General features: G+C 31.2%; 33 protein-coding genes, 2 long non-coding RNA genes and 4 other non-coding genes across 54 annotated transcripts; 18 read left to right on the forward strand and 21 right to left on the reverse strand.

Moving 5' to 3' along the window:
- Positions 1 to 892: 892 nt before the first annotated feature.
- Positions 893 to 2286, forward strand: LOC115721886 (probable glutathione S-transferase). The gene is made up of 2 exons (XM_030650987.2): positions 893 to 1551; positions 1795 to 2286. The coding sequence occupies exons 1-2, from the start codon at positions 1237 to 1239 to the stop codon at positions 2146 to 2148; spliced, it is 669 nt and encodes a 222-aa protein (XP_030506847.2). The 5' UTR covers positions 893 to 1236; the 3' UTR covers positions 2149 to 2286.
- Positions 2287 to 2313: 27 nt separating this feature from the next.
- LOC115721885 (probable glutathione S-transferase) lies at positions 2314 to 4852 on the forward strand. Its single transcript, XM_030650986.2, has 2 exons — positions 2314 to 3123; positions 3773 to 4852. The coding sequence occupies exons 1-2, from the start codon at positions 2800 to 2802 to the stop codon at positions 4133 to 4135; spliced, it is 687 nt and encodes a 228-aa protein (XP_030506846.2). The 5' UTR covers positions 2314 to 2799; the 3' UTR covers positions 4136 to 4852.
- Positions 4853 to 6670: 1818 nt separating this feature from the next.
- On the forward strand, positions 6671 to 13773 carry LOC115722241 (protein BLISTER). Its single transcript, XM_030651396.2, has 13 exons — positions 6671 to 7214; positions 8363 to 9065; positions 9198 to 9793; positions 9995 to 10114; positions 10424 to 10489; positions 11383 to 11493; positions 11795 to 11871; positions 12056 to 12123; positions 12370 to 12480; positions 12738 to 12901; positions 13045 to 13113; positions 13204 to 13359; positions 13455 to 13773. The coding sequence occupies exons 1-13, from the start codon at positions 7134 to 7136 to the stop codon at positions 13533 to 13535; spliced, it is 2403 nt and encodes an 800-aa protein (XP_030507256.2). The 5' UTR covers positions 6671 to 7133; the 3' UTR covers positions 13536 to 13773.
- A 723-nt stretch (positions 13774 to 14496) lies between these two features.
- On the forward strand, positions 14497 to 21154 carry LOC115723359 (7-hydroxymethyl chlorophyll a reductase, chloroplastic). The gene is made up of 20 exons (XM_061105115.1): positions 14497 to 14659; positions 14725 to 14821; positions 14927 to 15011; positions 15805 to 15916; positions 16050 to 16134; positions 16234 to 16275; positions 16383 to 16461; positions 16647 to 16698; positions 16793 to 16855; positions 17082 to 17179; positions 17262 to 17297; positions 17385 to 17446; positions 18428 to 18455; positions 18574 to 18653; positions 18764 to 18833; positions 18921 to 18978; positions 19367 to 19431; positions 19509 to 19603; positions 19768 to 19880; positions 20757 to 21154. Exons 1-19 carry the CDS (start codon positions 14578 to 14580, stop codon positions 19865 to 19867), a joined length of 1389 nt encoding a protein of 462 aa, XP_060961098.1. The 5' UTR covers positions 14497 to 14577; the 3' UTR covers positions 19868 to 19880; positions 20757 to 21154.
- A 7973-nt stretch (positions 21155 to 29127) lies between these two features.
- LOC115722661 (probable indole-3-pyruvate monooxygenase YUCCA3) lies at positions 29128 to 32033 on the reverse strand. The gene is made up of 3 exons (XM_030651924.2): positions 31197 to 32033; positions 30195 to 30566; positions 29128 to 29394 (listed from the first exon to the last, which is right to left on the reverse strand). Exons 1-3 carry the CDS (start codon positions 31920 to 31922, stop codon positions 29167 to 29169), a joined length of 1326 nt encoding a protein of 441 aa, XP_030507784.2. The 5' UTR covers positions 31923 to 32033; the 3' UTR covers positions 29128 to 29166.
- Positions 32034 to 54238: 22205 nt separating this feature from the next.
- LOC115722272 (3-oxo-Delta(4,5)-steroid 5-beta-reductase) lies at positions 54239 to 60595 on the reverse strand. 3 transcript variants are annotated; one of them, XM_061104103.1, is made up of 4 exons: positions 60426 to 60549; positions 57201 to 57410; positions 55703 to 55763; positions 54239 to 55606 (listed from the first exon to the last, which is right to left on the reverse strand). In XM_061104103.1, exons 3-4 carry the CDS (start codon positions 55739 to 55741, stop codon positions 54476 to 54478), a joined length of 1170 nt encoding a protein of 389 aa, XP_060960086.1. In that variant the 5' UTR covers positions 55742 to 55763; positions 57201 to 57410; positions 60426 to 60549; the 3' UTR covers positions 54239 to 54475. The 3 variants fall into 3 exon arrangements, with proteins under 3 accessions (XP_060960086.1, XP_060960087.1, XP_030507296.2); XM_061104104.1 differs by having other exon boundaries at positions 57201 to 57405; positions 60426 to 60540; XM_030651436.2 differs by lacking the exon at positions 57201 to 57410 and having other exon boundaries at positions 60426 to 60595.
- A 2529-nt stretch (positions 60596 to 63124) lies between these two features.
- Positions 63125 to 76345, reverse strand: LOC115722280 (myosin-6). Its single transcript, XM_030651446.2, has 39 exons — positions 75806 to 76345; positions 74888 to 75016; positions 74576 to 74719; positions 74273 to 74418; positions 74027 to 74183; positions 73788 to 73846; positions 73488 to 73647; positions 72900 to 73049; positions 72687 to 72823; positions 72446 to 72592; positions 72260 to 72361; positions 71837 to 71894; positions 71655 to 71756; positions 70650 to 70687; positions 70393 to 70519; positions 70109 to 70279; positions 69892 to 70023; positions 69678 to 69787; positions 69485 to 69545; positions 69095 to 69272; positions 68778 to 68983; positions 68482 to 68601; positions 68145 to 68243; positions 67112 to 67342; positions 66855 to 66994; positions 66554 to 66665; positions 66415 to 66435; positions 66237 to 66317; positions 65979 to 66149; positions 65604 to 65747; positions 65341 to 65523; positions 65043 to 65174; positions 64882 to 64952; positions 64683 to 64782; positions 64515 to 64571; positions 64325 to 64381; positions 64094 to 64174; positions 63910 to 63995; positions 63125 to 63822 (listed from the first exon to the last, which is right to left on the reverse strand). Exons 1-39 carry the CDS (start codon positions 75806 to 75808, stop codon positions 63708 to 63710), a joined length of 4518 nt encoding a protein of 1505 aa, XP_030507306.1. The 5' UTR covers positions 75809 to 76345; the 3' UTR covers positions 63125 to 63707.
- A 639-nt stretch (positions 76346 to 76984) lies between these two features.
- LOC115723305 (uncharacterized) lies at positions 76985 to 99333 on the forward strand. 3 transcript variants are annotated; one of them, XM_061104105.1, is made up of 3 exons: positions 76985 to 77036; positions 97067 to 97844; positions 98812 to 99333. In XM_061104105.1, exons 2-3 carry the CDS (start codon positions 97172 to 97174, stop codon positions 99066 to 99068), a joined length of 930 nt encoding a protein of 309 aa, XP_060960088.1. In that variant the 5' UTR covers positions 76985 to 77036; positions 97067 to 97171; the 3' UTR covers positions 99069 to 99333. The 3 variants fall into 3 exon arrangements, with proteins under 3 accessions (XP_060960088.1, XP_060960090.1, XP_030508605.2); XM_061104107.1 differs by having other exon boundaries at positions 76985 to 77034; positions 97090 to 97844; XM_030652745.2 differs by lacking the exon at positions 76985 to 77036 and having other exon boundaries at positions 96419 to 97844.
- On the forward strand, positions 84910 to 86190 carry LOC115723177 (small ribosomal subunit protein uS2m). The gene is made up of 2 exons (XM_030652609.2): positions 84910 to 85629; positions 85831 to 86190. The coding sequence occupies exons 1-2, from the start codon at positions 85031 to 85033 to the stop codon at positions 85868 to 85870; spliced, it is 639 nt and encodes a 212-aa protein (XP_030508469.2). The 5' UTR covers positions 84910 to 85030; the 3' UTR covers positions 85871 to 86190.
- Positions 99334 to 102864: 3531 nt separating the features above from the next.
- Positions 102865 to 103467, reverse strand: LOC115722077 (uncharacterized). Its single transcript, XM_030651196.2, has 2 exons — positions 103089 to 103467; positions 102865 to 103004 (listed from the first exon to the last, which is right to left on the reverse strand). The coding sequence occupies exons 1-2, from the start codon at positions 103311 to 103313 to the stop codon at positions 102879 to 102881; spliced, it is 351 nt and encodes a 116-aa protein (XP_030507056.2). The 5' UTR covers positions 103314 to 103467; the 3' UTR covers positions 102865 to 102878.
- Positions 103468 to 106728: 3261 nt separating this feature from the next.
- Positions 106729 to 110646, forward strand: LOC115722617 (aspartate--tRNA ligase 2, cytoplasmic). The gene is made up of 10 exons (XM_030651866.2): positions 106729 to 107396; positions 107480 to 107590; positions 107704 to 107817; positions 108610 to 108900; positions 108990 to 109100; positions 109206 to 109259; positions 109516 to 109595; positions 109701 to 109816; positions 109975 to 110089; positions 110279 to 110646. The coding sequence occupies exons 1-10, from the start codon at positions 106842 to 106844 to the stop codon at positions 110403 to 110405; spliced, it is 1674 nt and encodes a 557-aa protein (XP_030507726.2). The 5' UTR covers positions 106729 to 106841; the 3' UTR covers positions 110406 to 110646.
- Positions 110647 to 113255: 2609 nt separating this feature from the next.
- LOC115722934 (ribosomal RNA small subunit methyltransferase) lies at positions 113256 to 115604 on the forward strand. Its single transcript, XM_030652321.2, has 2 exons — positions 113256 to 113714; positions 114562 to 115604. The coding sequence occupies exons 1-2, from the start codon at positions 113400 to 113402 to the stop codon at positions 115333 to 115335; spliced, it is 1089 nt and encodes a 362-aa protein (XP_030508181.2). The 5' UTR covers positions 113256 to 113399; the 3' UTR covers positions 115336 to 115604.
- Positions 115605 to 117450: 1846 nt separating this feature from the next.
- On the reverse strand, positions 117451 to 131595 carry LOC115722997 (uncharacterized). Its single transcript, XM_030652394.2, has 18 exons — positions 131159 to 131595; positions 130893 to 130951; positions 130637 to 130718; positions 130482 to 130549; positions 129835 to 129904; positions 129391 to 129472; positions 129037 to 129101; positions 127579 to 128616; positions 127356 to 127418; positions 127229 to 127275; positions 126754 to 126799; positions 126585 to 126664; positions 125550 to 125660; positions 124708 to 124789; positions 118971 to 119096; positions 118308 to 118388; positions 118009 to 118134; positions 117451 to 117805 (listed from the first exon to the last, which is right to left on the reverse strand). The coding sequence occupies exons 1-18, from the start codon at positions 131504 to 131506 to the stop codon at positions 117737 to 117739; spliced, it is 2643 nt and encodes an 880-aa protein (XP_030508254.2). The 5' UTR covers positions 131507 to 131595; the 3' UTR covers positions 117451 to 117736.
- Positions 131596 to 134118: 2523 nt separating this feature from the next.
- Positions 134119 to 135182, reverse strand: LOC115723245 (late embryogenesis abundant protein 1-like). Its single transcript, XM_030652688.2, has 3 exons — positions 135042 to 135182; positions 134525 to 134725; positions 134119 to 134431 (listed from the first exon to the last, which is right to left on the reverse strand). Exons 1-3 carry the CDS (start codon positions 135075 to 135077, stop codon positions 134351 to 134353), a joined length of 318 nt encoding a protein of 105 aa, XP_030508548.2. The 5' UTR covers positions 135078 to 135182; the 3' UTR covers positions 134119 to 134350.
- A 7741-nt stretch (positions 135183 to 142923) lies between these two features.
- On the reverse strand, positions 142924 to 143753 carry LOC133031018 (uncharacterized). The gene is made up of 2 exons (XM_061104226.1): positions 143596 to 143753; positions 142924 to 143451 (listed from the first exon to the last, which is right to left on the reverse strand). Exons 1-2 carry the CDS (start codon positions 143611 to 143613, stop codon positions 142924 to 142926), a joined length of 546 nt encoding a protein of 181 aa, XP_060960209.1. The 5' UTR covers positions 143614 to 143753.
- Positions 143754 to 147862: 4109 nt separating this feature from the next.
- Positions 147863 to 150979, reverse strand: LOC115723010 (beta-amylase 1, chloroplastic). The gene is made up of 4 exons (XM_030652406.2): positions 150215 to 150979; positions 149327 to 149537; positions 149086 to 149196; positions 147863 to 148938 (listed from the first exon to the last, which is right to left on the reverse strand). Exons 1-4 carry the CDS (start codon positions 150868 to 150870, stop codon positions 148132 to 148134), a joined length of 1785 nt encoding a protein of 594 aa, XP_030508266.2. The 5' UTR covers positions 150871 to 150979; the 3' UTR covers positions 147863 to 148131.
- A 2525-nt stretch (positions 150980 to 153504) lies between these two features.
- LOC133030968 (uncharacterized) lies at positions 153505 to 156802 on the reverse strand. Its single transcript, XR_009684523.1, has 2 exons — positions 155547 to 156802; positions 153505 to 154650 (listed from the first exon to the last, which is right to left on the reverse strand). It is a non-coding gene; the product is annotated as an uncharacterized LOC133030968 (long non-coding RNA).
- On the forward strand, positions 153526 to 154246 carry LOC115723012 (uncharacterized). Its single transcript, XR_004012893.2, has 2 exons — positions 153526 to 153747; positions 153832 to 154246. It is a non-coding gene; the product is annotated as an uncharacterized LOC115723012 (long non-coding RNA).
- Positions 156803 to 163315: 6513 nt separating the features above from the next.
- Positions 163316 to 166371, reverse strand: LOC115723011 (beta-amylase 1, chloroplastic). Of its 2 annotated transcripts, none has more exons than XM_030652408.2 (5): positions 166196 to 166371; positions 165178 to 165847; positions 164858 to 165068; positions 164655 to 164765; positions 163316 to 164368 (listed from the first exon to the last, which is right to left on the reverse strand). In XM_030652408.2, exons 2-5 carry the CDS (start codon positions 165825 to 165827, stop codon positions 163562 to 163564), a joined length of 1779 nt encoding a protein of 592 aa, XP_030508268.1. In that variant the 5' UTR covers positions 165828 to 165847; positions 166196 to 166371; the 3' UTR covers positions 163316 to 163561. The 2 variants fall into 2 exon arrangements, with proteins under 2 accessions (XP_030508268.1, XP_030508267.1); XM_030652407.2 differs by having other exon boundaries at positions 165178 to 165900; positions 166196 to 166345.
- Positions 166372 to 169744: 3373 nt separating this feature from the next.
- Positions 169745 to 170568, reverse strand: LOC115723474 (late embryogenesis abundant protein 2-like). The gene is made up of 3 exons (XM_030652965.2): positions 170432 to 170568; positions 170142 to 170342; positions 169745 to 170008 (listed from the first exon to the last, which is right to left on the reverse strand). Exons 1-3 carry the CDS (start codon positions 170465 to 170467, stop codon positions 169928 to 169930), a joined length of 318 nt encoding a protein of 105 aa, XP_030508825.2. The 5' UTR covers positions 170468 to 170568; the 3' UTR covers positions 169745 to 169927.
- Positions 170569 to 172945: 2377 nt separating this feature from the next.
- LOC115723154 (AUGMIN subunit 7) lies at positions 172946 to 177222 on the reverse strand. Of its 2 annotated transcripts, none has more exons than XM_061104108.1 (10): positions 176969 to 177222; positions 176162 to 176875; positions 175995 to 176080; positions 175850 to 175911; positions 175644 to 175735; positions 175337 to 175462; positions 174859 to 174949; positions 173914 to 174021; positions 173650 to 173748; positions 172946 to 173544 (listed from the first exon to the last, which is right to left on the reverse strand). In XM_061104108.1, the coding sequence occupies exons 2-10, from the start codon at positions 176293 to 176295 to the stop codon at positions 173332 to 173334; spliced, it is 1011 nt and encodes a 336-aa protein (XP_060960091.1). In that variant the 5' UTR covers positions 176296 to 176875; positions 176969 to 177222; the 3' UTR covers positions 172946 to 173331. The 2 variants fall into 2 exon arrangements, with proteins under 2 accessions (XP_060960091.1, XP_030508447.2); XM_030652587.2 differs by having other exon boundaries at positions 176162 to 176301; positions 176969 to 177221.
- Positions 177223 to 179177: 1955 nt separating this feature from the next.
- On the forward strand, positions 179178 to 185406 carry LOC115722273 (uncharacterized). Of its 6 annotated transcripts, none has more exons than XR_004012804.2 (16): positions 179178 to 179654; positions 180130 to 180288; positions 180396 to 180512; positions 180638 to 180722; positions 181079 to 181187; positions 181351 to 181418; positions 181506 to 181631; positions 181734 to 182671; positions 183006 to 183209; positions 183298 to 183358; positions 183482 to 183595; positions 183925 to 184038; positions 184121 to 184207; positions 184301 to 184371; positions 184627 to 184738; positions 184941 to 185406. XR_004012804.2 is itself a non-coding variant. In XM_030651437.2 (15 exons), exons 1-14 carry the CDS (start codon positions 179566 to 179568, stop codon positions 184325 to 184327), a joined length of 2298 nt encoding a protein of 765 aa, XP_030507297.2. In that variant the 5' UTR covers positions 179214 to 179565; the 3' UTR covers positions 184328 to 184371; positions 184941 to 185406. The 6 variants fall into 6 exon arrangements, 1 of the variants encoding a protein (XP_030507297.2); XR_004012806.2 differs by having other exon boundaries at positions 179190 to 179654; positions 184301 to 184388; positions 184588 to 184738; XR_004012805.2 differs by having other exon boundaries at positions 179193 to 179654; positions 184301 to 184388.
- Positions 185407 to 186352: 946 nt separating this feature from the next.
- On the forward strand, positions 186353 to 186776 carry LOC115721791 (small acidic protein 1). The gene has a single exon (XM_030650868.2). It carries the CDS (start codon positions 186432 to 186434, stop codon positions 186615 to 186617), a length of 186 nt encoding a protein of 61 aa, XP_030506728.1. The 5' UTR covers positions 186353 to 186431; the 3' UTR covers positions 186618 to 186776.
- LOC115722663 (putative F-box protein At4g17565) lies at positions 186374 to 188283 on the reverse strand. Its single transcript, XM_030651926.2, has one exon. The coding sequence runs from the start codon at positions 188264 to 188266 to the stop codon at positions 186956 to 186958; it is 1311 nt and encodes a 436-aa protein (XP_030507786.2). The 5' UTR covers positions 188267 to 188283; the 3' UTR covers positions 186374 to 186955.
- A 4623-nt stretch (positions 188284 to 192906) lies between these two features.
- LOC115722291 (uncharacterized) lies at positions 192907 to 195275 on the forward strand. The gene is made up of 2 exons (XM_030651459.2): positions 192907 to 193356; positions 194506 to 195275. The coding sequence occupies exons 1-2, from the start codon at positions 192997 to 192999 to the stop codon at positions 195034 to 195036; spliced, it is 891 nt and encodes a 296-aa protein (XP_030507319.2). The 5' UTR covers positions 192907 to 192996; the 3' UTR covers positions 195037 to 195275.
- Positions 195276 to 195652: 377 nt separating this feature from the next.
- On the reverse strand, positions 195653 to 200001 carry LOC115722289 (carboxyl-terminal-processing peptidase 2, chloroplastic). Its single transcript, XM_030651458.2, has 13 exons — positions 199816 to 200001; positions 199151 to 199523; positions 198908 to 199066; positions 198660 to 198742; positions 198273 to 198481; positions 197997 to 198065; positions 197267 to 197385; positions 196919 to 196994; positions 196801 to 196842; positions 196505 to 196613; positions 196255 to 196352; positions 196062 to 196155; positions 195653 to 195956 (listed from the first exon to the last, which is right to left on the reverse strand). The coding sequence occupies exons 1-13, from the start codon at positions 199897 to 199899 to the stop codon at positions 195831 to 195833; spliced, it is 1641 nt and encodes a 546-aa protein (XP_030507318.2). The 5' UTR covers positions 199900 to 200001; the 3' UTR covers positions 195653 to 195830.
- A 7323-nt stretch (positions 200002 to 207324) lies between these two features.
- On the reverse strand, positions 207325 to 209208 carry LOC115722538 (ammonium transporter 1 member 1). Its single transcript, XM_030651773.2, has one exon. It carries the CDS (start codon positions 209000 to 209002, stop codon positions 207488 to 207490), a length of 1515 nt encoding a protein of 504 aa, XP_030507633.1. The 5' UTR covers positions 209003 to 209208; the 3' UTR covers positions 207325 to 207487.
- A 25558-nt stretch (positions 209209 to 234766) lies between these two features.
- Positions 234767 to 234873, forward strand: LOC133031641 (small nucleolar RNA R71). Its single transcript, XR_009684742.1, has one exon. It is a non-coding gene; the product is annotated as a small nucleolar RNA R71 (small nucleolar RNA).
- Positions 234874 to 242730: 7857 nt separating this feature from the next.
- On the forward strand, positions 242731 to 245797 carry LOC115721727 (deaminated glutathione amidase, chloroplastic/cytosolic). The gene is made up of 9 exons (XM_030650798.2): positions 242731 to 242965; positions 243068 to 243204; positions 243359 to 243487; positions 243850 to 243908; positions 244022 to 244134; positions 244227 to 244319; positions 244416 to 244518; positions 244789 to 244871; positions 245566 to 245797. Exons 1-9 carry the CDS (start codon positions 242738 to 242740, stop codon positions 245605 to 245607), a joined length of 987 nt encoding a protein of 328 aa, XP_030506658.2. The 5' UTR covers positions 242731 to 242737; the 3' UTR covers positions 245608 to 245797.
- A 7869-nt stretch (positions 245798 to 253666) lies between these two features.
- On the reverse strand, positions 253667 to 264390 carry LOC115722330 (DEAD-box ATP-dependent RNA helicase 13). Its single transcript, XM_030651521.2, is given in 16 exon segments — positions 253667 to 258314; positions 258430 to 258511; positions 258678 to 258839; positions 258938 to 259003; positions 259124 to 259264; positions 259484 to 259588; positions 259735 to 259851; positions 259973 to 260095; positions 260319 to 260499; positions 261085 to 261473; positions 261693 to 261715; positions 261718 to 261868; positions 262432 to 262626; positions 262705 to 262877; positions 263338 to 263784; positions 264006 to 264390. Coding segments are annotated over 16 exon segments (2574 nt in total). The 5' UTR covers positions 264175 to 264390; the 3' UTR covers positions 253667 to 258264.
- LOC115723293 (multiple C2 domain and transmembrane region protein 6) lies at positions 253839 to 257196 on the forward strand. Its single transcript, XM_030652733.2, has one exon. The coding sequence runs from the start codon at positions 253839 to 253841 to the stop codon at positions 256941 to 256943; it is 3105 nt and encodes a 1034-aa protein (XP_030508593.1). The 3' UTR covers positions 256944 to 257196.
- A 2837-nt stretch (positions 264391 to 267227) lies between the features above and the next one.
- LOC115721861 (probable folate-biopterin transporter 9, chloroplastic) lies at positions 267228 to 269864 on the reverse strand. Of its 5 annotated transcripts, none has more exons than XM_061104110.1 (3): positions 269548 to 269863; positions 268871 to 268982; positions 267228 to 268637 (listed from the first exon to the last, which is right to left on the reverse strand). In XM_061104110.1, the coding sequence occupies exons 2-3, from the start codon at positions 268934 to 268936 to the stop codon at positions 267495 to 267497; spliced, it is 1209 nt and encodes a 402-aa protein (XP_060960093.1). In that variant the 5' UTR covers positions 268937 to 268982; positions 269548 to 269863; the 3' UTR covers positions 267228 to 267494. The 5 variants fall into 5 exon arrangements, with proteins under 5 accessions (XP_060960093.1, XP_060960092.1, XP_030506809.2 ...); XM_061104109.1 differs by having other exon boundaries at positions 267228 to 268648; positions 269548 to 269862; XM_030650949.2 differs by having other exon boundaries at positions 267228 to 268648; positions 268871 to 269864.
- Positions 269865 to 270986: 1122 nt separating this feature from the next.
- Positions 270987 to 272304, reverse strand: LOC115721975 (transcription factor MYB120). The gene is made up of 2 exons (XM_030651095.2): positions 271531 to 272304; positions 270987 to 271439 (listed from the first exon to the last, which is right to left on the reverse strand). The coding sequence occupies exons 1-2, from the start codon at positions 272191 to 272193 to the stop codon at positions 271134 to 271136; spliced, it is 969 nt and encodes a 322-aa protein (XP_030506955.2). The 5' UTR covers positions 272194 to 272304; the 3' UTR covers positions 270987 to 271133.
- Positions 272305 to 273103: 799 nt separating this feature from the next.
- On the reverse strand, positions 273104 to 273954 carry LOC133030970 (NADH-ubiquinone oxidoreductase chain 1-like). Its single transcript, XM_061104111.1, has one exon. The coding sequence runs from the start codon at positions 273560 to 273562 to the stop codon at positions 273212 to 273214; it is 351 nt and encodes a 116-aa protein (XP_060960094.1). The 5' UTR covers positions 273563 to 273954; the 3' UTR covers positions 273104 to 273211.
- Positions 273955 to 273965: 11 nt separating this feature from the next.
- Positions 273966 to 274038, forward strand: TRNAK-CUU (transfer RNA lysine (anticodon CUU)). The gene has a single exon. It is a non-coding gene; the product is annotated as a tRNA-Lys (tRNA).
- Positions 274039 to 274078: 40 nt separating this feature from the next.
- LOC115724131 (haloacid dehalogenase-like hydrolase domain-containing protein At2g33255) lies at positions 274079 to 276566 on the reverse strand. The gene is made up of 5 exons (XM_030653599.2): positions 275957 to 276566; positions 275817 to 275859; positions 275546 to 275606; positions 275295 to 275429; positions 274079 to 274516 (listed from the first exon to the last, which is right to left on the reverse strand). The coding sequence occupies exons 1-5, from the start codon at positions 276324 to 276326 to the stop codon at positions 274352 to 274354; spliced, it is 774 nt and encodes a 257-aa protein (XP_030509459.2). The 5' UTR covers positions 276327 to 276566; the 3' UTR covers positions 274079 to 274351.
- TRNAK-CUU (transfer RNA lysine (anticodon CUU)) lies at positions 274603 to 274675 on the forward strand. Its single transcript has one exon. It is a non-coding gene; the product is annotated as a tRNA-Lys (tRNA).
- Positions 274838 to 274910, forward strand: TRNAK-CUU (transfer RNA lysine (anticodon CUU)). The gene has a single exon. It is a non-coding gene; the product is annotated as a tRNA-Lys (tRNA).
- A 3485-nt stretch (positions 276567 to 280051) lies between the features above and the next one.
- Positions 280052 to 281358, reverse strand: LOC115722018 (transcription factor MYB2). Its single transcript, XM_030651134.2, has 3 exons — positions 281083 to 281358; positions 280693 to 280822; positions 280052 to 280601 (listed from the first exon to the last, which is right to left on the reverse strand). The coding sequence occupies exons 1-3, from the start codon at positions 281237 to 281239 to the stop codon at positions 280052 to 280054; spliced, it is 837 nt and encodes a 278-aa protein (XP_030506994.2). The 5' UTR covers positions 281240 to 281358.
- Between the last annotated feature and the right edge of the window lie 5192 nt (positions 281359 to 286550).

Consider the following 286550-nt stretch of genomic DNA (forward strand, 5'->3'; position numbering starts at 1 on the left):
TAAAAGGTGTTGAGCACCACTAATATACAATAACAATGCTCAATTATACTAGTGAAACAAAGGATACATTTAGCAATGAAGTTACATTGATTATTGTAGTAGTTAAGTAGTAGTTGTATTTTAAACACTCGTATATTATAAATTATAATAGACACTCAAAATAAATAAATAATAGACAATTATTTTATGAGTAATTTAAAATAATGTAAGATAAGATCGAGATATTTATACGAAACTTTAACATATAAGTAACCAATAATAAATTACAAATAAATTTGACATTAAGGATAAATAATTACATAAGTATTTAAAGTTTTAAATTTATAAGCGACATAAATTTAATGTTTATTTTAGCAGCATAATGTTTATAAAACTATAATTCCTTTAATTTTGTTACCACATACTCTGTTTTGAATTTATTAAAAAAATATTTGGAAGTAGTTGATACTACATATTTCTATCTAGACCCAATGATCTAGAATTTGTATTGATGAAAATTATATTTTTACAAACATAAAATATTTATACCGCTAAAAATAAATATTGAGTATACTATTTACAAACTTAAATTTTAAGCACGTTAGAAAGTCCCACATTGCTAATGTGTGGAAAGATAATAGAATATATAAGAGGAATGAGTTACTCCTCTTATTGTCAATTAGTTTTGAGATGGAACTTCATTCATCTTATCCCCAAATTCTATGGTATTAGAGCAAAACAAAAAAAAATCTGAAAAACCGCCAAAAATAAAAAGAGCCACCAAAAATCCAAATACCGATCCAGCCGATCCAGAATATAATCCAAATACCGATCCAGCCGATCCAGAATGTGAACCTTATTCATCTTATCCCCAAATTCTAACACTTATACACATTGAGACTCACCTGAAACAAAAAAAAAAAACTTACCAAATAAATAATTGTCAAATTTATTTATAGTTTATATATACACCTATTATATTATGTTGTGTAAATGAGCATATCCAAAACAAAAACAAAGTCAACACTATATATGGGAAGTATTTTAAGAATCTGCCATCATCAAACCCAATAATAATAATTTAGTATATCATATATGGATTCGTTTCTCTTGCTATAGTATTTTTAAGCTTATAAAAATCTTAGATTCAAACTTTGAACTTGTTAACAAAACCCCAAAATCGATGCAAGGCTATCTGATTAAATTAATATTTATAATATACAATCACATTTCACAATATTGGAGTGTTTTTGAGATATGGATGAAAATGTGAAGCTACATGGCCATTGGGACAGCCCCTTTAGCTGCAGGGTGATATGGGCACTAAAACTAAAAGGCATACCTTACCAATACATAGAAGAAGACCTTCAAACTAAGAGTGAGTTGCTTTTGAAGTACAATCCAATTCACAAGAAGGTACCTGTGCTTGTTCATGGTGGAAAACCCATCTGTGAGTCCATGATCATCATCCAATACATCGATGACACATGGCCACATATTCGCCCTTTGCTTCCCAAGGACCCTTATCAAAGAGCCTTAGCTCGATTTTGGATCACTTTCTCTGATGACAAGGTAATATTTAGTTAGAGACATAAGTTTTAACTTAAAATGACCAAAAGATAATTTTTCGAGTTTCTCCTAATTAATAAGGGATTCAAAGTCCTCTTCGGGCAAGAGCCCTATAAGTTTGGGTCTAGCTTGTCTAAACTCAAGGAATTAGATCTTCGTCTTCCTAATAATTTTTTATGAGAATATCATTCATTCATATATATTTTCTCCTCTTGTGTTTAACCTATCCTTATTATTGTTACATAGGTTTCTTTGATTTGGAAAGTGTTCACAACTAGTGGTGAAGAACAAGAGAAATGGAAGAAGGAATGTTTAGAGATGTTGAGAACTATAGAAGATGAGGCTCTAATGATGAATAATGAGAAGTATTTCTTTGGAGAAGAGATTGGAATAGTAGATATTTGCTTTGGATGGTTAACTCATTGGTTTGAAGTGATTGAAGAAGTGTGTGGATTGAGGCTACTTGAGGCTCAAACATTCCCTAAGTTACACTCATGGATTCAAAATTTCAAACAACATCATTCCATCAATCAAACTCTTCCTCATTATGATCAAATGGTTATCTATTTTAAGGGTTTGAGGGAAAGGTTCCTAGCCTAGCTACTTAATTTAATATTCCTATAAAATGCTAAATGCATTGTACTGCATATTTTATTTTATGTACTTTGATTTGAGATGGCTTATAATAATTAACAATTGTTTAATCAATTTAACTGTTAAATATTCAATAATTATAGAGATGAATGAAATACATTTGACAGGCCAAAATTTGTTAATATATAAGACTTTATGTAACTAGTACTTGAATTATTTTTTTTTTTTTGAATCAGTAACTAGTACTTGAATTGAACTTAGGGATCATCTTTAATTTTTATGCTAAGGAAAAATTTTGGTACTTTGTTCACAAATAAGTTAAACATACATATACATAAGTGGGGGCAAAACCTTCATTAAATCCAATGCATATAACTTGGAATAATGAAATAATACAGATTTTGATGCAAATAATACTGCCAAATTTTTTAAAGGAATATTTGTAATATTCTAAGAAAGAGACTTTAAGATGAATGAAGTTAAAATAAAAAAGACAAAATTGTGCTCTATTGTTGGAATTAAATATTGATTAACATTAAAAAAAGACCATTGATTAACTAGCCCAAAAAAATCATTGAATAGAAAACTCAATAGTTATCATCTACACTAATTGATATTTATTTGTATTTGCAAGTAATTTTGGTGATTCAAAACTCAATGGAAAAAAATGAAGAAAAAGAAGTGAAGTTGCTTGGATTTTGGCCAAGCCCATATAGTGTAAGAGTGATTTGGGCACTAAAACTAAAGGGAGTCAAATATGAATACATAGAAGAAGATATTCCAAACAAGAGCCAATTGCTTCTTCAATACAACCCAATTCACAAGAAAGTTCCTGTGCTTGTTCATGGTGACAAACCCATTTCTGAGTCTCTTGTCATTCTTGAGTACATTGAAGAAACTTGGCCCCAAAAGCCTCTCTTGCCTAAAGACCCTTACGAAAGAGCTTTGGCTAGATTTTGGGTAAAATTTATAGATGATAAGGTTAGTTTTTTTCTTTGTTTATGCTTTAAATATATTTATGAAAATATTAATGTTCATATTAATCATTAAAAAAAATTAGTTACCATTGACAAAGAAAAGGGTAAGTTATAACAAAGCACTTCATAAAACTTATACCTTTATTATGTATCTTATATTTTCAACTAAACTCAAATCACTCTATCAAACTACACACTATTTTCTTTTTTAAAAACACACACAAACACTATTTCATTTTCACTCTGTTCATATAGAATTTCTCTTTTCTTCAGTCTTCAAAGTTCTAATTTAAATTGTTACTACTACCACTAAGATCTATATCGACGAAATGCCTTGTTGCCTAGGCTCATACCCTATAGATTTTGCAATGACCGTGACACCCTTCTGCTCATCGAGGCCTAGCTAGTACTTGCTCAGATGGCCGAATTTAGGTTATTCATTTGAAATTTCTTTTTAATAAAATAACAAAAATATTGACTCTTTAAACTTTCTAAGAAGATGAATCAAGCACAATTTTAACAAAAAGCAAGAGAAAAATTATTCTTTTGTTTTTGGAAGCTTGATTGCAATCCAAATTTCACCATCATCAAAAACAAAAATTATTCTTTTGTTATTATTTATTTTTCATTTGATACCATTAGTTCAATCGCAGCGCCTCGCTTTCGGTTCATTCTTCACAAGCACTCGCGGTGAAGAAAATGGAGAAAATGCAGCAAAAGAAGTAGTGGAAGTTCTTAAAACTTTGGAAGAGCAATTAAGCCTTGGAAATACTAAGTTCTTTGGGGGAGAGACTATAAACATGGTGGACATAGCAAATGGATGGTTGGCTCATTGGTTTGAATGTGTGGAGCAACTTGTGGGACTCAAATTGTTGGACCCCAAAAATCTGCCTAGGCTCCATACATGGGTTCAAAATTTCAAGCAACTTCCCATCATTAAGGACACCCTTCCTCATTGCAACAAGCTCCTAACCCATATGAAATCAAGGAGGGAAGAGTACTTAATCTCAAAATAAAAGGATTGATGGTGTTCTCAAAATTCCCAACTAGGGTATCTTTGGAAATATCCTTTGCATATTTTAGTTTTTGATCATTGTGTTTGTGTGTATGTTGTCTTATTTAGTTTCATCTTTTGGACCCCATGTAAGCGTTTGAGATTAAGAAGAAAAAATTACATAAATTATTGTTTTTGGTAAAATTTTTACATTTATGCTCTTCAAAGTGTATTTTTTTTTGGGTAAATACCATTTTGGACCCTATATTTTACAAAAGTTACAGATTAGACCATGTGTTTTGTTAAATGACAAAATGAAACCAGTATTTTCCAAAATGGTAAAAATAGGATCCTAAGCTTAATTTTTGACTTTTTTTTTTAATATAACCAACTTGAAGACAATTCTTAATACAAACAAATACAGAATATGTAAACAGTTTTGTCATACCGCTTTTAGATCGGATTATAATTAAATTTTATTTTGATAAAAAAATCAATTCAGGTCCTATTTATACCACTTTAGAAAATACAACGTTCATTTTGTCATTTAACAAAACAGAGAGAGTCCAATTAGTAACTTTTACAAAATATAAGGTCCAAAATGGTATTTACTTTTTTTTTTTATATATATTTTTACAGTATTCTATAAAAATACAAAAAAACCACATGAAAATAATAAGAAAATAACATAAAAAATAATATACAAGTAACAAAAAATCAACAGCAAAATAACAAGAGTACAACATAAAGTACAAAAAAAAAAAATCGTAAAAACGTTTAAAATTTCATACGACTATATTTTTGTAAAAAAAATTAAGTTGTTTTTTTTTTTTTTTTTTTTGTAATTTTTTGAAATTATCCTTATTCTTTTGGTTAATATTTAGATTCATAAAATGATTTTTTTTTTTTTTTTTTTTTTTTTTTTTTTAATTTGATGTTTAAATTATCCTTATTCTTTGTGAATTTGGAGTTTGGAAAAAAAGAGAGAAGAAGCCTGCCCTTTGGTGTCCTGTTTCTTAAGCAAGTACTGTATTCATGAAAGTTTTTGGTCTGTCACTATAAAGAATGGTGATTCTTTTTTGTGGAAAAGTATTATGGAATTTAAAAACATTCTCCTTTAAGGATATATCACTTAGTGGCGAGTCCATTGACTTCTGGCACCAACCTTAGATTCTTTGGCTTCATTTTGAGTACTTCAAGTTCAAGGAATTAATGGTTGGTTTAAGAGGTAAAAGTTTCACTTTGGCAGACATTTCTGAGGAGAGCTCTTGAAAATGAAATAGATAAGTTGTATATACTATATAGTGGATCAAGAAGTCTAATATTCATCAGAGGATTGCTAACTGGCTTTGGAGAATGCTTAATGTGGCCATTAATGGCGTTAGGGGTGAAAATCGGTCAGTTATCGTCGATTTTTACAATTTTATAACCGACCGGTCAGTTACGGTTTTTATTTTACGAAAACCGTAACCGACCGTTTAGAAATTATAACCGTATAAAATCGACCATACGATTTTCGGCGGTTTTTTAGTTTGACGGTTTTTGGTGATTTTGGATAGTTTAGGCGGTTTATTGCAGTTTTAGCAATTTTTTGGTTTAACTATTTTTTAATTTCAAAAACCGAAACCGACCGCTATGTCAAAAAAACCGAAATCGAAACTGACCGCCAAATTCGGTGATGACGTGAAACTGAAAATTCGGTTACGGTCTAGTCGGTTTTGGTTTAGAGAGCAACTTACATTTATTCAAAGATTGTGTTTTTGCCAAAACAATCGGGTTATTATTAAGTTTTATTTTGACAAAAAATTAGTTTAGAGTCTTATTTATACAATTTTAAAAAAATATAGGATCTATTTTGTTATTTAACAAAATAAAGGGTCCAATTAATAACTTTTATTGGTATAAAATAGTATTTACCCTTATCTTAATAATAACTATTTTTTTAAAGGGGAATAATTATTTAAAATAAAAAAATATCTCATTCATTTATTAGTTATCTTTTTATTTAAATTTGTTGTAATTCGAATTAGAATAGAAAAGTGTTAATTTATGACTTCAAAACTCTATAAATAGCAACCTCATCACCACTTCTATTTGATTAAGATTCATTTTTCATTGTTTTCGAAAAAATAAAAACAAAATTAGAATAATAATTTTTCTTAATTGCACATTTTTGTTTTTTAATACGTGGAGGTAGGCTACTACGTGGTTGATTATTTTCAACATCATTATATGTAAGTTATCTTTGTCCAATATTTAAGTTTAACTTAATTGTATTTTTGGTAATGATATTTAAATTCTATTTTTAATAAATTATTAAATATTATTAAATTTTTATTTTTTTATTTAAAAATTAATTTAAATATACTAATAAAAAAAATACTTAAATAATAACTTAATACTTATAAAATTTTTGTAAAAAAATTAAATTTATATTTTTATATAAAAAAAGTTATATTTTAGATTTTAAGATGACATGACATTTAAATTTGAATTTTTTTATCATATATATATATTTAAAATTATTATATATATATTTTATTATTATATATTAGGTGGAAAGAATATCCTAATTTAATTTTTTTCCAAATAAATTAAAATTGAAATTAAAAAGAAAATGCAAAGAACAGAAGGAGAGAGAGATCTGTAAGAACCAAAAATCAATCTCCACAAACACACTCCTCTCCTTCTCTCCGATCTGATCGGACCTTTGTCCCTAATCAATTTTTAGGGTTTTGTATTTTCATATTCAAATACATATATATATATATATTTCAATTTTCAATATATATTTGTTTTGTTTCAAATATACCGACCGTTTGATCATCGAATTCCGTCGCCATTCGCGGATTTTTTTTTTTGGATTTGAAGTGTTGCGCTAGGGTTTTTGGTGCTAATCACTGGGAGAAACATTGTGGATTCTGATTAGAGTTGTGAAGTTGAATGGAATTTTGTTTGTGCAGTGAATTTGGTTAAATTGTATTTGAGCTTTGGGATCTTCATCTTGTTTTGGGTTTTCGATGGCTTCGGCTCAGGTATTGACCAACTCGGTGAGTTCTTCATCGAAGAAGCAAGGCCATTTGGAAGCTGGAAAACGTCGGGTATGGATTTTGTTGGCCTCTTTTGTGTTCAAATTTTTTTAATGGGTTGCGTTTTTGAATTTGGTTTGATTCGAATTATTCACTTAATACTATATTGAAGCTTGATTGTTTATTGATTTGGTTTCCAAATTTTCTTATTTGGTTTCGTTTATCTAAATATATTTGTAATGACGATTTAGAATTTGATGTTTTACGCTACAATGTGGTAATCTCCTATTTGGTATCTAAAGAGTTGATTTGAGCTTAGATTTAGCTTGCATTATGCTTTAGTCAAATTATAACCACGCACTGGGTTTGTATGCCTTATTTCGAAAAAGGGACAGAGGAAACTTGTCTTAGACTGTGGTTACAAGCCAACTTTAACATCTAGACAATACACCTAAAGATAAGTAGTTAGCGAATATGGAATGAAATTACAGCTACCTAAGGTTAACTTAGTGTAGTATGAGGTGCTATTCCCTGGCCAGGTCTTGAAAGGACAATCCCTCAAACCCTCTCAACTTAAATAACCATGAAGCCACCCAGAATTTAATATTTTCCTATACTTCTTCAGCCCCATTATCGATTTTTTGAAGATCCTCCCATTTTTTTCCCAACAGGATAGACAGTAAGGCAATATATTTTCTTTGATGCACATTAAGGATAGACAGTACTTTGTTATTTGTTCTTCATTGAGTTCTTCGGGCTAATGTTGGTTCTAAGTGGGGTTAGTCTCATTTGTGGGGATTTTCTGTCTTTAACAAATTAAGTGGGAAATGCTTTTAGAGTTTTCCTTTATGTAGTTGTGAATGGATTTTTCTTAAGAATTTTCAACATGTGGATTAACAAGTTATTTGATTTCTATCATTTTAGTAATTTTTCTTATAGTGTTTCATCAAAATATTATTTTCTTATAGTTTTTCTAAGTGGGGTTAGTCTCATTTGTGGTGATTTTCAGTCTTTAACAAATGGATCGTGAAATGCTTTTAAAGTTTTCCTTTATGTAGTTGTGAATGGATTTTTCTTAAGAATTTTCAACACGTGGATTAACAAGTTATTTGATTTCTATTATTTTAGTAATTTTTCTTATAGTTTTTCATCAAAATATTATTTTCTAGAAGAAACCAATCGATTATGGTGTTCCTTTATTTATTATAAACTTGTTGTAGCTTGAAGAGTTCCGGAAGAAAAAAGCAGCTGAGCGTGCTAAGAAGACTTCATCAACCAGCCAGAACCAGAAGTCTGAACTCAATTTAAATGAAAAACAACCTTTAGAAACTGAACATGAACGAGCTACATATTCAAGTGGAGCTGGTACATCAGATGGACATGGCAACACTGTTACTGAAACTGCATCTGTAGTATTAAACCATAATGAAAATTTAATTGATTCTTTCCAGAAAAGTGAGCAAGTTTCTTTAAATGCCAGCCACAGTAATCAGTTTTTATCTAATGATTATAGTTCGCTGTCTTTAGATCAGACCCTAAAGCACACAAGTAATGAAGAATCTAAGAGATATGGTGATTTAGGTTTTGGTGGACCTCTAGATGTCGATCAAAGTCATGGTAAAAAGGGGAACAGTAATGACCTGGAGAATTATACTGGAGGCTTAGTTAGATTTCCATATGGGACACCTGGCCAGTCCATTCCTTTACACTCACAAGGCAGTCAAGGTTTTGAAAGCAGTATTAGTCAACTTGGTTTCCATCAGAGTGAGGAATCCCACTCGAAAGAAAAGTTGTCAGAGGATTATGCAATTTCAAATACTGGTTCTTCTCGTGTTTCTGTTTCAAGTCAAAATTCTATTGGCACGGTACAGCAAAGTGAACCTAGTAATGTTGTTGGCTCTAAATCTTCTTCCCTGTATGAAGGTACGTTTATACTTTGGAATTATAATTTCAAGTTTTTACAATAATTCAATAATATTTCACGGTCTTTAGTTTTCCTGATATCTATACTCTGAAGGAAGATACTGATCATTAGCCTTTTTGATTTCATGGTAGACCTGATTCGACCAACCACAAACAGAGCTGAATTTGGACACAACATGTTTGATAGTGGGACCTTCAGGGATACCCTATTTCCCAAATCAGGCAAAGAAAACATTAGTAGCTCTGTTATTGGTTTATCTGGTATGGACAATGGGGCTGGCCAGACATTTGGTGCGAGCTTTCAATCTGATTTTCGAAGTTCTCCCAATCATGTACCACTTTACCCGGTGACAAATGAAGCTAGTTCAAGACGATCTCGCCCTTCCTTTCTTGATAATCTTAACTTTCCTAGAGCATCTTCTGGAACTCATTTGGAACAAGATGAACATATTAAAGATTCATTTAATTCCAACAGTTTGAAATCGAAAAGCATGGATATCCTAGAATCTTCTCCTTTTGATAAGCCATCCATTTATTCTGAAAGTTTAGGTCAACTTTCAAAGCTTGACTCCCATAGCAATTCATATGCATTTGAATCTTCAATGAGTTCAGTTTCTGATAGTATTGTGAGTGACCTGCCAAAACCATCTGTATATGAAAATGGCATGGAGAGGAAACATGATTTTTACTTACCAAAGCAGAATGAAGACTTTACAGCTCTGGAACAGGTACCCCGCTTTGTTATTTCTATATAATTTAGTGTTCATTGGTTCCCCACCAAGGAGAACTAGTGACTAGGTGTTTGTTGGCATTGGAAAAAGTACTGTTTACAGTCACTTTTGTTTCCCATAAGAAGCTTTGGTTCAAGTTTTTAGAGATTTTATTTTTTTAGCCATCCTTTTACTCATGTCTTGTTTTGGTTTACATAGCATATTGAGGATTTGACGCAAGAAAAATTCTCCTTGCAACGTGCACTTGATTCCTCCCGCACTTTAGCAGAGTCATTGGCTTCTGAAAATTCATCTCTTACAGACACGTATAACCAACAGGTCAGCTTGCAAATCATGATTCGGTCGCATTGCACTTGTATAATTTTGTTGCATTAAATTGTTAAGGGTTGAAAAGATTTATGATGCTACATGTTTTTGTAAAATTCATATTTTTTATGACCTGTATAAGAACTCTAATTGTCTTACTTTTAATTTTCTAATAGTTGTAAAATCTGATTATTCAACTACCTTTATTTTAAAAACAAGTTTTCTGTGGCAGACCAGCTATGTTGTTTCACTCTTTCAAATAAAAAATAATAAAATTGCATTTTATCTAAATAGTTTCATTTTTTTTTTTGTATTTTCCAGAGAGGTGTTGTTGATCAACTAAAATCTGACATGGAAAAGTTACAGGCAGAAATCAAGGCCCAATTGGTTTGTACTAATTCTCTCCTTACTGCCTCTAAGGCTTACTAGTCAGTAATAGTTCCTTTACATTTTCATGTAGAATTTCTGATGACTATGGAAGGATGAAATCCTTATGGAATTTATCTGTAGTTGCAATATTTGGATTATTTCATTAGAGTGATAAGGAGATTTTTTAAAGAAAGTTGAAGGTTTTTTTTTTTAAATGTGATTGATCATTCATATGGATTTCTTCTATTAGGATTTACTTGTGAGTCCTTGTTATGCATTATCTTTTTTGCCAATGAAATATTTCTGCTATATGAGGACATCTTCTCATCTCATGTTACCTTGAACTCTTTTCATATATTATTTTTATTAACGTTTCTCGTGTCTTCTACTCAAACTATGTGAATAAGTAAACGACAAACTTAGGGAAGATTTAGGAATTCACATTTCAATGGGAATGCTGTAGAGGTAGTTTCAAAAGACTATTGTTGTTTTGTCGAAAACTTTGTGAATTTGAAAGTTTAAGAACAAATGAGTACCGTAGCTCATGGTACGTTGTAATTTGAACAAATGTTAAAAATATCCCGTAATTGTAAGGGAAGGAGTAACTGTGAAAGAAATTAAACAAATAAGTGACTTCAGACTTCTGTAGAGTGCATAACAATGGGGTTAGTAGATAAGGGTTGGTGGCTTAGACAAATTTTAGGTGTTTGTGATGATCATGATTCCCTAGATATGTTGAAGTCTGTTGTAAAAATAAGATTTTCGTATTCCACATGGGTTTCCCACCTTGTTTGAGTACTGCAAGTGTCATTTTATACTTTCAATCAATTAATCTCCTATTTTTACTATGTTGTATAACTTGTTCTCTCTGGGTCGTATGAATTTTGACTGTATTTTTTTTTATAATATAGATGGAACTTGAGGCTGTTAGAAATGAATATACAAATGCACAACTAGAATGTAATGCCGCTGATGAACGCTCTAAGTTACTGGCTTCAGAAGTAATCAGCTTAGAGGAGAAGGTATGGTGCTTTAGTTTTCTTCTGACTTCTTTAAGACAATGAATTTTATCGGCATGGATTGCTGTGAAGGAATTTGGTTTCTACCTGATAATATTGTGGTTGGAAATTATATTACTATTTAGAAACACATTTAATTTTGATTTCTATCTCACTGATTAGTTTATGTTCTGTAATCTTCGATTAGTTGCATTTTATACCTACAAGGCTATTACGTGCATGGTTGTGGAAGTACATATGTGACGCTGAAAGCTTTCATACTTAATTTTTTTTAACACGACTATGCTCTCAATTGTTTGTGTAGGCACTTAGATTGAGATCTAGTGAGCTAAAGCTTGAGAGGCAATTGGAGAACTCACAAGCTGAAATCTCTTCGTACAAGTATGATTTTTTTTCTCTTTTTTATTGCGGATGAGATTTTATGATTTGTGACTTGTTTATGTTTTTTATCTGGTCCGTTTGCTGGCAAGATACATCTTTGTACTGGATAAACCTTTCTACAGTCAATTATTTTTATTTAACACAATCTTTTCATGAAGTAACTGTTGAATTTGAAATGTTACAGGAAGAAATTGTCTACCATAGAGAGGGATCGTATGGACTTGCAGTCAACTATTGAGGCTCTTCAAGAAGGTTAGTGTTATAATATTATGAATTAAGGTGCCACTTTTGTCACTTTATATGCTAGGTTGTGCTACTAATTTATGCCAAATGAGAGTGGAAAAAGCAAGGGTTAATTGAAACTGCTATAACAGTTATGACAAGGTTTTAGAACTTTACAAATTTGCATTTGTATTAAGGGAATGCAATGTGTTCATTTAAATACTTGAAATTTAGTTTGATGATATTCTTATATGTCGCTTCTTGTTATTTGGGCAGAGAAAAAGCTGTTGCAGTCTAAGTTACGCAAAGCTTCCACTAGTGGAAAATCCGTTGATATTACCCAAAGTACTCATAAAAAAGATGAATCTACTTCTACCGAAGATTTAGGTAATAATTCTTACATTGAGAAGTCTCATTGGGATATTGCTGTTTACATACATTTCAGAATATTAATTGTGCTTAAAACTAATTTTATCATGAAAAAATCTTAGTTTGCTATTTCTTGTCTGTGATAACAGCAGCTTGTTGTCCATGTGATAAATATGCTGTTTTGTTATTAAGAATAACTGTAGATTACTAGTTCACATTGTCTTTTACTCTTTTCCCTTGTTTGGGTGTAAGCTTACTAGTTTGAATCCACACAGAAAATGAAAATACCAATACCAATACCTCGGGTCCGGTAGTGCAGGATACACCTTTTATTGGAATTGATGCCTCCAGTTCTTCGATGTTGCCTGACAATAATTATTCAAATATACCTTCTGATCAGATGAGAATGATTCAAAACATTAATGCATTAATTGCAGAGGTACCGTTTTTCTAGTATTTTCTAAAACGGTTAATTTCTTGCATGATATGTTTTTTTTCTGCTCAGATTTTATTAAGCTCAGAAATTCGATGGTGTTTGGTTCATAATTTTGCTAACTAAATAACTACATTTGTCTCTTGCAGTTAGCTATGGAGAAGGAAGAGTTGGTTCAAACTTTGTTGTCCGAGTCGTCTCAATGTTCGCAGTTGAAGGTAATGCAGATGTGATTTTTCTCTTTCTTTATTGGTTAAAGCTTTGTTGGATTAACATATTTGCTGCTTATGATTTTTCGATGAGTGAAGGAGTTGAACTATGAGTTGACCCGAAAACTTGAAGCACAGACTCAAAGATTAGAGTTTTTAACTGCTCGAAGTATGGCTAATGAGAATATACCTGCAAGACAACCTAATTCTCAGGATGTTCGCGAGAACATTCAATACGCCGATGAAGGTGACGAGGTAAGCAATCTGGTGAATCACTTGCATTAAAAAAAAAAGAAACATAAATTGGGCATTTTCGAAAAACTATTTTGAGTTTGTTCTTTTTGTACTAGGTGGTAGAGAGAGTGTTGGGATGGATTATGAAGCTGTTTCCGGGAGGACCGTCGAAACGAAGAACCAGCAAGCTCATTTGAGTGTCAAAGAGTCAAAGTACTACAGTTTTGGAGTTTCAACTACTCTGCAATTGAGAGATAGTAAAATGAAATATGTGTATATTGTGATCCCATTCTTTTTTCCAATAGAAAGAAAGAAAGAAAGAAAATGAGGTTGTTTTTTTTGAGAGAGAGACATATTATTATTCCCCTTTTGTTGGTTAATCTCACGTGTCATTTGTTTTTAACTATGAACAATAAAGAAATTGCTTTATTGACATCTACTACTACAACAACTACTATTAGTCTATTATATCTTTAGAAGTAATGGTATATTGGTATACACTATATTCAATATAATATAGATATATGGGATGAGAAGTTGTATTATTCAATTGTTATTAATTAGTATAACAATTAGTACTTATTTTGTTACTTATTGTACTTCTATATAAACTATTCTTCATTCAATCAATCAAATATAGATCTTTATTCCTATAATAGTTGATTTATCTCTCTTTCTCTATCTAAAAACAATTTCACAAAAGAGTAGTATTCTAGATTTGAGATAAATTTCATACTTATGCCAGCAACAAATTGTTATGAATTATTTTTAATTTTATTTACTTTAAATAATTTATGAATTTTATTGTTATATTGTTTGAAATATTTAAAAAAAAATTTATTGTTTATTAAGATTACTTAGATACATTTTCTTATACATAAATTTAAATCTAGATTAAATATATACTTAGTATATAGTGTAATTTTTAATTCTCATTCTATTAAAAATTACACTATCATAATAAGCTAGTCTCCCAAAAATAAAAACATAAATTTTCTACACTACCCAACACATAGTAAATAATTAGTGATTTTAATTTAGATTTTTAAACAAAAAGTAATTTTACAATAAATAAATAAATAAAAATTATTACTTTTAAGAGAGTAAAACTACTCAAACTGTCATAACTGTCATAAATAAAACAAATAAAATAATAATAATAATCCCCAAATAATATGTGGTGGTGGTGATTGGTGAAGTCCTTTTTGCTCTGCTTCTTCTTCTTCTTCTTCTTCGTCCATGGCTTCCTTCATCTCCAACCTCTCTTCTCCTTTCTCATTCTCCATTGTTTCTTCTTCTTCTTCCTCTTCTTCCCCTAAAGGTAGCACTTTTCACTCTTCTCTTCTCTCTTTTCTATGTACTGATTTTGTATGTGGAACTTTCCAGATGGGAAGCCAAACTCAGTGAAGCTTAGAGATGATTGGAGGCAACGCTCCAAACCCATTCCTTCTGGAGGGACTTACCCAGCTAAAGACCATTGCAGGTTCTGTTTCAAGATCACTTTTTTAGCCATACCCATTTCTGCATTTTTTGTTAATTTTTCTTCTGATTATGGCATTTTCTTTTCCTTTTTCCTTTTTTTGGGCAGTCGTTGTGGGTTGTGTGATACTTATTATATTGCCCATGTCAAGGATGCTTGTGCTTTCTTAGGTGATGGCATGTCTCGAATTGAAGTAAGTAGGAACTCAAATTTATACTACTTTTTTCTTCTTGTTAATCACACTTATTATACTCAAATTTAGGCATGTTTATGTAGAGTTCCATGTTAGAGAGTCTCATATCGATAAATAATGTGCCGGAGCTTAGGTTGAATTTGGTTGGAAGGAATGAAAAAAAATAAGAATAGGAATAGAATGAAATGAAATTTAAGAGGTATAAAAAAATTGATAAAAAAATAATTAAATTTTATTCATTTTATATTGGAATGATGTTTCTTCTATTTTAAAATGGAGTAGTCATTCTACGAGAATAAAAATTATTCTTAAAAATTATTCCATTGAAATGACATTTCGATTCTTAAAAATGTAACAAAACAAAGGAATTGAATAAAAATCGATTCATTTCCATTCCATTACCTTTTATAACCTCCAACCAACACAACCTTAATACCATATATAAGATACATTGGCTACTCTACTTTAGCTGATTGGTTTTGTGATAAAACTCCATACATTTTACCGTACACTAAACCTTATGATATTCAACTTTCTCAACCATACTCTGAAACCGTATATAAATAGCATATTATTAATATCTGAGACATGTTTATGTCGAGTACCCAATACTATGATTTTTGTTTTGTTTTCTGTTTTTGGTTTATGACTTAGAAAACTAAACTAGCATTGTTTGTTACATTGGTCTAAATCAGCTAAAAATGTTTTTGTTTGACTCCCAAGTTATACACTCTATTTCAAGTGTGGTTGTTAGAATAATACTAATTTCTTTTCATGCTTTCTTCTAACTTAGAGTTTGGAACCCATTGTACATGGGAGAGGAAGGAACATGGATTCCTTAGATGAGACTTACTTCGGTGTCTACCATGAGCTGCTATATGCTCGGAAAACTAAGCCTGTAGAAGGTAAGTTCTTCTATACATTTTACATAATGATCACAAGTTTTTTGTGTTTCTGATTTTGATTCTGTCAACTGCATTACTGTGTTCGAATCACAAAGTCAACTTATGTTGTTCAAGTTTAATCCCTTAATTGTAGGTGCTCAATGGACTGGTATAGTAACAACAATAGCTATAGAAATGCTTAAATCAGGCATGGTAGAAGCTGTAATTTGCGTACAAAGGTGCTGATACAGAAGTATTCTAGCTTGAAAAATACCGAAATTAACAGTTTTTCGTGCCATTTGTCTGAGTGTTTGTCATTAATTTTTTGATTGTCACAGTGATCCAGATGACAGGTTCACCCCAAGGCCCGTCTTAGCAAGGTTTGCGTTATTGGTTTTAAAATTCGTTGTCTACACATTTGGTTTAGTTTCATTAAGTACATATATACTCTTATGTATTACCCTTATCCTTTTCTGTTCTTTCCTAGGACACCAGAGGAAGTTCTAGCTGCTAAAGGTGTTAAACCAACATTGTCTCCCAATCTGAATACCCTTGCCTTAGTTGAGGTGTCTGTGTTCTTGTTTCTTCATCAGTATCATTGAAGTGATATAAATGCTTATCTCTGCATATCTTCATCTTCTGTTCAGTTATAAATTCAGTGAAAATTATCATTTGGAGAAATAAAAAATATTGTACATGGAATATAAATTTATAGGCTGCAAGTGAAGTGATCTTATTTTATGTGAAACAGGCTGCAAATGTTAAGCGTCTTCTTTTCTGTGGTGTCGGTTGCCAAGTGCAAGGTAAGCTTTGTATTTCGAATAAAAGTGTGTTGTTTTACTTTTTCTCTGTTGTGACTTGTACCATTGTAATGCAGAGTAATTTCTTAAACTGCAGCATTAAGAGCTGTGGAGCATCACTTAAATTTGGAAAAGCTCTATGTGCTGGGAACTAATTGTGGTAATTATCTTCAGTTGAGATCCTTAATTCAGTTACTCTGTATGAAATGTGTTATGTGGTGTTGATTGGATTAGCTTAACTAATTGCTGAAAAGTATCGATGTTGAAGAAAATTACATACTCGAAAACTATTGCATGCATGCTTTTAATGAGAATATGTTCTAACCAGAAATTCAATATTTTTGCCTGTAAATTGAGATGAATCTTCTTTGGTTCATACTTAACAGTTGACAATGGTACTCGACAAGGACTTGATAAGTTTCTGAAGGCTGCAAGTAGTGAACCCGAAACAGTTTTGCATTATGAATTTATGCAAGATTATAAGGTTTGTGTTACAGCATCCTTTCTGTACTTATGACCATTTAATATTTCTTAAATACTGAAAAACTGTTCTTGTACTTTAACAGGTTCATTTGAAGCATCTCGACGGTCACATTGAAGAGGTAACAAACACAATCCTAGTAAGTTTAATTTGGTCTTTAGTCTCCCATTATACTGCTTCATCCAATTTCAAAATGTTAATCGAGCAGGTCCCTTATTTCTGTCTACCCGCAAATGACTTAGTTGACGTTATTGCACCATCTTGCTATAGGTAATTTCTTGTTATGTATTTTGGAATGCCCTTGGTGCCATTTTGATACTACTAACCAGAAATCAAAGTGTTAACTCTCATATCAGTTTGTGTCAATTATATTAGCCAAAAGTGTCTACACAACAGCTCTTAGTTGTTATTCAATTTACCATAAGATAAAGAATCAACAGAAAAAGAAGCTTTTTTTATTGGATAGTTCCTTAGTGCCTACTTCACAAACAGTGGCATTTTATTGTTAGAATAAATAGGATTTATCTTCCGAACTATTCATTCTACTTAGTTATGCCCTTTCTGTTAGTTTTAATCCTACATGGCTAACGAAATGCTTATATGACATTTTGTTAGTGCCAATATGGCATGTCACGTCAACGCCACATGTATAAATTCAATAAAAGGATAAATACCATTTTGGACCCTCTGTTTTACAAAAGTTACCAATTGGACCCTGTGTTTTGTTAAATGACAAAATGAACCCTGTATTTTCTAAAATAGTACAAATAGGACCCTGAATTGATTTTTTGTCAAAATAAAGTTTAATTATAATCCGATCTAAAAGTGTTATGACAAAACTGTTTACATTTTTTGTATCTGTTCGTATTAAACATTGTCTTCAAGTTGTTGTATTAAAAAAAAAAAAGTTGTCAAAAATTAAGCTCAGGATCCTATTTTTACTATTTTAGAAAATACAGGGTCCATTTTGTCATTTAACAAAACACAGGGTCCAATCTGTAACTTTTGCAAAACACAGGGTCCAAAATGGTATTTATACTTCAATAAAATTATAAACTAAAAATTAAAAAACCATTTTGTTAGCTACGTAGGATTGAAACAGGCAAACGGGGTATAACTCAATAGAATATGGAAAGTGATAGTAGTTTAGGGGGATTAATCCTATTTATTCTTATTGTTATTCTTTGTTGTTTTTTGTTTTGGCTGAGAAAATAGTATGTTAATTAGTTTCAACTTTTTATTGTTCTACAGCTGTTTTGACTACACAAATGCTTTAGCGGTAAGCTTCATTTTAACAGTCAATCTCTCTTGTTCTTCTTATTATTTATTGAATCCCTTAAGAAGAGCTACATACAAGTGTTAAATCAAACTTTGTTTACATGTATATTCAACTTCAGGATCTTGTTGTTGGGTACATGGGTGTACCGAAATATTCTGGAATAAGCATGACACAACATCCCCAATATGTTACTGTAAGGTAACACATTCTTTCATTCTATAACACATAAACACTTTTTCTCTTTAGTATCATTGTTCTGTGGCTTGGCTTGAACTAAAACCTGTGTCTGTTTCCATACAAATCGATAGAAATGAACGCGGGAAAGAAATGCTCGGCCTGGTTGAGAAGTATTTGGAGATCACCCCAACAATTAGTAGTGTAAAATCCTTGGCTGGCTATATCCCATTATCCCTCATGTTTTTTCAATGTTACAACTTTGTTTAAAAATTGTATATTTCGTTTCAGGGTCAGCGCCAACCGTTTGTTGTGGAAACTGTCAAGGCAGATGATAATGCTAAGTTGGGTAAGTGTAGTATTTTCTAGTCATAAGGCCTTGAATGAACATATTTATACATATTATGATAGAATATTCCGATCTTTATTCTGAAAAACAGTGACAAAGTTACAATATCGAGCTTTCAAGAGACTCGTCTCTCCAAAATACAACCTTTGGAGAGAGTTGTTCTCTCCTTAGACTTATTCTATTCTATTTCATCGCGATAATTTGGCGCATTGTTCTGAATTGCAACTTTCTTATCGAAAATTTATTGATGATCATTCATAGTGGTATAAAAGAAATGCATAATGCAATTCACTACAACTACCACATTTGAGTCTTGAGATGTTGAAAGGGAAATATTTTGATTTATGTGCTCTTTCAGATGATCATTTTTGTTGGTTTTCGCTTTTAGGTAGAGGACCTTCTCAGCCTGCTCCTAAGTTTGTAGGCAATCTGATAGCTTTCCTTCTAAATTTGGTAAATATTCTGCTTGTGTATTTTGAAACAAAAATAACTAAAGGGAACTTCAGTTTAACTGGATTTGTTTGGTCTAGATTGGCCCGAAAGGTCTGGAATTCGCCCGGTATTCACTCGATTACCACACCATCAGAAATCATTTGCACGTAAATCGCTTTTGGGGCAAACAAAGGTACACTACTCATGAATTGTAAACATATATGTTGTCATGTTGTTGTGATTGTTTGTTGTGTAATTTTTCGAGTTTTTTTATACAAAGTACTTATAATCGCACTTTTTTCACAGAATATTTTTGTCATTTTATGAAAATACCCCTAATTTTTTGTTTATTCGCAGAGCGGATAGGCACACTCCTTCCTATGCAAAGAGGATTGTTGATATGTATAACAAGAAGGGTGAAATCAATCAAATGATTTCAGAAAGTATAGATAGTTGATGAAGAAATACAGGTAAGAACTTGGAACTTCCATGTATGAAGAATTACTTTTCACTTTTCAACAACATACATAGACACATTTTTGTTTTTTATGTTGTTGATTATTATTCCATGTAATGTTAATGCAATACTTCAGTGTTAATGAGTGGCTTTGAAACTAATAAGATTTGTATGCAGAATTTTTGGTCCATATATTTTTTTTTTCTCACATCCTGCGAACACATAATTGTACTATGTTACGGCCGATCCTGAAATTAGTGGGTCATAAGAAAAAATATTTTTAGGCCCCTATTTAGAAAAAATATTGTATTTTTAAAAATTAGTAAAAAAATATGTATTTTTAAAAGGGGTATTTTTTTTGGGCCTTTGGACTAAGTGGGCCCTAGGCATAGGCCTATTCCGCCTATGCCCAGGGTCAGGATTGCTACCATGCAATTTCATTTTTTCGGATGTTTGAATAGTTTTTTGAATCCTATGGTGTAATTGTAATAGAATTAAGAGTGAATACCATTTTGGACTCTGTGTTGCAAAAGATACAGATTAGACTATTTGTTTTGTTTAATATTTGAACCTTGTATTTTTCAAAATAGATTCTGAATTTAATTTTCGTCAATTTTGTTTTTATATAACCAACCTAAAACTAGTTCCTAGCTCAAACAAATGCAAAAAATATAATTATTTAACACTTTCAGGCCAGGTTATTATTAAGTTTTAATTTGACAAAAATTAGTCTCAAGGTTTGTTTTATACTATTTTGAAAAATACAGAGTTTGAGTTATCATTTAATAAAAACAAAAGGATTAATTGGTAACTTTTTCAAAATACATTAAATCTATTCATTTTATCATTGTTTTTAGTCTAATATGCTTTGTTTTTGTTTGTAAAAAAGGGAATCTATGTTGTTGTTGCACTCGAGCATGACGATGAAATAGAAGGGAATCTATGCTATGCTTTTGGAACCACAGATGAAATAGAAGGGAATCTATGCTATGCTTTTGGATCAATGTTCAAAAGGAAAATTATTATGTTATGAACATACAAGGAAGCATATATAAATTAGAGATGAATGGAATCTCTAGCACAACCCATATGGACATTTTACCACCAAATGAACACCACCATAGTTGATTGATTTGATAGGTTGTTTTGTGCTCTTTGTGGGTCAAGTTGTGTTCACTAGTGTGACTCGAATCTTAGGGCTTTATTTCTTATGTGTTTGGCATGCACTATCTGATGAGAAGTGTTACTATTAATCTTCTATGAGATCACCATCTAGCTATTATTGAATCTACATTTTTAAGTTTTACTAATTTCCACTACAAAAATTGGCATTATACCTACATCGGACCACTATCAGACCTTCATCTTTAACCACTAAATTACATTACTATATATATTCATCATCGTACCTTATCGTACCATATACAAAAAAAAAAATCATTGAAAAAGCAAATTTCACCAAAATTCAATTTTTTACCAAATAATAAACAAAAAACACAAAGAAACTATAGATCATTTGAATGGATAATTTAGAGTTTGAATGGATAATTTAGGGTTCGAATAGATAATATTTTTTTTTTTAAAGAAAAAACTAACCTTCAACATTCGCAGTTCGTAGGTGGTTGTTGGTGGTTGGGAAAACTTTGTGGGTGGCGCTCAGTGGTTGGGGAACTCTATTGGTGGCACAAGGTGGTTGTGATGCTTCGTGGGTGGCCCTTGCGGGGCTCAGGGTTGAAATTTGGTGGTGGTTTTGTGTCATTTCAGCTTAGGGAAGAAGAGAGCGAGAGAGAAAAGAGAGCAGAGAGATGAGTGGGGAATTTCTAAATGGGAATGACATTTTTGGAATAGGGGGAAATTGACCTATTCCACCAATATTGGTACACATAAGTTTAGAGAATTAATTTTCCTCTAATGTATGCATACATAATCAAAATTTCTATTTATATATACGTATAATTTAAAAAATCGAAAAAGGTTAAAAAAAAATTATTATTCACTCAGAAAAAGAAAAGTTCTTGCTCATGTGCTGAGATAAACTCAATAACATATTATATAGTTATATTATATTAACCCATACTAATCCTTGTGTGTGGTGGAAGATCTAGAAAACCAAGGTTTGAGTTTGACGTCACCAACCCAAGAATACAACTTACGAAAAGATTCGATGATACCCTAATTCATTTTAAGAGGAAAATATATTTCCTTTCATCTTTTTATTTCATATTTAATCTATATACATATGGAGATCCTTGGGTATGAGTACGATGATAATCTAAATAAATACTTCCGTTGCGTACTTGATTTAGTACTACAAAACTAATACCAAATTAGGTGGCTTCCCTGTCCACATCTCTTAGGGTGTTTTGAACTTATATGCTACTGAAGAACATCTATTAATTAGGTAGGATGCTATCATAAGGGGTTCCCTAAAATGGTCTCTCTAGACTAGCTTCCAACAACAAGCACCTAACTCTCTCTCCATGAGAGTTCTATTCATCCTCTCAGCAATGTTATTTTGCTGATAGTTTTCCACCACTGCATATGCCTTCACTTCTGTTATGGTCAAGGTATCCTTCCCATACAAAATCGTGTTTGCAAAATTTTCATACATATTTGGCAGTTGGGAGCTAAGCAATACAATTGATTGGTCTTCATCATCATTCTTTACTCCAAGATTGTTAAGATCTTGTTTAAGTCATCTAAATGTTTCCTCAATTCTCTGATTTTTTCCATCTGAAGTGTGTTCAATCTCTTGTTTAGATACAATTCATTTGCAAGAGATTTTTTCATGTAGATGTTAGGCTAAAATTAGTCTAAGTTTCGGGTCATATTTTCGGTTAGTTTTCACTCTTTGTTTCTAGTTTTAGGGCTATTTTATGCTTGATTCTTTTGTTTCAGGTCCTTGGGTGTTTAAAGAAAGTATGTACAAGAATTGAGGACAAGTGGTGAAAGAATCGAGAAGAAAAACCAAGATTGGTGTCTCTGCCTGTTCCAGTCGCGACGGGGAATTTGCCAGTCGCGACGGGAACTGGCAGCGAAAATCTCAAAGTTTCAAAGTTTAACCCCGTCGCGACGGGGACTTTGCCAGTCGCGACGGGGGCTTTGCCAGTCGCGACGGGGACCCAGAGACGGGATTTTTGGGCAGTTTTGTAATTTCACGAATTTTAAGGATGAGACTTGGTTTAAATAGATGGGGTTCGTGGAAATTAGGGATTATTCAGATTTAGAGCCCTAGAAACAAAGGAGGAGGCTAGAAGAGCAGCTTGTGGCGACCCAGATCAATTGCTTCAACTAGTTCTTTCTCTTCTCTTTAATTTTTCTATGCTATTTTCTGTTTCAATGTTAATTATGGATTTGATTATGGATGTTTTGAACTAAACTCCTATTTAGGGAGAATGATGAATGTTGTTTAAGTTTTTCCTAGTTAATGAATAATTGTCATTCCTCCATCTTGATTGTGAACACTATTCATATTGGTGTTTAATTTCCATGTGCAAGATTGATCACCTTTTACATGTTTTATGATCTCAATTCGAAATCTGAAAAGTGAGAATTGAGAATGCTAAAATTGGATAGTCTAGGTTTTGATGTGAAACGAAAGTATTTACATAGCCTTTGTGACATTTAGATTATTGCTTAATGTTGATTTCATGTTAGTTTAATTAAGAGATTAATTAGAGAGCATGAGATTTAGAACCTAGAAGATCTGAAAAGAGCTAGGTTAATTTATAATCTGTCATTCATTTCAAGAGAAGGATAGCAATTAGACATTAACATTGGTAACTTAACAACAGGATTCGTCTCCCTAATCTCTCATCTTGATTAATATTCACTTGTTTCTTTAAGTTTCTTGAATTTCTTTCTTCCTTTTTCAATCATAAATACTTTTGATTTGCCAAATAGAATTATAAGTATAGTTTAGTAGTAATTAATCCAATTCCCTGTGGTTCATTGTGACAGTCAGTAGTCCCGTGATCCGTAAGGGGAAACACCGGGTAAGCTGTGCAATCCCACACCGCCTGGGGAAGGTCAAGTGGGATGATTCAGAGACTGTGTAGGTATGGGACTACACAGTTGAGGAGAGCTTAAATGGATTGATTGGTACTACCTATGTCAACAAGGTGCATCTTGTTTTTCGGTAGCCCATCTCGAAAGAACTCCACAGTTAAGCGTGCTTGGCTTGGGAGCAATTTCAAGGATGGGTGACCTCCTGGGAAGTTTTCCCAGGATGCGTGCGAGTGAGGACAAAGCACGCTGAAAACACTCGTGTTGGTCTGTAGGGTCAGTCATCAATCCGGGAAGCAGCCAGAGTGACGTACTCGTGTATAAGAGCCATTCATTCCGTGGGTGTAAGGACCCAATGGAGGCTTGAAGCGGGGACGTTACAAATGGTATCAGAGCCTTGACCCAGCCGGAAGTGTGGTCGACGAGGACGTCGGACCCCGTAAGGGGGGGGTGATTGTGACAGTCAGTAGTCCCGTGATCCGTAAGGGGAAACACCGGGTAAGCTGTGCAATCCCACACCGCCTGGGGAAGGTCAAGTGGGATGATTCAGAGACTGTGTAGGTATGGGACTACACAGTTGAGGAGAGCTTAAATGGATTGATTGGTACTACCTATGTCAACAAGGTGCATCTTGTTTTTCGGTAGCCCATCTCGAAAGAACTCCACAGTTAAGCGTGCTTGGCTTGGGAGCAATTTCAAGGATGGGTGACCTCCTGGGAAGTTTTCCCAGGATGCGTGCGAGTGAGGACAAAGCACGCTGAAAACACTCGTGTTGGTCTGTAGGGTCAGTCATCAATCCCGGAAGCAGCCAGAGTGACGTACTCGTGTATAAGAGCCATTCATTCCGTGGGTGTAAGGACCCAATGGAGGCTTGAAGCGGGGACGTTACATTCGACCTCACTTGCGTGAGTATACTACTTGATTGCGTGCACTTGCGTAGTAATTAATAATTTTCGCAACAGTAGATTGAGGATAACTTGTTAGAGTCCAAGATATTTTTTCTCATTTGAAATCTCCCTTAACACTTCATCTTCGAGGCTAAGAAGAATGGCATTATGTGCCTTTGCTTCAATCTCAATCTTCTTCTTCCTGACTTCAATGAGGTTCATTGCTTCAACATTTAGAGCCTCTGAGATACCTTGATGAACCAGAAACGCCTTCATCTTGATCCTCCATAAACTGAAATTATCATTGGAGCCATTGAACTTGTCTACCTTAAATCTGGTTATAGTCATTTCAGCCTTAGTTCTTGAAAGTTTAAATGTAGTTCTTGAAAGTTTAAATGTAGTTCTTGAAAAACCTCTTCTTGGAGCATGTAGCTCTGATACCATTTGTAGTGAAATTACTTCACTCGAACAGATAGCAGCAAGAACCAACAAAATCGAACAACAATAACATCAGTAACAATAAACCAAAAATTGGCAAAGAGGAAGAAAACTTTGCTCGATTTCAGTAACAGAAAATGAATGAACTTTATTGATCAAATAAGCACATTAAAATGAGAGTTTACAACTCAACCACACTCATCCATGGTGTTGAACACCAATTACACAATACCAAACAGACAATGATCTATTTACAACCCTCTACTCAGTTTCTTGTACAGACTTTAGGGAGAGAGTTGAATCTGTGAGATAGTATAATTCTTCTTTCAAATCAATCTTGAGTTGTATGTGTTGATGTCTATTTATATATAGATTTAGGTATTAGTTTATTTGAAAAAGAGAGATGATAACTAACCAACTAACTTTTATTCCCAAAAAAATAGAAAAAAAATGTTAATATGACAACTCGTTTAGTGATCTAATATTAATATAATCCATCATGTTCGTGATTTATGAGTTAGTTGAACATGTATTTTGGATAGACGAAAAACTTGCTTCGTTAGAAGATTTTTCTCCTTTGCTCAATAATGTATTATACTTTTATTAATTCTTATTTTTAATGAAATTATGGCTGTAAAAAATTGTAGACTATTGAATTTCAGAATTTTTTTTTTTGGGGGGGTGAATCATCAGAACTATATATTGTACATACACTTTATTATAGTATATAGAAATAATTTATTAGATTTTCCAACAAAATTAAGATTATTCATGCATGCACATAAATGCTATTAGAAGCAAAAGAAAAAGAAGTGTGAATCGAAGAAGAAGAAGAAGAAGAAGAGACCTAATAATAATATAAGAAGAATATAATTATCAAAGAACAAGGAATGGGCAAATCTTTTGGAGTTTAGTGGGTGCATATATATATATAAATATAAATATAAATATAAATATATATGAGACATATATATGCCATCACTCCATGTGTTTTTTTTCTATTTCTCTCTACCTTTTATTTTATATATAATATTATGTATGAAATAAGAGATTGAAAGCCATACAAAAACTTGACAAAAGAGCAGTTGAAGTATTCATTTCGTATATATATATAAGCAATCTAATTCTAATAATAATATATACGTACATTTTTGTCAATTATATATAGCCAATTCATGAACTGTAATATTAAAGTTACGATAATTAATATATAGGAAGAGAAGAGGGTTTGCTATCCAAGCTTATCTTTTATCTGTAAAGAATCTTTAATTATTGCCAATTCATGAACTATAATATTAAAGTTACGATTAATATAGTAGAGGAGAGATACTGAAAAAATAAATAAAATAACAAAACTTTAATGTCTAAAAAAAGAATACCTAGCTAGCTCATTATGGGCTCGTTTGGAACGCCGTATTAGGTCGTATTGTATTGTATTGTATTATGTTGAATTGGATTATATATCATATTTTTATATAATACTATGTTAAACTTTAATTTATACTAAAATATTATATATTTAGATGTCCATAAAAATTATTACCACGTACAGTTTTAGAGAATATTGTTTTGGTTTGATATATTTGGAGTCCATTTTAATCCTACCAATAATTGAAAAACTGATAAAGTACCCAATTAACTTCTATGAAAATAACAAAAAAACAAATTGATTAATTAGTACTATAAAACAAAGATATTGTTTATTTTTATATTTATTGCCTAAAAACAGCTAAAATATAAGACACTACTGTTAGAGAATATTGTAATTATATATATATGTTTTGTGTGGTGGTTAAGAAATTTCAGGGTTTGAGGCTTTGATCTGCATGGATATTGTTTGCATGAATAGCATGAGATCTCATATTGCCTGTCTTTATTATATTATTAATTAATTAATAATCTTTCTCAGATTATAAGGAAAAAAAAAAAAAAAAACAGAAAGGAGAGTGTGATGGGGTCATCAAGCAGTGAGTATTGGGGAAATTAAAACATTCAAATATTTATATAAAAAGAGAGAGACTGATTTAGTTTAAAATGTACATATAAATATATATATTTAGAGTGGGGACCCTATATATATGCAATGTTTTTAGTTTAAAATATACAATAATAATATGAGACACTGATTTAACATAACTCCCTCAGCTCACTTACTATACATTTCATCTCTCACACACATAAATATAATTATATATATTTATATAAAAAAAAGTATTTTATTAATTATTACATTAAAATTAATATTATGTTATAAATATAAATTTTTATTACAAATATATATGGTAGTTAACTAAAATGTATTAGTACTTTTTTCTCATATTTTAAGGGACAATGCTTCTATGTGGGTCTGCCCTGCTTGTCATATATACCAAATTATTGTTTTTTTTTTTTTTTTTTTTTATTATTTTTTTTTATGAATATACCAAATTATTTTACAATTTGCATAAGACATTGCTTTCTTTCCATAGTCTTAGCAAGGGTGAAGGTGTTCAATATTATTCTGTTGAAAGATTTAGTGGTGTACTTTATTAGAAGAAAAATAATCAATAAAGTTTAAATAATACTTATATGAAAATAAATTAGTTAATTGAGCTAAGTATTAAGAGAGATTCGAATTTACAACTTCTTGAAAAAGTATAATATTATTGGACTATGTTTATAATTATAATCACTCTCTTTGTGTAAATATATATATGGTACATGTCTATGTGTATGTACCACAACCTTATATATAGTTTATTCTTAGACAGACAATTATATAATTTGAGCCAAATATAATATTATAAAAAATACTAAAAGTACCTAGTACGTTATATATGTAATTAAGTATCGGGTCCTGTATAATTTAAAATAATAATTTTTAAGAAATATCGATCACTAACCAATCGCAAAACGCTATTTATAGAAGGTGCTGGGTACCACTAGTACTCAATAAAAATATTTAACTAATTATAAAGTGTCACCTCGTAATACTAGACACCTAAAATAACCTCAAAACCCGAGTTAACATATAGTTTAATAATGAAATTTGGGAGCTTAAAAAATTGAGACTTCCATTTAAAGGAAAAGCAAATGTTTTGGGGTATAATTGACACTTACAAAGGAATTTCACAATTTTAAGAAATTTCAAGTATCAAGACACACACATATATATGCTTTGAAATTAGAATTGGGTCATCATCTATAACACTAATTTCTCTTATAAACACATGTTTTTAGGTAAAATAACTAGAAATACTCATGAATTTACTTGGAACTAGCAATTTTCTTTCTTTCTTTTTTTTTTTTTACCTTTTTCAATATTGATTATTTTTGTTACCAACACCACAACCACCGTCCATGGATAAGAATTATCCATATATATATACATAATTATATAATTTTTGTGGGCTCTTATCCATGTGCATATGTAATGGTAATAGCTCAACATTAGAGACACAAGAGTTTTATTAAACCCTTTTCCCAATATGAATTGCTTAGTAGTGTTCAATGTTCATAGTGATCACTCTGAAAATAATTCTCAAGTTGGGGAGCATATGATGGACCAGGGGCCCACTATATTAATTGGGCCCAGACCAGATGCAGGAAAAGCCCATATCAATATTAATGAGTAATTGGATTTGGAACCATATTATTTTGTGTCTACAAAGAAAGGAATATGTCAATCTCTTCCATTTGACAATGTATAGTAAAATAAATAAAATTGTCATAAATGCAAAATAATAATAATAATAAATAAATAAATAGAAATTACAATAAGCCTCATCTTCCCCTAATAATGTCTAGGAGAGGGCTACCTTGTGTTTTTGTATAATTATTAACTTACATATATAAATAATAATATAATTTTTTTTTTTGGGGTTCTCTCTACACAAACTGATCAATTGGGTTTTGTTAGATCAGTTTGAAAAATACAAAAAACAGTTTGGATTTTTTTTTTTTTTTTTTTTGTGTATTTAATAATTAGATTTAGAAATGTGAAATACATCTTCTATGCCTAGCTGCAACAGATTTCTTCTTCTGCTTAGTCTCTTCTTTCCAGCTTTTAGCAATGTCATGTGAAACACTCATGGCATCCAAAGATGCACCAGATAATCCTCTTCTTGTGAACCCAACTGCATATAGTCCACCTTTTCCTTTCCATCCTAATGGGAATGGATTCTTTGGGATTCCATCCTCTGAGAAAAACTCATTCTCCTATTAAAAACAAAAATCAAAATTTATTAGATCATTTATCCAAATTAAACGAAAAATGTAATGTATTATGATAAAAAAAAAGAAAGAACAATTCCGAGCTACGTGGCACAGTAAAATTTATTAAGTTTCTGTAATCAATCCTATGATGCCACGTAATCTACCAAACACACCTTATAACATTTGTGTTATTAAACAAAACCAAATTTATTAGATAATTTATCCACATTAAACAAAAAAAAAAACAAATGTGTCATGTATTATGATAAGAAAAAAAGACTTCCGAACTACGTGGCACTGTAAAATTTTTGTTAAATAAATTTACCAAGCGAACCTAATAACATTTGTTTTGTTTTTATAAACTTTGAATTTATATAATATTTATAAATGTTCTATATAGTCCCAAAAAAATTGTTAAATATAATTTATTAGATCATCTATCCATTTTTTTTTTTTTTTAAATGTTGTCTTATGATAAAAACACACTTTTAAGCCACGTGGCAGTATAAAATTTATGAAAAAATTACAAAAATGATCAACAAACTTAATAAATAATCTCATTTTGTTTTTATTTGTATTAAACTTTGACTTTATGTGATCACACAAAAATGATCCAATTTTTTTTTTTTTAAGTCAAACCATATATTTATATAAAAACCCTTTAATTATTAATTAGGTAAAATAAAAAAAATAAAAAAAAAAGGAATGGAAAAGCAAGTAACTAACTACCATAACTGTCAGTGAGATGGGATTAATTAACTGAGAAAATATAAATAAATATAAAATATGTTATGTTTTGTTACCTTAAGCCATGAAGGGACATTGCTTCTATATCCAGTAGCCAAAACAACAGAATCAATCTCAAGATTTGTGCCATCAAGAAGGTGAACACTAGTTTTAGAGAAGTTCTTAATTCCAGGGACCACTTTGATTTGACCTGATCTTATTTTCTTGAGTGCTCCAATGTCAAGTACTGGGGTCCTTCCTTGTGTGTTTTTCAATTCTATTGGTCCAATTTCTGGTCTTTTAAGCCCATGTTTTTCAAGGTTACCAAAAATTATTCTTGCTATTATCAATAGTATCTTGTCCACAACCCAAACTGGGAACCATTTCATTAATACAACTGCTAATTCGAATGTTGACTTCCCAACTATCTCTCTTGGCAACACATGAACCTGTATTCATTCATTAAACACTTAAGTATTTCTCACAACATATTTATATTACTAATCTCTTAAGACATATCAAAGTCAAATATATATATTTATATTTAAAAATCACCTTATTTCTTTTGCCTTATATATGTTCATTTACTATCACTACTATAGCTCTTAAATAATGCTAATTAATTAACAATAAACAATGAAAAAAATGTAAACTAATTATGATAAATAGAGTAATTATCCAATAATTTCTTCTGTTTTTTTTTTTATTTTTCCACTTTAAAGTAGTTTTTTTGTATTTTAAGAAAATACGCCTATAACAACTCACTTAACAACTAACCAACTATCTAAATCGCAATCAAAATTCACGTAACAGTCCAACCGTAATTTTTTTAAAAGATAATATATGGAATAATTCCCCTACAATAATAAGTTTTATTTTAAAAATTACTAGTTCAAAAATTCATCATATTCTTTATAAATTATTTCACCTGTATTATAGATTACTAAATTATAAACACAAAATACAATATATATATATATATAGTCATAAGTTTTGTTTTATATAAAATTTAGTAAAAAATCACAATATATTATTTCTAAATTACTATAAATTACTCGAATATATTTATGTATACTCACCGAGCTCCGAACCACCATGGAAGGCTTAGCATTGTGATTACAAAGATCAAGAGAAACTTCCATACCAGAATTTCCACAACCAACAACAAGAACTCTCTTCCCTCTATGCCCTTCTCCAGATCTATAATCACAAGCATGCATAACATCCCCACAAAACTCCTCCAACCCATCAAATTCCGGCACAACTTTCTCGGCATTCTCGCCGGTGGCTACAACCAACCACCGGCACAGATACTCGACTACTACCGCGTCATTACCCGCGGTAGTAGTCTTAACACGCCACAGTCCGAAAGTCTCGTCGTACTTTGCGGACTGGACTGTTTCATTGAATTGAGGAGTTATGTCAAAATGTTTGGCATAAGATTCCAAGTACTCAATGAATTGAAACTTTGAAGGGTATTCTGGGAATTTTTCGGGGAATGGAAAGTTGGGAAGTTGGCAAAATTGCTTAGGGAGATGGAGTTTGAGGCGATTGTATGTCCTTTTTTGCCATAGAGAGGCAATGCAATCTTCTCTCTCTATGACAACAAAAGGGACACCTTGTCTTTTGAGGCCGGCGGCCACCGCGAGGCCGGATGGTCCGGCCCCGACGATGACCGGTCCGTTTACCCAAATACAACGGCGGGAGAAGAAGTCTTCGTTGTCAGGGGTATTTTGGTAATTTTCATCGTCTAGTATTGGTGGTATCATGTTGAGAGTACATGAAGTGGTGTGTTGCAACATCATGATGATATATATTAATAATTATATGAACAAAATATTTATGTATATATATATATAGGTGTGTAATGTATAGTGAGATTTTGAATATGGGAGATTTTTGTGTTTTTTGATGAATATTTGGTGAGTTTTTTTTGTGTTTGTGTTTTGGGAATGAAGGGGTTTAAATAAGGAGGAAGATGATGAGAGTAGCATGTGATTTGGGATTATTATTTGATTAAATTTTTAATTAATTAATTAATTAATAATTATTAAGAAAGGTAGAGAGAGAGAGAAAGAGGGTCATGTTATATTATTGTTATTGATTTTATCAAATGATAAGTTCTAGTGGGAAGCCATCTTTTGTTTTATTTTATTTTATTTAAATGTATTTATTATAAGGGAAATTGATTATATAGATATATTCCAACATACAACACAAAAAGTAACATTATATATATATGATGAATTTTTATTTTTATTATATAATATACTTATTAGATAATGTAATAGATATATACCTATTATTAATAACCCATAATAAGATGTGTATAGTATTTACATAGTTATTGTAAGGAGATGACATCATGAATGACACAAATAATAATTAAGATTTACCATATGGGGTAGCTAAGGATGAATAATATTTGTCGGAAATTGGTTTTTTTTTATTTTGTTGGGAAATAAATTAATAATAACAAAGGGTCTTATTTATTATTTTTTTTTTTATTTTTTTATTTTTGACAAAGTGATTAAAATCACTCATGAATTTACGACGCCCACGTCCGCCACCGGCGCTGGAACCTCCTCGAACCAGGATAGCTCATCGTCTAACCGCAGAGCATGCTTTGCCAACCATAGGCCGCTAAAATCTAAGAGCGAGCCCCATGGGACAAAACTGCCCCCGAAAATTTAGACAATAAAGCTATAACATCTTCTAACAACACTCCCAACTCAATATAATACTGAAGTTCCACCTAAAAAAATATCAAAAAACAGAATAAAACTTTAATTAGAAAACTATTCAAACTGAATAGATTTAACCAACCACCAAGACTAAGCAACTAGATCTCCCTATAAAATACTAGAACTAGCCAAAGGGAGTAAAAGGGTCTTATTTATTTAAATAATATAATTATAAATTTTAGTGTATACAAAATATTTATAATTCAAAATACTAAATAGTATCATAAATAAAAAAAAATGAAAAATATTTAAAGACAAACTATTTAACTACGAAATTCAAATTTAAAATCTCACCGAATTAATTTATGGGAAATATCAATAATATCCCTACAAATTAAAAATTAATTAACCCGTCTTCATTTTATTTCTCATTTAGATAAAAAATGCTCACTCAAATAAGTTTTATTATAAGAATAATTTAAAAACTTATTTGAATTTTATTATTTTATTTCTCAAATAAAAACTTATTTTTGAAATTTTATTCTAGGTCGACCCATTAAAACTAGAGATGGCCCCAAAAAAAAAACAAATTTGAGGAAGAATATGTGAATCATCAATTTAAGAGGTATATATATAAATTATAACTATACAGCCACTTAATTATTGCCATAATTAAGCAAAAATATTTCATTAATTAAAGTGTTTTTTTTTTTTATTTTCTTCATAATTTGGAGTGCTATATAGCTAGGGCACATGGTAGAGCCAGCTTCTTTTTTCAGTGGTTCCTACAAGTAGTACAACCAAAAATTAAGTACTATATATAAATAGTAATTAATAATAAAGCTCAATTTAACTCATCATAGGTCGATTAATCAGTCATATATAAGTACGTATCATAATTATATTGCATGTAGCCTAGCCATGAATAATTATGATTTTTTTTTTGAATAATTATGATTAATTTTAAAGTATACGTGATATTCAATATATTATATAGTTGTGTGTTAAATAAAGTGGTCATGTATATATTATTTATATATCTACAAAAATGCACCAATATCATGGGAAAGTGATCATCATGAATTAGCATGCATGTAATATTTATAATCGATTTATAATAATATGACATTGTTAAGTATTGATTATTAATTAGTGTCTACCACTTTTTATAAAATTTTACCTTTTATAAATAGAACTTTATGATTGATCGATTAGCAATAATTGATCTGTAAAAATTATTTTCTTAAGTATTATGAGATCTGCTAGACTAATAACAGTATAACACAAAAAAAATAAAAAATAATAAACACTAATAATACATTTTCACAATTCTCATAATCATAATAATACAAGTCCTTATAAATGAATAATATTTAATTTACGCGCCATGCATACCAATATATATATATGTTTATATTAAGATGCCCAACAACATATTGATATAATAAATTTATAATTCGTAGACAATTTTCTATATCAATATTTATATATTAAATTAAAGGTTAATTAGTAATTTTTCTCCTTAACCTTGACATGTACTAAATCGTGTCCTTGAACTTTTTTAGCCGTTAAAAATTTTCCCGAACTATTGAGATTGTTAAATTTAAGAACTTTTGTCTAATTTTATTCAATTTTACTGTTTCAATGATTATTTATGTACTAAATCATGCTCCTTAGATTTTGGTATCTACTAAATCATATCCCTCAAACTTTGATATGTACTAAATCATGTCCCTTGAACTTTCATCCATGTTAGAAAATTTTTATTAAAATTAGACAAAAGTCCTTAAATCTAACAATCTCAATAGTTCAAGGAGAATTTTTAACGACTAAAAAAATTCAGAGGACATGATTTGATACATGTCAAAATTCAAAGAAAAAAATTACTAATTAACCTAAATTAAAAATATATAAATATATATATATAAAACTTGATATTAAAATACACCCATAACAATATTAACATTATCTTAATAATTTTTATTACTTAATAGAGTATATACATATATAGCAAAACAACAAAATAGTCAAATACATAAAAGTGTAACCCTTTTTGGGTAATAGATAGATATGGTCTTATATATATTATAAGGACTTATCAATAAAAAGAGTAACATATATGACTATAGTTTCAACAAGAAAGCCCTAGCTAGTAACTAATAACCAATCATTATTAGGTTGCCTACTATTTTGCCCAGTGTACGAATCATTTTCATTTCAAGTATAGTCAATTTATATATATGTATAATCACTTGAAAGTTTCAGAAGTTTCCTTAATAATTAACTAGCTTTAAACAACTATTTTATATATGCATACATATACTCTCCTATAAGAAAATTTTGTTGGTGAATTTGCTTACGTGTCACTATTTTATTTGTACGTGGGAACAAAATAATAAAATTATTACAATGGAATTGACAATTCATCAAAGAGCCAAATACAAAATTAAAAATTATTTACATTTAAAATTGACAAGTCTTGATCAGAAAGCTGTATAGTCTAATTTTCATTCTGGAATATATAATATATTTATATATAATATTTCTTTAACAAATTAATGAGATTGATCTATAAATTTCTAGAACATCATTTCTTGCCACATTTGGAAAACACTATATATCAATATACACTAGGATTATTATTATTGTGTAGAAATAGAAACAATAATCAAAGAAAAGGTTAATTATTACTTTTTATTATTTATATATATATACCAATTATAACCACAACTTTTTTTTCTCATGATCATATCATACAATATATCAAGTGGTAGAATATCCACGTGGAAACAAACTAATGAACAATGTAAAAGCTCAATGTTGTGTATAGTACTAAAGAGAAAATTATTGTAAAGAAAATCTATTTTTATTTTATTTTTCATCAAAATACATATTATTAAATTATACTTTCTGAATTTTTAGAGACATTAAAAATACTCTTGAACTATTGAAATCGTTAAATTTAAAGATTTTTTGTCCAATTTTAATAAAAAAAAGACTTACATGAATGAAAGTTCAGGGAGCATGATTTAGTACATATCAAAGTTCGAGGAGCATGATTTGGTAGATATCAAAGTATGGAGAACATAGTTTAGTACATAAACAATCATTGAAATAGTAAAATTGAATGAAAATAGACAAAAGTCCTTAAATCTAATAATCTTAATAGTTCAAGGGGAATTTTTAACGGTCCAAAAAGTTCAGAATACATTATTTGATACATGTCAAAGTTTAGGGGACAAAAATCCTAATTAGCCTATTATTAATTGCATGGTTATGTGATACGTATATATATATATATATATATATATATTATATTTAATTAGTCACCACAAATTGTGAATTTTATGGTTAATATTATTAGTCACATACTTTATAATAGTAAAAAAAAAAAATATTTTTAATCACAAATTTAATTGTGACTAAAAATATTTTTATAATGTATGTTAATTTAGAAAAACAAATTAATTAAATTGATATATACTATATATATTGAAATTGTATTAGAAAGTCCTACTTTACTAATGTCTAAAAAATATACGAACTACTACTCTTATTGTCACAGACTTTTTAGCCATATACATATATGAACTACTACTCTTATTGTCAATTAATTTTTTAAAAAGGAATCTGATGATGTATATATATCTTACCATACACAAAATCTCATTGTATTTTTTCCACTGCACTTGGTAATAAATTAAAATAAAACCAATCAAAAAATAGAGTAAAAATGAGTCACTTGTGATTCAAGAATAATAAACTAATAAAAAAGAATCACTTGTGATCGAACGTTCAAAGTATAACGAGTAAAAATAGTCATATTAAGAGAATTTGTTAAAAAGTCTCGTGAAAAGATAAATTTTTTAGATGTAAATCTCATACATCTTACCATACTCATCTTATTTTACTTATGAGTATTGTTATTAGGTGGTGTTCACCATTTTTTATAAGTGTTGCTTTACGATTAGTTAACGATATTTCTTAAAAGCTATTTTTTTAAATTATCTGAGACCCGATATTTAATTACACAAATAGTAATACAAAATTAAGAAAAAAAGTGTTAAACTATACAATCTAGCAATTCTCTTTACTCATTATTCAACCATAATTCTACCTTCTAAACAAGAACCAATTATATATAAAACTAATTAATAGCAGTGGCAAGGTGGCAAGGTAGCTGGCAATTATATTATATCATGTTTATAGATTTACTCAAAATGTATAGGTGGTTTAGTAGACCAAGATTTTTTGCATGCTTCGATTAATAAAGGTTATATATATCAATATTAATATTATAATTAATTAATCAAGAGAACTTTATATATTTATAGTGTTGATTTCTTCGATCGAGTTTCCAAAAAGGGTAAGAAGTATATATATAGTGGGAAGAAGTGTTCTTGGAAAATGAGATAAAGGACTCACATAAAGTGGAAACTTGTTAATTAAACAACAATACCTAACTATGTATACTTAATTTGCTTTTGATCAAAAAAAAAATTACAAATATTTAAATTAGGTTAATTAGTAATTTTTTCATCTGAACTTTGACATGTACTAAATTATGCCTCCTGAACTTTTTTGGCCGTTAAAAATTCTCACTGAACTATTAAGATTGTTAGATTTAAGGACTTTTGTCTAATTTTAGTAAAAAAATTCTAACATATCAAAATTTGAGGGGCATGATTGTTTATGTACTAAACCATGCTCCTCGAACTTTGATATCTACCAAATCATGCCCCTCGAACTTTGACATGTACTAAATTATGGCCCCTAAACTTTCATTCATGTTAGACTTTTTTACTAAATTTAAAAAAAAAGTTTAAATCCAACAATCTCAATAGTTAAGGGGACATTTTTGACGACCTTAAAAGTTCAAGTGGTATAATTTGGTACATGTCAAAGTTCAGGAATAAAAATCCTAATTAGCTTTCTAAATATATCGCTTTATAATTGGCTAATAATATTTTATATAGAATGTGATAATTGAATTAATAGCAATATATATTAAATACAGTATTAAATATTACTAGTAGCTTATGGTAACTAGGATAGTGATGATGTGTGGCCACGTGGAGTTAGGTGATATAATGGTGGACTTGTAGACTATAATTATTTTTTCACCTTGAACCTCTCACAAATTAACTACTTGGAATTTGTAACACACCCCACCACCAATACTAAAAAGAGAAATGCTAAAGGGTACCAGTGGTGTCTAGCACCTTCTTATGTGTCAATATCGCTATTGGTACAACTAAATATTGGATCCCATATAATTTAATATAATAGTTTTTAGGGAGTATCGCTAGCCAATCGCAACGCGACATGTCGCAAAGGTGCTAGGTACCACTGGTGCCTAATAGTAATGCTCATACTAAAATTAAGTTATTATATAATTCATTTTATATATATGTGTGTGATTGTGTGTAATTATAGTTTGGAATTTAATTAATTGCAGATTGGAACATGCTTTCGAAAATCCAAAATTACAAGTCCACTTTCTCTCTTCAATTAATATATACCAACTAATTCTGAATGAGAGATACAGCTAATTTTCTTGTCTAAGATATTTTTGATTAATATATTTACAAATATTAATTTGGTATTTTTGGTAAATTAATGTGGGAATACACACACTGTATAAGTTGGTATAAATATATATATAATTAACCAATTGACAAAAAAGAGGAATTTACACGTGCATGGGAAAAACCAGCTTAATTATATAATTAGGTTTTGTAAATTAATTCTATTCTTTCCATGCAAAACACTTTAAATATTTATATATTATGATCGATCAGATCGAATGAGCTAATAGCATACTTGAGGTTTTATTTTATTTATTTATTTTATTTTATTTTTTTGTGTGTTATATATTTTCTTAGATTAAATTATTCTAATGGCTTCGAAATTAGTAGGGGCACCTATTTATTATATAATATGTATAGCTATATATACAAGGAAATTAAAGGCTTTTTGATATTTAGAGATCGATGTATGCATGTATATATAAAAAGGCTATATAGTTCATGATAATGAGTGATCATATATATAATTAAAAAATATGCGCTTATATATATATAATTTCCATTACAAAATCATATTTTATATATAAAAATTAATATACATGTATCTATATTCGAGTACTCCTAAACTCCAAAATTATGAGACATAATGCATGTGTATGTAAATATCTCATAATGTTGATGCAATAGTTAAAAAAAATCTCACAAATTAAAATCTTAAATTTTATTTTAAAAATTTTAAGAAAATACATTATTTAATTAAAAAATTTAAACATATACATATTACACGTAATATCAACCTAATACTCCAATATATATATATATATATACATGTAAATTATGATTCATATCATTCATAAATGTAACTAATCATAATGCAATTAGAAAATAATATGGGATATATATGATCAAACATAAAATAAAATAAAATCTATTAATTTTCTATATATTTATATAATGGAAAATTTAGTAATGAGATGTGGTTAATTATTTTTAATTAACATTAACAATAATATAAAATGATGTTACTTTATTAAAGTTAAAAATCGTTATCTTTTTATTTTTATTTTATTTAAAATACATGCATTACAATTTTTTGGTTGATTCTATAATTTTTTTTTATAGTTTTTATGTACAATATTATTATATTTCTATATATTTTTAAAATAGTAAATTATATTTTTAATTTTAATAATATTATTTTGTTTATATTACGCTCATCAAAATATTATGTTTTAATTTATAATATTAAATAAATATAAAAAATATATAATATTCACATCCATGCGTATATTAATGTTGGTTATTACTTTTCTTTCCATTAAAAAAAAAAAAAAAAAAAGTGGTTCATCATGAATATTTAATATATATTTAGAAAGAATATATAAATTATTAATTGAAAATTGATATAAATACCTGTATATATTCATTTTTTGGTTACATTCATTTAACCATTAAATGATTATTCATAATGATTGTTATTAATTATTTTTATTACTGTAAAATAAAATAGTTTAATTTGATAGCTTAAAAAAAAATAATGAACATTACTTTTTTTTTTTTTTTTGAGAGAGAACATTACTTAGTTAGCTAGGAATATGTTTTGTATTAATTATTAAGTTTTATAAATGTTGTTATATATATAATTAAATAATATATATAGAACTTCAGCACTTTAAAATATAAGATGTTAACTATATGGGTAATTAGGTTTTAGGCTGTTAAAAATATTTTCGAACTAATAAGATTGTAAGGATTTTTGTCTAATTTTACTAACGAAACCTCATGTGGATGAAAGTTCCAAAGAACACAAATTGGTGCATCATATCGAATTTTAGGGAGCACAATTTGATAGATATCAAAGTTCAGATGACACGATTTAACACATAGATTATATTGGTAAAATTGAGCAGATGTGACAGAAGTACTCCTTAAATTCAACAATTTCAATAGTTCGAGTAAAAATTTTAACAACCTAAAAAAATTCATGGTGGCATAATACATGTAAAAATTAAGAGATAAAAATCCTAATTAGCTCTATATATTATTGATAGGAATAAATTAATAATTAAATTCTCTTACTCTTAAATTGTAGGAATAAATTAAAAGATACATAGTACTTTAAATAAGATTTTGTTACTATTTTATTTTCAAAAAATGTAAAGTAGTAGTAATAAATATAGCATGTAATCTTAAAAATACTTATTAAGTCATGCACATAATATAATTAGAACCTTTTTGTAATTTTTGTTAATTATTTATAAATTTATATAGTGGGTGTAGTTAGAACATAATTGATTAGCATCTCATCAAATAATAATAATAATAGTGTGGAAAATTAAATTAAGAATAAGGGACAAATGTGGCCACAATCAACCATTGACCATGTGGGGAATCCTTAATTATTTGACCAATTATTAGATCATAAAAATGTTGTAATAATAAGAAGACAATTGACTTGATTAAAATTCAAGAAGAAAATCTAATAATGCTAACTTGTATTAAATATATAAAAATATGTTTATGTATATATATTCATTTGTGTATTTTGAGTTGACTTATTCCTAACTTATTAATAAGGCCATATATATTTATAGTTTTTATAAATTAAAAACCACTTATATATATAATTAATAATTAGCTAAATTATAAGATCATCAATCTTTTAAATTATTTATTATTTATATGTGAGTTAATTCATAACATATGTTTAAGTAACTAACTTATTAAGCAAGATTATTATTAGATAAATATTACAAATCTGGATCTCCATAAATATGTGAAGCAAGATCGATCTTAATAAATTAATGTTGGACTAGGTTTGTGTCTTGAGCTTTTTGAAACCCCCTTAAAACTTTCAAATTGTCATAGGTTTGTAACTATAATATTTACAACTAAAATTCTTAAAAACTAAGATCTTTAAATTTAATTTTCCTAGTTAAAAAAATCGCTTATGGCCTATGCACTAACAAAGTTTGTTATACTATTTTTAAGTAAATAAAATGAAAATATGTTAGTATAGGTTACAAGTAATTTATTAATTATTTTTTTTTGTTAATTTTTAAATTAATCACAACCATTTTATAATAATCCAACAACTAAGATAAACTATAATCAGTATGATTACATATTTTATGTAACCATTGAAACCTCCTCCATATATATATATATATATATATATATATTATACAAGGTCGGGCCTAGTCTAAGGCGGGCTAGACCCATACCTAGGGTCCAACTAGCCCAGGGGCCCAAATATAAATAGTTTTCAGTATTTTTTAAAAAGAGATTATATTATCAGCAAAACCACCCAATTTTTTTTTTAACACTTAAACACATAAATTGATTTTTTTGTGGCAAAACCTACTAAACTTACATTCTATTTTGCTCTTTACACTTCTGTTCAAAAGGCTCAGTTAAATTCCACGGTGGACTGCCCATGTGTACACTATTATACACGTGGCACATTTTTAGTAGTCAACATAATATTAATTATAAAAAATAATTAAATAAATAAAAAAAAACTTTTTCTTTCTTTTTTATTTTTCTTTTTCTTTTCTTCTTCTTCTGCATGCGAGATCCAACCCCCAACCCTAATTCCATATCTTCTTCATCTCTCTCTCCGTCGATATCAATCTCTCTCTCTCTCTCTCTCTCTCTCTCTCTCTCTCTCTCTCTCTCTCTCTCTCTCTCTCTCTCTCTCTCTCTCTCTCTCTCTCTCTCTCTCTCACCCCTTTATTGTGCGGCGACACTATCCAAACCACCATCCCCTCAACCACCGTGCCCTCAAAAACTCCCAAACTAGAAAAACTTAAACCCCCCCCCCCCGCTCTCTCTCTCTCTCTCTCTCAAGACGTGTCAATGAAAAAGAGAGAGATAGAGAAAAGAAATGGGAATCGGAGAGAGAGAGAGAGAGAGAGAGAGAGAGAGAGAGGACATGAGATGGAGAGTGTCAATGGGAGTTTGGATTTCTTGGGATTGGGGATAATAATGGTGTGACCCGTTTGGGCCTAGGATTGCCGACGGTGATCCTTTGAGCTGGGGAAGGATGTCGCACAAAGAAAAAAAGATGCTAGGGTTTTGGTGTGTGGTCTGTAGAAGATGAAAGGTTTCAGGGAGAAAAAGAAAGAAAAGAAAAAATAAAATAAAATATAAATACTTTTTATACAATTTTATTATTATATATAATTTTTAAATTATTTTTTATAATATTTTTTAATTAATATTATGTGGACTACTAAAAATGTGTCACGTGTATATTAGTGTATACGTGGACAGTTCACTGTGGTACTTAATTGAGTCTTTTGGATGGAAGTATAAAGAGCAAAATAGACTGTGAGTTTGGTATATTTTGCTACTAAAAAATCAGTTTATGTGGTTATGTGTTTAAAAAATATAAAGTTCAGGTAATTTTGCCGCTAATATCTATTTTATAAATACCATTTATTTCAAGGGGGTTCAATAATACTTTTTTGTCCTAAAGCCCCAAAATTTTCAGGTGACCTTAAGTTTAACTTCCTGTTATAAATAAATAATTTAGTTAAATTTTTAGCGATAATAATACTTAAGTTATAATTCTGAAACTTTTATAGGAACCTGACTGTTAAGTATTAAGTAAATTGTCACGTGATAATTCTTGATTGGTTCAAGTCATTAATGTTGAATTAAAAATCCTATTGTGGGCACATATGTATAATGTATATGCTATTATAAACTGTGATACAAAATTAAGTGACCAATTATGTTATGGGTATCAAAAGGGTATTAAATTGTCATGGAAATAATGTGTAGATACCATAAGTTAATTTATAATTTGTTGAGGGGCCAAATTATAAATACCCAAAACTCATTCTAAGATGAGTCTATAAATAGGTAGTGGTCCCCAAGAAACACTAGGGTTTCTGTATTCTCTCCTTCCCCATCAGAGAAAATACTTGAGAAAATAGTGTATTCTTAGAAGATCAAAACCTTCTGCAATCTCCAACAATGGCTTCAGGTTAGTGCTTCCGCTCATCTTTTATCATCTTCTTCTTTTTTAATTTAACAAAGGCTTTTATAGATTTATGATTTAGGGTTTTCTATATTAAAGCACTTTTAGGAATATGTATAGATCTGTAATTTATATATTTCTTGAGTGTTTTATAAACCCTAACAATTAAATTTTTATTTTTTGAAAAAAAATTAGTTTCAATATACCAATAAAATATATAACACATATATAATAATATTTAACAGTCAGGTACTTACCGAGGTTAAAAAATATAACTTATGTAGTAAACTAAACTCCAAGAAAAAGTAGTTTTGGCACCAATATTTTTTTTATTTAATTAATTAATACGTGGTGAACCATACTCCAAGAAGTGGTGCTTATTAATGTTGTTATTTTCTTATTTGAAAATACATTGTATATAATATATCAAATCAATAATTCTTGTGAAACATATATATATATATAAACTATATATAATTATTTCTTAGACTCTTAGTAATTCATGTATAATTTACTTCCAAGCAAGTCCTTAATGTTCTTTTGTCTTATTATGATTAAATAATTAATGTTCACCAATAAAAGAGGGGAAAATGTTAAAAAAAAAAGAGACCAAAGCCTAAAATAGGGTCCCATAAAAGATTGTATTTATGGTGATCTTACTTATATAAACATTTTCTCGTGGCCTTTTATTGAGGTTTCCGAATGTTTTGAAATTTAAATATAAATAATATAGGGTGTTTTTACAATGAATTTTCTCGAAAAATAATATATTAATACTCTTTATCAATTTTAACATTTGGAAAGAAAAAAAATAGTTTAATTTTTTTTATATTTCTGTATGTTATAAATATTTAAGATATTAATTATACAAAATTTAAAAAAAATTTGAAATAATTTCCAATATAGAAAGTAGTGTTTAAACAATCTATATTATTACACGCGTATAAAATAAAATAGTCACATGTGCAATACACTATTTGAACCATATTTTCGACATGTTAAAATTTTTCGAATTTCTTAAAATTTTGTAAGATATCTTTAATAACTATAGCGTACATGATCATAAAAAAAAATTGACTAAAATTATTTCGGATATCGAAACAAATAGGAGTACATTGGTCTATCCAATGCATTATAGAATTTTTTAATATTATATATATTTAAATTAATAAATTTTATAAAATAAATTAAAAAGGGCCCACTGATCGATGCACTCTATCTGTTTAGTTTATTTTTTTTTATGGTTGTCTACGTTATAGTTATTTATGATATTCTGTAAAATTTTGAGAAATTTTCAAAAATTAAACACACCGAAAATAAAGTTTAAACAATTTATTTCACATGAGTATAAAATAAAAACGTCTAGCGCGCAATAGACTATTTAAAATTTATTTTTGGCGTGTAAATTCTTTTCGAATCTTTTAAAATTTTGCAAAATATATCTTGAATAACTACAACCTAAAAATTGAACTAAAAAATTCACTCAAATACCGAAATAAATAGAGGTACATAGTGGACCCCTTTTAAGGGTACATAATGTTGAAACACCCAATTTTATATTATATAGTTATACTATATGTATGTAAAATGTAGAGCGAATCCCATATTAATATATATAATAATAAAATAATTATTTTGTTTTTTTTTGTATTTAATCCTTTCATATTGGAATAAATGTCACATGGAAACATGAAGAGATGGTCAGAAATTTAGGAAAATAATAAAATATAAAAAATGAATAAAAGAAAAATAACTTTAATTATTTCATAGAAATAATATTAAGCCTCTATATAGGCATCATTTGCGGTAACACATTGCCTCAAAATATAGAAAAAAAACTTAATTAGTTTTAATTAGATTCTTCTTAATCTCATATCCTAATTAAAACCTCCCAAATCTCTCATTGGATATGACTTTGTGATCTTTGATTTGACTAAACCCAAAAATATTAACAAATTAATGTTACTATATAATTGAAATAATATTATGGATAAAGACAAAATAACTAATCCCCAACTCCAAATTAATTATCATATTATTATTGTTGTTATAAAGCAAGGCATCTATAATATTTTGTGATTTGTAATTAAGAAGAGAATAAAGCTAACTATAGTTTATTGTTACATTTACTAAATATAGTTAGAAACTCTATAATAATTATTTTAAACCTAACTAAAAACAAAAGAATAATACTATTTTAGATCTATTATTTGACTAAACATACCCATTTGGATTCTATTTCAAGAGATATATTTTGCTGGATTTTAATTTTTTTTTGTTGGTTAATGGTTAAAAATAGTCATTACAAGAAAAGAAAGATTTTACTTTGCTTTTAAATTTAGTCCATTGATGTTGAATTCAGATAAAATAGTTTTTTCTTAGCGCATTTTCTTAAAAAGGGATGTATTGATGTACATTTTACTTGTTTCGGCATCCAGAATAATTTTTTAGTCTAATTTTTTTTATATTCATGTATGTTATAACTATTTATGATTTTCTATAAAATTTTGAGAAATTTGGAATTAATAATTTACAATAAAGAAAATAATATTGAAACAGTTTATTTTATACGAGTATAAAATAAAATAGTCACGCGTCTATTACACTGTTTGAACGCATTTTTTGACAATTTTACAGAATGTCTTAAATAACTATAATTTATATGACCATAAAAAAAATTGACTAAAAAAATATTTCGGATACTCAAACAAATAAAGATGTATCGGTACATCTTTTTTAAGGGAGTACATTATAGAATTTTCTAATTTTATTTAGGCGGTTATTGATTGAGAAGCATATGGATTGGTGTAGATAGGTTATGATCTATTTATTATATTTTTAATCAAAATTAATTAGGCTCAATAGAATTTTTTAAAAAGATAAATAGAATTTTTTTCTTTTGAACTATGGTCCTAAGTGTGAAGTTTTACTCTCTTTGCGAAATTTTTTCCTAAACCATAAAAATTACTATAAATAATCCTTGTAGTTATATTCTACTCATTTTTAAACAATTTATTAATGTAACATTAACATGATTAATTTAACTCAATTTAAGAGTTCAATTTTTTTTGAATAATAAATAGAGTCTATATGATGAATTATAATATTATGTATATGTATTCTTAGAGTTAATATTTATTTTTAATATCAATAAACTAAATTTCGATAATTTTAAGTTGTTATAATAAATACTTATACTATACATGCACACCTATTTAAACAAATTGTTTTAGGAAATAAATAAGCATAATGTAAAGGAGAATATTTGCAACAATTTATTTAGTTCGAGTTAAGGGTAATTTTTGCAACAAATTAAAATCGTTCATTATTTGTTTGTTTACAAATTAATCTACAAGATATATATTGGTTCCTAATTAAAATATAAGGGATAAAATAGCATTATTCTTTTTATTAAAGTAACAATTTTAGTATATTGTTTTTTTCCCTTATAATGAAATAAAAGAAAAAGAATATATAAAAATATTTTTGTTTTAAAATATAGTATTATTACTTGTAGGGTTTGTGATGGATTTGGAAGAAGCATATACATAAAATAAAGGTAAGGTATCATTAATTGGGAGAAAGAAAAAAGGGTCATGGGTGACCTACATATATAAGACCTTGCATGTGACCTAATCAAGAGTAAACTTAGACTATATAAAATTATATATAATGACTTTTTATCAAAAATTAAAAAAAAAAAAAAAAAAAAAAAAATCAGTTGGTACACAAACACAGTTCAATCATTTGAACCTTTTTATTTAATATTTAATTAATTTATTTATTTTTCAATATATTTACTTTTATTAATGTGAGCATATCCGGACAATGATCATTTAATTGCTTAAGATTTCTAATTAATGTTTTTTCTTCCATTTTCTTTTTGTTTTTTTCTTCAATTTTCTATATATTTTGGTGGGGTTTATCAAAAAGAAACCCCTCAACAAGAAAAAAGAATCTCTTCTTAAAAATAAAAAATAAATAAAATAATTAATAGCAATAATAACAAATGATGCATTTGAGAGAAAGTTAGTATTAATAAAACTTAAATATAAAAGTGGGATATTGTATATATATAAAAATTAAAATAATTAATTTGGGTGGGGGGGTTCTCTTTTTAATTTCTTTGATAAATAAATAATTATTTACATTCTCATATTAATATGACACAGATTCCCATAATTATTGGATTCGACTATAATATAAGGTCGGTCCCAAAATTTGATCGAATAATCAAATGTGTAGTTCTAATGTTAACTATTAATTAATTAATTATATTATATTATTTATATAAATGTATTTATATGTATTTATAAATAATCATGCATCCAAATTAAAGGAGGGGATATTTGTTTTAATTTAAAGGCACTAACCAAAATCTTTTATAGTATTATTTATTATAGTTAATATTACATGCATAGATCTTTGTTGTTAATTAACTCTTCATTTCGATCTTAGTTTTATTTTTTTTGTGTTTTTCTTATATATTATGCTATTTTATTTATTCATTTATTTTGGTGAAAACACATGCATATATTTTGGTATATATTCAATGTCGGAATTAATAGGGTGGTCACTTTTTTTTTATTACTATTAATTAGATTTTTTTCAAAAATAAATATTTGAAAAGATTAAAGAAAATAAATACTTGTAGCTAATAACTATATAGTTTGAGATATTTTTAATGAATGGATTTTTGTCAATAATTAACTTTAGAGAAAAATGCATCATGTTATTTAGTTATACATATAATTAACTGTAAATATTGATTTGAATTCTAAATTTTATAAAAGTTACTAATTTATTATTTTATTAAATGATAAACTAGACGTTGTACTTTATAAAATAGTACAAAATAAAACCTTTAACTTTCTTTTTTTTTTTTGTAGGAGTAGGTGCAAAAAAAATATATATAATCAATCTAGTCATAATACTTCTATGTTAGATTATTATTAGGTAAAAATTAAGCTGAGGGTACTATTTTGTACAATTTAAAAAAAAAAATACAAAATTTAAATTATCATTTAATAAATCAAATAGTCTGATCAATAACATTTACTAAACCACAAATCTAAAATAAAATTTACAAATTTAGTTAATGTCTTACACAATTTATCTCTTCAAAAAATTTATGATAATTGTATTTTATAAATTATTCCTCATCATATTTCACATATTTTATTGGTGGGTAAAGTCTCATAATTTATAAGTAGCAAATAATTAACTAATCTTTATTCAATCGATCTAATAATATAGAATTTTCCATTCACCAAATAGACAAAAAGAAATTAGAGTGAGTTTAGTATTTAGACACACATATCAAGTATAATTACAAAGATGTAATATTTATTTGTTTAAAAAAAAAAGTAATTAGCATTATTAATTATTTAAACAAAGAGATTCATCTTCTAAAGCCCAATTTTGTTGTAATTAATGTTACTTATTGTAGTGGTTTATAAGCAAAGAGTGTTCAAGATCCACTTGATATGCAAAATAGGGGTATATATCCACATCTCTCTATATTTGAATTGAATTGGAATCTTATATAAATTTGTTACATTTCCTCTTATAATTTTGCATTTTTTTTTTGTATATAAAGAAATTATAATTTTTTCTTTAATGTAATGATGTATATTATAGTATATTAAGTATTGTACCATTTTTATTTTTAGAAAATTTTAAATAATATTTTTCAATATCAAAAATAAAATGTAAAAAATTAATTACATGTGTGTCTGATTTATTTCATATGTGTATGCAATAAATTATTTTAAATTTTATTTCCACAACATATAAATTATTCAAAATTTTCTCATTACCTATTACAACTACAATATATTATGCAAATAAAATAAAATGATTATGGTTTTCTTCTCGAACAATTTAATAAACATCATAATAAAATATTATTTCTGATTATTTTATATTTTAAATTGATTTATTTCTCCTAATGGTTATTATTTTGATTCAAATTACAATTTAATAAATGTGTGATAAGGGTTACAAGAAAAACATAGCGCAGATAAAAATACAAAATTTTAATACCGCATAAGAGAACTTAACAATGGGTACCAACAAACTGCACCAAACCATAAACATACACTATAAGAAATGTTACTTTTGCCAATATATTTTTGTGCTGACAAAAGTTGGTATTGCGCTGATAAAATAGAATTTACCTATGATGTGTTGGTAAAAGGGGGTTGGCAAATCAATGTTGGTATATTAGAACTTTTACCAGCATAAAATGAAAAGCGCTAGCAAAAAAGACTTTTCCCAGCGCGTAAATGTGCTGGTAAAAGTTAGATTTTAGCCACTGCAAATGTACGTTGGTAAAACTTTGATCTCTTTGCCAGCACGGTTTGCAAAATGCGCTGGTAAAAGTTACTTTTACCAGCGCAATAGCGAACTGTGCTGATAAAAGTGACATTTCTTGTAGTGATATATAAGGTACGTATGTTTTTCTCGTAAAAAATTAAGAAAACTAATTACAATTAATTTAACACATACCTTTAACTAGTTAATTACTATCAACATATTAAAAAAATAAAAAAAAATGTATGAAGTTCACAAGAAAAATTACCAAATTAATTGATTAAGACCAAATTAATAAAACTAATAATCACAATCATAAAGAAAAGAAAAAAAAACAAATAGTTGTAGAAAAATGAATGAATAAATAGCAACAAAATCATTGATGAGAATCCATTAATTAACCCTTTGGAAGGTACTTTATAGATACAAAACTATTGTTGACAAAATTCAATAATTTGACCAATTTACTTGTAACTTGTAATATAATATACAATAATTGTTGGTGACCCTTTCAAAAAAATTGAAATAAAAAAATTAATTGTTGGTGATCAATCTCATAAATTTTCAAAACTGTCAAAAACTTAAAAGTTACTAAATAGAATATGTTTGGTGCCATAATTAAAAATAATTTTAGTGAACACCATAATCATTGTTTGTTTGAAATTATTTTCATAGAACAATATTTTTAAAAACAAATAATTTTGTGAGAGAAATTTATTTTGTAAGCGGCATAAAAATTCAGTCTTTTCTTATTTCACTCAGCTGTTTTGTAATATCTCGTATTTAAAAACACAATTTTAAAAAAAAAAAATAGAAAATAATACCAAACAAATCCTAAAACTGTTACCAACTAATCTGCTATTTGAAATTAGTAACTAATAGTTACCTAACTATTGCTGACTAAATCAATATCTATTGGAAACCATTACTAACTCTTCTTAGTTATGGAATAAATAGTCTTCAAATTATTGGTGCTTAATTTAATTATATCTTCAAAACTATTAGTAACTCACATATACCAAACTGTTGATACAAATCTAATGCAGTTTAAAATCATTAGTAACTCATATAGTTACCAAATTTTTGGTGACCAATTGTTTTTTTTTTTTTTGAATGGTGGTGACCAATTTAAATTAATTACTAATTATTAAAAAATATATACAATTGGCATATAAGAATTTGGTTTTAAAAAGTTGCCATATTATAGACACTAATGAATATTTGTGCCCTCAATTTCATTACTCAAGTAATGATTAAGAATGTTATTAATTCTAATTATTGATTTTTTTTTTCAAGTAGAACCATTTTATTTATTTATTTTGAAAGAGGCATCAATTTCAAAATGTATAACTACTATTAGTAACACTAATTATAATTTTTTTTTTTGAAGGGAACACTAATTATCATTTTTTATATTGTCCTTAACATTGTACTCATGATATTTATATATATATTTATATATATATATATATATATTATTACTCACATATATAAATTTCACTTTTTAGAAACTTTGAAATTTAACAAAGTAAACAAATTATGTAGATGAAGATCCATATATAAATATTTGCATTAATTTGAACCTTTTTTTGTTTGAAAGCTAAGAAAGTAGTCAATTTAATAAGCAATAAATAAATGAAATTAAAACCAAAAGAAAAAATGCATAACATAACATGGGATATGAAAGGAGGGAATATTAATTAGATAAAACTAACTATTAAAAAAAGGGTTCAAAACCATATGCAATTGCATTCCAAGGTCAAACCAAATCAAAATTCAACCTTATGATATGTTCATGAACACCTGGTCATAAACATATAACAGATCGTGTTTGAGCTCCCTAACTCAATTTATTAATTATATTTATATATATATTAAAGAATAAATACTATTTTATATTCTCTATGTGTTTTGTAGAAGCTACTGATCGGACTATGTTCATGCTAAAAATTACTTTCAAGTTGATTATATAAAAAAATGTTAAAAATTGAGCTCAATGTCCTATTTCATTTGTACTATTTTAGAAAATACAATATCTGTTTTATTATTTAATAAAATAAAAAATTTAATCGATAACTTTTAAAATACAAGATTCAAAATAATATTAATCCTTTATTAAATGATAAATTCAGACCTCATATTTTACAAAATGTATTGCATTCAATTTCAGTCAAACAAAAATTTCAATACAGTTAACTTTAGAGTCATTGTTTGACCTAGATCTGAAACTACCATTGAAAAATTAAGCTTAGAGTATTAATACTACTTTGTTGATTCATTTTACAAAATATATTAAATTGTCATTTAACAAAATACAAGAATCAATAACATATTCATATGCCATCTCAGTTTGGGTTATTAGTGGAGGACTGTCGGTCTCTTTTATTCTCTTTGAATAATGTTTCTGTTTGTTTTGTTAATCGATCTGCAAATAGGGCTGCCCATAGTATTACTAGGGGGTCTTGTTTTTTGTCAGGTTGTACGTTTAATGAGCTTAATGCTCCTTCTACTTTGTGTGACATTGTTATGGCAGATGCCAGTTCATAATAAAATCATCCATTTTCAAAAAAAAAAAAATAACATATATTTTACCCTAATCACATCAACCAAATTAGTATTATTTTTTTCTCTCAATATTTATTTATAGTGAATCAATAATACTCCTACTACTGCTACTACTATTACTACTAACTAATTAATAATCAAACATGATTTCTTCTTTCTTCTTTATTTTTCTATAATATAATAAATGCAACTAACCCCATAACTGTAATAACTGAAATGGGTTTTTAAGGAATAAAGAAATAAGAGTCAAATTGCAATATGGGCAAGTGGGGAAAGATAGAGATGTGAAACATGGGAGAACACATGTGACATCACATGAATAATCTTATTATTGTTTGGTGTTTGGACCAAATAAGAATTGAGTTCATCATCAACAACAAATTAATATGGTCAACACTTATTGCCCTTTTTTATTTATTTATTTATTTATTTATTTTCATGTGCTCCCAATTTTAGTTATTATTATTATTATGAACACATCTCACCCTACATTTTAAATATATATATATATATAAAATATATTATTATTTTGAGTACTATCCTCTATTTTAGTTATGTATTATTTTTTATTTTTTATCTCTCATTTATCGAGATAAAGATGGAATATAAGGCAGAAAATGCATGCATTTGGGATGAAATTGTTGGTTTGAACAAATATAGTTATATAATTATAATGTTTCTCTATTACTTTTTGAATCGAATTTGTTTAATTAATTGCAAATTGGAATTAGTGATAATAAATGTATAATTAATTAATGTGTAGTCTAATTGAGTTGGCTTGCTTTAGTACATAGATATATGAATTTTTTGGTTTGGGAAGTGATCAACTTCTGAGTTATTATATTGTTAAAAAAAAAAAAAAAAAAAAAAAAAAAAAAAAACCTACTGAGTTATTGTTAACTAATTAAATTACATTATTTGTACTTTAGAAGAAAAAAAAAATTAGAAATTTCTTAATTTTATATTTATATAATATATAATTTTAAACATTTTGAATCAAATAAAAATATAATACAATCCGAAATTCGCACGATATAAATAGGTTTAAATTTACGCTATTTTCAGATTGACATGACTAATTATGACACTATGATAACCTATGTAAGAGTATACACTTTTAAATTTAATATATTTATTACATATAAATTATAATATTTAGTGAAATAGGACAAAAATATGATAAATTACTTAAATGTGTTATAAAAAAATTATAAGTATGTTAAACTTATTATACATATTAATAAGCTGAAATGTTAGCCAAAATTAAAGATGATTCTTAATATAAACGAGTTAACCAGGTCGGATCAAATTGAGTCAATTCGTTTTTTAACGGGTTAGGTTTAAGTTTTAGTTTTTGACACGATTGATAAATGAGTCAGATTTAAATTTAACATTTACTTATAATACGTAAGCATCGATCAACACGAAAACAACAAATTTCACACTAAAACTTTATATAACTTGTACAGTTAAGTTTGAAACTTTCTTTTTTTTTCAACAATGAGTAAGTTTGAAACTTATGGTTAGGATAAAGTAAAATCCTATAAAATTTGTAATTTTATCAAATGTAAAAGGCCCAATTGAGTTAAGCAGAAGAGGAAATTACACTCTATACCCTTTTTATATTGTTCTCTTTTATTTTTACCTTCTTTTTTAAAATCTATCATTTTTACCTCTTTTTTTTAAATATTGTACCAATTTTGCCTCTGTCACCTCAAGATACTCTCCATGTGATTCTCTTATGTAAGGGTATTTTAGGTACAATACATATAAAAAGAGGTATGTTTCAAATAAATATAAAATTAGAGGTAAATTTAATTAATTAATGAATACAAGAGGCATTTTTCAACTTATCCCTTAAAAGAATACAAAGCTTACTGAATAAATATAAGCCCATCAGTCCAACTTCATATCAGAGTATTTGTATGTCCCTAATTCATATTCTGAGAAAAACTTATAATCAAAGACAATTCAAATGGGCAATATTTTCTAAGTATTTGTACAAATTCTAATTTGGAAAAAATGGCATGAGAGGACACACATTTGAGTACAAAAGTAATTTATTTGTCACAACACTATTACAATTACAGTAATGCCTTTCCCATTTATTTCTCTGTTCAGCAGCCTTTATTTTCCAAAAAAAGAAAAAAAAAAAATCAATTTAGAACAACAACAATGAAAAACAGCAGATACACAACAAACATTTTTTCATACTAAATTAAAACCACCAATGGAACCCCACAAACAAACTCAAGAGATTGTTCAGCATTTTCAATTTTTCAAGGCACAATTTTGTATGCTTTCATCTTGTCAATCCAAGAGATGAAAGAGTTCCTTGAATTCCTGAAACCTAAAAAGCCATGTTCTTTACTCTTGTTCATGCTGTCCAACTGTGATACAGCACCCAACATCACATCAGCAAACCACCAATTACCCACCTCTTCTAACTTGGTGGGCTCTAGCTGATTCTCCTTCACAATCTCATCCCATAAAGCACCTTTGTCCTTCATCAACTCTGTCAACTTAAAACTCACACCCTCCTCGAATCCATGTTCTTCGATCCCAAACTGCTCGGCTAAAACTTTCCAGAAATGCTTCCATCTGAACACATCCCCGTTGTTACAGTTAAAAGCTTCGTTCTTTGCATATGGGTCCACTGCAGTCCATATTTGTTGTTCTGCGATCAAATCTGCATCTGAAGCCACTGAAAAACACTCCCAAGTCTCTTTGCTTCCAGGGAACTTTAGTGGACGCCCTTCATGCTTGCATATAGCCGCATACACACAAAGGGAGCCGATTAAGTTCATCAAGCTGTGCGGGGAAAAACCGAATATCACGTTGGGACGGTGCACAGACCACGTCAAGCCCTCCTTTTTCTCAACCTCTTTGTATAGGATGTCTTCCAAAGTGTAGTAGAAGTTTGGAACATTCAAACGGGGCATATCCTCCGTGAAAGGAGGTTCATGGAGCTCAATTGTACCAAGGGCCTCAAAAGGACCTACGTAATGTTTGGTCCCAGTTTGGAGGCAAATGTGGCTGAGATTTGGGGCATTTGGAATCAGCACTTGCAGCACATTGCGTAACATAGCACCATTAACTTCACAGTTCTCAACTTCAGTGGCTCGTTTGGCCCAAGTGACATAAAATATATGTGTAACATCGGTCAGTCCAGAGAGCTTTGTATTCGTGTCTTCAGGATCTGATACATCACACTGAATGTATTCAATAGGATGATCAGAATTCCAGTTCGGACGTGGGCGTCTCCCCACCCCATACACCTTCCAGGGGCCGCCAGGCGTGTCTGAGAGTGGGAGGATTTCGGCCAGGCTGTTGCCTACTATCCCAGTCACGCCAATCACCAAACCCACGCTCTGGTAGCTTCTGGGGGGTTCATCTTCTTCAAACTTTTTCTGTAAATGCATATTAAATTCATCAAAATCTCATATTTGGCTACAATAGGCGTCTCAGGCAGCATAACAAAGTGGAGACTGAAAATGGTAGTTTACCTTAGCAGCGCCAATAGCTCCAGCCCACCACCAGCTCATTTTCTAGAGCAAAACTTCAAACCTGAGGCATAAGAAGACTATATTAAAACTAAAGAAGGATATCATTACATATAAACTCGGGCACAAGATCAATTACATAAGGGATTTTATTAGGAGCATGTCTTGAAAATACAAGCAATATCATTCATTGAACAGGTTGAGGTGGGCATAATAAATTAATAATACTAAAAAAGACATGTTTAGAATCCTCACAACAGAACAATGTTTGAACAAATCATAAATCAAATGAAACTATTAAACGGATAATAGTATCTGTTTCGTAGGGAACCTGGTAAACCAAGATTTACAACCATGGATAGTGATCAGCATGCATATCAAATATATCAATCACAACAAGTGAAATTCATCAAGAATATACATGAGGGCAGAGTTGTTCATATTAACACCAAAAAAACCAATCCTTCTAAACCGATTGTTGGGGAAGCCCTTGCAATAGCTCATGGGACTATGGTGGATGAAGAACTACATTTCCATAAAGTCATTTTTCAAAATGACTCCCTCAATGCAATCCACTTCATGGATAGTAAAGAATAGTGATAATGTTCCTTTCAATCTTAAGGAACCTTGTCTTTGGTTCAATGAACTGGATACCTAGAAACTGTAACGGGGTAGCTCACAACATAGCCAAATGGACTAACTCTACTAATCAGTTTGGCAATACTATACCAAAAAACATAAATTGCTCTCTGCTGCAGGAACATACTGGTTTTGTAGGTGGAGGAGTTGCATCTGGTGTAGGGAATACTAAGTGGTTGAGTTAATTTATGTTATTTCTTTTCTGTTATCATTAGGTGGCTGTAATCTCTGATTTTATTTCTTAATGCATTCCATCCCCTGGTTTAGGGAGTCGAAACCTTTGCCAAACTAACAATATAAAATACTAAAATTTGCAAAATAATCTCACTTAATTTACTCGATAGGACCATGATGATCACAAAGTGTAAATCTATAGTCATTTTGCCACCATAATAGTTGTTTATGCTCACACAAGGTAATTAATTTATGGTCGTTTCTGCGACCATAACAAGTTCATTTTGCTAATAAAAATATCTAAACACATGTATAAAACTAAACGGTTAAAGCAACGAAGTATTAATCAATATTTAATGAGTTTCACATTTTCAAAATTTTGGAATTAATTAACCCATATGTGAAAGTATAATGAAATGGGCAAAACAATTACTTCACAATCCAAACACAAACCCCATTGATGCATACTTAAACAATCAAGAATTCAGGTTATAAAGTTAAACTAAACACTAGATTAAGGAACAATTGGGAATCTGAATCGAACAATGATGAATTGCATTACGTAATCAAATCCCACTAAGATAATCAACACAAATGAAAAATCTGCCCTTTTTTTCTTCCTTTCTTCGATCTTGAAGAAATTGAAATTGAAAAAAACAAACAATTAACAAAAAAAAAAAGTACTAACCTTAGCTAGAATCGAGTAGGATCTTGATGAGAAAGAGAAAAACTTTTTGGTTTCTCCTTGAGTATTTATATATATATACATATAAATATATATATGTGTGATTGGATGAAGATGATTTGTGCCAGAGATTTGTTTAGGAAACAAATGAGAGAGTTGTGTTGTGTTTGACAGCTTGAGAAATGAGAGAGAGGGTTTCTAACGTATTCTATTCTGCAAAAACGACATGTAATTATTCACAAAACGACATGTCGTATTTCTTCAATCGCAAAAAAGACCGTTTGGTTGGACAATTGTGGTGTGTGAAAGAAACGTGACTAACAGTAACAGAGTTTGACCGTTAAATTTCTTTTTCCTTTTTAAATAAAATAAAGAAGAGCATTGTTATTATTATTTAGCCATATTCTATTTTTTAAAATTATATGCCACTTGATATTAGTGACGTTAGATAGTTTTTCCTTTAAAGTTAGTTAAAATTATTGATTCCGACCTTTAGCAATTGTGTTTGCTTTTGCTAGGAGATATTCTTTTTTCATAAAATCATTGTTAGTGAATGTAACAAGTATGTTATCCAGATCTCCTTTCTTAAAGTGTCCTTAATCTATATACATCAATCACCCAATGTAGCTACATATAAATTAGTTGTGCATGCTCTTCAAATGAATAAACATGTTTGACTAGAAATTGTCTATTATTTTAGTATTTGGAATGCAAAATCCTTTAGCATGTACGACATTATTTAATTATCAATAATATTGGTCATTACTTGTAAAAAATATATATATATATAAAATAAAATAAAGGTGTCCTATAACTTATAATTAGAAGATTATATTTAAGGGGCCGTTTGGTATGCAGGTTTCATTTTATAGGAATAGGTTTAACATTGCTGGGAGAGTGATGAAGGGAATTATAAACTTAGGAAAACAACGTTAATGTGTTTTGTTACCTACAGTAATGTTATGATGATGCTTAGAATATGAAGATTACTTTGTTTGGTTGACATAGGAATGGAATGTGACAATTTTTTTTTTACAATAATGATTATTTTTTTAAAAAAAAAAATACTAATGATTTAAATTTTTTTTTCTTTTTTAAATGTTCAAAATAATTTTTATTTATTATTTTTCATATAATTTTATAAAAAAAATTAACAATAATAAATAATTGTAAAAAATAAAATATACATATATAAACAATTCTTGAACCATTTCCACCTCTCATCAGTTGAACCATCAAGAATTGGTTTAGGCTTTTTTAATAATAGCCCGTGAAGACGTAACAAAGCATTCAAAACAACATTAAATTGTCTACTCACTGTTTCACCCGAACATGTAAATTGTTGTCTCACAATTCTATTCTTAATGTCATGAGATATAATATGTAAAAATATAGCAACCATGTCTTCAACATCCATATTCTTTGTTCCCTTCAAACCCCCGATACTTCTAAGTTGGTGACATAAAATACCAAATGTTTTCCTATTCATGCGAGTATTTTCTATACAAGCTAAGTCACTAGCATGTATCATTCTAAAAAGATTTAGTTGACGTAATTGGTGCCTAATGAAAGAACTTTCAAGAAACATATTTCTACTTATTTGTCTCTAACAACAAATAATAATTATTTGGAGTATGAAAAGAAGTGCCATCTTATTTAACATCTCCATATATTGAAGTAAAATTGCTACAAATCTTTTTTTCTTTGCAACCAATGGAAGACAAATCACATCTGCATCAAGTTTTAAAATAGTAACTCACTTATATGCATTACCAACTATGTAAAGTAAAAAAGAAAAATCACAAAAAAAAAGAAAAAAATACATTCAAAGAAATTACAATCATCAATAAAAATCTCATAAACAAACGATCAATTTTGTTTGCATACTTGAATAGGACCAAACATTTCTAATTATGTTGAAACTCAAAGTTACAGCAACTTCCTTAAAAGCTACAATTTAGAGTAAACAACTTCATTAAAGAGAATAACGTTTTTCTTTTCTATCAATAAATGAGATAGGTTTCTTATTTATATCATAGTCAAGCAAAAAGATAATTAAAAGAATGAGTGATAAAGATGAGTAAAAGGGTGATGTACTTATTAAATAGAAGAACACAAGTGAAAAGAAAGAGTGCACTGAGTGAGCCAAGGAAACAACCGAAAAAGAGGGTGGTATAGATGTGTTAGGTTCCTTAAAGAGAATAGATAGAGAAAAAAAGAAAGTAAAGTCTGTAAAAAAAGAGTCCAATGAAAATGAAGAGAATAGAGAAAACGATTAATTAAGCATGACAGATGGGGTTCATCGATCTGGTGTAGGGGCATGTTTCTTCGAAGGGGTAATCTGCTAAAAATGAGTGTGGCACATATGGATGGGGTCAAACTAACCAAGTGATACAACATTATTCAAATATCCACGAACCATTTGTTAGATGGTTATTAACACCTCAAGAGCTATAAATGCAAAAAGAAAAAAAGAGTACTAACAAAGAAATAATACTAGTACATGCAAGAGATACACCATACACGATGGTCATCTTCCAACACTGTAATAAAAGTTAAAAGAATGGACACATGAGCATCATCACTAACCAATCTATAATAATGTTGGAAGATAATGTCAAAATGATCTCCTTATTACAAATGGCAATAATATATATCTAAAGACATTGAACTAAATGGTGAGTTTGGAAGATTTCAAGCCTAGATTCATAGGTCATAGCCATATATTTAATGCTTCCTTACAGTTTTTTTTTTCTTTTTTTTTTCTGAATAAACTTCTGGCTTAGGGGTTAATTGAAATTGAAATTGGTCCCCAAGCAAACCAGCCCAGGAAGCACCACACTTCCTAGCCCAATTGACAAGACATGAACTTTAAAAAATTCACACAATCTCGTGTTAAGAGATGGAAAAAATAAAGTTTTGAATCTTAAGATCGGGAAAACATGCATCTTCAGTCAGTCCCATCAAAGTTTTCATAAATTAATCTCATAGCAGGGGAGATCTATATCACTTGTTCGAATATACGTACGATGTTGCAGCTAAAGCATAACAATTCAATTCATGAAATTCACACAAACACAAATATATTCCACAAAACAAATCTTAGATTCAATTCAATAAACAATTATACCATCACAATTCAATGAAACAATCAACAAAAGCATCTCATCTAGAATCTTTCACTCCCAAAACCCTCGTCCCCAACCAGAAAATGAGAGAGAGAAATACCTGATTTAGCAAGAATTGGTTGATGGAAGGAAGGAGATGAAGAGCAGAGGCGGGTAGGCTAGGCTTGGTTGTTCTTCCAGTCGGGTGAGCTTTCCTGAGAAATGAAACTCTTGTGTTATTAAGAGGTGGATATTACCTCATTTTAAAATAAATATTACAATTAACGGTGACTATTTAATTGTGCAAAAGTTACAGATTGGATTCTGTGTTTTGTTAAATGACAAAATGGATCCTGTATTTTTTAAAATAGTAAAAATAGGACCCTGAGCTTAATTTTTGACAACTTTTTTTTAATACAACCAACTTGAAGACAATGCTTAATACGAACAGATACAAAAAATGTTAACAGTTTTGTCATAGTACTTTTAGATCGGATTATAATTAAACTTTATTTTGACAAAAAATCAATTTAGGGTCCTATTTGTACTATTTTAGAAAATACAGGGTCCATTTTGTCATTTGACAAAACACAGGATCTAATTGGTAACTTTTGTAAAACAGAAGGTCCAAAATGGTATTTACCCGCAAAATATACCGCATGTCTTTTTATTTTATTTTTTTTTTTGAAAATGTGTATACACGCTTACCAAATTAATTATTATTACTTTTTTTTTTTTGTTGTTTTTCTCTCAAAAGTTTTAAAAAAAATTCTAGTCACAGTAATAATTGTTTGAGCTTAAAAATTATATTGTTACAATCTACTCTTTGAGCTGATCATTTTAACATGTGATATTTTTTCACCGTCAACAAAAAAATACTAAAAATTAAAAGTAACTTTTAAGTTTCTTTTAAATTTAGTTAACAAAAATAATTAAAATTTTAAATTTAACTATTTTTATTAGATTAGCAAAAAATATTTTGTTATTTCATATTTAAAAATACCAATTTTATTCTACATAAATTTATTTTGTTGAACAAATTTGTTAAGTTTCTAAAATAATTTATAAGAAAATCAACTTTATTGATTACTTTGAAAAGTTTATAATTTTTTTGTTGAAAGTTACAAAATGATATACTTAAAACAAATCTATATAATAGAGATATTTTGGTATGTTTCAAAAAAAAAAACCTCGTAAAATAACTGAATAGTATCTTAAACATCACAAAATTAGTTACATTATGAAAAAAATTATTATATATGCTATATTTTTTTAAAAATGATTATATATACTAATTTTACTAATAAGTTATAGGATAAATGCTTATACTTTATTATACCTGATTAAAAGTAATAAAATTGTTACTAAAAAACATTGATGTAAAATATTTTAAACAACAATATAACATAATGGTAGCTAAAAGAAAGTTTTGTAATAAAACTAATGTTTAAGATACTATTTAGTTTTCTTATAAATTTTGCAAAAGATCTATTAAAATTGTTCGATAAAATAGACTTATTTAGATACTATCAAGTAACTTTTAAGTATCAAATAATAAAGTTACCAATTAGTTAGTATACATACTTAATTTTAATATTTAATTACTCTTGTTTAATTACTCTTGTTTGTTTAATATTTAATTACTCTTGTTTGATAATAAAATGACCATCTTGAAAAATAAATAGAGAGATGATGCCAGTTTTGAACTAAAAGAATTAACAATATAGCTGTTATTCTTTAATTTTAAAATTGTAATGAAAAGAGATAAAAATAAATATATAAAAAAATATTTGAGTTTAAAATTTAATTATTATTCTTACAAAAAACAAAGTTACATGTAAGCGGAAAAATATATATTTTTTAGATATTAACATGAGTATTTTTTAAAAAATAAGTTATTATAATATTACTTTTTAAATCAAAACCAAAAAATAATCGTAGAGAATAAAAAGCAATAAAAAAAGAAAAATAAATAAAAAAAATAGCTAATTTTCACGTAATGGAAAAAAAAAACCAAAAAAAAACTTAGAGGGAAAAAGAATTGGAATGTACATATATATTATTTTATATTAAGTATGAAAGTATACGTATTATCTGTATTAAAATTACATCAGTATCAGTATAAATAATTTTAGTATTGAGTATATAATTAAAAGTTCCCCAAAATAAAAATGTAATACCAAACATGGGTTAGGCTTTAAATTCCCAATCCTGAGTAAGCAAACATGTATACCAAACAGCCCATAAAGGTGTTACGTTAGATAGGAGCGTTGTCATTTGGCATCTTAGGGTGCACAACATTGTTATTGGACACTAGTAGTACTTAGCATTTTCAAAACGTGTTATATATGTTGGAGAATTAATAAATCTAAAAGAAAAATTATATTTAGTAATGAAAATTTCTTCAAAGTGTTGAAAAAACAAAGCGAAATGTATTATCCATAGATAAATAGAGTAATTAGTGATGAAACCTTTTAACTTCACTTTTGTTTATATTTTGGCATCAGATTGTCATCCTATAAATCTGAGTATACATAGCATGTTTTCATTAACTTCGAGATTTTAGAGTCGGGTTTACGTAGTAACAATTCCAATTGTTATTTAATTAGCATCATACTTAAAGAGGTATTGCTAAAAATAAATCAAAAGATTAAGTGTATAAAAATTAAAACATAAGATTTCCAATATGTACCACCGTATCATTAATTTATATTATCATGCTCGAAAGCATAACTAGGATAATTTAATACTCGATTAAATAATACTTTTATCTGAGAATCACACCATCTCTATCTTCAATACTGATAGAGAGAATTGATCTAAGTTAATAACAAGACATAACTGAAAACTTTAACGTTATAACATTACATACATAACTCTCTTTTTCTAAACGTATAAACCATAAATTTGTGTATTTCTTTCTACTGCTTTTGTACATAAATTTGTTTTGTCTTTTTTTGTTTATGGGACTGAAAGCAGCAGTAGCCATTAAGATGAGCTTGTCTCACTCTCACCCTCCCTATTACATGACACCTATATAAAGAATATGCTGGAACCCAACACCAAAGGGACCCCTTAAATTTAAATATAAAGAAATAAAGAAAGAAAAAAAAAAACAAACAATTGGGTTGTGTGCAGACCAAAACCTATTCCATGGCCCCATTAACTAACTACTACTACTAGTACTATATCTAACCAAACCAGCCTCCTAACAACACTTTACTTACAGTTTTTTCTAATTTAAAAGAATATTTTACATCCAGCAATGGGAGTTACAATGATGAATAATATATCAAGGGAAGAGCAAAACTTGGGCGGATTTACACTGCGGCCTCGGTGTTGAAAGAGTTTCCAACATATTTGGAGCACCACAACAAAGAAGAGTTTTAGAAAATCACCTGCCTTAATCCTGTAAAAATTGGAAGGCTGGATTCTCCATAAGTTCTGTCGGGGGTTTTACGTCCGAAAACTTCTTCTCTTGTAGGGAACTAGAAATATCATCAACTGAGAATGGAATGCTGCAATGGAGGAGGGGAAAATTAGTAAGTGTTTGATCAAAACTTTTAGTGTTTTCAGTTAAAAAGGAAAAGAGTTTAGTTGGTAACCTGGAATTGTCATCCAACAAAAACGAGCTGCTATCATCGTCATCGTTGGAATCATCGGTCATTAGAATCTTCATGCTAGAAATTACCTGTAAAGAGGAATGGTAGGTGGTGAAACCATATTATTAGTAACAGCCCACATGACATTACCAAACAAGCAATTTGGAAATAATTTTCATAGCCTTACATCTGGTGACACACTTCGGGTGTTATAATTGTCATCCCAGTAAAGCGTGCATATTCTATGAAGCTGTTGAATACTTAAAATCTGATACAAAACCAAATAATAAATGAGAAATTTGTTAGTTATATTACATATTATGTCGTTTATGTTAAATATAAGATTAGTAAGAAATGGAATTTTGTGTAAATTGGTATGTAATAATATTCACAGTTTTACAAGGGAAAAGAAACTTACTGGGCATAGGTCATTTGTAATGTCATCGTATGAAATTCTCGATTTTTGATGTATAACCTGCAAATTAATTGTATCATGAATTAGCAGATTGTGGAAGAGCTAGCTCATAAACCTCATGAAAATATTTGTGAATATTATATAAAGAAACCATATCCAGAAGTTATTCCTAACACAACTGAATACATCATACCAAAAATCCAACAGCCTGCCTAACATGTTTGAGTTCATCCCAAGACGAGCCAGCATACTGCACAAGAAGAGTAACCATCAACCCAAGAACTCAAAGCATAAACGGGATAAATTATGTTTACAAGAAACAGAGCTATCCGTTCAAATGATCACAACCATAAAACAGTACCTCTTCTTTTGCCTGGCCACACCACAGCTCTAATTCAGCCAACCCGGACTTCACATATTCCCCGTTGCTGAAAGTGCAACACTCTCGACGTAAAAGAAGGCTGCCACAGCATCAGTGAACAACGGATTCTTAAGTTAGTTAATACACGTGCTTTTAATTGAAACCAAACAAATAAGAGAAAGTGGAAACAGTGAAATACCTATTAAAGAGTTGTACATTGATATACGTGAAAACCTGAGAAAATATCTTCTGAGCAAGAACAGGAGGAACCTGAAATGAAGCTAAGGATATAAGTTCACAGCTTATTTAAGAGGAAAATCAAGAGATGACCAACTTCAAATTCACAAACTAATCCCGTACAAAATTCTCTCTCAATGTACAAAGGAGCCCGTTGAGGTTGTCAATGATGCTGCCCCAGGGGCTGACTGATGGACTACTGCCATTCGACCCTCCAGATGATTTTAAAACGTTTCCTCTTGACGTTCTAGGTGCCTGGATTGTCAACAAACAAGTTATCTCCTGTTAGAGACATGGTACATAGGAATATAATAACAAATCATTTTCATTAGCTAGCTAGGAATAATACTTAATTACCTGAATTCAACCCCTAGGTCCTAAGAGAGACTTAAAAAAAGGTTTTGGTGTGAAATAAATATACCTGGATACAAGATGAAAGTAGTGGTGATAACTCTTTCTTCAAATTATCTCTTATAATTCCATATATCTTCTCCACATATGCTGTTAGTTGCTGCTTAAAGAGTAAAGCTGGGTACTTTGCCTCAACTGGGCGCACTATATCAAGGGGACCAACTGAAAGATTGGCTGAGGAAGAGCGAAAGCCCTGAGAAAGAACAAAGTTATCTTAATGCACAAGCAAAAACTTTGATTAAATTGATTCAAATATAATAAGCATTTAGTTACTTGGGTCATCCTCCCGAACAAAGATGTTGGCGTAGGGGGCTTTCTTGGTACAGATCCTGCAGATTTCAAACTCCGCTGGAGTAAGAAAAGCAAAGCTGATGTATTTGATAGCCAGTAAGCCATATGATTGTTGTTATCCTGGTCCTGCAAGTACAAAGACATAATGTAGTTAGTTCAGTCCAGAAACACGAAGTGTGTTCTCTCTTTTTGAGTTAGGAACCAAAAACCATATCAAAAGCATCTAAGTCGATCCTATCCTAGAAAATAAGGAAGTGACATTGGAGGTAAGGTGACCTAGTCATACAGTCCAACTATACAACACTTCATCTAATTAACTTTGAAGGAGTTTGTTCTTTTCAAGTTTCCAATTGTTACCTCTATTGCAGAACCAATCATCTGTATAAGTCGATCAAACACATTAGTTCTTTCTGCTTCAAATGATCTCCAGTGAAGAAGGCATTTGTATATAGTAAATGCTGCAACTGGCTTTCCTTCAAAGAAACCGATGTCCTCTGTTACACATTTGATAAGGGCATCTACATTCTCCTGCAACACAGAAGTATAAATTTCAGGTTAATAAACAAAAACACATAAATAAATTAAAAAACCTATTGAATCCCTTTAAGAACATACATGCTGCCTTTCAATTTGAGATCTTCTCAGCCTACTATCAGATGTCCCAAACTTTTTTGATGGCATAGGTTTCAGTGGTTCCTGAAAAAAGTAGACTCCCTTAGGATCGTAAAAAGGTACAAAACTCACAAAAAGTACACAATATACAAAGGTGCGCATAATAGTTTTAAACGCTTACGTGATGACCATTCTCTTTAGGCTGCAATAATGAAGGAGGAAAATAGATCAATAAAACATTTTCAGAAATAACAGAAGTATAATATAAGAGGAAAAGAAAATACTAAAATGCATAATATATTCTACTGCACCATCTCTACCTCGGATGACATTGCCAAATGTTCGGACATTCTCCTAGAAGATGAATTAAGCAATGTTTGCTGACGCAAAATTTGGTCTTCAGTTTCCATGTCACAGAGTTTCTCTTCAAGCCTAAGAATAGATTAAGGTATTTAAAATACATTAAATTCAGCAAAGCAAGAAAAAAAAATATGAATCATGAGGGAAAGGGTCACTTTAATGAAACTAAGATCTCCGCCTAACCCAACAATATTTGGAGACCAATAAACTATAGCAATTGCTATGTAGGTACGGCAACAGTTTGATAATAGATAATAGTACCTTTGCATGGCAGTCTTTAATTCAATTATCTTTGACTCTGCATCCAAAGCCTGCTTTAACCGCTCTTCACTAAGCTTGCTAGATTCTTCAAACTTTTTCTCTGTTTCATCAATTTTCTTTTCCAGTGAATTCACCATGGCCTACAAAATGTCACAGCCCGTGTAACGTTATTAAGCATCGATGATAAAGTTTGTAAGCAGGTCACTTGAAATGCTTTCATTTGGAGCAGGAAACGGATATGTGTTTGATAACCCTACCTTGAGCTGCTCATTTTCAGCAGCAAGCTTATTCATCAATTCATTATCAATAACCGGAACCTCCTGGATGACAGGGACCTCCTGAATGACTGGAGCCTGTTCAGCTGCTAACTTTAAAGCCTCGCGCTCCTTGCAAAGAAGTTCTTTTGTTTCTTTAAACTGGACTTGCATTTCTTGCAAAGCAGAATGCAGTTTCGCATTTTCCTGTGTTTTAGCTTCCTCAAGGTCAGCCTGCATTGCATTGATGATACATCAATTAGAATACAATAAGAAATAAGGTAAAGTTTCCAGATAAGAGGAAAAAATGAAACTCCACAAATATAAACCATTTTCACATAACCATCTTTTACCAAAATTTTTGTTTTCAAAGTTCAAACATCAGCATCTTATAGTGAAATTCTTCATCAACCCAAAGGCTGACAATATATGTTAATGATAATCACACAATTTAAACTTCATTGTAGGCATTAGACAAGCAGAAAAAGAAAGAACAATACTCAATTTACTAAAACCGTTATCCAAAATTAAGTTAAGAAAAATACTTTCATTTACGAAAAATCAGCATAACGTGATTCTTTATCATATTCAAAGAATCAAACTCCCCATATAGGTTAAAAATAGTAGCTTGGAGAGGTAAATGCTGACAAATAACTACAGATGACATGTTTAGGGATAGCATAGAGTAACCCCTCGTTTGGTGGATTGGAGATAGTATTAAATTAGAAAAAGAAAACTATGACAAAATATTAAAATTATAATAAGTTGTTCATTTGCATTAAAAGTTGCATAAATTATTCTGAAGTTTCTCAATGGAATTTAGTTATATCACATGCTCTGTGGATAAAGTTCTAATATGCTCTCTGATGACAAAGCCAAAACACATGATAAAAGTATCAAACTCAACCAAATCATATCCATTATTTCAATCAAATATGATATAAGTACCATAAATATCAATTAATCTTGAGGAATATAACAACTAAAAAAATAAAAGAATAAAAAATAACTATTAAAAAAAAGAAGCAAATCTTACCCTCATTCGTTTCTCTAGCTGCAGACGCCAGGTCAATTCTTCAACTTGCTTTTCCAGCTTATTTTTGGCAGCTTGGAGAGCACCAGTTTCCTTAGCAGCCTGCAAAAGATTGGATAAAATCAAAATAATATTAAAAAAGCATAAAATTACTGTCAATAAATGAGACGAGGAGTTCCAGGTCTAAAATCAGGAAGAATACAAGTTTAGCAAGTTGTAACCTCAAAACAATTTCTTAAAGTAATAGAACAAGCATGACATTAACAATTAACACTAGAATAGATCTAATCATGAATGAGAAAACCTTATAAAGGAAAAGGAGATAATGAAAAAGAAATACCATTTTGAGCTTTCGTAATTCTCTGCGTGCAACTTTTCCTCTCCAAGCACATTGTGTGGTCACTGTTGCTTTCTTTATCGTTAAATAACGACGGCGATCTAAGTATTTCCGGCATTGACTCTGACACAATCCATAGACAAGAATAAGTCAGCATAGACAATATAAAAAATGGAAATACAAACCACAGTGCACCCATAAACAAATAGACATCTATTTGACATATTGCTCAAATTTCAGTTGAAATAGCTCTTCATTGTTCATAGTAACTGTATTCCAATTACACATGCTATCTTTACCTGGATAACAATAGCAGCTCTTGTCTGCTTCCTGAACTTAAGGTCACTACGTGCAGCCATCCCTCGTATACATGTTTGAATTAGAACAGCTGACGAGTGCAGCTTTTGATATGCATTCCTAGAAAGACACATACGATAACGAGTCTGGATTTTGATAGAAGCAGCCTCCCTTCTCTTGTATTCATACTGATAGCGTGCAACTTGTCCTGCCATAGATCCGAAGAAACATAACATTAGTCATATAAAATTTTCTATCAATGTGGAAAATAGTCTGTGATCGAGTACGTAAAAAGTAACAAGAGGAAACTATTGTATACCTCTACAAAAGGCTTGAATTTGAATAGAAGAAACCCGTAGCAAGATAAAGCTTTTCCGAGCAAGATATGATCGTACTTTCCTCTGTATGACACTTGCTGATCTTCCTAAGACCTCACTTCGACAAGCATCCAATTCTGCCATTTGGCCAGCTCTAAGAAACACTTTGGTTTTACCAACCTGTCATTGAAGTGGTTAAAAGACAAAAAAGATCAAGACGATTTTCTATTTCAAGTAGCTTCTAACCTCGGGAGTAGAAAAAGATTAGTTTACAACATTCGGGAACCTATGAAACTAGAGCTGCAATGCTAAGGAAAATAGAATTGGGAGTAGGTAATTAAGAACAAAATTGGATCAAAATTAAAAGCAATAAGTGATCTACTGGTGATTACCTGATAACCCTTGAGATTCACCTTCTCTAGAAGCCGCTTACAAGCAGTTACTTCATCACAGCTAAAAGTAGGCAATTTAAAATATATAAATCACTTTCGTAAATCCAATTAATATACTACTATTAATACTAATAATAATAATAATAATAATAATAATAATAATAAATAATGTCCTGGATTCTGATTAGCCTACCTCCCAGCAAAGACATTAGGATCCAAGATGCCAAAACGACCTACAAATTCACGGAATGGCTTTCTTGTAGGATATCCAGCACAACTAATCCTAATGGCCTCCATAACCCCCTGAAATAAGAAATTTATCGATTACATTATGTACATAATGCAACCAAACACAATCAATTGGTAGTGACACAAGTACATTTGAAAGACCACAATAAAAAACATACCCCACAACGAAGCTGCTGCAAAATATTGCTATTCTCAAATATAGAGGGCTTCAGAAGATTATTGGGCTTTACACATCTTATGTAGTGAGGCTCGGTAACACTCAACGTTTCAAGCAAAGATTGCAGTTGTTGCTATACAAAGTACAAGAAAAATTGTCACCATAACAGATCTGACCAATATACCCGAAGATATAAATATTAGGAAAGAAAAACAGACCTTAAAGCGAGAGCCTATCGAAGAGAATTTCGATGATTTGGATGATTCTTCTGGTAAAGGAGGGAATAAGCCTGCAACAAAAGAACAATTGGAAGCACCCAAAAGTTCTTGATGTTCAGCAACAACATAATCTTTGTTCTTATCCAAGAAGAGCTCCGTTTGATATGTAACCTGACAGTACAATGTTACCATGGATATAAATATTGTACAATTTTTTGCATCCTCTTCCACAAGATTAAACAATCATCGTATTTTACAATGAGTATATTAAATTTCACACTTACTTCTCCAGCATAATGACAAATTGTGAAGTCGCTACGGGCTAATTTTGGCTTGCTAAATCGTTTGTGGTCTTTATAGGTTTGATACAGCTTCTGCGCAAAAGTATCATTTGTTGATCTTGGAAACATGCTACAATTAACAATTACGAGCTGTCATGACCTCAACAACATAAAACAATACCATCTACAGGTAATGTAAATATTCGTATCTTAAACAAACCAATGGTAAAATACATAAAAGCTTGTATATCAATACATACCACGCCTCATCCAGAAGAGCAATGATACCTCCAGGTTTCTGCAATAATACAATTTCATATATGTTAAAACAGCAACAAACAACTGAACTTCCACCTACTCTCTCACTCATCAAATGATAGATTCTAACAGAGAATAAAAGCATGTTTATGATACAAAAATGTCCAATATCAAGCAGCTATTGTACAGCAAAAAGACAACAAGAAAATATTAAACAACTATTTACAAGAATTACTGTATGTATGCTTTGCTATTTCAAATACTGGTGGGTGCAAGTAAGTCCAATATGCTGTATAACAATGCCATTCTTAATTTTTGCAAATTGAATAGGTACAATTTATATGCTGAATAAATTCCCAAATGATTGAAGTTGAATAAATTCCCTCAAAAAAGGGGACCAACATATCAAATTCAGCAGGAAGGGAAGGGAGTTAAGAAATTAACAACGAAGTCTTCAGAAATCAACTTTCAAATTATTTCAATGTCTGACAGATCATATATATGTCAGCTTCAAAATAAAATGTAAGCAAAACAAGAGATAACACACTAATAAAATTTTCCAAATAAGATTCACACTTTTTATAGATCCGTGCTAATAAAGCTCCCAGACCTTTTTTGTCGGAAAGAAACTGAAGTTGTATAGATATATTTAAAAAAAAAAAAAATTCTAATAGAAAATAAGATTGAAGAAAAATTATAAGAAACTGCAATCTCTAACTCAGTAAATAAAAACACTTAGAACTCTTTCGCATTGAATAAACAAATAGCTACCTAAGAAAGTTCCCATATTATAATGCATTGTATTAAATAATGTAATATTATGAATCATATGCCTAAAACAGCATAGAAATTACATGTCTTAGAATCATTAAAACTTAAAAGTACTTGCATATTAAAATCTAATGCTCAAAAGAGCAAATTTGGAAAGATCGTAATAGATTTTATCATAAGTATGCCTAGAAACATGTTTCGTAAAGTATGGGGAAAAATGGAAGACAGAAACCTACCTTTTCAATGAGATCAAGAACATCTTGATTATCTATAAACTCTATATAACTCCAGTCAATTTCTTCTTTGGTATATTCTTCTTGCTCCATCTTGAAAACATGCTGTTGGATAGTAATTTAAGTAAGCTAAAAAAGTTTAGCTGATTCACAAAACCAAAAAGAAGAAATGAATCTTCTCAAACCTGATTGAAATGTTGCTGTAGTTTTTCATTTGTCAAATTGATACAGAATTGTTCAAAACTGCCGAATCAGATTAGATAAGAATCAGCAAAACACTGAAGGTTAATCAGACACTAACAGACTAACAGTAAAATCTAAGTGAAAGTGCCATAACCAAAAGGGTTCCCTAAAGAGAAATGAATGTGTTTTCACAAGAGTACAAAGAAAAGAGGTACAGTATCAAGCCCAAAGACAGCCCTGACAATAACATTTTCCCAATGGCTTATTTGCACAAGTAAAACCACTTGGCATATAATCAAGAATATTAAAAACTAAAGGAATCAACTTCGGATTCTGCCTAACTAAATATTTCTAGAACCTGGAACACAGTGATTTAGTGCAGTCCTCTCTAAATAACAAAAACAAAAGGCGTACCGGTTAAGCACCTGTTTGTCTTGAAACTCTCAAATCCATAAATATCTAGAACCCCAATCAAGCTCTTCGAATCAGGATCTTGACCAATGGAGTTATTGATCTTGTTCACCAGCCTGGAGAATTAAAAATTCACAGTATGAACAAACAATTAAAACAAGTGTGCCTGATTATTTTCTTCGTGAGTGTATAGACCTTACCAATCAAACAGTCTTGAATACACAATTTTCGCCAGAGCATCTCTACTGAGAGCTGCAGAGTTCGGATCCAGACATTTTGTTATGGTCTCATCACGGGTCACAATCACACGTTTGCATAAAGAGTCTTCAAGAGACTTCTCATTGCACCTAACAAATGTTGCAGAATGAACTATTAGCAAATCATCTAGCCATGAATATCCAAAAGTGCAAATTAGAAAATAATATAAAATAAGGATCCCACATGAAAAGCTCAGCTGCTATTTTGAGATGGAACCGTGATTTCTCATCCTTGGGTTCAGATGAATCTGCTTCTTCCCCCTTTGAAAATTCAATGTTCCCTAAGTGGAGTATTGCAGCCACAACCCGGAATATTGCATCCTGGAAAGAAAAAATATTAGAGATCTATACCAACATTTTTATAATCACATATGATACTGGCCATCAGAAATGCAACCTGTTCATGAGAACCAATCCCAACAATATCCATAGCTTTCCTAGTAGCAAGGTACTCCTTGGAATCATCCACTCCATCCAGTTCATAGCAATGTGATTGGTTCAGATAGTGAAATGTTCTTGGGTTTCCTAACTTGTACCTCTCAACATCCTAACAATTGGCAGAGGTACACAATGCATGTCAGAGAATAATAAACATGCCAATTATGATCAAATATTGATAAATGAATTTCAAATGGAAGTTTAGAGAAAGAGAGTAATAACCACTGAATTATCAGAAAATGCAAAAGAGCATTATTCGTTTGTTAGACAACTCACATGAAATGACATAAGTCCGCTATCAAAGTTATTACCATGTTTTGGTCGTTCCAAGGATTTCAGATGCATAAAGATCTTATTACTACTAGTTTAGATTGGATCAGTGAATATATTAATACAATCTTTGGCACAATATTATCCACAAAGCGTTCTGGTTGTCTCTAAATTAAAGATTTGCACCAAAGAAGACGTGATGATTAAACTTCAAGTAAATATGCATTGCCCAGTTATCTTTCTAAACATTGTGCACATAAAAAGGAGACCAACTTGCCTCTGGTGGTGCAGAACAAAGCATGTAAAAGCAATGGTAATTTCTCTCAGGATCAGACACTTGACAAACACGAGATCGTTCCAATAAATACGTTCTAATAGCAGCTCCCGATATTCTTCCCCTGTTGTCAAACTGAAGCTCCACAAACTTTCCAAAACGACTGCAGTTATATTACACTCACTTCAGATAAAAACTAATACAATTAAACAATATGCATATCTAGGATGTAAGGAAGAAACAAACACATTAAATTCCAATTTCATACCCAGAATTTTTGACAGGGAATATAAATGTTCCTACCTTGAATTATTGTTCCTAACCGTCTTTGCGTTACCAAATGCTTCTAGAACAGGATTAGACTGCCACAAAGAAAAAGCACCAGATGAAACAAAAATGTATTGTAATATTAGAAGTGCAAGCTCAGCTCCAAGATGAAGTCATGCAAGTTACACTCGGAAAGTGACATTTGAAAGATTACCAAGAGAAACTAGAAGCTCCGAATAAAATTACCCATTAGAACCAAATCATTACATTGTTACCTCTAGCACTTGCTGCTCCACGGAACGCCCATCAGTGGCAGCTCTTCCACCCATATAAGCAAGATATCGCATAAGCATCTTTGTACTCTCTGTTTTACCAGCTCCACTTTCTCCACTTACCAAAATTGACTGGCTGACTCCCTCATTAATCATCAATCTGAATTGTTTTTTAACCAGTAAGGACAGCAAAAAATTAAACCACTCTAACCAAGTCACATGAAACAGAGAACAACATTAGAGAAATACCTGTATGCATAATCTGCAATGGCAAAAGGATGTGGGCTTAGCTCACCAAAAGCAGCCCTTTTATATTGTTCCATCATGTGATTATCATATAAATGAGGTAATCTTCTGAAAGGGTTAACAGCTATCAATATATTCCCTGTATAGGTCTGCAAACACCATTACATAGTTTAGTTTCGTATAGAAAAGGGCATGCAATTTTAGAAAGAAAGTTAATCGTGTCGCCTATAGAAAACAATAATATAATAGAAAATGAACTCGCAAACAATCAAAGCGGTAAAAGGGGACAAAAATCACAGTACTCACATATATTTCATTCATGTCATATCGACATTTTAAATTATAAAGAACCCCTGGTTCATGCAGATAAGCCAGCCTTGTCATGTCATCTACACCGCATGGAGGGAATTCTGGATCCTTTGGAAAGACATTGGATGCTTTTGCAACAATCTACAGCAAAAATATAAAATTATACATACTTACCTATGATAAGAAAAGTAGCTATTATATGCCATACAAAACATTCTGAATTTTCTCCCATGAAAGTTTGTAGGAATCAGATACTTCATAACCAATAACATTATAATATAATGTGAAAAGCTCAGAAGCAGCACTCACAGTTTTCCCTGAAGTAGAATTTATTTTAATCCCTTCAGCATTAACTTCCACAACTTCTCCATCAATCCACGCTACCTCGGGATCCTCTAACCAGACATGAGATCCAACAGCAAAATTGACCTGAGTAGTCTGTGCCACAAAGAAAATCATAAAAAAATCAAATTGGAAATAGCAAGGCCACGTCCAACATACTAAAATCACAACCAATCAACATGTACAAGTAAAACCTCTGCCTCCATTAACACAGAGCAAAGAGTGATAGCATTCATCAAAAACACGAATAGCAACACAGCTAAAGCATGGAGTCTCTAAACTACAGTTGGGTTGTGTAATTTTACATTCTCTTTTTTTTCTTCTTTAAATAATAATAATAATTAGTAATAACTTTCTTGTATTAATAGGATCAGTCAATCCACCAATATCACCGTTTCACATTCTCATAATCTATATTAGTGAAATATCAAACAAATCATGGGCACCTACCTAACAACATGCTATTGTTTTCTGTCTTCTAAAGATTGTAGTGTTCAGAAATTGTACCAATATCAAGTAACAAAACAAAAATAACAATTCAAAAATTCAACAAAATGCAGAAACTACAACAATTTAGGCCTTGCTTACCTTTTCCCTACTTAAAGTTAAGTGAGTAATAATATCAAATACCATCAATTACAGAACAAAAAATAAAGAAAGAAACAATGTTTTCTTGGATAAAGATTGAAAGAAAGAATTTGAAAAAAATGTTCTTTTTATGTTTGACACCAAAAGTTTTTAATAATACATTATATTAATTAAATGTATATCCAAAACAACACTAACAAAAGGATTAAAGAATGAAACACCTTTCTATCAAACCAAACAGCAAAATAATAAAAAAAAAACTTCAAAAAGGAGAAATAATTTATAAACAACCATTACCATTTCTAAATAACAATGTCTTTATTATTAGATTCAGATCGTGGTGGGAGGCTAAGCTGCTCAACCCTAGATTCCGTTAACCAAAGAACGAAATCATAGGGTTTCCCTCAATCAAAAAAAATCGAATATTTCTCCTAATTCCCTCAAACCTTATATCAAGTTATAGAGTAAAAATAACTTCAATGCAATGCAGGTGCAGCTCCTCTCATGAGGAAAAAAAAAATGTCAATGTGAGAACGTAGCTGCAACAATGGCGTAGCTGAAACCGGTCTTGAACGCTCTGCAATTTTTTTTTTTTTTTTGCGTTATATAAATTTCAAAAAACCCAAACTTGAGATTCAAGAAAAATGAAATGGAATGACAATGGGTGTGGGTGTGGATATGAAGGAGATGAAAACGACGACGTTTTACGTGGGATGTCGTTTTGGGGGTGGCGGTGGTCGTTTTGATTATGGGTTTGTTTGTTGTGTGCTGTTATTAAGTTGTTAAGAAATAATGGAAGAAAAATGGTGGAGAGGATGAGATCCGGTAGAAGAAGAAGAAGAAGGTTGACACGTGTGAACAAATAAACGAATTATTATTATTATTATTATTATTATTATTATTATTATTATTATTATTTTGTAATTATCTATTTTATTTTAATTATAGATTTTACAAAAAATAATAAATATTAATTAATACAGACAATTTATTTTCTTTTTTTTCAACAAAAAAAATAAAATAAAAGTCAAAAAGCAAAAAACGTGAACGCGTAAACACAAAATAATAATTTTGGAGTTTCCAAATTGCCCTCTTTGTTGTTTTTGGTAGAGTTTTTGGGTGTTAAATTTTTTTAACTATCTTTTACTTTTTTTTTTAACTATTGTTTTACTTTTGCTTATGTATCATTGGGTTGACTATTTTATGGGTACACTTTTATATACGTGTTACATTTATATTGATACACTTAATATTATTATTTTAAAATTTATTTAAAATTAAATAAAATTATATAAATAAAAAATAGAAAAATTATCCCATGTACTGTTTTTTTTTTTATTTTTTTTTAAATTTACGGTTTGGGTTTCTAAAGTGGTTGCAGCGCTAGTTGCAATAGGGGTTTCTATACAATTTTTTGTTGCAATTTAGGTTACAGCGCCGGTTACAATAGAAGTTTCTATGTAGAATTCCGTAAAAATGCAAAAAAAAAAAAAAAAAAAAAAAAAAAAAAAAAAAACTATTCTAAAGTGTAAAAATAAAAAAAAAAAGCCTTAAAAAATATTATAAATTTTAAATAAATTTTTTATAATTTTTAAATAATAATATTATGTGTACCAATATAAACGTGTCATGTCTTGCTAACGTGTCATGTCTACAAGAGTGTACATATAAACAGTCCATGTTGGCAGTTAACGGTGAAAAATAGATGACACCTTAAGTTTGCTAACAATTAAATGGTTTTGAGGATTTTACCACCAAAATTTGAGCTTGAAGGATTAAGTGCAAGTGTAATGATAGTTAAAAAAGTTTAACCGCAAAAAAACTCTTTTTGATAGACGAGTCTGGGCCTGCACAAGAGAGTGTCCTACAACAAAAGGAATAACAGACAATCGAAGATCACACAATACCGGTCTCGCATCATAACGGGTATGAGCTCTTGACTCTTACTATATAGAACATTTCTATCAATTCTAGAATATGATTAAACCTCGACCAAAATCTTCCAATCATCTCATTCTAAATTAAACCTATTCCCTACAAGGAGACAGGTGCATTATCATCCATCATCCCAGAACCGTGACCATTATAAATAATGTTATTTGGTATCGAGACAACTTCAAAACTACTATTTATATTTTGATAAACGTCTACTTAGTTAAATTATGAACAACGAAGTTAAAAGATCTAAAAACTTTTCAAAATTACATTCCAAAAAGAAGTTTATAAAGCTTTTACAATGAGCAACATAATTATTAATTTTCCACCTAGTGTTTGATCCCCTGATAGTTTTAATAACTATATCAGCATCACATTCCACAATAACAAATTGAAAGTCTTTCAATGCCAGCAAACAAGAAGTAACTGCCCACTAAGAGCATTAGCAAAATACATCCACTTTGTACTAGCCCAAATCATCCTCCCAACATGTTCTCGAGCCATAACAACAATCATCATAGCCCTCACTCTAACTGCCACATCGCAGTTAAGTTTGATCTAGTCCATAGGCGGAGGAGCCCACTCAGTGATAGCAGTGGATGGATGTAATTAGTATAAAAGAGTGACCATATTTTGTATAACAATGAGCAAAGAGTCAAGATAATAATGGATGTTATGCAGATGGTTGTTATGTACTAACATTTTTTGCTTTCCATACAGTGTCAAATATGATAAACGCATATTAAAACATATCATCAACATTCACATCTCTCACTTGCAACCTCCAAATAAATTTGACCCAGTCCCACATCTTAGTCCCCAATTCCTCAACATGAATGGAGACGCTCTCCAAAGATGAAAAGCCATATTACAATGAATAAAAAGATTCTCCATTATTTCTTCCTCTCTCCCACAAAAAGGGCAAGAGAAATCTTCAATATTTATTCATTCTCTAAGGTTGGATTAAATTGGAAGTGCATTGGATAGAATGTTCCATCAAAGCACTTTATTTCGTTCAAACATTTTGTTATTTCAAAGTTTGTTCTATAAATAAGGAGCGACATGACAATGTTAGTCTCTCTCGAGAGCTTGTAAAAAAAGCTGATTTGGTTGACAATTTTCTATGCGGTTCTTTAGTCCAAACCTAACTACTCCTCTCTTGTTTTGATGGCTTTCCCCTTACCAAAATGGCACAAATTGTATTATGATTATACAAGTTATTCAGTTTATAAAGATGTCATTACCTATTTTCTAATAATAAATCTGCCACAACATAATAATGTACTTAAAATAAATCAATAACAGTACTCATCAATTTAGCATAGCATTTACAAATTTTAACAAATTTCAAATAATTTATCATTTTAGTTTCAAACAGTTTATAATGTGCCTACAAAATAATTATATATACCTTAATTTAGATATTATAGATTATCTAGAACTTTTTTAATTGTTATAGAAGGTTGACTTCTATAACCATAATAAATACCTCCATAAACACAAATTGAGGGGAGAAATATTAAAAATGGCTTTATTAAATTGTACTCCATCAGAAGTATTATTTTTTACCCAATATAGTAAATATTTTGTATGTAAAATAAAAATAATAAAAAATTATATTGCAATTATTATGATTTTGTAGACCCAAGAATCAGAAGTAAGAAATGATCAACAAGCTATATGATGATGCATGGTATAATAGCTACATGAAGAATATATTATATATTTTTCATTTATTATAGGTAGATTTATGTACTCATATGATTATTTGAACCACATAATTTTTTTAAAAAAAAAAATCAAAGATTTCCATTTCTAAAAAATTACTTTATAGAGATTAATTTATAAATATTAATAATTAATAACAATAGTAAAATAAGAGATCTTTGTCCAACTTTTTTCCTAATTTTGGAGATTACTATTATAGGATTGGATAAGCACACCTCTATAAACTCTTACTCTTGGGATTTTTTCAAAACCACATTATTTGCTTATATTCTATTTTTTCTGCTTAATTAAATGAATTAGATGTTCTTTTTTATATAAATTATTATGTAAGTGGCAATAATAATATTGTGATTAATTAGGTGGGATACTATACAAGTACAAATGAATATATTTCTTTATAAATTCACTATCTTTAAAATAATAAAACTCATATGATAAAAGAGTCTTTTGGTCACTAAACCCATTAATTTGATTCATTGCATTTTTATTTTAATCTTATAAGTTATGATCACATTATTAATCAAGAGTCTTTTGGCCACACCACTTAACCCATTAATTTGATACGATTATTATTATTATTATTATTATTATTTTACTCTTTACTAACCTCATATATTGGTTTAATTAATAAATTATATATAAGCACATTATTTACCTAATAAAATTCACAAAAGAAGTTAGAAGTTTTTGTTAGAAAGTGTGTAACAACTAACAACTCATCATATACTAAATTTAATTATAAGTATTGAAGAAAATAGAGGATGTTGTAGCTAATTCAATAATATAAATTTACAAGATTATTTATTGTTAACATGGCGGGTCTTTGCAAAGGCGGGCTAGGCATTGGTAAAGGGCCACCAAAGTTGAGGCCCAAAAATAAAAATACATATTTTTTTAATAATTTTTAAAAAATACTATATATATTTTTAAAAATATATATAAATGAGACCACTAATTTTATTGCTACCAACGGCTTCACCCTAATTGTTAATTATCATATTTAAATTTAAAGTATGAACACTATTGATCATAATATCCAATAATGTAAGGTATAACCACTATAACTTATAATTCATAAAACAATAATTAAACTTAAGCTAATAAAATAAAATTGAAGAGTTTTGAGTTATATATGAATTTAATTTAAGAGAATACACATTAATTATTAAAACATTTGTCGTCACCCATTAAATACTTTAGTAAGTGTCGTTTTCCATAGTCAATATGTAAGTCAATATGTAAGTGAATATTGTATGAGTATTACTTTATCCTACAATTCTGTCAAGATATATGAAATTATTTTTTTTTTGGAAGTGATATATTATGAACTGTTATACCGAATTTAAATTAATAAAACTGAAACGAATTATCCATAAAAGATTCTAGCTGAGTCGCGGATAATGTCGCTTTCTTTAAGACGTTTTGCAGCTCTGCCCGAAGTGTATACGACAGTCTAGCAACTACGGTGTCCTAGGATAAAACAGAATCTGTATACGATACGTTTTGTACTGAAATATATCGTTCGATTACACCCTAAATTATTGCTCTGAGAAAAATCGTAAGAAAGAAGAAAAAAAATTTGTGATTGAAGGGATGTGTTATTCTGTTGTTCTAATACGACTTGTATAAAGAAATTGATCCAAGATTAAACGGTAAAAAATGGTAATATAGTTGTGAATCATGACAGTGAAAAGCGGATCATTGTGTGAATCCTCATCCATGCGCACAAAACTCGATGCCCTTTAGGGCCCAAACCCAAATCTCTTGCACTTTATTTCAAATATTTTGGAGCTTTAAAATCAAGTATTCTAGCTCTGATACCAATTGTTAAATATTCACATAGATTATGAACTATCCAAACATATATTAAACATCATTATTCATAATCATTAAAACCAAAATCAATACTTTATTTAGAGCATCACAAATGTAAAACACATACCTCTCATATTGGTATTCTCCATTGTTGCTAAGACACCAAAACCTTCAAAGTGAATAAATCACCAAGTTGGTAGAAGAGAACCTATGAGAGCAAACCCTTTTCTTTTCACCACACACCCTCACTCTACTCTTACTAAGCACATATTACCCTTTTATATGCAACTCTTAACCCTAAGGGGTTATATTAGGCTTATTGGGCTAATGAGTATAATTAGTGGTGGACTATAATTTAATGGGCCAATTATAGTTTTAGGGTGCTCCCATGTGCTTCTAATACATTTATTAATTATTAACCATCTTATTATGGTAGTGAATAAATATTGGGCACATAATTAATGATTGTGATTATGGTATTATATTAGTTCACAAATAAATAATTATAACATTTCTACCTCATAGAGAATTATATTTACTTTTATTTTTATGTAATTTCACAAAGTTTCAACCTGAACCATTTTTAATATATATATATATATATATATTATATAGGTTGGTCAATTTAATTTACTATAAAGGTCTTCAAATTAAGGTACAATAATGATACATGGACCACTTTTTGTAGAAAGGAAGACAATAAGGGACCCATTATGGGTCACATGTAACATTCTATATAATTAACAATTTATATAATAATTTTGGAGAACTTTAACACTAAAATATTACTTTAGTTAAATTACCTCACATGTATTAATTCAAAAAATAAATAAATAAATTTTGGTAATATCTCAATGAGCATTCTAATCTAGAAATTAGGGAAAAAAAAACACACCTGCCCACAGAAAAAAAAAATAATAACATTTATACTTTGTTGGGGTAGATTTTGTAATGGGATTACATATCAATTAATATTTTTATATTGGAGTATATTTTTTTAAAAGAAAATAACTTTATTAGGGTATATGTTGTTTTTAATAATGCTTGAAAGTGTATAATATTTAGTTATAAATTCAAATTAATAATTATTAACTTTATTAGTGTATATTTTATTTAGTTTGGTTTGGTTTTAGTTATTTAATAAGTTGTGTTTTAAATTTGATTTTAGTTTTAATTTTAGTTCTAAAAGTGCCTTTACTATTACCTTAGTTTTTTGTTGAAGGTTATTAGGTGATTTCTTTTTCTCTTCTTATATTCTAATTTTTCACATATTAGTTACTGTTTTGCATTGTTACAGGTTTTTAATAATTACTCTTTTGTTTTATTAACTGTCATGATTATTTTTAAGGCAATGTCTAATCAAGTAGTTAATATTTAATAAACAATAATTAGATGTCCTTAATTTAAATAACTACTATTTCAAAACCCCTTCTTCAGTTATAATGTCATTGTCAATTCAGTTCAGCTAGCCCACATTCAAAGATTGGTAACAATAAATATCATAATCATCATTATTATCATTTTTGAATGGAATAATAATTATCATTATGAGTAAACTATCTATTTTGGATATATATATTTTTTTTTAAAAAAAATCTATTTTGGACATTTAAAAGCATAGTTATTTAGCACATCTTAAATTTTTGAGAAATTTATACAGATTTAAGAGACTAAAAATAACATTCAAATAATTATAAAATAAAAAGGTATTGTGCATGCCAAAATGCCTTGTAGAACTATTTATTATTGGGATATTTGCAGCTAAATCACTTGAATTTTACAGTTTGTATTTTGTAACACTTAAGTGCCACGGTGAACTGTCCACGTGTACACACTTATACACGTGGCAAGTTTTTAGTAGTTCACATAATATTAGTTTTAAAAAATGATTATAAATATTTAAAAAATTAAAAAATCAATTTTTTTTTTCTTTTCTTACTTTTTTTTAATTTAAAAAATTAAAAAATTAACCGTCAAAAATTAAATTTTTATAATTAAATGTTAAAATTTTAGTTGCTAATATCCTTTTATTATTTAATAGCGTTTGCATATATCCAAATATTCTCTTCTTGAGAACAAAATGGGTATTATGTAAAATAAGAGGGACAAAATAGGAAACTAAAGTTGACGAGTCCTGTCATTTCATTCCCACCGTACGGGGCACAACTAAAAAGCTTTTGTCAGTTGGGATAAGCCAAATTAGTGGGATCCACATCTATTGAATTGGACGGTCATGATCAACTGATCTGACGGTAGGTCCCACCTGTTAAGCTCCGTTAGATACGGAGCCCTTTTTGTTTGTCGGAAATAATCAAACCCAGTTTTACTCAAATAGTTAACACTTTTTTTCAAGTCACGTTTGGCGAATCGCTTTGACTCGTTGTTTTTTTGTCGCTTTTTGATGACGTGTCTTGAGCTACAATTACGTCAATCGTGTGGTGTGGAAGAGTATTGGATGGACGGTCGAGATTTTGTGAGGTGGGATAAAGGAGATATTGAGCGTTGGATGAGAGAAAAGTTGAGGCGGCGTGAGTGTGATTGACACCGTAGTTGGCGGACTCACGTAGTAGGTTTATGCTTTGTTTGTAAAATTGATAAATTGACATGAAAAATGACAAAATAATATATAATTTTTACCAAAATGCTATTTTATTGGAAAGTTAAAAAAATAGAAAAATAATATAAAGTTAACTAGTTACCTAATAAAATATTTGTTATGTGACTAAGAGAGGTAGAGTTAGAAAGTGTTTAAATTAAGAGGATATAAAACTCAAGTATTGGAGAGAGTTAGCATTACTAACACTTAAACTTAAAAGCTAATTAAAATTGTTGCTCCTAAATTTTTTGAAGGCCGTTAAAAATTCTTTTAAATTAGTGAGATTATTGAATTTAAGAATTAAGAAAATTACATTGTATACCTATTTTATTTTATTTGTTTTAATTTTTATCCCATTTTCATATTCTTTAAGATATACCCACTTTTATAGATGATATTTTTCTATTAAACCCTTTTGGTTAATGTAAATTATATGCTAGACGTAAGTAGAGAGTGAGTATATTTTAATAAAATATAATATGAGGGTAGGTATTTTTCAACTTATCCCTTAAGAATTTTTATCCAATTTTCGTCAGAATAGTCTAACATGAATGAAAGTTCAACGGATATAATTTGGTGTATGTCAAAGTTCAAGACACATAATTTGGTAGATATCAAAGTTTGAGGAGTATGATTTGGTACATAAACAATCACTGAATTAGTAAAATTGAATGAAATTGGACCAAAATTCTTATTTCCAACAATCTCAATAGTTCAGAGAAAATTTTTAACAGCCAAATTCAAAGAGCATAATTTAACACATGTCAAAATTTAAGAGGTAAAAATCTTAATTAGCCAACTTAAAATGTGAGGCCACTTAAAAACACAAATATCTTGTTATTAAAATTTAATTTACTAAATATAGGTTGATTTTCAAGTTTCTATCTCCTCTCAGCCTGATAACTAAATGTCTCATAAGAAGATAATTACATAGGGTAACTAGTTACTCTAACCTTTTTTCAAAAAAAAAAAAAAAAACTAGTTACTCTAACCTTTTTTCTCATATTTTTAAATTTTTCAATAAAATATTTTTTTTGGAAAAGAAAAAAAAAGTATACTTTCGGAAATATTGTATAATAACTCCTAAAATATGCAATTTCCACATAAATAATGAAAAATTTTCATTATAATTTTTATGGCAAACGTTTACCAAAATATAATTTTTGGGGACATTTTCATAAAGACCCAACTATGCAAATAGAACATGGGCCGAAAACCCCAAACTGACATTTGAGAATTATGTAAAAGCCCAACCTATTATAGACTTTTAACAACTATTGGTGTCGTTTCTCATATTTAAGTGTCGTTTTATAGTTTAACACTGTCGTTTTGATCGTCAGCAGCAATACTGGACTGGGGTTTGTTTTGTGTAACGAAAACGAACTGTGTTTTGTGCTTTTTCTTCTTCAATAGCAAAATCGGCGTTCGGAGCTCGGAACTCGGCGTCAATGGCGTGGCGGCCGCTGCACTCGATCGTCATCCAGAAACTACTGAGCACGAACGCACAGTTAGGGAGGCGTGTGGTGGCTGACCATATGAAGGTATTCACTTACGGCAAACGAAATGACTTAGCCGTTATGGACTCAGATAAAACCCTAATCTGTCTCCGCAACGCCGCCGAATTTATGGCCTCCCTGGCACAGCAGAAGGGAAAGTTCATGTTCGTGAACACAAATCCACTCTTTGACGAGATTATTGAGCAGATGACGAAGAAGATCGGGTGTTATTCTCCTTCGATGAACTCTCTATGGCGAACCGGTGGGTTTCTTACTAATAGTTACAGTCCTAAGAAGTTCAGGTCTCGTAACAAGAAGCTCTGCTTTGGTCCTACACAGGCTCCAGATTGCCTCGTCGTTTTCGATTCTGAGCGTAAATCTTCTGTTATCCTTGAAGCTCATCGTCTTCGGATTCCAATCGTATCGCTCGTCGACTCTGCTATGCCGTTGGATTACTACTCGAAGATCACCTATCCCGTTCCAGCCAATGACTCCATTCAGTTTGTTTATCTCTTCTGTAATCTCATTACTAAGACCTTTCTTCTTCAGAGGTACGATATATATAGAATTGAGAATTCTAATCTGTTTTAGTTCTAGAAATACAGCATTTTATTTCATTTTCTTTGACATTATTATGGATCAGAAGATTTGGCTTGTATGAATTGGTATTGGTTTGGTACTTTACCTGTTTGATGTTTTGCCCAACTGAAAATATTAACAAATTTTGAAACTTTTTGTGTGTGTGTGTGCAGTGGCCAGGATAAGGATCAAAAGCTTCTAACTTCTGCTTGAGTTGAGACTTATTCTTCTTCGGGTAACAATAATAATGATAATGATAATAATCAGTTTTGTCTACATACGATTTTGTTTGGTTTTTCTCTTAAGTCTTTTGACCAAACATGAGTGGTAAAAGGGTGTTTATTGTGCTTTCACTTTTCTCAATTCACTGATTGAATCCTTTATTATTGTTATAGTTGCTTAGGAAATAGGAACAATGACAACAATGTTGGGTTTAAGTGTAGTAAATTTTACTTTATTTTATGTTTCTGAATGTTTAGACAAAGAAAATGTCTTATATATTTGAAACTTGAGCTGGGAAAGCTCTTCTTTTCTTTCCTTTCTTTAGTTAATTATCCAATGGAATAACATGTATGCCATTGTTCAATGTTTTATTGCTGAAGAAGTACTGAGTTTCTAGTTTTTGTGATGCTGTTTTGTAAGGTTTCTCCTGGGAGACTCGGTTGCTGACCTTCTCTGGTTTATGCTCATTAAACTAGGAAAACTAGATTTGAAGCTTTTTCCGTCTTGTTCAGTGTAATAATCATTAATGTTGGTGGTAAATATTCAATTATACCTTCTTTTTATTGATAATGTAGCAATTAGTATTAATTAGAGGTGTGATTATTTTGAAATGGAAGTAGAAAGTAAATACTTAAGAAATTTGGAAATCCTAAAGTAAACTATAGGGTTAAAAAAAAAACTATGGGGTTTGAAATTTAACTTTAGAGAATAAGTAAATAGGACTAAGTTTACCACTAGATTGCAGAAAATATAAGTTTTAGTGAATTAAATTGCTGGAAAGCTAAGTGGGATACATGGAAATAGTTTAGAATAAATGGATTCAACTGAAAAATAAAAGATGGTTCAGTTTAGAGTGACTGAACATTTGTAAAATCATCTTTAATTGTTAGTTTTTGAATTCTAAATAAGTAAAAACATGAGGCTTTAAACAATGGAAATAAAAAATACGAGTATTAGGAGTTTCAGGTTTCAGTAATGAGATGGTAGAATTATGAAAAATCAAGTTGAGTATTGATATGATATAATTAACAGGGCAGAGATTTACTTAGGAAACAGAATTATAATTCCAAGTGAATAAATAGAAACAGGGAAAGATAGGAAATGGGTTAGATCAAGAGAGATATTCACGAGAGAATGTAAGAACTTGTGTGTCATTTTATGTGTGAAATGAACTTGTTGGGAATTGTCCTCGATCTCACACAGGAAGAACAACTCAATGCACAATCCGAAAACAACCACAGAAGCAACTATAATTCATAAATTGAATCTGTACAAGCTTATTACAATCTGAGATAGAGGTTACAAACAAATGAGAGCACAAGCTCTATTTATAGGCATCAATGACACTAACTGTCATTAACTAACTCTAAGATGAATCTGCCTAGCTGGCAGATTCAACTAACCAATATGACACCTCAAGGCTAGAGTACAAGTAGGAATGGCAAATGGAGCTTTTTGGCGACCTGACCTCCCGCCCGAGCACCAGCTCTATTTATAGGCATCAATGACACTAACTGTCATTAACTAACTCTAATATGAATCTGCCTAGCTGGCAAATTCAACTAACCAATATGACACTCAACTAAGCCTAGAGTACAAGTAGGAATGACAAAATGGGGCTTTTTCGCGGGTCAGGTTGGGGCCGACCTGATGGGTCAGCCCCGCTCTAGGACAACAGAATTGCTACTCGGGGGTTGCTACCTAGGTCTTCGCTCTGCCTTGCCCCGGTTAGTTTTATTTTGGGTCAGGGCTAACCCATCCCGGTTATACATTAACTAAAAAAATGCCTGAAATTGAAAATTCAAATCCCTAAATCCCTAATTCTTTCTTTCTCTCTCTCACTTTGGTTTTCCTCGGGATTTTACTGTAGCTCCCAAATCGGAGTATGGCGATCTCATCAAGGAATTTGATCAAGTAGAGAAAGAAGTTTACAGTAATGATGAGTGGAAAGACAGAGTAGAAAAATGGAAGGTTAAGCAAGAAAGAAGAGGGATCCTTCTCAATAATGATGATGCTAACAATGATCAAGAGGTTGATGATGACAACCTTCTCAATCTTCGATTCAGTTCGAGCGAGAAGGCGAGCCGAATCATTTAGCACCGGTGGATGTGTTCGTCAGTTCGGTCGATCCTTTAAAAGAGCCTCTGATTATTACAGCAAACACTATTCTTTCAATTTTTACCTCATCTTTCTCTGGTTGGGAAAAGAAATTACCAAAAATTTCTTGATGAGTGTGTTGTGTGTGTTTTTACAATAGCTTCACATGGGTTTTGACCCATTTTGTTAATTTCACTTTTTTGTTCTGTTTATATTTGGAAATGAAGAGATGGGTTTTGAATTTAAGTGGTAAAAAAAAAGGCCAAACATTTGGATCGGGTGTGACTCAATCCGGTTCAAGAGCGCTAATGGTGCGGGTCGGGGTGGGCCCAACCCATTTGCCATTTCTAATCTTGCAAAAGTAGAAAAAACTTTCAGTTCTAGTTTATAGTTCAGTTTCAGTAACAACTTTATTTCTCATACTCGAATATCATTTCTGTTAGATATTATGCTTAGTAGTGTGTCCACGTCTATGTCCATGTAATCAATGTCTCACTTGCACAGTTATAATGTTGGTTTGGTTTCTTGATGAGGATGATCATGTATGTTCGGAGGCATAAAAAAATTTGGAGGAATACAATATTCTCTTGATATTATTTAAGTATAATAGAGCTAAAAAAAGCAAAAGACATAGCTTTACAAATCTTGTTACTTATACTAAGTTTGGAACAAAGTATGAGAAAGAAAATTTGGTTAATTATAAAATATCATTCCTTGCTAGCTTAGGCTAATTATAGCTATTAGATTAAGTAAGGAGTTGGAAAAGAATGTGAGAGTAATAAATAGATAAGGTATATATGCAGTGTTTGTATGTAGATTGTAGAATAGTCGTTTATGCTGTAAACCATAAATGGAGTGGCCAACCTGATAATGATAGATCTGACGATGAGATGAGACACATCTACATCTTAACAATTTGAGGTGAATTCTATTTATTATGACATGTCTCATCCTAAGTTCCTAACACTAAAAGGCAAAAAGTTTTTCAGGTTTTTTAATCTTTGTAATTGAGAATGTGACTACTCAAGCTTCAAGCTACTGAAACATGAATATGTTTAGTTGAGATACTACTTGTTTTATCTGGTTATGATGTAACTTAGGCAATGCTTGCTTGTTTGTAGAAGTTGAAGATTGTCATAACAAATCTAAAGATTAATAAGCTTTTAGTTAGTCAAACTTAAACATATTTAATCTCTGCCTTAGTTTTTCAATGTCTACTCTTCTGTTATGTCTGTTTTTTTCTTCCTCTTTTTCCCTTTTTGATTATGTTTTCGATACGAAGACAATAGCATTCAACAAATCTAATCCTTGATGATCTAGGATAGCTATTATCTTAGAGGGTATGATACTTCGGTATGAGGTAATATTTTAATAGGAATAGTAATCTTATACATTCTTATGTTTGTTTTTAAGGATAGGAATATTATTACCATGGAAATAAGATTAATCTCTTATGGGGTAATCTTAAATCCTTTTAAAAAGGTATGACATGGATTTATTACAACTTTTTATAACAATTTATTAGATTTCTATAATGAGAGCATTGTTATGATCTCTCCTACTTTTGTTTGAGGTGACTTTTGAAGATAAAGAAATCTCATCAGTTTTTTCAACTCCTTTACCTAATAATATTTATATGTCTACTTTAGAAATTGGTTTTGCCTTTCAACTATCCCATTAATGCATATTGTTCCAAGTAATAGTCTTCATTGATTTTCTGACCAGTTTTCTTTGTGAAATGACATCTAATTATTTTTCATGTGGCTTGATGGAACAATTCCCTTCTTATAGGGAAATTGAAATTTAGAGTGTTTGGTTTCACATTAATTTTAAGTGACAATGTTGTTTTCTTTTTCTATTTCTAGTCATGGAAAACATAATATTTCACAAATTATTTTCATGTATAAAAACACCTCTATAATAATAAATAGTCAAGACTATGACTTGCCAATAGTATACTAGTCAACCATAAAATTATAATATAAAAAAAAAAAACCATAAAATTATACAAATTTTATGGAAAAATTCTAATATAGTGATATTTTTTTCTTAAAAAATAGCATTATTCTGATTAAATTTATAAAAATATAGATTGTTACTTAAAGTTTTAAGTTTGTAAGTAATATAAATTCAATATTTATTTTTAGCGGTATAAGTACTCAATGTTTCTAAAACTGAAATTTTTCTCTAATTTCAACAGTACAGACTCTATTATTATCGTAAACAGAGCACAAATAAGAGTCAGATTTTAGATTATTGGGTTTAGATAGAAACATGTAGTATCAGTTACTTTGAAGTGTTTTTTTAATAAACTCAAAATAGAGTTTGTACTCACGAAACTGAGAAAAATTATAGTTTTACAAATATTAGGTATTTATATCAGTAAAAATAAATATTGAGTTTATACTACTTATAAATTTAAAATTTCAAGTAATTATACCGATATTTACTCTTTTAAATAAAGCAACCTTTTATTTTGACAACTAGGAAGAATGGATACAAGTAGTAGTACCAAGTACCAAGACTAGCCTATAATTCTTCTTTCTTTTTCTTTTTCTTAAATGGACTAATCTATAGTTCTGGCTAACATTTTTTTTGGTTCTTCAACAAAAATGGAAAATGAAATATATTTTTTAAGCTGTTATTAAGCTAATCAAAACTAAGTATATTAATTTATCATTAGACTATTATATAAGTAAAATATTTCAAAAATAATCAAAATGCAACTGAGGCACATCTGTAATTATTTCTATTATTCAAGAGAACTTCTCTTAAAAGAAGAAAAAGGGTAAAGTTTAACTCACCCAAATTTTACAAAATCATAATTGGGGGTTAATTTTTTACTTTTTATTTTTCAACAAATTTGAAAAAGATTATTATTTCATTTAAATGAAAGACAAACAAATATATAGATACTTGCTCATTCTTTGTCAGAAAATAAATAAATAAATAATGATTCATATAATGTATAAGTAAACCACAATATTGACATGAAACTTTAATTTTTTTTCTGCAATATTATTTATATAATAACGTGTAAGCATTGTATTCAGATATTATCAATAAATGTATTTAATATTTTAGTAGTTCCCAATTGTTATTGGTTAGGGTTTGTTGGTTTGGTAGCTCTGGCCTTTTTTTTTTTCTTTAATTTAATTCATTAAAGAGATGGTAAACTATCAACAAAATACTACTAAATACATGTCATTTTCCTAAATATAATTAGATGTTTTTTTTTTTTTCTAAAAAATGCAAATTGAATGTTTTTAGTTAGAAAGAATAAGAGCATTATCAAAAATGTTGATTAATTGATATAATTTATTATCATGTCTGGTATTTTACATTTTAATATATGTTATAATTTGAGACTAAATTATGAAGATTGCTATAAGTATTAATAGTGCTTAGTACTACTGAAAGATAGTGCTTTTCGATAGGTTAACGATTTTTTTTATAAAAGTTATTACATTAAGACTAATTAGTATTTTTACTTCTGAATTTTGACATGTACCAAATCATGTTTTCTGAATTTTTAAGGTCGTTAAAAATTTCTTCTGAATTATTGAGATTGTTGGATTTAAAGATTTTTGTCCAATTTTAGTAAACAAAGTCTAATATGGATAAAAATTCAGAGGGTATGATTTGGTACATGTTAAAGTTTGAGGGGTACTATTTGATAGATATCAAAGTTTGTGGAGCATGATTTAGTATATAAACAATTATTGAATTAGTAAAATTGAATGCGATTAAATAAAACTCCTTAAATCTAAAAATTTTAATAATTTAAGGGAAATTTTTAACGATCCGAAAAATTCAAAAGACATGATTTGATACATATTAAAGTTTTAGAGATAAAAATCTTAATTAGCTTTATATTAAATTATATGAAATTCAATACTTAATAGTAATATAACACAGAATATTAAATACCACTAATAATGTCTTTTAACATTTGGCGCTATTTATGTGTGGTGACATCATTAATATTGTTAGCAATATTAAAGAAAGAATAAAAGGGTAGATGAATATTCTATGGTGGAGGATGAAACAGTAGAAGAGAAGACTTAAAATGGGCCATTGAAGTAATTATTGTATGCTTATATAATATGTACCTTATTATTATACCAACTCTCCCAACTGGCCATAGCCATAGGCCACAAAACTCAGTCTCATATTTATTTATTTATTTGGTACGGATTAGAAATTTCCATATCTTTATAAGTTTTATTTATTTGTAATAATAATAAAATAAAAAGATTGATGGTGTCTTCAATTCATATTACCAATTTATGAAACAGAGCATTTGTTTCAAACAAACAGTCTAAAATTAGTATTGAAAAAAGATTAGAGATATATATGGAAAATGAGGATAAATATTGAAAAAAGTAAAGGATAAATAAACACTCATAAAGTCTCATATTTATTAGAAAATGAGGCCTAATTAGTAACAATATGTATATATATAATTACAATCTATTACCTACCTATAGAGGTCACTCTCCTATTATACATATTATATATGTATATATTCAACACCAGCTCAAACCTCCATGAGGGACATTATTTTTTTAGTGTTAACTCCCATGCTACACACCACTTTGACTTAGTTGAAATGGATGGTTCTTTATAAATTAAATAGACTCAAATTATTTGTGGGGAGGAGCTCAAGGCTCTTATAAATATATATATATATATATATATATATATATATATATATTTATATAGATATAAAAGTTAGTGGAAAATGTCCATTGGACCACATCTACATTCTACACTATCATCTTCAACAACTACATATATTTGATTATGCACATACTATAGCCTATACCCCCTCTCTCTCAATAGGTAAGTTTATAGGACAACCCTACATGGTTGTACTGATAATCTCTTTTCTATTTCGACATTTAAGAGAGTTTTTAGTTTATTTATTTTAATGATTGCGTACATTATAACTATGTAAGATGTAACAATTATGTAAAATTAGCTGTAAATTTTTTAAAAAATAATTGAATAGTTCACAGAGTTAAAAATAGTATTATTTTTTTATATGCGTAGTAAATAATTATTTAAATTTTATTTTTGGTAATGTAAATTACTTAGAATATTTTAAAAATTTACATGTGGCCCTAAATAAGTATAACGTACGCTATTATAAGAAAAAAAAATAGTTTTCTAGAAATAAGAAAGATAGAAAGTCTACTAAAACACTCTAAGGTTTTACTAGACAAATTTTATATAATTAATAATAATATAGAAATATAGCTCAATAAATTAATAAAGCCCATGTATTATTATCATGGGTAGCTTTTTTTTTCTTTCTTTTTTTGGTTGGAAGTGCTTTATGAGAAAAATATCCATGTATATGATCAATAATGTTTCAATAATAACAAATTCAATAAAAAATTAGGTTAAGTGAAAATGAAAGAAGAAGTTTAATTGAATGGAAATAAATGTAACTAAACAAACAAAGGATAAGCCATTATGATTTTATTGAACTATTTATTGAGTGTGAAGGGAGAGGAGGGTGTGCTTTATTTATGAGAAAATAGCTTAAATACTCAATATTTATATATGTGAAGTGATCAATAATGTCTCAATAATCAATTGAAAAACTTTGATTGAATGCAATTAAAGGTAATCAAACAAACAAAAGGAGAAGCCATTAAAATTTATGGCACTATTAACTCAAAGGATAACAGAAAATATTTTGGTATGGACAAAAATGGCCAATCAATCACAGGAAAATGTCACTCTCCCTTCTTTTTTTTTTTTTTTCTTTTAATATAATTGTTTGAGTATTGATATTAGATACCAATAATATCCAATACTTAATATAAGGTTATATTTTATGAGTACTTAATATTAATGAATATTTATTAAAAAAAAAAATTAATATTTAGTATGATATTAAATTATATCAATATATAAAAGACACACTTAGGTGGTGTTGTTTCGTCTTGTAATTCTTTAATTATTTTGACTAGTAAACTTAAGCCAACTCCAAAAGAGTTGCCTATAGTTGTGCTTGTGAGTCAAGTGAGACCCAAATAGCTTCTCATAAATTAATATTGAATTTCTGCTATTCATCCTGAATATCCTGACCACCTCGATCTACGTGGCAGATGCAGGTTAGTCGGTAGGTATGCAGTTAGATCTACTGACCAACTAGCATCTGCCACGTAGACTCAATCATCCGATACTCAAGATGGACGACTTTATACAATAATATTTTATTGGGAGGAGATAAGAAAGAGTGCTCACTATTAGCACCCTGTGAAACTAATTTTTCTTTTTTTAATTGATTAAAAATAATTTGTGGGTCCAATAGACACCAAAGTAAGAACTATTCTCCAACGAGATACTAAAATCTCAAAAATAGTAGAGTTTGGATACAAAATTACTTTAATGAAACTCTAAATGATATCCTATATATGTGAGAGTCTATAGTGTTTCACTAAAAATAGTGAGACACTCTAGACTACACTACTTTTTATTTAATTTTTAATATTAAAATAATGTATTTATGATTAAATTTTTATATTTATATTATAATTTGAGATAGTTTAATAAAATAATATAATAATAAAGAATATTTTTTAGTATAAATTTTAATGTTATGGTTAGAATAAAAAAAATAGTGCTAAGATTATATTCTTTTGGGGTTAATTTAACATTAACCCGAAAAGAATATACAAAACACACACTAAGGTGGTAAAGAAATTATCTACATTTTTTTGGTCATAAACTTATGGGAGTTGGATAATGGAAGGTTGTGTAGGTAAATGGGTCTGCAACCCCAATTTAATGTCAAATGGGTCCACTTGCAGTAGTAGTAGTAGTGAGTGACTATATATAGAGCCTGGTTGAAATCTAATTCCTACCCACCATTAACTGCAAGTCATTTTCAGGCAGGGAATCCAAAGGGTTGAGATTTTGAGACTCATTAAACATGTTTGTTCATTTCTGAAGTTGTGTGTCTTATGGTTATGGAAACATCTCATTTTTATTCTATTCTATCTAAGCCTGCATAGCATAGTGTACCAATATAAGATGTCACATATATGCTCACTTACAAAATTGTCTCTCTATGATAGTGCCAAATGGGTTTTTGTGTTTCTTTGGGTTATGGTTAAAATTCTCTATTTTCAGGTTATATATGTAAACAAGTGTCATGGGAGTGGATAATTTTGATTTTATAAGATTTTTGGTTTATTATTACTTTTTGTTTTTAAGGGTTTTTGATAAAAATTAAAATAACAAAAGGTAACTACATTACACAATAAATAAAGAGATTTTTTTTGTATGGAAAAAAAAATTTACTGTCTATCTTAAAATTATGCTAAACTAATACTTATAATTGTTAAAAAGATCCAATAATGCATAATACAATTTAGGGAAATTTTGATTTTTTTGGAGTGATTTTTGAGTGTTTTGTACCAAAAACTTGATTAAGTATTATAAAAAGATCATTTGCTTGATACTTTTCTTTTGGCTTGATACTTAAATTTGTTAAAAAATACCCAATAATAATACAGAGACTGATTTGTTTTGAGATTTTTTGGTTTGATACATACCCATGATTTGTTTTTTATTGGTTGAAGTATTGTAAAAACATCATTTGCTTGATACTTATATATTTGTTAAAAAGACCCAATAATAAAGAGTGTAATATAATTAGGTAGTTTTTTTTTCTTTCTATGATTGGTATAACGAACATGAAAAATATTGTCAGTAAAAGAAGGAGAACTTATTTAAAGTAAACAGTAGAGGAGCGTTTATTAACCTTTTATTACAATTTTTTAGTTAGTTTTCGATCCTAAAAATACAAGTCGAAATATTTTCTTAACTTTTTTTATAATGGTGTTCATTAAATTTTTGAAAAATTTATAATAATTTATAGTGTCGAAAATAAATTTGAAGTTTTTTGAACACATATGATAAACTAGAATATTAAGAACTCTGTTTTCAGTAATGTAAATTATTCAGAATTTTTCAAAAATTTACATAATGATAACGAATATAATTAATGTGTAGCTTGACTAAGAAATTGTAATTAAAAATCCTCTAATAATAACAATAATAATAATAATAATGTAATGTGTGTGATTTGGAAATGTTTGTTTAAGAATTTGAGATGGCAATCATACATATAAGGAATATATGATTAGTCCCATCAAAGTATGAAAATGTGGTGGTGGGATGTTCTCATTAAGGACAATTTGAACTTGTAATTTAATTTTTTTTAAGAAAAAAGAAAAATAAATTATAAATGATGAAAAAAAAAGGTGTAGTAGGAGTGTAGGACCTATTAGAAGCTGGCGTATTATGTAATTATTGGTGTGTGATTTTCTTTTCTTAGGCCTTAAAAAATATATATATTATGCATGTGACTTGATTGTTCCCATTTATATATAGTTGCATATTGGTCATGTCTTGTGTGTCCAATCTGTTTGTATAAATCACTCAAAGACAACCCTTCACGAGACTTCATTCACTCTCTCTCTCACTTAATAATTACCAAAATGTTAGGCCTCACTCATCATTGCTTACTGCATTTTAATATCGAGTTTTACATATTTTAATATTGTTGAAAATTTTCTTTTATTAGTTTTTAATATTATTGTTTGGGGGTTAATTTATTTTTCTTTGCCTTATTTTTGTTTCACAAATATTTCGTGAATTATTTTTGATATGTTATTGCGTTGGCGATTATCTAAATTCATCAGGGATAGTTTGGTCAAATGATGGTTCAAAAATTTACAATCTTTTATTTGTGATTTTTGATTTGGTTAAACAATCACTTATGGTTATTCTAATCTTTATCAAAAATAAAATATTAGGTCCTACATATTTTTATTTAATAAATAATATGAAGAATCTTAAATCGCTAACCAATTATAATGTATCACATTGATATGGTATTAGGTATTTTAAGGTGTCAAATATCAATTGCGAGTATTGCTATTAAGCACAGGTACCCAACACAATACCGATATAGCGTGTTGTAATTTGTAAGTAGTTAGCAGTTTCTTGTATTATTAATTTAATTAAATTATATGAGACCCGATAATAAATTACAAGTGCCCTTAGGATTTATGCAATAATTATGCTAGATAAAGTGAGTGAGTAAGTGAGTGGAGCTAACTCATCTTATTATATAAGCAATCCCAAGCAAAGCTTTTTTCTCTTCATTAAATGAATGGGATTGTGGGGGAGAGCCTTTGCTTAGAATTTATGTCACTCACACAATTTCAATACTACAACTCTATTCATCACTTTCTCAAATCCCAAGGAGAATTTCCTATCACTACTACTACCACTCTTATCAGTGTTCCCAAAATGGGTGGGAAACCTAGCAAGCATAGTAAGAGGGGTTTATCATCATCATGTGAGAAAGGGTTAGTGAAGAAGAAGAAGAATAACAAGGTTAAGTTTATAATCCAAGAAGAGAAAAGTAGTACTAATAATAGTGGTGAGTCTAAGTACCAAAGGGTGATGAAAGAGCAAAGTCCAAAAGTAATAGTTTATGAGAAAGAAATGATGGCTTTTGCTTTCAAAAAGGCTGAGTGGAAACAAGAGAAGAAGAAATTGAAAGAAGAGGTGAAGATGTTGAAGACTTTAGTTGATGAAAAAGAAGATAAGATTAGAGAAATGGAACAACAAGGTTTGGTTGTTGCTAATAATAATAATAATAATAATGATAATAACAATTCTAGTGTTGAAAAAGAATGGGCTTTTTTGGGTGCTAATTTCTTGGTTGATCAAATGGAGCAAGAAAGAGCTAGAAGAGATCAAACTATTGAGAAATGGAAACAACTTTATTTGGCTATAAAGATGGAGCTTGATGATCTCATTCAAAGGACTCATGGTAATTCTCTTTCTCTATTTTTTTATTTATTAATATTATCTCAATGCATAGTACATCTCATCACATTAAACACAATACTAAATTCATTACTAAGTAAAATTATTATTCTCTTGTGAAGTCATTGTTTAGTGATTCTTTCTTTTCTTGTATGAGTTAGTCTTTCCTTTCATGGAGGGCATATGTTATTCTTTCTTTCTTCAAAAAATAATTGAATGAAATTGGTAAAGTCACTATGAATTGTAGCCAAAAAAAATATCACAATAAATAAAAGAAAATTGTCAAAAGAGGTGGATAAAGAAAGAAAAGCAAGTGCTTTTGTTTTTTTTCCCAACTCTAAGTCTAAAAGGGTCTTCAGAAACTTCCTCCTTTTCAAGATTTTTTTAGGTTAAAAGTTACAAAAGTCTAATTTACTTCATAGTTATTTTTTGTTTTGTTAAGTGATTAGTTTCATTAGCAACTTCCTATATCTCAGAGTATTTATTCCTATTGTACTATTTTGCATCATGAAAAAGATAAGAAAAAAAAAAGTACAATTTTTTTTTATTTTTCTTTTTATTAAATGGCTAGCACCTAATAAATTCATATTTAATAAATTGTAAGTGGGAAAAATGTATTATATACTATTTGACCAGATCCAACATTGATGCTGTGGCTAAAAAATGTTTTGTATTGGTACACACATGTGCTTATGAATAGTGTTTATATTCCTGACAAGCTTTACAAAATTGACACTTTTTGAGAGTTTACTGAAACATGAACCTATTTGTACAATTTCTTCATCATTATTTTTTGTTTTTGCTATAAATTTTCGAGCATTGTTATTAGACACGCACTACAAATGGTTTGCATAAAAATTAATACTTAATTGTACTAATAATATTATGACACTTTAAGTGGTGCTGAATACCACTGGTACCTTTTAGTATTTTATCGAATTTTCGGTTACCCTTTTTTGTGATTGGTGCAGAAGGTGGATTGTATTGGAGAGCAGAAGAGGAAGACATAGCAGAAGAGCTAAAAAGAGAGGTGCAAGCCAAAGAAGAGACCATAAAAGAGTTGAAATCAAAGTTGGTTTCTATGGAACAAGAAATGTACAAGAGGGATAGAGAGGTTGATATATTGAGGCAAAGTTTGAGAATAATGACTAGCAAAAAAGTGGTGCAAACAAACAAGAAGAATTTACCCAAGAAAAAAACACTTGTCATACAAGGTGGGAAATTGTAATTTCATCATAATACAAAATTGCCCATGTTTTTAAAGAAGAAGAAATAAGTGAGCAAATTCATTAGGTGAATGAATATGCAATGGATAGAGAAATGAAATGAAATTTGGAGCTTGGTTTGTACATAGGCTAGGCATTATTATTGTATTAGCTTAGCTTTGACTAGGCCAGCCTAGATTGAGTCCCTTATCTTTTTTTTTTTTCTTTTGTTGTTGATGGCTTATGTGTTCTTTTCCTCAATACAAGATAGTAATATGTTATTTTCAATGATTCCAAATAAGGATGATATGAATTTTGTGTTCTAGTTTGAGCAATGAGATTCATATCTATACCACTTATATGAGGACTCTATTATTGTGGAAAAGATAAGCTTCAACACACTTTAGGGGAGCAAAAACATGTTATAAATTTATATAAAAATTGTTGGGTATTTTTTTTTTTTAGAAGAACCACAAAAAAACCACATTTCAAGCAAAGAGCTTAATTGAAAGGGGAAGGAGCATTGATTATATTAATTAATCTCACTTAAAATGAAATCATGGATATAAAAAGAGTAATCAGACAAAACATATTTAGCTAAAGAATAGCAACAACATTAATAGATGTAGGACAGAAAAAAAGACTTATAGAATAAAATTCATAAAAGTTATTCCTAAAATCTTTTAAGACCAACCCCAAAGAAGAAGGCAATGAAATCTCAATATTAAACTTCAGAACCACATTTAAACAATTAGATTCAAATAGAACATTCTGAAAAGTCATGAACCACTATACCCAAACCGCATTTGTGATGTAAAGAATCAAGGGCAGCATCAATATTAACTTCCACTATTCTAATAGCAGGCGACATCCAAGTAGAGCCAACCAAATCACAGTGACTTACAAGTAAAATCTCAGTCAACTGATAAACTATTTTCTTTTAATTAGTAAGAAAATCACGACCCTATGAAACAATAATGTTTGGCTAAAGCAGCGTATTATTGTGAATTATATTGTTTCTTCTAAACCAGATTCTCCACATGATAACCAAAATCAACTCTAAAGATAATGGATCAAGAAATTTATGAATGAAGTCATAAAAATCACGACACGTAATCATAGTATCCCCTAGAAAGACATCCCAAAGCTTAGGACACTCCGATTAAGAAGGGAAATACCATAAAGCATGATGAGTAGTTTCCAAATGAGAATCACAAATAAAACACACCTCATCTGTTAATAATCCATGCTTCGTAATAATTTATTTAGTAGGGATCTAAGTTAGATAAAATAGAAAATATTTTGTTTTTAATCATTTTTTTAAAAAACTTTTTAATTACTATTTATAGATACATTTTATATTTTTGTTATTATAATTATAGTTTTTTTAAAAAATTATGATGATGTATAATATAGTAATAGAGTAATTATTACAAATGTTTGAAAAATTACACATAGGTTAAGATGTTATGCTGAAATTGTTTCTTATAATTTTGGAATCCTAAATTATCTTTTGAATTTCTTGAAAATTTATTGGAAAATTGAATACAATTTAAAATACCTCGAAAGCTTAGAAAAAATTATTAAAAGAAATAATTATTTATCATATGCCACTTCAAATGCATTGGACTCAATTCACACAATTAAATATTTTCTAGTTTGTAAATTAACTTATCTTCTTAGTATAGGACATATACTTTTTAATTTGGCATATTTAAATCAAACTTAAAGTTTGTCAATAAAAGAAATCAAACTTAAAGTTTTCTACTTTATATGCATTAATTTAGCACTATAGTATAGGACATATACTTTTTAATTTGGCATATTTAGATCAAACTTAAAGTATTATTTAAATAAAGGCTAACATTATACAATCATTTATATGTTATAATGTTTTAAAAAGTCTATATAAAAAATAAAAACAAAGAGATGATTTATTTATTCTGCAAACAATCAAGTTTTTGATGAAAATGAAAAAGATAAAAAGACAAAAATAGAAAACACATTTCCCCAAAGTGTCATATAAATTTGATTAAATGTATAATAATAAAATTAAAAGATTAAGAAAATGACAAAAAATTGTCTCATATTTCAATTCTTCTATAGTAACAATAGATATAGATATATATTTTTCATGACAATTACTGGTTTGGGAAGATGAATGTGATTGAATTGCCTTATTCAATGAAAACTACATATTATATATAAGCCCTATAATGATACGTATTGCTAGTAAAGACTAATGAAATTTCTGTACACCTCTCTATTTCGGCATAATAAAAAAATTAGTTTAATTTTTATATATATAATCACTTATATTAAAGCTATTTATGATTATTTATGAATTTTAAAAAAATTCTAAATAAATTATAGTACTAAAAATAAAATTTAATTGATTATTTATTAGCTGTATAAAAAAATAATTATATAAAATAAAATATGTAAATTTTATTTTTAAGATTATAAATTATTAAAAAATATTAAAAAATTTATAAATAATCTTAAATAAATATAAGAGATACTATCGTAACAAAAATTTAACTAAAAAACTCTAATAGCATTAGTAATATTGCCAACACTAATTATCACTTTTTCCGAACAACCCATTAATTATTATCTCTCTATTCTTTGATGAATCTCCACTTAATTATTTAATATTATTATTAAATAATATTATTAGACAGTAGTAATTTTAGTACCATTTAAAATTAATGTCTTACCAACAATACTTTATAAAAATTATTAAATTAAATTATATAAAATTTAATACTTAATTATAACTTGTAATATTTCATTTTAAAAAATATTAAATACTAGTAATACATTTTTGAAGTTTCTCTTTTTATTTTTCCTTTTAGAAAATAAAAGGATTAAAAAAGACACAAAGCTAAAAAATCATTAGATCAATACAAGCACAGAGCATGGGGTCAAAGATAATAATGGCGACAGGACTGAGCTATGGACTAAACCGGATACAAACACAATCAAGATAAATGTTGATGCAGCTACGTTTACTAGTGAAAACAGATATGGTTATGGCATGGTTGCAAGGAACAACTCGGGCACTCTTATTAATAGCAAAGCTGGCTGTAATTCTGGAACCTTTACACCCGAAGTTGCAGAAATTATTAGCATTAAGAAAACCTTAAGTTAGATTAAAAGTCATAACTGACACACTGTTGAGCTAGAGATTGATAGTGCTGTAATTATGGAACCTTTACACCCAAAGTTGCAGAAATCATTAGCATTAAGAAAACCTTAAGTTAGATTAAAAGTCATAACTGACACATTGTTGAGCTAGAGATTGATAGTCTGTTTTCTGTTCACGCTATTCGAAGCAATATTTCTCTTAATTCGATTTTTGGTGTTCTTGTCCATGATTGCCAAACTCTTTTATCTTCTATCCCTTCTATTTAAATTCATTTTGTAAAACGTTCAGCAAACCAACTAGCACATGCTGTTGTTAGGATGTCCCAATCTTTATCTGAACGTAGTATCTATGTGTCTAATGCTCCAACAGCTCTGCTGGATATTATGTATTCAGAATGCTAAATTTAATAAAGTTCTCATTTCATAAATAAAAAAAAAAAAAAAAAAAAAAAAAAAAAAAAAAAATTTCTAATGAAAAAAAAATAATAAGTTCAAACCCAAAATTTTTAAAATATTAATTAATTGTAATACTATTACGTAACACTTATAAAAAAAAAAAAAAGAAATTAGCTAAAATTTAAAAGTTGATAAAGAAAAAACTAAAAAAAAAACAAAGTCTAATATCTGTGTAGACCTTAATTAATAATATTAAATAATAAAAAAGAATACAGTAAATATTAATATTAAGCAGATTTCTGAATTTTGGCTTTGGCATGCTCAGCAGCATCAGCAGCCTCGACTTGCATCTTTGCAGCTTTAAGCTCAGCTTCACTTGCTTCTCTCTCATTTTTTGCACTCACTTTCTTAGCCTATACATATAACATATATATATATATAAATACATATAATATAATTGAATTAAGAATATTAATTAATTAATTATAATTAATTACCAGACCAAAGATGGAGGCCTTCATATAACAAAAACTCTCTTTTAAGGACACTATGAAAGATAAACACCCCTTTTTAGCTCCCATTGACGACTTATTATTATTATTATTATGATCACCACCGCCGCCGATGGTCGTGGTAGTCGGCGGCGGAGAAGCTGAGGATGAGGATCTGATCTCTTCCATTAATTCAATAGAGAAAAGACAAAGACAGAGAGAGATGATCATGAAGAAAGAACATCACCGTTTCTTGTAGCTATCAAAGTTTGATGATTTTCATGGCTACCTACACGTGGAGGCTTCAAATTCACCCACGTTTCCAAAGCTTCGAGAGTTTTTTTTTTTTTTTCATAAACAATTTTCTTTTGTCACAATTCTCAATCTTTTTTATTTATTACTTTTGGTTGTAACACAATGACACAAAAATATTAATTTAACTTATAACACACTAACACTATACTAAACATGATATGAAATTTTTGCGAGTTCTTAGACAAAGTTTATGCAGATCATGTTCGTGTCCATTTTTATATATATTTTTTTAGTGTCCAACTATAGTGACTCCATATTATCTGTGGTAGTCAGTAGTTCCGTGATCTGTACTGGAAAACATCGAATAAAATGTGCAAACATTACTTGAGGAAGGTCAAGTGACATGATTCTGAAATTGTGTAGGTATGAGACTACACAGTTAAAGAGTGCTTAAATGGATTGATTAGTAATACCTATCTCAAAGTGCATCTTGTTTTTTAGTAGCCCATCACGAAAAAATACTCTACAGTTAAGCGTACTTGACTTGTAGTAATTTCAAGATGGGTGACCTCCTGAGAAGTTTTCTCAAAAAACGTGTGTAAGGTGTAACTGTCCAATAAAAACTTGAAACGGAGACGTTACATTATCAACTTAGATTCCTAACAAAATTACAAATACTTGGTCCATATCTAGACTAGGGCTCCATCAATTTGAAATTGAAAATATGTTATACAATTATTATCTCAATTGACATAACTTTCTTTACTTTCATAATGATTAACCTAGTTTTTGAGTCCATAAAAAAAACCTAGTTTATGAGACAGAAGAAAATGCATTATTTGTACTTTTCATAAAAACCTTTTCTATGCAATTGCCGACTTGTATTAAAGTAGTGTAATGCCATACAATATTATGTATTAGAAAAAGAACAAAAATACTCAAAGCCACTTTATATTTTATTAGGATAATATAATTCCCAAAAAAAATCTCACAGAAAATAGTAATATATTATTAAAACTCATTATTGTTAGTATGGGTATCCAACTTATAAAATAATATTCTTATGTTGTTGTCATGAACACATATGCCATGCCCTATAATAATAGTTATTCAAGCCTTTTCCAAAAAAATAAAGAAGAAGAAGACAAATATTGGTAATCAAATACTAAGAGCACTCACAATAATTTCTCTAGAAAAGTTTTAAAAAAAATTAAAGAACAAAATACGCTACGATAGATACTCTAAATATATTTTTATTAATTGTTTTGGATTTTAATAATTATTTTTGTATGGAGATGTGTGTACTATATATTAATATTATGAGTATATTGCTATTGAGCACCAGTAGTGCCCAGCACATAAGCGATATTGCCTAAAAGTTATTTTCATAAGTTATATGAGACCCGATACTTAATTACATTAATAACGGTATGACATTGAGGAGGGTGCTAAGCACCAACGGTGCTTTTTAGCAATTCTTTAATATTATATATATTTGAAATGAATAAAATAAATTAAAATTTAAGAAAAAAATAAAGTTTTAGTGATATATTTTTAAGAAATTGATTTATGGCGCAATGTAAAAGTGTATTGTAAAATAAAGAATGTAAAATTTTGTGATATATTTAAAGATAGAGTATAAAAGTTATTGGGAGTGTTCTAAACTAATTAGTATCATAAACCTAATGTTTATTTTTAGCGGCATAAGTATCTAATATTTGTAAAACTGTAAATTCCTTCCAATTTTGTCAGTACCAACTCTGTTTTAAATTTATTAGAAAAACATTTAGAAGTAGTTGATACTATATGTTTCTGTCTAGATCCAATGATTTAGAATTTAGGCCTTATAGGTACCCTGTTTAAGACAGTAACAGAGTACGTACAAATAAAATTAGAAAAAAATTACAGTTTTACAAACATTGAGTACCTATATTACTGAAAATAAATATTGAGTTTATGTCACTTACAAACTTAAAATATAACAATGAGGTTTTTACACCACATACTGAAATTTCTAACTTTTTTACTTTTTTTACAATGGGACGAATTTTTTTTTAAAATACAGTGTAAGTTTTATATTGTGTATTGTGTTAAGTTTTCACTGTTGCTCCACGATTGTTAGTTGTTCCACTGTTGTTTTACGGATGTTTTATAAAAAGACAGTATTTTTATAAAAAAATCTCGTGTAACAGTAAAATTATAAATTTTTACCCAAAATTTAATATTTTTATAAGAACCCCAATATAATAATTTCCAAGCATGTAACAACAGACTTATTACTTGTAGTGGTCAAAATTGGGTCTAGCCCAATACTTTTTAGCCCAGCCTTGTTAGAATCAATTTCGAAGCTAAGGCCCAATCTGTTTATCAACCAGCATGATGGGTTGGGTATGAATATGATAGACATGGTTCAAGATCCGGCCTACAACGTTGTCACAATAGCTTGGGGTTAATTGAAAAATACTTTTTTATTTATAAATTAACTAAATCTACCTTCAATTTATGTTTAATTAAAACATACTTCTTTTTATGTGTACTATACCCAAAATACTCTAACATAAGGGAATCACATGGAAAATATCTTGAAGTAACAGAAGTAAAATTAGTACAATCTTTAAAAAGGGAGATAAACTTAAAAAAAAAAAAAAGGTTAAAAATAAAAGAGACTAATATAAAAAGAGAAACTTACGAAAAATACTGGAAGTTAGGTAAACTTTTACAAAAATACTGTCACAGAATTTTTTTTTAAAAATACTGTGTTTTTATAAAACAACAGTAGAAAAAACAGTAGAACAACTAACAAACAACCGTAGAACAACAGTAAAAACTTAACACAGTATAAAACTTACACCATATTTTTTTTAAAAAAAAATTTACCTCACAGTATAAAAGTAAAAAAGTTAGAAAACTTAGTGCATGTTTGGCATCATAACTAAAAAACTGTTTTTTGTTTTTAAAAACAGAAAATTGTTTTTAAAAACAATCAAATTTACCTCTAGTTTTATATTTATTTGAAATATACCTCTTTTTATATGTATTGTACCCAAAATACCCTGACATAAGAGAGTCACATGGAGAGTATCTTGAAGTGATAGGGGCAAAATTCTTTTGTCAATATTGTTTTTAAAAATCACTAACCAAACGTGACTTGTGTTTTAAAAACTTCAAAAACTATTTTTTGTTCTCATTTCTAAAAACAATTTTTTAAAACAAAAAACAGAAAACAATACCAAACATGCTATGTGCTGTATTTATTCTATAAAAAAGATATAGAGTCTATTACGCATTATACATTTATGGGCCATAGTGTGGGCTTTAGGGGTTTGGGCCGGCTAGTCCAGTTCAAAGCCCATAGATAAAGTAGTTGGATAAAGAGAAGAAACCTCAAAAGTGAAATCTCCATATTAGATAGCTTCCTCCTCACAGTACTCAGTTTCCCATTTCTTCATTCTTATAAATATATTCTTCTATCGTCCACTCTCTCCATTTCTACTGCCAAAATCAATGTCTTCAGAATCCGAAACCTTATCATCTTCGGCCTCTGCGCCGCCACCACCATCGCAATCGGAAGAATCATCTCACGAAGACGATTCCAAATCAGTTAGCAAAAAGGCCGCTAAGAAAGAAGCCGCCAAGCTCGAGAAGCTGCGCCGCCGTCAAGAAGCCGCCGCCGCATTATCCAACGCCACCTCATCGCTTTCGGTCGAGGAAGATCCGCTTTCAGCAAACTACGGCGATGTGCCGCTCGTTGAGCTACAGTCGAAGGCTCCAGCTGACGTCAACAGCTGGACTGAGGTCGGAAAGCTTAACGAAGCCATGAAGGACCAGCATGTTCTTGTGCGAGGTCGTGCTCAGACGATCCGATCCGTTAGCAAGAACATGGCCTTCGTTGTTGTGAGAGAGCATGGTTTTACTGTGCAGTGCGTGATTACGGCGATTCCAGATGTTGTTAGTCGACAGATGGTTAAGTTTGTTTCCGGTTTGAATCGTGAGTCGATTGTTGATGTTGAAGGAATTGTCTCTGTGCCGAAAGATCCTATCAAGGGAGCCACGCAACAGGTATTTCCATCTTTGTAATTTTGAATAAATTTAATTGAAGGAAGTGTGTAACTGTGAGCTTAATTGGATTTTTGTTGTTTCAGGTTGAGGTTCAGGTGAGAAAATTGTATTGTGTGAGTAAGGCATTGCCGACCTTACCTATTATTGTTGAGGATGCAGCTCGAAGTGAGATTGAGATTGAAAAAGCTTTGCAGGTAATGTTTACCATTCTATATGTGTTTGATGATCTTGTTCTTAAAAAATATATATTTTGGCAGTATTTGATGAATTATAACGTGTATCTATCTTGAAAATTCTATTTCATCAGGCTGGAGAACAACTTGTTCGTGTTAATCAGGATACACGTTTGAATAATAGAGTTATTGACATTCGAACACCTGCTAATCAAGGAATTTTTCGCATTCAGTCTCAAGTTGGAACTGTAAGTTGCTACATTTTAATATGACTTCTCTTTTTGCCTTTGCTTAATATTAAATTATACATGGTCAATCTGTAAAAGACTAGGAATGTTAAGGTTCTCATTCATACATTTTATTTTTTAATGTCAATTGTGACCACTTTTCAATGAAAAGAAAAGTTTAGTTGTTATATGAGCTTTGTGTTACCTGTGTAAAATCATGACTAGTCCCTAAGGCTGTGTTTGGAAAGCCATGATGGGATTGGTTTTGAGTGTAGTTAGAGGTAATTACACTATTTGACATGCTTGTTTGATCATATAACTGAAACTGTGTAATTGAGGGATTCAGCTAAAAAAAATTGTGTAATTAAGGGGTTTCAATTACACTCTCTAATTCTCATGGACCTTATGAGAGTTGGGTGTAACTACATTGTGTAATTATTAAAAGTTTTCTATTTTAAATATTAACTACTATTTTTTGGTGCAATTACTAAACTATTTAGCTAAAGAAGATATTAAGAATTTATATGTAATTGCCACCTCGTATCCAAATACATCTTGTATTTTAAAATATAGTGTAATTACTAGACTGATTTAGTAATCACACAATGACTTCTAAACATGTTACCTTTAAATTTGGTTGTTGAAATTGTTTAGTTAATATAAGTTTGAAACACGTTGGCTAGCTGTTTGTCTCCCTCTTGATTTTAAATATATACTCTATTTCTATAACATTTTAGCTCTGCACTTTGACTTAACGGCATTTTGTTTTAGAAGATTTATTCCAGTAAATTTTGTGTCATGTTACCATTGCAGGTATTTAGACAGTTTTTGCTTTCCGAAAACTTTTTCGAAATCCATACTCCAAAGCTAATAGCTGGCTCCAGTGAGGGTGGTGCTTCTGTATTTAGACTGGACTACAAAGGGCAACCTGCTTGCCTTGCCCAATCTCCTCAGCTTCACAAGCAAATGGCGATCTGTGGTGATTTTGGGCGTGTTTTTGAGATTGGTCCTGTATTTAGAGCAGAGGACTCTTTCACTCACAGACATTTGTGTGAATTTACTGGACTTGATGTGGAAATGGAGATCAAGAATCACTACTTTGAGGTACTAACATGGAATATTTTAGGATTGGTAATGTGTTGCTCCTAAAATTTGCTATGTTATGATTTTGAGTATTCTATATGTTTGCTCAGGTAATGGATATTGTAGACCGGTTATTTGTTGCAATGTTCGATAGCTTGAATCAGAATTGTGAGAAGGAGCTTGAAGCTGTTGGGAGACAATATCCATTTGAACCTCTAAAGGTTGAGATCCATATTTATAAATGTTTTTATTAATATGTATTTGACTGTGTAGAAATATCTCATTTGATGTTTGAATCTGATTATTTATTGTCTTCAAAATTGCAGTACTTGAGGAAGACTCTTCGGCTTACATTTGAAGAAGGTGTTCAAATGCTCAAAGTATGTTATTTGTTGATTTATTACACTACAGATTTTAATATTTATTATATGTATAACTGTGGGAGAACGAGAAATTACTCTCTTTACAAAGGAACAAAAATTATTAAATTGCTTGTGGTCATTGGCAATAGATTAGTTTGATGGGATTGCTTAATATGGCTTTTATTAGGAGTCTTATATGTTATAAATAAAACCATGCCTTTGGATTTCTAATACCTAATTTAATCCTAATGTTGATTTTGACTTGCCTGTATAGGATGCTGGTGTTGAAGTTGATCCTCTAGGGGACTTAAACACTGAGACAGAGAGGAAATTGGGGAAGTTGGTTTTAGAAAAGTAATTTTCTCCTTAGACTACCTTTTATTCTACTTTGCATTTTGAAATTATGTTGTCATCTGCCTAAAGTAAATCCATGAACTAACTGGTTTCTACTCGATGTAGGTACGGTACTGAATTCTACATACTTCACCGCTACCCTTTGGCTGTTAGACCATTCTATACAATGCCTTGCTACGATAATCCAGCCTACAGCAATTCATTTGATGTCTTCATTAGAGGTAATGAATATCATTTACTTAACTGTTAAAATTCGGAACTGAAACTAAAACTAGTACAATAGATAACGTATTGAACAGAAAACTGTGTTTAGCTTGTAAAAGATATGGCGATCTTCAGGTGAGTCAAAGTAACTGATCTGAAATTTTCTTTCCTTTAGGTGAGGAGATCATTTCAGGGGCACAGCGTGTCCACGTACCCGAGCTCCTGGCAGAACGTGCACAGGGATGCGGAATTGATGTAAAAACAATATCAACATATATCGATTCTTTCAGGTATTTTTCTTTCTAGTACCATGTCATAATTTTGTTAATGCTCTTTTTATCTTCTACGCATTTTGAGTATAAGATTTACCAATGCCTTCTGGGTTTTGATTTCTTTTGCTTGTTAAAGAAATGTTGGGGTTCTTTTAGCTTTGGAAGTTTTATTAATTGCTCACTGTTCTAAAACAAAATAAAAAACAGATATGGTGCGCCACCGCACGGTGGTTTCGGAGTAGGGCTGGAGCGCGTAGTGATGCTGTTCTGCGGTTTGAATAACATCCGAAAAACTTCATTGTTCCCTCGCGACCCACTTAGGATTGCTCCCTGATAGGTCTGATGTTGAAATTCCTGACATAATTTAAGGTTTTGTTTTTGTTTTTTGCTGATGTGAAAATTATAACTTATGCCATATGGCTTCTTGTTTGGCCTTTCATGGTATTGGTATGGTAATATGTATGGAAAGTCAACTTCTTAAATTGATGATGGTGAAGATGATGAACATTTGATCATTCAAATTTATTTGCTTAACATATTTATAACAAAATAATTATGTTAGATCTATTTAATAAGTACTAATTGTGTTATTTTTTTTAATCGAATTTTTGTATTCTCTTATTTAATCGCTATAACCTACTTAATTGGTGTTCTTTATACATTATTACATATTTCATACGGTTTTATATAAAATTGAAATACATTAGCAAATTAGACAAAATAGAGGATATAGCTCATAGAGCAAAATCAACAAAAATCACCTAAGCATCGAAGAAGTGAGATAAAATGACTTTTGGTATTTGGAGTTTTGGAAGGGATAATTTTCAAATAGGAAAAATTGGGGCAAATGTTTTAGTATAAACTAAGATTTCATTTTCCATATTTTTTGCTGAGGAAATTTTCAGAAGAAGGGGAGAAAACTATCGGGACCACGCCTTCTCTACCATGCCACCTCGAACTAGATCTCCGATCCACCATGCCTGATTGTTGCCAGTCGACCTTCCTGTGGTGTTATCAGTGGGAGTGATTACCGAATTGACCTCACCCACATTCATTACTGTCTTTCTTACTCTCACCAGTGTCATCGTGTTTTAGGCTCGAAATCGTTATGGAAGGGAGGTTGAGGTTCAACTCGGCTTGTCGTGTTCGACTACCACAACTGATTTTGGTCTCTTTTAATGAGTGATGATCGATGAGGTTCGATACCCCAAGGTGTATAGGTAGAAATGTGAGGAAATTACACTACATACATCTTTTAGCTTTACTTTTAATTTTTATCCTTTTTTTCAAAATCTATTATGTTTACTTTTTTTTTTTCAATCATTCTGCCAATGTCACCCCTATCACTTCACGATAGTTTTCATTCTTTTATATTTCAAAATTTTGTCTTAACTTTCCTACAAATCTATTATGTTTGAAAATTATGTTTTAGTTATGTGAGTGTGTGAAGATAATTTGGGTACAATATTCATGAAAAGATGTATATTTGAATTAAATTTTATTTGAAGGTAAATTTAGTTAATGTATAAAAAAATAAGTATTCTTTAACTTCTCCGTATATATGAATCCTGGGTCCATAGCTCTAATGGGATTTACCTGCTCACTACCTATGACAAATAGGTCTGGGACTTTGCAATTTGGGCCTCGACAGATATGTGTGATCCGTTTGTTCCAGTTTGGGAAGCTCAATTTCTTTTTAAGTTTAGATTTTTTTTTTTTATTATTTTGTGGGTATTATATGAATATATAGTGGAATAATTTTTTTAATCTTATGGTGCTGGGTATAATAAATAATTTGTTTAAAAAATAAAATAAAATTAAAAGTTATGTCAATATAAAATCATCAACAAACCAAACAAGAGAAGGAAAAAAAGTAAGGAAATTGAGAAGTTATAGTTAGCACTTCACAAATAGTTCAGGCTGAAAAAAGGTAGCAATTCGTGTTGACGTGTGATGTTCGTGTTATTCAAGTTGATATGTTTAATTGATTAACTTTAACTTAATCCATATATCTTTCGTGTCAAAAAATTTCAATTCTAACTCGACCTGTCGTGTTTTCGTGTTGACCTGTCGTGTTCGCGAACGTCGACTATACTTATGTTTAGGATTGTTCAGAAATGATCCAATCCAATAACAAATCCACCGTTAAAAATTGGATATCCAATCATGATTGGATTGGATCAGATGATATTTTTGAAAAGAGTAATTTGCGACATAAATACTTTAGTTTAACTTCCACCTGTAAATAAATACCTAAGTTTTAACTTTCAGTTGCAAATAAATACTAAGTTTAACTTTTAGTTGCGAATAAATACCTAAGTTTAATTTTTAGCAGTAATAATATCTAAGTTATATTTCTCGAACTCTGTAGGTACGTAACCGTTAAATATTAAGCCATTAAATTCACGTGTCATTTTTTTTATTGGTATATTTGAAATAATTTTTTTTTTTTAAATAATAAAAATTTAATCACTTGGATCAATCTATTGCCACGTGACAACTTACTTAATCAGGTACCTATAGAATTTATAAAATTAAAAAATTAAACTTCCGCAAATTACTCTTTTGAAAATCCAATATTAGATCGATCGGTTATTGGATGACCTGGAAATACAATGAATCCAACCGACTAATCTAATTCAATACCCATCCAATATTAAAATAAAAAGATATAGGGTGATTCTACAATGCACCCCCTTAAAAGGATGTATTGATGCACCCTTAACTTATTTCGGCATTCAGAAAAAAAATTTAATCTAATTTTTTTTCATATTCATGTACGTTATAGCTATTTAAGATATCCTACAAAATTTTGAGAAATTCGGAATAATTTACAATATAGAAAACAAAGTTCAAACACTCGATTTTACACGCGTATAAAATAAAATAGTCACGCGTGCAATACAATGTTTGAACATAGTTTTCGGCATGTTAAACTTTTCCAAATTTCTTAAAATTTTGCAGGATGTCTTAAATAACTATAACGTACATGACCATGAGAAAAAATTTGACTGAAAAATTATTTCGGATGCTAAAATTGATAAGGGTGCATCAATGTATCCATTTTAAGGGTGTGCATTGTAGAATTTTCCAATGATATATATATATATATTAAATTTATAATATTAAATATATTATAATTTATTATATATTTATATAAAAACATTAAAAAAAAAAAAAAAAGCAAACCCTAAAATCTCATCAGCCACCGCTCTCTCTCTAGTCTCTTATTATATATATATATGATATTGTGAAATTTCAATTAATTTCAGAACGAAACCAAACCTCCGAAAACGAACGCAGTCTCTCTCTGCTCTTTGGATCATCAATGGCGGGAGGTAAGGCCAGGAAGGACAAACCGAAGCCAAACGCTGCGGCTCACGCTCCTTACCAAGGAGGCATATCATTCCACAAGTCTAAAGGCCAACATATTCTTAAAAACCCCATGCTTGTCGACTCCATTGTTCAAAAATCAGGGATTAAGACCACTGATACCATTCTTGAGATCGGTCCTGGTACTGGAAACTTAACCAAGAAGCTTTTAGAAGCCGGAAAGATGGTTATCGCAGTTGAGCTTGACCCTCGTATGGTTCTCGAGTTGCACAGACGATTTCAGGGTACTCCTCTTTCCAATCGTTTGAAGGTTTGTATATACTAATAATTTAATGATAGTTTTGAGATCAAGTTTTCTCTTTTCTTCTAAAGTTAGGATTTTTGTTGAAGGTTTTAAGGGTTAATTGATTGATTTTTGTAGTTATAGAGTTTTAACACTGGGATGAGCTATATGAATATGTGTATGTTATATATGTATATCTATAAATATATATATATATTTTAATCAGATAACGAGTGAAAACGATTAATTGAAACATATTAATATTGAGCCCACTAAAACAATGTCAAAACTGTTATAATCAAATTCTGTTTGTTCTATGAATTACCAAACAACGTAATGTAATGTAAAGCCATTGCAAAGTTTTTAAAGCGAAACCAAACAATGTATCAGTGTAATGGTTGGTAATAATGATTCTATTATAATTTCCACTACATTAAACCAAACATTGCCTAAATATGCTAATTGGCAACATAAAAGAGTAACTTTTAATTATGATCTCTAAAACTATCAATAGCTATATGGTTATGTTGTATACTATTTTATTGGAACTATGATTCATAGACCATTTCTCATAAAAATATTGGCTTTAAGCCATGAACTAAGTGCTAGTTGGAAACAGAAAAGAGCAACTTCTAATTATGAGCTCTAACGCTATCATTAGTTTTTATCTGAACAAAGCTATAGGGTAATGGGTATGTTGTATGCTTGTTTATTGGAACTATATTTTATGGACCATTTCTCATAAAAATAGTGGCTTTAAGCCATGAACTAAGGATGCTAATTTGCTTTAAATTGTGAGTTGTTGATTGAAACTGTTATTGTTGAAAATTTGGCAATTTTTCTATTTGATGATCCTTGTATATGATATTTGTAGGTTATTCAAGGAGATGTGCTGAAAACTGAGCTACCTTATTTTGATATATGTGTGGCCAACATTCCCTACCAAATTTCATCTCCACTTACTTTCAAGTTACTAAACCACCAACCTTCATTCAGGTGTGCAATCATCATGTTTCAGAGGGAATTTGCAATGAGACTGGTTGCTCAGCCTGGGGACAAGCTATATTGTCGTCTCACTGTCAACACCCAACTCTTATCACGAGTTTCACATCTTCTCAAAGTTGGGAGGAACAACTTTCGTCCTCCCCCAAAAGTGGATTCCTCCGTGGTTCGAATCGAGCCAAGGAAGCCACGGATTGAAGTGAAGCAAAAGGAATGGGATGGATTCCTGCGAATTTGTTTCAATCGAAAGAACAAAACGCTGGGTTCGATCTTTAGGCAGAAGAGTGTCATCAATTTGCTGGAGAAGAACTACAAGACTGTTCAAGCACTAAAGCTCTCAGGACAGAGTAGTTCCATGGAAGAAACGGGTGATCATATAGACTTTTCGAAACTCGGGGAGGCCAATGAAGATTTAAGTATGGATTTAGATGATGATGTTGATGACGATGAGGATTTTGATGGAGCTGATGAAGAAATGGAAGTGGAAGATGGTAATGTAGGAGGGGAGACATCTGAGTTCAAAGCCAAAGTCTTGGCAGTGTTAAAGGAAGGTGACTTTGAGGAGAAGAGATCATCTAAGTTGACACTACAAGAATTCTTATACTTGCTCTCTTTGTTTAACAAAGCTGGCATACACTTCTCCTGATTTTGATTTTGAGTGTAATTTATAACCAAAATTTCAAGATTTTAAGATTTTGATTTCTCTTATTTTATAATTTTGTAAAAGCTTTTCCCACACAAGGTATTACTAGTTAAATTATTCTTGTTGCTCAGTGAGTTGAATGAGCACGAGAAAAAAAAAAACTTGAGACCAAGAGGATTATTGGGTGTTTCGGCTCTGTTATATGAACTTAGATCTTTAGTAACTAGGGAACTATACATAATTGCTCGTGCTTTATTAGATTTTTATTTAAAGTTGTTGTTAGGGTTGTTTTTCTTTTGATTGTTAAAGATTTTAGTTGCCTATATTTGTTAATGTTGTTTTCTCAACATAATTTTTATGTAATGAATTATGTTCGATTTAACTATCAATAAAATCTTTCATTAACTTTAAATAAAAACACCTATTTTTTTTTTTAATTTTAATTAATCATCATCCCTAATTACCAAATCTTTATTATAGTTTGGCTAGAGTTTCTATGAGGAGAAATGGATAACAGTAGCCAATCTTAAAACACAAATTTGTTCAGTGTGATTACATTTTAATCAATTACATTGTTAAATAAGCGTAAATTTACACAATTATTTTTTTTTATCGCAATTTCTTAGAACATGATGTTCATCAGTTGAGTGATCCACTAGTAGAGAAGAAGCAAAGGTGGTGATCCATTCGAATGGCGCAACATAATCTTTCTTCTTTCTAAGTAGAGAGATGGGAGTTTAGGCAAGGAGCAAGAACATGAAGGTAATGGAGAGTGGTGTTAGGGTAAAAAAAATAAGTTTTGTGAAACCATAGGATTGGTAGGGGCGTTCATCCGATCCAATCTGCACTTTTTTGGTAAAACAACATCCAATCCGCACTAAGTGCGGATTTCATATTTTGGATCCAATCCGATCCGCATAATAGTTTAAATCCGATCCAATCCAATCCGCAATAGTGCAGATTGGATCGGTTATTTTTTTAATAATAAATTATTTAATATTTCATAGAAAAAAAATTAAAAAAAGACTATTGTTTCTTAATCTCAAATAATAATCTATTTCCATCTCCATTTATATATAAATCAAACCCATATAATTTACACTAAAATATATATATATATATATATATGTATTTATTATTAAAATAGATAAATTAGTATATATATATTTAAATTTGTGTGTATGTGTCATTGTGAATAGAATAATTTTTCTAGTGTTTTTTATTATAAAATAAATAAAATACACTAACTCAATATATTACTAAAAAAGACTAATAAATTAGAAATTTGTGTTTTTTTTTTAATATTATTAGAAAATTAATATATATTATATATTATAATTTTTTTAAAATATATATATAATTAAGTGCGGATTGGATCGGTTATTTTTTGAGGTCAAACAACATTCAATCCACACAAGTGTAGATTTTAGATTTTTCAATCCAATCCAATCCACGTAAGTGCGGATATCCGCATTTTGCGAATTGGATTGGATCGGATCGGATACTTAGTGAACACCCTTAGATTGGTGCACAAAACAAGGTTCATAATAAGGCATGGTTAATTGATTTAAAGAAGAGTGCTACCGTCAATCTCCTGTTACAATCTTTTAGTTAACTTTCGTGCTCAAAAACACATGTCGAAATGTTATTTCAATTTTTCTTTTTCATGACGGTGTTTGTTATACTTACTTCATCCCTGTAAATTTTTAAAATTTTTTAAATAGTTTACAGTACTAAAAATACGTTTAAATCTTTTAAACATGCATAGTAAACTAGAATATCAAGATCTTTGTTTTCGATACTATAAATTTATTTTTAAAAAATTTATAAAAATGATACTGTAACGATAACGAATACCGTTATGAAAAATATATCGACACGTGATTTCAAATATAAAAATTAATTAAGAAGTTGTAATTAACACTCCTCTAATTAGTAACTAGTAGACCGGGCTTCACTCTTGATTGATTCCGCTTCACTCTTGATTGATTCCTTACATCTTTCACAATATGAACATGTACACATTATTTGTAGTACATAAGAATTAAACAACAAGCCTGTTACCTTTAATGAAGAACATAGAATAATTAATACCTCCTCAAGAAAAGATCAGAAAGAAGCAAATGAAGGAATATTAATTACAAATGATTGTATTATTGCTTTTCTGTGTAAACCAAAAAAAAAAAAAACTGTACCCAAATTTACAGTTGGTAAAAATTATGGCTGTATTACAAATTTACAGTGTAGTGAAATTACTGAAGATCTTACTTGAACCTTGAAAAGGTTCATGCCTTTTAATGGTGCAACACTCTTACAATGAATAATTAAAAGAAGAATGTGTATGTATGGACTATAGAGTATAGACTATAGAGTTTCTTATGGATATGACTATGAGATGCTAACCTCATTCACTGATTTGGCTACCTTCATCAGAAGCAGTTGATCTTGCTGCTAAGTAATTCGATTTTACATTCTGATAAGAAAGAAAGAAAGAAAAAGATGAAGCTCATAATGTACTCAAAACTACTGTTGTTGATTGGGCTGAATCATTAGATTTCTTAGTAATCCATGCAAGTCTTGCTCGGCCCCATTAAGCGTAATGAAAAAACAAGTTTTTTTGAGGAAATGAGCAAAAAACAAGTTAAAAACAATAGAATTGGTGCCACATTATAGTACCTCTAGCAATGTGATGTAATAGAAATCCTCCATGTGTTGCATGAGTGCACTCCCATCTCTGATAGCGCGGAATATATTTATTTCCGTCTGTAATATTCTTTCGACGAGTTCCTTCTCACCCTTCATCTGTGTAAAATCAAATATGATAATGGAAATGAATGTATGAAGTAAAGGCTTCTTGCTGTTTTTGATGATTGGATGAACTTATATAAGGTTAAGAAACAAACTAAAGAAATTTGAACATCGACAAGACAAATTGCACGACTCGAGATAATAAAGGTTGGAAGACATGAACATACAAATTCACTGACAAGTACGTCTGGTGTGGCTTCCCCGATCACATCCCCATGGTAACCATCTCCAGAAAGCTCCAAATTTTCCTGAAATAAAAAGGCTGTAAACATTAGCTTTTTTTCTTTCTTTCAAGTACAATAGGAAGTAGTTTGTTTATACATGTTATCTTGTTACGTAAACATAAAACTCAATAGCACAATTGGAAAAAAATTGCTTTGTCTTACAACAGAATTATGTTCCATCGGCATGTAATGGTGGCAGAGGTTTAATAGAAAGAAATATAGATGACACGCAATCCCGAAACAATTTAAAAACCTTAAAAGAGAATGCATTTTTAGTGTAAAGTCTTCTTTAGGATGTGGGAGTATACAGAAACAAAAAAATATGTACAATTTTTCACAAAAACAGAAGTTACAAAATCAACAAATCCTACCCCACTCTTTCTTTCCCCCAGCCCCATTTAAATCAAGAAAGCATTAGAGTTCAAAACCAGCAAGTGGATAGAGCCACAACACTTTGTCTGCCCCCAAGAATGACTATGATATCAAAAAAAAATGAAGTGCAAAAATTATGATGTCTAATAGAGATAGGTTTGGGCTTTCATAATTATTGATACTCAAGCAGATAAATGACCTGGATACAAAACTGTTAAAATATAAATTACCCACCAAGGCGTTTCTTAGATCTCCTGCCCCTAAATATATAGGTTGAGCAACATGGCAATAACCCATCAAACGTGGAACTGTTGGTATAATGTCCCTGTGATTTACGACTCTCCAGCTATCTTTGACTTTCTGTAAAAACACAAACGAAGAGGGTTGTACAAACATGACCAAATAGTATCTAGTTAAATAAAAAGTAGTCTACACATATTAACTAAAATGACCTTCAATTTCAGAAAAAAAGAAACTATGATGTATATATATATCATAGTGAATCATAATTTAAGAGATCGAACTCAGTACTTTGTTTCTGAATTTAAATCACCAGGTAAATCTTCCCAAGTTAAGAATACTCACATAGGCTGACATGATGAAGCCATTACCTTTCAGTTAGAAGCACATAAGTTTTACAAGAGAGTTAGTATCTAGTGAAGAATCAGTATATAGCAAAGATTATATTTACTCACCTCCTTAAGCAATACAGAAAATAATGACAAGATACTATGGTGCACTCTTAAGTACCCACGCTCCCCACAACAGAAACAGTATAAGATCAAAAAAAGTAAGTGGTGATTCATACAGAAAAGAAACTTTAAAGTGGTACAAAGCTGAGAGATAACACAGTTTACATTCAAAAGTTTGAAAAAAATTAGGCCAAAAAACTGTGCCAGCTACAATATTTGCATAGGGCTATCGATGAATAAAATTCCAAGCAGAGCTCACTTCGGTAAAAGGATTGAAACCATTTGTAAGAGTAGTATGAAAGGCATATATGGTCATTGTTAGATATTAGATGTATATTAACGGTAAGAGAGTTAGATATTTAGTAGATATTTAGTAGATATTTAGTCTCCTAACTCTGTATATAAATATGTATTATTCTATGAAATCTACACACAATTCGAATCACTATTTTCTACCTGGTATCAGAGCATTGTGATTCAAAATTCGAAATTCGAAATTAGAGTTCTGAAAAAAAAAAAAAAAAATAAAAAAAAAATAAAAAAAATTAGGGTTTGAGTTTAGGGTTGTTTTTTTTTCGAAAATCCTATTTGGAGTGAAGATTTTTCTCACCGCCCACATAGGAGGGGCCCTTGTGCATGCGATCTACGAACCACCGAAGTCGGTCGGCCGGATTCCTCGCACGTGGGGCTCACGCGCGCGCCCGAGAAGCTTCTACGCGTGGGGCTCACGCGGCCGCGTGGAGGCGCGTGTGACGGCGCCTTCGACGGCGTTACGTGGATTCTTCACCAGGGTTCTTAAGCCCACTCGCATCTGTTCTAGGTTGTAATTCGGTATTTGTTTGTCTTCTTCGTGTTTGGGTGTTCATTCTTTGGTGTTCTTTTGTTCTTTTTCTCTGTCCTTTGTGTTTGCTTTTGAGATTATGGCAGAGATGAGATCAGATTCAAAATCAGTTGTTGTTTCTGATGTTGTTCCCGTGATGTCTAAAATCACGGATCATAAGTTGACTGGTTCGAATTATTTAGAATGGAGTAAGACGATTCGACTGTATTTGAGGAGTATTGACAAAGATGATCACTTGACTGACGATCCTCCTGAAGAAACAAACGATTCAAGGAAAATATGGTTCCGTGAGGATGCTCGCTTGTTCCTTCAAATTCGAAATTCTATCGATAACGAGGTAATTAGTTTGATTAATCATTGTGAATTGGTTAAAGAACTAATGGGTTACTTGGAGTTTTTGTATTCTGGCAAAGACAACATATCTCGCATATATGATGTTTGCAAAGCTTTTTATCGCGCGGAGAAACAAGATAAGTCTGTTATGAATTATTTTATGGCTTTCAAGAAAACATATGAAGAACTTAATGTGCTATTACCGTTTAGTCCCGATGTAAAAGTTCAACGGCCGCCAACGAGAACAGATGGCTATTATGAGTTTTCTTGCGGGACTCTCATACGAATTTGACTGCGCAAAGTCACGAGTTCTCTACGGTTACGATGTCTCCTCTTTACAAGATGTGTTTACTCGTGTTCTTCGCACAGAGACTACCTCTTCAACTCCTCTGAATAGCGCACTTGGTGAGTCGTAATACCCGCACGGAAAGAAACTCTACTCCAAGTGGATTTAAAGGAGGTAATTCACGAGGACTCGATAACCGCACACCAAATTACGGGGAGCATCATGTGCAATTATTGTAAGAAACCAGGCCACACCAAGTTCGAGTGTAGGAAGTTACAATTTAAGAATCGACAACAACAACTCGCCAATATTACGAAGCACTAGTGATGCATCGACAAATCGGTCCTTATTTACTGGCCGATGAATTTGCCAAGTTCTCGAGGTATCGGGAAACACACTTAAGTCTTCATCTTCTCCTTGCGATTCTTGATTCGGGTAACTCCCAATGCATGCCTTCTTTCCAAATCCTCGAAATGGGTCATTGATTACGGTGCCACGGATCATATGACGAGTAATTCATCTCTTTTCCACTTTTCGATCTCACGGTCCAACACTTCGTTGTCACCTTGGGCGATGGGTCAACCTTACGTTCTTGGATGCAGCCTATTGTTCACACATGCTATCTTTGTCATCGATCTTACATTTACCGATTTGTCCTTTAATTTGCTTCTCCGTTAGTCAACTCACTCGTAATCTAAATTGTTGCATCTCATTCTTTCACGATCATTGTTTGTTTCGGGATCTTGTGACGAAGAAGATTATTGGTAAAGGACATGAATGCGGTGGCTTGTATGTTCTTGACCCAGCCAACCTACCATTGCTTGTTCGAGTGTTGCTTCGCTTTTGAGGCTCATTGTCGTTTAGGTCATCCATCCGCTTCTTTTGCTCGAAAGCTGTGTCCCCAATATAGTAGTTTATCTTCGTTAGATTGTGAGTCATGTCAGTTTGCCAAACATCATCGTGTTAGTTTGAGTCCACGTGTCAATAAACGTGCTAGTGTTCCTTTTGAGTTAGTTCATTCTGATGTTTGGGGTCCTTCTCCTATTTTGTCTCAACCTGGATTCAGGTATTTTGTTACTTTTGTGGATGATTATTCTCGTGTAACGTGGTTATATTTAATGAAAAATCGTTACGAGTTGTTTTCTATATTACGTGCTTTGTCTTTGAGATTCAAACTCAATTTAATGTATCTATTCGTACTTTGAGAAGTGATAATGCCAAAGAGTACATGTCTGCTCAATTTCAATCTTATATGACCTCTAATGGCATGCTTCATGAAACTTCTTGTGTTGATACGGCACCTCAGAATGGTGTTGCAGAACGTAAAAACAGACATCTTCTTGAAACTGCACGTGCTCTCTTGTTTCAAATGAAAGTCCCTAAACCTTTTTGGGCCGATGCAGTTTCCACGGCATACTTTCTTATTAATCGCATGCCCTCCTCTGTTTTTAATGGTGAAATTCCATTTAAAATTCTTTTTCCTAATAAGTCATTATTTCCAGTTGCTCCGCGAGTGTTTGGTAGTGTTTGTTTTGCTCGCGATGTCCGTCCATCTGTCACCAAATTAGACCCTAAGGCACTAAAGTGTGTCTTTCTTGGTTATTCTCGTCTTCAGAAAGGGTATAGGTGTTATTGTCACGATCTCGACAAATATCTTGTTTACATTGATGTTACTTTTGTAGAAAATACACCTTATTTTTCATCTTCCACTACTTCTACTAGTCGGGGGAGGATGATGATTTGTTGGTTTATTCTCACATCTATGCGCTGCTACATGTTACGGCGGGTCTCTTGTTCCTTCACTTGCCTCGGTCGTCACCCCCACAATGTCTACACCTCCACCACCTCTACCACCTCCACCACTCCCTCGGCCTCCTATAGTGTACACCAGGCGCCCCCCTCCTCCACCTCCTGTTTCATGTCCTGCACCTACATCTTCGTCATCAAATCCGAAAATCTCAGATGATCTTCCCATTAAAGGTAAACGCCAATGTACTTTTCCCATTACTTCTTTTGTGTCTTATAATCATCTCTCCTCTTCTTCTTGTTCTTTTATTGCTTCTCTTGATTACATCCTTTATTCTAAAATTGTTCGAGAAGCGATGTCTCATCTGGTTGGCTTCTTCGCAATGATAGAAGAGATGAATGCTTTGGTTGCGAATGGTACTTGGGTCTTGGTTGATTTACCTTCGGAAAACGGGCCATCGGGTGTAAATGGGTGTTCACGGTTAAATTCAATCCGGACGGCACGGTTGCTCGCTTAAAGGCCGTCTTGTTGCCAAGGGTTATGCTCAAACCTATGGAGTGGACTATTGTGATACTTTTTCTCCTGTTGCTAAACTCACATCTGTTCGACTGTTCATTTCCATGGCAGTTACTCATCATTGGCCTTTGCATCAGCTTGATATTAAAAATGCTTTTCTTCATGGAGATCTTGAGGAAGAAGTATATATGGAGCAACCTCCTGGGTTTGTTGCTCAGGGGGAGTTAGGGCGAGTTTGTCATCTTCGCAAATCTTTATATGGATTGAAAGAAAGCCCTCGTGCTTGGTTTGGTAAATTTAGTCAGGCTGTTGAGAAGTTTGGTTTGTTGAAAAGTAAGTCAGATCATTCTGTGTTTTATAAAAGATCAATTGTTGGTATCATTTTGTTAGTGGTGTATGTTGATGACATCGTTATTGCGGAAGTGATGCGAAGGCATCTCATCCCTTAAGTCTTTCATTCACACCCGAGTTTAACACGAAAGATTTAGGGGAGCTCGAAGTATTTCTTGGGGATTGAAGTTACTCGGAGTAAGGGGTATTTTTCTGTCTCGAAGAAAGGATGTACTTGAGTTGCTCACGGAGACAGGGAAATTGGGATCGAAAACCCTGCAATGCTCCAATGAATCCAGCTGTGCATCTTACACGTGATGGGAAACCATTTGAAGATCCTGAGAAATATCGCAGGTTAGTTGGAAAGTTGAATTATTTAACTGTGACTCGTCCAGATATTGCATTCCCGGTTAGTGTTATCAGTCAATTCATGTCTTCTCCAACAATTCATCATTGGGCAGCATTAGAACAAATTTTATGTTATTTAAAAGGAGCACCAGGACGAGGTATAGTTTACAAGAATCATGGACATACCCAGATTGAGTGTTTTTCTGATGCAGATTGGGCGGTACAAGGTAGATAGACGATCCACGTCAGGATATTGTGTATTTGTTGGGGGCAATCTGGTCTCTTGGAAGAGTAAGAAACAAAATGTTGTATCTAGATCCGATCTTTCGAATCAGAATATAGAGCTATGGCCCAGTTTGTGTGTGAGGTAATATGGATTTATCGACTTTTGGCCCGAATCGGGTTTAAGACTTTTATTCCAGCAAAATTATGGTGTGATAATCAAGCTGCTCTTCATATTGCCTCGAATCCCGTATTCCACGAGCGAACTAAGCACATTGAGATTGATTGTCATTTTGTTCGTGAGAAAATTCAACAAGGTCTGATCTCCACAGGATATGTGAAGACCGGAGAACAACTAGGAGATATTTTTACAAAGGCTTTGAATGAGGTGCGGGTTGATTATCTTTGTAACAAGCTGGGCATGATTAACATCTATGCTCCAGCTTGAGGGGGAGTGTTAGATATTAGATGTATATTAGCTGTAAGAGAGTTAGATATTTAGTAGATATTTAGTAGATATTTAGTCTCCTAACTCTGTATATAAATATGTATTATTCTATGAAATCTACACACAATTCGAATCACTATTTTCTACAGTCATTAAACAAATGAAAGTGTCTTGCAAAAAAATGAAAGGGAGACGCATTCTTTTTTACCTGATTGTAAATATCTGCAAATCGTTTGTTACCAACTCTAGGAGATCCAAAGTTATACATGGTCAGAGATATTGCCCCACGTCTAAAACACACAAACATAGAAAAATCAATAAAATACATACTTACCAACTTTCATTCTGCATAAAGATTTTTCATAGTTACACTTGATTAAGAAATTATGCATAGTAGAGCTAAATGTATGATTACACAAATGTCCTTGACACTCCCAAACAATAGATAAAATAATAAAACAGGGAACTTTAAAGCATAAATTAAGCATGTGCCACTAGAAATATAACTCCTGCTTTTGCAATGTTGGCCACAAACATCCTCATTTTGATATTAAAGTCAAGAAGCATCCTTCCAAACATTGAATACACATTACTTAAAGTGAGAATCAAAGGAAAATCTTAGTGTGTCATCATCCTAGTTCACTTTGTACTCAATTATTGCCACATTTTCACTTCTCCTCCATATGATAGTTTAAAACATAAATAATACCACAAACATGTCAGAACGAACCAATTTGACTCATGATAATTCGTATTTTGAAAAACAAACCTATACCAACCCACATGAGTAAATTAACTAAAGTTTAGGGAAAAAGCAAAAACACGGAAACTTGTTAAGGTGTTATACAGTAGTCCTTGCTTGTGTTTTAAATGTTTCTTTTTTTTTCTCTTTTTTTGTAGGGCTTGTTAATATATCCATGTGACCGTATTGATTGAACTTAATTGTTATGAGAAAAGAAAATAAAAGAAAAGAAAAGGTAGGACATGAAAAGAATATGATGCATAACATGTGAGCACATATAGTAACAAGAACATACAGAAAGAACTCACTTTGCCAATTGACTCGATGAAAGTTCCAGAGCAAGAAGGGTGGCCAACGCACCTCCTAAACTATGACCAGTTATATAAACATGCCATTTGAATGATACCTCCTGATCATCACTGCCAATGTAAAACAAATAAGTTATATGCTTATTCAACTGAAAACCGATACTTAACAATGCAAATGGATTAAAGCTTAATTAAATCTAGCTGGTCCATAATATTAACCTGCATTCCTAATCAATCTTACATGTAACAGATGCCGACTAGCGAGATTATACAGCACATAAAAGAATCATTTACAATTCTAGTCCATAATAAGTTTAAAAGGCAGCTCATCATTCTAAACTAAATTATACAACTCAGAAATTTCAACATAGTTGTTGAGTATAACTTCACTATATCAATGAAGTAATCCAAAAGGTTCGAGTATAATTTTATAACCAACAAGATCTGGAAAGAAGCATGGGATTGATTTGTTTCACGTGTTTTGGTTTATGCAGTAAGAGATTATACTAGAAAAGATTAATCCACTTGGTATTGAACATATAGTCCCCTAGTCCCTTTTCTTAAATTTATTGAATAATCTATCCATATTTCTCAGAATTTATTGTTGGCAAACAATCAATTTGTTATTTTTATTTGTTTTTTCATAATCCAATCAAATACTATCCTACCCTAACCCATCCTATTCTATCTCAAGGTACCATAGTTACCATGCCAGAAAGCATTAGCAAAGCAGATTGCAGTAAGCTCCCATCAAGAGGTCCTCAGTCAAGGAAAAATGCCCTTGGGTAGTAATTAGGGAAATATCACATAGAATCTGACTACTTGTATAACTAGCATGCAATCTAGCTTTATTTAAATATTCCGAAAATTCATGTTTTTATTACAGCATTTAAATGGCTGTTGTCACCTAAGTAGATACAAGAATCTACATACTAGATTGAAGTGAAGGACTACTTCGTAGTTATTTCAAACATATTGAAAACAAGCATAAATAGTTTATGGACAAGGTTAATTACACATTTAAACATCACTTACGAATAACCAATTGCCTGTTTGATGATAGTGAATAGTCTTATCCTCACTGAGTCATATGCACTTAAAAAACCACTGTGAACCTGAAATTACTTATTCACTATCAGTACATACAAAGATATTTACTGTTGGAATTTATGAAATTGTAACTCAAATTTCAATAAATTCTTACTTGAACTTCTTGCTTGAAGTCTCCACCTATTCTTTCAGGGTTAAGCCTATAAAATACACAGAAATTATAATTTTGGTATCAAAATAATAAAAACATATTAACAATTAAAAGGACATCTCAAACTTAAATGTATTAATGTGATGAAATGATAATGAAAAACTAACAAGAAATGGTGGAGCACTTGAATACTTATGCTTATATTTCTAGGTGGAGCACTTGAATACTCATATGGTGTGTTCTACACAAGTATGAAATGAAGAGAAATATATGGGAAATTAAATACTGTACTACTACACATTCAGCCACTACATTATTTATGAGTAAGCTGGAAGCTATTAGTATAGCACATAAAGCATCTCCATTGAAGGAATATCTACCAACTGGCAAAGACCAACTCTCAGAAATGCAAGGCGGAAAAAGAAAAGACAAAACTTTTGAAAAAGAGTACCATAAAATTATAACTAACAGATATTACCCTGTAGGTGCTACCATTAAATCTGTTTTCAAGTCCTTCCATTTTGCCTGCAAAATCAAATAAATTAGAATACTTGAACCGAAAGCAATATATACAAACTCCATACAAGCAGCAACATTGGACTTACCTGCTCTGTTCCTCTAAAAGCAACAACCAATCTTCTCCTCGAAGGATCTCGCCAAATTGCCACCTGCGCCTTACCATAATTTAGTGATCCATCGAATATAATCTCTGTGATCAATTACTTGGTTTTTCTTACAGATGAATTAAACAATCAAGGCTAACATATTCCTTCATATTCTAGAAAGTAATAACCAAGAATAAAAACTCCTTACAAAAAGAAACATTACCTCTGTGTCTGTTGTTTCATTGTCTAAGAAACATATCTTCTCAAATTCAGACTTAATAAAGCTTGGTTGACCTAAAGAAGTCGCAAGCATTGCCCAAGCCTCTATGGCACTCTCTGCAGTTGAAAATAGCTCTCTCATCTCCTCAGCCTTTTTTTCATCCAGGACCGGCCCATCTCGTGAAGCAAGCTTCTCATTAGATCCAGAAAAATCATCTTCTACATTTGAAGCATCTTCTTGTTTTGATTCACTCTTTTCTGAAAGATGTCCTTCCTTATTTGCTTCAGAAATTGCTGCAGTCAAAACCATTAACGTCCCTAATACAGATTCTGTTTGCTTTAAGAGATCATTTGTTGCCTTTTTTATAGCTGGAAGAGAAGAACGAATGGCGTTCATATCAAGCGAGCCATTCGTTGAATCAAGGTCTTCATCTATGCCTTCTGGAGTTGCAAGCCCAGATTCAATGTAACTTGCCTCTGCTATCTTTTTTGACTGTAAGCCAATACTGTTTAACATGTCAAATCCATCCCACTTTAATTTCTCTGGGGCTTGAAGACCAAGTTTCTGAACAACACTTTGATTGATAACATTAGCAAAGCTCTTCCAGAAATCTTTATCTGATTCCTTTGTCTCACCAACTTGATTTACTAATTCTGGAGCATATCCATTGTCCGCTCCATCATCATTTGTGTTGAGATCCTCTAAATTGCTACTATCATGGTCCGCATTATTTGAGGGTCCATTGGCACTTTTTTCGATCTGTGGTGCCATGTCTGATACAAGAGCGTCTTCGCTAGACATCTCAATCACACTTTCCTCATTTTCATTGTCTGGAAGTTTATCCTTGGTAAGATATGCATCGTTGAAGGATTTCATCTGCCCAAAAGCATAATTAACAAACTGGCGGGCTTGAACTGTTTCAGAGCCAACGATTTTCTTCATAGCAGAATCAAAACCATTTTTACGAAAAAACTCTGAAAGAAAAGAAATTCTCCACCAGTCCTTTTCCTCATCAATTTCGTCAAAGTCTTTATACTTGACCTGAAACCTCACATTGAGCAACCATATAGATTGAATATCAGTAAAACTAAAACATTGGTGGAACACAAACTTCCCAATTTATGAGCACCAAAGACAAAGGAATCAGTAATTAAATTATAAAAATAAAAAATCCAAATGGGAGAAAGAAAGAAAATTACTAGGGATAATTTTCACTTAAAAAACATAGCTAGCATATGCAGAATCAAAGGGGCCCTGAACAACAGTAATTAATATATCTTGGAATCAGTGAAAGTAAAATTTTGCAATATGCATCACACTTGAATTATCTGTTTTTCTTCTAATCTTAGGATCTAAAGGAAACTTCAAAGGGACATTCTACAATTAACATGATGTGTAGGGATAGCAAAGGAATTCATTTTAAGATACCTTTTTGGATTAAAAAAATGAAATATATCTTACCTCTAGTTGTAACTTTCCACCACCACCCATCCCCTCCAGTTCCACCAGTACTTCATGCAACTCTCCTACCAGAACACATATTTGTATATTATCATTTTAATTTTAGCAAGAATTACTGCTAGTGTTAATCTTTCAACATAAAATAGCTTGCTTCCTATACATGTTCACACAATTATAACCTTTTACCAGAACAAAACGAAGTGTCTGCTATTATAACACTACTGGAAGACACCACATTTGCATATAAATTTTAACAAAAACAATCTTGACAAATTTGAAGCATAATAATAACTTCAATTTCTTATGGATGCATAAGAAGATTATACAACTTGTAAGTGATCCACTAGAACTTACCATCACATAAGCAATCTAAATTAATGCCTGCGTTGCCCATCCGTTTATGTGGTGTTACAAGATTTGCATCCCAAGCTGCAACCTAAAATTCAAATTCACACAACTTAAACCAAAGTAACATAATAGCTTCAAACTAAGGATCTTATTCAAAAAATTAATATATAAATACATTCATGCAACTAACAATCAGGTTTCACAAAGTCTTCTTTCTGAAGGATCTTATTCAAAAATTAATATAAATATATTTTTGAAAGTACACTCATTATCAGCTGTAACTTTATAATTTTCAAGATAACAACTGAAAGGAAATGTGTGTGTGTGTGTGTGTGTGTGTGTGTGAGAGAGAGAGAGAGAGAGAGAGAGAGAGAGAGAGAGAGAGCAAGATTAGAGTAGAGTCTTCTTGTCACTAAACAAATTGTAATTTCAGTAACTCTGCATATTGACCTGAAGATTTTTCTTTGAAGGCAGCTTGATATTAAATGTGAAGTCCTCATTCCATTTTGGCTCTTTTGTCCTGACACGATTTAATCATTTGTACATACATCAAAACCTTTAAGTTGTACCACATCCCTGAGATTTGTGTTATGACATACCATATTTAAAACTTGTATAATATAGTTGTAAAATTAGATCATCTTCCATCATTAATGAAAAAAACCCAGCTTTTACCAATTACCTTACAAACACAATAGTAATATTCTTGAGGAAAACACTGAAAAGAAACTCATTTCATAATTATAAACTTGTATATATGTATATTATACATCTATGAGTGGGACTGAAAATTAAAGAAGAAAAAAAAAACTCATTCCATTGTCCATAGTTCATAAAAGTACAAATCAACTACTCAGGCAGGAAAAGAAAAAAAAAAAGAACCCTTTATATATACTAATAAGCTATACGGAATAATAAGATTTTCTAGTTACTAAGAAGTATTAGAATAACATTTTAGTATAGTCATCGCATCACTTCAGAAGGTTTACAATAATGTGATTATTCAAAAAGAAATGAGGAGAGCAAACAAAGCAAAAAATAGGAAGAGAAGTTATCTAAAATAAGTGTTAAGGAAATGTGAAACAACAAGAGTATACCCCCATTTAATCTTGCTCTTGACAACTTGACCATCCAATTCCATTATCACATATGGATCACTTGTCCCCTGATACAAACACAAAGTAGGTTGTCATTATAAGAAAGTAGATTACTTAACATCATATGATAAAAATGGCATAAAAGAAATACATACCCAGGGATCCATGGCAGGAAGATCAACACCCTTTTTCAATTTCACAAATAACTGCCCATCGTATATTTCTTGTACAAATGTTCTGCACTCAGAAAAACAAAACGGTACAAGCTAACATTGGTAATCCTAATCATGACTACTCAGTCACAATGATTCATTCATGATATTTGAACTGAAATCAAGCAAGTAAACAAAGAGTTATGTTTCCTAAACCAATGTAGAACACAAAAGAGCTTAAATTGAAGAAATTGCATACTCTGATAGATACACTGTCTTACAATCTGCTGCGTCAATTTCCTGTCTACCAACATTGTCCTGGACAAAAACAGAGTAAGTTAAACAAAAGCATTGATTATCTTCGGTTTCTTTCTCAATCTGTTTGGTTGCCGAGAAAATGGAGCAAAACAACATAATTATCACACAGCTTCAAAGTTCCAAACGTTCTTTCAATCCAATATATTGATCGAACCCTAACTCCAAAACAAGAACAAAAAGATACAAATTCAATTGAGAAACACTTACAGGAGGGCTAGTATAAGCTTCAAAAGCGAAACCAGCGAGAATAACAGCGAGATTAATATCAAACGGAGGCCTTTCAATTTCCTCATCGACCGGAACCCTAGTGACCTCGGTACCAGCTTTGCAGAAGCAGCAGAGAGAGTAAACTTTGTCTCTGCGCGTAAGATTTTGGCGGGAAGCAAAGAGATGAAATTTGCGGGAAAACGAAAAGTGAGGGTTGGAAAGGATAGAGAGAGTTGGGGAAAGTGAGGAAGAAAAGCATTGGCGGTGAAGATGAAGAGTGTAGTAGTGGGTTGGGAGAGAAGCCATGGATGAAGGTGAAGGTGAGGCTGAGGAGAGTGGCAGGGGCATTAATGTAATTTTGAAAGAATGGTAAGGGTATAAATGAGAAAATAAATAAGGAAAGGAGTGGGATATAAAAGGTGAAATGAAGGTTTGAGAAAGTAGTAGAGCAGTTAAGAGAGGTCCTGTATCTATAGACACAGGATAATTGTCGTTACTCTCCGACCGTTGATCTTGTTGACCTTAATTTTGCAGTCTTTTTTAAAGAGAAAAATGCTAAAGATACAAGTGATAGTAGACTATTAGCCTTATGACCAAATTAAGGTTGGATGTGCTAGTAAAAGAGGGGGAAGGAATTTGCACCACATAATTCCTTTTTAATTAGCAAGAAAAACAAAGATAGTAGACTATAACGTCCCGCTTCAAGTTTTCATTGGACACTTACACTCACAGAATGTGAGGTTTTTTTATAACGGTCTACCAGAAAATAAGATGCACCTTGTTGATATAAATAATATCAATCAATCTATTTAAGTCATCTTTAACTGTATAGTCTCGTACCTACACAATCTTTGAATCATCACATTTGACTATTATTAGACTTAATCTCGATTAAGTTAGTTATACTTTGATAAGTTAGTTAAGTTACTATTTTTAAGTTGTTAGAACTACAGTTAGTTTTTCTAACCAACCGTGATCTATCTCTTTGACTATATATTCATGGCACTGTATAATAGCTTTAGTAGAACAAGCACAATAATAATAAAAAAAAATCTTCTTACTTTATTCTCTGTTTCTCATATGGTATCAAAAGTTATTTTGCCCACTACTTTCATGATAAAATTTTACACACGACCTCACGACGATGTTCCTCTGTCTACGATTGAACCTCCTATCGCAGAAACTAGCCTTGAGACGGTTAGCATTACTCATAATTTACGAATAATCCTTGAAGTAAGATTGAGGGATTGTTTGCATTAAAAATAATTAAAAAAAAAAATTGAGGGATTGAACTTTTTTCTTTCTTTGGGAGAGATTGTGGAATTGATCATTATTTTAATGCAAAAGAGATTGTGGAATTGATCATACCAAGAGTGAAGACAAACTAAAATATAATGTTATTTCATTATTTTAAATAAATAAATTAAGAGGTTAAATGAAAGAGATTTTCTATATGAAATATGTTAATTTTTAATAATGATAAAATTATTACTATATATCATAATCATATAATAATAAATAAGAGTAAGAAATGTATGATAAAACAATCTAATATTTTACATACTCAACATTCATTCTCTTAAAAAAAAAAGGCACTTGTTTTAATAATTTTTTAAAGTTATTTTTTTAAGTTATATGAGACTCGATACTTAATTACACCAATAATTAGTGATGGACCCAAAATTTTTATTAAGTGAGGACTTAATTGTTATTAATTTTTTTTTTTATGTTTACTTATTTAATTTATTTATTTTGTGATTTTTTTTTTTTTACTTTTTTGTGCTATAATTATCAAATAAAAAGAAAAATATTTAATTTTTTTAATGCAATTTCTTTTACTATAGCCCCCCACAAGTCTATAAGTGTGTCTGTCACTGCAGCACAAAGTGGTTCCTTTTAACAATTCTCATGTCACATATTATTAATACTAGGTGATTGTTACGTGCCAAGCCACGTAGTGTTAGTTTTATTTAATATTTTAGTTTTTTATTTTAATTAATAATTAAAATAGTATAATTATTTGAACAATTTGTTTTATAAAAATAAAATATGTATCAGTATATTTAGTAAGTAAAACATAGTTGTGTTATAATAATGTATGTTATTAATAGTAAAATGTACATTAATCTTCTAATTGAAAAAAGTTCTATTATCTCATTTCATATCTAATAATAGCTACACAACTATATATTTATAGACTTTCACATTCTTTGCAAATTACTAATAAGCACCAATAATATTTTCATATTCTAATATTTTTCAACCTTCTCTTCTTGGTGGTAAAATTAAAAATAAAACTAAAAATAAGCACAAACATATAAGGTAAATACTCATATACAGTCTCATATTTATATTATCTTTTCTAGATTTTTTATCTATATTTTTCTTTTTTAAAAGATAAATAAAAAAAATTATTAATATTCTCCCAAGATAAGTTTGTTAGAGAGAGATGTGGTACGATGATTTTTTTAATTTAAAAAGAGATTATTAATATTTAAAAGATTGTTTAATTTTTTGGGTTTAATTATTGGGTTTATTTATTAACGGGAGATCAAACGTAATCGTTAAATTTAACAGAATATACTTTTATTTTTTAAGTATATTCTGTTAAACCAAAAAATGCCGTTAGATAGGCACTTTTAATATATAAAGATATATATATACTTAATTTATAGTTGTTATTAAATATTTTTGTTGATTATGTAAATATTTAATAACTTGTTTGAGCCACTTTATGGTTGAATTTTCTTGCACGAATCTGTTGATTTTAAGATTGATTCATTTGCGTGTTCCAAATTGTTGATTAATAGAATAAATTGATAATGATGTGAATTTGTACTTAAATGCTCAATCAAACCAAAAACTAATCAAGTGTTCTTTTAATTGATCCAAAATTGACAATATGTGAATGTAGTAATAATGACAAACTAGAAAGGAATTTGTAGTAGATTATAGATAGATTTGTTCATCAAACAAAATCACTTTTTTATTTTTTATTTTTTTGAATTACTAGCTGGAAATTTTATTACATAATTTCTCAAAAAGAGTAACTCAAGACATTTATTACAAAAAGGAAAAAAAAAGATTAACCAATTAATAATATAATAATAGTAATATTATTGAGTAATAATAGCTCAATAATGAATTATCTCATGAAGTTGTAGTAGTAGTAGATGCTTTAGGCATTATTTTTCACTTCTTGTCACTCACTCCAAGTGTGCTCTTCACAGTTTCCATAGCACCCTGAGTCATGCTCATCATTTGCTCTCCAGTCTGTTCAGTTCATAGCAAGTTTTGTTTCAATATTAGTTATTAATCATTCAATATCAATCTAATCATTAATCGAACCAAAAAGATTATTAGTACCTGTTGGAGGAATCCGGCGCTTTGATCCTTTCCATGTTGGATAGAATCAGTTGCTGAGTCAGTTGCTGAATGAGCAGCATCAGTGGTCTTATCCTTGGCTTCGTTTGCTGAGTCAGTTGCTGAATGAGCAGCATCAGCAGTCCTTTCCTTGACTTCGCTGGCTGAGTCCTTAGCGCATTGTGACATCTCTTCGGCCTTAGCCTACGAAACATAATAAAAAGTAAATTGTCAAATTAACCATGTACAATACTAAAATTTGTAAAATAATCTCACTTAATTTAATCTAAGTGATAATGGTCGCACAGTATATATCTATAGTCAATTTATAATTATAATAATTATTTATGATCGCAGTATAATTAATAGTGGTATGCAACTATTTATTATGCTAATAAATTTTAATAGAATTTTTTATTAAAGCTATTTTTACAATACACTCTAAATAAATAATAATAATAATAAAACAATTATAGCAATAGAAAAAGAAAATGTTTGATCACAATGTGAAAGTATATACCTGAGCCTTAGCTTGGGTTTCCTGCATGCTAGACATATTGATTTTCCGGGAAAATTTGGAAAGAAAATAAGATGTGTTTGGATGATTCTTTCTTTTGGTTGTGCTTTGTTTTTCACTTAATTTGTTGGTGAGAATAAAGCATTTGAAGTTACATATAAATACTAGTTATGGCAACACAAGTTAGTGACACGTGGAAATGGGATTGGTGGATGTTGGGACACGTGGCAGTGGAATAGGTTTGTAGATCCGGTTGTTTCTGCCATGGAATTTGGTTTGGGGTTATAATTAATTGAATGGCTAAATTAAGATTAGTAGTATTAGCATAAGAAAGACTTGGTCTTGTAGAAAGAGAATGTTAATTTTACACCAATCTTACACTTGAAATAGACTTTACCATTCAAAAAATATAATAAAATAAAAATGAGAACATATTTGTCCATTTATATACCACTAGATACACAAATACTTCCATTTCAAAAAATATATATATACTAATACTTCACCTTGGAAAAGGAAAATTTAATAAAAGAGTTTTTTTTAAGTTAAAACATCAAAACTATCAATTTACTTACTATGGCTGTTCCCGGTGTGGGTAGTGCAGTTTTTAATTATTTTTTCAAAGCAACTCGCACATATAATTTTCCCAATTTCTCAAATCGTACCCGCACCGCGAAACTAAAAACCCGTAGAAATTGCACCACAAAAAATAGTGCGGTGCAGTACGATTTCTGCGGTTTGGACTATCACTAAATAATTAAAATATCACAAATACAACAAACCTTGAGCAAACTTGTCAAAATACCATAAGGCTTGAAAATAAATATAAAAAAAAATTAAGTGTCAACAACACAATAATTAGTGGACTTTGAGTTGTACATTCACATATTGGACCTGAATAAATATAAAAATTGATATTTTTATAATGTGCGGTGCGGTGCGGTTTAAACCGCATATTAACAATTCAAAACTGCAAACCGCATCGCGCGATTTAGAAAAAATTCAAACCGCACCGAACCGCAAAAAATTTCAAACTACATTTTTTTTGCAGTGTGGTACGGTGCGGGCAGTTTAAGCGGTTTGATGAATATCCCTAACACTTACAGTTAGACATCTCTAATGAATGGTGTATATTTTGAGTTAAATTTAATACAAAATATACCACAAAACTATATTTGATCCAATTGGGAAATTTGATTTTTTATACTTACATTTAGGGGTGTTCATCCGATCCAATCCGCACTTTTTTGGTCAAACAACATCCAATCCGCACTAAGTGCGGATTTCATATTTTGGATCCAATCCGATCCGCATAAAAGTTTAAATCCAATCCAATCCAATCCACAATAGTGCGGATTGGATCGGTTATTTTGGATCGGTTACTTTTTTAATAATAAGTTATTTAATATTTCATAGAAAAAAAATTAAAAAAAAGACTATTGTTTCTTAATCTCCAATACTAATCTATTTCCATCTCTATTTATATACAAATTAAACCAGTATACATATATATATCAATATATATACTTATATTTAGATTTACACTAAAATATATATGTATCTAATTACTAAAATAAATAAACTAGTATATATATATTTAAACTTTATGTGTATGTGTCTATGTGAATAAGAATTATTTTTCTTGTGTTTTTTATTACAAAATAAATAAAATGCACAAACTTAATATATTACTAAAAAAGATTAAGAAATTAAAAGTTTGTGTCTTTTTTTAATTAATATATATTATATATTATAATTTTTTAAAAATATATATAATTAAGTGCGGATTGGATTGGATCGGTTACTTTTTGAGGTCAAACAACATCCAATCCGCACAAGTGCGGATTTTAGATTTTTCAATCCAATCCAATCCGCACAAGTGCGGATATCCGCATTTTGCGGATTGGATTGGATTGGATCGTGCGGATTGGATTGGATCGGATACTTTGTGAACACCCCTACTTACATTTGTTTAAATTTTTTTTTCTAAACAAATAATAACTAATATTTGTTGGATATGACAATTTTCATGATATTCCTAAAATACCCCCATTTACACCATCGGACCACCCATCGGACCATCCATCGGACCAGATCTGCTACTAATTTTTTTTTTTAATGTTTTTGTACATACAAAAGTAGCATCAGGTGACCATCGGACCACCATCGGGCCACCATCGGACCCCATCGGACTACCAATTTTATTTTATTTTTTTATGTTTTTGCACTACAAAAAAGTATGGGAAATTTGAGAGGAGTATTTTTGGGTTTTAGATAAAGTGGTCATATATTTTCAATGGTGACATGTATTAGTTTAGAAATAAAATATTAGGTATATGTAAGTATAGAAAATCAAATTTCCCATTTTTATATTTGTACTCTAATGTAAAAAGTGCAAATTAGTTATAAAATCAATAATATCATTAATATTCATTAAAAATATACAAACAATTAACTTTATTTATATTATTTTAATAACTTATAAATACAAAATATTGTGAGTGGCAAATAGGTAATTAAAAAATGTGACATTTATTGCGAGTTAAAATTTAGCACATGTTATATTTTGTGCTAAATTTGGCACAATTTTTTTTTTTTGGCACAATTTTTAACTTAAGCTAAATTTAACACACATTTTACATCACCATTGGAGTTAATATTTAACAAAATATTTTAAAAAATAGCAATACACCACATTTATAGCTCTCCATTGCTCTTAACCAAGTTCAAATTTTGATGGTAAAACCCTTTAAACTACTGAACTGTTAGCAAATTTAAGGTGTCATCTATTATTAAAGTTAACTGCCAATATAAACTGCTTATGTATACACTCTTGTACGTGTGACACGTTTACATTGGTACACCTAATATTATTATTTAAAAATTATAAAAAATTTATAATATTTTTTATTTTTCAAATATTTTATTTTTATATTTTTTAATTTTAAAATAAAAATATAAGGTGTACCGATATAAACATGTCAACGTATACAAGAGTGTACACATAAGCAGTCTATGGTGGTCGTTACACCTTAAATTTGCTAACGATTTAGTAATTTAGAAGGTTTTACTGCTAAAATTTGAGCTTGGATGGTTAAGTGCAAGTGAAACGATAGTTAGGAGGGTTTAGCTGCCAAAAACTCTATCAATAATATGAATTATTTTATAAGATGCTATATACTATAAAGTAAGGTGGGGTTTAGTTGGAGATAATGAAATAGTTAGAAAATAATATTTATCTATTGTTTTGTTTCGTTACATTTTAAGATATTGTCAAAGTCTTTAGTTAAAATAAAAAAAAAAATATTTTAAAAATAAAAATATATTTTATTAATTTTAAATCACCAAATTTTTCTTAAAAAATGGTTTGATAATTTTGTTACTAATTAGTCTCGTAACTGATCTTAACATTGGAATGTCATTTTAATGAAATGATTTTTTATCATTGTGAAATAATTACATTATTTTGAAAAAAAAATCATTCCAAAATAAAATGAAAAAATTTAGGGAAAACAACAGGAATATTCTAAAAATGGAAAAAATATTACAACAATACTGTGGGCCGGCCCAATGAACATTTGTACAGCCCAAAATGAAAATATTACAAAAATACCACTTGCCCTTACCTTCAGCCGCACGTCACAAACGGAGAGGATGAATGAAGCTCCATCGATGCAGTCGGCCACGCAACCAGAATGAAACCAGATCGAACGTAAAACAACTGTAAATCCCGTCGAATTTCAATAGGAAACGAACAAATCCAACGATCTAAACAGAAATTTTTTTAAAAAAAAGAGCAGGACAACCGTGGAGAAACTGAATTTCAACATTTGATTTCGGTTTTTATAGTGCAATATCACTCAAACGATCGTCGAAAATTCAGATTGAAGCAATGTAAATCTGTATTGAACAGATCTGGAGCTCCCCCTCAAATCCAAAAAAAAAAAAGGTATGAACTGATTTTTTTTTTCAACAATGATACACGGCATTTTTAGTTGCATTCTGGTTGATTCACTGGTGTGCAACAGGAAATTCATATGGTAAAACCCATAAACAAGAACTGATTCTGATTACGGAAACAAGGGATACTAATAACTTTTTTTTATTTTTTTTTTTGCGTTGGCTTACAGTTGCATTATCGTTTGAAAATGGTTTAGAAATCATGAAGAAGTGTTATATGACAAGTACCAAGAGCTAGCATATATACAAGGTAAGATCTATGTTAATGGTAGCAAATTAGTTTTATAATAGTTGTAAATCGATCTGATTCGAATAAACATGATGAAAAATGACAATGCGTAAGAACTATGTAATTTTGGGGATATAATTGTGGTTTTTCAGTTGGTTTACAGTTGCATAATCATTTAATAATAGTTTCATTACGTTTTTTGCAGGAATTTATTGTGGAAAAGATAGAGGACAGAACAGTTTGAGACATGGTTAGCTTCCCAAAATTTAAATGAAGTTTCTTAATAGTTTTATTCTCGTTTCTTTGTAGTTTATTAACAACCAAAAAAATGGCAAAATCAGGAATCAGGACAGGAAATACAATGCTTGAACAAAGGAACAGAGATAGAAGTAAGTTTGTACTCTATTTCATAACATAATAAAACCGAAGCTTTTAAAATTCGTTGCCTCGGACTAATAACCATTGCAAAAACACAGGAAAGGAAAGACATTCCATTCCTAGTCTTCTACAATGGAAAATTCGATGATCGAATGAATTATGAAAATTATGAAGCCAGTGGACACTACATTTCTGCCAATTGTAACTATGAAGATTTGCAACAGAAACTCAAAGATGTCCTGGAATGCAACCAAGAAAACACTGTTTTGCAACTGAAATATCAAGTGAAGGAAGGATACCAACCATTGAGGATAAAGGATGATCAAAGCCTGCATTTCTACATACAACTCAAACTGAAAGACCCCGACTTCACAACATACCCAATGTGTGTGAATGTCATCAACAACCCAACAACAACCATCGATGCAACATTCTTTGGAAATGACAATTCATTAATTACACATAGAAGCGCCTTCCAATTAATCGAATACAATGCAGCAACAACAGAAGACTCAACAAATCAACAACATATAATTGAAGCAAGAGTACTGGAATTTGGGGAAGAAAGTTTTGACTTCATGGACTATGCAAAACTTGTGGCAGAGGAAATGGTTGAGCAACTGGAAAACAACAGAAAAAAGGAACCAGAAATCACAGATTATGACGAACTACTAATCACAGATCCGCATCATCCAGAAATAGAAGAAGCACAAATATACAAAGACAAAGAAACACTGCAGAGTGTGCTTGGTTTCTATGCAATTAGGAACAACTTCCAATTCAGAGTTAAAAAATCATGTGCAAGAACATACAAGATTTGTTGTTTGGATCCAAAATGCAAGTGGGCACTAACAGCATCCAGAAACGGTCCAACAAAGTCATTCATCATTCGAAAGTACGACAGAAAGGTGATACACACTTGTGATCTAAACATCAGATTTGCCGACAAGAGACAAGCTACAACGAAATTGATTGGAAACTACATCAAACCACGGTTCACCAACATAAAAACAACTCAAACGCCACAAGACATCAGAGGAGAAATGAAACACAAGTATGGGGTCAGAATGAACTACATGAAAGCATGGAGAACCAAAGAGCACGCGCAAGAAGAATTACGAGGAAAAGCCAACGAATCATACAAAGTTGCTGCCGGTTTTTGCACATGTTGCAAAAAACTAATCCCGGAACAATAGTGCACATGAAAACAGAGAATGACAACAGCTTCAAGTACTTGTTTGTCGCACTGAATGCATCAATAAAAGGATGGAAGAAATGCAAACCTATAATAGTTGTTGACGGAACTTTCCTTAAATCAACATATGGAGGTACACTGCTCTCTCGCTTGTACACGGGATGCAAATGGGCACATTTTTCCACTAGCTTTTTCTCGTTGTGGATTCGTAAAACAACAACTCATGGCAATGGTTTTTCACAAAAGTGAGAGAAACATATGGGATTAGAGAGGAACGAGTGCTTGATCTCGGATAGACATGAGAGCATAAGTAAGGCGGCTTGTCAAGTATTTCCGAAATCACACATTGCTATTGTGTATACCACCCGTTAAGCAACCTAAAAGCAACCTTCAAGAAGAATGCAAGCAAGCCGGATAAACCATTCTTCGCCGCGACGAGCATACACAGAGAGGAAATTTGAATACCATATGAGCGAGTTGGACAGCTTGGACATCCGTGTAAGACCATATTTACAACAAGTTGGATACCACAAATGGTCAAGATACCACTGCAAAAACAACAGGTATTCAACTATGACTTCAAACATTGCTGAATCTCTAAATGCGGCAAACTTGGCCTAGAGAGCTACCAATCACAACACCGATGGAGTCATTGAGAGCATTGATTCAACAATGGACATACACAAACAGAAAAAGCACGTAAAACAACAACATTTTTAACACCTACAAAGCAGAAAAGAAATTAGTCGACAACTTTGTGGAATCATTGACGAGAAAATGTAATGACATGTTAAATATTTTAGCCGCATTTTAGTTTCTTTATAGTTTGTTTTTCGTTGTTATACATATTAACGAGCTTTTACACTTAATCCGCAGTAAAACCAATAAACGAGACCATGTTCGAAGTCATTGAACTAACCAGCATCATGGGTCATCAACCTCAAGGAGAAAACATGCGGTTGCAACAGATTCCAACTTGATGAGTTACCGTGTGCTCATGCGCTTTTGTTATAAAAGAGATGAACTTGAATGTTTACAACTACTGTTCGGGTTATTACACCACGCGAACATGGCTTGAAACATACAGCGGCTCAACATATCCGGTACACAATCACACAACTTGGGATGTGCCACAAAACATAAAAGATATCATTGTTACGCCACCAAACCAAAAAATAAGATGCGGAAGACCAAGGAAACGAAGGTTTTTATCCGAATGGGATACAAAAAAACATAACAGGTGCGGCAAATGTGGACAACACGGACACAATCGAAAGACATGCAACAAACAAGCAATAAAATAGATACATATGAATTATTTGAATTGTTTAATTTTGTGTGCAAATTCAAACGAAAGGTTGATACGTGATGCTCTAAATACATGGGATTTCATTTTTATGAAATTTGAAACAGCTTTTTTAATAGTTTCAAAATCGTTTTGTTACGATTGCGACCCTTTGTAAAATATTAAGTACCGAATGACTTATTCTTTACGCTTTTAAAGGCGATCAGTCAATAATTGATAAAACATAACTTGAATAAGGGAAAAGAGTTAATGGAATACGAAGAATAAATATACATTCATAGCACTATTTAGGAAAAATGAAAACATAGTTTGTATTTAGTTGGTTAATAGTTTCTCCATAGTTGTGCGACCGTATATAAGAACTTGAACAATTAAAAAAACACACAACTTTGGGAAATACAAACCTATACAATAAAGGTATTATAAGGAGTGAATGTCAAATATCCTAAAAGTTTTAAACCAGCTACATAGTTTTAAACACACAACAACACTAAAACTTGTCAAGTAAATAGATTCAACAAATAACATAATAGAGCCACCAAATTAAAAGTTCCTATTTCTTCAATTTAGATGCCTTAGAAGACTTGGTTTGCTTCTCATCCTCGCCGTCAATACTTTCGTCAATTTTCCTTTGTCCGTACGAGTAGAAAAGTGAAGCAAGTCGGGTTCGATAAACTTCGATGTCAAAGTCTCAGGGGACATCCTTTCCGTGTATAAAGAATTCGGCAAAGGCAAGAACATATGCTCCACAATCACCGTTAAAAAACATAGAGAAAAAATAAACGGATTAGAAACTAAAAAACAACATAAAAGAAACTTAAAAGAAACACTCACTTCTTCGTCGAGACGCAAGACCACTAAGCTCCACGATTCCGAATGGAGCCGTAGGGTCGAAACCGAGGCAGAACTTGTGCTCTATTCTTCCAACCCAAGTAAATCGAAAAACAAAGGCAAGCAACACGGAATAAGCCTTCATCGCATTCCTAGCTGCGGCATTCATCTTCGCGGTTCTCAAAGAATTGTACAGAAATAACGTCCTTTCGTGCACGTCAAGACGCCCAAAAACCCAATGACTTTCCCTTCTTAAATTGATGATGAAAAGCACGTGATCGGCTTCATACCAAGGCTTGGAACAGGGAATGCGCATACCTCGGATGTAATGCGCAATTGGGTGGGCAGCGTGAATGTGTGACATCTTAGTCTTCATTGACTTGGCCTTGTTAAATTTGTGGTACAATGCTTGGATGGAATCATCAAAAAGACAATCAGTGGTTGCGAAATTCAACGTCACAGCGGAAGAATACTTACCTTTTTTCCGAAGGTAATAGAATATGGTGTTCATATGCTGAGAAAAAAAAACAACACAGAAACACAAATGAAAAGGTTTAACAACTGTAAAAAAACTGAAATGTAGTATCAAAACTAAACAACATTTATAAAGAAACTAAAAACAAACTACCATAAGTACAATATAAATTGGAAACTTTACCGAGTCGTTCATAAACATGTCGCATGTGGCCAAATGGTAAAACCAAGTTTTATCCTCAACATAATCAACACCTAGCCTAAAACCCGGGGTAAATTTCTTTGCGCCGTCTTCATAACAATTATAATGCCTACAACAACAAAAAAACAACAAAAAAATAGCATTAAAACAGGAATAAAACTGAAAAAAAAATAATACAAAAACAGATTTAATAAAAAACGAGTCACACAGGATGTTTAAGCAATCCTTCACCAATCCAAGAGTCAAATTTTGCCTCAATCTCGGTAGATACGGGATCGGCAAAAGCATCATTAAGAGCATAAAGGCCCTTCACATAAGTCACCATTTTGAAATCCCTATCATCCCCACCGACCGAGAACCCGAGGACATAAGCTCCATTGGAGTGCTCCCGACATCAGCAGACCCGAAATCAACAAATGGAGATTTCAAGGCCGGAGCACGCTTCCTCTTATCCAACAGAGGTGTATCAGAGACAGTATCCTCAGTTTCTTCATCAGTATGAAGGGCATCTGACTTTTCACCAACAACATCTGGATTGGGTGCGGGGACCTAAAAAATAAAGAATGCATTAAAACGCTTGCAAAACATACTAGAAACTAATGAGCAACCAAAAAGAAACCTAGTTTTTTTGAAAACAATTAAAAGTAAACTTACATTGATTTTAGCAACGGCCTCCAAGCCCCAACACAACTTGATCATCATCTATTACAAGCTGGCTCAACCCATCAAAGAAATCGTCCCCCTTCAATCGTGACTCATCGCCCTTCGGCTTCTCAACATCCTTAACATTTTTATCACTCCCTCCAACATCCTCAGAAGGATTCACATCGGCGAAGGGACAAGAAGTAATGCCTTGTCGGCATCATCGGCATCCCCACCAACTTTAACCAACTCACCACCATCGTCGGAGTCGGAATCAATATTTTCTGGATCAGGCAATTGCTTCTCATCATCCTCGGCATCATCATCATCATCATCATCATCAGGATCATCATCAGAATCTTGAGTTACTAATTCATCCGATGACTTTCCTTGTATCAACCAACATAAATGAAACTTAAATAAAACAGTAAAGAAACTATACAAAAAAATATAAAAAAACCTAAACAATAAAATAAGAATAAATACCTCGTCAGAAGGACGACGATGAATGGCATTAACCTTCTCTTGGATATCCTTAATTACAGTAATTACGGATTTGAAATTAAAATCAACAATACACCTCAACGAAATGAAGTCCTCGCCAATGATGATTGATTCGAACCGAGCATCTCCAACTTAGATTTCATCCAATCAATATCTCGCCGAATCGGACTTCTTTGAAGATGAGCCACCCTCGAAGGATCGCTTCGCTACACCACGTTCATCAATAGATTCATCGAGAAATAGACCGTCAAGTTGAAGCCGCCGCCTCTCTTCATCGCAGGACGCATGTTTTTTATCTTCAACCGAACAAGATAATTAAACATAATATGAAAAAAAAATTAAAACAATTGGAAAAACCAAAAAACAACAACATATATAAAACTCGAAAAGAAACAGAAAAAAACAAGAAAGAACCGTAAAGTACCTTCTCCAAAGGTAAATCAAAAATCTTGCCCTTCAAGTCTCGAAGGGTTGGATTTTTGGTGACGATGGTGTTGCTCCGATTCGTAATCCCGGGAATAGAAGATGAAACTCTCTTACGTAAAGAGTTCACCATTGCGGGACGCATTCATAAAACCAAACAAGAAAAACCCAAGGACATCCCAATGCCCTATACCGCCCATCATATTGGCCTCCCTTCTCTCGCCTTTCTATTTTTCATAATGATCCCATGCTCAATCCTACCTTTGAATGAGTCAATTGTCAATTCAAATGATTCCCTACCCCAACAATACTCATCCCACCGACCGCTATCAACTACATCTAGAACAAACCTAGACACTTCTTTGTCAGGAGTATTGCTAAGAAGAAAACACTGAATGAAATACAAAACAGCCATTTTCAAACCAATAGACTCATCCAAACCCCACCGACTACCCAAAAAAGCATCCTCGATGGCTTTGTTGTCAATAGTTTTTACACCACGGAAACATGTTTCTACCAATTGATTTGTTTCCTGTGAAAACAACAACTTGTTGCAATCACCGAAACAATCTAAACCAGAAATAAGGTAAAATTCTTCGGCACTAAACCGTATGCAACGGCCAGCAACCTTAGCCCAAAACTCCTTAGGATTAGGTAAAACTTCCCTTAGTAATAAACTATGAACGACTTGTGGGTGAAAAACAAACTCGGGCATATCCGTAAAATGCCCAAACCGAGTTTGACGAAACAAAGAAAGCAAATTAACGAGATAAAGTGTTTTTAATATTATTTATCACAGAATCACACACCGGTGCACACACACTTAGATCCGTAAAAATCGAAGGACTAAATTTCTGATCCCAAACCCGCAACATAACAAAAAAGGGCCCATATAAATTATAAATCCTGAGTTAAACAGTATGAAAACTGTAATACAACTACAAACAAACTAAAAACAAACTATCAATGGCAAACAACTACACAAAAATAACAAAGAAAGACCTTAAATCGTTTGGAAACATAAAAAAAACAGTAAAACAACTAACCCTAAAAGAAATCGAAAAATGCAGTATAAAAAGAACAACAAAACTATATTAAAACAACAAACAAACTAAAAAACATATACAACTATAGAAAAATATAGAGCAAGGATTTGAAAATCGTTTTGAAATCTAAAATATAACAGCAAACAACTAAACCTAATGAAAATCGAAAACACAACAAAACATACCAGTAACAAACTATTAAAAAATTGAAAAGAAACTACCGAAGAATGATTGAAAACACCCAAAACGAAAACAAAACACATAACCTGTAAGCACAAAAAAACACTGAAAATAAAGAAAACAAAACAAAATTAAAGAACAACACCCAGACCAGAATCAAATGAAATGATCAAAAGCAACAATAAATAACTAAAAAATTTAAAAACATGAAACAAAATGCGCAAATGAAACCCTAAAATCACACAAAGCATAATGAACATGAAAACGCCAAAATCTGGGTAAAGCATAAATGGAAGAAAGGGGGAAACGAAAATAAAACGAAAAACCAACCTCAGTCCGATCTTCAGCATGTGTAATAGATTTTTGAAATTTTTTCCCAGAAATTTCTGGAAGCGTGGGCTCCTCCAAGTTCAGCTTCGATTTCTTCGAAGAATGGGGTCTCACACACTTCGGCATGGGAGCTTCAAAATCAGAATCAAAATCATCATTGATTGGGCGTTTACCCTTGGATTTGTTGGCCAAAGATTTCTTGCCCATTTTTGATTTTTTTTTTAGAACTGGAGAAGGGGATGAAGATGACCGAGTGATTGCCATGGTATAAATAAGATTGAAAAAAAATGAAACAGAGAGGGAAAAACAGTTGCTAAATCGTGGGCTAAGAGGAAGTTGAAAATTCGTGGATGAACCAAAAATAAGAGGGAAAAACGTGATAAATTATGGGTGGTTAATGGAGGTTACTTGAATTCAAAATGAACTTAGAGAACAGAAATGAAGAATAGAAAATGAAATGAAAAAAGAGAGGGAAGAGAGTATGATTTGATTGATGATGCATGGGGAGAGAACACGTGTATGCATGGTATGATGAGTAAGTGGTAAATGTGTAATAAAAATAAGTTTGTAAGTATAAATGTAGTAATAGGCGTGTGAGGGTAATTATGTAATAAAGTGTGTAAAAAGGATTTTTCATGTAAAAATTTCAAAAATTTAATCATTTTTTTTTCAATTTTTTGTATATATTTTAAATTTAATTTCATTCCATTCTTATATCTACTCTCATGTGGAGTTTGGTTGGAAGTAATAAAATATAATAGAAAGAAAATAATTTTTATTCTTATTTTATTTGGTTGTATATTAAAGTATTAAAATATTATTCCAATACAAAAAAAAAATAATAATTTTATTATTAATTTTTTAAAAATTTTAAATTTTATTCTATTACATTCCTATATTTTCATTACTCCCAACTAAACACCACCTTATTTTTTTCATTCTTTCCAACTAATCCCCACCTAAGGTATAACTCCGAAACTTTAAAGAGTATGCATTTGGAATTGAATATAAATAGTAAGATTTAATGCATTTGTTTTAGTAATGTAAATTATAAGAAAAAACCATAAGTAAATTATTAACAGTTAAAAACCAAATCAAATTTGACAGCAATACACAAGCAACAATTAAAAAAAAAAAGAAAAAACTAATATGTTTCATTGATTAATGAAGGTTTGTATAACAAAGTTTATGGGGTTTTAGACTTCAAAATACAGATCCCAAAACCCATTTCAATTCAATCCACAGCATAAGAAAAAGAACTGTGGAAAGAAAACCAGTAATTTTTTTGGTTGAACTAATAATGCCAATACAAGTTCCTTGTTTGTGTATACAAAACACTAAACAAACAAGCCTTATATTGTAACTAAATGCCATAAGTTATATATACTTTCTTTCAGTGTATAAGATCAAGAGCTGCTTCTTGCACTGATGGCTCAGTAATATGTACAAAATCCTCTGATTCCCTTTCCACTTCCTCCCAACACTTATTGGAACCTTTTCCTTCCTTCATCTTCTTCACGAAACACACAAATCGTCTCCAGTTATCGTCCTCAAACAGATATGGATTCATCCTCAAGTAAGTGAATGCACACATCTCTCCTTCTCCATTGCTACCTTCAAAGTTAAACGATGCTGCCTGTAAGATCTGCTCGAGAGCATAATCATCGTAACGGGGCAGTGCGTTTTCGCCAGCGAGTGGAACTTGTGCCTTCTGTGTGGCCATGATAACTTGTCTAACGAGCTTCTCTGGTAAGCATAGGGCGTCTTGAGGCTGCTCGTGATCTCGCATCTCAATGCAAGTGAAGTTGAATATGGCGCCGTGTCTAGCTAACATTTGGGCGATGGGGAAGTAACCATCTCTGAAACGGGTGTTGTAGTAGCCTGCTGTGAGCTCAGGGGCATGGGATCTGGTCCCATAGTGCCAGTGAATTCCAGCAATCTTCACCGAGATCTTTGCACCGGTGTCCTCGAAAATAGACTTGGCTGCGGAGACAATTCTCTCCCCGTGGTCGATCAGCAACTGGGAATACCAAGTGAGGAAGAATTCACCATAAGTACTGTTCCAACCTCCACCTTTCTTTTTAAAAAAGGGGGTATCTTCAGGCCAGTTATTGTAGTGACCAGCATCAGTGGGACCTGTGCTACCCCATTCTGGCTTACCATTTGCTTCTGCTGCAGCTTTCAAACTTTTGATCATGTACTGCATATGATAATCAAGATTCATATCAATTCATTGGCACATAACAAATACTTATGACTGGTTTCTTAACAAACCATAGACAATATATATTTGAACTAGTCCTAATACAAACTCTATGAATGAATTTCTGAATGGTAAAAACAGTACCTTGTCAAAACACTGGAAAGCTCCAATTCCTGGGAATCTCCAAGTACCATTCTGCTCTGGGTATGAAGGGTAACGAAGCTCACCAGCTGGACCCATTCCCACTTGAATTTCCTGATAAAAACCAAACATGCAAAACTCAGTCAAACAAAACTCTCTAATAATTGATAACAGAATCCGTGAAAGAAAGTAAATTGACCAAAATAATAATTATAAGAACAAAAGAATCGGCTACATTACTCACCACAATGGTGTCACCAAGAAGGTGTTTGAAGTTGTCTCTAAATGAACGCATGAAATCAGCGTAACACTGAACAGGAGTGCGACCCTTAAGAACTGGGATGGTGTCACATCCAAGGGAAACGTACTCGTAGTTCCTCTTTCCCCATTGATCAGTATAAGCAAGGTCCTGGTCCTTGTCAATCTCCTCCACCACCCACTTGGGTAAAGGAATACTGTATTAAATTCAAAATCAAAATCATCAGCAAACGGATTCCATCAGAATTTTAAAAATGAAATAATAGAAAAAGTGTTAATTACATAAATAAAACTTAAATAAAAAGGAAATTGGTGACCCCAGTAACCAATCCACCCCGACCCTACAAACTTACAAAACTTACAATTAATCTTAGTTATAATTGCAATTAGTAAACCTAACAAAAATCCAAATAATCTCTAAGAAACTGTGTTAACTCTTAAAAACTAAGACTGCTAAACACTCCAAAAAAATAAATACTGTAAGTTCTCAAATTGTTTTTTTTTTCTTTAGAGAAGCCAGCATGAAAGTAAAAAAAAAAAAGCCAAGCCAAACAGAGCATTAAATAATAATAATAATAATAATAATAATAATAATAATAATAATAATAATAATAATAATAATAATAATAAAATTTAAAACAGTTTTTTCATGTCAAATAATAATTAACAAAAAGTTAAAGCAAATAATAAAATACTAAAATTTACTAAATAACCTCACTTATAAATCTACCATGCTATTTGCTTAGCTATTATCTTGCTTAATAAAATTTTCATCGACTAATTTACAAAACAGTTTCTTCATGTCAAATAATAATTAACAAAAGGTTAAAGCAAATAATACTAAATTACTAATAACAATAATAATAATACGTACGTGCAAGAATCGCCAACGTTTCCACCACACTGATGAAAAGACATAACGGCTTGAACCTTAAGCCCATTCTTCTTAGCCATCTCGATTAACTCATTGTAACCTCCCCAATTGTACGATCCCGGTGAGTCTCCCTCGACCAGACCCCACCACACATCCATCATGATCCCCACCACACCAGAACTCTTCAAAGCCTGAAAACTCGCATTAATCGCCTTCTTCCGATTCACCGTATGGTTCATCGTCACACTATCTAAAGGCATCATCACATAAACCGGCACCCCACTCTCCTTACCATGCGCACCACGTCCTTCTCTGTATTCAGACAAATCTCCCTCCTCCACCACATACGGCGGAGCCGGTTCTAAATAATCCGTCGCCAAATAAGCCTGACACGCAACCGATAATAAATCCGCCCGTATTCCTCCGTACACCGGACTCCGCGGCGGAGTCCGACAAGGACTCAGTTGCCTAGACCTACACGGACTCCGCGCCGGCGTTATTCTACCGTCGGCGAACTCAACCGGCATCTGAATAATCCTGCATCGATGACTAGTCACGGGAGATTTCCACATCGCCGTTACCGATGAACTTGATCCCGATTCTCCCGAAACAGTAGTTCCAGCCATTGCCGCAATCCGAGCGATATTCAACGCCATCTTTTTCCGATCGTCGATTCAGAGAGAATGGAATTTTGGAATGGGTTTCAGATTTTTAAATTTGGATAATGGATACAATGAAACTGAATGAGGTATTTATAGGCTGTTAAAATCAGATAATCCTAAAAATAATCTCTGTTTAAACCGCAAATCTCTCAATAATTATAAGCCACGTGTCAATTCCTTTTTCTATTTCACGTGGGAATAGGTCAAATATTCAAATTTATGGATGGAAAATTATATTTTTAAGATAAAAAAATTTAAATTTGATATTAGTTAAAAAAATTATATGAGTTTAAATTTAAATTTGAATTAATATTTTTTTTATATTTAAATATGATACAGTTTAAAATTTAAATTTATTTGTTATGGAGTTTTTATTTGTATTCTAAAAATTTGTAAAAAGATCTTATTTTTTATTTTTTGTTGTAGGAAAAAAAATTATATATACTTTAAAAAAATTACGAAAGATACAATTAACAAAATAATAGTAAAAAATTAAAAATATTAATAAAAAATTTTAAAATTATTTGAGTCTGTATAATTTTTAATAGGGGGCTTTATATATACCTCATAAAATTATAAGAACATCACAATTTTAATAATTTTTATTTTATATAAAATATATATATCTTTATTCATATTATTTTTTTAAAAAAAATTACAGGTCCAAAAAAATATACTTACAAAATAAAAATAAAGTATTTATTTAAAATATTAAAACAAAAAATTAAAATAAAATATTATATGAAATATTTTTAGAAAAAAATATATACTTTTAAAAAATATGAAAATAAAATTAAAATAACTATTCTCATATTAAAGAAAATAATTTGAAAATATAATTTTTAAAAAATATTAAAAGTAATTTTTAAAAATTAATTAAAATTAATTTTTTTAATATTAGAGTGGCAATTCCCCTTATAACTTTATATTTTATGAGGTGTAGATAAAATTAGAAAATTTTACAATGTACACATATTTTATAGTACTATACGTTTTTAGTTATTTAAGACATCTTTAAAATTTGGAGAAATTTGAAAAAATTTAACACGGTGAAAAGAAAACAATGTTCAAATAGTAAGTTGCATGCAGGATTCTTTTATTTTTGACGCATGTGAATTAAACTATTTAAATACTATATTTTGTATTGTAAATTATTTTGAATTTTTCAAAATTTTACGAAATATCTTAAATAATTATAATATACACCCTATAAAAATTTTCTTTTTGATATTAATAGGGGTGTGCTTAAATTGAATGACAACCGATCGCCAAATATTGAATATCTAATTGTAATCAGATTGGTTTTGATGTTATTTTTGCATATTTAATTAGATTGAATCGAATGTTGTAACTTGGATGGGGTGTCGAAAAATTCAAGTATATATGCATATATTAAAATTAACATTAATTTTTTTTTTTATTATTATTATATGGATCCAATCTAATTCAATAAATATTAGATTTAAAATATTAAATGATTTGATCCGATCTAAAAAATTAAGATTAAAATATTAGATTAACTCAAATTAAATCAATATACATTAAATAGATAGAATTGATTTAATACAATATTTAATGAATATTGAATTGATTGGATGATTAAAATTTAAAATTAATTAGATCAGATCGAATGATAAAATTTAACATTCAATATATATAATTAGATTAGATTTAAATAGATTTAAAAATATTCAATATTATTCAATAAACACTATGTTGTATGTAGAGTGTATAATTTAGTGGGGTTTAATTAAAATTTTATTTATTTATTTATTTAAATATAAATATGGGAGGTGGTGATTGCCCTTGTTGGGTTAGTTATTTTTATATATTTATTAATTTTTGGTAAATGTAAATGTAAGGTTGGTTTGAGGTCCACGATATAAAAAAGTCAAAAATCGGTGACTAATGTCGTTTAGTGAGATGACACGTGGCGTAGATGTAAGGATAGATAAGGATAATGAGTGTGCGTGATGTGTTGACACGTCAAAGGGTCCCACCTACTACGTATGATTGTGGTTTTAAACAACAATTGAATCTGGTTGTATTTTGATACAGTTATGTGGGACCCACATCTCAATCAACTAACATTTGAATTTGCTTACGTGGCCTTATGTTTTCCAATATAAAATTTACAATAATAATAATAATAAGAAAAAAAGCCTTTAAAAATTTGTGGGAAATTTCCTCTTGATCCTTTTCTTATCCATTTTGTGTGGTAGAAGATCATTTTAAATTTTAAGGTTTTATTTAGTTTATGAAAATTTTTGAAAATAAAAAGAACTACAATAATATTCTTGTCCACAAACTATATTTGTGAATTGTAATAACAAAAATGGCCTTTTCTAAAAAAAGAAAAAGAAAAAAAATTATTCAAGTGCCCTTCTAACATACTCCCTTTATTATTATTATTATTATTTAGGTACTTTATGATTAAATTTTTAAAATTTTAAAATTTAGCACGATCAATTTTCAAATTAAAAAATTAAAGCTAAATTTTGTTAGTCTGGCTCCATTATGTGCCTGATGGCTCATCTGTAACACTAAATTAACATTGACATGTCATATGAAACCATGTCAAATTTTGGTATAAAATTAAGAAACTAAAACTAATTAATTTTCATTATTAGATAAAAATTAAAAAATAAATGAAAATAGAAGAAAAATATAAATAAATAAACAAAAAACAAAGAATGAAGAAGATCGAAAGGAGAGAAAGAAACTAGGCGCCATTGTTGTGCGAAAAAGAAGAAAATGGTGACGGTCTAAAGGAGGAATTGCGATTGCGAGTAGCCTAAAATCCCAAAATGTTACACCTCGTGGACGAGTTCGAACCCAGGAAGAAGATCTGCAAAGTACCCTCTAAGTCTTGTGAGTTCTCTTCTTCTCTTTCTTTTTTCCTTTTTTTTTTAGGTTTTTCTTCGCTATACTATGCCAATATTTCTTGATTGGCAGCGTCGTGGTGGGTGTGAGTTTTGGGAATGAATCGATCCTCCTATGTGTGATCGTGCCACTATTGTGATTCCTAGCCTGTTGAAAAAGATTCGTCAGTTAAAACAAGAAATATCAATAATTTTTAGGTCATAAGTGAGAGAAATAAATGAGCAACCTTAACTTAAAAGGCTACCTGAAAGTGAGAGCCTCCATGATAACAGTCCAAGTGTTCGAGTTCCTCAGTGTTCGAGCTGCCATAAAAATAGTAAAAATGCCTTTTGTAAAAATATTGTCATTTGCGTTGTTGTTTCTTTTGTATTGTTTTGGTTCAAGATCCTATTTTAACTTTATTATTTAGTAGGATTTTGAACAAGTGTTCCTATTAATTTTGCATGTAATACTTGATATTTTGGAATGAAAATGGTTATTTTGACAAGTTTAGATCTTCTACTGCCAACATAAAAGTTAAAGTATACATATTCCAACAGGATTTGTCCCAAAATAAACCTATCACAAAAGTTAAAGACTCAATTACCTAACCATTCTAAAAAGATTTGTTCCAAAATAAACCTAGCGCAAAAGTTATCTATTCCAAAATAAAAGCTTTCTATTAATGGAGGCAGTAGCAGTAATGCTATAACATTTAACACTAACAATTACATAACATTTAACTATGACAAACTAATACTATAACAGTTAACTTCATTGTTGAGTAGACTATGAGGTCGATCCTTCCCTTGCTGCCTGTTCCAGCTCACTGCTTCTCCTTTCACATTCTCCTTTTTAATGTTTATGGGATTGAATTTTGAATAGGTAGCTTCCGTCCTTTATTTTTTGAACCTACACCAATATGATAACATAGTCAATACCAACTGAAAGTGTATTAAAATATTTAAGTGATATAAAAATATACCTATAGTGGTGGTAGTGTTTTAGATTTTTTCGCATTTTTTAGTTGTGTGACCAGCCTCCATACAATTTGAGCAATGCATTTTTGTTGTGAAAATTGTATACGCAAGTGTACGCAATCGTAACAAGTAATAAAGTGATAAATCGAGTATCGTCTCCACAGGGATTGAAAATTGGAAATTGATTTATAAAACTAATTACTCACAAATTGGCTTCAACAAAAAAATAAAATAAAATAAAGTGATGAGAATATGTAAAAAAAAAAAATTAACAAACACAAATTACGAAGAAAGCAAGCTAGAATTATTAAATTGGCCTAAAAAAATGCAAAGTTGATATAATAGTGCTAATGAGTATTGTTGTAAATTGATAATGTCAACTAGGAATTTAAAATGTCATAATCCTTTTTCCAAAGTGTTTATGGTTTGATTCTCTAATTAATTAACATATTCCTATGCCTAATTAATTTTAAGAATATCAATTTAAGCACAATTCCTTCAAGTCATACAAGGTAAATAACACATTCCTATGCTATTTACAAATCACACTTTTCCAAGTTGATATTCATGCATCATTCAAGCAATTCCACTAACCCTATTTTTTCCAAAATCAAGATTAGCTACTACTTACTAATGGTGATCAAGTAAAAGTAAGCAATTGCACAATAAACACTCTTAAATGAACAAAACCAATTCACTAAACATAGCAATAAAATACCAAATCACAATTTAAGTCAACAAAATAATTCTAGCAAAATAAAAATTAACTCATAAAGAATTGTGCAAAAATTACAAAGTTTAAAAGAAAAGAGATATAGAAATAAAAACCCATTTGGAGCTTGTCACAATACTCCAAGTTCCTCTTCCAAATTTCTCTTCTTCTTCCTCTTAATTTTTGCCAATCTCTAAATAAAAATGCTAAATTAAAACCCTAAATAAAACTCTCTCTCTCTTTTTCTTCTTTTTCTTTTTCTTCATTTTCTTTTTCTTCTTTTTCTTCATTTTCTTCGGCGTCAGGAGCAAGCAGCCCAGCCGCCCCTTTTCTTCAATCTTGTATCACGCCTACTGCCTTCAATCCATCATATATATAATGTCTTTTTTTTTTTTTTTCATTTCTATTTTTTTTCCAAATCAAGCCCTCACTTGATTTTCTTTTCTCTTTGTTTTTTTTTTTTGGCCCAATCTTTCTTTCTTTTGACTTTCAACTAGTGAAATAAAAGCCCAACATCATGGCCCATAACACTTAATATCAATTTTGCATTTAAATTCCTACAACATCACACACAATTATATTTAATTAATTGGGAGACTAAATAAACAAATAAAAATTAAAAAAATTAATTAAAACTAATTTCAAAATACTAAAATTAATATTTATGCAAAATTAAAGAAAACCAAATAAAAGTCACTAAAATAAACTAAAAATTCTTGAGAACAAAACTAATTTAATGCCCAAAAAGATATAAATAACTCTATTTTCATAGAGTTATCACACCCCAAACTTTAAACTTTGCTTGTCCTCAAGCAAAAAGAAAAAATAAACTAAAATCAATGTAAAACAATAGGCAATATGACACTAAAGTTGGTGATCTCCACATTTCCTTAAAGGTTGATTAATGAACATAGCTTAGAGAAAAATAAAAAGATTGTCCAATGATTGTGAAGAATTCAAGCACAAGTTTCATTCCAATTTCGATTACTCCAAGTGTGTGTGTGAAATGCCTTTTATCAAAATATTACTTGCAATTTAGATCAATTTATGTAAATATGAATTAAGCACAAAATCTCTAAAGTGAAAAAGTCTCATAGGTTTGTTTTTCATCTCTCTCTCCACTAATGTAGACAAACACAAACCAAAGATCAAAAGGACTTTTTCAAGCTTGTAATGTAAGGCTTAGGTGAAGGTGGTTAAGAGAAGTCATTTTTGGCTCAAAACACCTAAAAACACCTTAATTTTTCTAAGACCAAAATGAGACCTCACACTTACTTCCTCAAATAATATCCCACAAAAAATTTGAGTATTAATATTGCCATTATTTATTGTCCCAAAATTTTCCAAAATAATGTGCTCCCAGGAGTTATAGCAATGCTTTAGCATATCATTTTTCGTGTCTCTCGCTCAGAATGTCGAAGCAATGCTATAACACCTGACTTCAAGCTTCTAAAAAAAAAAAAAAAAATCTTGCTCTTTTTTTTTTTTTTTGGCAAGGGGTGGCACACCCCAAACTTAATTTTAAACACACTTTTTTTTTCAAGGGGTGGCACACCCCAAACTTAATTTTAAACACTCTTTTTCCTTTTTTTTTCTCTTTTTTTTATCTAACAATGCAAATATAATAATGACAATATACACAAAATATGTTAACTCTCCCCCAACTTAAAATCCAACATTATCCCCGATGGTGAGAATAATAAAATGACACAATGAAAACACTCACCCAATTACCACTCAACCAAAATTACACTCCTCTCATCCCTTTCATGACCCAACTAACAAATATCTTAGAATAATAAGGTGCTCAATGGGTATATGGTAAAGATATTTGTATTTGGCTAGGCTTACATGTGGTAAAAAAAATAAAGGGATCAATTATGCTCAAAGAGGGTGGCTAGGGATAAAATATATCATGGTTGGCTCAAAAGGCTCAAACGGTCCAAAGATGGCCTAAATCATGTCTTTGGTTAAGTGTAGTCTAGGATTTCGCCTCAAGAGTGAATCAAACAAATTCTAAGACTTGCGAGATCACAAAATCACATATTTACACAAACTTTCACCAAATCACACACAATTAAATGATCAAGGCATTTGTGCTCAAAATTAGACATATCTCAATCAAAATGAAACTAGCAAAAGAATTAATCACAAGCTCAAGCAATATTTACATTTTTCAACAAGCTATGCACACTATCAATCATGTATTAGAATATGAAAAAATCACCAAACCAAAGCACATATGCCTCAATTTTTTTTTTCAAACAAGCAAAATAAAAGAAAAGAAGAGAAAAAAAAATATTTAGTTTCCCAAACCATTGTATGCACAAAATTCTCAAATATGTGTGAGCAAGTTTAAAATTAATAAAGAAGAGTTAAAGAGGAACTCCCCTAGTCAATGATGTGCAAACTTGCTTGTGTCAACCTCCATAAGTGCGTCCAATTCCATTTGACTTTATGCTTGCACCTACAAGAGAGAAAAAGAAAAGAAAGAGAGAAAAAACTGCAATGCAATTGTCAAAGCCATTTAACATTGCATGTTTATTGAATTTGAAACAAAATAAAGACAAAGTTTAGAAAGCTTGGGTTGCCTCCCAAGAAGCGCTTGATTTAAAGTCGTCGGCTTGACTTTTTGAGAAGCACTCATCAAAGAGCGGCTTCCGCCCATAGAGAGTGGCATATGCCCTCACAAATGGGTCTTTGTCATGAACGCCCTCAAGCTTGGCGAGATATGAAATTGATGAGCGCAAATGTTCAACTTTTCTTGACTTCGAAGAATTGGCATGATGGATGCCAAGGTACCATACCAATGGTGGAGGAGGAGGTAGTGGCCAAAAAGGATCCTCATAAACATAGTATTCCATTACCATGAGCTCTTTGACTTGAGGAATGCAAAAATGCTCTTGTTGAATTTTTTCAAAAACTAGACAGTTTTGCTGTGATAATGCTACAGCATTATGAGCAGCAATAAATGTTGACCAACTTGGAATGCTTGCTTCCTTATCTTTTATTTCACTACTTTGGATTGAAGTGAGCTCTTGTAATTGCTCAAAATTTTCCCCAAGTATCTCCAACTCATCACCACTCCTCAAAATGACATTTTCATTTTCTTCTTCCTCCCTTGAATTTTCCATATCAATACCCAAAGTTTCATGGGGTTTAGCATACAACTCATTGACCAAAAGCTCAAATTGATTCTCCAATTTCTTCAAGGATGAAGCTTGGCTTTGAATTAAGGCATCATTTTTCGCCATGAACTCCATCATCAATGCCTCAAGTGAGCTTGGTTGAACCATTTGATGAGGCTCTTCTTCTATGTTGAACTCTTGAAAATCCTTCAATTTCTCATCATTTGGTACTTGAGTGTAAGTGTCAAAATTTGGCTCCGAATTGTCGTAGTTGTCCTCCCAAACATGGTCACTGTTTGGACAATTACAACACCACTCATTGTACTCCGCAATGTCTTCCAACATCCAATAGGCTTCATCAATTGATAGTTGGTAGAAATTGGTGGTACCATTTCCTCTTTCTACCCATTTTCGTGTGCTTGGATTCAACCCATTTAGGAAGATTTCTAGTTGACACTCTTTGGACAACCCATGATATGGAAACCTCATTAGAAGTGTCTTGTATCTCCACCATGCTTCATACAAGAACTCCAAGTCATGTTGAACAAAATTCATAAGGATTTGTCGATGAGACATCCCAAGTACCTTGAAAAAGGTACCAAGACAAACAAACAAAGCGTAAAATAGAACAAGGAAAATAAAACGAAACAAATAAAAAACTAAAAAAAAAACAAATTGATAGTAATTAAGTTCCACAAACAAAATTTCACTAAATCAATCCCCGGCAACGGCGCCAAAAACTTGTTGTGAAAATTGTATACGCAAGTGTACGCAATCGTAACAAGTAATAAAGTGATAAATCGAGTATCGTCTCCACAGGGATTGAAAATTGGAAATTGATTTATAAAACTAATTACTCACAAATTGGTTTCAACAAAAAAAAAAAAAATACAATAAAATAAAGTGATGAGAATATGTAAAAAAAAAAAATTAACAAACACAAATTACGAAGAAAGCAAGCTAGAATTATTAAATTGGCCTAAAAAAATGCAAAGTTGATATAATAGTGCTAATGAGTATTGTTGTAAATTGATAATGTCAACTAGGAATTTAAAATGTCATAATCCTTTTTCCAAAGTGTTTATGGTTTGATTCTCTAATTAATTAACATATTCCTATGCCTAATTAATTTTAAGAATATCAATTTAAGCACAATTCCTTCAAGTCATACAAGGTAAATAACACATTCCTATGCTATTTACAAATCACACTTTTCCAAGTTGATATTCATGCATCATTCAAGCAATTCCACTAACCCTATTTTTTCCAAAATCAAGATTAGCTACTACTTACTAATGGTGATCAAGCAAAAGTAAGCAATTGCACAATAAACACTCTTAAATGAACAAAACCAATTCACTAAACATAGCAATAAAATACCAAATCACAATTTAAGTCAACAAAATAATTCTAGCAAAATAAAAATTAACTCATAAAGAATTGTGCAAAAATTACAAAGTTTAAAAGAAAAGAGATATAGAAATAAAAACCCATTTGGAGCTTGTCACAATACTCCAAGTTCCTCTTCCAAATTTCTCTTCTTCTTCCTCTTAATTTTTGCCAATCTCTAAATAAAAATGCTAAATTTAACCTTAAATAAAACTCTCTCTCTCTCTCATTTTTTTTTTCTCTTTTTTTCTTCTTTTTCTTCATTTTCTTCTTTTTCTTCATTTTCTTCGGCGTCAGGAGCAAGCAGCCCAGCCGCCCCTTTTCTTCAATCTTGTATCACGCCTACTGCCTTCAATCCATCATATATATAATGTCTTTTTTTTTTTTTTCATTTCTATTTTTTTTCCAAATCAAGCCCTCACTTGATTTTCTTTGGGAAATTTACACCCTATACTGTTTTTTCCCAATTTATAACTTTTTTACTGTTGCACGGAAATTGCAACATTTATACTGTTTTTTTTTTTTTTTTTTTTTGCGCCTTTAAAACTTTAGCTTTTTTTTTTTTTTTTATTTTAAGTGATAAAAAAAATGATGTGATGGGAATTGTCACATTTGTGGCAGACTTTTTTTTTTTTTTTCTTTTCTTTTAATTCAATTTAATCATTATATCAATAAAAAAAATGATGTGATGGGAATTGTCACATTTGTGGCGGCTTTTTTTTTTTTTTTTCTTTTCTTTTAATTCAATTTAATCATTATATCAATACAATTACTCTCTTTCACACCACGTTTTTATACCTACTATCCCATTTAATTATTCATCTTCTTCTTCTTATGTTCTTCTTCTTCTTCTTCTTCTTTTTTTTTTTAAAAAAAAAAACACATCCAGTTATTGTCTTTGGGTCAAATTTTTTGTGGTTATTCTCTCTTCTTATGTGTTTACTAATCTATCTACTATTCACCTTCTTCTTCTTCTTTTTTTTCTTTTTTTTTTCCCAAATCTATAATATTACCCAAATAAAAGCTATGTTTTTATGGCTGAGATGATGAGGGGAAGGAAGACCATGAAGGTGATAGTTCTTAGTTCTTCTTCTTCATCTTCTTTTCTTTTCTTCTTCTTTTTTTTTTAATTTTTTGAAGTTCTTAGTTATGTTTTTTTTTAAAATATAAGATTTAGTGTGGTTTTTTTTTGTTCTAATTTTCTAGAACTTTTCTTGCAAATATAGTGCATTTAGTATTGAGGATGTGCACAACATAGTTAATTTTTTATCATTTTTTTTTATTGTTTTTTTTGTTTTAGTATTGTTTTAGTATTGTTTTACTGTTGTTTTTCATGATTTATTTATTTGAATTAATAGGTATTTTCTGGGTGTTCTCGTGTTGTTGTGATGGTTATGTCTGTGAGTGTGGAAGATGGAGGTGTGTGTTTCTTTTATATTTTTCTAAGTAGTTATTTTTGCTTCATTTGTTTTTGTGTTGTTTTAGTATTGTTTTAGTATTGTTTTAGTATTGTTTTACTGTTGTTTTTCATGATCAATATATTTGACGAGCTCACTCACAAGAGAGTTTTGAGGTGTGTGTTTCTTTTATCTTTTTCTAAGTAGTTATATTTTGCTTCATTTGTTTTTGTGTTGTTTCAGTGTTGTTTTAGTAGTTTTTTTTTTTAAATTTTCTAGGTATAGACTTGCAAATATAGTTGATTTTGCATCTGGTGTGGAGGTTGTGCAGCAGATTGTTTGTTTTTTTTTAATCATTTTTTTCTTTTGTTTTGTTTGATTGTTTTAGTGTTGTTTTACTGTTGTTTTGCCATGATTATTTATTGACGTCGATTTTACTGCTTTTGTTTATTCTTGTCGGAATTAATGGTTATTTTCCGGTGTCCTGGTGTTGTTGTGGTGGTTATGTCTGTGATTGTCAAAGATGGAGGCCTCATACTTTTGTTTTGTTGTTGACAGTATAAAAGAAAAAAAAAAGGGGAGGACAGTATAAATATGTAATATGCAATGAAAAAAAAAATCTGGGAAATTAATAAATCATTATTTTGTAAAAATTCAAGTAATATATATGTTAGTGTATATATATAATGAAGTGCATGTTGTTGCTTTCAGTGATGTGTTCCTATCTTTTAATAAGAAGTTAGACCACAAAAATAAAATAAAACTATATATAATATATCAGTATAAATGAAATGAAATGATGTTGGGCTTGGGCAGTACAAAAGTAATGATGTTGGGCTTGGGCAGTACAAAAGTAATGAAATTGGGCTTGGGCAGTACAAAAGTTGTTTTTGCCGTGTCCCAGTAAAAATGTAAAGTTTTGGTCAAAAAGCAGTATTTTTGTAAAATTCCCTTTTCTTTTCTCTTTCTTTTTTTTTTTGGCCCAATCTTTCTTTCTTTTGACTTTCAACTAGTGAAATAAAAGCCCAACATCATGGCCCATAACACTTAATATCAATTTTGCATTTAAATTCCTACAACATCACACACAATTGTATTTAATTAATTGGGAGACTAAATAAACAAATAAAAATTAAAAAAATTAATTAAAACTAATTTCAAAATACTAAAATTAATATTTATGCAAAATTAAAGAAAACCAAATAAAAGTCACTAAAATAAACTAAAAATTCTTGAGAACAAAACTAATTTAATGCCCAAAAAGATATAAATAACTCTATTTTCATAGAGTTATCAATTTTCGTATCCACTTTGCTACTTTTTTTTTTTGTTGATTTGAGCGTTTATATATTACAATCATGTTTTACTTGGGACTCGAACCCAGGACCTCCAAGACACACACACCCACCTATGGCCACTTGAGCTAGCCTCAAGTGGTTATCCACTTTGCTACTTTTAAATGTTGCATTTGGTGGAGGTGCCTCATCAACTCTTTCGTTCCTTTTTTTCTTTAGCGTGCCAGGCAGGTTGTGGTCAAAAAAAAGTAATATTAGAATGCGACTTTTGTCTTACCACCACTTATCTAAGGGAAAATAAATCCTTCATAAACTACTTCAAAAACTTCCTTGTGGTAGTATTTAGATAGTAGTTTCACCATTTATTTCCACAAAACCGGATCACACCTAAACATGCCCCCAAGAGATTCCTCAAAGTTGAAATCTCCAACAAAAACATGTGTTGTGGTCTAAACCAAGGGAGGGGTCAATCACAATATGGTTATCAAGTTATCAACAAAAATGGATATTGCCTTACAAGAGCCTGTGGAGTGTGGAGGCCAAAATCAATAGTAAGCTGGAATTTAATAGAGTATTATAGCACATAAACATAAAGCATCTCTATTCAAAGAAATATCTACCAATTGAAAAGACCAACTTTCAAAAATGGAAGGCACAAAAGGAAAAGACAACAGCATTGCACAAGGCTATAGTATAAAATATTTCATTATCGAATATGGTATACATCAGAATTCATAGGGTTCTAGAGTTGAGACTTGAGATTACAGAGCATATCCAAAACCCATTTCAATCCACAGCATAAGAAAAAGGAGCGTGGAATGAAAACCAGTAAACTTTTTGGTTTGCAATTATTATACAAGTCCTTGTTTGTCTATCCAAACAAGGCTTATACTCCTAAATGTATAGGTTTTGTTATATGTTCTCAGTGCATAAGAGCAACAGCAGCTTCTTGCACCAAAGGCTCAGTAACATGTACAAAATGCTCTGCTTCCCGTTCCAATTGCTCCCAACACTTATTGGAACCTTTTCCTTCTTTCATCTTCTTCACGAATGACACAAAACTTCTCCAGTTATCGGCCTGAAACAGTTGAGGATTCATCCTCAAGTAAGTGAATGCACACATCTCTCCTTCTCCGTTGCTACCTTCAAAGTTAAACGACGCTGCCTGTAAGATCTGCTCGTGAGCATAATCATCGTAACGGGGCAGTGCGTTTTCGCCAGCAAGAGGAACCTGTGCCTTCTGTGTGGCCAGGGCAACTTGCTTCACAAGCTTCTCTGGTGCGCAAAGGGCGTCCTGAGGCTGCTCGTGATCCCGCATCTCAATGCAAGTGAAGTTGAATATGGCACCGTGTCGAGCTAACATCTGGGCAATGGGGAGGTAACCATCTCTGAAACGGGTGTTGTAGTAACCTGCTGTGAGCTCAGGGGCATGGGATCTGGTGCCATAGTGCCAGTGAATTCCAGCAATCTTCACTGAGATCTTCGCACCAGTGTCCTCAAAAATAGACTTGGCTGCGGAGACAATTCTCTCCCCATGGTCGATCAGCAACTGGGAATACCAAGTGAGGAAGAATTCACCATAAGTAGCGTTCCAACCTCCACCTTCCTTTTTAAAAAAGGGGGCATCTTCAGGCCAGTTATTGTAGTGACCAGCATCAGTGGGACCTGTGCTACCCCATTCCGGCTTACCATTTGCTTCCGCTGCTGCTTTCAAACTGCTGATCATGTACTGCATTCATTCAATAATCAAGATTCAAGTCAATTCATTGGCTCATAAAAAAATACTTATGACTGATTTCTTTACAAAACATGTGACCATAACTCTACTCTGTACAAAATGCTTCAATCACACATTTTTTCTACAGTTCTTCTGCATATGCGTTTATGTACATTCAGCTAAATGGATATTCGCAATTATATAGCTAATTTATTTTATTGTTTTAAAAATACCAAAATATGTGAACTACTCCTAATACAAACTCTATAAATGAATTTCCGAACGGTAAAAACAGTACCTTGTCAAAGCACTGGAAAGCTCCAATTCCAGGAAAACGCCAAGTTCCATTCTCTTCTGGATATGAAGGGTAACGAAGCTCACCAGCTGGACCCATTCCCACTTGAATTTCCTGATCAAAACCAAACATGCAAAACTTTTTTTTAGCCAAATTGACTAAAAAATAATAGGAAGAAGAACAAGAGCATCAACTACATTACTTACCACAATGGTGTCACCAAGAAGGTGTTTGAAGTTGTCCCTAAATGAACGCATGAAATCAGCGTAACATTGAACAGGAGTGCGACCCTTAAGAACTGGGATGGTATCACATCCAAGTGAAACGTACTCGTAGTTCCTCTTTCCCCATTGATCAGTATAAGCAAGGTCCTGGTCCTTGTCAATCTCCTCCACCACCCACTTGGGTAAAGGAATGCTGTATTAAATTCAAAATCAAAATCATCAGTAATCGAATTTCGAACTGGATTTAAACAAACAATAATAAAAAAAATGTAAAAAAAAAAAATAATAATAACAAAACGTACTTGCAAGAGTCGCCTACGTTACCACCACACTGATGGAAAGACATAACAGCTTGAACCTTAAGCCCATGCTTCTTGGCCATCTCGATTAGCTCGTTGTAACCGCCCCAGTTGTACGAGCCCGGTGAGTCTCCCTCGACCAGGCCCCACCACACATCCATCATGATTCCCTCAACACCTGCACTCTTCAACGCTTGAAGACTCGCATTAATCGCCTTCTTTCGATTCACTGTGTGATTCATCGTGATGCTGTCTAATGGCATCATCACGTAAACCGGCACCCCACTCCCCTTATCATGCGCACCGCGTACTTCTCTGTATTCACTCACAGAAGAGGAAGAATCCCCCTCCACCACAGCCGGCGGAGCCAGCTCTAAATCTGTCGCAAACGCCTGACACGCCACCGACAGATCCCCCCGCATTCCGCCATATACCGGCGACCTGTGTGGACTCCGCGGTGGAGATCGGCAAGGACTCAATTGCCTAGACCTACACGGACTCCGCGGCGGCGATACTCCGCTCTCAACGGACTCTGGCCTCGGAATCCGGCATCTTGGAGATTTCCACATTGCCGACGACGAACCTGATCCAGACTCTCCTGAAACCGTTGATCCAGCCATCGTCGCGATCTGGCTAGTGATATTCAACGCCATCTTTTTCCGATCTTCGATCGCTAGTGGCACAGATGCAGATACTTTTTCTGATTAATATTTTTTTTCCTTCAGGCTAGCCAAATTATATAATAATAAAAAAAAAATTAGGAATCTCCATTACAGATTTTGTTTTCCATATATACAGATTTTGTTTTCTATACATAATAATCCTCCATATAATTCACTTAAATCAATCAATTAAAGCAACAAACAACGAAAAAGAAAAACAGTTTAAATTCATTTCAAAATACTTCATAGGAGTAAGAAATTGAGCCGATCAATATCACTTTCGATAACGAATAATCGTTCAAAAACGCGTAAACATGAAGAAATAAATGGAAGAAAATTCTTGATAGTAAAATTCTTACCGATTGAGACGAATTCGAGCTGCTGTTGGTGATTCCTTGCTTTATTTTCCTTTTTTCGAAATCGAGATTTCTTCGCTTTAATTTTTTGAATTCGTGATTATGAAAATACGTTTGCGGATAATGTGTTAAAGAACTTAGAAATGAGAAGAAGGGGTATATATAGTGATAAAAATTAGAGATGCTTAGTCACGCGTGAAACAATAGAGCAATGTGGACACGTGGCAGCTAATTACTAGATGAACAGTAGAAAAGGACAGAGACTATAATTACTTTTAGCATTTCTCTTTTATTAATCCATTCCCAAGTTTCTGGCCATGTGCGTTCCACGTGTCAAAATCTGAGGCAGTTCAGTAGGCGATGGCTACGATTTCTCGGGGCATGTGGGATGGACGGTGCGATGTCGTTGCACTCGAAGGTTCTAACCTAAGGTAGACACGTGTGGATCTTGCCAAATTCCCAAGGTTTCAATAATTTAGTGATTTTTGTGGAATATTCTCTAGTAAGCTCTTTTGAGTCTTTTCTTACTGATAAGATATTTGTGGCCAAAGTATTTACATTCTACTTAAAATTATATAGATTCTTATCGTTAACCTCCTGTTGTAAACTCTTAGTTAACTTTTATATCTGAAAATACATATTAGAATATTTTTTTTAATTTTTTTTATGGGTGTATTCGTTATGCTTGCAACATCATTCTTGTAAATTTTTAAAAAATTTCGAATAGTTTACATTACTGAAAATACGTTTGAAGTTTTTTGAACGCGCGTTGTAAACTGGAATATCAGGAACTTTGTTTTCGGTACTGTAAACTATTCGGAATTTTTCAAAAATTTATAAAAATGATACTGTAACTATAACGAATACCGTTATGAAAAAGAACTAAAAATAGTATTTCGACATGTAATTTCGAACATGGAGGTTGACTAAGAGATTGAAATAGGAGATTGTAATTAACACTCCTCAAATTATATTTAAGGGATTATTGTTAATAACAAGGCCGAGGCGAGCAATGTGTGCGTTTCGGACTCCCGCACACTCGCACTTTGACATTATGAAAAAATTATCAGAATATAAATAAAATATTAAATAGTAAAAGAATATAATAAAATAATGTTTAATGTAGTAGTAGAAAGTGTACTTTTAAGAAAAAAATTGAGAGATTAATCCTCAATCTCTACTTTTCTATTCTTTTTAAAGATATTTAATATATAACTACGATGGATTAAATCTTAAAGCTATTAAGAGTTTAAAAATTTTTATTACTACACCAAAATAATAGAATCATTATTTTCATAATAATTAAAAATTTATTTAAATTTTATTTTATTTTAGGTCACAAAAATTTAATTTTATCTTAAGTCTCATATACTTTAGAATCGATATTATGTTGTATAGTAACTTATTGAATTGTATTATATTATTATAATTTATAATGTACAATATCATTTATTATTATGATGATATTGTATTATACTGTAGTATTTTTTCAAATAAATAAAATATATATTTTTAATTATATCATATATGATACTATTACTAACCGTGATCTTGATCCCAAATCATAATTCTTACCTTAAATTCAAATTAAGGACTTGACCTAGAATTGAATCCCAACTCCAACCTTAGACCTGGATCCCGACCATGAGCTTGACACCGCTCTAACCTTGGGACTTGACCCCAAACTTGGACCCAAACGTCAAATCACAACCTTAAACACTAATCAGGACCCAACACCGAACCACGACCTTGGACCTTGATCTTTAGCTTAGCTTAAACCCTTGGTCCAAACCCTGACCCTGACTTTGACCCGAAATCTAGACCCTCGCCTTGGTCGAGATTTGGAGCCTAGACTTGGACTCAAACATGTGACGACGACCTGGACCGTAAACCTAAAACAGATTCCTAACGTTGGACTTAGACTAAAACTTATAACTCAACCCTAACTCGGGATCTAAGACGCAGATCATCAGTTGGAGCATTTTGTATAAAAAATCACATTATATATAGGATTTTGCCGCTAGTTAGAGATGGCCTCAAAATCTGCAAAACTATAAATATTTAAGTGAAATTTTTAGCGCAACTTAAATTATTTTACCTCAAATAATATTTTAAATTAATTACACTAATATGACAATAATTAACAGCAAATATTTACCGTATAACTAAAATTGATATTATAAGTAGTTTTGTTGTAAGTAAAATAAATTTAAATACTTAATGTTGGAGAATGAGTGTAAGAAAGATGTTACTTCATAAAGAAGTGGTATCGTTAATCTCAAGACCGATCTTGAAATTTAGTGGGTCATAGAAAAAAATAATTTTAGGCATATATTTAAAAAAAAATATATATAATATTTTTCAAAATTAATAAAAAAATGTATAATTTTAAACGAAAAAAAATACTTTTTGGGTCTTTAGACACATGCCTAACTTGTCTATACTAGGATCGGGCCTAATTAACCTCCTATTACAATCTCTTAATCAACCTCTCTACTTAATAATACATTTGAGAATTTTTATTTTTTTTTTAATAAGATTGTTCATTATGGTTACAATTCCTTTTCGGTTTTATATGACTTTGCCAAAATCATTTAGTTAAGACAAGTCTCTTTACACGTTGTTTCATTGTTTAAGAAACATATCACTTTGATTGATATGATTAACATTAAAATTAGCTAATAATTAAGGCTCTTCCAAAAATATAATATTTATTTGATTCCTTTGTCCCACCAAATATCCATTCATTTCATTATACCCTTTATAGACAACACGGATGAATTTGTAGTCTAACACATGGCCTTTTTCAATTTCACAAATACAAAATATAGATTAATTCATGATATTTCAATTGAAACCAAGCAAGAAAACAATTAAGGATAATTTATAAAAACAATTCATATAGAATACATTACATGACAGCTTAAATCCAATAATATAAATTAATATACAAAAAAAATTGTGTCCATGGAACGAAAGAAAAATAAAATAAAATCATATTTTACTCAAATTACAATATTTTTACACAAAAATAATAGAAAAAGTAATAATATTAATATTCTTTTTTTTATTGAAATAAATTATTATTGTTAATATTTTGTGTTAATCATTACTCTAAATATTTTTTAAATTTAATTATTTGATTGTTACACACTATAAAATATACTATTATAGAATATAGAATGAAAAAATAAAATTTTAATTTAATTAAAAATTTATATGAAAATTGCAATTAGAGTTTAATACTAACTCGATGAGTATATCCCGATACAATTGATATTGTGTCATTGATCCACTTCATAGTTGAATTTTGTTGCACGAATCTTTGGATAATTCCTTTTCTTTTTTGTAAATTAATTCATTTGCGTGTTCCAAATTGTTGAATAATTTTATACTCTTTTACAATAGAAAATAATAATGAGAATGTGAATTATTGTAATTATTGAATGCTCAAAACATAATTAAACCTAATCAAGTGTTCTTTTGATTGAGCCAAAATGACAACAAACTAGAAAATAATTTGTAGAAGATTGTTCAAGAAACAAAAACCACTTTTTTGAATTACTTGCTGGAAATTTTATTATACAATTTCTCAAAGGAGTAACTCATCATGACATTTATTACAAATATAAAAGAAAAATTAAAAGGGAAAAAGATTAACCAATTAATAATATAATATTAATAATATTATTGAGTAATAATCCAATGAATATTAAAGGCTTTGGGTATTATTTTTCACTTCTTGTCACTCACTCCAAGTGTGCTCTTCACAGTTTCCATAGCACCTTGAGTCATGCTCTTCATTTGCTCCCCAGTCTATGAAAATTCATCATACAACACACAAATATTAAAAATTTCACAAAATTTAATTCAATAATTATTAATTATTAATTATTCGATCAATTAAGACACTAATTGAATAATTGTGAAGCCAAAATATTATTAGTACCTGCTGGAGGAATCCAGCACTTTGATCCTTTCCATGTTGGATAGAATCGGTTGCTGAATCAGTTGCTGAATGAGCAGCATCAACGGTCTTATCTTTGGTTTCGATTGCTGAGTCAGTTGCTGAATGAGCAGCATCAACAGTCCTATCCTTGGCTTCAGTAGCTGTGTCCTTAGCACATTGTGACATCTCTTCGGCTTTAGCCTAAAACACATTATAAAACAAAATTTACATAAAAATATAGAAATATTTGATCACATATTGAAAGCTTTCTTCTTTTTTTTTTTTGGTACCTCAGCCTTGGCCTTGGTTTCCTGCATGTTCGACATAATGATTTTATGGGAAAAATTGAAAAAAAAAAATTGGATGTGTTTGGTTGATTTCTTTTGTAGTGCTTTGTTTTTCACTTAATTTGTTGGTGAGAATAAAGCATTTGAAGTTACATATAAATACTAGTTATGGCAACACAAGTTAGTGACACGTGGAAATAGGATTGGTGGATGTTGTGACACGTGGCAGTGGAATAGGTTTGTAGATCCGGTTGTTTATGGCCATGGATATATATTAGCTTAATGGAGTTATTGGTCTTCCATGAAGAGAGCACTTGAAATGAGATGAAGCACCAATATAGGAAGGATTGAATTGAATTAGTCTTTGGATTTTTTTTAAATTAGAAAAAAATAAATAAAGTTAAACAATTTATTTTTTCATTTATTTATGTCTAGAATAGAACCAAGATAAGCCAATTTACAAAGAGATCCTAATGTTTAAACTAATTAAGACATATAATAATAATAATAATAATAAAAATAATAATAATAATGCATGGTAAGCCAAGCACTCATATTAGTTCCTTCAAAATAAACTTTCCTTTAAAGTAGAGAAGATATTGGTTAAAAATAACATACATCAAGTAAATTACATATTTTTTTAAAGCAATGAATAATACTTCTCCACGTATAGAGAAACACTGTTTATTATTTTATATATTTTAATGATGTAAAAAAAATAGAAAAATTGACGTATGATATAATGTAAAAATTTAAGGTAAAATAAAAAAAAATATTAATATATTTTAAAAAATAAAATAAAGAAGCTAATGTGAGCGCTACTAACTTTTATAATCTTTCAATCTTTTTTTAGTTTGCCCACTACTAAGAGCTTAAATTCTTTAACCTCCAGTTAAAAAACCATGAACTACTTTAAAAAAATTAAGGTTTCGTTCCTAAATTTAGTTATATGAGGTTGTCTTTTTTCTTCGGTCAGGCTTGCCAACCTTCTATAGACATAGGTGCGGCTTGATCGGGGTTGTGTTTTGGTATTGTAATTCAATTTTTGCTACTACGATTAGTCTTGTCTCTGTGACATAGTTTTGAGATCACCAAATTTTCAAACTTTATTAATTTGGATTTAGAGGACCGCATAACCAATTATTAATTTGGATTTTGAGATCACCAAATTTTCAAACTTTAGTTGGTGGGTTCTTCATGTACAATCTGATTAGCAACATAAAATACAAATGCGATTAAATCAACATGTCCGTACCTATCTGGAGCCTTTACTTCTCTCAGTGTTTTGTCTCTAGCCAATTTATAACTTTTTAGATTATCACTTTCAGAATTATCTTCTGAATCATCACTTCTGTGATCAATGAGAGTTTTAGACTCCACTCTTGTTGGAGGCTCCACCTCAAGCTCAGTTTTCGAAGCTTCGATTTTATTTCGGTTAGTATTGGCTTAACTTCCAGCAGGTTTGTCAATAAATCCCATAATAGATTCATTAAAAGTCACATCCCTACTAATTATATATTTTCTCATTCTAGGCTCCAAACTCCACTATCTATATCCTTTGACTCCTTTCGGATACCCCCAAGAAACTACACTTTATGTTTAAGGCCCTCGCCTCAATTTTGTCTTGCCTAATGTGTGCATAATAGACACATCTGAATACCTTCAAGTGTTCACAACTTGTTGGCTTTCCTGACCACACCTCATCTGACGTCTTGAAATCTAGTTTTGTTGACGGATATATATTTATCAAATAAACTGCACTGGGCACAACTTTTGTCCAAAACACTTTGGACAATTTAGCACTCAATAGGATGCACATGACTCTTTCTAGAATGGTTTTGTTGAACCTCTCCACGAGTCTATTTTGCTAAGGAGTCTTCCTCATGATCTCGTGCCTAGTTATTCATTCTTTATTACAGAGCACATAAAACTCTTCAGAACAATATTCCAGACCATTATTTATTCTAAGTCGTTTCACTTTCCTTTTGGTTTGATTCTCAATCATTATTATCTAGTGCTTAAATCTTTCAAGAACTTCTGTCTTATTCTGAAGAAAATAATTAATAAGAAAAAAAAACGAAAAATGAGATGTTAAAGATGTTTTATAGAAAAAAAAATATGGAACAGAAAAGAAAAGTTTAAAGAAAAATTTTAAATGAGTTTCACAATGTTTTCTAAAACAAATAGGTATTTTATCCTCCCTGTTCACTAATAAAATTAGCGCAAGGACCTCATCAAACCAAGATAGTTACTTGTTTAGTTTAAGACATACTTCGTCAAATCAAGAATCGTAGTAAAATTTAGATAATAAAACTTATACAACAACTAGCGTACCCAACTCATCAACCTACCAAAAAAATCTATAAAATGCCTATAGACAAATAAAATTAAGAGCATTACTATGAGACGCCAAAGTACTTAGTACTTCTATGACATGTATAATATTTATTAAATTAAAATAAATAAAATCTAATATTAAATGACACCAATAGGAATATTGAATTACACCATTTAGCATTTCTCTAAAATTAATGAGTATTCATATTTCTTGCCAATTCTTTCGCAGGGAACGGTTTTTATGTGTTCTGCCAAATACAATTTTTTATTGTCTTTGATTTTAAAGTGCTGAAACTTTGCCCACTAATGATAGTGTCAAGGAGTCTTAAGAGGAATTGCCCTTAGGAAAACTTAATGACCAAAGTTTTCCATATCTTAAAAACACAAATGTTCTTTTTTAAAAATTCAAATTTATGTTCAAAGACAACTTTTTACAATCAAGTAGACAAATTTGTTCTACTATATTTGGAACCATTGAATCAACTATACAATCCTCAAAAAAAAAAAAAAAAAAAAAAAAAAAAACTAGATAATACACACTTTGCAGAAAGAGTGATGATCCAACACTAATGAATGTGCTGGATTGGTTTTATCTCGTTCTGCTGCTCACGAGCAATGGAAGACGAGAGAATTCCAAGATCACGATTTAAGAACGTCAAGGCAGACTCACATTCGGATATTATCCTTGTAACAGATGAGGGCTCACTGGCAATTGTTTCTGATGAACCAACAGCAAGAGCTGCATGCGAGTCCCTCAAATTCCTCAAGTTCCCCAGAAACTGCAAGTATAAACGGCAGATGAAAAGAGCCACTTCGGGACACAAACAGCTTTCAATGGCAACATTACAATTAGACTAACTTCAATGACATAAAATAAAAACTACCTTCAAGAGCATCTTGTATGCCTCCAATAAGCGATTAGCAGCTGGTCCGAATCCATGTAGTTGGGGTACCTCCATCATGTGTGTCCAAGGACGGATTTCCTACAGATACCAGTAGAATTTTAAAATTCTGCAAAACATTATTTGTAAACTGTCTACCTCCCTCTCCTCTCTTTTGCTCCTATACTTCATATGGTGCAATACAAGTAGAAAAGTTTAAAGGTAAATCAAACTAAAAAGTAGATATGTGACATAAAACATCCTAACCTTGGTATAAATTGTATTAAATGCTCTTGCAGTTTCCAGAAAAGATTCCAAATGTGCCCGCAATTGGGATTCGACCTCTGCATACTCTTCATCTGGGTTGTAAGCATGCTAAATACATGTAGCATTAAAAAGAAAAGTAAATCATAACATCATAAAACAGATCAAGTATAAAGTTCACAAATATATAAAGCAACAGTCCATATTCCCTGTAACCATAGTCCAGCAACCATAGTCCACTTCACAAGTGATCATTCTGAGAACATTGTTGTTAAAATTAAAAGCCTAAACATAATAATAACTACACCAACCATTAGTGAATGTTAAGATCAAAGAATAGACTATTAGTGCAGGGAACTATTAAAAAATACTGCTTCAGGGTAAAAACCCCTTCCATATAATAAGAAACTAGATTTGAAAGGTGGAAAATATTAAATTTCAGAAAAGGGAAAATGAACAGTTACAGTTAGCGGGGTTCACTCATTTCCTTCTCGTTCAGTGTATTTGCATAATAGGTTAAAAGTCGATTGGCAGTCATCAAATTTCATAAAGTTGTGCAGTTAAACAATTGGAATAAGGGCGCTGCTTTTCAGTCGGGTAAACAGAAAAGTGATATGAACACATTCAAAGTAACTTAAAATACATGAAATTAATGAAACCATTGAAAAGAGTGAACTCATAATTCTCTCATTTATAGTATTATATGGAAATGAAAGGAAAATGATGAGATAATAGAAAAGACTATTGACAGAGAGTTATGTAATAACAAGACAATGTACACTTGTGTGTGTGTGGCAAACTAAACCCATCAATGGGTAGGAAAGTGCAACTGGAATTCCTTTGTTTTACCTTTAACGTTCCCCCTTAACACTCACGCACAAATTAAATGAAATGAATAGTAAACATTGCGATATCAGACAAGTCTACGATAAAGGAATGAAGAGGAACCTTAGATGCCAAATCATCCACTTTTTGTTGAAGATTTAAGAGTATCTTTGACTGTTCCGAAAGCTTGGTTTCCAGCTCAGATACATCATGCCTGCAATTGCAAACAAACTTTTTTTAAACAGTTGAACACAAGAGGTAAACAACCAGGCTGTGGGCAAATATTGGGGAATCTTAATTGATGTTACCCTGCATAAAGGACTACAAAGGCATACAAGAAAATAACATGAAACACAAGCTCATCCAAAAATTCACACTGGTAAATGGACCACTTCAAGTCTTCAAGGAATGCACAGAGCATATCCACCTCATTCTCTCTAAGAAGCCTTAACATGTTTGAATCTCTAATGTTACATGTTATGACCGAAACTAATTTGGTAAGTCACTCCTGCTTAAGCCTCTCTTAAATTAAATTTACCAATTAGCTAAGTGTGAAGTAATCAAAAGGGAAGTTATTCCAATTAAAAAAGGTAACTCTTACAGTGGATATATAGATTGAATCTGAACATCAGCAGGGAATAATTTGCACTCTTCTGAGAATATCTGAGCTTGTTTTTCAGCAATTGAATCAATCAGCTGTATATCCTTTGCTACCTGATCATCAACACTGTAGAAGTCCCATGCAAATTAGATGTTCGGCAAACACAATTATCAGCACCTAAATGCAAAATACAAAGGCACATTTTTATATAAGAGTAGACTTTACAAACTTAAACGCAGTAAAAGTTTCTTCAACAAAAAGAAACTACACTAGGCAAACAAATTTTAAGAATTAAAATAATCACAACCTCCATTCCGGGTTATCAGCATAAATGCTTGCCTCAACAAGATCAACAAGAAGACGAAGCATTTCAGTGCGATCTTCATAGCTTCCCCGTCCCTGTGAGTTCAGCCACACCAAGCATTAGTTACTAAATGATTCAACCACTTTTGAAATAACAAAAGTCATGATGTAGTTTAAGACCAATGTCTTGAATAGCATACCATAACTGACCTGAATGGCTTCTGTATCTATAGTTGTTGTAATACCAAGAAACTTGGCAATCTCAGCCAAATCTGCAAAATGATTAAAATATAGGGTCTGCTAGAATAAAAATTAATGACATTAGAATGATAAAGTTGGTGAATGAGTGACCTACATTGAATGTGAGCTGTCTCTTCATCACGATCCATAGTATCTCCAATGTGAGTTTGTTGGGAGAAGGGGGATTTGTCTCCCAATAAGCTGAAGAATACAAAGCTAAATCAAACATGGAGTAGGGGATGTGAAAACAGTGGCAGTGGTAATGGCAACAGCTGTAATTACCGAAAGAAAAGCCATTCCAAGAGAGCATAGCGCTCCATGCCAGCAAAAAGAAGGGACTGAGCAGGAGCATTGGCTCTAGGATAGTTTAACAACCCTAGCTTTCTTTGTATCTCTTCCATTTGCTTTGCTGCCATCTTCTTCTGCTTCAAACAATATACAAAAATTAGAAAATAAACAACCCTCTCAGAGCATATATTCAAACTTCAAACTCGATAAGCTAGTACTTGTTTACTACTGCAGGAAATCCCTTCTTATGGAAACAAAAAAAAAACAGAAAATCATGCAAATTATATCAATATAGTGCAACATAGGGATTAATTACTGTTAGAACATATTAGCTATATTAATTGTATTTAGTTAGTTTCCTATTTACTGTCTCTAATTTTGTATATGAATCTATTCTATTGAATAAAATACAGAATTCATTCATTCACAATTATGATTGACCATCACTCTTTAGTAACCCCAAGACACAATAAAACACTTTCCATGCCATGATTCTTGAACCCCATTACTAGTCACCTAATGTCAAATTTCCCAAACTGATTATACAATCAACTCTTTTGATGCAAATCAAGTTCTGGGTTTTTCAATTGGCACAAAGTAAGGGATAACAGTGACTCTTCTACTTCAAGAAGTGGATAGGTTAAATTAGTAGAACGAATCAATGGCTTAATACATAACACATTTAAACATGTGCACCGTCGAGGAAACCTGCGAAAAAAAGAGAGATCTAAACATAGAATGAGATGGACAGAGAAAGAGGGTGTGAGATCGGAAGAGACAGCGTAAGAGAGAGGGGAGTACCTGGGGGTTGCGTCGTCGGAGCTGCGGTAGGCTAGGGCTGGGATCGTTGGGCAGTTGGGGCTAGGACGAAAGAGAGGGGCGCTGGGTCGTTGGTTCAGAGACTCTATCGGGACGATTGCGAGAATATTTTGAGGGGCGCTGCTTCGAATCAGGTTTCACCGTCGCCGGAGATGGCACCTGGTTTGGCAGAGAGAGAGATGGGAGACGAACCTGGTTTGGCCGGAGATGGTATTTGAATTATCTTTTTATTATTTTAAATTGGATTATAAATTTTAGCATAAATACTATTTTGCACCCTATTTTTGTAAAAGTTATTTATTGGATCTTTTGTTTTGTTAAATGATAAAATAGATCGTGTATTTTTTAATATTGTACAAATAAGACCCTAAATTAATTTTTTATCAAAATAAAACTTAATAATAATATGATCTAGAGATGTTATAACAAAATTGGTTATATTTTCTGTATCTCTGTTAGAAATTATAAGTTGGTTATATTAAAAAATATTTTTTTTTGAAAATTAAGTTCATGGTCTTATTTTTACTATTTTGGAAAATATAGGATCCATTTTGTTATTTGACAAAACAGAGGGTCCAAGTAGTAACTTTTACAAAATACCAGGTCTAAAATGGTATTTACCTTAAACTTTAATTAAAAATAAATGTCGACTAATTATATATGAGTAATTTGCCGCATAAATACAATTGATTAACTCATATTGTTCAATGAGTTAACTTTTATAAAAATATTATGAAACGATTTTTTTTTAAAAAAAAATACTGTATTTTTATAAAACAAGGAACACAAAATATAACAACTAAAAACAACAGTAGAATTAAAAAATAACAGTAAAAATTTAACACAGTATACAACATAAAATTTACACAGTATTTTTAAAAAAACTTCCGTTCTGCCATAAAAAAGTAAAAAAATTAAAAATGATAAAAGTACCAATAGTATAGTTTTAGTATTATTTAGAGGTATCATTATTATTATTTATTATTATTATTATTTATGTAATTAAATATATTATAGAATATATGATTAACTATTTATAAGGTGTTACTATAAATAGTGATGAACACCACCACTTGTTATCAATTTCTCACATAAATTCACTAGTTTATCTATTTTATTTTTTATAAAAATATTTTGTTATTTTCAAAACAACTTTTTTTCACATTGCTACTATACTTAAATAATGTAAAAATGATGCTATTTTCTGAAAAAAAAAAGTTACAAATCAAAAACTTTGTAAAAAAACGGAGGAGAAGGAAAAAAATAGTAAGAGAATCGCAAGAGGAGTCGATATAGGAATTGTTGAATTTAGGTATTTTGGGTGTGAATTTTACAAATAAAAAGTATTCTATTTTTTCCATTTTCCAAATATATATATAAATAGGATTTTAGGTATTTTGTGTAAAAATTAAAATTTGGGGTAAGTTGAAAAATACCTCTTTTATTAATCAATTAATTAAATTTACCTCTAATTTTATATTTATTTGAAACATACCTCTTTTTATATGTATTGTACTCAAAATACCCTAACATAAGAGAGTCACGGAGAGTATTTTGAAGTGACAGGGAGAAAATTGGTACAATATTTAAAAAAAGATGTAAAAATGATAGACTTTAAAAAAGAAGGTAAAAATAAAAGAGGATAATATGAAAAGGGAAATTTACATAGTATACTAACTTTTGTCATTTTTTTACAAAAATATTGCCAGGCGGTATTTTTTATTTTTTTACTGTGTTTTTTTATAAGTTTCATACTGCAATATACTGTGTTAAGTTTCACTGGTGTTCTACTGGTGTTTTACTAGTGTTCTAGTGTTGTTTTGAGTTATATTGCTTTGTGTTTTACTGGTGTTTTATAAAAACACAGTATTTTTTAAAAAAATTTCGTGTGACAGTATTTTTGTAAAAATTAATCCAAATTTCAGTATTTTTGTAAGTTTCCCTATAAAAAAAAAGGGTATAGAGTAATTTCTTTAATACAAAAAATTTGTTGCTGCATTTTCATCTACGTATGTTACCCAGCCCACGATCGAGCCCATCGTAGGCCCATTGGACCACGACCTCTACGCATAAAAGTATATTTTTAAAGTGAAGATACCGCAAATATCGCACTTACACCGAGGGTATTTTCGTCAAACCACTTTCTCACCAACGCAGAAATCCATACTCTAATTTCAATTATTATTATTATTATTATTATTATTATTATAATTATTAATAATTATTTAGATTTGGAAGCTTTAAAAATGTCCGACTGCAAAAATCGTAGAACAACAGCTCTTCTCTCTCCTTAGGTTTTCTTCTTCCATTGAGATCTTGCGTAGAACATTACACAAAATACATACATACATACACCAATATATATATATACATCTGTTTGTACAAATTGTATTGTTTCTTTACATAGATTGGTTTCCTTTTGTGTGTGTATGTTGACAATATTAAATTTTGCTCTGTTGTATCGTATCAATCTGAATTTTCCTTGAAAGTTGTGAACTTTCACTAGTTGAGAGAGGGAGAGAGAGTTTTGGATAAGGATGCATGGAAATTGGGGAGCATGAGGTTTTGTCGAGAAAATAATGAGGGGAGCTTCGTTGTGGGCCGACGATGCTAATGCTCCATCGACCTCCACGCCGCCGATTCTTCAGGCGGTTCAGGGCAGGCACAGGTGAATTGATTAAACTCTATTGTTTTCGTGATTTGTTTTAAAAAAATTCGTGTTAATTTAGGCTGTTGTTATGTAAAGATCTGAATTTTGCTTGAATTCTTTGAATTTCAATCTGGTTTGAGGAGATTTTGATAAGTTTTTGATGAATTTGTTAGCGAATAGGGAAATTATTATTAAATGGATTTTAGAATTATTATTTCTTTTCCGGGGTTGGAATTGCTCAACTATTTTCATTGTTATCTTCATTAATTTAATTAGCACTTTGAGAAAAAAAATCAGGATCATTGAGGTATTACGTGTTACTAATTCTGATTAATTGGTTAGGGAAGCAACAATGGTATTGATTTGCTTTCTGTTATTAAGAGCATCAGAATTCGTGTACTCAAGAGATTTGGGACACTTGACAATTGCAATGACTTGAGTTTGTTAATGTAATTGATTCAATTAGAATATCTTTATTTGTTGTTGCTTTCAGAGTTGGCAATATATTTGAACTGTTAGCTCGAAGAGAGATTTCTCCTCATACAAAACATTTTTCAAAGAGGTTATGGGGAGAGGCTTCTAAATGCCAACTTGGTTCTGCTAAGCCAAGGTGTGAAGTGGCTAGGATTTCTAGACATAGTCTTGTATCATGGTAAGCCTTTGCTCCTTTTCTGCTTATTTTATCGAAGGCTTTGATATCTCTAGCAGTGTTTTATGGGTGTTAGGGTGATTGATTCCTTGAACTTTGGTTGTTTTCAGGGTGGAATCAGAGTCACTAAGACATTTTTCTGCCAAATATTGTCCACTTTTGCCTCCTCCAAGATCAACCATAGCTGCAGCCTTCAGCCCTGATGGGAAGACACTTGCCTCTACCCAGTAAGTTATAGACCTTAAACTGTGTGTATTATGCTGTGGCAATGCCACATAGGACTTGAATAGAGCTAATGTTTACTCCTATAAATGCTCTAGTTTTGAAGTATGCTTTTTTCCTATGTTTTCAGTGGGGATCATACAGTAAAGATAATTGACTGCGAAACTGGTAGCTGCTTGAAGGTTCTGAGTGGTCATCGCAGGACACCTTGGGTGGTAAGACCTAGAACTTCATTTATGAATTCATAATTTTTTGCATTGTTTAAAAAGGATTTTTGGGGCTGTCAAAACTGAAGGCACCTTTTGAGTCATGCATCTCATTAATAATAGGAGACTTAAAAGACTTTCGGTTTTTGATGCTTTGGCTTGTTTTCTTAAGTTGATCAATTGTAATTATGATTAGCATGATGCTAATCTTAATAATCTCAAAAAAAATTCTGAACTAAGTGATTTGAGTAAAGAGTATTACTTGTCCGATTTTAAAATGGAATGCACTTAGTTCTTTTTTACCAAAGCAAATTATTAATTCAGTCCTTGAGCTGATAAATCCTGCTGGGTACTACTTCTTACAGGTTAGGTTCCATCCATTGTATCCTGACCTACTTGCCAGTGGAAGTTTGGATCATGAAGTTCGTTTATGGGATGCAAATACTGCAGAGTGTATAGGATCCCGCGATTTCTGTAATTATCTCACTCTTAGACATTAATTATGTTTTGCACAAAGGCAACATAAGAAAAAAAGAAAAGAAAAGAAAAGAAGAAAATAAAGCTATAAATAACAATAATGTTTACTAAGTTATTAAGTTATATGATTGATTGTGTTTTTGTTTTTCCTCTCAAGCAGACCGTCCTATTGCTTCCATAGCTTTCCATGCAAAAGGGGAGCTTCTTGCTGTAGCATCTGGTCACAAGGTGAGGAATTATATAGTTTGGAACTTCATATGAGAACTTGGCATTTCTGTTTTTATGATGATCCTGACTTTTAAAATGTTATATTAGCTCTACATATGGCACTATAATAGAAGAGGGGAGAATTCTTCTCCGTCAATAATTCTTAGGACTCGGCGTTCTCTTCGGGCTGTGCATTTCCATCCACATGCTGCTCCTTTTCTTTTGACAGCCGAGGTGATTTGCTTTTTCATTTCATCAACTTGTAACTTTGGCTTTCTTGTTAAAAATATTACTACTCTCTTACTTTTTCTTACCTTCTTGTTTTGTGTTGTGTAGGTCAATGACCTTGATACAACAGATTCCTCAATGACGCTTGCAACTTCTGCAGGCTACTTACGCTATCCTCCACCTACTGTGTACTTAGCAGATGCTCAATCTACCGAGCATTCTAGTTTCACAGATGGAATGCCCCTTACGTCATTACCATTTATGATATGGCCTTCATTTGGCAGGGATAATGGTAGAATTTCCATGCAACGAACTGATACTGATGATTCAAGCAGCGTCCAGCAGAGAGTTGACCCCTCTGCTTCAGTACGACTTTTAACATATTCAACTCCATCAGGACAGTATGAACTTCTGCTGTCCCCTGTTGAACCAAATGACACCTCTCCTGTCCCAGAAGAAATAGGAGCTAATCCTTTATCAAGTGAAATGGAGGCTGAACTTTCTCAGTCTGCAAATGATACTTTAGAGCCTATGGAAGTGCAACCTGAAGCAAGAACAAATCCTATTTTCCCTTTTGGTGACCCAACATATTGGGAGCTACCTTTCTTGCAAGGGTGGTTAATGGGTCAGAACCAAGCTGGTCAACGCAATGTGAGGCCTCTCAATAGTGCTGCTCCTGATAATAATTCTACACCCATTGCGATAGGAACTCCAATTTTTCCCTCAGTAATCCCGACGAGTGTTGGACAATCTAGACTTATAGGACGATCTGGGTCAAGAAATCGTGCTTCGCGTTCTCGTGCAATGTCAGTGACTGGTGCTAGTGAAGGTGCTAGTTTAAATAATAACATGCATGATGAAAGTGATCCTCAACCTGTTGTTAATAGAATTCAAACCGAACTTGCCACCTCACTTGCTGCAGCGGCAGCTGCTGAGTTACCATGCACAGTGAAACTTAGAATATGGCCTCATGATGTTAGACATCCATGCGTGCCACTTGATGCAGACAGATGTCGTTTGTCCATTCCCCATGCTGTACTTTGTAGGTATGTTCTCTTTAAATATATTTTTCAACATATTCTTACTATGTTAACCTTAACATGTCTATTACATGGTTCTATAGCTTTGCAGACATGTCATTTTTGATATTTATATATATATATATTTATATATATATATATATATATATATATATATTCTTTAACCTTGTGTCAATTATGGTTTGGATCAGTGTTTTCTTTTTTATTTAAATTTGAAATCAAGTTTAGAGTTTGTTTTAGAATAATAAATAAATAAAACAAATAAATGGATGTTTATCTTGGAAGTTGGCAGCTCCTATGATTTCTTAAAAAAAGAAAATCTTGTGTTATACTCTTGCAGTGAAATGGGTGCCCATTTTTCACCTTGTGGGAAATTTTTAGCAGCTTGTGTTGCGTGTATGCTTCCCCATTTGGAAGCTGATCCTGCCTCACAGAACCAGGCCAACAATGATGTCACTGGGATTCCAACTTCCCCAACTCGTCACCCTCTTTCTGCACATCAGGTTATCTATGAGCTTCGGATATATTCTCTTGAGGAGGCAACGTAAGCTTCAAACCTCTATTCATGTGTTGTGTTTTAATGTTTTCTTGCTTTGCTGTTTTCAATGAAATTGTTCATTTTGCTTGTATAGATTTGGTTTGGTGCTTGCTGCACGAGCTATAAGAGCTGCTCATTGTTTAACATCTATTCAAGTAAGTTTCTTTCGGCAGATTCAGCTTACATGCATATGCCCATGATAATTCTTTGTTTAATGTTAGCTAAATTAGATTTTTCTTATTGCTCTGTAAATTCATTGCAATATTTAATGATTGCAGTTCTCTCCTACATCTGAGCATTTATTGCTTGCATATGGTCGCCGCCATAATTCGCTCCTTAAAAGTGTTGTAATTGATGGAGAGGCAACGGTTCCCATTTACACCATTCTGGAGGTAAATAAATCTGTTTTCCAGGTCATTGAATTTATGCTATATATGTTGATTAGACTATTCCGTTGAAAAATGTGGTGTTCCTTTCATTTCTAAGAATGATGACACATTTACAGACAGAGCAACAATTCTTTCCTCACTATCATTTTTGAACATAAGATTAGAACATTTACATTGCATATTGTAGCCATCAGTGTCTTCCGGTTGTTTCTTGCTATCTTTGTATTGACTGAGCAGCACTATATAGTTTCTAGACATGACTTTTCAGGAATCTAAAATCTTGTTTTAGAAATCCGAGACCAAAACTGAATGTTTATTTTGCTATCGCTCAGATCTACAGGGTTTCTGATATGGAACTTGTGAGAGTTCTTCCTAGTGCAGAGGATGAGGTCAATGTTGCTTGTTTTCATCCATCTGCTGGGGGTGGGCTTGTTTACGGAACTAAGGTAAACGCTCAAGGTTTTGTATCCACTATTTGGTTTCTTTCAGTTAAGATTACAAGCTTTAATGTTCTTTTGGTGTTTCTAGGAAGGAAAGTTGAGGATCCTCCAATATGATCGCTCTCAAGGCACAAGTCAAACATCATGTGTATTTCTCGATGAAAACATGCTTGAGGTAGAAGAAATGCAAAGTTTCTAGATTTAAATGTTGATCTATTCTTCATATTCTATTTTTCGTTACTTACTATACTTGTTCATCTTGTTTTAGGTCCCTACTTATGCTTTGGAATGCTAGAAGCCGTGCTATCCACATGCAGATGATGCTGCTCGGTTTAGCTGGTTTGTTTCTATTCATGGTAAATTGAATTTTTTAGTTTTGCTTTTAATGGAATTTGCTCAGTTAACCATACCCATCAGGGAGATTGTCTCAAACTCACTTTACTTAATTCCAATCGTCTTAGTAGTATAATTCGAAGTATGTGCTTTTTGGCTCTATATTTACATATATCCTTCTGAAGGGTACCATATATTTATTTGTTTAGTTTTAATAATTAGGAACCTGTGTCCAGTGAGTCTTTTTATCTTACTGGGCAGGTCACCGTCGTTAGTTGCAAAAGGAAATACATTTCTCGATCTACAACGGGAAGCTGTCTAGAAAGCAACTACAAAATTGCTCAAATTGTCCTGTGCACTTGTGCATTTCTTGGTACAACAAATTCATATACTATGCAATTTTATGATCAAGTTTAATCCAATGCATACTGTTGCTTCTTAATTCATGATATTAATAATCATTGATCATTTTCCCCATCACTTGTTTTTATTTCTGAATCTGATTTACTGGCCCTACATATAAGTTGCAAACTACAGTTAATCATAATTAAAAAGTTATTATTTATTTTTCTCAGGATTAAAAATGAGCCATTCTTACAGTGAACCCCTAATACCAGTCTGTTGTTTTCCTCGATTTTCGGTGATCTACGGCGATACGGTGCAGTACAAGTTGGTGAGTGAATGAATCCCTTTATCATATTTTTTTCCAGTTAAAAGAAGGAAGAAAAAAAAAGGTCTTGTTGGGTGACAGAAGTAAATATATTAGGAAGTTGATCTTAAATTGGAGTGAAGCAAGAGGTGGTTTAAAATGATATTTTGTTTTTTGTTGATCCTTCAGTTTTATGTTAAAGAAAGATAAAAGATTGTTGATATGTAATTCTTCCTTTTTTGTTTTCAGAAATGTAATTAGTTTTGTTTTCTGTTTCTATACAAATGATCAGACAGAGAGGGTACTTAAAACCAAGAATGTTTTCTCCTTTTCTCTTTTTTTGACAAAAACAATTGAGTAGATTTTGATATCAAAATTAGAGTGGTTGGTTATTTTGCATGTTGCTATGAATAAATATATAAATATATATACAATTTTGGTTAAGGCAAAATCTGTAACTGAGACTTGCACAAGGGAGATTAACTTCGATTTACATAGGTCGAGCATTGTGTCAAAGCATAATTGACTAATTCACGAGCAACCCTATTAACTTTCCTATACACAAATAAAAATTTCAGCAATATTTGTCAAACAATAATAAATGACAAATATGATGTAATATAATATTCATATCCCGTCAGCCTTTTTTTTTTTTTTTTAATTAATTGGACTATTTCAAGACAATCACATTCTATACTTAGGAATTTTGCTGTTTAGGTTATTTTGTTTAACAAAATATTTGTTATGTAAAGTTGTTTTAATTTTGTATAATAATTTAAGTAATGTTTCGTCTTACTAATTTAAATTTTGATTAAAGGTGGATAAATATTCTTATCTGTCGATTTGTTCAATATATTTATCGTGTTGAGCATTTCGGTGTTGGAATTTGGATTCACAACTCAAATTAATTATTTCTAAACATAAATACTAAATAGAAACGGGGTAAAAGTTAACTTAAAAAGAAGGTTTAGTTACAAATATTCTTTTTATAAATGCAACGGGGTAAAAGTTAACTTAAAAAGAAGGTTTAGTTACAAATATTCTTTTTATAAATGCAATGTACGCCGATACTCAAATTTTGTAGATATAAAAATACTGTTTGTATAGAATTTTTAACATTTTTACGGTTTTTAAAATTTTATTACATAAAATACGATTATTTGGTATATTTTTATGTTTTACTTTATTAATTTTTTAATTTTGTATATTGTTTTATTGTATTTTTATAGAAAATAGTGAAAATGTAAAAATAAAAAATAAAAAAATTGAACTTAAAAAATATAAAAAATTTACAAAAATTTATGTTTTATGTAATTATTCCTTTAATAAAGGGCAATATACTGCAATTAAAGAAAAGGTGAATAAAAGCCCCCATTCGAGAACGTTCTGCAACTCTTTGATTGATTGATTGGAGATTATGAAGCCAACAGCCATGGATTTATTCGGAGACATGGATGATCAACCCTCGACAATGGCTATGGACGTTGATGACGCCGACGCACTTGAAATTCTAGGCGACAGTGTCATCGCTGAGAACAAGCTCACCGACGCCGACTTCTTCAACTCCTTCGAAGACGACTTCGATGATTCCGATATCAATTGATGAATTTAGCTTTCTAGGGTTGGTTTCCTTTGCTCTAAAGGAGAAGACTTTATTATGGTTAGTTTTTATTTGAGATAAATCAAATCACACAATTTCAAACTTCTTTTGCTGTATTACTATTTGGTATCAATTTCAAATGGTAAAAAATGGGTTTGAAAATTTCTATTTTGAATTTAAGAAAGCTATGTGTTTGTGTGATTAGCTTAGTTTCATTGATTTGGGTGATTGAGATTTTAGGATGTTTACTAAAATATAACTATAGAGAAATAAGAACAACATAGTGACAATTACATTGAATTGAATCAGTTCAATTGTATATTATCTAACAATAATAATTTCTAAACTAGTTTAGGAAGTATCCACAATGGTGGTGGATAAATCTTTTCAGCTTGAATCTGATCAAACCAAGGTTCAACTTTAACAACAGTTTTAGTCTCCATACTGTAAACACCATTGTCATGGCCACCAAATGAGTAATCAATATCCATCATATCCCAATTATCATCACTAAAATAGATTGAGTTTCCTTGGTATCCTGGTACAAACTCAGTTGAACAACACATTGATTCACTCCTTCCAACAAAAACAGCTTCATCACACCCCAAACTCTCCACATTCTCCCATTCAAACTCCAACTTTTCTGTCTCTCTCTTCATCTTCATCTTCATCTTATGAACACAAATCGCCACCGTCGAGTAAGGACAAATCAAACCATCGTAAAGATCAGCCTCTTCAAGCAACTCACCATCTGAGTTCACTATACACCCAACAACCCTTGTCACTAGTAATAGCTCACCACTCATTGATTCAACCAAGTAGCTTTGACAAAAGTAACTTTCTTTTTTAAACTTCTCACTTTTCAACAAATCAAAACAAGGCTGAGATTTTGGAACTAATGGAATGAGTTTAGTAGGGACATTAGACCCATTGTGAGAAAAATCCCAAATATGAACATGGTTGGAATTTGACAAACCAAATAAATGATTTTTGTGACTCAAAATATCACAAAAAGACATATTTGGATAAGCAGAGTCTTTTAAATCATTCCATGAACAATCATCATCACCTCCAACCTTACAACATGCAAGCTTTTGTTGCACATATCCATATATAACGACAACCCAATTAGTGTCGTTGTCGTTTCCTTGTTTCTTCTTAGATGAAACGACAATAGCTTTAGAGATAATTGTACAAGTAAGGCTAGTACCAACATTGGGAATGTGAAGTTTCTTCTTAGTAAATGGATTGAGAATAAAAGACCCTTTTTTGGGTTTGTTCAAAACCACAAGCCAACCATTAGAAGATCCCAAGAACAAATTCTCATGTTGATCAAATATTTCATCTTCAAATTTATAAAATTCTTCAGCACCCTTTTTGTAACTGAGGCTAAAGAATCTCTGATGATGATGATTAGTATCATCGTCAACATCATCATAATGATTATCATCTTGATTAGGAAGCATTAGACATGGATGAGCCTTTACAAATTTGAGACAAGAATACCATGAAGAACAAACTTGCTTGCATTGAAATAAATCCATGAAGGAAAGTTTATGGAATATTAACGGTAATATATCCATATTCAAATCACTAAATGTAGTTTTGTAAAACTTGTAAAGATGTGATCTTTTACTAGAAATTATCGACATGACCAAGTTAGAGGAAAGAAAAAGAGAATAGAACACTAATATATATGTATATATATCTATATATTTATTCTTATTTAATAAGGATTAAGAACACTTTTTAAGGAGAAAGATCAAAATTATAGATTGTTAAGAAAGTAAGTTCAAGTAGGATCCACCTTTTATAGACGTTTTTTTTTTTTTTTGAACAAAATCTATTTTGATTAGAATTAGAAATAAATCATTTTAATTAGGGTAGAGAAAAGAATTGGTGAGCATTTTACCGTTACATTTAAAAGTAAGGCACATGCACCACAATTAGGTTTCCTTTTTGTGAATTTATTTATTTATTTATTTTTGGTTTCCTTTTTGGGTATTTATTACCCTTTTTCGTTCCTATCTTTTTTTAATAAAAATAATTTGTTACTATTAAAAAATTTGGCTCACAGAAGTATCTTAGGAAGTTGATCTTATGTTGTTCAGGTTATCAACCGAAATTAATAAAAAAAAAAAGAGTTTTGAATTAATATCGCAATTTTTAAAAATTTGATATTTATTTTAGCTACAAGCCAAACAAAATATCTATTTGTGCCACAAATTTTTCTAGATATTTTATTTCATTTACTTATTATTTTTTTTTTTAAATAAAATAAAATAATAAAGGTACTTATTACTAATTTATTGGTCTTCTTTAAATAGTGAGTGGTATAGAGGATCGAATTGGAATTATGATAAGTTAAAAACTACTATTTTTTTTATCACAAATGAATAGGTGGCGTTTGGTAATACTTTTTTAATCAGTTTTCTGTTTTTAAAAGTAGAAAAGTGAAAATATTTTTCAAAAACATGTTCTATAAAATTGTTTTTACTTTTCAATTTTATAATTAGAAATCAAAATTTTAAAAACAAAAAAAAAATCACTTTCAATATTTTTTTAAACAGTTTTTTTTTTTTCTTAATCAATCTTTTGGATTACGACCAGACTCGGACCCGAATCCCCTCTCCACGGCCCTGGCGCTGAACCCGACTTTTGACTTGAACCCGAATCCGACCCCGAACATAGACCCGACTAAAATAAAATCAAAAAATAAAAATAAAAATGAATTTTACAGAACACATTTTTGTTTAATAGTTTTTAAAATTGAAAAACAAAAGTGGTTACAGAACGCATTTTTGTTTTTCAAAAATAAATTTTTTAAAAACAAAAATTTTACTTTCATTTTGTGATTAAAAAATTAAAAAACAAAAGTGTTACCAAACGACACCTAAATATAATTCTAAAATAATTTTAATTGATAAATATCATCTTATTAAAATATAAATTCACATAAATTATTAAAATTAAAATTTTTAATGCACAGAATATAACCTATAAAACTAGATATATTGTAAAAATTAATAAAATAAAAGTAAAAATTAAAATAAGGAATGAAAAATGAGTATACTGTATAATTTTCTTGTTCAAATTTAGAGGAGTTTTTTTTTTTTTTTTTAATTTTTGAAACGTCCGAGCCCACTGATACAAAAATTTGTACTCGTTGATTACTGGGCCCTAAACCTTAACTAAATTATTTAAATCTGAAATTGTTTTATGTAATAAATTGGAATCAAGTGGTTGATTAATAATATATAAGATACACTATTTAATTATAATTTGTAAGTTCAATTAATTAATCCTTGCTTTGCTTGTGATATTATGTATAGGAATAAAAGTATATATATTTGGGTAAATTTATAGTATACTCTTTAAGGTTTCAGTAAATTCTATATCTATTTCGATATTTAAGAATTTTTTTTTATGAATGTGTATATTGTAGTTATTTGTGTATGTTTTAATTATTTAAGAATATCTGTAAATTTTATTTTGAATAATGTATAGTGCTAAAAAAGAATGTTCAAATATTTTATTGCACGCGTGATTATTTTTTTTTATATGCGTGGTAAGCAATTATTTAAACTCTATCTTTGGCACAATAAACTTTTTAAATTTTTAAAAAATTTACATACAATTTTAAATAATTATAACGAACACAACGATCATGAAAGAAATGGAGTAAAATTCTCTTGAATGACGAAACATAAAGGGAGTCTTCTAAATCACTTTTTAAGAGTGTACTACATATACATATAAGAAAAGAAGTATATAAATATGATTACTTCTATATAATGAATAGAAAAATTTGTATCATAAATATTAATTTTATTCATTTTATTACTAATAAATACTTAATTTAAGAGATTTATAGCACAAATATTAAAAACTTTATTTTTACCATTTATAGTTGATACTCGCTAACAAAAGTTAGTGTAGTGGAAACACTTCTTTTGATTATTCCTTAATTTTTTTTCTTTTGATTATTCCTTAATTTTTTTTTTATCTTTTTCACCTAATTTATTAAAATGATACACAAAATAAATTAATATATTTAAATCATAAAATCAAAAACAAAAAAAAAACAAACAAAAAAAAAAGAAAAGAAAATTTCCCAACCTGTGGCACAGACCCTAAAAAAGGATTAAAATTCTTGCTATTTCTTATTTTATTCTAACATCGAGTAATAAGGTCACCCATCAATGGGTCTCATGCAATAGCCATCGGGTGTGCTTATCCATTGCTTTGCCGATTGGGTTGGTATAGGTTTTCGAACTCTTCTGGTGAAGCATGGGGCTTTGTTGTGGTAGATATGTGCTTCCTAGACTGACGACTGACTCTACAGACCAACACAAATGTTTTCAGCATGTTTTATCCTTACTCGCACGCGTTTTGAAAAATTTATAAAGTCACCAATTCTGAAATTACCCCAAGTCAAATACGCTTAATTGTGGAGTTCTTTCGTGATGGACTATCAAATTACAAGATGTACCTTATTGATATAAGTCGTACCAATCAATCTATTTAAGCCTTCTTCAACTGTGTAGTCCCATATCTACACAATTTCAGAATCATCACATTTGATCTTTCCTAGGCGATGTGAGATTGCACAGCTTATCTGGTGTTTCTGCTTAAGACTACTGACTGTCACAATAACAATATTTTGAAAATAATTTTTATAGAATCCCGAATATGTAACTTAAAATAATTTTAGTTTTAAGTAAATTATGTTTGTTACAAATTATTTATTTTAATGAAGTTTAATATTTATTTTAAATCACTTGGCTTATCGACCCTAATTAACAAGATTAGTATGTTGTAATCACGACACGTGGCGTTCCTCTTAATAGGACGTTACACCTCCGGTCTCAGAAAAGTGAAGCTTGTGGTTCAGATCTATTTTTATTTTGGCCAGTGTTTTTTTTTTTTATTTCTTGCGTTAGTTTGTTTGTTCCAGTTCTCGAATCGATCTTATTAGAGCTTCAAGGGTGTATTCTTGTCTTTATTATTTACCTACCATCTACAATGGTATGGTACTTATTAATAATTTTGACAACCACTTCTCAAGTGGTGGTACGTGTTTGTTGGAGGTTATGGGTTCGAGTCCCAGGTTATGCATTGTGTAATGTATAAACGCTTAAATAAATAAATAAAAAACAACTTTGACTAAATGTATGTGTGCTTCGATATGCCAGTCTATTGGCCTCATTGCTGTTTGCTCTCCTTTATCAGGAATAATTTATTTTTATTTAGAGAAACGTTAAAGGGTACTAGTGCTGCCTAGCACCCTCTTATGTGTCAATATCGCTATTGATCCAACTAAATATCAGGTTCCATATAATTTATTATAGTAGCTTTTAAGGAGTATTACTAGCCAATCACAATACAACATGTCGAGAAAGTGCTAGATACTATTGGTATCTAATAAAAATGCTCATTTACTTATCCACGGCGTTGGAATGAATTTTTTTTCTTAGATTTATCCATTAAATGAAGTTTTGAACTTTTTCTAATTGATCTTATTAGTGCTTTGAGGGTGTATCCTTGTTAATAACTTTGACTACATGTGTGTGCGTATGTTAGTCTATTGACTTCATTGTCTTTTGCTTGCTCTTATATAAATAATTTATTTTTACTTATCCGTGAGTGTTGTAATGAAACTTTGTTCTTAGAATGAAATTTTGAACTTTTCCTATTTTTTTTTTTCCTGTTTTATTTCCCACTTAAATCCCACTTTGAAACATAGACTAAAAATTTATATATTTTAATAAAAAATAATAAAGACAAAAATAACGTATTTTAATAACATAGTAATTATATGTGATAAAAAAAATAATTCAAGTTTTCATTTCTAAATATGTAAAAAGTTTTTCTAATTAAAAAAAAAAGTTTTCTCCCTTAAATTTTAATATGTATTAAATCATGTCTTTGATCTTTTTTTTTTATTGTCAATTTTTTAAAAAAATTATTGAGATTGTTGGATTTAAATTTTTTTGTTCAATTTCATTAAATTTTACTAATTTTGTGATCATTTATATACTGAATCATGTTCTCAAACTTTATTACCTATTAAATCATGTCTTCAAACTTTAAAATGTACCAAATTATATCTTTTAAATTTTTATCTATGTTAGTTTTTTTTTTAACTAAAATTAAAAAAAAAAATTATTAAATTTAATAATATTAATAGTTTAAAGAAATTTTGAATGACCTTAAAAATATAATTTAAAACATGTCAAATTTCAAAAGATAAAAATACTAATTAAAATAATAATAATAATAATAATAAATAAACGAAAGAAATTGTTATTAATAGGTAAAGAGATAACAGCAATAAGGAAAATGGAAGCTCAGAAGAGCCTCAGACTCAGACTCAGCTCCTATGGCGAGTGGCCTCGTCATCCTCCTCACACAGCCTCCTCCTTGGCCACCCATTAACCCTCTTCCCCCACTTTCTCTACTTTCACCCTATTCTTACTACCACTATCGCCCTTCATGCCGGACCCACTACCGCCGATGGGATTCCAATGCCGAGACCAGACGCTCTCAAAGATTCGGTTTTGATTTCAGAGGCAAAAGAGATGAATATGAAGACGAAGACGAAGACGAAGAAGAAGAAGATTACGAGGAAGGATTCTACAATGGAAGCAAGAGGCGGTGGTGGTCTGATTATGAGTCGCCGGAGATGGAGGAAGGTCCTGGAATTTTGGAGGAAGCCATTGATGCTCTATGGATTCTAAAGGTTTGAAATTTATGCTTTTTCTATGGGTTTTTAGATTTTGAATACCTTATTTTGAGTTGGGTATGTTGTATATTTGGATTTTGAGCTAAAATATGTTGATTTTTCTTGAATTGAAAGATGGGTCTTTTGTAATCTTTGATGAAGAAAATTTTGTGTCTTTTATTTTCATTGTGGTTTGTTTGGTGAGAGCTCTAGTAACCTTACTTTGATCAATATAGTGTGATCTTCTGTTGGTTACACTTTCTTTCTTCTTTGACATGTCTTATGTAATATCCAACTGTGAAGACTAGTGGTTTCATCAACTCAAACGGATCAGATTGGTCTACTTGGTTTGGTGATTCATCAGTTAGTTAAATACCAATTATAACTAACTTAACTGTACAAAGACTGTTCTTTAAGAGTCTTTGTTAAGTTACAGCCTTGTCTTACACCTTTTTATATCTTTAGGAGGGATCAGTCTATTGGTGTAACATTAAGAACAATAGGTTGATTGTGTCAGAACCAAGTAAATCTTGCTCATTTCTATCATTGATTTATTTCTGTTTTCATTGTGTTTGATTTGATCTATTGTTTTCTGTCAAGTTCTTTTTTTGTTGTTCTTTGTCTTTGCTTGGTTGTGTTTTGCAGGGATTATTTCTCAACACCAACTTTGGCTAATTTGGCTAAGTGTAATTATTTGGTCCAAATCCAATCAGAGTCTAACTGAGGAACTTTGACTCTAGTTTTGTCTTATTGTGTGGTTTGGGAATATGAACATTTAGATTTGATGAGTATCACCTAATGGTTTTAATGCTCTGTTACTATGAGAAAGTCTTTAGTATGAATTACATTACTGTTAGGCCCTAGGGATAATATGGTGTACTAGAAAATAAAAAGGGTAAATGAGTTTTTGTTGGGAGGGTAGTTTTGAGTGAGGAAATTACTATATATAGGTGAGTAAGGAAATAGAGAGGGTATGGAATGTATTGAGTAAAACTCTTTGCATCAAAGGGGCCTAAGGGCTCCCATAGTTTGTAATTGGTTTCTAGTCAATTGCATACTTCCTTTTAACTTACTTTAAGGATTAGAAGTTTCTTATTTTTTAGATTTTGATTTCCTAAATTCTTTAGTTGGATTTACAATGTTGTGTTGTTTTTTGGGTCATTGCAGGTGTTCAAGTCCTATGGTTGGATGCTTCCAGTTATATTTGCATCTTGGTTACTAGCTACTGGTCCAAAAGCCTTTCTCATGGCATTAGCACTCCCGCTCGGTCAGTCAGCATTGGCTTTTGCATTTGACAAACTTTGGGGAAAGTCTCAGAGTAAACCGAAACGCAGGAGGACAAGAATGAGAAAGAGAAGAGCTGCCAGCAGCACTGTAACTGATACCGAAACTGAAGAAGAGTACGATGAAGACCGCCAGGAACCTGGTAGACAAAAAACCGGGTACCAATCATGGGTAGTTGGAGATGAAGAGCCTGTTGAAAAGGGTGGCCAAAGTGGAACCAGTTTTGGTGGATGGGATGATCTCGAAAGAGCTAAATCTTCGGGTAGGTCATCAAGAATGAGAGGTGGATCAAGAAGAACATCGGGTGATAAGGGTAAGTTGGGTCGAAGAGAAAGGAAAAGTGACACCCCATTGTTGTTGAGGTTGTTAATTGCTTTCTTCCCATTTCTGGGATCTTGGACTAAGATGTTTTGATTGGGTATGTTCTTACTGATGATTTATTTGTTTTTGGTTGGAGCATGCTTTAGCTACATACATTCTTCTTCCCATTATCCAATTTGGATGATGGGGTTATTATACAAAATTATTTAAATGAACATTGTAATTGTATTATATTATCTATTATCTAATAACAATATATTTAGTTAGAATAATAAGCTTATGTAACTAATGAAAGTTTATAAAGGATACATCTTCCTATTGCTAATGCTAAATCTTATAGTCCCCTTTTCCTTTATATTTTACTGCATATATTTTCCATTATACATCCACTACATTGGCTTTTTGATTCTCTTCAATTTTGATATTTCTGTTTCCTCTAAAAAAAATTACTCAAAGGATTAAGGCTGGGCCTAAGAGATATTTTTGGTAAATTAGACTTGGCCTAAGTGATATTTTTGTTTTAATTAAGCTCAATAGAGTTTTATCTTAAGGAGAGTAAAATTTAAATTTGGAAGTGGTGTTTTGTCCAGAAAAATTAATGTTTTAATTAGGTTAGACATAAAATTAACATGAGAGTACAGTTAAATTAGTTTAGTATCTGACCAAGTTGGATTAGTTTGAACAATGGAAAATATCAAGCTAGTAGAACTTTGAACAACTAATAGCTCCATTCCATTTCCATCCAGTCCCAAATGATATTTTTAGTAATTCAGCAATCTCCAGTTCTGGGTTCTGTCCAGCTTAACCGATACAACGAACCCTCAAAAGAATACAGTAACACAGCCAAAAAAAAGATTAGTATTTCTTCGAATCAACGTAAGACGTCGTCATCGGGAAAATAACTGAACTTGGTTCAAATAGCAAGCCGATGCAGAGTCCTGAAGGCAGCCACAAAATCCATCTTCATCGTTCGGAAATAATGATGGCAGAGGATGGTCAGGAATTACTCCAACCTATAAGAAAAAAAAATATATATCAACATGAGAGAGAGACACAGATGTTTTTTGCTTGTGTAATGCATTTATATGTAAGAGATGTTTTTGGTGTTTGTGTAAAACCTTGTCAATATCTGTGTGAGCAGGAGTTTCATATCGAGCAACTGTAACAGCTAATCCGGAGCCATCAGAGAGCTTAAAAACAGATTGAATCTTGCTGGGAAGTTGGATAGAATGCAGTGTGTCAGGAATATGTGATTTGATTTGTGCAATAATGCACTGTTTGGATTGGATCATAAATAATTAAATAGATTACCCTTTTCCAAATGTAGGTTCTCCTAACAATACAGCACGTTTATTGTCTTTCAATGCTCCGGCTAAGATCTCGCTCGCACTAGCGGTTCCCTTGTTAACCTACAGAAAGCTCAGTTGGGTCAGTTATTCAAGTTACTGATCTTTTAGCACAAGTTGATGGTGGATAACGAGCACAGCTCAACTGAAGTACATCAGATTCTGTAAATAATTATAAATTAGAACACAACATGCAAGTAAAAAGAAGATTTTACCAGCACAACTAGGGGTTCAGAAGCTGCAATTGCATTGCTTCCATCCGTATCATATATATCTCGAACACCACGGTTATCACATATGTAAACTATTACACCTTTATCCAACCTGAATAGAAAATGTTGATTATTAGAACTTGTTAAGCATAATACAATAAGAGAAAAACACTTTAATGGATGAAAGTGTTAATACAGCAATCTAAATGGTCCTAAACAAGATGTGTGAAATTTCGGATATTTGATATGCAAATTCAATAAAGGAAACTCGTTGCCATTGAGGCTTTGGCAGAGCTTACCAAATCTTTGCAATCTCAATTCCTTCAGGAAAAAGACCGCCGCTGCACCAAAATTAGGCTTTCAGATAGCTTACAAAAATGGCAAAGTCTAAAATAACTGTGGATGATGACCTATCACCTATTATCTCGAAGGTCCAACACAAAGGCATTAACACCATCTTTTCGTAAAGTATCAATTGCTTCCTTGACAGCACCTGCATAGGATGCAAATTTTCAGAGGAAGTTGACAAATGAAGTTCCAGAGGTAATGGAGGCCTAATAACTGAATGTCAAAACAATTGAGAGCAATTCCATGTGAGTCAACATAAAACTGAATTGTGCCTTCCTATAGTTATGATGGTCATGGAGTACACAATTGATCTGAAAGATCACAGGTTCTCTCTCTCTCTCTTTTTCTCTCTAGTTGATCAACGAAACAATTATCAGCCATTGAAATGGATCGACAAAACAATTTGTAACATATTACCTGATGCATTTTGATTGAATGATGATAATTTAATATAGCCAATCAAAGGGGCATCCTTCCCTGAGCTGGGTAACTTGCATAGTCTTGACTTCACCGGGTTCAATGAAACTCTCTCACGCCTATATAGAAAAGATAATCCAAATTATTTCAAAATTAATAAGTAAATACATAAATAAAAAGATGAAAAAATTAAAAAATGAAGGAAGATTACATCTAAAATTGAAAATTTTACTGAACCAAATCACCAATAATGATGCTCAGATTACTGATAGGATACCCTATGTTAGGCTAAAACCAAACAGCAGTAGCAGAGTATTTAATAGCAAAATGGCAAATCATATACTGAATTGTCGAAAAATCTAAGGTAGATTGTGTGCTGAGGGAGAATTTCTGTAATTTTCCTACTGCTAAATTTTCTGGTTGAATTAGGGGGACCTACAGCATAGGGAGAGAACCAGGCTCTTGAACTCTTAGGTGATTTTACTGTAATAGTGATATTGCCAATCAACATAAGTTCATTCAGTCCTACATTTCTTCTATCTTATCTTGTTTGGATATTACCGCATACAAAATGCATAATACACTTGAGAATAATAACATACATCATAAAAGAAAATGATAAGACTTTTGGGGAGCACAAAATTATTCCCCTTAAAACAAAATGTTTGAAGAAAGCATCGAGATATTAAGCGCACAGCATTTCTGGAGAAAAAATTGAAATTGAACTTACGTTAAATCCAGGTGCTTTATTTCTGACCTACTTTGAATGGTCAATTTTACTAAACTTCCTTCAGGTCCCCTGTCATAGAGATTAGGTGAAATTAAACATAAATGAGTAACCAAGAAATTGGCTCTTGCTGAAAATTTGGAACTTAGAAATATGAACATAAAACTATCTCTTTAAGTGTAGCATAATGTAGCCACGTTTCATCAGTAGAGCCAAGTAGATAAAAAAAATACGAGCGAAAATTCTAAGTAAAGCAGCTGGTTGAGATAAGAAACTCACTGTAACCTGTCTGCTGCATCATATATACCCATTGTTTCTGTACTTGTATCATCAATTTGCAGAATAATATCCCCAGACGAAATGCCAGCTTTGTTTGCAGGACCCCCAGGAACAGCTGATATTACAACAAGCCCAGGAGGGGATCCATCAAATTTTGTAGGGTAGCCAATGGACAGCCCAACACCTGTAACAGAACCTTGTGATCCAGACTGCCTTCAAAGAAGATATTGACAGATTTTAGGTATATTACTTCTAGAGAATCTAATGAGATAGAAAATTATTTGATATTGCTAATTATATAGATGGTAAATAAAGGCTTTATCTCACCCAAACAAATGTACAACATACCTGATAAACAGAATATTACAAGTTCAAACAGCATAATACCTGCAAACTCTTAAACTTTTCCGGCTCCAAAAATCGAGTGAAAGGATCATTAAGTGTGGCAAGCATCTTCTTTATTGCCATATCTGAATTCAAATACCAAATCAGGAAATAGAGCATCAATATAATGGTAAATGTCCACTAGGTATCTGTTCAAAAACTACTAAAAAGGAATCATGTTGACGAATAGCTATGTGAAGATCAAAACATAAAGTTTACATCACTGACAAAGATAAAGAGAAAAAAAATACATGTTTCCTCTCGTGTGTTCATCGGTTCACTTCTAAGTGCATTTTCTCTGTATCGAAACCAACTTTGTCCATTAAAAGATTTGTCAACATATGCCCGGTCTATTGTTCTCCATGCCTCCAAGAAGAGAAGATTCTCCTCAGTTAGAGCCCCTGCAGAATCTGAAAAGAAAATGCTGGAACCATTATGATTGGCAAGCCTTGTTGATTAAATCATCAAACAAAAATGAATTAAAATAAACTTACAGGATGGACTCTTGCTAATAGCAACCGAAAGTGACATAACCAACATCACTCCAACAACTACTCGGACAAAAGGAATGTAGAATTGTGGTGTATTTTCTTCCAAACAGTTAATCTTTTCATGGACACTACTATAATACTTTTTCCATTTAGGTATCCATCTACAGCTTAAAGAATACAAACCAAACTTAAAAGAAAAACTTTTACTGAGACTCCACAATGGCTGAAGCAAAAAATTTTGTTTGAAAGCTCCTTCATCATTATCACCACCAGTACTAATTCTTGATTTAACACTACAATTTGTCCTTATGCACCTCAAGGAACATTGCAATTCAATTTTCACAATTTTTGTACCACTAAATTTCCATGGAATTACCTGCAAAATAGCACACAATAATTTCAAATCTTGTCTTCATATTCCAAGATCAATATCATATTAATCACCAAATTGGTCACCAGTTGAACTAACTTAAGCTAAAAATCTCTCATATTTACTCACTACATTATCAAATTGCTCGTCAAAATCATTATATATACATTTATAAATGAAATCAACAACGAGAACGATAAGGAGACTCAGAAACTAGATTCTTAGCTTTCTACATTCTCATTCGAATATTAATATGGATTTGATACGTACGTATATCTAGAGAGAGAGAGAGAGAAACCTGAGAGGCGTGGTTGTTGAAGAGCGGAGAAAGGGAGAAGTGAGAAGACGAAGCTGCGATCGCCGAGGTCGCGAGGACCTCCATTGGAAGAGCTCAGCTATCAATTTTATTTATTTTTTATTTAAAATATTTATATTTTGATTATCGTTTTTTTTAAAAGGACGGTACAGAATCCACGCGCCTTATTTCTTATCTCTTTGCTGGGAATATTCAATTAAATTTATTAATTTATCTGATTTAAATTATTTATTATTATTTTTTCTACAAATTATTTCAAAAAAATTATAAAAATATGGTTTTATAAAATTTTGATTTTTAAGATTTTATTTATAAAATTCAATCTTTTAATGTATTTTTGTTCTTTTGCTATTTTTTTTTTTTTTTTGAGAAATTTTACTGTTATTAAAACTGCATATCGTTTACAACAACAGAGAAAATAGGATTTGGGATTTGACTCATCCAACAGACATCTTCATCCAACTCAAGAGCATACTTAGCTAAACCATGAGCAGATAAATTCCTAGATGGACAATTTAGAGCTGATGAAACACGCAATGCATCTGTCTCAACATTAGTAAGGTGTAACTGCAATAAAATATATAAAATATAAAATACTATAAAATATATAAAAAATTTAAAGGTAAAAAGTAAAATATTTACAAAAAATAATAGTTGATGTAAATTTTTCTTTTTTTAGAGCTCATTGCTTTTATCTGATTTATATCGTTATCATGTTGTATTTTTCACCTTTTTTATTTTTAGTTATTTTTTTTAATTTTACTATTTTACTTTTTTTTTTAATTTTTTTTTTACTAATTATTATCAACTAAAGAGAGAGAGAAAGAGAGAATATATTGGTAGTAATTTATTTTTACATATATAAATATAAAAAACGACATCACATTAGGAGGGAAAAAGAAAGAAGCACAAATTTTCATAAAACGACATATTAAGAATAAAACGACAAAATTCTGAGAAAACGACATTCTTCTGAAAAATGGACAAACATCTGAAACAACTACAAGCCTACTGAAAAACGACATTATTTCTTGAAAGAAATAAAAAAAAAAAAAACACATCTTACTGTAAAATTAAAACCTTATAAGCGCTTTAATAAAAAAAAAAATTTGCAGCATATATACTTAAGTTTAATTTTTAATTGCAAATAAAAATTTACGTTTAATTTTTAACGGTAATAATACTTAACTTATAATTTTAAAACTCCATAGCTACATGGTTGTTTAATGTCACGTCATTATTCACGTATTATTTTCCTATTTTAAACTATTTTTTTAAAAAAAAACAATGACTTATACCAATTAAGAATTATTACGTAGTAATTTACTTAACATTTAACAGTCAAGTCCTTACAAAAATAATTATTTATAACCAGGGCCGGCCCTGAAATGTAGTGGGCTATAGGGTAAAAATTATTTTTGGGCCCTTATTTAGAAAAAAAAATAGTATTTTTCAAAATCAGCAAAAAAATTGTGTAATTTTAAAAGGGCAAAATTTTTTTTTGGGCCCCTGGACTAGGTGGGCTCTAGGCACAGGTCTAGCCCGCCTATGCCCAGGGCTGATCCTGTTTATAACCGAAATTTAAACTTATGTATATATGCTATAAATTACCATAAAAAAAAAACATATATGACAATAACATGAATTTTACCGTTATTTTGTTTCAATATATATTCCTTTAACAATCTCTTATATAAATCACAAAAATACTAGTCTTATCTATGTATGATTCAATAAATTTGTAATTTTTTTCCCCTTTTTTTTTTTCATTTTCTTCTTTAAATTAGTCAAAGTTGTCACCTAGAGAAATTGGAAAGTACAATTCCAAAGAAATAACATTATTGGTTTTTTGGTGTGATGAAGAAATATTATTGAATATTAAAAACAAATGATATCCATCTTTGGATATATTATTGGTACACTATGAGGACTGCAAATCATTCACTTTTGATCTTTAGCCAAAAATTAAATTAAAAAATGTCATTCACTTTTGAAAATTTGGATGATTACATCATATATGTCATCATGATCATAATTTTGAAGAACAATATCTTCACTCTTCCAATAAAGTATTTTAGAGAAAAATTAGCAATTTTGGCAGTACTTTTTTTTTTTTGGTCTTTTCAATAATTACAAAATAAATAAAAATAGTGCAGTTTTCCACATCAAATTTCACTGCCAAAATTCATATTAAAATTATAAACCATATTTAATAATAATAAAAATGTTCTTTTTATTTAAGCAAAATAAATAAATAAATGTTCTTTTTATTGAATCCAAATTTTCTAAGTATTCATTTAATCCTTTTTAAATGTGAGATGCAAATTTATGGTGTACACTTTTGTGATAGTAAATCATATATTTTTGCACATGTAAATATATTATCACTTAGGTTGCGTTTAATTGAGAGGATTAGAAATATAAAACTAGAAATAAGAATGATAATAGAAATGAAATGAAATAAAATTTAAAATGCATAAAAAAATTGATAAAAAAATTATTAATTAGATCCGTTCCGTTTGGTTATCCATTAGATCGGATAAATACAATTGGATATAAATGTTAAATCAATTAATATTTTTTTAAACTAAAATGTAGATGTATTTTAAAACTATATAAATACCATTGGATGACCATTGGATGGTAATTGGAACCGTTCCGTTCGATTATCCATTAGATCAGATGCATGTTTTATCTTACAATCAATCCGATCCAATTAGATTAGATTTTTAAAATTTACATTCGATCCAATCCAATTAGATTGAATATCCGATTCTATTGGATCAGTTGAAATTAGATCGATCGATTGTAATTAAATTAGAAAAAAATTTGTACTCTTATTAGTTGAATTTAATCAGCTCATCAAACACCTTAATTAATTAAAAAAGTCCACAATTATTTTAACAATTTTGGTTCATGTTATGATAGTTTGATTAAATCTTATGTTTTTGATCACTGATTCATGATGGGACAGTGACATTGTGATGGTTTAATTTAATCCACAGCAAATTTTTAAAAAAGTGATTAGTATCACATCTCTTGTTTACACTGAAATTTCTTAATAAATGACTTTGAACTTTGCAGGTAATTCATTCATGTATAGTACTATTCTTGTTATTTTATTGAATATAGTATTAATCTTTATTCTTTTTTTTGTTTTTATTTTTTTTTTTGGAGGTTGACATGCTTCGAGAAAATCCAATTAAAGCCAAAAAAAGATGACTTTTAAAAGCCTCAGTAGGTGGGTCTAAAACCGTACGTACTTAGATATATATATATATATTAATTGTAATATTTAGTCAAAGTTCAAATTATAAAGAAAAGTCAACAGTTGGAATGAGTCAAAGTCTTTGATCATAAAAGATGTTGACCCATAATGAACAACTTCCACAGAAACAGAGTCATTTAATTTTGAGCTCGTTTACATTTGAAACTTGATCAATTAATGGAAACTACTTTTGCTTAATTATTCTTTCATATATTTATTAAATACCATATTAATTCACTTTCATTTTTTTTTTATAGAATATCAAACACACACAAGTTCAATACAATTTAACATTTAAATATGTAATAATATGATTTAAGGCCCTTGATGAATTTCAGCTGAAGAAAGAAAGATTTCAAGAAAGAGAGAGTTTTGTTTAATTTCTAACTTAGAGATAATACCAAGTTTTCTTAATTAATTTATGTAATATAGCATTAGTCTTAAAAATAAACTAAAAATTTGACTAAAAGAGAACCATTAACAACTTATAGCAAAATATAAATTCGCTCTTATCCTTATAAAGTAAGTTTATAAGTGAAATGGTCTAAAATCATAATCCTAATAAATTTCGACATTCCAAATGTCTAATTATCTTACACGACTATAATTTTAAGATACTCAACCGTATCTAAATAACTCTAATAGCAAAATCGTCGCATTTTATTATTACTGAGCATAAGACATGAAAATTGTAAAATTTCATAGTATATATATTACATCTAGAATTCAAATATATATCTCTATAATTGAAAAAATATTTTTCTAATGCCCATTTCTAATAATAAGTCTTAAACCTCAATTTAATTAATTAAATTCTTAATTATTTTTTAATTTTCATAATTTAATTACGAGATACTTTAATACTTATTAAACCAAATATGTTAAATCATTTTTTATTAATATGATGTCGTGCAATTAGAAAGAAAAGATTATTTTCAATTATAATTTCTTTCAAAATTTTAAAATATTTTTTTAAATAAAAAATTATATGAACTAATGTACATATATCATGTGTACACGAGTGTACATGTCAGCAGCAGTAAAATTTAAGGGGTTAGTTACATTTCATTCTAATTCATAGTTAACGAAACACGAAATCAAAATGGGCTCAACAAAGGTAAGATAAGAGAGAGGTGGAGTTCGAGAAAGACTTTCTCGACACTCCACGAGAGGCTCTGCTCCGATTGTTGAGCAGATAATTCGTTTTATGCCTTACAATAATCGTGAGAGAGAGAGGTGGTGTTGACGACGACTTGGCGGTGGCCAAGCATGGAGGAGGACACATTATGGAGGATTTGGGGAAGAGATAGGTTACTCACTTCAACATTTTTTTTAGATAGGGTTTGGTATATGTGTGGTGGTGGTGTGGTGGTGACATAATGAAGAGAGTACAATTAATCATATATTGTTCTAATATGCAAAAAAGACATTTAATGGTGGAAATTTTTGCCTAGTAATGAGATCCAATCAAATTGTGTTACAAATAATGATGATCTAGCATTAAAAAAAGTTAGTGATACATGGAAGTCAAAAAAATCAAGCTGGTTTTAATAGAGTACTCGTGAAGTGTACTAGCATGTAGGCCGGAACATAAAAACCGCTAAACCGTGGGAACCGCCTAACCCATTAGAATCCGCCCGCATGGAAACCGCCCATTAAAAAACCGCAAAAATTGGGTTGGGTTGAGTTTTAACCCGTTGATTGGCGGGCGGGTATGGGTTCGCCTAAAAGGAGCGGGTCCAACCCGTACCCGTTATTTATTATTATATATATATATTTTAAAAAAATTTATTCCTAAGGCTGCCTAAAACAAAAACAAAAAAAAAAAACCTAAAACTAATTGTCGCACTATGTGTGAAAGTAAATAACTGCCTTATAGTTATTTAGATGGTGGCTTTAACTTGTGACTGTAAACCAAACCAAAGCTTCAATTTTGGTGATAATATAGTATACCACAGGTTGTATTGGTATGGGGGAAGGGAGGGAGATATTTTTTTGCTGAGTAAAATTTACATATGTTGTTTAAGCAAAAAGTGGAGTCTATACTTGTGGCAATATACTTTGGAAGTTTTAATTTTTAAGCAACCCAAACCGCCCAAAAAACCGCATAAAACCGCCCTCTAAAAAACCGCCCAACCCAAACTTTTATTGGGCAGGTATGGGTTGTGATTTTAAAAAACCGCCAAATAAAAAAACCGCCAAACCGCCCAAAAACCGCCCAACCCAACCCATGTGCAGGCCTACCATGTCCCCCACCCTTTTCTTTACCTATATTTTTATCCATATAATAAACACATACACGTGAATTAAAAAAACATAGGATACTTCTACACTATTTTACAAAATTTTTAGTTTAATTTTATTTACGATATTTTATCTTAGGACTCATAATTTTTACTTTGTAGGAACTTATTTAATATTTAAAAATATTTATACTTATATTATAATTATTTTTACTAGATTTATTTAATTTTATAAGGGCTTTTTCTACAATTTTGATCTATAATTATTAAATTTAAAAAATTACATTTAATTTTTTAAAAGACAATATTTTTGTTAGTGGGAGCTATAGTCTCCACACAGGGCCGGCCCTGAAACAAAGTGGGCCATAGGGAAAAAAAAATTTTAGGACCTTTACGTTAAAAAAATGTGGTATTTTTCAAAATCAGTAAAAAAATGTATAATTTTAAAAGAGAAAAAAGAATTGGGCCCCTGGACTGGGTGGGCCCTAGGCACAGGCCTAGCCCGCCTATGCCTAGGGCCGGGCCTGTCTCCACATTAATACACATGTGTCCGTCCCTGATTATTAAAGATATTTTATAAAATTTTGAGATATTCGAAAATATTTACTACGTCAAAAATAAAATTTTAACAATTTGTTATACGCGAAATTTTTTTATTTTATACACATGTGAAAGATACTATTTAAATTTTATTTTTAAAATTTTATAAAATATCTTAAATAACTAAAATATTAACTATCCAAATAGCTAAAGAGATAAATGTACATCATTTGAATTCGTTTAAGGAGCTTTTTGTAAAAAAAAATTAAAAATATATATATAAATTGTTTTCTAGATATTTCACATATTATACGATGACAACACACTCTTTTAATTGTTTTTTTTGTTGGGGTTACTTTCACAACTTAGGAATCTCCCAAGCTTTTTCAAATTAGGGGTCCCATATAAATTGGAATTAGCACTAGCAGCCAAAATAATACAAGACAATAATAATTACAAAAATGTCCAAATTAAAAAAAAAAAAAGAAAGTCTTATCACTCTTTCTCACACACGCAACGCAAACTGATTGGTTGAATATTATTAATCCCTACAAAATATTTAAATTGTAAAATAAAAGATTACCTGCAATCTTTTTTGGAGACCACTCTTTTCATATCTATTGAGTATTGACTATATTATACCAATAATATTCAAAGTATACCCCACGTGCCAATTGTCCAAGTACCCTTTTTTATATACATATTTTAAGTAAAAAAACAAATAAGAATTATGGGAAGATATTCTCAATAAGTGATAAGCATTAACCTCACATTTTAATTACATACCTCAAAAATTGTGGAAAGGAATTATTATAAGGGTATATGATAATATATATATAGATATATTTTATGAGAGAGAATAAAATATTTCAAATTTGACAAAGTTATAGTAAAGTTTAAAGAGTAAAATTATGGAGAATAGATTTATAAACCATTTACGATAAAATGGAAAAAAATTCTAACAATAATCTTAATTAAAAATTCAATAAAATTACAGTCAATAATTTCTTAATAAAAATTGGGACATAAAAAAATTATTATTTAAATAGTAAATAAAGGAAATAATGTATGATATCTTTTTAACATAATTTTAGAACTATATATATAAAAAAATCTTTTCAAATTCTTAGAAATTTGCATATAATTGAAAAAACCAAATCTGCCTTTGTGTTCTATATTAGTCATATTTTTTATATTTACTATTTTCAAATAATACCTAAAATTTACAATTACCCTTTTTATATTAGTATTTTCTACTAAAGAATGATGGAATGAAACTAAAGATCCTTACCTAGTCTAATTTGAGCTAGTTTCATATTAATATTTTATTGTATTTTTTTTAGAAAAAAACAAATACCTCAAAATTCACACTAGTTTAAATCTTAACCATTCATTACCTTGATTATGGTCAATGAAACTTGGTCAAAGCTTAAACTATAGTTGATCAATAATATAACATTCCAAATTCCAAGAAATTCACATTAAAAACAAAAAAAAGAGTTGAAACATGAACCAAATCACTACCAAACCACAAGAAATGATCAAAAATATAATACAAAGTCCTAATAATATCAATATCCAAAGAAGAAAAAACACTAATTAATTAATTTGGGGGAGTTGTGTTATTAGGTTCAATTTTTCTAAGTTGAAAAGTATGCTTCTGAGAATCATCTTGATCATCATATGCGTAAGCAAAGCCTCCATGTCGGGTCAGATCCATACCCGCCATTTCATCTTCAGCTGAGATCCGAAGCAATTTAAGCTTATGCAATATGAAGAAAAGTGGGCCCATCGTGGCACTGACCCACCCAACAATAACCAATATCTGGATTACGTGGGCCCCCAATAGTCTCCCTCCTCCGCCCATGAAAAGCCCATAAGGCCGGCCCGGTTTACCTGGATAAACTTCGTTCACGTACTTCTCAGTCGCGAATAACGCCGTGAATATTATCCCCCACGCGCCACAACCGCCGTGTAATTGCGCCGCCTCTAATGGATCGTCGTATTTAACCTTCTCAGCCAGTTTGTTACACGAGATTAGAACCACCGCCGCCACGAATCCACAGATGATCGCCGCCCATGGCTCGACTACGGAACAACCCGCGGTTATGGCGGCGAATCCTCCGAGAAGTCCGTTGCATACGTCGGTGACGTTCCAGTGACCGGAGAGGATTCTTTTTCCGAAGAGTGTTGTTAGAGCGGCCGTACATCCGGCGAGTGTGGTTGTTACGGCTGTTCTTCCTACGGCGCTCCATTGGCCGTAGTAATTACCGGAGTTGTATGAGCTTAAGATTTTTGTGAATGAGCCAGGGTTGAATCCGTACCATCCGAACCAGAGCATGAAGGTACCGAGAACGACGAGACTCGCACTGTGACCACGGAGTGCGACTGTTCGACCACCATTTCCGAATCTTCCGATTCTCGGACCTTCGATTAAGGCTCCCCAGAGTCCGGCGATTCCTCCAACCATATGAACAACGCCAGATCCAGCGAAATCGATGACTCCAGAGCCAAACAGGAGGTCTCCGTCGGTTTTCGCCGCGGCGGCCCAACCATCGCCTGACCAAAACCAGTGAGAAACAACAGGATAAACGAATCCAGTCAAAAACGAGGAATATATCAAGTAAGCGACGAATTGAGTCCTTTCAGCGATTGAACCACTGGTGATTCCTGCTGCAGCGATTGCAAAAGCCCACTGGTATAGAAAAAGACTGTAATCGAAGTTTTGCGAAGGGATCTGGTCAAGACCGAAGAATTGACGACCGATGAAGCCATTAGAAGGAGTTCCAAAGGCAAAAGCAAAGCCAAACAGGTAATAAAATAGTCCTCCGGCAGCGGCGTCAAGAACGTTAGTAAGCATGATGTTCATGGTGTTCTTGGCTCGTACTGAGCCGGCACAGAGCATAGCGAAGCCGAGTTGCATAGAGAAAACTAGATAAGCAGAGAAGAGAAGGTAAGTAGTATCAATGGCGAAAGTAGCGTCAGAGTATTTAGAAGATACGACGCTAAATTGATCGCAGATCAAAGCAGCGGCTCCGGCGGCGTTTGTTGTGTTTGAGCCGAGAAACTGAGCCAGTTGGCTGAGCTGGTCGGCTGTACAGTTCAAAGCCGCCGCCATGGTTAATGATTAGAGAGAAGAAGGACTACAGTACGTTAGCGTGGTCCGCTTTGGTATGTACTCTTTTTTCTCTCTCTCTGTGTATATATAAGATATATTTATAGTGAAGGAAGGAGTGGGAGTAAACGTATGAAATTTCTGACTCTATTTGGTTTTGGTTTGTTATTATAGTTTTCATGACTTTTTTTAAAATAAATAAATAATTAATTATTAAATATGATTTGTTTGTTTTTGGAGAAAATTGTGGTACGTATTCAAAAAATGAAGACTTATCAGAATTAGAATCTGAATTTGGAATCTGGAATCTGGAATCTGGAATCTGGAATCCAGCTGTTCTTTATATATATAAATTTTGAAAAGATTCTATATAATATGGATATTATATTTGAAATAAAATTAATTGTTTGGATGTTCAAGTTCAAATATTATGTAGAATTTCATAAAAATGTAAAAAAAATATTTTAAATTACAAAAATGAAAAAATTATTTTTTTTTGAAAGAATAAGCATCCAAAAGAAGAAAAAGTTCTAACTATTTCCATTTGTATGTATTTGTTGGAATCTGGAATGTAGTTGTTTTTTATTTATATATATTTAAAAGATTCTATATGAATATTCAATTTGAAATAAAATTAATTAATTGGCTGTTGAATTTTGATGAGTAACTATTTCCAATTTGTATGTATTTGTTGGAAAAAAAAGAAAAGAATTGATCTTATTTTCCTTCCATGAGTGTAATCCGTTCTCATGATGTATGTCATATTAGACATGAATCTATGATAAGTCCTAGCTCTAAATATGAGCCAATTTTTTTTATACAAAATGTGAGTTTTGAGCTTAGCTTAGAGTATTTATGAAGTTCTTTAAAGGTATGAATTGTATATATAATTTAGTATCCAAGTTTGCGATTGTGGAGAATGACTCGAGGATGGTTATCAATGCTCTCAATGGGACGGAATCTTATTGGACTCTTGAAAACTATGTCTCATTTTGTACTAATTCTTCTCCTTTATTTATTAATTGTAATTTCTTTCGTAGAACTTGTAATTTTGCCGCTCATAATGTGGTTAGATGGGAGTTTGCTCATCAGGTGTTTGGGACTATCCCGGTGTCCTCCCTGACAATATATTTTGTAACGACCGAGAGGTCTAACTTATTTGATTTTATGATATAAACGCTTTTTCTTTTTTTTTTTAAATATATATAATTTAGTCTTATCTTAATTGAATAGAATTTTATTAATAATACGATGCTATACTTACGATCGGCCCAAACTGTTTGGAGGCTTGAGAAATTTGGCATAGACAGAATTTTAGAATTATGTGGACTAAGTGTATATTTACTTTTGTGAACATTTATTATGCATATTATGTTAAAATTTTATATAAATGATATGAAGCCTATATGATCGTGTATAAAAGTAGAATTAAATCGAACATATACATAATATAACTAAAGGAACGAAACACTTCTAATTATTGATTCTCTGAGCTTCAATCTCAAACGAGTATTGGATATGCAAAAGAAAATGAAATTAATTAGTGTGGGTAATTCCAAGCTTTCTCTACACTCTTTAGATAGATTTCTTGTGTTTCATAGAATAAGTAGTGAGTTCGGAAACTGAAATCCTATATTTATATAGGTGAAACTTTCTGTTGACTGGATTTTTAGCCAACCGACGCGGAGTCGTAATAAATGAGATTTAGACCAAAATCACAATAATAAATGCAGTTAATAATGCCGGAATTCGTAATAAATGTAAATAGAAGACACCGGAATTTAAAGAGGTTCGGCCCCGGATGTCGGTAATAGCCTACTCCCCTTGAGTTTTATTGATCTGAGTTGCAATAGTCAAGAACAGGCTCTTGATTGCAAAGAATGAGAAATCTTTATTTTTCTAAGTGTTTCAGAATGCGGATCCCCCTCCCAGGTCATGGGTGACCCCTTATATAGGGGAGGGGGGTCGGTGCTTCTCGCTTCAGGAGACGCGACCAACGCGGAACCGTCTCCTTGATTTTCGGAGGCGGTTGGAGTCTGATATTTAGGAAAATATCCCGCTATTTTCGTGGGTTGACAACTGTCTTTGAGCCTTTCGCGGGATTTTAACATTTGAAGGAGTCACTGATGACAAGGGTCCCTTAGTGGTGTGACATGGTTGTCAACCACCTTTGAGGATTAAGCCCATACTTGGGGGTAACACCCTTGAGACTCTCGCTGAGGGGGGATGACCACTATCATAGTTAGGTGACTCCCCCATGGTCCAACTTGAGAGAGAGAGGGGGGGTTCCCCCCCCTTAAACCCAAGTTGGGGGGTCCCCCCCCCCCTTAAACCCAAGTTGGGGGGGTCCCCCCCTTAAACCCAAGTTAGGGGGGGTCCCTCCCTTAAACCCAAGTTGGGGGGGGATCCCCCCCTTAAACCCAAGTTAGGGGGGGTCCCCCCTTAAACCCAAGTTTTCTTTTGGGGGGAGAAGAACAAACACCCATATTAAGGGGGCATCTCAACAGTCATGACTTGGCTCCTTCTTCATTAATTTAGTCCCAGTATTTTTGTGCCACGTGGTATTATTCTTGACACGTCATCATCGTCAAAATTTGGGTAAACACTTTCCATCAAAATTTTTGACACAATTAATTATCAAAATATTTTTACAGTGAATTATGAAATTAAATTGGATAATTTGCATGATGATCATCCATCATTATATTTTGTCCATATATAAAATATTAATTTGATATACCAATAAGATTTTCAATAACTAAGTTGATGCAATTTTAGACTTATAATGTGAACAAAATAAAGGGAATTTGTATTTCCTCAAATCCAACCAAAGAAAAAAGTGTAATGAGCAAATCAAATTGTAAAAAATAAAGAGATACAACTAGAATATAATTAATATCAAACTATAAATAAACAATAAAACGTTAAACCATAATATATGTTAAAAATTAGTCAAAGAACAACCATAAACATAAAAATACATAAACAAAGATTTATTACAAAAAAATTGACAAATATGAGTAGAAATATATAAGACAATAAACAACTGTTTATAAGAAAAATAAAAAATAACCTAAATATAACAAATATTCCAAACAATAATAATATATCTAATTAAACATTAAAACAACTAAGAAATATAAACCCTAGAAAAAAAGATTCGAATGAAAAAACACAACCTAAAAGAAATATAATATTTCCGAGTTAATTAAGGCAAAATGAAACTTTAGAAATTTCATCTGGTTTGCTTCTTCAACTTATTAGTCTCAGGAAAAAAACTCTTTTCAATTTCATTATTCTTTATTTTTCTTCTGAAGAGGGCGACGATCATGTTTCGTTATAAGTGGAGCAAAATCAAAATCATCGTTTTTGTTAATGGAGCGTTTTCTTTTAACTTTGTTGGCGAGAGATTTAATACCTATTTTTTCAATAATTGAGAAAGGAAATATATATGAAGGCTGAGTCACACATCTATAACAGTGGATAGAAGAAAAAAGAAAGGAAAAAAAAAGGTGGGCAGTTTCTAAAATAGAAGTTGGAGATGATGGATGGAAGCAGTTCTTTTGGAACAAAAATGAGATTTTGATTATGGGGAGGAACGTTCTTAGCAAACGAAAATGAAAAATAATTAAAATAGAAACCGAAAATAAAAAAAGAAAATGATAAGAAACTTATTTATCATTTTGTATTTTTCGTGTAAATTTTTTAACTGAAAATAATAATATAAGAAAATAATAAAACAATAATAAAGACAAAATCTAATATTTTTTTTTTGTAAAAATCCCTTTTAAGTAATGGGGTTATTTGGCCCACTTTTAACTGAAAGATTATTAAGTGTCCATTTGATTTAGAAATCTAATATACTTCTTACTTCTTATTGCTATTAAGATTTTCTTTCATGTTTTTGTAAACGGTTAGGTAAGCTTATTATTGTTAATTTTGTTGTTTAAGTTATATTTTCATATAATGGATTTTGTCCAATTTGATTATTTGATTTCATGCTTGTTAGTTATAGTTTATGGTTATACACCCTAATAAGATTTCCCCCTAATAAATTACAGATTTTAGTTTAGGTTTTAGGAATCTTTGCAAGTTATTCTATTCCATACGTGTTGGCCTTAACGATTAATATAACACAAGTTGTCAACTCTTGTTTTGAATATTTTAACTTTTAAATTAAATATTGTATGAAACTTATAAAAATAATAAATCAAATATTATATATAGTAAGAGAATTCATAAAACAGAAAATCTTATTATAATCGAAGCCAACAACTAAGCTGATTATATCTTACTAAAACATATTTCTTAAGGGGAATGGATTAGGGTTATGAACTTATAATTAATAATCTAATGATCGAGTCGATTCCATGATTATAAATTCATTCCATATTGAACTAGACCAGAATTATATATATACATTCTAATTATGAGAAGGAGTGATTCGAGCGTATCTAAATAAATGCTATATTTACATATGGATCCGTACGTCGTTTCATTCTATTTAAGATTGAATAGGCGTAAGTATTAAATAAATTATATTTAGAAGTGTAAATTTCATTGAACGAGACAAATACTTTAAAAGTCTAATTAGCAGACCGTTTAATAATCAAAAGTGGATGATAAAATATTCAAATTTTTAATAGCTTGTACTAATATCAGACAAACAGATTGGATGATACTAACATCCAAAAAATCATACTCAATAATTAATTGTTGTTTGGTGTGTTATTATTATTATTATGTTGGAATTATTTGGATCAAGTATGTAGCAGAAAAAATGAGGCCATAAATTATTATTATTATTATTATTATTATTATTAGTTTATGAGCTGTAATATGTCACATTCTGCCTGTCGTGATATTTGAGCATTTTTCGGATACATTTTCTGCATCAATTATGCAATCACACACATTATACTAATAATAATACTAATATATGTATGTATGATGTATCTATATGGTATATATACTATTAATACTCAATAATCAAAAGATTCTCTAAATATTTTATGAAGCATAAAATATCCAAATAAAATACTAAGATTATTATGATTAATTAAAAGTGATGTAAATGTAGAGTATAGTTTACTTTGTTAAAAGTTTACTCGTGTGTTAAATTATAATGTAATAATTTCACATAATTAAAAGCGATCCAAATTTATATAACAATATAGCATGATGTAAAATTTACATAACAATAAATAAATGATATACTTTTATTTACTATTATGACATTTTTAATAGTTTAGCTAACATACTCATTTCCTTTGTTGAATTATTATTATTATTTTATTATTAAATTTTATATTTAACTTTGCATTATTAATATTATTTATATTTTTAATAAATTATTAAGTAAGCATTAAATAATATATTAAATTTTGTATGCAAGATTTATAATTATGTATTGGAGCACAATAATAAATATTGATGTAAAAATATCAAAAGACTATTTTTTGTAGCTCAATTTTTAATATTTTTCATTGAAGATGGTTTTATATATGATATCTCTTTGAGTTTTACCTTTCCTATATTGTATTAGTAAATAAATAATTCAAATAATCACATAGTGATATACAGTTTTAATAAGAAACATCAAACATATTTACTCTGATAAAAAAAAGGAGAAAATATATATACACTCATTTTCAAAACTATATATATTTACACAATATTCAAACATAAACAATTCAAAGAGAAGAAAACTCAAAAATATGTACATAGTTTTTCTCGGTTGTTGTTTGTAAATTCAGTGGTTTTTGCTGGAAATTATATTATTACTGTATTTGGAATTATGTATTATCATTATTGGTCCAAATCTCTAATTACTGAAGTTTCCAAATCAACGAGTTTGATAATTATAGCAATTAATGATTATTGAATATATAGATTTATATATATATATATATATATATATATTTTGAATTCAATATTTTGATGGGTCTTTGATTGCGAATTTTAGTTATAGTGATGACATCTTTTATAATATGAAGAAGAAGCATCTTTCTATACTATTGATCATGTTTGGTAGGGGTGTTAATATAATTTATAATTTGTGATGTTAAACTTAAATTAATTTGGACTAAATTATTTGAGACTGGATTAAATGATTAATCTGTGTGAATGATTTGGTCTCCATCAGACCATTTGAAATTCCCTAATTAGGTCACGATTTTATAAATGTCAATAGTAATTCAAACAAAATTATTTCGTATAATTATTTTATATATACTTAATATATATTTCTTTTGGACACAATGTTAATATTTGAGAACAACTTAAAGCAAAATATTGATATTGACTTAATATTATAATGATAATAATTTGTTATTGTTATTTATATATTATAAACTTATTAAAAGGATAAAAAAATTACCGAAAAATGAACAATTATTGTAAAAAAAAAAAATAGAACAACTACAAAATACAAACTGTTTACAAAATTTTTTGAAAACCAATAATTTAAATATAAGAGCCAAAGAATAGTAATTCAAAAATAAAAGAAATAAGAACACTCAAGGTTTTTACGTAGTTAGAGTGTTAACTAGATTTAGTTTACGAATCAATATTGTTAAGAGATGTTAAAAAAAAAAAACAAAGTAGATGAATAATCAAAGAGCATTTGTTATGAGACACTTATGTCTAACACCACGATGAAGTGTTATCTTATAATTAGTTAGCGCGCGATTTTTTATAATATTAATTAAAATAAAACAAGTTAAACTTAATATTAAATTACACTAATAATAATATTATATCTCATAAAGGTACCACAAAAACCTTTTAACATTTCTCATAATCAAACCCTATATAAATGTTATATAAATGTCACACACACTACACAAATTATTTCAACGAGAGAATATAGCACACTAATTTAACATATAGTTGACATTCAAGATCGTACCAATAACTATTAGATATATTTATATCTATATATAAATATATACGTTGCTTAACTATAATAAGAGAGTCATATATATACGTTTAGTAAATTTGATATGGTTGACTTCACAAAGTCTATACATTATGTTCCAAGTTTATTAAACATATAATCTATTCCTTTCTTACATGTGAACGTGAGTGATGCTATACAAACTAATCTATATATAATTAATAATTAGATAAATATATAGTAACATAAAAGTAATCAAAATTTTAAGTTTAAATTTATTAAACGAACATTTGAAAGAAATTAATACTACATATTTCTATCATGATCTAATAATTTAGAATTTGTACTTTATATGTTATTTAAAATAATAACAGAGTTTGTAATGATAAAATTAAAAAAAATGATAATTTTACAAATATTAAGTACTTATAATACTAAAAAAATAAACATTAAATTTATACAATTTATAACACATAAAAATTTAGGTAGTTATGCTACTATTTACTTTTAATAATTGTATACAACTAAAATAAATTATGTACATTATTAATAAACTTGTGTTAAGCAGATATGAGTAGTCTGTAGTAGCACCTGTAGAATTTTCACTTTTGTAATTTAAATAAGTCCAAAATTTAAATGTTATTATGTTGTATATTTATATTAGGAAAAATTACATAGTATACCCACTTTACTTGTTTTAATTTTTACATATACCCATTTTTATAAATGATATTCCCATTAACCTCTTAGTTTAATGTAAATTATATGCTAGACTTAAGTAGAGAGTGAGAGTGTGTTGGGCAATCCACTTAAAAAAAGGGAAATTTGACATTTTATGCTTAAAAAATGCACATGGTGTTATTTTATACACAGAAAATATACATTTGATAATTATTCTTAACTTTCAATTTTGTTCCAAAAATACCCCCCTCATTTCAATTCCCCCCAATCTCTCTAACTTCCCTCTCTCTCCTCTCTCTCTCTCTTCCTTTCTCGGTTTCAAGCTCACCACCGTTCCCCCTTTCGAACCTAACCCTCATTCTCACCACCGCACCATTCGAACCACCACACCATTCGAACCACCACACGCAGTCGACCCACGAACCCAGTCGACCCACACGAACCCATTCGACCCCACACGAACAGTGACGACCCACGAGACCCGAACCCCATGAGACCCACTCCATCCCAGTCAACCCACGAGAGCCACTCGATCCCAGTCGATCCACGAGCCACTCCATCCGTTCATCATCGTCCTCGACACCGTCGACGAACCAGGTATGGGCTTCCTTTAATTTTTTTTTTGCAATTTATCCTTTAAATTGTGAATCTGTGATATAACTGAAATATGTAGTTTATGAAAGTTTCGAATTGCTAGTTTTTGTGTTTGGGGATGAATGTAGGCTAGGAGGAATTGGTTTTTCTGGATTTTGGTGTTTTGTGCGATTTTATGCGATTTTATGCGACTTTAATGCGATTTAATATTGAATTCAAGTTTTTGTTAGGGATTTTGAGCGATGTTATGCGATTTTGTGCGATTTTTGCTAGCTTAGATAGTTTCTGTTATATTATGCGATGTTTATGCGATTTTTGGCGATTTTTGTGCGATTTACTCTGAACAATGGGTTCTCTGTTATATTATGCGATGTTCATGCGATTTTTGTGCGATTTACTCTGAATAATGGGTTCTCTGTTATATTATGCGATGTTCATGCGATTTTTTGGCGATTTTTGTGCGATTTACTCTGAACAATGTGCTCTCTGTAATATTATGCGATGTTCATGCGATTTTTGGCGATTTTGGCGATGTCTCAGCTCCTACCCCTACATTATAGACGAGCTACCTCTGAGGTTGCACCACAAACGGAGACCAGGTAAATCTCTCCTTTTTTTTTTAATTTAAGTAATTTATTTAATTTTGCACTCCATTATGAATTACTTAACTTAATTGTTGCTAATATTTACTAATTTTTTTAATTTGTAGTGGCGATTGTGGAGTGTTTGCCATGGAGTACATTGAGCACTCCATGCTGGAGCGATCGTTAGAGCTAGTTAATGATGATAACTTGCTCACCTTTAGACATAGGTGGTGTGTAGACTTATTTTACTAGAACTTGACATGGTAGTTTTATGTAATGTTATGCCTTGTATTATATTATATTATACTGTGAAATGTGTAGACTTAATGATGATAAACTTTTACAATTGTATTATATTATACTGTGAAATGTGAAATTGATCAACTGTCGCACACATATCGCATACAAATCGCAAATATTATCAAAGTTGAAATAATAACTTGCTTAGCTCGCTAAAAATGTCGCACATACATCGCTTAGAAATCGTAAAAAGTAGGCAGTTAGTATATTAGGCATGTTACCAGTGAAATCGCCAAATTCTTCTTCACTTTAGTCACAAATAGTGGCAACAAGTTGTCCACACTCTTTTTTGCCTTCATGCTCAAGAACACTCGTAGTTGACTATCTTTCACTAAAACCTCAGGTGGAAACTTAGTGCCTTTCATGTACATGTAAAGAACTTCTAACCTCAATTCATACACCAAGGGGTCCACCTCCAACTCCTCATGCAAAACTTCACGCAACTTTTTCAGTGTCCAGTCAATGTCCAATATCAATGTCTTACTTTTTGAGGAATCAAATACCCAGTTGAAACCCTTCAAAGTCCAAACTCCATCATACAGTACAGGCACAAATACAGATGAATCTGTCCCAAAGAAATACAAACAAATAAACAGAAAAAATCAGCATACAATATCGCACATACATCGCACAAGGTACTACGGAAGTCGCACAATGTCGCCTAATACAACTTCCATATGCTGGAGTATCATGTCGCACAATAATCGCACACAAATCGCATAAGGTCGCAGATTAAAACATACATGTTAAAATCGCATAATGCTGCACAAATGTCGCACACAAATCGCATAACATCATGTAATACCCGGTAAAAATATACATATATTTTAAATTTTATTTGTTATACAATTTGTGTGAGAATAAATATTCATTTATTTCTATTAATAGTGAATAGAGACTATTGCTTAGAATAGTATTGATAGATTTCTAAACATAGTTGAAATTATAGTAAGTGTCAAGGTAAAATTATGGTGTTTTTACGAATTAGGTTAATTACTCAATTAAAGCCCAATATGAAAGTCTATTAGAGTTTTATAGATTATTTAGTGGGTTTAATTTATTGTATGAGTGCATTAAATAACATTATAATGGAATTAATGTCACAAAAATTCGTAGGTTTTGATAAATTCGCAGGATTAAAAACTGTTTTACTAAAATGATCATATCTAGAGTTTTAGAGCTCCGATTGAGGTGATTCCAGTAGCGTTGGAAAGATAATTCAAATATCTATAAATTTTGTAGAAATAGTTATATCATAATTCGGAATTTTTCTAGGTGAAAACTGAGCCTACAGTTACGAAATAAAGGGCTTACTTTTAAAATTTAAAATTTAGATATTTGTTGATTTAATAATATTTTAGGATTTTATCATATATTATTATTTTTAGTTAACCTAAACCTATCAGAATACGATATCTCATAATCTTTTTATCAAACCCTAAACTATCATAGTTTTATTTTTCCTCTCCAAACCAATTAGTCAAAGCTCATTCTTCTTCATGTTTGCTCCTCTCAAACCTTCCACAATTCTTCTTATTTTCTACCTTCATTCTTAAAGTTTTGGATTTATAATCAAGGCTTGTGGACTTGAGACATCAAATAGAAAGTTGTGAAGAGGTATGAAATATTTTCTTGCTCAATAATGCTAAATGTTATCTAGGGTTCGGATCTATTATATTTTTTCGTTTTCAGAAAAACAAGTTTCAGTAAAGTGATGATATCTCTCTTGATATTGATCCGTTTTTAGAGATTTTTATATCGTTGGAAAGCTTATTCGATTTCCCATAAGTTTTATGAAGAAACTTTTTGTTAATTCAAAGTCATACTATGTCAAAAAGTTAGTTTTATTCAATATCATGTGATTCGTTTCTTGAATCTTGTTCTTGCAAAACTGTTTTGGTAAAATTGTGATATCTCTTTGAATATAATTCCAATTTCAAAGATTTTGATATCATTGGAAAGGGAATTTAATTTCCTAAAACTTTGATGAAGATGTTATCTTCTAGTTCTGAACCATTCAATGTCAAAAGTTTGTATTTTTGCTAAGTTGTGTAATTCGTTACTCCATATTCTTTCTCAGAAATAGTTTCAGTAAAACAATCATAACTCCCTCAGTTTTAATCCATTTTTAATGATCTTTATATCATTAGAAAGATAATGAAATTTTCTATAATTTTTATGAAGACAACTTTCACTAAATTAGTATATTTGTTGGTCAAAAATAGCGATCTTTCTGCTGTACTGTAAGAGTACGAATTTTCATGTTAGGGCCTTGAACCATGTGTTGTTATAGGTAGTAGTGACGAGATAACAAGTCTTAAGCAGTGGAATTTGAGGATCTTGTCCTCAACAAGAAAATTTATTGAGGTGCTTGGAGTAGCAAGAAGGTGTTCTTAACAACTGAGGTAAGAAGAGTGGACATCTGTGCACAGGGTGTATGTTGAAACATACAACTGTATTATGGGTTTGTATTTACATGTTTTATTCTATGGTAGATTGTTGTTTTAATGCTAATGTTATTAGTGTGTGATAGTGATAAGACTTTTGACTGTTTGTGTGAGGATAGCACTTATAGGATAGCACTTATAGGATAGGTGAGCATAGCACTGCAGGATATATTTTTGGCTGCTTGTATGGGTTTACTTGCAGGTTATCCTATCATGGGTGAGTACAACTTGTGATAAGGGATTTCCCTATTGGATGCCGAGTGTGAGAACAGCACAAGGCAGGGCAAGTTACACTTCATGTCTGATCAACATGAGTGGGAGTAGATTATCGTATGTGAGGACAATGTGCGATAAGATACTATGTGTTATGTGTGTGAGTATAGCATGCGTTAAGATTACACTGTGATATGATGTTGTATTGTATGTAAGAATAATATGTGATATGACATGTTGTTATATGTATGCAAGTATGGTATGAATTGATTTGATGTTGTGATATTGTTATACTTATGACTATGTTATCTGGTTGGGGGGGGTTATGTCCTACATAGCTCTTCTTACTGGGCGTTAGCTCACGGGTACTCTGTGTGCAGGTAAAGGCAAAACTATATAGTGAGGGTGGCGAGCTCGAGGCGTGGATTACATGTTAGGGGATTGTCACGATGTTTTGGTTTAAAAATATTTCATTTAAGATTATGATTCAAATAGTTTTTGTAAGGCTTTATATTTTAAAGTTATGAATAAACAAATGTTTTGTTTTAAAAATAATGAGATCTCATGCTTAGTTATTTTTTTATTAAAGAAGTCTTTTATTGTCTTTATCTTAAATGGTTTTAAACGGACTAGCTAGTGTGACGTCTCGGGAAATCGGGGCGTTACAATATGGTATCAGAGCAATACGGTCCTAAAGGATGTGGTTGACCCTAACATGTAAAGTTCATTGCCACGAGACGAGCTCGACTCACTGTACTGTAAGTTTTAGTTAATCTGTTCATGTTACTCTTACATATTTTATGTTGCGTTACATCTTTAGTGTAACTAGAAGTTTTCTTTGTGTTTAGAAGAATATGTCTTAAAATTTTATGGGTAGGATTCGATCTATGAGATATTTTTGGAAAAAAAAAAAAGAATTCAAGGTATTGCTATATTACGTAATTTAAGTTTGATTTTTGATAAGTTGTACTTATTTTCATAAATAAGGAGCATAAGAAGAGTGTTTTTCAAAAGGAATTGTGTTATAAGCAGATTGGAATAGAGTATGTTAGGAAAAAAAAAAAGAATTTAGTTGTTATATTAGTATTTCTAACGAGAGTGTATGTTTCAGGTTTAATAAATTAGACATATATAACTATTGGTACGTTCTTAAGTTTGTTTTTTTTTTTAAGTGTTAATGGATAGATAATTTTAAGCTCTACTCTTTTATTAGAAATAATTAAGTTGAATTTTGGTTAAGGGTGAAATCTAATCATTAAGGTTATAATAGAAGAATAGATTGTGACAGTCAGTAGCCCCGTGATTCGTAAGGAAATTAGATAGTTTTGTTTGTGTTTATTTGCATAAATTTAAACTCTTTATGTATTGGAATATGGTTTATGCTTTGTTATTATGAATATGTATGTGGTACTGAGAATGTGTGGTATGGACACAATATGAGTTTATGAATTGATATATTGATTAGGGTTGTTTTGACTTGTATATGTTGTATGTTGCATTCATATATTGTGTGTTGTATGCTAACGTCTCAGGTAAAGTGAGGGACCATGGTGGGGTATGATACGGGGTAAGGTCGTTGAATGTAGAGATACCCTACCCTGCATTTTTCTGAGTCGTGTTTGAAATTATTATGGTGGGGTATGATACGGGATAAGGCCGTTGAATGTAGAGATACCCTACCCTACATTTGTCTGATTCGTGTATGACATTGTTATAGTGGGGTATGATACAGTGATGTTACTGTTGAATATAGAGATACCCTATCTTATAACAATGGTAGGCCTACATAGGCCCAGGTTATTATATGGGCAGATTAGGCCCAGGATATTGTAAGGCCAGGCTAGGCCCAGGTTATGTAAGGAATGGCTATGATATGCCAATGTTATGGTAAAGACATGATATGATTGAAATAATTTTTATATGTTATTGCTATGATTGTGCTATGAGTATGATGTTAGGGTTGTGATCCCTACATATATGTAATGGTTTCGTTTAGTACAAATAAATGGTATATGATTAAGCGAGTAAAGAAAAATATATATGAGAATTGGATTAAGCGATTTTCGTTCTCGAGTTATTCTTAGAAAGAGTGATTTTGATAGTAAATTTTATTCATATTTCATTAGTTGGATGGATTAGTAAATGTTTCTTTTATAGTGATATGCATGTAGCTCATTCCTGAGAGTATGTTAACTTGTATGCTTCTAAGCCTATATATTGGCTAGCTCGCATGTGTAAGAAGATCTTTAACGATCTTTAGCTTACATGTAGTTCATGTAATTTATAGAAGACATGTGGTCTATTTGAATGACATCGGTTTGTTGATGATATATTGGATCGTTATGTGTAGGGCAACATTCTTAATAATTATGCTACGTAACTATAATAACGGAATTGTAGCTTTATGGAGGAAATTAAGTTAAAAAAAAAAAATTAACATTCAATGAAAGAATGGGAACAATTAAAGAGAAGTTTGCATAAGTTCTTCTACCCTACTCCTTGTTGTTTGTTATTTTTGTATTGTATAATGTGTTCTCAAGTGGCATATAAGGATGTTCATAAGAGAAGAGTTTTTTTTTTTATATAAAATTACGAACATATTATTGCAAAATTTATGTATTTAAAGCACGTATATGTAAGTATTGTGATGGAGTATGTTTGTTATTTAAGTAATATATAAAGGAATAACAATACTTAAATTAGACTGTATATGTTATATGTGTTGTACTTTGACCAATAAGATAAAAGTTAAGTACATATTTGTTGGGTCCATAAGGTAGATAAGGAGGTCATGTAATAAGTGGTGACAAACATGAAGTCCCTCGTGTATTTGGTAGTTAAATTTCGAGGACGAAATTTCTTTAAGGAGGGTAGAATGTAATACCCGGTAAAAATATACATATATTTTAAATTTTATTTGTTATACAATTTGTGTGAGAATAAATATTCATTTATTTCTATTAATAGTGAATAGAGACTATTGCTTAGAATAGTATTGATAGATTTCTAAACATAGTTGAAATTATAGTAAGTGTCAAGGTAAAATTATGGTGTTTTTACGAATTAGGTTAATTACTCAATTAAAGCCCAATATGAAAGTCTATTAGAGTTTTATAGATTATTTAGTGGGTTTAATTTATTGTATGAGTGCATTAAATAACATTATAATGGAATTAATGTCACAAAAATTCGTAGGTTTTGATAAATTCGCAGGATTAAAAACTGTTTTACTAAAATGATCATATCTAGAGTTTTAGAGCTCCGATTGAGGTGATTCCAGTGGCGTTGGAAAGATAATTCAAATATCTATAAATTTTGTAGAAATAGTTATATCATAATTCGGAATTTTTCTAGGTGAAAACTGAGCCTACAGTTACGAAATAAAGGGCTTACTTTTAAAATTTAAAATTTAGATATTTGTTGATTTAATAATATTTTAGGATTTTATCATATATTATTATTTTTAGTTAACCTAAACCTATCAGAATACGATATCTCATAATCTTTTTATCAAACCCTAAACTATCATAGTTTTATTTTTCCTCTCCAAACCAATTAGTCAAAGCTCATTCTTCTTCATGTTTGCTCCTCTCAAACCTTCCACAATTCTTCTTATTTTCTACCTTCATTCTTAAAGTTTTGGATTTATAATCAAGGCTTGTGGACTTGAGACATCAAATAGAAAGTTGTGAAGAGGTATGAAATATTTTCTTGCTCAATAATGCTAAATGTTATCTAGGGTTCGGATCTATTATATTTTTTCGTTTTCAGAAAAACAAGTTTCAGTAAAGTGATGATATCTCTCTTGATATTGATCCGTTTTTAGAGATTTTTATATCGTTGGAAAGCTTATTCGATTTCCCATAAGTTTTATGAAGAAACTTTTTGTTAATTCAAAGTCATACTATGTCAAAAAGTTAGTTTTATTCAATATCATGTGATTCGTTTCTTGAATCTTGTTCTTGCAAAACTGTTTTGGTAAAATTGTGATATCTCTTTGAATATAATTCCAATTTCAAAGATTTTGATATCATTGGAAAGGGAATTTAATTTCCTAAAACTTTGATGAAGATGTTATCTTCTAGTTCTGAACCATTCAATGTCAAAAGTTTGTATTTTTGCTAAGTTGTGTAATTCGTTACTCCATATTCTTTCTCAGAAATAGTTTCAGTAAAACAATCATAACTCCCTCAGTTTTAATCCATTTTTAATGATCTTTATATCATTAGAAAGATAATGAAATTTTCTATAATTTTTATGAAGACAACTTTCACTAAATTAGTATATTTGTTGGTCAAAAATAGCGATCTTTCTGCTGTACTGTAAGAGTACGAATTTTCATGTTAGGGCCTTGAACCATGTGTTGTTATAGGTAGTAGTGACGAGATAACAAGTCTTAAGCAGTGGAATTTGAGGATCTTGTCCTCAACAAGAAAATTTATTGAGGTGCTTGGAGTAGCAAGAAGGTGTTCTTAACAACTGAGGTAAGAAGAGTGGACATCTGTGCACAGGGTGTATGTTGAAACATACAACTGTATTATGGGTTTGTATTTACATGTTTTATTCTATGGTAGATTGTTGTTTTAATGCTAATGTTATTAGTGTGTGATAGTGATAAGACTTTTGACTGTTTGTGTGAGGATAGCACTTATAGGATAGCACTTATAGGATAGGTGAGCATAGCACTGCAGGATATATTTTTGGCTGCTTGTATGGGTTTACTTGCAGGTTATCCTATCATGGGTGAGTACAACTTGTGATAAGGGATTTCCCTATTGGATGCCGAGTGTGAGAACAGCACAAGGCAGGGCAAGTTACACTTCATGTCTGATCAACATGAGTGGGAGTAGATTATCGTATGTGAGGACAATGTGCGATAAGATACTATGTGTTATGTGTGTGAGTATAGCATGCGTTAAGATTACACTGTGATATGATGTTGTATTGTATGTAAGAATAATATGTGATATGACATGTTGTTATATGTATGCAAGTATGGTATGAATTGATTTGATGTTGTGATATTGTTATACTTATGACTATGTTATCTGGTTGGGGGGGGTTATGTCCTACATAGCTCTTCTTACTGGGCGTTAGCTCACGGGTACTCTGTGTGCAGGTAAAGGCAAAACTATATAGTGAGGGTGGCGAGCTCGAGGCGTGGATTACATGTTAGGGGATTGTCACGATGTTTTGGTTTAAAAATATTTCATTTAAGATTATGATTCAAATAGTTTTTGTAAGGCTTTATATTTTAAAGTTATGAATAAACAAATGTTTTGTTTTAAAAATAATGAGATCTCATGCTTAGTTATTTTTTTATTAAAGAAGTCTTTTATTGTCTTTATCTTAAATGGTTTTAAACGGACTAGCTAGTGTGACGTCTCGGGAAATCGGGGCGTTACACATCATAATCGCACACTAATCACATAACTATCACAAATGTCTCATACAACTATAATATGCTGGAGTAACATGTCGCACAATAATCGCACACAAATCGCATAAGGTCGCAGATTTAAACATACATGACAAAATCGCATAATGGTGCACAAATGTCGCACATAAATCGCATAACATCATAATCGCACACTAATCTCATAACTATCGTACAATGTCGCCAAAATTAATCATGTCACCCCTAACCTCAGGTTCCTCATGAAAATCGTACAAAATCGCACAAAGTCGCATAAAATCGCAAAAACACGTAAAAACCCAGAAAAACACAGACTGTTCGGAACAAACTCTACCTCCATTTTAAGGACACAAATGCCACAAATTACAACTAACAACGTTCAGATCCATACAATACAACAAAAAACAACACTATTTACTAAGAAAAATACTTACCCATTGCTTTGTTGAGTGTGGTGGACTTTGAGGGTGAGAATCTTCAAGGTGGCAGTCGGCCAAGACGTGGAGGTGGTAGGCGGCGGCAGTCGGCGGCAGTCGGCGGCAACAGAGAGAGCAATGAGAAAGAGAGACAAAGTGAAAGAGAGAGAGTGCGAGAAGAGAGAGAGAGAGATCAAACGAGGGGGAAAGAGAGAGAAAGGAGGGGCTGATTTTTTTGGGTTTGAGGAGAGGGCATTTTGGGGTTACCATTAAAAGATTGGCATAGTTACCAAATTCTTAGGATGATGGTATAATTTAACACCATTACACATTTTTAAGCATAAAATGTCAAATTTCCCTAAAAAAATGACTATATTTTAAAAAAATATAATATAAGAATATTTTTAATTAATAAATATAAATAAGTAGTATTTTTCAACTTATCCTTTTCCTTTTGTATTATTAGTTTGATATATTGATACACGTAGTCCACATCACAAACAAATAATAATGATATAAATTTATTTGACAGAAAAAATAAAAAATTTATTAACCAGATAAATAATTAGTTTGTATATTTAGTAAAGATAATAAAATTAACTATATGTGGTGTTTTTAAAATAAGGTTGAGATTTTCGGTGTGAAAGTTTTTTTTTTTTTTTTTTTCAAAATCAAATTGTGTTTATTGGTTTAATAAATATTGAATTTCCTTATTATCATGATGGGGTTTTTATGTTTAATGTATATTTTGTTTTCTTAATTATAAAAGGATATATTCAGTTAAAAATTTGTCTAGGTACAATAAATCTATTTAACAAATTAATATTCTGTTTGAAACTTTTTTTTTTAAGAATATTTTTCATTTATTGTCGGATTGTTTTCTTATTTGTAAATCAACACATATGTAATGTATTAATTGAGAATATATTGTTGTGATTTTATATGAAAAGAATAAAATATTTAATTATGTAATAAATACTATACTATATCTATATATAGTATTTCTCTGTAATTGATTTATTTTATTCCTTTTTTGATATGATTTACATTAATCTCTCCAGCTAAGTTTGTGATGTCGAAGAAAAATTAGTAGGGATGAATTTGGTTAGATTTATAATGCTGACTAGACAGATCATGATTTCGTCTACAAACTTTTCATATATGTTCAAACAGAATTTTGTTATTTAATGAATTTTTGTAAAGAAACTAATTAATATTTTCTCTTTGTATTCAAATATTTGAGGTTCGATTTCAAGTGTCATCTATCCCTATAAATACCACATAAATCAGCAACAAAAGTTAAAACTCTTGTACTTCTTAATTTCATATATTTTTAGAAGAGAGTATTTTTTGTTGTAATAGATAGTTGTTCTGCTACTCCTTAGTGAGTTTGTGTGTCTTTGTAATTACTTTTATGTGAAGTAACTTTCGAAGTGAAGAACATAAAGAACAACCTTCAGGAGAAGGTTCATCCAAGTCTTGCTTCGGGAGAAAGCAAGCGCCGCTATCTTCGGGAGAATATTTCTACAAGTCTTACTTCAGGAAAAAGCAAGCACTGCTATCTTCGGGAGAATATTTCGAAGCTTCGAGAGAAGATTTTTACAAGTCTTGTATCGGGAGGAAGCAAGTATCGCTACCTTCGTGAGAAGATATCTACAAGTCTTACATCGGGAAGAAGCAAATATTCAATAAGTAATTTGAAAGGAGTTCGAACTTTGGTGTCTTAAGGAGAATCATTTAGCAAAATAGGAGCACATTAAGCTTGCGGCAAAATCATTAGAGTATGTCTATGTTTTGTTTAAGTCAATTACTTTGTACTTGTTAAAATTTGACTGATGAATCTTATCTCTGAGCGTAGCGTCGTGTACTAGTAGTAATTTATAAGGATTGTTGATACTACGTATGTTGCTATAATTTTAAACACTACGCAAGTATACGCAATCAAGTAGTAAATCTCACACAGGTGAGGTCGATCCCACAGGGAATTGGATTAAGTACCACTAAATTATACTTATGATTCTATTCGGTAAATCGAAAGCAATTATGATTTAAAAACAGTGAAATATGAAAGAAATTCAGAAAACTTAATAACACAATTTAAAGTTGAGCAAGATGAGACAATAGGGAGGAGAATCCTGTTGTTGTTTACCCAAATCGTTAATGATTAATTACTATCCTATTCTTGCAGTGAATGACAGATTATGAAATAACCTAGCTCCTTTCAGATCTTCTAGATTCTAAATCACATGTTATCTAATTAATTCCTTAACTAAACTAACATGAAATCAGCATTAAGCAATAATCTACTCGTCACATAAGTCATGCAAATACTTTCGTTTCACATAGAACATTGATTATCTTAATTTTAGCATTCTCAATTCTCACTTTTCAGATTTTGAATTGAGATCATAGAGCATGCACAAGGTGATCAATCTTAAACATGAAATTAAGAACAAACTAAGATAATTTCACACACAAGAATTGAGGAATGGTAATTAAACATTAACTAGGCAAAACATTAAACAACAATCATCATCCTCCCTAAATGGGAAATTTAGTTCAGAAACAAATCCATAACCATTCCTATAGCAATATTCAACATAAATAAATTAAGAGGAATAAAGAAAAGAACTGTTGGTGGATGAATTCTGGATCTTCACTTGAATCTCTATGCTCTTCCTGCCGCTCTCAGCTGTGTTTTAGGGTTCCAAATCGCTCTCCCAGACTTCCAATCGCAGTTTTCTATTTATAATTGAAATTTAGGGTTCGATGGACGAAAATGCCCCTGGTCCGTACGGGATCTCGCCGCGGCCAAGCTTCCTCTCGCCGCGGCTAGAAATCGCCAAATTTGGGTGCTCTCTGTATCTCGTAACTCGCCGCGGCGAGCCTCTTCATCGCCGCGGCGACTGAAGCCTTCTGAGTTTCCGAGATCTAGCCGCGGCCAAGTTGTGTTTAGCCGCGGCCAGATATGCACAATTGCTCAAAAATTGAGTTTTCTTCGGCTCAGCACGTCTTTTAACGAATTTCTGCACCCGAGATCTCTTTTATTCCAAAGAACCTGAAAACATAGAAAACAAGCGTAATTCCGTCCCAACACAGCTAAAAACGCACATAAATTGGATCCAAAACATAGGCTAAAAATAGCCTAACAAACTCCCCCAAACTGACTCTTTACTCGTCCCCGAGTAAACTAAGACTAAACTAAAAACAAACTGACAATGATAGCTAAACTTTCCAACAATTTAATTGTTACCACCACCTGCACAACTTCAATCCATCAATAACCAGAATTTCAACTTGCCAACTCTAAGAACTAAGTTGAATGTGCAATTTACAAGTAAGTAATTCATACAAACATAAAGCATCGCAATTTCCATCAATATCACAACTGTTCTAACTTTCCAACATTCCACTAACACATGATCAATAAGTTTGAATGACATACCTCTCTCCACTAATGTTGACAAATTTCTATTTGGAATCAATAGGTCTTTTTCGGTTAACATCACATGGCTTAGGTACATGGGTAGGTGAGAAGTCATTTAGGCTTTACTATACCATAAGCACTATTAACCAAGCAAGCCTAGACATTGATTTTGCTTTCTTTCCATATATCCCAAAAACAGAAATAAGAGATTGCAATTTTTCTTATGTGTGTACCTCATAATTTTCTTAACTTTTTTCAAGAAGACACATTTTTTTCTTCTTTTTTTTTTTCATAGGCACCACACACAATATTATTCTTTTTTTCTCTTTCAATCTCTCATTCCTACACTTTATTTTGTTTTGTTTTTTTTTTTTTTCACTTACAGCACTTATCCCCCCCAAACTTGCTTCAAGGCTCATGGCATAATAAGGTATGTTCAGGGTGAAAAAAAAAAAAAGTTCAAGATAACGCTCAGTTAAGTGGTGAAAAATTTTTTAAACAGGCTAAGGCTCAACTTTGGGTATACTATGGTAAAAATTCATAGGCAGGCTTGAAAGGCTCAATCGTTCCAAAGAAAACTTGCCTAAATCACTTTCCAAACAAAAATCATCAAGGATTTCGCTTCAAGAGAGTATGTCAAACAAATTCTATTCCATGTTCAATCAATCATTCCACAAACCAAATAGAACAGAGGTGATATGTGAAAATAGCAAATGTTTTAAATCTACATGAATCACTTCCTAGCACACATCCAATTTAATTCAAACAGTTGCAAGTCAAGCACACAGTTATGTTTTAATCCATTGCACAAGTGAATAACAACAATTCAATCCATCTTTCAATTTAACTATCACGAAAGACTAAAAAAACTAAAACAAACTAAACTAAAACAAATAAACGCGAAAAATAAATTAAGTTCCCCCCCCCAAACTAAAATGCACATTGTCCCCAATGTGTGAAAATAAACCAGGGTGAGAGAAACTTACCTGAGCCCCTTAGAAGGGGTTTGGCGGCGGTGGCTGGTCATAAGGGTTGAAACGGGGTGGCATGGCAAAATAGTTCGGTTCTCCCACACCGATATTCATCCTCGTGACAAGTGTATTCAATTGAGCCACCTGCTGCTCATCGAAGATACTCCTCTGGGCCATGTAATTTTGCATATGCATGTTTTGCTGAATCAGATAATTCAGCTGATCGTGAGTGTACTGCATGGCAGGGTCAAGAGGCCCGACAAGACGTGGTGGTTCAATGTCCTCACGTTCCTCTTCTTCTCTTGCCGGAGGACCTCCTTGAACTGGCGGTTGACCATGAGGATGAGGAGGTTTGAAGCGAAGAACAGTCGCCAAGTTAATAGGGCGCTGTGGCGGTGCCTTTGTATCATATGAGTACTGTGGTACCCCATGTTTCTCACATAGATCAGTAATTATTCCAGCCAACCCAAGTCCTCCACCGGAAGATCCCTCAACCATAATGTCAAAGGTCACTCGAACAATATCCCCCACATTCAAATTATACCCTTTCATAATGCCGTAAACCCATTTAATTCTGTCCATTTGAGCATCAGAAAAATGCTTGTTGGGGAGCATCCTTCCTTTCTTTGGAACAACTTGGACTGGGCTCACCCATTTACTGTCTGAAATAGGCTAAGCTACCCCGGCATCTAACCACTTCAAGACTTCTTTTCTGACAACCTCCTTCATTGGTGGATTTTATCTACGTTGTGCATCAATGGTTGGCTTCACTCCTTCCTCCATTAAGATTCTATGCATTACAGTTGAAGGGATGATCCCTTTAATATCTGCTAAAGTCCATCCAATGGCTTTTGAATGCTTCCTTAGAACCCGTAATAGCTTATCTGTCTCTACAGAAGATAGGGAAGAAGCCACAATAACAGGAAGTGTCTTATTTTCTCCCAAATATTCATACCTGAGATGCTCTGGTAGGACTTTTAACTCTAGTTGAGGAGGCTTTTCAGTAGATGGGGTAGGCTTTGTTGGTATGACTCCTAACTCTTCATAATATTTTCTATTCAGCGGTCCATAAGAATCGAGCCACAAAGCATACTCATAAGCTTCCTTACCGTCTTGTTCCACCACCTCTTCTTGTACCAAACTCAGATTAAGAGGATCTTCAGCATGTGTCTTTGTCTCCATTAACTGGTCCACCACATCAATTGCAAAACAGTTGTCACTAGCCGTAGGATAGGTCATTGCTTTGAGCACATTAAATACAACTTCATCTCCTTGTACCCTTAGCTTTAACTCTCCTTTCTGAACATCAATTAGTGCTTTCCCTGTTGCCAAGAAAGGTCTACCCAGGATGATAGGAACATTACTATCTTCTTCCATATCTAGAACAATGAAATCAGCTGGAAAGATGAACTTGTCCACCTTTACTAACACATCCTCAATGACTCCTCTAGGGTGAGCTAGCGATCGATCTGCCAATTGAAGAGTTACAGTAGTTGGCTTTGCTTCACCTAGGCCGCAATCTTTTAAACAACGACAAAGGCATTAAGTTTATACTGGCTCCCAAATCACATAGTGCATTTATTCCTTCAATTTTACCAATAGTACAAGGAATAGTGAAACTCCCTGGATCTCTGAGTTTTGGAGGGAGTTTCTTCTGTAGAATAGCGCTACACTCTTCAGTTAGAGCCACTGTCTCATAGTCTTCCATCTTCCTCTTCTTTGACAAAATTTCCTTCATAAACTTCACATAACTTGGCATCTGCTCTAGAGCTTCAGCAAAAGGAATGTTAATGTGAAGTCTTTTGAAGACTTCTAGAAACTTGGTGAACTGCTTGTCTAAGCTTGACTTTCTAAGCCTCTGAGGATAGGGTATTTTTACATGATGATCAATACTAATTGGTGGAGACTGTGGTGGTCTTCCTTGGGCCGTCGCAGCCTTCTCTGCTGTTGGTGTTGGTGTTTGCACTGGTTGAGCATTTATTTCTTCGTCTTCCTCAATTGGTTGTGGTAACTCGGGCCCATCATACTTCTTACCGCTCCTCAGGGTAATTGCCTTGCAATTTTCTTTGGGATTAACTTCAGTTGTGCTAGGCAAATTCCCTTGAGGGCGGGTTGCTACCTGAGTTGCTAGCTGGCCCATACGAGTACGAAGGTCTTTAATTGAAGATCTAGTTTCGGTCATGAATTGGAGCGGTAAATACGTACGCAAACTAGAACTTCCACCGAGGCTTGTTCTTCGATTAAACTGTTGGTTCTGATTTCTTTGTTGATAGAACCCACTATTTCTTCGGTTGTTATTCTGGTTGAACCCATAATTGTTGTTGTTGTTGTTCTGTGAAAAATTCCCAATGGCTTTAGCTTCATCCATTGGCAAATCATCCACATCTGCTTGACACTCCGAAAAGTGATGACTTCCTCCACATAACTCACAAACAATTTGGGCTTGCTTAGCTTGCCCTGCAATGATTTTAGTCAATGCCTCAACCTGTAACGTCCCCGCTTCAAGCCTCCATTGGGTCCTTACACCCACGGAATGAATGGCTCTTATACACGAGTACGCCACTCTGGCTGCTTCCTGGATTGATGACTGGCCCTACAGACCAACACGAGTGTTTCCAGCGTGCTTTGTCCTCACTCACACGCTTCCTGAGAAAACTTCCCAGGAGGTCACCCATCCTTGAAATTACTCCAAGCTAAGCACGCTTAACTATGGAGTTCTTTCGTGATGGGCTACCGAAAAACAAGATGCACCTTGTTGACATAGGTAGTACCAATCAATCCATTTAAGCCCTCTTCAACTGTGTAGTCCCATACCTACACAGTCTCAGAATCATCCCACTTGACCTTCCCCAGGCGATGTGGGATTGCACAGCTTACCCGGTATTTCCCCTTATGGGTGACCTCCTGGGAAGTTTTCTCAGGAAGCGTGTGAGTGAGGACAAAGCACGCTGGAAACACTCGTGTTGGTCTGTAGGGCCAGTCATCAATCCAGGAAGCAGCCAGAGTGGCGTACTCGTGTATAAGAGCCATTCATTCCGTGGGTGTAAGGACCCAATGGAGGCTTGAAGCGGGGACGTTACAAATGGTATCAGAGCCTTGACCCAGCCGGAAGTGTGGTCGACGAGGACGTCGGACCCCGTAAGGGGGGGTGATTGTGACAGTCAGTAGTCCCGTGATCCATAAGGGGAAATACCGGGTAAGCTGTGCAATCCCACATCGCCTGGGGAAGGTCAAGTGGGATGATTCTGAGACTGTGTAGGTATGGGACTACACAGTTGAAGAGGGCTTAAATGGATTGATTGGTACTACCTATGTCAACAAGGTGCATCTTGTTTTTCGGTAGCCCATCACGAAAGAACTCCATAGTTAAGCGTGCTTAGCTTGGAGTAATTTCAAGGATGGGTGACCTCCTGGGAAGTTTTCTCAGGAAGCGTGTGAGTGAGGACAAAGCACGCTGGAAACACTCGTGTTGGTCTGTAGGGCCAGTCATCAATCCAGGAAGCAGCCAGAGTGGCGTACTCGTGTATAAGAGCCATTCATTCCGTGGGTGTAAGGACCCAATGGAGGCTTGAAGCGGGGACGTTACACAACCTGAGCTGTTAACTTTGTGATGGCATCAACTTCTAACACACCAGCTATCTTCTTAGATTGACTCCTTTCAGTTGGCCACTGCTGATTGTTTAGAGCCATCTCCTCCAATAGATCATACGCTTCATTAGCACTTTTTCTCATAAAAGCTCCGCCCGCTGCTGCATCTATTAAAGTTCTAGTATTACCAACCAGCCCGTTATAAAAGTTGTGAACCAGCATCCACTTCTCTATACCATGATGAGGACACCTCCTGATCAGATCTTTAAACCTCTCCCAAGCCTCATGGAGACATTCATTATCTTGTTGGCAGAAATTATTGATCTCTCCTCTTAGCTTTGCAGACTTAGCTGGAGGAAAGAACTTTGACAAGAATTTTGTTGCCAGATCATTCCATGTAGCAATAGAATTAGGTGGCAAAGAATTCAACCAACTCTTGGCTCGTTCTCTGAGCGAGAATGGAAACAACCTCAGTCGAATGGCATCATCGCTAACTCCATTAACTTTAAAAGTTTCACAAAGTTCCATGAAGTTAGAGAGATGCAAATTAGGATCTTCAGAAGGGAGACCACCAAACTGAACTGAAGACTGCACCATTTGAAGGATGGCAGGCTTAATCTCGAAATTGTTTGCATCCACTGCCGGTGGCCTGATACATGACTGCACTCCCGTCAGAGTAGGGAGAATGTAATCTCTCAAGCTACGGCCATTAGCTTGATCTTCCACGGCACCTCCATTATTACCGTTATTACCCCCATTGTTTCCAGCATTATTGTTCACATTCGCAGCCATGATCTACGATGTTTCGGCGATTCTTTGAAACTCTTTCTTGCCTCTTGTTCTTTCGATTCCTCCTGCAAGTTTTCTCAATTTCAGGATCAACTGGTAATATGACTGTTTGTCCTTGACGGCGCATGCACTTAGGATTCCTGAAATAAATCAAGAAAATATTGCAAGAAAAAGGTTAGAAAAATCAGCAAGAAAAAAAAAAATACCAAAGTAGAAGTTAGTATAATTTTATGTAATATTAATCTTAGACAATTCCCCGGCAACGGCGCCAAAAACTTGTTGCTATAATTTTAAACACTACGCAAGTATACGCAATCAAGTAGTAAATCTCACACAGGTGAGGTCGATCCCACAGGGAATTGGATTAAGTACCACTAAATTATACTTATGATTCTATTCGGTAAATCGAAAGCAATTATGATTTAAAAACAGTGAAATATGAAAGAAATTCAGAAAACTTAATAACACAATTTAAAGTTGAGCAAGATGAGACAATAGGGAGGAGAATCCTGTTGTTGTTTACCCAAATCGTTAATGATTAATTACTATCCTATTCTTGCAGTGAATGACAGATTATGAAATAACCTAGCTCCTTTCAGATCTTCTAGATTCTAAATCACATGTTATCTAATTAATTCCTTAACTAAACTAACATGAAATCAGCATTAAGCAATAATCTACTCGTCACATAAGTCATGCAAATACTTTCGTTTCACATAGAACATTGATTATCTTAATTTTAGCATTCTCAATTCTCACTTTTCAGATTTTGAATTGAGATCATAGAGCATGCACAAGGTGATCAATCTTAAACATGAAATTAAGAACAAACTAAGATAATTTCACACACAAGAATTGAGGAATGGTAATTAAACATTAACTAGGCAAAACATTAAACAACAATCATCATCCTCCCTAAATGGGAAATTTAGTTCAGAAACAAATCCATAACCATTCCTATAGCAATATTCAACATAAATAAATTAAGAGGAATAAAGAAAAGAACTGTTGGTGGATGAATTCTGGATCTTCACTTGAATCTCTATGCTCTTCCTGCCGCTCTCAGCTGTGTTTTTGGGTTCCAAATCGCTCTCCCTGACTTCCAATCGCAGTTTTCTATTTATAATTGAAATTTAGGGTTCGATGGACGAAAATGCCCCTGGTCCGTACGGGATCTCGCCGCGGCCAAGCTTCCTCTCGCCGCGGCTAGAAATCGCCAAATTTGGGTGCTCTCTGTATCTCGTAACTCGCCGCGGCGAGCCTCTTCATCGCCGCGGCGACTGAAGCCTTCTGAGTTTCCGAGATCTAGCCGCGGCCAAGTTGTGTTTAGCCGCGGCCAGATATGCACAATTGCTCAAAAATTGAGTTTTCTTCGGCTCAGCACGTCTTTTAACGAATTTCTGCACCCGAGATCTCTTTTATTCCAAAGAACCTGAAAACATAGAAAACAAGCGTAATTCCGTCCCAACACAGCTAAAAACGCACATAAATTGGATCCAAAACATAGGCTAAAAATAGCCTAACAACGTACAAAATATCATGTATCATTTTATTTTGGGATATTGGCGGCTAAACCACCTGAACTTTACGGTTTGTAACACTTAACCACAAAAACCGAATTTTTGGCGGCTAAACTACCTAAACCCTGATTCCGTTTTGCTCTGCACACCTCCGTCCAAAAATCACCGTTAAGTGCTATGGTGGACTGGCCACGTGTACACACTTGTACACGTGGCAAATTTTTAGTGGTCCACGTAATATTACTTTTAAAAAATAATTATAAATAAATATTAAAAAAAATTAAAAAAATTAAAATATTTTTTTTTTTTTTGAAATTTTTACATGAAAAATCTATTTTACACAAGTTATTACAAAATTACTCATACACGCTTATACCTACTTTTTTACTTACAAAGTTTGTTTTATTACACATATACCACTTAGTCATCATTTCATCCATCATCAATCAAATCCTACTCTCTTCCCTCTCTTTTTTCATTTTCTATCAATCAATCCATCATTTCACTCTCTTTTTTTCTTCTTTTCTTTTTATTTTTAATTTTATTTCACTTTTTAATTTTTTTATTTTTAATTTTATTTTAGTTTTTAATTTTTAATTTTTAATTTTATTTTCAGTTTTTAATTTTTAATTTTTTTTCCATAACAATTCTTCTTTTCTTTTTATTTTTAATTTTTAATTGTAAAGCTAGTTTCTTATATATTGTTGCTTAGGTCTAGGATTGACTTCTATCAATCAATCCATCATTTCACTCTCTTTTTTTCTTCTTTATTTTTTATTTTTAATTTTATTTCAGTTTTTAATTAAATCTTTTTAACTTATTAGTTTAACTTTACAACTTTTGAAATACTTTCATGACAAAAGAGAATACTTTGACTAGGTCATTCAACTGATATAAGCATGTACAAATAAATTCGTACAATTTTAATGTCATTTTCATTCTCGCTGGACTAGCTCAAAGCCACGTCGAAATAATTAGATAACAAAATAAAATAATAAGAAACAATTACCGATGATATTCTATACTTGAAAAGAAAACGATCTAATTCATGCTTATAGTAGTATTGACGTGAGTAGAGTTATAAAATTAATATTAGAAAAGTATTAGGACAAACATGATTAAGATTTATGAGTGAAGGTGGCAAAGCTAATAGATTAGATTAACCTGGCCAGTCCCATTTTTATATCATCAATGGGTAACAATGAGATTTATCATGGATGTTGATGTTCAAAGAGTTTTTCCTGTATTTTAGTTTGTATACAGTTGTTTTGTAGTTTTATTATAGTTTTGCTACTTGCATATGTTATTTCACTATAAAATTCATATGCAACTATTTGCACAAAACTTACTATGTATAACTACTATTTCTTAGTCCCCATCAAATTAAATTCTTGCATAATATATAAACTATCATAAAACGATAATGCAACTATAAGGCAACTATTTGCACTTGCATACAGTTGTTTTGTAGTTTTATTATAGTTTTGCTACTTGCATATGTTATTTCACTATAAAATTAATATGCAACTATTTGCACAAAACTTACTATGTATAACTACTATTTCTTAGTCCCCATCAAATTAAATTCTTGCATAATATATAAACTATCATAAAACGATAATGCAACTATAAAGCAACTATTTGCACTTGCATACAGCTGTTTTGTAGTTTTGTTAAGTTTTGCTACTTGCATATGTTATTTCACTATAAAATTAATATGCAACTATTTGCACAAAACTTACTATGTATAACTACTATTTCTTAGTCCCCATCAAATTAAATTCTTGCATAATATATAAACTATCATAAAACGATAATGCAACTATAAGGCAACCAAAACAAAAAATAAATCAAAATGCAACTGTATATAACGTAGATGTATTATTCATGAGGTTTTTTTTTAAAAAAATTTTCACATCATACATTGTTTTGGATTTAGTGGGAGCTCCAGATCTGTTTGTTACAGATCTACATTTCATGAATATAGATTTCGATATTAGGGGGAGTTATTTTGATCGAATAAAATAGAAAACAAATGTGTAATTTCAGTTTCTTCACAGTTTTTCTGATTTTTTTTTCGTCATTTTCAGTTTAGATCATTGCAGGTATTCTTTTCCAGTTGATTTTGCCAGAATTAATAGTTGTATTTTTCTCGTTTTGGTTTCATTTTGGTTGTTTTGCGGTTTTGAAGCGAGCGCGTATTTTCATCTTCATGGTTCGCTCTGTACAGCTGAAGGCTTAGTGCATGTGGTATTTTTGTAAATATTTGTATGTGGACTGTATAAATGTTTAATGGGCCGGCCCAAAGTATTTTTGTAATTTTTTTTTCCTTTTTTGTATTTTTTTGTTTTTTTCCCTTTTTTTTTTACTTTTTTTTCTTTTTTTTCCTTCTTCTTTTTTCTTCGTTTTTCTACAGGCCTTCTCCGACCCCCCCCCCCCCCTAACCCGACCCTCCATCTCCGCCCAGTCCCAGATCAACAAACCCCCAGCCACCATAACGAACCACCTTCACCAGCAGCTACCAAACCCCATTCGCCCAAATCGTACCCATTGACCCCCTTCCTCACAGCCCAGAAACCCTAGCGACCCCCTTCCTCACGGTGGACCCCCTTACTAACAGCGACCCCAACCTCAGACCTAAGCCCCACGACCCCCCACATCACAGCCGTGACCTCAGACCTTCAGACCACATAGAGAGAAAGACTAAGAGAGGTACCTCCAAGGAGAGATAGCGAATGCTGGTGAGAGATCTCAGCGTCGAGAGCCACGCCGCCGGTTAGGTCTGAAGGCTCCGGTGGTGAGACGAGAAAGAGAAAGAGAAAGAGAGAAAGGAGGGTTTCTGCAGAAAAAAGAAGAAGAAGAAGAAGAAGAAAAAAAAAAGTAAAAAAAAGTTAATTTTTTTAATTTTTTTAAATTTAAAAAAGCAAAAAAAGAAAAAAAAATTAATTTTTTTTTAAAATTTATAATTATTTTTTAAAAGTAATATTACGTGGACCACTAAAAATTTGCCACGTGTACAAGTGTGTACACGTGGCCAGTCCACCGTGGCACTTAACGGTGATTTTTGGACGGAGGTGTGCAGAGCAAAACGGAATCAGGGTTTAGGTAGTTTAGCCGCCGAAAATTCAGTTTTTGTGGTTAAGTGTTACAAACCGTAAAGTTCAGGTGGTTTAGCCGCCAATATCCCAAAATAAAATGATACATGATATTTTGTACGTAGTATCAACAATCCTTATAAATTACTACTAGTACACGACGCTACGCTCAGAGATAAGATTCATCAGTCAAATTTTAACAAGTACAAAGTAATTGACTTAAACAAAACATAGACATACTCTAATGATTTTGCCGCAAGCTTAATGTGCTCCTATTTTGCTAAATGATTCTCCTTAAGACACCAAAGTTCGAACTCCCTTCAAATTACTTATTGAATATTTACTTCTTCCCGATGTAAGACTAGTAGATATCTTCTCACGAAGGTAGCGATACTTGCTTCCTCCCGATACAAGACTTGTAAAAATCTTCTCTCGAAGATAGCGGTGCTTACTTTTTCCCGATACAAACCGTAAAGTTTGGGTGGTTTAGCCGTCAATATCTCTTTTATTTTCTACAATTTATTACTTTCTACATTATAATTTTGATCTATAGCTATTATTAGTTCAGTTTTTAATAGAATAAATTTCAATTCTGTTAAAACAATTTTATAAAAGTTCTACATTAATTAAATTATTTATTAATTTTATTTGTAATCATAAAAGTAGAATTTAATACAAAAAAATAGGAATGAAAATCCTAATAATACTTTCAACTAAAATACGTATAAGTTGTGAGCATTGAAGCATAAAAAATAACATGAAAAATGTTAATCTCCAATTCAAATGAACATAGTAAGAACTACTAGAAAATTAATAATTTTAATTTATTATTTATTTATGGGATTATTCATTATTATATATTCTGTGCTCTATTTGTTGATGAAATGAAAATGGTCCTTTAATTAAAAAAAAAAAAAAAAGCATATACTCAATGACGCACAATCAAATGTCATGCTTTCTTATTTAATATAAAATATAAATATATATAAATAATATATATTTAATATGAAAACTTTAATTAGAAGATAGTCAAAAGAACTACTTAATCCCAATGACACAAAACTATGATCACATTCACACATAGTAGTGTTATTTATTAGATATTGGGTACTTCTAATGGTTTTGCAATTGATGAGATAGTGGTGGACAATCTATGATTCTATATATAACTCTTAATTACATGTAAATGAAAATGAAAGGTTGATGGTGGCACTACATTATCACAATGTTTGGCTAGGTTTTTCTTTCTTGTTTCTCTCATTAGTAGTTTCTTTGAAAGTTACTAAAATTAGTTTTTATTAAAAAAAATTAGAGTTAAGAGCTGAAATTCGGTAATTATCCAATCAATAATTAAGGCGTGTATAGTGTAATTGAATTTGTATGTAATTGAAGGTAATTACACAATTTAATATGTTTGTTTGATCATGTACTTACAATGTAGCTGTATGATTAGAGGTAATTGAGGAGTTCTAATTACACTCTCAAATTCTCATGACTACTATGGAAATTGAGTACAATTTTTCATTTTAAATATTATATGCTAAAAAATATTATTTTCTGTGTAATTACTAATTAGTTTGCCAAACAAAATATTAAGAATTTGTATATAAAAATTATTTTATATCTAAACACATATTGTATTTTAAAATATAGTGTAATTACTTTCTTAATAATTACACTACTTAGTAATTACACAGTTACTTCAAACGTACTAATAACAAAAAATTAACAAGAGTACAACATAAAAAGATTGTATTTTTTATAAATAAAATAAAAAAAAATATAAAAATATTTAAAATTTCGTAAAACTTAATTTTTTTTTTTTAATTTTTTTTTATTGTTTCTATGTATTTGTGAAACAATTCCAATATAAAAAGAAACTAAAAAATGAGAAAAAAAAATATCCATATTAGTGGAAAATGAGTTTGGGCATTTTAGCCCATTTATCATGGGCTTATTTTACTGACCACAACATATTGAAATTCTCTCATACACCAAATATGATAGTCATACAAAGAGCATCTTTTGTAATATATATAAGCCCACTATCTCCCCTTTCACAAAGACTCGTTTTTCTCCATATAAATATATGAGAAAAGTTAGTGAATATTTGGTAAAATTATATACCAAATTCTAACTATTTTTTATTATTGTCGTAAAAAATTATATGTAAGAACTAAATTTAGCTATTTATACTGTAAAATATTTTAAATTTTTTCACAATTTTCACTAAGAATGGTAAAACGAGTTTCGATACGACACATGAACACGAGCACGATACAAATTTTACAGGTTAAGGTCGAAAAAATTAGATGCGAATCGATAACAGGTCGATCTGACTTGAAATAAAATAAAAATATAATCCGCTTAATATGAATTCACATAATTTTTTTAAATAAAATAAAAAAAATTATTAATAATAATATAATTATATAAAATATATATAAAAAAAAATTAAATTTAATTTTCTTTAACATTAAATTAAAATATTTAAAAAATTTTAATTTCTATTATTATATATTATAATAATAATAATAATAAATTATAAGCTAATTAGCAATTTTCCCCGAACTTTAACATGTACTAAATCATGACCCCTGAATTTTGTTGGCCGTTAAAAATTTTCCTGAACTATTAAGATTGTTAATTCATTCAATTTTAGTGTTTTAGGTACTAAATCATGATCTCCAGACTTTGATATCTACCAAATCATGCCCCTCAAACATTTATATGTATCAAATCATGCCCCTCAATCTTAATAATTCAGGGAGAATTTTTAACGAACAAAAAGTTGAGGGCATGTTAAAGTTCGCGGAAAAATTGCTAATTAGCCTAAATTATATATATAAATTCGACCGTACAAACACCCCCACTCACTCACTACTCTCACATCACACCAACAACCCGCCTCGTCTCCTCCTCGCCGATTTGGAAATGGCCGTCAACTCTGTCAGAGTCGCCGCTGCTCAGATGACTTCCATTAACGATCTCGCTTCTAATTTCGCCACCTGCTCTCGCCTCGTCAAAGTAATTCCTTAATTGAACTCTAACCGACCCATGCTTTTTGAATAATCATTCTCAATTTTGTTATTTATAATCACTGTGTTGCTAATAATTTAATCTGTGAAGGAAGCAGCTTCGGCCGGAGCAAAAATGATCTGTTTTCCTGAAAGTTTCGCATTCATTGGTGCTCAAGATGGAGAAAGTCTCAAAATAGCACAACCTTTAGATGGACCTATGATGCAACAATACTGTTCTCTAGCTAGGTCAGAAAACTCAAATTATACTTAATAGAATCCATTTACTATCAAAATTTAACATAGTATTATATGAAAATATGATATACAACACAATATAGCGTACGAACTCATATGGTGCTCTTATTTGGATTAACCAATGTTATTTATTGATTGGTTGTAGAGAATCAAGTATTTGGTTGTCACTTGGAGGGTTTCAAGAGAAAGGTCCTGATGAGCAGCATTTGTTTAATACTCATGTTGTAATTGATGATAATGGGAAAATCAAAAGCACTTACAAGAAGATACATTTGTAAGGTTTCTTACTATGATTACATATTATATTTCCTGCTTTTTTCAAATAGTAATTGAGTCCATACGTGATCACATATTGTAAGGTTTTTTTGTTAATTATTATTAACTTAGTGAGGACTAGAAATGCCCAGCTCATTTTTTATAAACATTCTAACTTTAATACATTTGTGGTTAATGTTACTCTGAATTTTCTCCATGTCTTTGTAAATCTGTTTCAGTTTCGGGTTTCAAACTTTATAATCGGTCATGAAATTCACAGGCCATACAGTTGATTTTGGTATCCTTTGGTGATGATGCATATAGTTTTGGGTTGACAAAGTACTTACTTTAATTAAGCTGATAAATTCTTTTAATTTCTAGGTTTGATGTAGATATTGCTGGTGAAAGGTCATACAAGGAAAGCAACATTACAGAAGCAGGTTTACTTGCCCATGTGACTTTTAAAATTAAGGAGTATTGGTTTGTACTTTTCTTAATTAAGTGATCATTAATTCACTTTCTGTAGTTAACAAATTGTTTCTCATGTTTTCAGGGAATAACATTGTTTCAGTAGATAGTCCTGTTGGACGATTGGGTCTCACGGTTTGTTATGATCTAAGATTTCCTGAGCTATACCAGCAGCTAAGGTTCCAACATGAAGCACAGGTACAAAACAAACAAGTACATTTTCATTTTCTAATATTGTAGTGGATGAATTACCACCTTATGCTTGTTTGTTTCCTACATCATATTCTTAGGTCCTATTGGTACCTGCGGCTTTCACAGTTGCAACAGGTCAGGCACACTGGGAGATTCTTCTTCGTGCCCGTGCAATTGAGACTCAGTGCTATGTATGACATCCATGTTTTGTAGCAAGTACTCTAAAGCAGCAAAAAATTGCATATATTCACGAGTTACCATCTTTTCTGTTTCTGGGATTGTACCAGGTCATTGCTGCCGCACAAACTGGAAAGCATAATGATAAACGACAAAGCTATGGCGAAACTTTGATTATTGATCCATGGGGAACAGTAGTTGGCCGACTTACTGGTGAGTAGACAGACCGGTATTACTCAGATTCTTAGTTCCTTTTGGCTTGCTATAAAGTTACTTTAACTTTGTTTGTCTTACATTTTATGACTTTAAGTTGTTTGAGATTGAGTTACTATCAAATTATATGCTGCTATAAGCCATCGTTCAAAACTACTGTAATCATACTAATTGTCTAACCTTGATTAAAATGATTTGATGTTTGGTGTGAGCCTCAGGGCTCCATTATGTAATATCGAGTTTGATAATTTATTATTGTTGCTGCTACAGATCGATTGTCAACAGGAATTACTGTGGCCGATATAGATTTCTCACTGCTTGATTCAATCAGAACAAGGATGCCAATTGCTAGGGTAAGCTTTCTTATTCTTTTCTGGAAAATTACCTAACTTAGACTCATAAAATGCGATCAAAGCCAAGTCTGAAAATAGAATCAGTTTGTAGTAAAAATAACATTGATTTGCAGTATAAAAGGATTAAGAATTAATGTACCCTATCCTATAAAAATGTTAGACATATTAATAACTTCTAAGTGCCTGGTAACATTTTTTTAATCAATTTTTTTGTTTTTTAATTAGAAAAGTGAAAATATTTTCCGAAAACATGTTTTATAAAACTGTTTTACTTTTTAATTTTTTTAATTGAGATTAAAAAAAAAATCACTTTCACAATTTTTTGAAACAATTTTTTTTTTTTCTTAATCATTATTTTGGACACCCCAACCTAGATCTTGGGGCCCGAACTCTGGTCCCGACCCCAATCCTGGACATGGACCACGTTTCCAGATCCGACCCGACTTAAATAAAATAAAAAAATAGAAATGAAAATAAAAGTTATAAAATACACTTTTATTTTCTGTTTTTAAAATTAAAAAACAAAAATGATTATAAAACACATTTTTATTTTTTCAAAAGACAAATTTTACTTTTATTTTTGAGATTAAAAAATTAAAAAATAAGTGTCACCAAACACCCCCTGTTAAGTGATGTTTTACTTTATTTTGTTTTTCATTAATGACTCTATACTCTTATTTTTCTCCATGTACAGCATAGGAAGCCTATTGAATTCTGGAAATCTGCTTCCCTATGATATAAATCTACCAATATGTTGTATTGTTTTGACTGTTTAATAGACTTAAATTATTGGAGTTGTAATTTACAATTTACAATTTTCTTTTTAATTTTATTTTCAAATAATACATTGTACTTATCAACCATTGTCTCAACAATAAAAAATAGTGTAGGAAGAAAAATGAATAATAAAAATAGCTTTTTTGTCAGGTGGATAACAATTTATAATAGTAGAAAGTTAAATCTTCAAAGCTATCAAAAAGGAGAGAGAAAAATATTTTTTGTAAGCGAAATTTGTGGCGTAAATATTTAAGTAGGGGGTTCATCCAATCTAATCCGTACTATTTTGCTCATAGTGCATCTGATTTGCACTAAGTGTAGATTTCATATTTTGGATCCAATTCATTTCATGCAATAGCTCAAATTCAATCCTCAAAAGTGTGGATTGGATTGATTATTTTTTAATATTTATGAAAAAATATATTTTTCCAAAAAAAACATCACAATTAAAATTTATTTTTATTTTTTATTTTAATGTGCAGCCCAGCCCATGCAAGTATGGGCTTTTGCCACTAGTAATAATTTTAGGGATAAGTTGAAAAATACTTTTTTTTTTTTGTATCCATTAATTAAAAATACTTTTATATTATATTTTATTAAAATATATCCACTTTTTTTGAATGGATTGTCCAATATACCTTTACTCTCTACTTAAGTCTAGCATATAATTTATATTAACTTAAGTGGTCTAGTGGAGACATCATCTATAAAAGTGTGTATATCTTAAAGAATATGAAAATTGAGGCAAAAAATGAAAGCAAGTAAAATAAAATGGGTATATAATGTAATTTTCTCATAATTTTATAAGAATTATTTCAAAAATATCCCAAAAAACACAAAAAACTTATGTTTTTACGGAATTATGAGTATTTTTTATATTTTTGCAGATTTTTTTTTTCTTACAAACTGTTGTTTACACGTTGTTTAAAAAAAAATAGTTATTTTTACATTGCGAAAATAAAAATAACATGAAAATAATACAAAATGGAAAGGAAAAGAAAGTTGGTAAAAATATAAAAAAATTCTGTTTTTAGAAGGACCTACTATTATACCAAATGAAATCAAACCAACCCTGGGTATGTATATCCTTCTCTCAACAAATTACAGAGAAGTTTACATAAAATACTTAAATTCACTTTTATTTTAAATAATAATTAATGGATTTTTTTGTATTTTTTATATAACGTCTAAGTTAAACTTGGATATGAAAGTCTTCTTTCGTTTCTCAACGGTGAAGTAAGACTAAGCTCATGAGCTTATTATCCTAGGTCGAAATAAGTTGATAGGATCCCCTTTTTTACGTCCCTATGTCCCTCCCGTGTGGCGACGTGAGGGCGTAAAAAAAGAAAGAGAGGAATGAGATTTCTCTCGCTTTTGGCATAGTGGGCCCCCAGCAGGAGAACAACATAAAAGCAACACAAAACAGTAAAATGTTAAGAAAGAGAAAGTTCATAAAAACATAAAAAATTCTTTTTCAGAGGAGGTACTATTATACCAAATGAAACCAAACCAACCATGCCTATGTATATTCTTTCAAAAAAAAAAAAAAAAACATGCCTATGTATATCCTTCTCTCAACAAATTATAGAGAAATTTACACAAAATACTTAAATTCACTTTTATTTTAAATAAAAATTAATGAATTTTTTTTATTTTTTATGAACGGTTGTTTTTTCAAAAAGAAAATTAATGTTGTTTCTACATTGCTGTAACACCTTATTATGTTTCTGCAATATGAAAAATACCATATTTTTCAGAACAATAAAAAAACAATGAACAAAGATCGATATTTTTGTGAAAAAGATATAATAATCCGTAAAAATATAAAAAAAAAATTTATCATTTTTAATTATTTATGAAATAATTCTAAAAAAATAATTATACATATATTATATAAAAAATTTGCTATTTTTCAAAATAATATATACATATATATATTTATCATACAAATATTAAGTTTTAGAACTTTGCAATGTAAGAGAGTTGTAGGTAGTTTCTTTGAAGATTTAATATATATTTACTCAAGTCAAAGTGTATATATATATGCAGTAATTAACCAAGTTTTTTTTTTTGTTTGAAAATGCAGTAATTAACCAAGTTATTAGTTATGTAAACCATTTAAAAATTATGTAACAATTTAAAAATTATTCTGCAGTGTTATTTGTGATTAAAGGTGAACCATCCATATTTTGACCCTATGAGTGTGGTCATTCAATTTTTGTCATACCCATTTCTTTAAGAAAAATGCAAATAAAGTATAAAACAATGGTTTAATATTATTTTAGATTTTTATATTTAACAAAAGTTATTGATTGAACCTTTCATTTTGTTAGATGACAATTTAAATTTCGTATTTTTTTAAATTGTACAAAATATACCTTGATTTAATTTTTATTAAATTAAAATTTAATAATAACATGACCTAAAAGTATTATTATCAAACTAGTTGCATTTTTGTATATGTTTGTGTTAGATGTTGGCTTTAGGTTAGTTAAAAATAAATTGCCAAACCTTAAGTTTATGATCTATTTTATATATTTAATAAAATAGATGGTAATAATTTTTATATTTAAAATTACATTTACCAAAACAATAATAATAATAATTTAGAGGAAAGAAGATTGTATGGCATTTAATATATAATGGAAAAAGGAATCAAACAAATCAAATGGCTTGACCTATGTCGTACTATTTATTTTTGAGCATATTCTTTTGAATGAAAAAGAATATGTAAAAAATAAGCATGTGGTTTTGCACATGGGTGGGTAGTGTTTACACACAAAACTACAAAAGACAAAGGTCACACTCACACCACATTAACAAAAAATCTATTCAATCTTTTTATAATGGATTCCATCTAAGCTAAGCTAAGCTAAGCTACCCTTCTTCTTCTTCTTCTTTTTTTTTTTTTTCTTTCCCTTTCAAACTAAGAAAAGAATTATGATTCTGCTGACCCTTTTTCAGGCCAAAAGAAAGACTTGCCAAACCTTCACAATTTTAGAATTCATAATTGGATATTCATTTGCCTACCTAATTCCTTGACAGAGAGGAATCCTATTGAAAAGTCATTTTTACTTTTCCAACTTAAAAAAAAAAAAATTACAAACTTGAATTTCATTTAATGATCTGAAGTGATATCATTTTCACTTGGGTCAATATTATTGTAAATCATTTGTTCTACAAAAATTATTGATTAGATTATTTATTTTATTAAATGATAAATTAAACTTTGTATTTATTAAAATAATATTTTTATTTTGAACTGATTTTTTTTATCAAAATAAAAATTAATAATAACTCGATCTAAAATTAGAGTAAATACTATTTTGGAGCCTGTGTTTTGTAAAAGTTATCAATTGGACCTTCTGTTTTGTTAAATGACAAAATGAACCTTATATTTTCTAAAATAGTACAAATAGGACCCTGGATTGATTTTTTATCAAAATAAAATTTAATTATAATCCGATCTAAAAGTGTTATCACAAAATTGTTTACATTATCTGTATCTGTTTGTATTAGAAATTATTTTCAAGTTGATTATATTAAAAAAAAAGTTGTCAAAAATTAAACTCAGGGTCTTATTTTTACTATTTTGGAAAATACAGGGTCTATTTTATCATTTAACAAAACAGATGGTCCAATCAATAACTTTTGCAAAACACAAGGTCAAAAATAGTATTTATCCCTAAAATTATTATGATAAAATTGAATACATTTTTTGTATTTACTCGTGCTAAATGTTTTCAAGTTGATTGTATTAAAAAAAATTATTAAAAATTGAGATTAAGGTACTACTTTGTATCATTTTAAAAGTTACAGAATCCAATTTATTATTTTATAAAATAAATAATTTAATTAATAACTTTTATAAAATACTAAATTCAAAATAGTATCAACTATTTTCATTTTTCACTTTATCATGATTCTAGCATTACCATCTAAATAGTGATTGGAATAATATTATGAGTGTGATTAAAATTCATCAAAAAAAAAATTGTGTATGTTCTTATCTCACATTATTCATATGTAAGTAATTTATAGAGTTTATATTACACTTATAATTACCAAGCTATAAACCTATCCCACCATAATCCATTTTGGTAATTGTATTAAAAAAAAAACCATTTCCACCTAAACATTAATGATATCTTTCATTCAACCTACCATAATAATTCCATCAATTATAATCTCATTTATTTTTGTTTTTTCTAATTATTATTTCTTTAAAAAAAAAACAATATATATATAATCTCCACCAGAAAAGAAATTCATTAAAGTCATATAATACCAAAGGGGCCACCTCACTTCACCTCACAATACACATCAATTTATCATACTTGATTTCTTCTCTTCTACTTTTTTCCCTTTTTCAATATTCTTTATTCTTCACCATAACTGCTGCCATGAATAAGCTGGTGGTGGTGCAAATTATTCATTAATAAAAGTGATATCTCTTTCATCATAAAAAATTCAGCAACAATAGTGAAAAAACAAAAAAAGAAACACAATATATTTATATGATCTCCACCAAGAAAAATAAACCCATAAAGTCATATAATACCAAAGGTGACACCCCACCTCACTTATCTCAAACACCCACCACATACACACATCACCATATAACTGAATATTCATCTCCCTAGCTATTTTTTTTTTTTTTTTTTTGACAAATATGAATCATTGAAAAGCAATTTTTACTTTAAAAAAATTTACTATCGGATTTAGATTTGATGGAAATAGGAATGTTCAGGTGTCGTTTGGTAACACTTTTTTAATCAGTTTTCTGTTTTTAAAATTGAAAAAGTGAAAATATTTTTTAAAAACATACTCTATAAAACTGTTTTTACTTTTTAATTTTTTAATTGAGAATCAAAATTTTAAAAACAAAAAAAATCACTTTTAATATTTTTTTTAAACACTTTTTTTTTTCTTAATCAATATCTTGGACTTCGATCATGACCCGGACCCAAATTCCCCCACGGTCCTGGTGCTGAACCCAGCCTCTGACTTGAACCCAAATCCGACCCCGAACCTAAACCCGACGTAAATAAAATCAAAAAATAAAAATAAAAATGAACTTTACAGAACACACTTGTGTTTTCTGTTTTTAAAATTAAAAAACAAAAGTGGTTACAGAACGTATTTTTGTTTTTCAAAAGCAAAATTTTTAAAAACAAAAATTTTACTTTTATTTTATGATTAAAAAATTAGAAAACAAAAGTGTTACCAAACGGCACCTAAATTTAAATTAAATTTTAATGATGGGGTATTTGTTATGGGAATAAGTGTTGGAATTTGGGGTAGTTAAAGTAATTCTTTTGTTTGGTGTATTTTTTAAGTGAGAATGTAGTGAGTTTCACACATATTTAGGGCCCGTTTGGCACAGCTTTTGGAAAAGCTAAAAGCTGCTTTTCAAAAAAGCTGTGACAAAAAGGTGTTTGGTAAGCAGTTAAAAAACAGCTTATTGAAGAAATTATGGAAAAGCTACAGCTAAAAGCTAAAGCTGGTACAACCCAACTTTTAGAAAAAGCTATTTTGATTAAAAGACTTTATAATAAATTATTTTTACTAAAAATTTATTTAATTATTTATTATATATTATAAAAAATAAAAATATTTTTTAAATGAAAAAATATTTAAAAATAAATAATATTTAAATTTCTAATTTTTTATTTTATTTTAAAAAATATTTTATATTGATATTTTTATTATTAACAAATAATATCAATTTATGTTTCTTATAAACTACAATTTTATCTTTTGCAAGTGATAAAAATATAATTTAAAAATATTAAAAATTATTTTTATCAAATGCATATAAATTTATACTATAGAAAAAAATAATTAAAAATATATAAAAAAATAAAAAATTTATATAACATATTTTTTTATATATATTTGTAATTATAATGAACTAGATTAAAATATTATTATTATTGTAATAGAATCTTAACAACTCACAGCACTTTAAAAATTATAATTTACCAAACACTCAGCTCAGCTTTTTTCCACAGTTCTGCTACAGCTGCTTTTTCCCACAGCACAGCTACAGCTGCTTTTCCCCACAGCACAGCTGTGCCAAACTGGCCCTTAGTGGGTAAAGTGAATAACTTTGTACTTCTCAAATGTAATTTCTCGCCTATATTCCCATGTAACCAAAAACTAACACAAAACACCTCTAATAGGTTTATGTTTTCAAGTGGGTCTCAATTTTTAAATTAAAATAATAATGTTAATTCTCTCCAACACTTAGTTTCATATTCCCTTCAAGTTTGATTTTTTTTAACTCAAACTCACATAACAAACTAATCACTTGAGGCTAGCTCAAGTGGTCATAGAAAAATGCGTGTGTGTTGAAGGTTTTAGATTCGAATCTTTAAGTTATGCAGTATAATATATAAACGCTTAAATAAAAAAAAAAATTCACATAACAAACACCTAAATAGTAACGTTTGGTTGGAAACAATGAAAATATAGCTAAAATATGAATGATATTACAATACTATAAAATAAAACCAAACAAAATTAAAATTATTTCATTTCCAATCTATTTCATTTTATTACCTTCAACTAAAGGCCACCAAAGAATTTCATTTCACGAGTTTTTTGTTGAGAGAGATTGAGATTAAAGGAATCTCAAACTTAAATATTTAAAGAGTTTAAAATTACCCTAAAAGTAAACTTAAAATTAGGTTCAACTATATTTATTCCTCTAAAATTATATCAACCATAGTTTTGGGATGGGTGCTACTTCCCTTTTCAACAAAGGATGGACAAAATTGTGGAACGCAGCTCAAATCGCCAAATTGTGAGCCACCGAGTTAGTAGAACGGGGCAGCCAAAAAACACTACTATTAACCACAGGAGAAAAACAATTAAACAGATGCAAAAAGGAAGAAGAGAGTTGCCAAACCGGAATCGCAGACTTTTTAATGGCATTAACCAATAAAATATATTTTTATTTGATAGGTATATTTTTTAAGAAAATAAAAAAAAGTTAAAAAAAACTTAATACAATTAAAAATATAAATTTTATATAAAATAAAAATTATTAAAATATGGTGTCTTTAGAATTATTTAACATTTATTGAAAAAGTATTTTTTTATATAGCTAACAACAAAATTAAATAAATTATTATTATTTATGTCTTTAAAAATAAATAAAATAAGAAATTCAAAAGAATAAAAAAATTGTATGTAAAAAAATGTTTAATTTTATTTTAAATTTATTTTATACATTTAATCTATTATATTTTAAAACATATTTGTATGTATTAAATTTTAAGGGTTTTTTATTTTTACATTTTAAAATAAATTATTTTTTTTATTTTTATAATAATTTATATAGCAATAACGGAACAACTTAAATCACAAACTAAAATTTACATAGCAACCATAAAAATCATCAGAGCAACTCAAACTGTAAATTTAAAATTAAAAAAATTATATATGAAATAATGCTTTAATTTTTAAATTACTATTATTTTACATTAAAATAATAATTACATACATATTTTTTAAAAAGTATATAAATATGTATAAATTAGATGGTATCAATCACCCAAATTTTATATATTTATTAAGGGCTCGTTTGGAATGCCGTATTAGGTTGTATTGTATTATATTGAATTGGATTATATATCATATTTTTATATAATACTATGTTAAACTTTAATTTATACTAAAATATTATACATTTAGGTGTCCATAAAAGTTAATACCACATATAGTTTTACATAAAAATATTCCATAAAATACAATTCAATATAATACAATACATACGACCTAATACGGCGTTCCAAACGAGCCCTAATAGAATTCTCATTATTTATTTTTTTTTTTGAGAAAAACATAAAAATCATTTAATGAAGTGATATCATTTTCATTTTTCATTTTATCATTCTAACATTATTTCTTCTACCTATCTTATTAAGAGTCTCTCTCACATATTTTTGTTTTCATAAAAAATTCATCAAAAGTGATAATAACAACACCAAAAGGGGCCACCTCATCTCACCACACCACCAAACATTTTTATCTCTTCAAAGTGTTAAGTTACTCTCTTCATCATCATCTTCTCAAACATGACCTCTCTGCTCTTTCTTCAATCCACCATTGTTAATCCCTCAATTTTCTTCCTACTTTGATACAAATTCCTTCTTCTTCTTCTTCTTCTTCTTCTTCTTCGCCATGAGTATGTTAGTAGTTGAGATTCACGATGCCACCGACCTCATGCCCAAAGACGGCCATGGCTCCGCCAGTCCTTTCGTCGAAGTAAACTTTAACGGCCAACGTCACCGGACTCAGACTAAGCATAAAGATCTCAACCCTCAATGGAACGAGAAGCTTCTCTTTAACATCGATGGAGATTTACCCAACAAGACTATAGACGTTGTTGTTTACAACGATCGGAGCAACTCCGACGACAACCATACCCGTAAAAACTTTCTCGGTCGTGTCAGAATCTCCGGTGTTTCTGTTCCGATGTCTGAGTCTGATGCCCAAATTCAGAGATGCCCACTTGATAAAAAAGATCTCTTTTCGCCTGTTAAGGGAGATATTGCTCTCAAAATCTACGCCGTTAACGGTTCTTCTTATTCTGATTCTCCTCCTCCTCCTCCTCCGGTGGTTGAGAGTACTCAAGATCAGACTCCATTACAAGAAATTAACACCAACAAAATCGAAGAAGAGAGGGAAAGAGAACGAGAACGAGAGAGCGAGCCAGTAATTGAGAAGATATTCAAGAAAAAGAATAAGAAAGAGAAAGAGGTGAAGACCTTTCACTCAATCGGAACCGGCGCCGGAGGAGGAGGAGGTGGTGGTGGTGGTAGCCATGGCCATGGCCATGCTTTTTCTGCTCACCAGCAACCACCACCAATGTCTTCAAAACCACCGGGTTTCGAGATGAGGCGAGATTTTGCTCAGGCAACTCCACCGGGACCGGCGACGGCAGTGATGAGAATGCAAATGCCACCAAGACAGAACCCGGAATTCGCTTTAGTAGAGACTAGGCCGCCGGTGGCGGCGCGGTTAAGGTACAGAGGAGACAAGACTTCGAGCACTTACGATCTCGTTGAGCAAATGCATTACCTTTATGTAAGTGTGGTGAAAGCCAGAGATCTTCCGGTAATGGACATTACCGGAAGTGTAGACCCATATGTGGAAGTAAAATTGGGGAACTACAAAGGGGTAACAAAGCATTTGGAGAAGAATCAAAACCCAATTTGGAAACAGATTTTTGCTTTTTCCAAAGAAAGATTACAGTCCAATTTGCTTGAAGTTACTGTTAAAGATAAGGACTTTGCAAAAGATGATTTTGTGGGTCGAGTTCATTTTGATCTTTTGGAGGTTCCTCTTAGAGTACCCCCAGATAGTCCTTTGGCTCCTCAATGGTATAGATTGGAAGATAAACATGGGATGAAGACAAAAGGTGAAGTTATGCTTGCTGTTTGGATGGGGACTCAGGCTGATGAATCATTCCCTGAAGCTTGGCATTCTGATGCTCATAATATTAGCCATGTAAATCTTACTAACACTCGTTCTAAAGTTTACTTTTCTCCTAAATTGTATTACCTTAGAATTCATGTGATTGAAGCTCAAGACCTTTTAGCTTCTGATAAAGGAAGAGCATTGTCTAATACTCATGTGAAGGTTCAATTAGGTAACCAACTTAGAGTTACTAGGCCTACACAGGTTCGTATGGGTGGTCCTGTTTGGAAGGAAGAGCTTATGTTTGTTGTGTCTGAGCCTTTTGAAGATTTCATTATGGTGACTGTTGAGGATAGAGTTGGGCCAGGGAAAGATGAGATTTTGGGGAGAGTGATTCTTCCTGTTAGGGAAGCTACTCAGAGAATGGAGACTAGTAAGTTTCCTGATCCTAGATGGTTTAATCTTCATAAGCCTTCGGTTGCGGCGGAGGAAGAGACTGAGAAGAAGAAGGAGAAGTTTTCTAGTAAGATTTTGATGATGTTGTGTTTGGAAGCTGGTTATCATGTTCTTGATGAATCTACTCATTTTAGTAGTGATCTTCAGCCTTCTTCTAAACACCTTAGGAAGGCTAATATTGGGATTCTTGAACTTGGGATTTTGAGTGCTAGGAATTTACTTCCTATGAAGAGCAAAGAAGGGAGGACTACTGATGCTTATTGTGTAGCTAAGTATGGTAACAAATGGGTTCGAACTAGAACTCTTCTTGATACTTTGTCTCCTAGGTGGAATGAGCAGTACACTTGGGAAGTTTATGATCCTTGTACTGTTATCACCATTGGTGTTTTTGACAATGCTCATACTAATGGAAGTAAAGAAGGTGCTAGAGATCAGAGGATTGGGAAGGTTAGGATTCGCCTTTCGACTTTGGAAACAGATCGAATTTATACACATTATTACCCCCTTTTGGTTCTCCAACCCAATGGTTTGAAAAAACATGGGGAGCTTCAATTGGCATTGAGGTTTACTTGTATGGCTTGGGTTAATATGGTTACCCAATATGGTAAACCATTACTTCCCAAGATGCATTATGTGAATCCTATACCGGTTAAGCACATTGACATGTTGAGACACCAAGCTCAGCAGATTGTGGCCATGAGGCTGGCTCGGGCTGAGCCCCCGCTTCGGTTAGAGAATGTTGAATACATGTTAGATGTGGATTACCATATGTGGAGCTTGAGGAGAAGCAAGGCGAATTTCCAACGCATAATGTCTGTTCTCTCGGGCCTTTCTGCGGTTTGCAGATGGCTTGATGACATTTGCTATTGGAAAAACCCCATCACTACATGTCTAGTGCATGTCTTGTTCTTGATGCTGATTTGTTACCCGGAATTGATATTGCCCACCATCTTCCTTTACCTATTTGTGATTGGAATTTGGAACTATCGGTTTAGGCCAAGGCATCCTCCTCACATGGATGCTCGGCTTTCGCAAGCTGAATTTGCACACCCCGATGAACTCGATGAAGAATTCGATTCATTCCCGACTTCTAAGCCAGCAGACATAGTTCGAATGAGGTACGACCGGCTAAGGAGCGTAGCTGGAAGAGTGCAAACAGTGGTGGGAGATTTGGCATCACAATTGGAAAGAGCTCAGGCTATATTGAGTTGGAGGGATCCTAGAGCCACTGCTATATTCATAATCTTCTCATTGATTTGGGCTGTGTTCATTTATGTTACACCATTCCAAGTTGTTGCTTTGCTTGTTGGACTCTTTTGGTTGAGACATCCAAGGTTTAGGAGCAAAATGCCTTCTGTGCCTGTAAATTTCTTCAAGAGGCTGCCATCAAAGTCTGATATGCTGCTTTGAAATTGTTGCTTCTTCCCTTTCTTACTTAAAAGAAAGGGAATTAAATTAGATGTTACCTCCTCCATTATTTACTCAAATCTCTGGGGACAAGACCAGATGATCTTGCCAAATAATGGTGCCAGGATTATAGAAGTACAAGACAACAATAATTTGCTATTATTATTTTTTTTCTTTAGCCGGATCCAATAAGAATCCCACGTTGCATAGATTTGTATATTTCAGCTTTATTAATGCTTATCAAACCTTTTTTTAAGTTAAGACTCAACTAATTTAGATCCATTGCAGAAGAAAAAAGAGCATTACATAAAACCAGCCTTCATCAAAATTGATTTTCTAGTATAGATAAAAATATTTAATATCCCAATAAGACACAAAACTATCACATTCATATACTAGTGTTATTTATTTATAGTTTTGTAAGGAAAATTATATATTGGATTCTTTAAAATGGCTTTACAATTGATGTGATAGTGGTGTACAGTCTACATATAACTCTTGCATGTGGATGAAAATGAAAGGTTGGTGGCACTATATTATGTTAAATAATTAAATGCTTAAAAAAACCATGGGTTTGGATGGAAGTTCAATTATGTATAATATTTGCTGTTAACTTCACTGCAAGAGAGGACAAAAGATAGACACACAAAAAAAATGTTTATTTAATCTAAAAAAAATGTTTGTAAAATAATAGACTAGTGGTGGTAGTGGTTGTCTTATTGTTTTTCAGCATTTGGGAAAAATTAATGAAGAAATCTTATGTTGAAAAATAATACAAGAGTATTCTTGCAGTTCCATTGAGAGAAAAATACATGAAGAGAAACTTAAAAATGAAAAAGATCCATAGAATGAGAATGGCCATTTTAGTATTTAACATCATTGATGGTAACAATAACAATGCTTTATAAATGTCACACCACAAGCTTCTCAAGTTATATAATATAGATTTTCATCAAAAAGCTCACTAAATAATAAAAATGGGGAAAGAATGTTTTATTTAGTAAATTTGGCAAAAAATAAAGAAACTGAATTTTCAAAACTAAAACGGGTATTTATCCAATAAAAAACAGAACTTTATATTGAAATTATTTATCGAACTTCAATGAAAAAGGAGAAAATAAATTATACAACAAACATCTATGGTTTCCACTAAATTAAAGTAAAATGAATAAATACCAAATTAAAGCATCAAAATTTATAATTAAATAATATACAAAATGGTTGCAAAATTTCCAGTGATTTGATGTGATTATATATTTGCTTGGAAATACCATTTTGATGAATCTCTCTCACTCTATTTTATGTTTCAAAACACTTCACCTTATTACAACCCTTTCATCTTCTTCTTCTGTTTTCTCCTTTGATCTCTCAAACCTGAAGCGAAAAGAACATCGAAATAAAATGCATCAGTTTCTCTGTTGAATATCGAAAAAGAAAGCAAGGATAGCTAAATATTAAACGATTACGAAACTCAAAATAAAGAGCTTACGTTTCTTCTCATCTTTCCTTTTTTTCCGCAGTTCCTCTGTAGTTTTACGTTTTTGTGCCATTCCTTTAACATCCATGTGTACCTACAAAACAGAGAACAAAGAAAAATATGAAAAGTTCAAACTTCAGACTAAACAATCCGAAAATAGAATAGCTTTGTCATCTTCATCAGTTGATCTTAACAAGTAATTTGCAGTGTAATCGCCGTCACTCAATCACATAATAAGAAAGCAATAATCGCAACAATACCTCTTGACCAGCATTCCGAAGAGCCTGGAGTGGTTCCACACAATTCTGACCTATAACAACCATTTTCCTCCTTTTGTTTTGTCCTCCTGTGGTTTTGACAACACTTAGTTTCTGCTTCGCTAATTCTTGAAATTGATGTTGTAGAAGAGGCGAAACACCGGCCTGGAAAATAGACAAGCATCGTATGTGTCGGTATATTTGCCAAAAACTTAGGAGATTATTAAATAATGTTATTTCCAAAGAAAGTTAAAGATGGTTACCCCTGCCAAGTAGCGATGTGAAAAAGTCTTTGGTTGTAGCGGTCGTGAGAGGAGATCATTTAGCTCCTGTAGATTAAAATTAGAAAAATATACTGAGAAAATCCCAATTCCTTATAAATCTTAAATATATACACCAAATGATTAGCTTCACAAACAAGAAATAGTAATGTTTCATAATAAAATAACCTGCTGCAACTTGTTTAAATTTGCGGATGTAACTTTTTTTTGCTTAGAATTGTTCACTCTTTCCTCCTCACTCTCGTCACTGTCCACTACTAAATCAATTGCTTCTGCATTTCGCTCAACCCAGCTTTTCTGTACCTTCTCCTGAAATGTGAAGAAAAGGAAGATGTAATAAGTTGAAAAATAATGATGGATCAATTAATTCGAAGTTAGGTTCAGTTGGCGAAAAATTCAAACACAACACTGAGCCTGTTTCGGAAGCAGCTACATCAGGAAAAACTTTGCTACTCACACAAAGATCTGTAATGGGTAGGATAATTAATTAAGGAATTGGATGAGGTAATTCAAATCCAAAATAAATACCTTAGAGCCTTTCCGTAAAATCTTGTCTATTTGTCGTGCTAGAGATAAACGTTTCATGACCTGAGGCATGTATGAATTCTCCAAAGGAAAACGCTGGAAACTTTCCTGTGGTAAAGGCACAAAGATATATATATATTAAGATTGAAACTATACAGTCTTTGATTTAGAAGAGATTGATTTACAGAGTTAATCTCAAATTCCTAAGGCACTTTAGCTAATGAGAGCAGAAAGAAACCACTGCAAACAAAAACCTTAGAAAAGGATTTCCACAAGGAAGCAAACTTTGAAGTTTCTTTCGGTGAAATCAGGGCAATGCTGCACCCATCAGCGGAAGCTCTAGCAGTTCTCCCACTTCTATGAACATAAACCTAATAAAAAAGGAGGGAGATTATGGAAAAAGCTCATCAGAATAATGCAAAAACCTAAATATGGTGTATGAATACAGAAGATCCATAAAATAGCATAAACAAGATTCAGAGTTTAACTAACTTCCGCTGAATGTGGTAGCTGATAGTGAACAACAGTTCTCACACCAGTAATATCAATGCCTCTAGCTGCCACATCAGTTGCAAGAAGTATACCATGCTCATTTGCCCTAAAACGATCGATTGCCTGCATTGAATCCATGATGTGAGGAGCAGAATATAAAACAAGAAAAATAAAGAAAGTACATGTCAGGCTATGGAAATAGGTACTAGGCTACAACAAAAGAAATTACAGAGAGTGCTCCTCTGGCGTAAAGGTTTAGAGTTGTCAAGCAAAATGTTGCAACAAATTATTTAAAAAAATATATGTTTGTGTGTATAGTGTTCTGAGACAAAAACAAGAAGCGAACCTTTAATCGAGCTCGCTGCTGCATCTGGGCATGAAGTGTCCAAACATCAATACCAAGTATGCGCAAGATAGAAGATAGATGACGCAGAGCAGCCACTGATGTACAGAAGACTATTGTGCGACCTTGTCCGTGAACACTCAATATATAATACAAAAAAGCATCCTTATCTTCTTCCTTGCATCTGCAATACATAAAAACATTCAGTCTATACTAAGGAAAAGCATCTATGTCTTCTTCTTTGCATCTACAATACATACAGGTTTAGTCTCTCATTGCAGAGGTTCACAATTCTATATTTCTATAAACAGAAAGTGATGTCATAAATTGCATCTATAACAAACTTTCCACATTAGCCAATAATAATTAGTAAATCACTCAATCATTCAGAAAACACATAAGTTATTGGAACAAATCAAGGTGTCCGCACATTAATAATAATCAGCTGTATGCCTAATAAAGAGAAGTAAAAGGTTAAATTTGTCCATGCCCAAGATGAGTAAGGATCGGACGCAAACATAATGTCACAATAATATGCTACACAGTTAATTTATAGCCCCTATTCCATGTAACACAAATATTTTAACAATCAAACTACTGCCTTATAGCCAAAATGTTACCACAGTTGATGCCTCAGACTAAGAATTTATACATACCTCAAATGTACAATTACGTGGTTTATCATATGGAAAAAGACTCAACAATGAACATATGAATAATATTTATACAAAAATTAAAAAGCAGGACAATAGATGGGGGATTAGCATACTCGATAAATGATTCCTCGAGCTTATTTGCCATTATGGATGCATTTGTCAAATCAATAACAGCAACATTGTCTCTCATCCCTGCTCGTTCTGAAAGGTTTTCTATTGAACTGAATCCCTCGGACATTGATTCCTTTGATTTTGCGGAGCCACGCTTTAGCTTCTTACGGAAATCGGCAGATAGAGCTATGGTAGCAGAAAAGACAAAGGTTTGTCGTTTCTTTCTCTGGAAGCTTGAAACTGTAACACAACTTTGTGTATTTTGAGGATTTACTTCAGCAGATCCACTGGTCATAGGAAGCATGTCAATTATTGACTACAACTCGTGGAAATGTCCATTTTCTATCATTCGATCAGCCTCATCCAGCACGAAAAAAGACAATGAATGTAACTGCAAAGCAAATATGAGGAGTCAAACTGATAACAAATTTAAAACTCAACAGCATTTGCAAAGAAATTAAAGGATAAATATGGAAGAAAGAAAATCTATGGACACAAATACTTAGAACTAATTTAGCCAGAGTTAACATTAGAGAAAGAACTTGTGTGCCAAGGATATTTTCTTATTTCGATTTTATTGTCAGAAGAAATGATTAAATATAGCACCAACCTCCACAAGATGCTTGTCACCCCAGACATGAGTTCCCATAATCTACCAGGAGTTCCAACAACAATCTCAGGCCTCCATTTTAGAAGCCTTGCCTGTTTCTCGGATGACATTCCTCCAACAATTGGAACAACTCTCATGTTGGTATCCTTGCCAATTGCCTTTAGATGATCGGTTACCTAGAAAAAGAAAAAACAGTGATTTTCATATCTAACAACTGAGATAAAATCTTCACATCTGTGCAAAAATAAGGCTTAAAACGAACCATCAATAATCAAAATCAAAGCAATTAACCCAGGAATAAGCTACTTGCTGGCCTGATAAATACATAGATTATGAAATTTTAACCAACTCTCCCAACCCGTACTGTAAATTTTCAAACATGACAGAAGGCGTAATATGGGAGATACATAGCTGATTCATGGGGGAAAACATAGTTCATAACACCTTCAATTTGATTAATTGAAGTCATTGAATTCAATCTTATAGATAAGAAAAACATTATTACATATATTGATGTATGATAATCAGACTGGGTTATATGTATTTAATATCAGTTATTATCAAACATTTCTAAATTGCTAACAGCATCCCTACATTTACAGCAATCCTATCCACTCAACTGAGAAATTATAATTTAATATCAGAAATTATCAAACTTTTCTAAATTGCTAACAGCGTCCCTACATTTACAGCAATCCTATCCACTCAACTGAGAAATTAGATAAATTTGATAAGGTACCTGAAGTGCAAGTTCTCTTGTAGGAGTAATAATGAGAGCCCGTAAAAACCCTTTGCGGGTAATAGTTTCTCCTTCATCATTCCTTTCTTCGAGTACATTTGCAGCCTTCTCTTGTTCTTCTAAGAGGCGCTGAAAAATGGGCAAACCAAAAGCCAGTGTCTTTCCGGACCCGGTCTCTGCAGCACCAATAACATCCTGTCATGAAAGCACGCTGACTATAAACCTGCTGCTGTCATGTCCAAATTGAAAAATTGAACAGGAGTCTTAACTAACCTTCCCTTGGTGGGCAGCGGCAGGAATACAAGCTTTCTGTATTGGTGTCGGTTCCTTGAATCCAAGTCTGTATATAGATTTCATAATCAAAGGGTGGAGTCTCAACTCATTCCATGAATAATAATCAGCTTCATCAACAACCTCTGCTTCAGCATCATCATCGACATTGCTTACTACAATACAGGCAACACACATTAAATTAAGGGCATCATTTATTTTATTTTCTTTCTTCCTTTCCTCAACTCAATTAAAATTATCAAAATTTTCATCACTACGGCACAAAAAGATCCACCATATAAGTTTGAGAACAGAACTTACAAAAATTTGAAATCTATGAAAATTTTGGAAAAGGAAAATTATTCACCACAAACTGTTCACCATGTAAACATTAGCATCAAATAATTACCATAGTGAGAGAGGGCTTCAAATTTCAAATAGACCAAGCAAGCACAATGACAACATTAACTTAAAACTCTAAAGAGGATTAATGACTTGATCATCTTTTTTCTTTTTTTTGGTAAGAAAAATTAAATTGTCATGAAGCCTGTGAATAAAAACTTAAGAAAAAACACACAATAGAGATGCTAATAAACCTTAAATCTGAAACATAGAGCAAAACACTAAATCACTAACCAGGCATGGATTCATCATTTTCCTGAGTTTCTTTCACATTCTTTTTCTTCATCTTCTTCTTCTTCGTCTTCTTCTTCTTAGTCTTCTCACTTCCCTGTTCAGGTTCCACATTTTCATCCTTTTCAGTCTCATTAACTTCACTCTCAGCCACATCACCAGCATTAGAATCAACATCCTCAACTTTCTGTGCTTCCTTTGTCTTCTTTTTCTTCATCTTCAACTTCTTCTTTTTCTTTTTCTTTTCAGCCAACACATTCTCTCCCTTTTCCATGCTCACTTCATCTACAGTCTCAACCTCATTACCATCACTGCCACCATTCTGGCTGAGCTTTCGTTTGATAGATTGTTTACTTGGCTTAACCTTTTTTTCTTTTTTAATATTTCCCTCAGGTTTAGGGATCTCCAAACCATATTCGGCTTCATTAATCTCTTCAAGCGAAAGAAAACCTGTACATATATACATATAGATAAATAAAAATTAAAAAGCATAAACGTTTTACTACACAATCTGTTTCATCGACATAATTTCGAACGATTTCGTTTGATTTTCACATAACCGTAGCAAAAGTTAAGCTACTAATGCAATCGAAACTTCCAACAACTAAATGTATCATTACAATATCCTCCTCCTTCTAGAGTATGAAAGTGGAATAAGAAGAAGAAAAAACCTCCTTCGAGTTCATTGGAGCCAACGACAAAAGAGAAAGGGTCATCGCCAGATAACGATGAGCTCCATGGGAGGGAGTCGAATTGCTCGAGTTCAGCGTCGTGTTTCTGATTCCGTTTTCTCTTCGCTCTCTTCATTAATGCTCCATTGGATAGAGATAGAGAATCCATGGCCGCGGTTTTTGATGGTCCGGCTGAGACTGTTGGTGAGGTTTATCAGACTAATATTAAGAACGAAGTGAAATGGGAAGAAGAGGCCAAGAATTACCAAGGGTTTTTCTTTGTTTATTACGTAATTGCCCCTAAACTTATAACTATTTTATTTAGGCTAAACTTTGACATGCACTCATTTTCAGTCATTAAAAATTAGTTAATTTGGATTTTTGTCTCTTAAACTTTGATATATACTAAATTATACCCTTAAACTCTTAAGGTCGTTAAAAATATCGCTTGAACTATTGAGATTGTTGGATTTAAAGACTTTTGTCTAATTTCAATCAATTTTACTATTTCAGTAATTGTTTATACACTAAAACATGCTACCTAGACTTTGATATCTACCAAATCATGCCCCTCGAACTTTAACATGTACTAAATCATGACCTCTGGACTTTCATCCATGTTAGACTTTTTTACTAAAATTGGAAAAAAATCCTTAAATCCAACAATCTCAATAGTTCAGAGGGCATAATTTGGTACATGTCAAAGTTTAGGGGCAAAAATCCTAATTAGCCTTAAAAATTACTTCTCAACTATTGAGATTGTTAAATTGAAGAATTTTTATCTAATTTCATTCAATTTTGCTCTTATGGCAAATGTCCATATACTAAAACTATGCCTTCGAACTTTGATATTTACAAAATTATACCCCCTTAACTTTATACATGTACCGAATTGTGTTCCTAAATATTCATCCGCATCCGAATTTTTTTAGTAAAATTAGACAAAAGTTTTTAAATCTAACAATCTCAATAATTCGAGGGGAATTTTTAACGAGCAAAAAAGTTAAAGAGGCATGATTTAATACATGTCAAAATTCAGGGGGCAAAAATCTAAATTAGACTTTTATTTAATTACTTTTCTAAAAATGTTGTATGATTTTATTTATTTGGGAAATTTGAGTAACTGATACTCGTGATTTTTTTTTTAATAAATCATGCAATTTTATTAATAGCAATTAATTAAAAAAAAATAGTCTACATTTTAATCGGGACATTTCTCCTGTTGAGATATGACTCTCAGATCGTTTTACAAAAAACTAAAATAAAATCAAATGAAAAAGATTGCAGCATCATAGTTGACCTTAAGAACACGTATATTCAGCTTCATCTACCGCTCAGAAGACACAATAGTCGAAATTGTTGCAGCAAAACTCGTAGCTTGAGCACTCAACTATTGTGCAAGGTGTGTATCTACACTACTAACAACCCCTTCAGTCGCATAGAACTTGTTATTCCCAATCACTAACAGTGATTTGGTGGCGAGCCATCGAAGAAGAATAAAGAAAAACCAACAACGAAACAGAACAAAACTATTTCATACAGACAAGACTAAAACACTTCAAAACAATATCACAGAGATAAGACTAATCACAGTAGTAAAAATTAAATCAGAATAGCAGAACACAACCCCGACCAAGTCGCACGTATGCCCAAGGTAACCTGGCTGGCTGGCCAAAAAAAAACCTCATGTAGCTATAAATTTAGGATGAAAACCCTCATAAAAATATAATTTTAGGTTATTTAGAGTTCATACTCATGACTTTTTTATTTTACAAAAAAAAAAAAACAAAAAACAAAAAACTTAAATCTCAAGTTTCATAGGTTATAGGAAAATTCAACACCATTGAGCAAAAGAACACTCACAACAGCTTCTCTAAAATAGAGAAGCTTTAAAAAAATTAAAATGCTCTACAGTTATAGAATATTATTCATTGCTCTAAATATATTTTATTAATTATTTTTGGTTTTAATAATTATTTTTGTATGAGAATATGTGTATATATTAATATTATATATTTGAAATGAATAAAATATAATATATTTTTTAAAAAAAATGTGATTTTGATAATGTATTTTAAAGAAGTTGATGTATAATGTAACGTAAAAATGTGATTTTAAATAGAGAAAATAAAATTTTAGTAATATATTTTAAAGGATAGAATAGAAAAGTTTTGGTGATGTATATAATAAAATTTTTTTAAAAAATAAAGCTTTAGTAATATATTTGGGAAATTTGATTTTCTATACTTAGAAAATCAAAAAAAAATTTCCCTAAACCAAAAATTTAAAACCTAAAAAAACTATTCCTTTTTTTTCAAAACCCCAAAAATACCCCCCTCACAATATTCTCTCTCTCTGCATCATCTCTCTCTCCCTCTATCTCACCCCAACCGCCCACCCTCACCCGAACCACCCTCACCCACCCACGTCAACCCCAACGCCGATCACCACCCTCACCCCCGTCGACCACGACCCCAACCCCTCCGACCCCAACCCCAACCCGAAAGAGCAACCCCAGTCTCTGAAACTTTTTTTTTTTTCCTGCGGTTTGAGAGAGGGAAGAAGACAGAGGTCCCATCGGACCCATCGGACCCCAAGGTCCGACCGTCTTTTTATTTATTTATTTTTTTTTTCTTCGATTTTGGAGAGAGAGGAAGAAAGAGGTCCGATGGTCGGACCTTCGGGTCCGACCGCTTTTATTTATTTATTTTTTTATTATTATTTTTTTTTTCTGCGATTTGAGAGAGGAAGAGAAAGGTCCGATGGTCGGACCTTGGGGTCCGATGGGTCCGATTGGTCGGACCCCATCGGACCCCATGGTCCGACCATCGGACCTGGGGTGTGGGATTCTTGGGACCGGCTAGATAGAGAGAGAAAGAGAGATAGTTTTAGTTTGGGGGTATTTTTGGGATTTTGAAAAAAAAGGTATAGTTTTTTTAGGGTTTAAATTATTGGTTTAGAAATCAAATTTTTTGATTTTCTAAGTATAAAAAATCAAATTTCCCATATATTTTAACAGATACTTTTTTGGTATTATAATTTTAATTTTTTATACATATTGAATTTTTTTGAAAATTTCAAAATAATTTATAATACAGAAAAGTAAGATAAAACAATTTATTTTACATACTAATAAAATAAAAATAACATGTGTGCAACAATTTAAACTTTGTTTTCAATGTTAAATATAAATTTTGAATTCAAGATATCTTAAACTGATTAGATGCAAATTTGAATCCAAATTCAATGTTCAAATTTCATGATATACAATATACTATTTACAAGATCAAAGGCAATCTCAAAATCATTTTTACAAGGATGAATCAAATGACCTCACCTCACCTCACACAAAACAAATACTTCATCTTAAATTCACTCAAGGGAGAAATAGTAGGGAAGGCCTTGTGTGACTCATCAGCTCAAGATAATGAAGGAAAATTTCCCAAGCCTCATCTCAAATACTCTTCCCATTAGAACTCTTCTTCTCTTTCAACTCTGCATCTCGGATTCTCTTCCGCGTCGGTAAACATAGATTGAACCAAGAACAACTCTTCCAATTCTTCTGATTCGCCGAGTTCTTTTACTCATACCCTTCTTCTTCTCCTTCTCAACACTTCCTTGTGAGATAGGCAAATAATGAGTCCACAACAAAGGAGCCATAGCTGCAATGAACTGTACTGATATCCCCAAAGGCAGCCTTGAATAATCACTTGATGTTATTCCAAGCATGAGAGCTAATCCAATGCCCAAACAACCACTTATTATTGATGATAAGCAAAGAGCTGATGCTAAGAATGAAGTAAGTGACCCTTCACAACCTGGTGGACATGAACTAGCAAATAGTACTAAGAAAGGTAACAGCTTGAATTGTGCAATGGTTTCGGTTAGTCCAGAGAAAATAAGAGCAAAGATGTCATTTGGAATTCCCATGTTGAGATTAATCTGTTTCATCAAAATAAGATCAAGAAGAACAGAACCAGCATAAAGAATTTGAACTGCACTAACCAAATTCCTCATGGGAATTTCTCTCCAATATCGGTTATAAAGAACAGTCATTGAGAGAAGCAATAACTGACCAACTACTCTTGACAAGCCAATGATTGAAGGGTCAAGATTTAAACATTGTGTTTGGTAGCAAAAGATTGATCCTGACAGACTTGGAACCGAAACAATAGAAGCTATTATCCAAACGAGAGGGCGGTAAACACTCTCATTGCTAATCGCGATTCTTAACTCAGAAAACTGTGTTCTAATGCTATCAAGAATTGATTTTTCCACAAGTTTGGTATCTGGCAATTTTCCTAAGCCTAGAGATTCCTCACTTGTTCTTAACGAAAACCCGAATTGAATGGAAAGCAAAACTGTGAATAGAAGAAACATGGATCTAGGTGGCACTTTCATTAAGAAATATCCACCTAGTAAGTTACCAAGTATTCCACCAGCAGCTGAAGCCATTAAAGCATAAGATTGAAGACCATTCAAATTGTGTTTTTGACCATATTCAGCAACAAGAGCATCCTTTGCAACTTCTGTAATTGATGCTCCAAAATTACTGAGAAGAACAACTGTCATAACTGTAAGAAGTGATTGACCAGCAACAGGTATCAATGCAAGTGAACCCCATGACAAAATCTGCAAAACAACTGATAAGTTTTATATTCTATTAGATTGTTCAAAAAGTATAGGGAAAGTCTACAGCACATCTCCTAAATAGATATAACTTTTTTCATATGTACATGATTGTTTGAACTTTATTTTCAGCAAATGTAACCTATTTAGAGTTTTCCAAATTAGAACATTAAGCAATCATTATGATTACAAAGTGAGCTAAAATCTTAATGGGAAGAGAGTTAAGGTTAACCAACCTCCAATAGATATATAAGGTATTCTACGAGCACCATTGATGTAAAAAGCATCAGATAAGATCCCATAAAGAGGTTTGGCCACCATAGGAAGATTACCAGAGTTTTGAACAAGCTGTAGAGTAGAGGGATGCAAGTTGAGATTATGAGTCAAATGAAAATTCAAAGCCAACCATGGAAAACACCTAAACCCCTGAACCCAATACCCAAGTCCACACAAATCCAACATCTCAGGGCCACCCACCAAAGCCCCACTTCTCTGTTCATTTCTCCTATGAAAAAATTTGGTTGAAGAAGAGAAAGTAGTGATTTTTGGGTTCTGAGGATGATGGTGATGATAACAATGAACTGGTTTTGAGTAAAGGAGAGATTTTTTCAATGAAGTAGGTCTCTTCATCAAGATCTGGGGAGGAGTAATATTCATTATCCTCCATGGATTTTCACACGAACCCAATTGACAAATCATAATATTGTGTAATGGGGTTCAAGGATTTTGGTTGAAAATGAGTTTTTTTTCTTCCCTTTTTAAAGAAAGAAAACAAAAACTAGTACAACAACAACAAGGTTGGTATGATTATTACTCAAATAAAAAAGGAATCTTTAATAAGAAGAAGAGTGATAAGAGAGAAATCTAGAAGAGTCTATAATGAAGAGGATTCCAGCTGATGAAAGATAGATACCTAGTTCCCGAAGCTGGACTAGTCGAGCAAATGAAGTTAAAAGTTTGCCTTGCCTAGACACACTCCATTGACGAGATCTTGTTGGGTCCCTCCAACACAACAGTAATAAACCTCACGCGCCGCACGCGCTCCAGTGTTTGTCGTAAAGTATTGGGACAGAGATAGAGAGAAAGGGGTGGGATCCGGCATGGGCAATTTCCGAACGTCCATTTTTAGTGAGTTGAGCATTCATTTGATGGTGACTGACTCTCGTGAAAGTTCTTGACTTTGTACGGTGACGGCTACACACGCTTGTTCTCTCTCCTCCAAAAGAATGAAAGAACATTTGGACGATTCGGCATTAAGCCCAAAGTCTAGCGATTGTTGTGGACGCAAGTATGAGCGCGTGGACTTTCATCTCAACTTTCAATGTTACAAAATTTAAAATTACGAGAACCATCGAGCCACTATCGGCTCATATATCAGACTTATCGATCTATTTTCTTCAACTTTCAACTCCTTTAATATTAAACTACCATTAGGCCTTATATCGGACTTATATCAAACCTATATCGGGCAAAGCAAAAATCACAATTGTCTCTCCAAAACACAAATACAAGCCTAAAAATTTCAAAAATTACATATTCTCCACTAAAAATACAGAGCTAACTCTAAATTTAATTGCTTTTAACCTTAGATCATGAAAAAATAAAATGAGTACAATTAAAAATTCATGAAAAAATTAGGGATTATTTTTAACAAAGACATTGTCGACGTTGGGTGGTGTAGTCGTAATGGTCTGTGAGTCGTGTAGGTGGTGTGGTCGCGAGATCGAGCTGGTTCTTGAGTCGTGGATCGTGTGGGTGGTCGATTGTATTCTTCTCCGTGTGTGTATTTACAAAGAGATGTATGTTCAAATAGGAGGGGTAGAATGAAATTTTAGGAAAAAATAACTTATTCTACCAATATTAAATAACTTATGTTTAGGAGAATAATTTTGGCACAATTAATGCATAATTAATCATATTTCCCTTTCAAAATATAATAGTCATAAAAAAAATAAAATATTTCACCAAAATAGTAGAAACATCATTCTAATTTATTTTCATTCTATTTTATTTTATTACTTCTAACCAAACGCCACCTTAAATGTTGTGTTTAAACTGTAATTGAATAAGTAGCATGTTGTTGGGGCAAAACGACAGTAGTTTATTCTTATAAATGACAATGTCATGCTTAAACGACAAAGAATAACATGAATTCAGTTTTAGAACGACAATATTTCGTACAAACAAACAATTAGGTGCCTTCACCACGATCAAAACAAATTTAGGCATATATTCACGTTTTCCAATTTTTCATTTTTTAGTAAAAACAAAGTCAAAAAAATGATATAGGTATTCTCATACATGAAAAAATAGTTACAACAAAACGACTAAAACAATTAAATATAAGGCAAATTACAGTGCTAAATTTTGTTTTTATTATTATTGTTATTAATTTCTTTACAAAGAATAAGAATTGCAACAAAACCAGAACATGTCTTGTCTTTATTTAAATTTTTTTAGAAAAAAAAAAAATGAGTAGAAAAATGGGTGAGATTATTATTACAAGAGCTTGTAGTAACAGTTACCACCAGGAAGAAGAAACTCATAAGCTCTTCCACATTGACAGTTGAATCGAACAGTTAAGCTTTCTCCTTTTCTCTCCACACTCAAAGATTCTTCAACTACAACATCATCCTCATTCGAAACGACGTCGTTTTTCATCAATACGTTGTCGTTTTTCTCATAACCAGCAACAACAGCATTATTATTATTATTGTCGTTTTCTTCCTCTAATAATTCTTCACTCATTAACTCTTCCATCTTCGAATTCATCTCTTTCCAACAATCCCACATTTTTCCCAACTTCTGTCAAATTAATTAAAAAAATAAATAAATTCAAGAATTGTATTAATTTATTTTTTAATTAATCAATTAAATGAATAAAAATAAATAATACCTTTGGTTTTGGGGTTTTATCCAAATCGTTAGAGCTCGAATTACGTGAATAGTTCTTGAACGGAGAAGAAGTTGGATCTGAGACGCAGCGGCGGAGAAGTGGTGGCGGCCGAGGAGGAAGCGGGGCCGAGCAAGGAGTGACGGAGTTAGTGTTGGTCTTGATTACATTATTCTGAGGAGAACTGTAAGTGTTCGAGAAAATGCCAGAACCAGAACCCCTAAAAGAATCGGTCGACGGAGGAGCGTGGTAGGGATCCGAAACGCATCGGCGAAGGAGAAAAGGGTTAGTCGGAGTAGAGTCATCCGCCGCCGCAGACGGTGGCGGAGATGGTGAAGCGACGTCGTTCTGTTCAAGAAACAGTTTCTTGGGTTTGGGTTGGGGATCGTTAAGATCGGTAGGGCAAAGAAGAGAGGTGGGTGTTGAAGGAGGTGGCAATGGTCGTTTGTGGGAGGCGGAATTGGAGTGGTCTGTAATACAGCCGGAGCCGGAGCCGGAGCCGAAGAAGCCGCAGTTGGAACAGGGGTGGTGGTGGTGGTGGGGTGTTGTAGTGATGGTGGGTGAACTCTCGAGGCGGAGAGCTGAGAAATTGAGAGGTTGATCTTCCATGGATTGGGATGATTCTTGAGTTAGGTGGTGGTGATGATGATGATGATGGTCTCCCATTTTTCTCTTTGATTTGGTGATAACTGTTAAATGTTGAGATTTCAGAATGGGTTTAGGGGCCTTTATATACACACTGGTCGGAGCTAAGATGCCACGTCATCTCAAAAGAAAATGCGGCAATTTTTTTTAAATAATAATAATAAATAAATTTTATTATTAATGTGACTAATGCAGCATTGGGTTATAGATGGGAAACGTTAGAAAATAAAAAATTTAAATAATAATTTTATGAAAAAAAAATTATATGAAGGTATGGTGCAGAGCATTGGTCCCCTCCTTTTGCTAATAGTATTAAGGTTAATGTAGACGCAGCTTTATTTGATGATGGGCGGTCTTTTGGGTCGGGTATGGTAGCGCGTGATGACCGAGGTTGGTTAATTGAGGGCCGAACCATATTGGCTATGAACATGGTGGAACCAATCCTTGCAGAAGCTATCTCTGTCAAGGAAGCTCTCACTTGGATCAAATTGAAGCAATGGCATCATGTGACTGTGGAGAGTGATTGTCTTGGGGTTGTGCAAGCAATACGGAGTTCTATTTGTATGATTTCTTTGTTTGGTCAAGTCATTCAAAGTTGTAAAAATTTGCTTGCGGATTTGAGTACCGTTGAGGTTATTTTTGTTAAACGATCTGCTAATTCAGTGGCTCATAGCTTTGCTAGAGTCTCTAAGTTGTATCCTGATCGTACCTTCAGTATGGAGTCTGTTCCTACTGATTTGTTACCTTGTTTGGTGACGGAGTTTGTTGGTTAATGAAGCTTTACATTTTCCATTCAAAAAAAAAGAAGTTGGATTTTCGTGATAAAAGAAAACAGTAAGGAAAATGGAAAGAAGAAAATGAGAAATAAAAAATAATAAATTATTGTATAGTAACGAGCGGTTGCGCTAACACGCAGCTCAATCCCTTGCTTTGTTCTATAGTAAGGGGCCTTTTCAATAAGGCTCGCGTAGGGGCGCTCACGTTTTTTGGCTTCCCTAAAATTGAATATTTTAAAGTTGGTAAAGACCCACCCCTTCTTTCAGTCAGAATGAGTCCCCGGGACATTGGCTTCCGCCAACAGTGGACTATTAAGGATCGCATCCCGCGCATATTCTACATTATAGCCTGCTACTGATTCAGCTTCCGCTTCTGGGAGATCAAACGGAGCTCGATTAGTTTCTGCTAGACGAGAAATGAAGAACATAACCAATACAGGGAACAAAGGAATACCAGACCATATCTCCTTTTGCGCCATGACAATCTCACTCGAATTACGGGGACCTACACATATTAGTACAGTATACCGGGGTCCCCGGCCAGAACCACACGTGCAAGTTTCCCTGCATGTAGCTCGTCCGTGCTTTCCGAGGCGCTGCCTGTGACTCAGCATGGGAGAAGGGGGCGGAACTGCACACTTTCGTGTTCAGAGCATTGTCCGAGTGAATAGGCAGCGCCTACCAAGCAAAGCTTTCTTGAAGAGGCTGTTCTTAAAAAGAAACTTATATGGTATGAAAATAGCTCTACTTATATGAGACTCGATACTTAGGTACACTAACAGTTATATAACATTGAGTAACGTGGTGAGTAACGTGGCGTTAAGCATTAATTGAATAATTGTGCCTTTTAGCATTTTTTTTTTTTAATTTAAGATGGATTTTACTTTAAAAAAATGGTAACTTGTCCTGTGATATCTTTAATGTAGCACTTTTAAAAAATCTGATGTAAATTATGGCATAATTTTTGAAACATAACATTTTAATTGTAATAAAATTGAAGACCAGTAAAAATCACAAGCCCGTCTAGCTCAGTTGGTAGAGCGCAAGGCTCTTAACCTTGTGGTCGTGGGTTCGAGCCCCACGGTGGGCGCATTTCAGTTTTTTCTTAACCTTTTAATATTCACCTAATATACACATAACAAAACATGACTTAATTATTTATATATAAGACATATACAACTACACTTCACAAACAGCCTTCCTTACAAATAGTTTTTGCATAATGGCATTGGCTACAGAAAAAAGTCCCTAAATGAAGTCCAATGAGTTCCTTGGAGTTTACTTAACTCACTCATATTGTCTTCAGAATCAAAAATATCAATTGTCTATCTAAGAACTAACCTACCTACCTCCAATATTAAAGCTTGCTTTCCTAATATCAACTATCAAGCTTTTGAGGATGATCAAGGTTCAAGATGAAACTTTGATTCCAATAGTGTGTGGATTTCAACAAGGGAAGACACTTTGAAATCTGGTTTGTGATCCACATTTGCATATTCTGGAGAATCGTACCTTCCGGTTTCATCGAGCAAGCATGTAAAAGCTCCAGCTTCTTTGCCACACCTTACCTGCGAAAATGTTATAGGATCATTTAGCTTAAAGAAATGAAAATCTTATTGCATTGATAAGAGGAACTGCCATAAGAGAACACCAAGCCCGTCTAGCTCAGTTGGTAGAGCGCAAGGCTCTTAACCTTGTGGTCGTGGGTTCGAGCCCCACGGTGGGCGCAATTTTCTTTTTTATTCTTTCTCAACTGGGAAAGTGGGAATCTCTTTCATACCTTGGTCTAAATATTCACTCAATTCAGTCAGTGATTTCTTTATATGTAATTAAAGGATTAAAAATCTTATTGCATTGACAAAAGGAACTCTGCCATAAGAGAACAACTAGCCCGTCTAGCTCAGTTGGTAGAGCGCAAGGCTCTTAACCTTGTGGTCGTGGGTTCGAGCCCCACGGTGGGCGCAATTTTCTTTTTTCTTCTTTTTCTAAACTGAGAATCTTTTTCTTACCTTGGTTTAACTATTCACTCAACTCAGTCAGTGATTTCTTTATAAATATAGCAGGTAAAAGGCTTTCTTCTCCCCAAATTCCATATCCTACTCATTCCCACTATATTATGTGATGGTTTTTATTCCCAGAACTGTAAGAAACATGTCCCTTTTAGTGGTTTGTTGTGTTAATCTATTTATTCATTCTTTCACATTTCACAGTTAAAGTAACAGTTAACTTCTTTACCATCATGTTGCATAGTCAAATATAATGATAAACAAACAAAACAACATATCAAGAATGATAATGCTAAGAAAGGAATAATTTGTTGAGACCAGATAAGATTAGATTACATACATCATCTTTAAGACTATCACCAACCATTATCACTTCATCAGGTTGAACATCCCAAACTGAGCATATGTGAAGTAATGGAGCTGGGTCTGGTTTGTAAGGACGAAATTCTCTGCTCAACGCAGGAGAAAATGTTATCTGCAGCAACAGAGAGAGAGTGTGTGTGAAGATAAATGTAAGTAACAAAAGAAAAAAATCACAATTGAATCAATCATATCATATAATGATAAAACTCACAACAAGAAAAATGTTACCCCAAAAAGTTGATGAAACAAATCCACTGCTGTCATAACATTACGAGTGATTAAACCTCTCCTGATATACATATAAGAATCACCAAAGCTACACATTCAATCTCATTACAAACACAAATGATAAGAACTTGAATTCAAAAGTTAATATTTACTTTAATGAGTAAAGATCAAAGCATGGAAACAAGATCCATTCAGATTCACACTTACCAAATTATCAAAAAAAGGTTTTGACTCAAGGAAAGAGAATAATTATCATATTAACACAACAGACCTTATTCTTTTAGAATCAAGATACCCACAAAGCTCAGCTGCACCTGCACCATTGTTCAATACACAAACAAAGCTCAATTATAAATTTATAATCCATCCAAAATTTTCTCTCGAAACAATAATCAAGAAAGAAATTCATACCCGGCATGATCTGAAGGCGATCGAGTCCCTGACGTTCGAAATCGGCGATAGTTTGATACGCCTTCTGCTGCTTCTCAGGGCTCCAATTCTCGATTTGATGCAAAATATCGATCCCAGAAGGACTCTGAGCCCTAATTCTGAGATACTCTTCCTGACCAAGAACTGCCTGGTACATTGCCGGAAAATCGATGACGGGGACGGTAAGGGTGCCATCCATGTCGAAAACGACTCCCCTGAGACGAGGTTTGGGATTGGGAGTGGAAGCCATGGATGATGAGAGAGTGGCCATTGGAATTGGAATTGGGGATTTGAATAATTTGGGGGTTGAGAATAGGAAGGAAATGGATTTGGATAAGTGGAGGAGTGGCATGGTTTGGAGTGGAGAGAATTTAAAGGGTAATTGGATTTGGACAGTTGTTGGTTACGACATTTTTGTTGGATTGTTTGTTTGTTGAAGCTAAGTGTGATTTGATATACTCTCTGTTCCAATTCCAAAACTGTTTGGTTGGTGGGAAAGACTTGGAAAATTGAGAAGGAAAATTTGTGAATTGGTTTTCTTCCATAATCAAGGTTGAGTTTGTAGTGTTGTTGACCATTTTATTAATTTAATATTTTGATCTAAGTAAAGGAGCAAAAGTATTTTAAAGTTATTACTTCTCTTTAATTTATATCTCTATTTAGTTATATATTTTAACTCTAATAAATACACTAGTTTAATGTAGAGATTTCTTCAAATTGTTTTTAATAAATTTTCTTAATTCCTAAAATAGTTTATAGCTATTTGGTTAATTAGGATTTTTGTTTAATAAACTTTGACATGTAACATATTATGTCTTTGAACTTTTAAGCTAGGTTGTTCGATTTAAGAATTTTTGTCCAATTGATACGTGTCGTATGCCGTATTAAATTTACTATTTTTTTTCTAATACTTTCAATTATTTCAGTATAAAAGTAAGTACGGGTCAAACCCACGAGGACTATGTTTATTTAATTATTCAACAATTAATGACAGTTAGAAAAAAATGGGTTTTGAGATTGAGATTAAAATAGCAGAAATAAAAATAATACAAACAAATTCAAATTGAGATTATGATATGAGAAAAAAGTTAAAGATTATTCGTCACCTTCAACAATCATTCCTAATTCATATTAAAGAATGTTATTTTCAGTTTTTAATCAAATTATTAATCTCGCAGATAACACTGAAGCAGTCAATTATCCCAATCTCTCTATTATATGTAATCAAGGTGAAGCGCTCAATAATTAGCTCTTTTATCTAAGCAGTAAATCCACAAAGCATGCAATTTATTTAATTAAGACAAAACTATGGAGATAGACTAATCTAGGAAACAAATTAATGGAGCATATAATTTATTTAACCTAGGTTATATTTTTCATCACAATTAAAATTATAATTTATCACAAACACTTAGAATCCTAGACTATTAGATGAATAGTAATCCTAAGATGACGGTCGATTAAAGTAAAACCTAATTTAGCGGCCGTCTTAATAAGATTAAAACAATAATCATAACATTGAACATAGAAGAATAGAGGTAATTTGATATAATGAAAACTAAAAATTAACATTCAATAATGAAACTAAGAATTCATGTTTCTGGTTTTGAAATAACCCTTAACTAAAAGGAAACTACTCAGAACTAGACATTATAACCAAAATCATAATATTTAGTAAAAGTAGAAGGAGAAGAAAAGAACTAGAATGAAGAACACTTTGAAGCCGATCTCTGTCTCTTTCTTGCCCTCTCTGAGTTTCTCTCTCTAATTTGTAGCTTTAGAATTCTCTGCTAATTAAGAGTTTCAGAGTTGTTTCGCAGCATCGTCAAAAATAAAAAAAAAAATGCAGAAAACAAGCGTTGTTGTGAATTGGAGACATTTAGAGATGTTTCATGATTTCGTGATGTTTTGTGACATCTAGCGATATTTCGCGACATCGTCAAAAATCAGAAAAAAAAAATACAGAAAACAAGCGTTAGATGGGTCAAAAACCAGAAAAAAAAAAAAGCGGTGGTCGTGGGTTGTCTTGGGTGCTTCTCGTGGGTCGTCGTGGGTTGTCGTGGGTCGTCATGGGTCTTCTCAGTCATGGGTCGTCTTGGTTGTGGGTAGTCTTGGTCAGTCGGAGCTCGTGAACAATTGGGGCTTGAAATGTTTGGGGTTGGGAATAACAGAGAGAAGGGGGAAGTTAGACAGAGAGAGTGGGAGAAGAGAATTTTTGAATTGTAAGAGTAATTTTGGGTTTTAGGTGTTTGGAGAATATAGAGTATTTATTTAAAGGTGATATATTAAAAGAATAGTCTAAATTTTTAGGTATGTTTTAACAAATTTTTCTCGTACAATTAGATATTTATAGACTTTCATGTATCATTTACAAATTACAAATATATCTTCCTAATTTAACACTTTTTTGCATATTATTATATTAAAATTCTTTTGTATATATATATCACACGTACATGAATTTTTTTTTTCTTCTTTTATTTTATATGTAGTGAGAAAGATCAGCTAATGATTCTGAACAAGAGAAATTCTGGACAAGATTACATATAATAATAATTAAAAAAAAAGGTCACAAAAGATAGAACACAATAAAAAAAATAAAAATGAAAGGAATCCAAATCTAGTTCTTATCTAATAGATACGGTATAAATTAATTATTATTGATGTTAATATAATTATAAAAAATAAGACTATATAGTATTTTTTTTTGTTATTTTAAGAGTAGCATAAAGAATAATGGGGAACAAAGATATCATTAAAAAAATTATTATTATTATTGGACAAAATATTGTTTCATTATAAAATAATTAAAAAAAAAAAAGTCATTCCGTAATGAACGATGTACTTTGTTCGTAACACTTATATTCTTATATACGATGTCGTTTTCGTCCTCTTTCGTTTTTTCTTCTTAGGCTTAGCTTATTTTCTCTTCAACGTATAAAAATTTGTCCCCGATGTTTGGTTCTCGAGAAAAAGTACCAAGAAAAGAAAATATACATGTAATTTCTTGGCTACGTGCCAGTTATTTTATATATTTTTATGGAGAAAAGGAGATTAGGTGGTGTTAATTTTCTCTTCATTTTTTTAGACAATTTTAAGGCCATGTACAAATTATAAGGGATTTATATTTTATTTTCGATTAATTGAATTATTTATAATATTGTATTTCGAAAGTTCTCGAAATAATACTGTCTTAATAAGTTATTTGAAATTTCAAATGATTGATCATAATTTATTTAGGTTACTTGCCTTATAAATACTAAAGAGACACTTGTATTGTGTTGTTAGTGATATTTTTTAAAAATTATTTTCTTAAATTATAGAAAACTCAATACTTAATTATACTAATATTAAGAAAAATATTAAACACCAATAATACTTTTTAACCTTTCTCATAATTATATTATTACAATTGAATATTAATTAATACTATATATTTTTTAACAAAAAGTACCATATATTTTAATTTCATAACTACTATAAAATTTATTAACTATTTGCAAATGACTAAGTACTTAATAAAAAAAAATTTAGTTGGCCTTAGATTAAGGTAGGTTAGACTTGCGCTTAGAACTTAATCTTATTAAGGGTCCAAATAAAAAAAATCTTTTAATAAATATATATTTTAATAATTTTTAAAAATATAATTATTTATTATTATGACAAGAGCCTAAAAAAATTATTTTTTTAAGGGCCCAAATTAACTCATCACGGTGTAATTCTATATAATAATTGATACATAAATACAAGTCTTTGTTGTTGAAAAAACAGAAAAGAAAAACAAGACTTAAGATTAATAACTAAACATAGAATAATCATTTGTTAAAAGCCTAAATAAGTACATTTTTTTTTTCACTTTCATTAATGCAAAATTGGAAATTTTTGTTTATTGAGATAGGACATAATAAGGCAGCTAGCTTTGCCTGGATTGTTGAGTTTTATCACAACCCAAAAAGTTTCACACCAAAATTAATATTGCAAAATAATAATTGAAAGCTCCTCACTTATTAGAGCCTTTCTCATAGTTATAATTAAGGCTAAGAGTTTGACTAAATTAACTCAAAGAGCTTAGTTTAGTCAACAAAAGGGTACCACCAAGTTGTGAAGAGTATTAGCTTTGCCATTAGAACAATTTGCATTAAAGTTCATACCATTACCATTGCCATGGAAATCATCTAAGTTCCATAACCCATCCCACAGAATGTCCTCATTAATGGCTTGTGCTTCAGGAACAGCTGAGACATTGTTGTTAACATTCAGCATAGTGTAAAGGAAGTTTTGCTCATCAACTGTTTGAGGAAATGCAACACTGCTCATTTCTTGCCTATTTTGAGGTAACCCTTGTTGAGACTTGTTATGTTCGTTTTCTTCGAGTAAACCCATGATTCTTTTCAACTCCATTTGATTAAGTTGCTGTTGTTGTTGTTGTTGCTGCTGTTGTTGCTGTTGCTGTTGCTGTTGATGAAGCTGTTGCTGATGAAATTGTTGCCTCTTTAAGAGGCGAGCTTTCGCCTTTTCGGAAGCATCAGAAGTAACTTTGGCTTGCTTTTTCTTGAAATGGGTTCTCCAATAGTTCTTGATCTCATTGTCAGTTCTTCCAGGTAAGCTTCTTGCTATTGTTGACCATCTGAAAACCAATAATTTTTAGTTAATAACACACAGTGAATAAAAGTCTACTTTTTTGTAACTTATTGATTATAACTCTCTTGTTTAATTACCTGTTTCCCCATCTAGCATGAAGCTCAAGAATTATGCTCTCTTCATGTGGAGTTATTTGACCCCTTTTAAGGTCTGGCCTTAAATAATTCACCCACCTCAATCTACAACTCTTTCCATTCCTTTTCAGCCCTGCATATATATCAAAACCAATAATGAAATCAGAACCAATATTGATTGGTCTTCTCATCTTTTGTTAGTATATCAATAATCAAATTATAAGCATATGCATTCTATTCTGTAGTTCTATAAGCATTGAATCAAGATTAAATTGATCTAACAGTTAAGTACATCAAACCGAGCCCAGAGTACATTACACATACAACAAAACTTATAGTACTTATAGTATATATACATAGATATAGATATAGATAGATGATTGATTATATTACCTGCAAGCCTAGCAACAGAGTTCCACCTACCCTCACCATGGAGTCTAACATACTCAATAAGCAATCTATCTTCCTCAGAAGTCCAAGGACCTTTCCTCCAACCTTCTTCTTCTATTATACCCCAACCCATATGACCAGCCATGGCACCCCAATACATGTATAGAGATAATTAGAGAAGAAAAAACTAAAACACAAAGCTTCTTGGTTTTTTGAATTATGGTAGTATTGTTGTGTTTGGTTTAGTAAAAGGTTTTGTTGTGTTCCAAATTCTATGGCAATATGAGTAAGTGTTTGCTACATATTTATATTGGCAGCAAAGGCATTACTTTTTTCCCATCAGTCATTTTCAAATCATCCCTATCCTTTCTACTGTTTAAGGTATATATATATATATTTATATATGTGTGATGATCTATAAAAATTCTCATATCACAACTTGATGAAATGACCAAAATATACTCTGCACATTCTCTCTTTTTGTTAATATATAACATGTTTTGTTAAATCTTGACCATTGAACTAATGATCATGATGATGATGATGATCTTTTCTTTCTTTATATTCTTGAATCAAATGGCTTATAAAATAGGATGATATATATGATTGTGTTGTACAAGACCATATTAATGAGGTCATTTTGGGAATCCAAATAATTAAATAAAAATGATTTGTTAAGACATTGGGTGACATGGTTTAAACAAAGTATATAAATCTATTACTTTTGCATTTGTATGATGCCAAAGTGAGACAAAAGAGAAAATAAAAATGATATGTTTTGAGGCCACGTATTCACTTGGGGCTAATGCATTTAGACACAATAAAGAGTGTTTTTTTTAATTAATTTTTAATTTTATTTTTTGGGTTTTTGTTAATTAATTAGCCTCTATAGCATAACCTAAGAAAATAAGCATAAAATAATATAATTAGTGGGTGGTGAAAATTACAAGAGTACCAATAATTTCTCAACAGGTGTTGAATTTGACACATGTAGATATAGTCCTGTTAAAATCTTAGTAAAATATGATTTGTTGGATGCCATTTTTGGCATTGGGGGAATTAAAATATAGATAAATATTCATGTTTTTGAAACGTCATTAGGGACACGTGTTTAGTTTTCCTAATATTTTTGAAAATAATGGTTAATGCTTAATGACAACACTAATAATGTTTTTGTAGATGCATGTTATGCTATGCTATGCTATGGTGCTTCAAATCTTTCTTTATTTGTTTATTAATTTAGTTACTTGAGTGGACTGTGATGAGCTGTGATAGTAAACTTTCTTTCTTCTTCTTTTCCTTTCATCATAGTTAATCCTTCAACTCATCAAAGCTATATAATATTTGGTGATGAGGAGGATTGAAGTTACTAACCTATAATCCTTTCTTAAGTTTTTTCTTTTTTGTTGGGGTAATGGTAATAGTTATTTATTAATAACTTAAGAATTTTGGATTCAAATTCATGTTCTCTTTTTATTTTCACTCTTCTCTAACTAGTCTATAGAACTTGTATAGCAATTCATAAAAATTTTATGTGGTTGTCATTTATTTTATAGTTACTTAACATATCAGTTTTTAATTTTTGGTCATTAAAATTCACGAGTAATACCGATTAAAATTTTGAGGAATTACCCCATATACTATTTTTTTAACTTTTTTTTTTTTTTTTCAAATTTACGATTTGAGTTTCTAAAGTGGAGTTGCAATAGGGATTTCTATACGATTTTTTGTTGCAATTTAGGTTGCAGCTAGTTGCAATTGGAATTTTTATGTAGAATTCCGTAAAAATACAAAAAAAAAAATAAAACTGTTTTAAAGTGTAAAAATGAAAAAGCCCCTAAAATTTAAGAATATATATTACTTCTCCTTTTTTTCTTTCAAAAGAAATTGAAATGATTCAAGCTTTTTTTATTTAGAATTATCTTAGGTCTAATTTCTATTATAGCTGTATTATTTTGTAATGAAATGAACATAAGAGTTTGTCGATCATCTAATTCCAAAAAAACCTAGGGATAGAACTAAGTGAAGCAAATTTTTTTTTTTTTTCCATTTATTAGGAAAAAAAAAACAATTCTATTATCGTTGGGTTAGGCATTGGGGGCTCATTTAGTAATGTAAAATACCTAAAAACAACCCTAATTACAATTGAAATAGGTACTAATAATATATACAAATTTTAACTTAATACATCTGATCTGATCGGATGTAGAACCTCGATGACTAAGGGGGACAGGAACAACATTACTACTATTTTGAGAGACTATCACTAACTCTATAGGGGATATATACCTATACTATACACGAATATACAAATTTTGACCTTAGTCCAACTCTAACCTACCATCCTTTGTTACAAAGTAAAGAATAACCCAAGTACTTAATAGTGAATTTAATAATGAAAATTGTACCCTCCCAATACAATCAATAGCTTACTATGATGTTTTGCATATGTATTAACAACAAGAAAAATAGACCACTTTAAGTCTTGGTTTACCAATATTAGTGTCTTTTTGCACAAGTGTCACCAAATACAATCTGAATTGTGATTTGGGGGACTACAACCAAACCACCAACCTTAGTTGCCATGAAGAGCCAAAATCATTTGTATTAATATTAGTCACAGTATCATTTCATCAGATTTTCTTATAATTAATTAATTAATTATTTTGAACCGGATGCTAATCCGTGTTTAGTACGGATATAATCAAGAAAAGTGAAACCCTATAATTAATTAATTATTGATATTTTGTTAAACAGCTAAGCATATGTATGTGCCTTCTTAATATATTTATATATATAATTAAAGCTAGAAAAGAAGATTTCTTTGTGGAGGGTTTCTTGTTCTATTACTTTCTGTTATTTATTTATTTTTTGTTTTTATGTGCATAGTGATTGATTATTAGTGGTGTCCAGTACTTTCTATAAGTAATTTTCTACGATTGCTTAGCGATATTTGTTGGATTAAAAATCTTTTGTGGGCACATATGTATAATGTATATGCTATTATAAAGTGTGATACAAAATTAAGTGACCAATTATGTTATGGGTATCAAAAGGGTATTAAAGTGTCATGGAATTAATGTGTAGATACCATAAGTTAATTTATAATTTGTTGAGGGGCCAAATTATAAATACCCAAAACTCATTCTAAGATGAGTCTATAAATAGGTAGTGGTCCCCAAGAAACACTAGGGTTTCTGTATTCTCTCCTTCCCCATCAGAGAAAATATTTAAGAAAATAGTGTATTCTTGGAAGATCAAAACCTTCTCTGCAATCTCTAACAATGGCTTCAGGTTAGTGCTTCCGCTAATATTTTATCATCTTCTTCTTCTTTAATTTAGCAAAGGCTTTATAGATTTATGATTTAGGGTTTTCTATATTAAAGCACTTTATGAATATGTTTAGATCTGTGATTTATATATTTCTTTAAGTGTTTTATAACCCTATCAAGTGGTACCAGAGCCAGGTTTTGCTAAATTGATTGAAGAACCGATGATTTTATTAATTATGAAATTTGGGAATTTTGCAATTAGATTTTGATCTATATGGTATATTTTGATCTCATGATTGAATACTATTCTTGTCGGTATGATATTTTCTTAATTTCGGTGTGTACATATATATGTAATATGTTTATTTCTTTGTTAATTCAAGATTGGTGATTAGTATTGGGTATATAATATTATTACTGTTATATATATATTTGATATGGCTTCAGACAATATTGAATTTATTGAATTGTGATGATCGTACACGCCTCCCATATTTTTTTTTTTTTTGACTTCAGTATATATATGCCTCTAATTACCATAACTGAATTAAAGTCCAGCCAAAGCTTCAGATTATATAATTTTATGTGCATTATATTAGTGGTTCGGCTATTGTACATGATTCAGTAAAGTATATATATATATATATATTTTTTCTTGCTACCAAATAATATTGGCGTCACTGCCAATCTTATGTTTCTATTTCATATTGTGCATATATATCCTTTCATTTGTTGTTTTAAAGGATACTTATGAGCAGTTATTTATACCAGCAGTTAATTTGATTCTTGTTTTGGATACATATTATATATTAATTGAATGGGAATCCGATTATGGCTTATAGGTATAGATATTGTTTTGAGATTGATATATTATATTGTACGATTATATATTGAATGTTTCTTTTTTATTGATTAATGGTTACGGATTGATTTATGTAATATATATGTTACCGTATAGTTTGGTAAATATATATATTTTTTTTTTTTGTGCAAACAATTTAATTCAAATTTTGGTGTTGGTTTAGGACTAATATTTTGAGTAAATTAATTGAAACAATACGTCGCCAAAGTGACCTCTTTTGTGTAGATTAATTTATTTAAATATTAGGATGGTTGTGTGTTTGTAATTGATGCTTATATTGACTAGCCCAAAGGTAAGTAAATATTTTGCTAGATTTCAAACATACCTGTGGCGATAAATGTGTGACAATTATAAGGTATTTTGTGTGAGCAATACGTTAGTCCAAAGATTGACCTATTGTTTGGCACAGTTTTATTGTCAATATTTGATTGCTACACCAAGAGTACCGCTTACAGTTAATATTACTGTCCAAAGACTTGATATTAATGTGTGTTTGGTATCTTGAGATGGGATTAACCAAATTTTGAATTTATTGTTTAAAATGCATATTAATGTGAGCTTGTTTTATTTGTTCTATATTCAGCTAGTTCATCTTCTGCTGCTTCAATATCTGCTAACATTAATTCTATTCCTATGCTTAATGGGAACAATTTCAAGGATTGGAAAAGGAACCTACTTATAGTTCTGGGATGTATGGATTTGGACCATGCACTAAGGAATGAACAACCTGCACCTCTCAGTAAGGAAAGTTCCCATGATGATAAAAGGGAATTTGAGAGGTGGGATCGTTCAAATCGCATGAGTCTAATGATTATGAAACACAGCATTCCAGAAGCCTTTTGGGGCACAGAATCCGAAGGGGTTACTATGGCTAAGAATTTCCTTGAACAAATTGAGGAACGTTTTGCTAAAAACGATAAGGTTGAAATGACAACACTTCTTGGTTCTTTAATGAACATGAAGTATAAGGGTCAAGGAAATGTAAGGGAGTACATTATGGAAATGCATCATATTGTCTCAAGATTAAGGACACTTAAGATTGAGCTTTCAGATGATGTACTTGTACTCATGGTTTTGTTAACACTTCCTCCACAGTTTAACCAATTTAAAATTAGTTACAACTGTCAAAAGGAGAAATGGACTCTCAACGAGCTTATTTCTCATTGTGTGCAAGAGGAAGAAAGGTTAAAAAAGGACAAAACTCAAAGTGCTCATTTGGCCACTACCCCTAAGGATAAGGGCAAGAAAAGGAAATTTGAGAATGAAGCTGCTAAGGGTCCAGTTCAAAAGAAACAACAACAGGATTCTAAGGGTTGTTTCTTTTGTGACCAACCTGG

The sequence above is a fragment of the Cannabis sativa genome, chromosome 9 (genome assembly GCF_029168945.1).
Source record: "Cannabis sativa cultivar Pink pepper isolate KNU-18-1 chromosome 9, ASM2916894v1, whole genome shotgun sequence".
NCBI classification, from domain to species: Eukaryota; Viridiplantae; Streptophyta; class Magnoliopsida; order Rosales; family Cannabaceae; genus Cannabis; species Cannabis sativa.

Coding starts and splice junctions, on each gene's coding strand:
- LOC115722663 (XM_030651926.2), bottom strand. CDS start 188,266: ATGTCGATAATTTCTAGTAAAAGATCACATCTTTACAAGTTTTACAAA.
- LOC115723011 (XM_030652408.2), bottom strand. CDS start 165,827: ATGGCGTTGAATATCACTAGCCAGATCGCGACGATGGCTGGATCAACG. Junction 165,069..165,177: donor AACGTAGGCGACTCTTGCAA/GTACGTTTTGTT, acceptor AATTTAATACAG/CATTCCTTTACCCAAGTGGG. Junction 164,369..164,654: donor CTTTCCAGTGCTTTGACAAG/GTACTGTTTTTA, acceptor GAATGAATGCAG/TACATGATCAGCAGTTTGAA.
- LOC115722291 (XM_030651459.2), top strand. CDS start 192,997: ATGGCGAGTGGCCTCGTCATCCTCCTCACACAGCCTCCTCCTTGGCCA. Junction 193,357..194,505: donor ATGCTCTATGGATTCTAAAG/GTTTGAAATTTA, acceptor GGGTCATTGCAG/GTGTTCAAGTCCTATGGTTG.
- LOC115722077 (XM_030651196.2), bottom strand. CDS start 103,313: ATGATCATCTCTCTCTGTCTTTGTCTTTTCTCTATTGAATTAATGGAA. Junction 103,005..103,088: donor AGGCCTCCATCTTTGGTCTG/GTAATTAATTAT, acceptor TTATATGTATAG/GCTAAGAAAGTGAGTGCAAA.
- LOC115721861 (XM_030650949.2), bottom strand. CDS start 269,333: ATGATTTGTCAATTGGGTTCGTGTGAAAATCCATGGAGGATAATGAAT. Junction 268,649..268,870: donor ACCTTATATATCTATTGGAG/GTTGGTTAACCT, acceptor AAAACTTATCAG/TTGTTTTGCAGATTTTGTCA.
- LOC115722273 (XM_030651437.2), top strand. CDS start 179,566: ATGAGGGGAGCTTCGTTGTGGGCCGACGATGCTAATGCTCCATCGACC. Junction 180,289..180,395: donor AGACATAGTCTTGTATCATG/GTAAGCCTTTGC, acceptor GGTTGTTTTCAG/GGTGGAATCAGAGTCACTAA. Junction 183,210..183,297: donor TATTCTCTTGAGGAGGCAAC/GTAAGCTTCAAA, acceptor TTGCTTGTATAG/ATTTGGTTTGGTGCTTGCTG.
- LOC115723359 (XM_061105115.1), top strand. CDS start 14,578: ATGGCTTCCTTCATCTCCAACCTCTCTTCTCCTTTCTCATTCTCCATT. Junction 14,822..14,926: donor CCAGCTAAAGACCATTGCAG/GTTCTGTTTCAA, acceptor TTTTTTGGGCAG/TCGTTGTGGGTTGTGTGATA. Junction 18,654..18,763: donor CCCCAATATGTTACTGTAAG/GTAACACATTCT, acceptor ACAAATCGATAG/AAATGAACGCGGGAAAGAAA.
- LOC115723293 (XM_030652733.2), top strand. CDS start 253,839: ATGAGTATGTTAGTAGTTGAGATTCACGATGCCACCGACCTCATGCCC.
- LOC115723177 (XM_030652609.2), top strand. CDS start 85,031: ATGGCGTGGCGGCCGCTGCACTCGATCGTCATCCAGAAACTACTGAGC. Junction 85,630..85,830: donor AAGACCTTTCTTCTTCAGAG/GTACGATATATA, acceptor GTGTGTGTGCAG/TGGCCAGGATAAGGATCAAA.
- LOC115723305 (XM_061104105.1), top strand. CDS start 97,172: ATGAATGGGATTGTGGGGGAGAGCCTTTGCTTAGAATTTATGTCACTC. Junction 97,845..98,811: donor TCTCATTCAAAGGACTCATG/GTAATTCTCTTT, acceptor TGATTGGTGCAG/AAGGTGGATTGTATTGGAGA.
- LOC115722241 (XM_030651396.2), top strand. CDS start 7,134: ATGGCTTCGGCTCAGGTATTGACCAACTCGGTGAGTTCTTCATCGAAG. Junction 9,066..9,197: donor ATCTTCTTCCCTGTATGAAG/GTACGTTTATAC, acceptor ATTTCATGGTAG/ACCTGATTCGACCAACCACA. Junction 12,124..12,369: donor TATTGAGGCTCTTCAAGAAG/GTTAGTGTTATA, acceptor TTATTTGGGCAG/AGAAAAAGCTGTTGCAGTCT.
- LOC115722997 (XM_030652394.2), bottom strand. CDS start 131,506: ATGCCCCTGCCACTCTCCTCAGCCTCACCTTCACCTTCATCCATGGCT. Junction 130,952..131,158: donor AAGCTTATACTAGCCCTCCT/GTAAGTGTTTCT, acceptor GTTTTTGTCCAG/GACAATGTTGGTAGACAGGA. Junction 130,550..130,636: donor TTCCTGCCATGGATCCCTGG/GTATGTATTTCT, acceptor TGTTTGTATCAG/GGGACAAGTGATCCATATGT.
- LOC115723245 (XM_030652688.2), bottom strand. CDS start 135,077: ATGTCTAGCATGCAGGAAACCCAAGCTAAGGCTCAG. Junction 134,726..135,041: donor AAACCCAAGCTAAGGCTCAG/GTATATACTTTC, acceptor TATGTTTCGTAG/GCTAAGGCCGAAGAGATGTC. Junction 134,432..134,524: donor GCGCCGGATTCCTCCAACAG/GTACTAATAATC, acceptor TGAACTGAACAG/ACTGGAGAGCAAATGATGAG.
- LOC133030970 (XM_061104111.1), bottom strand. CDS start 273,562: ATGCTGAGTCACAGGCAGCGCCTCGGAAAGCACGGACGAGCTACATGC.
- LOC115723474 (XM_030652965.2), bottom strand. CDS start 170,467: ATGTCGAACATGCAGGAAACCAAGGCCAAGGCTGAG. Junction 170,343..170,431: donor AAACCAAGGCCAAGGCTGAG/GTACCAAAAAAA, acceptor AATGTGTTTTAG/GCTAAAGCCGAAGAGATGTC. Junction 170,009..170,141: donor GTGCTGGATTCCTCCAGCAG/GTACTAATAATA, acceptor GAATTTTCATAG/ACTGGGGAGCAAATGAAGAG.
- LOC115721886 (XM_030650987.2), top strand. CDS start 1,237: ATGGATGAAAATGTGAAGCTACATGGCCATTGGGACAGCCCCTTTAGC. Junction 1,552..1,794: donor TCACTTTCTCTGATGACAAG/GTAATATTTAGT, acceptor ATTGTTACATAG/GTTTCTTTGATTTGGAAAGT.
- LOC115722289 (XM_030651458.2), bottom strand. CDS start 199,899: ATGGAGGTCCTCGCGACCTCGGCGATCGCAGCTTCGTCTTCTCACTTC. Junction 196,614..196,800: donor ATTGAGATTGCAAAGATTTG/GTAAGCTCTGCC, acceptor TTTTCTATTCAG/GTTGGATAAAGGTGTAATAG. Junction 196,156..196,254: donor GAACCTACATTTGGAAAAGG/GTAATCTATTTA, acceptor CCAACTTCCCAG/CAAGATTCAATCTGTTTTTA.
- LOC115721885 (XM_030650986.2), top strand. CDS start 2,800: ATGGAAAAAAATGAAGAAAAAGAAGTGAAGTTGCTTGGATTTTGGCCA. Junction 3,124..3,772: donor TAAAATTTATAGATGATAAG/GTTAGTTTTTTT, acceptor GTTCAATCGCAG/CGCCTCGCTTTCGGTTCATT.
- LOC115723154 (XM_061104108.1), bottom strand. CDS start 176,295: ATGGCAGCAAAGCAAATGGAAGAGATACAAAGAAAGCTAGGGTTGTTA. Junction 174,950..175,336: donor ATTCAATCTATATATCCACT/GTAAGAGTTACC, acceptor TTGCAATTGCAG/GCATGATGTATCTGAGCTGG. Junction 173,545..173,649: donor CATACAAGATGCTCTTGAAG/GTAGTTTTTATT, acceptor TTATACTTGCAG/TTTCTGGGGAACTTGAGGAA.
- LOC115722018 (XM_030651134.2), bottom strand. CDS start 281,239: ATGTATTGGGGTGCCATGGCTGGTCATATGGGTTGGGGTATAATAGAA. Junction 280,823..281,082: donor CTCTGTTGCTAGGCTTGCAG/GTAATATAATCA, acceptor ATATATATGCAG/GGCTGAAAAGGAATGGAAAG. Junction 280,602..280,692: donor CATGCTAGATGGGGAAACAG/GTAATTAAACAA, acceptor ATTGGTTTTCAG/ATGGTCAACAATAGCAAGAA.
- LOC115721975 (XM_030651095.2), bottom strand. CDS start 272,193: ATGGGAGACCATCATCATCATCATCACCACCACCTAACTCAAGAATCA. Junction 271,440..271,530: donor ATAAAACCCCAAAACCAAAG/GTATTATTTATT, acceptor TTAATTTGACAG/AAGTTGGGAAAAATGTGGGA.
- LOC115724131 (XM_030653599.2), bottom strand. CDS start 276,326: ATGCCACTCCTCCACTTATCCAAATCCATTTCCTTCCTATTCTCAACC. Junction 275,607..275,816: donor CTTGATTCTAAAAGAATAAG/GTCTGTTGTGTT, acceptor TATGTATATCAG/GAGAGGTTTAATCACTCGTA. Junction 275,430..275,545: donor TGTTTCATCAACTTTTTGGG/GTAACATTTTTC, acceptor CTGTTGCTGCAG/ATAACATTTTCTCCTGCGTT.
- LOC115722280 (XM_030651446.2), bottom strand. Junction 68,602..68,777: donor GAGCTGCTATTGTTATCCAG/GTAAAGATAGCA, acceptor GGATTGTGTCAG/AGTCAATGCCGGAAATACTT. Junction 65,748..65,978: donor TGATTGGTTCTGCAATAGAG/GTAACAATTGGA, acceptor TTGTACTTGCAG/GACCAGGATAACAACAATCA.
- LOC115722272 (XM_030651436.2), bottom strand. CDS start 55,741: ATGAGCTGGTGGTGGGCTGGAGCTATTGGCGCTGCTAAG. Junction 55,607..55,702: donor GAGCTATTGGCGCTGCTAAG/GTAAACTACCAT, acceptor ATGCATTTACAG/AAAAAGTTTGAAGAAGATGA.
- LOC115721727 (XM_030650798.2), top strand. CDS start 242,738: ATGTTAAAGTTCGCGGAAAAATTGCTAATTAGCCTAAATTATATATAT. Junction 243,205..243,358: donor CAATACTGTTCTCTAGCTAG/GTCAGAAAACTC, acceptor GATTGGTTGTAG/AGAATCAAGTATTTGGTTGT. Junction 244,872..245,565: donor CAAGGATGCCAATTGCTAGG/GTAAGCTTTCTT, acceptor CTCCATGTACAG/CATAGGAAGCCTATTGAATT.
- LOC115722934 (XM_030652321.2), top strand. CDS start 113,400: ATGGCGGGAGGTAAGGCCAGGAAGGACAAACCGAAGCCAAACGCTGCG. Junction 113,715..114,561: donor CTCTTTCCAATCGTTTGAAG/GTTTGTATATAC, acceptor TGATATTTGTAG/GTTATTCAAGGAGATGTGCT.
- LOC115722661 (XM_030651924.2), bottom strand. CDS start 31,922: ATGATGTTGCAACACACCACTTCATGTACTCTCAACATGATACCACCA. Junction 30,567..31,196: donor CCATGGTGGTTCGGAGCTCG/GTGAGTATACAT, acceptor GAATGAATACAG/GTTCATGTGTTGCCAAGAGA. Junction 29,395..30,194: donor ATGTCCCTTCATGGCTTAAG/GTAACAAAACAT, acceptor TGTTTTTAATAG/GAGAATGAGTTTTTCTCAGA.
- LOC115722538 (XM_030651773.2), bottom strand. CDS start 209,002: ATGGCGGCGGCTTTGAACTGTACAGCCGACCAGCTCAGCCAACTGGCT.
- LOC115721791 (XM_030650868.2), top strand. CDS start 186,432: ATGAAGCCAACAGCCATGGATTTATTCGGAGACATGGATGATCAACCC.
- LOC115722617 (XM_030651866.2), top strand. CDS start 106,842: ATGTCTTCAGAATCCGAAACCTTATCATCTTCGGCCTCTGCGCCGCCA. Junction 109,260..109,515: donor AAGGTGTTCAAATGCTCAAA/GTATGTTATTTG, acceptor TTGCCTGTATAG/GATGCTGGTGTTGAAGTTGA. Junction 109,817..109,974: donor ATTTGATGTCTTCATTAGAG/GTAATGAATATC, acceptor TCTTTCCTTTAG/GTGAGGAGATCATTTCAGGG.
- LOC115723010 (XM_030652406.2), bottom strand. CDS start 150,870: ATGGCGTTGAATATCGCTCGGATTGCGGCAATGGCTGGAACTACTGTT. Junction 149,538..150,214: donor AACGTTGGCGATTCTTGCAC/GTACGTATTATT, acceptor AATTTAATACAG/TATTCCTTTACCCAAGTGGG. Junction 149,197..149,326: donor TTCTTGGTGACACCATTGTG/GTGAGTAATGTA, acceptor GGTTTTTATCAG/GAAATTCAAGTGGGAATGGG.